The sequence below is a fragment of the Seriola dumerili genome, unplaced genomic scaffold (genome assembly GCF_002260705.1).
Source record: "Seriola dumerili isolate Sdu_G_001 unplaced genomic scaffold, Sdu_1.0 BDQW01000102.1, whole genome shotgun sequence".
Taxonomy (NCBI): Eukaryota; Metazoa; Chordata; class Actinopteri; order Carangiformes; family Carangidae; genus Seriola; species Seriola dumerili.
This window is the reverse complement of record NW_019174357.1, coordinates 748,350-995,151: the sequence shown is the minus strand read 5'-3', so window position 1 is coordinate 995,151 and position 246,802 is coordinate 748,350. Positions and strand designations below refer to the sequence as shown.

The window sequence follows — 246,802 nt, the reverse complement described above, 5'->3', positions numbered from 1 at the left end:
CGCATTGGTATAGTATGGCAAAAAATGTCAAAAGACGTCATAGTATAGTATGGCAAAAAATATCAAAAAATCATCATATTATATTAAGGCATAAAAGGTCATAAAAACGTAATAGTATGCTAAGGAATCAAATTAAATTTCATTGGAACGCACAAAAATGACAAAAAACGTCACTGTATAGTATGTCATAAAATGTCAAAAAAACATCATAGTATATTAAGGCATGAAAGTTCATAAAAACGTCAGAGTATGCTAAGGAATAAAACAACATAGTACAGTAAGGCATGAAAATGACAAAAAACGTCATTGTATAGTATGGCATAAAAATGTCAAAAAACGTCATAGTATAGTATGGCAAAAAATCATCATAGTATATTAAGGCATAAAAGGTCATAAAAACGTCATAGTATGGTAAGGAATCAAATGAAATTGTATTGGAAGGCATAAAAATGCCAAAAAACGTCATCGTATAGCATAGCATAAAAATGTCAAAAAAACATCATAGTATATTAAGGCATAAAAGGTCATAAAAACGTCATATTATGCCAAGGAATAAAACAACATAGTACATTAAGGCATAAAAATGCCAAAAAACGTCATAGAATGGTAAGGAATCAAATGAAATCGTATTGGAAGGCATAAAAATGACAAAAAACATCATTGTATAGTATGGCATAAAATGTCAAAAAACATCATTATATATTAAGGCATAAAAGGTCATAAAAACGTCATAGTATAGTAAGACATAAAAACGTCATAGTATAGTAAGGCATAAAAAGTCATAAAAACGACATAGTATAGTAAGGCATAAAAGTCATGAAAACATCAAAGTATAGTAAATCATGAAGAGTCAAAGTATAGTAAGGCATAAAAAGTCATAGTATAGTAAGGCATAAAAAGTCATAAAAACATCATAGTACATTAAGGCATAAAAAGTCATAGTATAATAAGGCATAATATTCATAAAAACGTTGCAGTATAGTAAGGCATAAAAACGTCATAGTATTGTAAGGCATAAAAAGTCGTAAAAACATCCGAGTATAGTAAGGCATAAAAAGTCGTAAAAACATCCGAGTATAGTAAGGCATAAAAAGTCGTAAAAACATCCGAGTATAGTAAGGCATAAAAAGTCGTAAAAACATCCGAGTATAGTAAGGCATAAAAAGTCGTAAAAACATCCGAGTATAGTAAGGCATAAAAAGTCGTAAAAACATCCGAGTATAGTAAGGCATAAAAAGTCATAAAAACGGCATAGAATAGCAAGGCATAAAACGTCATAAAAAAGTCATAGTATAGTAATGCAAAAAAATTCATAAAAACAACATAGTATAGTAAGGCGTGAAAAGTCACAAGAACTTCATAGTATAGTAAGGCATAAAAAGTCATAAAAACAACTATTTAAAGTAAGTCATAAAAAGTCATCAAAATGTCATAATATAATAAGGCGTAAAACATCGTAGTTTAGTAATTCATAAAAAGTCACAAAAGCATCATAGTATAGTAAGGTGTAAAACATCCTAGCATAATAAGGCATTTAAATTCATAAAAACTTCACTGTATAGTAAGGCAAAAAAAGTCAAGAACATGTCATAATATAGTAGGGCAAGAATGTGATAAAAACGTCATAGTATAGCAAGGCATAAAACGTAATACTATTGTAAGACATAAAAAGTCATAAAAACATCATAGCATAGTAAGGCATAAAAAGTCATAAAGAAGTCATAGTATAGTAAGGGATAAAAAGTCGTAAAAACAACATAGTATAGTAAGGCATAAAAAGTCATAAAAACATCATAGTATAGTAAGTCATAAAAAGTCATAAAAACATCATAGTTTAGTAAGGCATAAAAAGTCATAGTATACAGTAAGGCATAAAAAGTCAGAAAAACGACATAGTATAGTAAGGCATAAAAAGTCAGAAAAAACGTCATAGTATAATAAAGCATAAAAACATAGAATAGTAAGGCATAAAAAGTCAGAAAAACGGCATAGTATAGTAAGGCATAAAACGTCATAAAAAGGTCATAGTATAGTAAGGCATAAAAAGTCATAAAAAAGTCATAGTATAGTAATGCATAAAAAGTCATAGTATAGTAAGGCATAAAAAGTCATAAAAAAGTCATAGTATAGCAATGCAAAAAAAGTCATAAAACAACATAGTATAGTAAGGCACAAAAAGTCATAAAAACGACTATTTAAAGTAAGTCATAAAAAGTCATCAAAATGTCATAATATAATAAGGCGTAAAACATCGTAGTTTAGTAATTCATAAAAAGTCACAAAAGCATCATAGTATAGTAAGGTGTAAAACATCCTAGCATAATAAGGCATTTAAATTCATAAAAACTTCACTGTATAGTAAGGCAAAAAAAGTCAAGAACATGTCATAATATAGTAGGGCAAGAATGTGATAAAAACGTCATAGTATAGCAAGGCATAAAACGTAATACTATTGCAAGTCATAAAAAAGTCATAAAAATGTCATTGTATATAAAGGCCAAAAAAAACAAAAAAAAACATCATAGTATAGCAAGGCATATAACAACATAGTGTAATATGACACAAAAGTCATAAAAAAGTCATAGTATAGTAAGGCATAAAAAGTTATCAAGATGTCATAGTACAATAACTCATAAAAAGTCATAAAAATGTCATATTATTCATGTTGACATTTTCATGGGATTTTTCAATAGAAATTAAAATGTTTTATATAGCCACCATTTTATGTGTACTCCTGCTAGCTGACTTCTAGCCTACAGAATACAGAAGCCAGGGTTAGCTTTCTAGTCAACACTAGCTAACACGGTTAAATAACATCAGTTGACATTTTTCTGGTGATGTTAGGTACCACTGTAATATTCTCACATGACATGAGCCTTCAGATAGCCCCCACCCTTTCAGGCAATCAAATGCTAACATACCTAAATCAGTTGTCTTGGCAACTTAGTCTCTTGGAGGGCACATTCAAATGATCTAACATGATTTCACTCCAAACATAGTGCAAACAAGTTCACTCAAATATTGGTAGGGACAATTCTGTCCTCCCAAAATTTTGGTAGGGATATGTCCCTACCTTCCATATGGAAACCTATGCCCTTGATGTGTGTGTAGTTTATTTGAAGGCTTTGCTGTTTCATTTTAGTGCTCTCTGAATTTTGAACTCAAGCCAAGCGGTTCCCAAACTGTGGTACGGGGACCTCGACTGCTCATTGACACGGGTCCTACAGTCCCAACTAAAAAGTTTAATAACATAATAACTGGAGTCAACCCAATTACCGACTATACAAATACACTCTCGAGATATGGAGCCTCAAAGTTTTCTTCTGCTTTTTTTTTTTTTTTTTTTTTTTTTTTTTAATGTGACTCCTTATGACAGCTAATGCTAATTTACAACTTGTCTGTTTGGAGATTTTTGACATTAAATTACTGGGGAGCTTTCACCTATATGAGCTGCAGATAATATGACGTCAGTGAGCTGTTCTAGGATTGGCTGAAGTTCAGTTGACTTGTTAACCCATCTGCTGGGAAGAGCAGGGTTCAATGTCAACTTTCTGATTTTGTCTGCATGGTTATTGCATGCTGGAAAACACTTCAATCATGCTTATTTGATTCAGTGTTTGTATTATGATATGTGTTTCTTAAAAGTTTTAAAGTTGCAAAAGTGCATTTTTAAGCAAAACATAACACTGGAAACAAATCGAATGCCACTCAGTAAAAGAGCCCACTTTTATAACAGTGAAGAATACATTAAAGATTAACTTTTTGCAAATAGGTCTTGCTTCCTTTTAATCTACATGTATAAGAAAATGCCACAGCTGTATTCTTAATGGAGAGTTGGGTTGACCGAGCTAATGTCTTTCTACAAACATTCTATTTCATGACAAATCCTAAGTTTGTTTTAATTTTCCTAGAAAGATATTGCAGTTAATTTGTGACAACAAATGCAGCAGCTTCAACTGGCTTGTCAAAGGCCAGACTGTGATAAAAGTACATGAATATATCCATGTCTGGCAAAAAATGTGCACTGTGTGCGCGCTGGTGTGTATCTGTACCGAGGCAAAGACACAGAGGACAAAAGTTCAGCACTGCAGCAAAAGTGGCCAATTACTGTACAAGTCTGGACATGTTGTATATCAATTCCAGGAAATCAGTGTCTCCTTTGCAAATGTAATTAGTTGTTACAGGGCCTGTTGTTTCAATCGCTTCATGTCTTTAATGCAGCATGCAAAAAAATGTTTTTATTATTACTTTATAGGTCTGAGTTAAAGTCTTTGTCATAATATTTCATCACGTTAATGAGTTTAACTCTTTTTTATGAAATCACATAGATGACTAATTTCACACTGTGGCAATCATAATAAAAAATATTCTAATTTCTCCTGATAATACTTGTATGTATTCATTTGTATTGTGTTGAAGTTAAATCTGTATACTGGTGACCCGCAGGTTATTGTGATAAGAGCCATCTAGCTGTGAGAGGATGATGCTACAGTCAAGGCTTCTTTATCATATAGCAAGAGACTCAAGCTTTGCGTTTGTCTCCATCTACTGGGATGTTGGTGTCGTAGTTTATTAGTGGCTCTTCACTTCTGCTGAGCTGTTGTTGGTACTGTTTGTTTTCTGTAGTGTGCTGTTTGGCATCTACTGAGCAGTTTTGTTATTAGGTGAGTGTGGACTTTATTTCCTACCACCTATTCTATTCTATTCTATTCTATTCTGCAGTATTACATTTTCATAGTTCTGCACACTCCATATGGTGTCCCTGTGGCAAATGGAGGAGTCTTATTCCGCTTATTATTCCTCACTATTATATCGTAGTGTTTATTTATTGCATTTGATATTTATAATGACCCATATATGTGGATATATATTCTATTCCACAGTGGGCTATTATATCGTAATTTTTATTGTAACATTATTAAAGCATTCCATATTTATAGCAGTTCATGTAAAGTTTACACATATTCTATTCTATTCTATTCTATTGTTTTAAATCCTCATATTTTTGGACTCCTCTTCTATTTTACTCTAGTCCATTGAATTTTGCATCTCAGTTCCCAAACTCCATATCTGGCCCTATTCCATTCTATTCTATTCCATTCTATTTTATTCTATTTGCCCGGCCCATATTTGCTGGTGTGGTGTTTCCCATCGGATCTTCATACAGCAGCTGTCGCTTTAAGAAACCTGTGCGTTAAAACCTGCGGTAAACTGTGGTGTTAAAGATAGTGAGATATCTCACCTTATGGCTGATTTCTTTAGAATTACACCATCTCTGAAGTGCTTGAGTGGGGTACCATGCTACTTATATGGTCATTTAAAGGAATGTATGCCCTCCCCTGCGGTGCAGAGGACAGGACCGAGATGCTGCACTGATGCTGCTGCCAGCTTGCTGGTTTCCTAATGTGAGTATCCCTCTCTCTCCCTCTCTCTCTTCAATGCGGCATTGAGATATGGGGCGATAGGACATTAAGAAATATATTTCAGCTCTAACGATAGTTTAAGATTACAAAATAATGCAATTTGGTATTGACTGAATAGAAATGAGTCTAGGAGGAAATATCGTATGTAGCCACTGGCGGCTGAAACCGTGGTACTCTGGTAAGTTTGACGTATTTTTGCATAAAACAACTGTATGGTGTTCTGAACAGTACGCCCGCTAGTGAGTTTTTTCTGCAAAGGATGGTGATCAGTAGATTGAGTATGCACCTCGGGTAAGTCAACATGATGCCACTGAGAGCAGGTTTATATTTGAAGATGCTGGGAGTCCTTGACTTTGAGGTGATGATGTCACATTTCTAGGTAATCCTTTTTGTATAGTCAAAAACCATTGCACCACACTGCCGTATGTTGTCAAAACATTACAGGGATTTCGCAGGGGGTAGCTATTATCTTGGTTTAAGGTGTAATCAGATAGGCTGGGGTTCGGGACAAAATCAGAGCAGCTTCTACAAGATTAGTTTGCATCAGAGAGTGGAGGTATTTTTTTAATATAGAGGCGGTGTCTAATGTAATAATAAAAGGTTTCAATCTGATATTGATCTGGGCCTTAACAGAATGTGGTTGATCAGCTGCACACGGAGAGGCCTTTATATCAGCTCCTGGTTCTTGTCTACAAAGTTGATGTGCGCATCTCTGACTGCAGTGTGCTGGCGTCTGAGCCCTGTGGTCTCTTGACTACAAATCCCAGAATTCACCGGCGTAAACCACTCAGGTTAGTCTTAATGCAGCTGCAAGAGATCACTAATGTGATTTAGGCACACATGTCGCTACTACCACACTTACTAGGATTTAAGAATTATTTGTAATTGCGTAACAAACTTTAAATTTTATTTTTTTAAATTTTATCTCTATTTACCATGTGTATGACCATCTTACAGTTCATTTTTATTCTGCCTTACATTACAATTTGCATTTTGTAATGACTTTGATTTAAGATAATACTTTACTAAACATTAAATAAATGATAGAGCAGAAACTGGAGCTCTGATTTGGCAATCTGAACAATTATTATTAACAATTATATATTTATTAAGATAATGTTATTAAAGTGCCACATAGTTGGTGGAGAAAAGAAGAGGAATGAACAGTGGACTTATAATCATCAGACAGCTAGATGACTCCAAATGAATGCTGCTCCATGCTAGATACCAGCCTCTGTTAGTAATTAGTGTTTTTCATGTTTTTAATGTTCTGTTCTTCTGCCCTCAAGTAGCCATAGAAATGAATTAATGCAGTTTTAACTTCTATAAGTCAACCTGACATTTACATCACAGATGCTCATTGTCAGAACTGATGGTTTGATGTCTAGTCAAAGATTGGAAGTACTCCAGCTGCCAGTCACTCACTTATCATTGTCAATGGAAAAATATCAATAATTTTACTTCCGGAACACTGAGCCAGTACAATAGGACAGAGTGAGGGCTCTTTGATTCTTCATAGTCTCTAGATCAGTGTGACTTTAAAATTAACCTAGAGATAAACTCACACCATACACGAGTTTGTGGATTTAAATACAACTTTAATATATGGCTAGTAAGACAGAAAGCTAAAGTATGCAGTTAAAACTTACGAGAGAGAGAAGTCATGAATTCTGCGATTGCTAGCACAAGTTGGCTACTACGCCTGCGCAAAACAAAATTGTTTTCACAGTGTATAATATTACAGGTTATCAGTGACACAGAGTTATAAAACACAAATTAATCCTCTCGGAGAAACTATACATTTAACAGTTTTAGTAATGCACCCTCTAGGACTCCCAGCCACAAGAGAAGATGTAGCTGAGGCTGTTAAGTCTGCCAGACCGGATTTAAGACGACGCGGAAGTGACCGGGAGTGAACCCTCTCGATCCGTCTCCACAGTTGTTGCTCCCAGTGTAATTCATTATTATTATTAGAACATCGCCTTTGAAGGAGTCAGTATGTTGTTGGAGGGAAAGAGCCATGTCAGATGCTATTGTTGTTGTTATTGTTCCCAGGAACAATAACTTTCCGTGAAATGTGTCGTCATTGTAAGGGGACAGTTAACGGCACGCACTGGACCGATACAAGTGAGTGGTGTTTGTTGGGATAGCAGGATAACGCTCCTAAAGAGGCTAAACACCCGGTACCGGCGATAAACGGTCAAAACAAAGCCTCTTAGCCACACTCACTACAATATATTGATTTTATGTGTCTCCTTGTATCTTACACGTCACCAAACGAGGGTAGGTATATATTTACCACACAGTTATACAGAGCAGACAGGTGTTTTTAGGAAGGTAACGGTTTTCTTGTCTTGTCACAGCCGTTTTCCGGGTGGAGTATTCCTGCGCCCAGTGCCAGAGGTAGTCCGATGAATGTGCATGTGCAGGGACACATAAGAGCAACGAGATGGCCACCTGTCCAGACCCATGGTAAGCTTAATGTGTGCTTTAAAATATTTCTGTATACATTACAGCATATTGAATGGTAATAACTGGTAGGCCCTCCTGCAACACTCCACTGGCTGTGATGTTCAGGTTCATTTCAACCACACTTACCAACCAACAAAGAGATAACAGTTTTAACAGCATTTCCTAGAATCACTATTGCAATGTGTTAGTCGTGTATTGTTCTGGATAGTTTAATATGGTCTGTGGAGCTTTTCCACCATCCTGTGCTGGCTGCCACACCCACTCCAGCTCCAGTGACTGCACCACTTTGGACTTGGCTGCATGGGGTACAGTGCTCTGATGCTGAATAAGCAAGAATATTTTACTTTATTGCTTTTAAGGTGTTGACAGGCTAACCTATAGGTTTGCCTTACATAAGTAAAACACCCATGTTGTTACCTTAAATAGCAGTGCACTCCATTTCCAGAGTGTGGTAGTAATGTAATCATGGAGGCAGAGTTGACCAGCAACAAAATTACTGAGATAGTTGGCCCACTGATGGGAAATAGCTCATCTCTCTTGAGGCAGGAATCAATATTCTTGTCTGTTACAACAATTTTACTTTTTCAGGATAACATACCACCCTACAGCACTTCGGTGCAGTAAGACTGCTAGCTGTGTGAGACGGTATGCAAGTACAGTGGAAATCTACATCTAGAGCTTAATACACGTCTAACTGGTACCAATGGACCATTAACAGATGGACCTGGTGAGGTGTCCATTCTCATGTTTCTTCCAAACCTAAACCTTGATCAATAATGGCTGTAAGCAAGACTCTTGTGTCCTCTACAGTAGTGATCAAATTTGAGGCCTCCTTGTCTCTGCTGTTACACTACAGTCTTACCAGTGCACTCATAGGAGAGTGCTCTAAATTAATATAAAGTCATGGATTTAAATCTATATATTTTGAAAGAAGTCATAACTTAATGTTTTATATGCACAGATGACACTATCAGAAGCTTAAAGATGTGTTTTCAAAATTTTTTAACAGCTCACAATGAAATGTTCCCCATAATGATTTTGTTTGTTGACAAACACAATTTTGTCTTTACTTTTCAGGTTGCCATGGGTGACAGTCCGTCATGAGTACTTTGGCCTTAGGTCCTACCAGGTTTCTCCCTTCACATCTGTTCAAGATGTTAAACAGTTGCTCTACGAGGAGACAGATCTCCCGGTTGAAGAGCAACGACTGACTCACAATGGGAGAATGGTGAGTGTTTTTTTGAAGCAGCAGAGTAAACATATCACTTAACTATTCAAATATGTGCAGTTTTAACATTTTCTAGTGAAAAAGGGCATGTCTTGAAAAGTGCATAACAGAAGCAAAGCCTGTTCATTGTGTTCATACACTGTGTGACAACCGTTTTCAATTTTCTGGTCCCTTCTTTATTGGTTTCTCATGTACTGGACAAGCTTTGCTCATTTTCAACTAATTTCAGTTACAAAACCTTGAAGTGCATCAGGGCAGATCACACAAAGTAGTGTTATTATTTCAAACAGCATGCTTTATGTTCAAACCAAAGACCAAACCCAGAAATCTAGGTTTAAAAATTTAGGTACTGTTACTGTAAACATTATTAAATACTGCAGGGCTCCTATAAAAGCCAGTTCTGGGTCAATTACTATTGTAATTCTTTGTTGCTTTGTTGCATTGGACAGGTTTATTACTTTTACTGTGTTGGGTTTGTCCATTATAAACTTCAAATTCAGTGTATTCTTCTTAGTTATCTCAATATTGGAAAACTCATTAAGGTCATTTTAGTTTATTTGCCTGTTGTTCTGTGGGTGGGTTCTGTCACAGGAAAACCTGAGGTTTCTTTTTCTGAGGATAGATAATTGCCAGCAGAAAAAAACAGGCCAGTCATAACTGCAGGCTAAAGGATGTGATATTTATATAAATTAATAACAGTGCCTTCATTGTTAGAAGTGCTGTGAGTCTCCTTTGCAGGGTTGTGTTGTTGTTTCTGTAAACAATTAATTGAATATTTTTTGTTCTGTTATTGATCTTATGACTGATTCAATCATGATAATGATCATATCTACATACCTATCTGTTTGTCTATCTATCTTTGTCTGTCTGTCTTATCTTTACTGGTGGCTCGTGTTGGAGTTATGCAGTGTAATTCAATATCAGCTTGGATGACTGCAGTCAAATATTGTATATTCTCATACTGTGGGCAACATGACTAGGCACATCATCATCACAGTGTATGGAACAATGCAATAGCTTAGTTACAGCATTTTTAGCATATGAAACAAAATATAGTCTCCTGAGTTTAGACATGTAACATACCATTAAATGTTACAGTTTTATTGATAGAGTTTAGAATTGTATCTTTTACAGTTTTTACAGTTCTACAGTTCTATGAATTAAGGTCTTACAATTGTTGATTACCTGTAATGCTATAAAAATCTTATTTTGGGTCAAACAGACGTGCCAGTAGTGCCCATTTGAGAAAGTAGTTTCGTTTTTGGCAGATAAATGTACTGTATGATTTGTGTTTGGTATTTTTTAATGGCTGTGTCAGTGTATGGGCTAATATGACTGGAGTTGACGCCATGTCTTGGGGCTGAGCAGATGGAAAGCACCAGGTGGTGGTCAGTGCTTGGAAGCCCCCCCCTGATCTCATATGCAGAAATTAGCTGTGAGCCACACATACAAACGAATACCACATGCACTGCAAGGTCAGGTTCTACAGTTCCGAGTGTTAAATAGAAGGAATATTTGCATTCTGTTCTGTAAATATTGTAATGTGAATTGGTTTCCAGTAAAAAAACAACAATAGATTTTCCATTGTTCTCCTTAAATGTAAGTCCAGGTTTGACATTGCATTCCTGTTCTGCATGATGCAATTACTAAAGTGCAGCAGTTTGACGGATGAGGCATTATGCCAGATGCTGTACTTAGCAGAGGAGTGGTATGCTTTTTAGGAGAAATTGAAAGTCAAGTTTAGCTTGTTGTCTGTGAGTTTCATAAGCATCAAGAAGCCAGAGACCAAATGAGCAAAAACACTTTAAGCTATTATACAACCCAACATACATTTTAGTTAGGAGAGGAAAATGTCCAGCTAAAGCAATCTGTTCTTTAGACAAATGTTGAATGCAGCAGACACAAGATATATTGTTTGTACTTGTTACAACATTTAAGCTTTCAAGCACAATTTTTTCACATGCACAAACTTGAATATCTCATGCAGATCTATTTTACAGGTTTACAAAGGTTGATTTACAACTTTTAACTTTGGAGTTATCACTTTACAAGTTAAAAACCATTTTTATCCTAACTTGAGCCCACATAGATAGGGGGTGTGGTCATGCCTATGACTTACCATTTCTTGCTGGTTGTGGGGGACAATAAGGTGTGGTACTGGCCTGAGGTGGATTCTGACATCCCTATCAAAACATGCTTTGACAGCAATGTTGTTCACATGATTATTGCAGTACAGTGGCCATAATTAGGATGATGACTGAGGGTTTTGCCTGTGCAGAGTCCAGTTTGCCAGATGGCATGTTGATGTACAAAGACTGCTGAGTGTAGTGGGTCACAATGTAACCTTGAAAAGCCTCAAACAGTAGGAGTGGCAGCAGTATCAGGCCTGGTGAGGACTCTCTGCTGCGTTGATTCTGTAAGATGCACCAAGAAAAGACTGTCAATGACAGTAATGTTTGCAGTAACACTGCCTAAAAGAGTTAACTATAGCTGGGGTGAGAGACTGATAATATTTTAGTCTTGATGGGTAGACAACTATAAGTCTGTTATGGCTTCTTAAAAAAAAGACATTCAGTTTTCTTACACACAGAGAAGTTAATTATTATCTCCTAAAGCATGTTCTTTTTGTTTAATTGAGCAACTTTGTACTGGATTTACTTATTTGTTATTTGAGGATATTTATATATATTTATATACATGACATTTTCCATGTAATAACCCAAAACCATGCACACCAAGTTGTTTTCTTTTTAATGCTTTCTTGTCATATGTTAAATTAGACTTTGTCTCCATATCAACCCACTATAGCTGGATAACAGTGTGCAGATTGGGACCTTGGTGCCCACGGGGAGCCTTGAAGTACCTATTGTATTGGAGGGAAGAGGCCTTAAAGGTGGAGGTAGGACTAAAACCACAGTGTCTCTGCAATAAACTAATTCTTACAACAGGGAGGCTTACCTGTCTTGGCTTTTACAGGGAGGTTTGGACAGACTACACCACCACTAGTTGAGTTTTTGAAAGATATCCTGAGGAGGTATCCTGAAGGTGGACAGATTCTGAAGGTAAGTGTCAGGCTAAATTTTTTTCAAAGGTTTTTATTGACTGAAATCCTTTGTTCTGTTTTGTTTTATATGAGCTCACCAAAGAGACCAAGATTAACAGGCAGTAATAGAGACTTTCCCGGGGAAGGCTACGTGCAATAAAACAGATACAGCATCATGGAATTTGGAATGAGAAAATAAGTCAAGCTTGCACAAAAATGAAAGGCAGTTTGCTTTTGGTTTTACTTGCTGACATCATCTCTAATACCATACATGGTAGTAACATTGCACCATCATTTCACTGTAATGCTTTTTGGATAAAAGCATCCACCAAATAAGCTGATATCATTGTGTACGTTCACTGTAAAGGCCATGCCTTCATAAATGCATGTATTTGCTGGGTTTTATTTTGAAGGAGTTGATTCAAAATGCAGAGGATGCTGGAGCCACAGAAGTCAAATTCATGTACGATGAGACGGAGTATGGAGTGGAGTCACTATGGTCACCTGACATGGCTCAGCATCAAGGTTAGTAGTAAATAACTAGTAAAGCACTATAGGATAGCGCAGTGATCAGTGACACTGTTCTTTGATTGGAAGGCATACGCTCAAGCCTTCATGTAGGCAGGTATCTGTCCTACTTAAGTATCGTTTAGCAGCTGTTCTGTAGCTGATGCTCTGCTATGACCTCCATGTAAACAGGGAAAAGGGACAAGCCAGTTTTATTACAGGGAATATTAAAATATTGCATTATTACATTCCGTCATTCATTGTACCTTTACTGAATATATAATTTTAGATTGTCCTAACTATTTTATGTTGATCTGATTCTAACTTAACTTTTATTGCAGCAACAGCATTGTATGTCTACAATGATGCTGTGTTCACCGTGGAGGACTGGAATGGGATTCAGGAGATTGCAAGAAGCAGGAAGAGAGAGGATCCTTTGAAAGTGGGACGATTTGGGATTGGCTTCAACTCTGTGTACCATATTACAGGTGAGGATTGTATTGAAATGCTAATTATAATTTCTGTTATTAAATACTTACTTACAGTACAACCTATTTCCTCATGTGGAATCAGTCTTCAGAAACAGAATATTTCCTGCCAAAATGTTGTTGTTGTTGTTGTTGTTTAACTGCTTATACATTTTTTGCTTTACCGCAAATGTCCTATTTAGATGCATTGTAAATGACAATGAACTTTGTTCTGTATATCAGAATCAAATCAAAGTGGTGGTGTGGTGCCCTTGAGTAAGGCCTTAACCCAAACAGCCCAGTAGGGCTGCTTATTGGCTAGCAGGTCAAATTGTGGTTGTACTACACAGCTTCCAGGTGTGTGTGTAACTGTGTGAATGTGTATATTTATCACCTTATGAAATTATGTTTATATGTTATGTTTTAACATTTTTATTTTTATTTATAGTTTTTATGTTTTTCTTATGTCAATGTTTTAGATGTTCCCAGTATATTCAGTGGAGACCAGATTGCCATGCTGGACCCTCATCAGACTCTGTTTGGAGTGAATGAATCCGGACAGTGTTGGAACTTGAAGACAGACATTAAAGAGATCACAGAACTGGCTGACCAGTTTGCTCCCTACACTGGGATGTTTGGGAGCTCTGAGAAAACCATTAAGGACGGCAGCTTTCCTGGAACGCTGTTCCGCTTCCCGCTCCGCATGAAACCCTCCCAGCTCAGTGGCAACATTTACAACAAAGAAAAAGTTTTGGAGCTCTTTGAATCTTTCAAAGCAGATGCAGACACAGTGCTCCTCTTCCTCAAGAGTGTTCAGAAGATCTCCTTGCATGTGCGTGAGTCAGATGGTACAGAACGCATGTTGTTTCAGGTTACAGCAACAGAAAATACTGATGATAAGTTAGAAAGACCAAACGCACTTAAGACTCTGGGTCAGGCAACAGACAGCTACAGCAATGGCGTTCCCAGTTCTACCATCACATGTGTCACTTACCAGGTCAACATAGAGACTCAGGATGAAAAGGCTAAAGAGACTCAGAGAACAACGTGGATGGTTTGTAATGGAGTTGGAGGGAGAGGAATGTGTCCTGAGTTGGACTCTCTGGCAGACGATTTGAAGTTCATGCCCACCATTGGCATTGCCCTGCCTCTTACTTTGATAAACAGAGAAGATGCAGGTGCCACATCTGGTTTCTCAGGACGGGCTTTCTGCTTCCTCCCTCTTCCCCCCGGGGAGGAAAGTGAGACAGGGCTTCCGGTTCATGTCAGTGGCTTCTTTGGTCTCACAGACAACCGTAGGAGTATCAAGTGGCGGGAGGTGGACCAGTGGAGGGATCCAGCTGCCCTGTGGAATGAGCTGCTTATAATCACTGTTATCCCTAGGGCTTACTTCACACTCATCACTGAGACTATCAAAAGGGTACAGACAAAAAAGGACCAAGACTTTCCATTGTCCCCTACAGGGATCTATGAGGCCTGGCCAAATCCTAAGCAGGTCAAGTCCCGCTGGAAACCTATTCTCCAGCCGCTGTTTCATGACTTGCTGCAGCAGGAAGTCATCTATTCCCTCAGCGAGAGCTGGATCCGGGTGGACCAGGCTGTGTTCTCAGAACTGGACACATATGAGGATATTTCAGCAACTGTGGTCAACTACCTCCAAAGCTCAGGAATGCAGGTGGCAAAGGTACCTGCAGCCGTGGACTCTGTCCTGGCTTCCTACATGGCTGAGTCCACTGAAGTGAGGAAGGTGACTCCATCTTTGTTGCGGCAGGTGATTAGGAAGTACAAACACAAAGGTCCCTCCCAGGAGAAGCTGCTGCTGCTGGAGTTTGTGCTTAGTGATGCCAATTACAGTGACCTAATAGGACTGGAGCTCCTGCCACTGCAAGATGACACATTTACAACATTTTCATCTTCTGTCAATGACAAAGACGCCATTCACATTGCATCTGAAGAATACCCCAGGTAGAGATACAGTGAAATTTCCTTTTACTCTTGAAGTGATTTTAACAGGTGAAAATGATATGAGATAGTATTTTTATCTGAAATAACCTTGACTGTATGTCATGGACACAGCACTTGTTCCCACTTTGGCCAAATTTAAATGGGTGCAGCAGCCTGCAAGATATTGATCTAAGGCACAGCCATGATGTGCATCAAAGAGTATTTCTCCTTTGTTTATATATGTATAAACAGTAAGAGCATATATAAGTACAGTTCAATGTACTTTACTTTAATAAGGTTACTGTAATTTGCTAATACCAGGTGAAAAATTTCCACATCTGAAAAGCACATGCAAATTTGTTCAGAAATATTAAAGGAAGATTGTTGCCTGATTAGCTTGTGGCTTTGCTACTGCCTTTGAAAATCAGACAACAATTACATGCAAATTGAAAGTGCAAATTAGATTGACATGAACTGTGCAAATTTTGCCCTCCTTTCATGCACATAAATTTGGCCATCAGTGTATCTTCTTTTCAATATTCTGAGAAATGTGTTTATCTTTTACATAAAGTCATTCAGATATACTAACTACTACTATCAGTTTTATGGCACTGTTGTATATGTAATTTATTCAACATTATTCAACATTAAAATACATATACATGTAGAATTTAATTTGTACAATTTCTTTCCTTTGTTTTGCTTTGTCCCAAGGTCTCTGTATCCAGGACTTGAGGGTCGCTTTATACTCGAGAGCATTAAACCTTCAGTAATGGACAGTTTGAAGAAAGCAGCCAAATCCAGAGGTAATGAAACATATTTAATTTACATGCAATATCCACATAAATCAGTCAGCTTTAAGCACTATGCAAAGTATGATTTGTGTAACATGTAAGATGTTTGCTGAACTGTATCTCAACTGAAACTGAAAAATCCTCACAGTCCCTGGGATGACTATGTGGATTATGTGGGTTTAGCCATATTGTAGTAACACTGGGTCACCTTACTTCTGCAGTGCCAGCAGGGCATTAAATCTGGTACACTGCTGATAGATAATTTAGGAGTGAGAGACAGAAAGAGAAAGAGACAGTGAGCATGCTGTTTCATGGAAGAGTTGTTTTTGTGCCACACATTCCGCTCGATCCTGACTGCCCTCACTGCATACTCAGCCATGAGTATGACAAGAGGGCCATGTGCCAGACAGAAGAAATATGTTAAGTAACAGATTTGGCCTCTGAACCCAACATTAATGATTAATATAACAATGTTGAACTAACTTTTCCCCATTTTATGTGAATGTGTCTACGGTAGCTTAACTTCCATTAGCATCCTTCATCCATTAGTCTTTATTCTGCTGCCCACTCTGGCCCCACTTCTGATGATAATGTACCACTTCTTAGATCCTATAACATCAACTGACCCAGGCCTATTTTTTTTTGTTTTGTTTTGTTTTTTGTAAATACATTCTAGATGTCTAAAAATATGTCACTTGAATTACAGTGCAACAATATCTTTGGGGGTGCTCAGGTAGGTATTTCAAAGTGTGTGAAATATTGAACCTTTTTACTATTGACCTAAACTAATGCATGGCTGTGAAAGAGCACCATGATTACTGCAGTCAGAGAACTCAATAAACAGCAATTCACATGTTAAGATTCTGTAAAATTCACTCATCATCACTCTGACTTATTTCACACAGATTTCATGGTGCACTTCACTACTTGCAGTGTTTAACTAGTTCAAATGCTCTTTCAAAAATGGTTTTCCCTGCTTTGAAATGCTCAGAGTTGGCCCAAGATTGTCAGGATTTTTGTATAAATTTAACAAACTGTGTGTGTGTGAACAAAACATGGTTTATGCAAGTGTGTCTGCATTGTCAACATCAGCAGTATGTGCTGCAATATTGCTATAAGTCTTAAATGCTGAGTATGAATATACTAATTTTTTCTAATTAGTCATTTGTTTGTGCAGTTTTGGAAATAATTTTGGAGACAAACCTAACTGTTTCAGCTTTGAAAGATAGCATTTAGTAACCTATTAATAAATAAAAATAATAAATAAAATAATAAAAACATAATAACTAATAACTTTCTTGTTATTTAAACAGGAAGACCCTGTACTCAGCTACAAGTGCTGAACCCTGAACGATCAGCTCGACTCATCAAGGAGATCCTTTCAACAGCCTGGCCAACTAGAGACTTCATTGTCCAGTGGGAACCTGGAAACAGAGAGTTGAAGCATCCTACAGTTTCCTGGCTGAAGATTATTTGGAAGCATCTCTATATAAATTTTGCTGATGACCTAAGTACCTTTGAAGACATGCCTTTGATCCCACTTGTGCCACTTGAGGAAAGCATGGACATTGTTAAGCTTCTACGTATCAAAACACCATCCCCCATAATTCTTGCAGATGAAGAAGAGGCACCCCTTTCTGAAAACCTTCTTGACATCGTGGAGAAGCTTGGAGGAGTAGTGATAAAAAAGATGGATTCATGTTTGCAGCACCCTCTGCTAAAGAATTACATCCATTCTTCCTCTCCTAGTATGCTTCTGCAAATTATGGATAGATTGGCAACACAGCGTTTATCCAGCACAGTCTCCTCTTTCTCAGTCACAGAGAAGATTGCCCTCAGGAACTTTCTTGCAGGACTGTCTGACATTACAGAGAAGGAAAAGCATACCCTGCTTGAACTTTCAATCTTTGAGAAAGTGGGGAACTGCCCTGAAGGTACCTCAGCGTTCACATCCCTGAGAGGAGCTAGAGCTTTACATCATAGAGCCAAGTATCCACCAAATGTAAAATTATCTGTAAATCTTGTGGGTTGCTGTGACGAGGAATCAATCCGCCTCATCAAGATGCTAAATGTAGAACAGGTGAAAACAACAGAGTGTTTGAAGATTATTATTCAGGATATTGAAAGGGGGTTTTACACAACAGATGAGATATCCCAAATCATGCTTTGGGCACTTAAACATTTGGCGTTTCTAAAGAATGAAAACGCATCTGTGATTGGATGGCTTTCTGCTCTTAAATTTATTCAGCTACCTTGTGGAAAGTCAGTCAAAGCCTCTGATCTTTTTGATCCTGAGCTGGAGATTCTACAGAATCTGTTCTACAGGGAAGGGAAAACCAGGTTTCCCACAAGTACATTCACATGCACCCCTGATATTCTTCATTCACTTAGACAACTGGGACTAAGAAATGAAGTACAGCTCAGTGAAAAAGATGTACTTCACGTGGCAAAAAAGATAGAGGAGTTACAAAGCAGCGATGAACCGGAGTGGGACTTAATAATCAAAAAAGCTAAAACACTCCTGCAGATACTTAACAGACAAACCAAGCTGGTAAAATCAGCTGATGCTCAGACATCATTGCTAAAACTGAAATGGGTGCCTGTCTGCAAAGAAAGACCCCTAACTTACCCTAAATCTCTTGCCTGGGTTGGAGATACTCTCAATATCTGCTCTTTGTCTGAGATGTGTGATATATCCCATGCAGTGCTCGTGGGATCTTCAGTAGCACTGGTTGAACACACGTCAACAGGTATGAAGAAGGCACTGAAACTAACTGTAGAGCCACAGGTGGATCAAGTATTGCAACACCTGAAAGCAGTGAATGACTGGCACAAATCTCAAGCATTCACCACAGAGGATTGGTATCAATTCCAGCAGATCTTGTTTGAGATTTACGCCTTCATGCAGGCTCATCTTGAGGATGCAAGAGAAGCAATGAAATCACTGCCTTTTGACTGGGTGTGGACAGGGAAGACATTCTCATCACCTGGCCACACAGTCCTAAAACCCCTCCCCGATCTCGACTTACAGCCTTACCTGTACTCCCTGCCAAAGACAATTAGAAAGTTTCACAAGCTTTTCAAGTTTTGTGGTTCAGTTGAAGAGGTTGTCTCAAGCCATGTGTTTGAAGTCATCAGCACCATTCGACAAAGATATGAAGGAGAGATTACCAAGGAGGAAAGCAAACATGATATCCTGCTTTTGATCAACATCCTAAGATGGCTGTACAACAATCAGATAACTGTAGATACTAACATGCATGTGCCGATTTTCTGTTACAAGGACCCAAGCAAGTTAGCCATGAAGCCCATTCATGAATGCACTTACTGTGACATCAAGGTTGACGACTTGAATGACTTACTTGAAGATGCATCAGAGCCCATTATATTAGTCCATGATGACATCCCCATGAAAACTGCAGAGTGGCTGAAAGTGCCATGTTTGAGCACAAGACTGATAAACCCAGAGAACCTTGGCTTTGAACAATCAGGCCAACGAGAACCTCTAACAGTAAGAATAAAGAACATCTTGGAGGAATATCCATCTGTAGCAGACATTTTTAAAGAGCTCCTCCAGAATGCTGATGATGCAAGTGCAACAGAGTGCAGTTTCCTCATTGACATGAGAAAAAACACTGACATTCGAGAGAATCTCCTTGACCCTGGTATGATTGTTTGCCACGGGCCCTCATTGTGGTCCTTCAACAACTCTGTGTTCTCAGATACAGACTTTCTGAACATCACAAGGTTAGGCGGATCAGTGAAGAGATGTGAAGCAGACAAAGTTGGCAAGTTTGGCTTGGGTTTCAACTCAGTTTATCACATCACTGACATCCCCATCATAATGAGCAGAGAGTTCATGATCATGTTTGATCCAAACATTAATCACATCAGCAAGCACATCAGAGACAGGTCTAATCCAGGGATAAAAATCAACTGGAGCAAGCAACAGAAAAGGCTAAGAAAATTCCCCAACCAGTTCAAACCTTTCATTAATGTCTTCAATTGCCAGCTTCCGCTAGCTCAGGACTCCCCATACAAGTTCAGTGGTACACTGTTTAGACTCCCATTCAGAACAGAGCAGGAAGCCTCACTAAGTGAAATCAGTAGTCTGTACTACAACACCACGGACATCTATTCCCTGGTTGATGAGTTCAGCATATGTGGCCATCGATTCATTCTGTTTACACAGCATGTTGGAAGTATGGTCTTGAAATACCTGAAATATGAGGAACCAAATCCAGCAGGAGCACAAGATGTCGTGACTATCAACAAAAGTGTGTGGTCATCCAAAGCCTCATATGGACCTCTGAGTATCCTAAAATCTGCAGCAAGGGTTATGAAGAAAGTAGCAAGCACCAACAAGGTACCTGCTGATGTTCCCAAGTCTGGCTGCATCATACGTGTTGTGGTAGAAGAGTTTCATAATGTGTTCAAACGCATTGTCGATCTCCACTCCCCACTGTTCAGAGGTTCAGAGGAAGATCCTAACCAGTACTTTGAGATGGCTGCTAAAGGTGTTCAGACAAGAAGACTCACAGATGAAATGCCCCAAAAGGCAGTCGAGGTCACCAACTGGCTCATTTGCTCATGCATGGATGTAACTGAAGCACTCAAGTTTTCCCTCAGTGATAGTGGAAAAAGACTTGGACTAGTGCCTTGTGGAGGAGTGGCTGTTCTGCTCTCAGAGGAAGAAAATCGCAAATGGACAGTAAAGACAAACACCACATCAATCGGAGAGGTGTTTTGTTACTTACCTCTCAGAATCAAAACAGGCCTACCAGTCCATGTTAACGGCTGCTTTGCTGTGACTTCCAACCGTAAAGAGATCTGGAAGACTGACACCAAAGGACAGTGGAATTCTGTGTTCATGAGACACGTCATTGTCCAGGCGTATTTGGCAGCACTCACAATGCTACGTTCAATGGCTGAAAGCGGAGAACTGCTTGATTACAACTATTACGCAGCATGGCCAGATCCAGGTCAGGTGCATGATGACTTCACACTGATCAGCCAGGGTGTCTACCAAGAAATAGCCAAGGGAGGTGACAGTGAGCACGCAAAAGTTTTCTCAGATGGCAAAACCTGGGTGTCAATCAAATTCGTCAGATTCCTTGATGATGCCTTACTCTGTAGGCCAGACATTGGTCCTGCTGCTTTCAAGATATTCTTGAAATACCTCAAGAAGAGTGGCTCACAAAACCTCTGTGCTGTTGAGCTGCCTGACTGGGTGAAGGAGGGATTTGATGATGCTGGATGTAAAGGGAAGTTAATGGAAAACACCTTGACAGAGAAGCAGTTCTTTTCAGACGTCTTTTTCCCTCACATCCAAGAAATTGACAGAGAGCTTCGAGATCCCCTGATGCATTATGTCTTGAATGAGAAGCTGGAAGATTTCGCATCAATCCTCAGGGTTACTCCTTGTATCCCATGCTCTGGCCCCAATAAGGAACTGGTTTTGCCCTCCAGACTCATTCACCCAGAGGGAAGAGTTGCTAAACTCTACAGCAATGATGATGGAAGATTTCCTGAGGGGACTTCCAAAGACTACCTAAACCCTGTGTGTTTAGTGAAGCTAGTTCAGTTAGGCATGGTGAAAGATGACCTGTCATGGGAGGACCTGATTGAACGTGCTCAGTCTGTTATTCATCTTAATGAAAGTGATCACGCAGCTGCATGCTTTCGTAGCAGTATCCTACTCAGTCTCATTGATGAGAAACTGAAGATTAGAGATGCGGCAGCAGCTGAGCTCTTAGAAAAGCTACAGGACATCAAGTTCCTTCCATTTCTGACAAGACCTGCAGGGTTCTCACTACCATGGCATGGGAACAACTTTTCCCCAACAACAATGTTCTCTGCTAAAGAACTCTTCACAACTGAACATCAGGACACAGTTTGTCTGATGAAGCCAATCCTGAATGAGAATTCTCCATCTTTCAAAGGTTGTGGTGCAATGTCATTGGCTGTAAAAGACTGTTTTGGTCTAATAAGGAAGCCCTCGGTTGGACTGGTCATCAGTCAGCTCAAGAAACTGTCTCAATCATTTGATGGTGTCACACTGTATCAGGAAAACATAACAAATGCCTGTTACAAGTATCTACATGAAGAAATGCTACAAGCTGAGGATGCAAAAGAACAAATAACTGAGGAACTGAAAGCGTTTAACTCCATCCTGGTGGAGAACACATATGTCAATCCCTCCAAAGTTGCATTCCACCTGAATTTTGATGCAGCTCCGCATCTTTATCAGCTCCCTAACAAATACAGAAACAGTTGTCGTGAGCTCTTTGAAAATGTCAGGGTACAGCCGAGCTTTACAGTTGAGGATTTCTCAGCAGTTCTTGAAACTGTGAAGCAGGAATGTGGGCGAAGGGCACTCACTGAGGATAACTTCCAGTTGTGTCGCAGAATTATTAGTGAAGGAATATGGAGCTGGATACGAGACAAGAACCAAGAATACTGCCAAGCAAATTATGGTGGGATTCTGTTACCTGACTCCAATCTGACATTACAGCCATCAAAATCACTATGCTACAATGACTGCCCTTGGATCAAGGTCAGAGACTCTTCTGTGAAATACTGCCATGGGGATATTCCAAGAGAGGTTGCTGTGAAATTAGGAGCCGTCCCAAAACGTCACAAAGCCTTGGAGAGGTATGCCTCAAATGTCTGTTTCACTCGACTTGGGAGTGAATTTGGACAGAAAGAAAAACTCACAAGCAGAATTAAAAGTATTCTCAATGCTTACCCATCAGAGAAAGAAATGCTAAAAGAGCTACTTCAAAATGCAGATGATGCCAAAGCTACTGAAATTTACTTTGTTTTTGATTCAAGGACACACCCCACAGACAGAATATTTGATGATAAATGGGTCCCAATGCAAGGACCTGCACTCTGTGTATATAACAACCAGCCTTTCACAGAGGATGATATCAGAGGCATACAGAATCTCGGAAGAGGAACAAAAGAGGCAAATCCCGGCAAAACTGGTCAGTATGGTATAGGATTCAACTCTGTCTATCACATCACTGACTGCCCGTCCTTTATCTCAAACAATGACATTCTGTGCATCTTTGATCCTCATGCACAGTATGCACCAGGGGCTACATCTGTGAGTCCTGGAAGAATGTTTAGAGACTTGGACTCTGACTTCAGATCTCAGTTTTCAGACGTTTTAAACCTTTACTTAGGAGTTCATTTTAAGTTAGAACGCAGCACAATGTTCAGATTCCCTATTCGCTCTACAGATATGGCAAAGACCTCAGAGATCAGTTCAGTCCCTGCATCTGACAGAATGGTGCAAAACCTTCTGGATAAGCTAAAAACTGATGGCGCTGAGCTTCTGATGTTCCTCAACCACATGGAAAAAATATCAATCTGTGAAATTGATAATGCGTCTGGAGAACTAAAGGTGCTCTATTCTGTGACTGCCAAAATAACAGATGGTGATCGGCTGAAACGCAAACAGTTTCATGCCTCAGTCATTGATAGTGTGACCAAAAAGAAGCAGCTCACTGCTATCCCAGTTCAGCAGATAACTTACACAATGGACATAGAGGACACGGATGGAACTTTGACTACATGGATGATCTGCAATCGATCTGGCTTCCCTAACATTGAAAATGTCTCAAAAAGTGTGATCTCAGCTCACAAAAACGAAGATATAACTCTGTTTCCACGTGGAGGGGTAGCTGCATGTGTAAGCCACAACTACAAAAAACCCCACAGAGCCTTCTGCTTTCTGCCCCTGTCACTGGAGACTGGCTTACCTTTCCATGTCAATGGACATTTTGCTCTAGACTCAGCTAGAAGAAACCTATGGAGAGATGACAATGGAGTAGGGGTAAGGAGTGACTGGAATAACAATTTGATGACATCACTGATAGCCCCTGCCTGCGTGGAACTGCTGATTCAGCTTAAGCGTCGATACTTCCCAGGTCCTGATCCCACCATGACCGTACTACAAGGAACACCACTTCATGTTGTTAAAGATACATTGCGGAAATATCTGTTCTTCTTCCCAGTCAACAGACTTGATATACAGCCAGACTGGTACTGCCTGGTTAAATCAGTGTACAACAGTATCCATGCTGACCTGAAGCGTCTGCTTCCTGTTATCAGAGCAGCACAAATGGACAACTCTGACATGCACTCTGTCGTTTATATTTCTTGGGTGAATACATCCACAGCAAGCAAAGGCAGAGCTTTCTTTGACAATCTGCTACAAGATGAGCTTCAGCACTTGAAAAACACTGAGTACAACATCACCTCAAGGAAGTCTGTGGCTGAAAATATCTACAGGCTGAAAACGTTGCTTCTGGATATTGGTTTCAACCTGGTTCACAGTTGCGATGAGACTGCAAATCTCTACTACTGTTTGGAGGATGCAGGGATACCAGTCAGTTATGTAACACCAGAGGATGTCCGCAACTTTCTTCACACTTTCTCGTCACCAGACACATCTTGCCACGTTGGAAAACTTCCCTGCCGCCTCCAACAGTCCAACTACAAGCTTGTTCATAACCTGAAGATTCTATTCGACTACTGTTTCAAAGACATAGAAGTGGATGAAATCAAAATTGAGGGTTTGCCTCTGTTGATAACAATGGACAATATGCTTCAGGTATTTGATACCAAGAGACCAAAGTTCCTGACAACGCATCACGAGCTAATCTCTTCGAGGAAAGAAATGTTCATGAATACATTGTACATCCGGTACAGCAACATCCTGTTGAATGCAGGAGCTGCAAAGATTTTTGACATCAGCAGCTTTGGTGACCTACTGGGGTCTGTTCTTCCAAGAGAGTATCGAACAAGGATCCCTGTAAAGTGGAGAGACACCTTTGCAAGTGAATCTTGGCTAAAGAATGTATGGAACTTCATCAGTGAGAATATAGCTGTTAAGGAGGATCAAGCGGACATTAAACCCAGTTTTGACACAGTGCTTGACATTCTGAAAGACTGGGCTTTACTACCGGGAATCAAATTCTTGGCAAGAGAAAAGATAGTTGTCCCTGAGCATGATGTGCTTTTGCCTCTGAGTTTGATGAACATAGCCATATTTCCACATGGCCAAAATGACAAAGTCTTTCACACCCTAATGAAAGCAGGGTGCATTCAGCTTGCAGTGGGCAAAATCTGTGTCAAAGAGAATCCCATCCTGCCTTTTCTGGCACAGTACACAGCAAACATTGAAAATCCATCAAGTGTCCTGAAAGCTGTAGAGTACATGATTCAGACATCTGCATTCAAAGCAGCAAACCTGACTGACAAGGACTTTGAGGCTCTTCTGTTGTATTTCAACTGCAACCTAGCTAACCTCACACAACAGGATGTACAGAGCCTAAAACTCATCCCATGCTTTAAGTCAGTTAGTGGGAGGTACATCAGCATTGCAAACTATGGAGCAAACTATGTCCTTGCAAAAAGCATTCCTACGGCAGATATAGACAAATGGGCTCACACAGCCTCTTTTGCCTTTCTTGCTGACAGTCCACAGCTTAAAGAACTGTACACCTTTCTTGGCTGTATGCCAATTGATGACTTAGAAATCTACCTTCAACATCTCCTGCCAAAGTTTGAGAATCTTTCCTATGATGCCAAAGTGGAACACATTGTCTACTTGAAAGAGAGACTTTTGTCAATGGAAGAATCATGTGAGATGAAAGATCAGCTCTATGAAAAACTGGAGGGACTGTCATTCATCTATGACTACTCAAACAGACTCAGGCCAACCAAGTTCTTCTATGATGAGACAATTAAGGTGTTTGAAGTCATGCTACCTGCAAAATCGTTCATACCAAGTGACTTTTTCAAGAAAGTTGAGCAAGTGTCAAAACCAAAGAACGGAACATTGTCGCTCACCTCATGGATAACCTTTCTGAGAAATATTGGTCTGAAGCATGAACTGTCCCAGCAGCAAGTTCTTCAGTTCGCAAAAGAGGTCAGCATCAAAGCCCAGACAGAGAGCTGGACCAAAGAAAAAGTGCAAATCATTGTCGATGTGCTCTTGAACCATATTTTCAAAGAGAGGACAGATCTCTTCCAGGGTACTTTTCTCAAAGAGCTCTCAATGATACCATTCCTTTGTCCTGAGAGAGCGCCCAAAGAACTCATCAGGCTTCATTCACAGTACCAAGAGATGAGTGGCACACTTCCTCTGATTCGTTTCAGTGGGTCTCAGGTAAATCCAAAATTCAAGCAAACAGATATTATTCACTTGCTTTGGACATCCTGCCCAATTCTACCAGAGAAAGGTACTCCATCAAGCATAAAGGACCAGGAAGGGAGCACTCTCACTGGACAGGAACAACTTGACCAAGTGCTGAACATGTTAGGTGTCAGCTTGGACCCACCGTTGGAGAAAGTCATAAGCAACTGCAAGAACATCTGCAACTTATCCAGTCCAGATGATGAAATGGTGAAAACCAGGAACAAAGTTTTAAGGTCCACCTACGAGTTCCTTAATGCTGATAAAAGAGATTTCCGTTACCAGCTCCGTGGGGTGGCTTTTGTCATGGTTGAGGATGGCTGGAAATTGCTGAAACCTGAAGAGGTTGTCATTAATCTGGACAATGAATCTGACTTCAAACCCTACTTGTACAAATTGCCTCTAGAACTTGGTACCTTTCATCAACTCTTCAAACTCCTTGGCACAGAAGATGTTGTGTCAACCAAACAGTATGTTGAAGTGCTGTGGAGAATTTACAGAAGTTCAGAGGGCAAGCAGCTTGACCCAAATGAAATGAGAACTGTGAAAAGGGTTGTTTCAGGATTGTTCAAGGCTCTACATAATGATCCAGTGGAAATTCGCAAAGACCTAGAGAGTCTCAGAGATTTGTTATTTTATCTGCCAAGCCATGATGGTAGATTAGCAAAATCCAATAGCTTAGTGTTTGATGATGCCCCACACTACAAGAGTAGAATTCAGGGTAATGTTGGAGTTCAGATGCTTGTGGACATGAGCCAGTGCTATTTGGGAAAAGATCACGCCTTTCACACAAAGCTGATCATGCTTCTTCCCCAGAAACTAAGGCCTAGACTGTTGAGTAGCATTCTTGAAGAACAACTTGATGAAGATTCTCCAAAAATGTGCCAGTTTGGAGCTCTTTGTTCACTTCAAGGTCGCCTTCAGCTGTTGCTGTCATCAGAGCAGTTCATCACAGGACTGATCAGAATAATGAAACATGAGAATGACAATGCATACCTTGTGAATGAGGAAAAAGCTATTCGTCTCTGCAAAGCACTTTGCGAAGGACTCAAAGTGTCTTGTTTTGAGAAACTCCAGACAACATTGAGAGTGAAAGGATGTAGTCCCATCCCTCATAGCCGCAGTGAAACACTTGCCTTCCTCAAGAGGTATGGGACAGCTGTGATTCATCTGTACATTCAGCATTCAGACAGTAAAGACATTAATTTCCTCTTGGCACTGGCTATGACATTAAAGTCTGCTACAGACAATTTGATTTCTGACACATCCTATCTAATTGCCATGCTGGGTTGCAATGACATTTACAGAATCACAGAGAAGCTGGACAGCCTTGGTGTTAAATATGACTCAACAGAGCCTTCGAAACTTGAGCTGCCCCTCCCTGGAACCCCCATACCAGCTGAGATACATCACACACTCCTCATGGATCCAATGAATGTATTCTATCCAGGGGAATATGTGGGTTACCTTGTAGACTCTGAGGGAGGAGACATATACGGGTCCTACCAGCCTACCTATACATACGCAATCATTGTTCAAGAAGTAGAAAGAGAAGAGGAGGAAAACACAAGTTTCCTTGGAAAATGCTTCCAGATCGACATTGGGTACAGTGAGTACAAAATAGTAAGTTCCCTCGACTTGTACAAATTCTCAAGACAAGATGAAAGTACCCATGTTCGAGACACCGGTGCCCCATCAACTCCTACAAGCCCAGATTGTCGTTCCACTGGTCTACGAATGGTCCCTCCTCTTTTTGCTGGCAAAGAAAACCTCAGACCTCCCCCTCAAAAACAATCACCAAAAAAGATAAAACTTCAGGCATTGCCCGAGATCCTGAAAGAAGTGACCTTAGTTGTTGAACAAGCTTGGAGGCTTCCTGAAACAGAAAGAAAGAAGATAGTTCGCCGATTGTATCTCAAGTGGCATCCAGACAAAAATGCAGAGAATCTTGACATTGCCACAGAAGTCTTCAAGCACTTGCAGAACGAGATCAACAGGATGGAGAAACAGTCTTTGGCTGATCAACAAAATACAGACCGAGCCTCTAGGAGATCCTTCTCCACATCATCAACACGCTTCCAGTCAGAGAAGTTCTCATTTCAAAGGTTTTATTCATCGTGGAACCAAGAAGCAACAAGTCACAAGTCAGAAAGGCAGCAGTTCAGGGAACATTATACAAGCTATGCAGGTTCATCATCACATTCTCATCGTTTCTTCGTGCCCCCAACTTTCAAGACAGTTGGAAACCCTGTGGAAGCCCGCAGGTGGCTGAGGCAAGCCAGAGCAAACTACTCCGCTGCTCGCAATGATCTTCATAAAAATGCCAATGAGTGGGTTTGTTTCAAATGCTACCTGGCCACGAAGCTTGCATTGATAGCTGCAGACTATGCAGTCAGAGGAAAATCAGACAAAGATGTAAAACCAACTGCTTTGGCGCAAAAAGTGGAGGAGTACAACAAACAGTTGACAGGCCTTGCCAATGATGTTCAGATCCTGGAAGGATATGGTGTGGACAGCCTGAGAACTCGTTATCCGGATCTCCTGCCATTTCCACAAATTCCCAACGACAGATACACATCTGAGGTGGCAATGAGAGTGATGGAATGTACCGCACGGATTATCATAAAGCTTGAATCCTTTGTGCAGCAAAAAATATAATACTGTTGATAAAAGATGGCAATGAAACTACAGTATGCATAGATCCTCTGTGGCATAGAGGACACCTGTGGCTGTGTGCAATACAGATCATGTATATCACTTTGAATAAAATTGAAGTATCCAGCTGGCAGCTTATGGTACATATGCAGTTTCTACCTGTGGTGGTGGTGCTGTGGCCCATGCACAGTAAATAATGAATGGCTCCCATAACCGCTGTCTCAATATACATTTGCTGTAATATGTGAAAAAGAATTCTGCACATGCTGTACATACAAATGCCTCAGCAATACGTTTTGTTTACCAGAGTCCCCATACTGAATCTATTTGCTCTGAGTTAATGAAAAAAAAGATGCTGCTTTTTTTACTTTATCTTTTATAAAAAAAAAATATATATGTATATATTTTCTTGCTACAGAAAATCAGTTGAGTGTACTTAAAGGTTGCGCTTGTAATGAAAAAATAGATAAACTCAAACTGTCAATACAGCAATTACTTTCATGCAACGTCCTATTTGCAAGATCTCAGCAAAGCAAGGAAATACAATCATGTTTGTAAATTTTGTTTTTTTTTTAATGGTTGATTTCATATCATTTCTGTAAATTTGTAAATTTTCTGTAACATAGCCAGTCACTTGTTTATGGAAAAGCACTTTTTTGAAACTCCTAATGTATTCACACTTGCACTTGTATAGCGCTTGTGTCACCCCAGCAACTTGGGAGAATCCAACTGTGAATGGGAAACTCTTTATGTTACTTCAAACAGAATTCTCTTTTTGTTTTGTTTTTTTATTGGGGATATGTTTTGTTTTAGCTCTGTTAAATGTTTGTTGTGCTCCTGTTTTGCATTATTACCTGCTCTTATGAACCATGTGTACCCTACAAAGAGCAAATCTGCTTTGATAACTACATGTTTTGGATGGGGCAATGACAGCTACAGCTCAGCTTTTGCTTAAACAAGTCATCCAAATATTGTTTCTTTTTACGGTGATGGCCTGTTTGGCAATACTCAATAGGAAAGTGTGATAGAATAAAGAGCCATATATACGCTATAATCTGGGCACAACCCTTATGTTAACTTTTGTCAGCATGAAACCATGTTCATACATTTTTGGTCATTTGAACTATTCTGGTTTAAGGAACATAGAATAGCACCAGACTGTGGTGCTTGTGTGTTTTTACAACCCTTTAATTTGAAAGACTATACACACACTGACCACATATTGTGTCATTTTGAAACATACTTTAAAATGTGCTTCTTGGTATCTGTTGTCTTATTACACCTCAAGCTTAAGGTGACTCAGCTGAGGGTGTCTCCTTGGACATACGACCTTGGAGTACCTTGTGTATCATGTATATGTACATGTATACACGTTGATGTGCACTGTGCCATAGGAAGGCCTAATAAATTCCATTAAATAAACGGTGTCCGATTTTGTTCGTAGGTTTATAAAAGAAGGCACATTCAAAAAGAATGTGTAGTCTATGTGATTTAAACAATTATGACGCTTTTAAATTCTCAAATTTTTGTATTGCATCCACTTTTTAATATTTCATGTTGCCTCACGTTTACAGGCAGCGCAACCTATCTATTTGCTCTCCAAATTGGAGAAACATTAACTAAGTTATAAGGTAATCTGACTATTGATATTGACGAGATTGTCACAGCCTGCAGGAGCAGCTCTGATTATTTATTTTAGGGATAAATTTCAGCTTGTGGGTGTGGGTGTAAAGCTCTGTTTTGTGTCTGGGTGGCACCACAAAGCTTATCCAGTAGAGCGCACCAGAGAGCCATTAACATGGTTAGGTAATGCTCAAAACTATCCATTCATGGTACAGGCTTTGTGCAAGGCAGAAAACAAAGAGACAGTTGAACTTTAAAATTGTTACATGATAAATTAAAAGACTGACCGTCCTCTTGTGCCTTTTTGTCCATAAGATCTGATTAAAAAACAGAGAGCAGTCTTCAGAAAAACAAATATATGAGAATGAATGAATATGAATAAGACACATCTTAGAAGAATAGCACAAAGTTTATTCAACATACAAAATTAATAAATACACACTTTATCAAAATATGCCAGAACAGAGGTTAAAACTGCACGTTAACTATTTCTGAACACAACACCATGTGATGTTAATTATGCTAAAAACAGTCTTGCGGAAATGTAACATAAATTGATGCTAAACTCAGTGTAACTATCTTTACAAAATATTGCCCTTTTTGACATCGTGAACCTTAGTTTTACAATAGAGGCAACTATTAAGTGCCTGTCAAGTAAATTGTTTAAAAAGAAACTAAAATCTATGCATATTTGACACAAAAGGCAAAACCAAAACTCAGTTACTCCACGCAGAATAAGCTACCCATAACGACAGTGCCTTTATTATTCCTTTTTTTTTTTTGCTTGTTGTATTATTAGTCATAGACCCTGGCTAAAGATGAGGTTATTGAACAAACACAGACCAGCTTCCTTGCAAGAAAAAGCTCTCTGTCTTGTTGCTAATGCATAATTACATGCTTATGACGGGGTTTAAAATAACACAGGCAAAACATATGTAAAAAAAAAAACAAAAACATAATTACATGTGTGATTCACACTAACAACACTTTATGGTACTATAAGGACTTGGTATTTTAATCTCAACAGCATGAAGCAATTGAAACAAAATAAGAAAAGAAGTCTGTTGCCTAGAGTTGTAATTGAATTTGAATTAGAAATAAATGAGATAAAGGTAATCTCTTAAGTGACTATGACAATGACAAAATATACACCAGCATTTCTTTAATTTTTTCCAATTAAATAAAACATGCTAAACACCAAAACAGAAATACAACATACCGAGGGCTTGGAGCCAGAAGGGCAAATGTAAAACTTTTATTTTCAATAACATTCTTCTGCCATTTGAGACATTTTTTAATTTTTTATTCCAAGCCCTTGATATGTGTCAATTTCATTTATTGCACCACAAGATAATATTGCATAGGATGTAAGCTGTTACCAGCTCCTCATTGCCCAGCCATGATACTGTGTGTGTAAAAGAGATCTCCGCAAAGCTCTGATGTAGATAAATTTGGTTCTGAATGACAATTTGTTTCAGCTGAATAGTTAGAAGAAGGTCATAAATGCAACTAAAAGGATGCACTTCATGTCATCTCCAACATGTACACCAGCAGGCATTTGTATTTTTATAGGCCTTGATATGCCAGTGGGATCATCGTAGATCCACTGTGGTATAAACATAAAAAAAACTCAGGCCGAATATTAACAGTTGTGCTTGTTGCCTCCCAGAAGATGCCTCTACCAAGAGATGGAAAATCATTAACCTTATCAGAGTCTGTCTAGCACTCCTGATTCTCGCTACAAGTGGAGATGACCTCAGCCTTGGATAGGAAAAGCTTGCCACTGGGACAGACACAGACCTCGTAGAGATTCTGAGCACTTCCAGAAACCCCTCCTTTGCTCAGGGGCAGGCTCGGCATGCTCACCGTCTCAGCATCCAGCACCAGCTGCACAGCAGACAGCATAGAGAGCAGGTACGATTAAAGGGGAACACAACAGTTGCATTAAATCAACAAGGAAATGTCACTCTGCTTCATTCTCTTCACTTCAGCCAAGTGAATGCACACAGGGAGCTACAGAGGGAGGTCCAATGAATGCCTAACAAGTGCATTGGTCCATGAGGAAGATATAATAAATAGAATGTGATACAGAATTCACGTTCCTGTGGCACAAAAACCACTGAAAACTGCCTCTATTATTATCCACAAGTTCAGTGCAGATAAACACAGTTTTCTTCCCTTTAGCAAGAAAGGAGAGATGAGGGTGTGGTACACCCTGCAACTACATCATAAAAAGGTCAAATAAGTGCCTGTGACAGCACAGACTGTAGTTCAGTCTGTGTGTTGCATCACAAGCATTACTCTGCTCTGATTCATCCAGAATCAATCACCAAAACTCACTCTAAACAGTAACACTGCAACTGCACACCACTACTCCACAACAGACCTACAGAGCCTTAGCAAATGCTTTATAAGTTAAAAGAGCAATGAACCCATTACTTCTGATTTATAGTTTTATAAAGAACTCCTTATGTTCACAAATAAATATTATAGTACAATGTCATTTCTCACTGTCAGTACCTTACCTTTACAATCACAATCAATAGTTACACGTTGCTTTTTACAACAAGATAAAATAGAATTGTATACGTATGGAAGGACTGGTCTGATGAGCTCTCTAAGGGTGATCTATAAAGTATTTTGGAATCCAAAAAATGTAAACACAGAGCTACAAAATTTGAAGTGTGAAGCAGCATGTTGCTGAGTAGCATATTGTATATTCTGTTGTTAAGCAAAAGAAAAAACGGGCCTGAAGATGATGTGTAGTCGACTTTAGAAAGTGGAAAATTATTTTCTTACCAGTCCCACAGTAGACTGCAGAATAACATCCATGTTAGAAGCAGCTTCAATGTTACCAGCTAGGGCTTTGATATGAACTCCTTTCGGTGCGTCCATACTGAGAGAGCGAGTAGGAGACTCCAACCTAAAGAAAAACATCTCAGCTTAATAAATACAGCTTCCATTCATATTATCTGCCTTTCTTTTTATTAAATGCTATTTCTTTAAATCTCAGCATATTTACTGAATCCAAAAATCAGATCCTTTTTAGTTTTTATATTCATTTCATTGCACTACAGGCTAATGTTGAAGAAGGTGAAATTACTGGCTCAAGGGTGTCATAAAACCTTACGGTTTTGTGTTTCTTCAGTGGATATCATGCAAATCTATTGTTTACTGCAGTGACTTGGCTCAGTCAAAAGAGTGTTCTGAATATCTCCCTTTACATTTACACATGACTTGTAGGGGTTACTGGTGGGCTACAAAGGTATTGCAAGTAGGCCGACAAATCATTTGCCAACTGTGCAATTTTGGTGAAAAAATATTTAAAAAAAATAAAAATAAAAATGGTTAGCAACAAGAAGAATTAAAAGGAGATTTTTAAGTAGGCCATGAGTTGGAAAAGGTTGGGAACCACTGTGTTACCCAATACCATGACCCATGCAAGATGGCTAAAATGCTCACCTCAGGTCTTTCAAAGGTTCAGACCTCAGCTGTGGCACCTCCACTGAATGCTGGAACAGCGCTCCCTCGGGACCTGATGGAGAAAGAGAGGCACACATTCACATACTACACCTGAGGTTGAGTTGATTCTGTTGCAGTCAGAGGACCTGATGCACACACTTCTGATGATCTTGCTACCATGTGATTATGGTACAGGGTTTCTGTGATTTCAAAATCATCTCTTATCATCTATCTAGCAATCAAAGTATGAGGCTGAAATAAGTGCTAAAAATGATGTACAACTATTTAAAACAAGAATCTTCAGCATTTGAGCACAACATTTAATTTTATATATCTCAGCAGATCTTACATACTGTAGCATGCTAGGATGGTTACAGAAAAATCTGAATAGTCAATGCTAGAGAAGAGGGAGGGAGAGACGGAGACACAAGAAAGAACATTAGATCCAAAACCCCCAACATACTGTACAGAATGTGAATCCAACTGTGGTGGATGAAACCACTCCCCTCACAGTGGGTACAGAAGCTTTGTTTCGAGGATTTTAGTAAACATCTCCCCCTCAGCTGCTGCCTGCTGCTCTCTGCAGATCAAAATGACCCCAGGCATAATGAAGCTATCAGCTGACACCGCCTTCAACATTAATCAGCCATCACAGTGTGTAGTCGGTGACCCGCAGCACCATCAACACACACACACTGGACACTGGGAATACAGGACAGGAAAGATGATGGAGGATAGTTCAGCCTGATATTTTAATACTTTACCTTTTCAGATGACGTATCATGTGGTATTGAGGTGTTATTGATTTTGTTGGCTCAAAAAATATCTGATTAGAGTCTTCAATTAATGTGACAGATCTGTCCTACGTGGCATTAATGCATGCTCAGGTTAAGATAACTGTGCTCCTTGACCTTTCATTTATACGTAGGTGTACCTTATAGATATCCACTCAGCTGTATGACAGGAATGATTGTGAAAATGACTGTGTCTGTCTTTGCCCTTGGTTGCTGGATTGCTGCACAGATAGCTGCCATCAAACCAAATAGCTCCTGTTGAGTTCACATCTGTTGTCAATATTATCTTTTTCCAAATCTGAAAAACATTTTCGCCAAGAGGTGTGCAATATTTCCAAGGAAACAGCAGGTGGAAGCTGTTGTTATACCTGTGACTCGTAGTTTGTCTGGTCCAATCACAGCCTGGTTGCCATCTGCAGTGAACAGCATGTTGTCATTGTGGGAGTTAATGAGCAGATTTCGAGTGTGTCCCTGAACCTCTTTTGGACCTGCAACAACAACAACAACAACAACAACAAGAATACCTGAAGGTGTTTGGCAATAATGATTGAAAAAAATCTATCATCAAAATTTGTACTCTCTCTTCCTGTTACACGTGTCAATGCTGCAGTGTTTAGAGAATATAATCAGACACATCCATGCTTTCCTGTCTCCTCGCTCACAGCAGTATGGTGGCAACAAAGGTGAGTAAACAACCACCTACTGAAAAGAAATGAACAGATGAAAAATGGAAAAGCAACACATCTGAGGCTACTTCACTTTATCCTTCACTACATCAATGTTCACATCCCTGTGAGAAGCAAATTTAAAGCAGGTAGATCAGTCAGTGGGACATTTAAACCACTTCAGCACCTACAACTGTGAACTGGCATGTAATCTTTCCTAACAAGCATTTCAGTTTCATTCACAGAGGGCCGAGGGGATGCAGGCTGTGCTTTTTATGGCTTAATGATCAAGGACACATAACGGGCCTGTGGAACACGGCAATTAGTTGGGTCATTTGTTGGCCTTTTAATTATGACAAAATACCCCAACGCAGCCGTTGGTGAGCCGTAAAAGACGCACAAATATGATCCTCCACAGGCCTCGGGCCCTCTGTGTAATACAGAACGATCCAGAAGCAGTGGTAGAGAGAGGAATGTTACATTTAATGGATTTTAAATGGAAATGGAAGAGATTATAAATGGAAAGATGGCCTCTTGTCACTGTTAATGTTGGATGAGAAATTGCTGCAGGACAAGTGCATGAAAGACTTTACTATTGCCCTCATACATCAGTGGGATACTTTGTAATGCATGAGTGCTATATGTGTCTGTGTGTGTCTGTGTGTACATGTGTGCTCTTTCAGACTCTCACCCACTGATATCCTCCCCGTGACATCACCACTTTCATTGCGAGCATTAAGGAAAACATTTTCCTGTGAGTGCACTAGGAGTGAAGAATCCTGCAAAAAAAAAAGAAAAGATAGAAAGCAAGATTGCCATGTTACCATGCTGTGCAGATACCACATAATATGCTGTGCGTCTGCAACGTATGTGAAGGCACACAGTGTCAGTTAGTTGGACTGCTGGTCTGCCTCTTTGATCCAGACTGAAATATCTTATTAAATACTGGATGTGGTGCCATGAAAACAGACATTCATGGATCCCAGATGATGAATTCTAATCACTGATTTCTGACTTTTCCTCTAACACCACCATGAGGTTCACATTTGTAGTTTTGAGTGAATTATCTTGACAATTATTGAATGAATGTCCATGAAATCAGACAGACATTAATGTTACCCCTAAAATGAACTGTTATTACTTTGGTGATCCCTTGGTTTTTAATGAAATCGAAATTATGGGATTAATTATGGTCAATAAATGTATAAGTATAATCTGTTAATAAAGATAAAGTTTGGGAGAAAAATTACATTGGCTGGTGTTGTCCTCCACCAACACAATACTGGCTTTGTCCTTTAGTTCACTAAGACATTTCCTTCAGTGGACCATTTTTCATAGACCAAGATATTAACATTTACTAATCATTCAATTATCATTCAACAACTGCAGACTTTTCACAACCTGGCAAACCAAAAGTTGTTTTTATTCACTGGTCTTTGAAGCATTAGTAAATGACTTATTTTGCAGTAATAAAGCAATTAGTTACATTTTATGCACCCTTTATGAATGGGGCTTTGCTGGAAAGTGGTATTTTTTTTTAAATGCGTGAAGGAGGCAGCCTTAGCAATGAGTCACTTCTGTAACTTCTTAGCTGTTAGAAAGCCCTCTTTATAGAAAATGATGTAAGAAACTAACTTTTCATCTCAAAGGCAAGGCAGTAGCTCACAAACTTCTAAATCTCATTAGAAATCCATAGACTACACTGGAGAAAGTGTCCGTCCATAATGAGGAATACACTGGCTTTTTTAATGAGGCCCATAAAGTAAGAAAGAATGCTAAAAAATTGCTGCTATGAGCAAGAAAAGCCATAACATGTAAACAACTGCAGCAAAGTGTTCCCATCTGCTGCTAGCAGGCAGGCCATAAACTACTTTCCACCACAAATATCCCTGAGGTTAATGGGGAGCTCTCTGCACCACCACGTGCACTGTGTGGGACTGCCAAATCAAGTTTGTTGTGACACATCTCCCAAAAAAGTACAGTCAGAAATATGCAGTTGAGCTGGATAAAAACTACTTCAGTGTCTGCAAGGAATTAGATTGAGGTGATAATAGGACTTACAATCTAGTCTTAAATTTGGTAAACAATGAGATGAAATAATGGGCAGGCTGTGAGGCCACTTAACCGAGCAAACAGCCGTCAATTACTTTGTAAGAAGACAGAAGAGGGAGAGAAACAGGAGGTAGAGGGGAGAGAAAAAAAAGGGAGAGCAGAGTGAGGAAGAATGTGGGAAGAGGAGCAAGATAAGTGTGTTCCTGATTATCGTACTTCTCTGGAGTGGATCTCCTGAGCGTAGACAGGGCGCAGAAATTCTGACTCGCCCTCCTCCAGCTTGACCCCATCTGAGTGCACTTGCAGGAGTCCCATCCCTTCCTGCGACAAAAATGAAGAGACAAAGTGATGTATTGAGTCTAAATACAGACAGCTAGGAGATGAGGAATTTTGATTTCATCATTCAATCACTTCATAGGTTTCCAAGTGTGAAACACATGTAGCAATGTTCCCTGTGGCACGTAGGGCCATCTTAGAATAAACCAGCCAGTTGCTTTGGCTGTGCAAGCACTTCACAACAGTGTGTGTAGAGTGTGTGTGTGTGCCTGTGTGTGTGTATGTGTGTGTGTGTGGGTTTGTTGCAGCTCTTGTTCTGTTTCTGCATAAATCCACGGCTGCCATCTGGACTTGAGTCAGAAAGCTGACAAGACTCCATGAAATAACAAACACATAAGCTATCCTGTTTAGTGAGCCGCCTATCACTTAATGATGGATAATACTATTGCCTCTGCTGCTAATAATAAGCAGGTAACACTGGATCATTGTGATGGATACACTATCAAAACCTAAACAAAAATATCAAGCGGTGATAGTGATCATTGGAAAGAGTGCAATACAGGAGATACAAAGAAAAACACTGAAGGAAGAAAGGAAGCAAACAAAGCAGTGAAAATCCTCCCAGCTGAAAATACAAACTGCCATGGTGAGTCATGCATACCGTGTTGAACCACATCACCCTGAGGATCCAGATGGTGAGAGCGAAGTTGACCACCAAGATGATGATGAGAAGCAGGACAAACAGGTAGAGGCAGCGCTTCCTCCAGCCATAGATGCCGATCTTGTAGACGTGGTCGGGCACCGGCCTGGGCGCGCTGCTGCCCTGGGTGGTGGTGACATACTGCTCCCGCACCATCTGCTGGCTGGGCACAGCACACGGAGCCAGGTGCACGGGTAATATTAACAGATGTTGAAAAAGTAAAAAAAAAAAACACACACACAGACTTTACTCTTCTGTGCTGCTCAGTGAGACTGGATGTGGTATGTTACACAGTCAGTGGGAGTTTGTAAGGGATCAGAGAAAACAGGCCATGGAAAGTAATATTATTTATATGTAATATAGGTCAACCGCCTACACAGAGAGAAGTCTTTTGACAAACACTGTGTGCTACATGTTTTGATGACCTGGGGAATCTAAGTCCAATATTAACCCTCCATTAAGCTCTCTTTTGGTCTCCACCAATTCCTGAGTGAAGTATGTGTCTCTTTATCCACTTAATGTGTCACTATGTTCACCAGCTAGTTGCTAACTTTTGTCCTTCAGCTGTTTAGCGCTGGTAGGGTCCAGTGGGTTTTTGCTGAAAGCAGCTGCAAAAAACGAACACTATCAGAGCAGTGGAGTGAACCAACACACAACAATAAAGTTACAAAACAAATATTAGTGGAAAGTCACATGTTCTGTAGAGCTGAGGAAAATGATTGGATTCAAATTTTCTGTCTTTGTTATTACAAGTGACCTCTATCACATACTAGAAGTCATGTGATCCATTGTTGATGTAAAAAATATTGATCATAGCAGCTTTAAGTGTTTCTTTAAAGCCTGCAGTGATAAGTACTTCTTTGTATTATTGTGGTTTTATTTCCTGCACACACGTGTTGCCAGTACAAGAGGAGAGCATTTTTTTCTTCTCATTTAACCAACTTAGATATGTATGTCTGTTAGTTATCTTTTTCTTTCATTTTTTTCCTTTCTGAGTTCTTATAGATGAATCATTTCATAAATGTGGAGACTTCTACATTATTGCTGAAGGTTTGGAGGAAGAATTCAAACATCAGAGATATATCAATATCTTGTTTTAACACAATTTCATAATGTATAAGGTGGAAAGCAACAGATCTTTCCCATGTGTTCAGTCTGAGGGGTCTCTCTGCTCTCCGAAGTTGGGTGGGTTTCTCTGACAAAGAGCTTTCACACATCCTGCAGAATCCAACTTCACAATGTTTAGTTCCATTTTTCCAGCCTTTAAGCTTAATTGTATACAAACAAACCTAATTGCAACCTCTATGCAGCGCCTTGTTCACACAGTGTACATACAGCATGTTATTCATGAGCCCAGATCTGGAGAACAGAGCCAGTGGATATCTGGCCCGCTGCACCGATGGAAAACTTGACTGAATTTCCAGCAGTCTTTCAAAAAAGGCAAAAGGAAAATGCCACTTATTACAGAGCAAGAGCGGTACTTGCTGGCCACACAACAGCAGGCTATCGATGACAAAAACCAAGGAGGTGAATGTCAGCATATTTCAAACTGCAGACAGTATCATAAATTATGACACAACAGTAGTTTTCTGTATTCAGTTCACGCGAGCGCAGACTGAGCTCGCTCGCATGTTCAGATCCCAAGCCAGTCAGCACATTTGTGCCATCTGACACAGTGACAACAGGGAACCTCAGGGACAGATTTCACAACGACACAAGAAGTGTGTGTTCTTGCACATTGGAGCCAAAGACCGCACAGACTCACAGGGCTGCAGAGAGAGGAGCGGCATCACTTTCTATTGATCTATTAATCTCCATTAATAACCAGACGCAGGCTGCAGGGAAAGCTGTGTCACTGAGGAACAAGGCCTGAAGAAAATGCTGCCAGTTGTAGATAATTTTGAGTCAATAAAACACCTAAAAACAGGCAAAGATTGTTGCTTTCTCTTCACAACAAACTGCTCCAAATCTTTAGTGCTGGCACACCTCAACTTTATAGGAAAAGTTATCTGAACAAAGATGTATCCAAGTTGTCTCAGTTGTGTTTTCTGAACTCGATGGGACCCGGACTCCAGTCGCCAGGCTGATTTACATACAGGACAGATGTTGCATCTTACTGCCACACTAAAGGCGTTTTCCATCATGGTAACGGAGCATCTTCTCAAAGCAAGAAGTAATTCTTCCTTGACATTAACAGATGTTGAGCCAGGCACATCATCCCGCTGTGACTCTCATGGTGATGATGATACAAGCAAAAGAAGAAGACTGACAGACACACAGTGACAAACTGTATGAACAAAATTGCGTTTCTGTGAATAATGAAGGTAAACAATGTTCCACCCTCTAAGCATGGGATGATGGATAAAAGAAAATGCGCTCGCTGCCTGGGTCTCTGAGGTCCTGCTGAAGATGTTTCACAGAGACGACGATAAAGGCCTGTAGTCTCCATGGTTCGTTTCTTGCTGTTTGCAGTAAACACAGGGAGGAGGCGTGTGGACATAAAAGGCTGAGAGTATTTCTATGACCGAATGCGCCTCTCCACAGGACCTGTCACATGGCCTGCAAGCCCAGCTGTGATGAATAGCCCTTATTTCAAAAACCAAACGAATGAATGTTGCTTGAAAGAGGAGAAAAACATAGTGTGCCACAGGGGAGTGGAAAGCGAAAGTTGATAAGGAGTAAGTTATGTGAAATGTTTTTTTTCCCCATATCTCACCTCATTTATATTTATTAATCGGACTTGTGACAATGAGTCATGATGGCAAATTGAATCTCAGCATTGTAGCAATGTAAGAGCAACTTTTAGTGAGGGTACATACTTCAAGATGTCATAACTTTGCTAGTTTCATTAACATGGATTGAGTTTGGTGTTTTTTCAAGGGAGTTCTCCATTGAGAGTGTCTGTTAAATTGACACGGTTCCAGTATCCCCACACAATACCTATTACCAGCTACAGATCATTTACGTGTTAACATGTTGATGAGCCTTAACTATCCACTTTGGGCAAATGAACGGTGAGGATGAAAGAGTTCTGGATTTGTTCATTATGATGTTAATGAATTTGATCTAACCCAGTCTAATTACTTTAAATGAAAGCATTAAGAGGCCTCTTTACTTTAGCAGCAGCTAGACGAGGAAGCAGCTTTGAGGCTGGATCTTTAAAGGCGTCTTCCAGCTCCAGTTTCAGTGTTACCACCAGCCCTTCAGCCACAGACTGATCCTTCCATAGCAACTCAAATAAACACTCCCCGAACAGCCTCACTGCTCAAGCGCCAGGAATGCTCAATTTATGGAACATTATGATCGGAAATAGAGTCTGACCATAGAGCGTTAAGAGAAAATAGTTTTTATCAGGTTCATGCCTTGATTTTCTTTCCAAGATTCCCGGTGGTAGAATCTTTTATAGAAATTTTAAATGAGATTTTAATTCTAAAACTTTACCAAAACTGATCCTACGCCACAAAGGACAACTAAATGCAATTTTCAAAGGCATTGCAAACCTCTAACAAAGTCCTCTGCTCTCTAAGATAAAGAGTACTTGGTTCAGCACTGTTAGCAAGGCTATTCATCTGAGGGCATCATCTCAATTAACCTTAAACAAGTGATGCTCCCAGCCAGGCTCTGTCTCTGACCTCTAGATGAGAGCGAGGGCCCGGCCAGACAAGGCTAACTGCTCGCCCCTAAAATCCACAGGGTCTGGCTGTGATTGAGAATCCAGGCTTCCCTCTGAGCAGAGCCTTGACCTGACCGAACGCCAGAAGTTTGAGTGAGTTAGCAAAAGCTCAAATCGTTTAGCTGGTCGTTCACAGAGGAGCTTGGTGAGTGGAGTAGAGGGGCGATTGAAAGCTGAGCACAGAGCTTCTGAAGTTTCTGTCTGTCTGTCCAGTAAGTGGCCGACAACATGTCTCCACTCTGCTGTGATGCCTTAACTTCTAAAAATAGGACACAGCATTGTGAACTAAATTTAAAAAAGCTCCACAGGACACACACAGACACACACTGCATAGGTATAACTAATGTACAACAAGAAAGACACTGAGGTATTGCTCATAACACACGTAAAACATTAGGGAGGTGCTCTTTTGCAAAGTTATTTTTGTATTTCAATATTGCTGGCCATGTATGGTAAAACTGCCGACAGCTGGCAACTAAAAACATTTTTTCCAAATCCCCAAACTACCTCTGTAAGGACTACAAAGTGTTCACAGCACAACATGAGACACGTGAGTCACAAAGAGGGGAAAGAACTGAAAAAAATGGACAGTAGGTCAAAGGTTGCCATTATAAAACACTTTAACTTTATCTTAAGAGGAGGTTATCAAAGAAAGAAGAAGACACTGATCTGATTTTTGGTGTTGTAAAAGGCAGAGTACTCACTGTTGTGTGTTGTGGCAGAGCAGTCCTCTTTCCTACGCTACGGTAAGCAGAGCTCGAGCTGGTACGAGGGGCTTGAGAAGCAGCAGCGCTTGAGCTCCTCACACGTCTGTCAGCCACTCAACAGCTGTGTGCCATAAATTCAGCTCTGGAAGTGCCCCGGTGAAATCACCACGAGACGGCGCTCCCACTCCCCTGCATACTCTCTCTCTCTCTCTCTCTCTCTCTTTGACTCCATCTGCCTTTTAGCCTTCCTGCAGACATTTGAATATCATCAGAGTGTGTGTGTGTGAGAGAGAGACAGAAACAGAGAGAGGGGAGGAGGAGGAGAATTAACCATCAGTGGAGAGGTTCAATCTCTCTCTCTCTCTCTCTCACACACACACACAAACAAAGATAGAGACCATCCATAATGAACAGAGGCAGTTGTTTGTCATACATACCAGTGAGTCACTTTCACTGCCCAACCCAAGGCTCGATGCAGTCCAGGCTAATTTGAGACTTCAGTCATGGCTCTCAACATGAAGTTAAGCTGGTCTTTCAGATAGCTACGCTGGGTGACAGGCGGCGGGAAGGGTGGAACTTGTCGGGGGCAGTTAGCAAGTTGGAGGAGACAAGCAGCAAACAAAGTGTATTAATAGACAGGAGGAGGGTTAATTATTGCACTTGTTGATGAGGAAATTGTATGAATCGTGGGTTTGAATTAGCAGAACTTTATGTATGTATTTCAACAAATATCAACTGGAAGTCATCCTTCAATATTACAAAAATATACATGATTCATGCAGTTATTAAGTATTAACACGCTCCTGGCAGTCATTTAATACAATAAGATCATTTTCAAAACATGTTTTGGTGTAAAACATTTACATACGCATAGATTCTGTACACATTTGCTTAACTGATGGGCTTCTTGTATTTATATTAATAAGTGGCAATTGTTTAATTCAGCAAGGCAATTTAATTAATCAATTATTAATTAAAGGCTTACAGAAACCAGAGAATGATTAGTGAAATCAAAGCAGAACAAGGAGAGAGGTTATCTGACTAAGAAAATCGATGTATACTTACAGAAACCTTTATTCTTCAGAGCCTTCTTTAGATCCACTGATACAGACAAGCTTTTTCATTCATTTAGATTTTCCCTTATAACTATAGTGCAGGACATATATAAGATGGATGCACCATTAGTCATTTATACATTTTTTTAAAGAGAAAATTCTTGGACAGTTTAAAGCGATGAAGAATGAATCTTTTAAAAAAGGACAACTTCCCCTGATCTTACAGAAAGCACTGATTACAGTGCTTTTAAAACCAGATTAATCACCAATTAAATGTGAGTCATACAGACCCATTTCAATATTACATTCTGATCAAAAAGTCACTGCAAAGGCTCGATGATTACAATTATATTTACCTTGTCTGAATAAGGGTCTTCAAGCTTTCCACACTTTCCACTATGAAGAAAACATCTCTTGTACAGATTGACATTTATGGTTGGTGACAGGTTAGAGAGTCCTGAAGCTACATGTTGCACACTGAAAAAGACACAGCTGAAAGAAAACATTTGCATCTCACCCCAATGTGCTCAAGAACGGAAGCATTAAAGCCTCTTTTTGTGGTTATAAATGTAAATTTAAAGGCCATGCACACCCATGGCAACAGTGTAGTGCAGTGCAATGAGCTTTGTTGCTACCATTTCTTTATGCAGAGTCTGGTGACCTCACTTACCTTCACCATGCTTGGCCAGTTACCGTCAGCATCGGTACACAGTGCCTTTAAAATGTGGTGCATTTATTAACAAATAAATACAGTGGAAATCCCTATTTACTGTTACGCCATTATATATAGAAAAGTCAAACATGATTACAAACACTGATTGCACTACTCAAAATTATGGGAATGCAAGTTCCATGGTAAGATGCATTTACTGGGCCACACAGGAAAAAAACTGGTTAAAATACCTTCAAACACCACTTAGAAGTTCACTCCTCGCTTTAATATGACACAGACACTTTCATGCATATGAAGCAAACCTCTGAAAATGACAGATTTATAAATAATTCGGTTAGAACAATGGAGGTGGTGAAAACTGCAACATTTCCTGCAACAAATATTTCAGTGTGTGACAGTTGGTCTGTTACAGTGGTGCTAGTGACGTACATCAGTGGCAGGTCACCTCCAGTGAAACACACAGGCAGTAACGTCTTTGTCTACTCACAGGCTGATGGTAGAGGAGCTGATGGGTGGCACATCTGTCAGGGAGGAGCATCCTGCAGTTTGTTTTCCACTTGCTGCTTGAGGTATTGCCGTGCAGTGACAAAGGGACGTCTAACAGCATCCATCACAAGACTGCTGTGTCTTTTACGCCCTGAGCAAACATCTGACAGTAGAGATAGCTTCTTCATGTCATACCATTTCTTATCAATATCTCATAACCTTTCAGTGCCTGTGGCTTTTTACAAAATGGATGGTATAAATGATGAATCTCCAGCACAAAGTTTGAAATGTTCCACCTCAACCTGAAAGCAAGATCAGTTGAGTCAGGGTGTCTCTTTGAATTTATTGGATGACAACACTAGGTACACACAATGTAGGTGAAGAGCTGAGGACCTTCATTACCAAAGACGTTGATAGTAATTCAATGTAAAACACTAATGAGGTGTGACTGTATCCTGCAGCACAGGCTCTCAAGTCACTACAACACTCATCCCAAGTGTCCTATTTTGAACAGGATAATGTCTAAACAGCTTTGAATGTCTGTTTGCTGCATGAGTAACATTGCCTTCTTGAACCCACATAACGTCAAAGTAAGTGCATTTTCAAAGTACCGAAAGCAGTCAGACAAAACTTTTTCAGTGGCTATAATAAAAGGGAATGCATTCCCATGGCCACCAGCAAAAACTCAAGGCACCGTTTTGTTAAAAGCACAAGTTTAAAAAGTCTATAAACATGCCTACATAGTTAAATGCACTGCCTTGTAAATTTTAACAAAGTGATGTGCCATCATTTATGGAGGAATTAATTTCATATCATTTGGACAATGTTTGCCAACACTATCAGGAGAACGCACTGTGTTATTGACGTCAGATCCTAAGTAGTCTCGTGTTTTATAGTTTGTTTAGCAACTCTTAATTTTCAATATTAGTTCCTTAAATATTTTTGTAAAAAGTTAAAAAAATATTATATATTTTTTATTGCCCAGGGAAAGGTTTGTTCTTTGTAGTCAACTCCTTACCAGACATCCAGCTACAGGTGTGAGACCGCTGCCTTGGTCTAATGCAAAGGTATCATCTAATCTATACACAACATACAGCTTTTCAGGTGGGAGGAGACAAGAGTAAACAAGAGATCCTTGTGAATATGGAGAGAACATGCATTTCTTCACACAGATCAGCATCTACTGAGAAACAGTAGGAACTACTTAATTACTCTGCCTGGTTAGTTCCTACTTTGTCACACTCATCTACCTATTAGACTTGATTTTTTCATTTTACACTTCACTATTTCTTGACCAGGATCTTTATATTGTGCAGTATATTTATACCAATTACCAAATGAGTTATAGACAAATGAACAGTAAAAAACAAACAGAACTGACTTTTGTCTTTACATTTTTTAATTCACCTTTTGTTACAAACAGGAAACACACAGGAGAACCTGTAAGAGAAACAAATGTAGGTCAGTGAACGCAGCTTGAAAAATAGAAAAGTGAAAGATAACAAAATGCATGCAGATGTTCAGTTTCTGCTGTTGTACCTGATTATGCTTTCTCCGCTGCTGCCTCCTCATCTCCACCCTTGGTGTTACGTGTATAAATCAGCTGTGCTCTGTGTTTGGACACGAGTTTGATCATGCCTGGAAGACAAAAAAGGCCCATGTTCCCCGTCAGCATATTGTCATTTTCAACCATACATTCACATTAATCTTGTCATGTGCTCACTTATTTTATAGTCAGCCTGCACTACACCTCAGACCAGTGGATGAGTGTCACAGAACATTGCCAGTTGAGTACAAATTATTTATCTTATGCAAAGGGAAACTTTGTTTTGGCTGTGCAGTTGGTTTAGCCATTGCATCTAAATCTGTAGGACCACTGACAGCAAAACTAAAATTAATTTAGTCAGTCATTATTACAGAGAATGTTCCATGTCATTACTGAAGACAACCTACCTACAAATGATGCTGCCTCACACGTGGAAGAAGTATTGTCTTTATATTTATTAGAATGAAGCTGCATAGTCTGGCGAAACCTTGATTGTGCTTCACATAGATTAATGCAGCTTAACATGTCTCTTACGTTAACAAAACAAGCTATGGGGGTTGCTAACTGCAAATGAGACAATGTCACCATGTTAATTTTTAATTGAAAGCTAAAAAAAAAAAAAAAAAAAAAAAAAAAAAAAAAAAATGTATCCAACACACAACTAATCATTTTTAACAGGTGACAGGTAAATACCTAAACTGTCTGCTGACATCTGGAGAGATACATGAAAATGTATTAAGATGTTTTAATGTCACTTTTGTACCCTTGCTTTCATCTAGCAATTTGTAATTTGAATACTTTCAAGGAGGGTCTAAATGATTTCAAAACAAATAATGTGGCAGCTATGACTAGTGATGTTTGCAGTTGTTATAATGCACATTATCCACACACAACACTGTCAATTTGGGAGAACTGAAAGAACCCCAAAAAAGGTATGCAGTGTGTAAGCATTTTTAAATGTTCCATATAGCCAACAAGCAGTGCTGAAGACTGTGGGGCACAGTGATGAGATTAATGTGGCAAAACATGTTATTGTTTTGTACAGTTGCAGCTAGAACAATCTCCACTCCTAATGCAAAAAACATGCATTAGGGTGTATGAGATTACTTGGAAGGTCAAAGAAAACAGTCAGTCCAGTTCTCATTTACAATGTCTAATTGACTTTCCCACAGGGCCACTTACTCAGGGTAATAAATAATTTATTGTAAACATATGCAGACACCTCATTTTTCTGCTCCTTTGACTAAAATCCTTCTCTTCACCAAAATAACTTTGCAGGGCATAAACTAACATATAGCCAGTCTGTTGGAACGCCTCAGAGACAAGCTTTGACATCACCCAGAATATTTACTTTTTTAAATTATGTTCAAACTTCTAAATAGGTGTAACCATCTGTAAGTTTTCTTAACTACATAATATTAACTATTCTTAAAATGTGGCAATAAGTTATTCAAATTTTACCTACACGAAAAAAGAGTACATAAAACCAGAAAATGTCAGGGGGTTTAAAGTACTAATCAGCATGCCAAACCTTCACCTCTCTGCCAGCCCCACTGTCATAGACTAGACTATTTCCTAACAATAAACCTCAACGCAAATCATTTGAGGTTAGGATGCAGCCCTTCTTTGTACGATCCAACATGCAAAATTTGGGTTATGAGCTGAAAAGGTGAGCTTCACCTTTGGCAAGCAGTTCCTGGAGGGCATTCCTGGCCAAGGAGCCACGGATCTTCAGCCTCTCTGACACAACAGCGGGGGTGATGAGTTTGTAGTTGGGAACTTCTTTGTACAGCTTGTCGTAGGTAGCCTTATCGAAGAGGACCAAGTTGTTGAGCTTGTCCCTCACTTTTCCCTTGGACCACTTCTGCTCGGAGTAAAATAATGATGGGTTCAGTTTTTTCAGTATGGGGAATCTCAGCAGTGCAGCGACTAGGACAATTATTCAGGATCCACATCAAATATGAAAGACAAACTCCTAGCCTACTTTAACCACTGCATACCTTCTTCTTGGCTTTGCCTCCAGACTTGTTGACTGGGTCCTTGTCCTTCTTGGACTTTCCAGTGTCCTTCTTCTTGTCTTGCTTGGGAGGCTGAAATCAATAGACAACAAGTTATAAACTGCACCCGAAATGGAGCTACACGTGGGTTCTGGCAGCGCGTTTCAATAAGAGCATAAAAGCAACATACTACGATGGTTCAACGGTAATAATGACAACATGTGCCTGGCTAGCGAACACAGCCAGCCGCCTGGTGTTCGGTCGGCTGGCCGGCATATGATGGCCTTGTCTGCGTCCTCTTGGAGCGTTCCAATCCTCACTATTAGCGTTGCTGATTAATGACGTCTGAACATTAATTATAAAGCGACAGCGTAATGTGTACATATAATCATATACTTAACATTTATGCAGAGTTATCACGGACAACTTCATTCGGCTCAATTTCTGTAACCACAGTGCAGCATGAAAGCGTGGTGGAATTAGCAAGCTAGCTAGCTAACTAGCCAGTGGCTAAATCAGTAAAATTTAACAGTAAACTACTTGATTCACATTCTTTTATCACGGCGCAGGAAAACACACTCCTTTCGTGTTTTGTTCCGAATAATCGGGACTCGGGTGGAGTTTCAGAAGAAAGAGCAATTTCAATTTTATTTCGACAAAACGTGTAATAACTGTCCTCACCATGTTTCCTCGTCAAGATGTCGGAGCGAAAGGAAGTTCACCCGTGCAAGAGCCCCTTAGACAACCTGTATATGCGGAAATGGGGTGAGGAATTATGGGAACTTGAGTTTTCTCGTGTTTTATCGTTCTTTTCTTGATTTTGACTATTAATACCGGTTGACCAGACTGTTGTACAGAAGTTATACCAGTACATAAATCATCAAATAGTCAAACGGATAAGTAAGAGCTAATTTAAAGTTCTACAGTCTTTTTACACCGTTGAGGTCACATGACAGTGTTGTCAGCTGGGTAGGACGTTGCAAAGATGGTGATCTTCAGTGTGTATGTGGTGAACAAGGCTGGAGGTTTAATTTACCAATATGACAACTATGTCCCAAGAGCGGAGGCCGAGAAAACATTTAGCTATCCTTTAGATCTGGTGCTCAAACATCACGATGAAAAGGTCGTCGTGTCGTTCGGACAACGAGACGGAATCAGAGGTAACGCCTGAAACCTAACATTCGCAAGTTGTTAGCTCATTCAACCTGCTAGCTACTGTGTACAAAAGACTGTAGAATACCGCAAATGCGGTTAAAAAAAAGGCGAAAAATTAAATGAATTACTGGACCATTTTTCTGTGCTAAGTGTTTATGGCATTTATCTTCATGATCTGTGTATGATAGAAGTTCTGTTGTCGTTCTCCAGTGGGCCATGCAGTGCTGTCCATCAATGGAGTTGATGTGATAGGAAAGAACACAGCGGAGGGAAAGGACATACTGGAATACTTGAAAGATTCCTCAAATTATCCAGTGTCTATTCGATTTGGACGGGCACGCCTGAGCTCCAATGAAAAGCTGATGCTGGCGTCCATGTTCCACTCGTAAGTTATATCTATAGTTTCATATTTCATATTCACACTGGGGCTGTAGGGTAGTGTGGCGGAGCCACATTCAAGTCACAGTTTTGACAAGCATCCATTCTGCTGAATTGCGACAGAGAAAGACACTGAATACAGCAGCGATGACCTCCAGGGATCTACCCTGTTAGAAAGTGAATAAGAAAGAGGCTTGAGTCTACTGTGTCTGAAGATCAGCTCCCTTGTCCTTTGTGTTTTTTCCTTAGGTTGTTTGCTATAGGTTCACAGCTGTCTCCTGAAGTTGGCAGTTCAGGGATCGAGATGCTAGAAACAGACGTCTTCAAACTCCACTGCTTCCAGACTCTCACAGGTGAGTTGTGTAAACAAAGTGTCATTGTGGGTGAATAGAAGAAAGAAGTTTTTTGCTAACTTTGTATTGATATGTTACTGATGTTTTTAATTGACATCTTTCTCACTGTTCTGTCTCGGTTCTATCAGGGATAAAGTTCATTGTGCTCGCAGACCCTCGACAATCTGGCATTGATGCACTGTTGAGGAAGATTTATGAAATCTATTCAGATTTTGCCCTCAAGAACCCATTCTATTCTCTGGAAATGCCAATCAGGTAACAGGCACATTTCAGGAGAGGATGATTTACATCCTTACATTTCAGTTTACATGTCAAGTATCCAAGGTCTAACACCCACACATCCCATTGTTTGTGTCCTCTAATGTCACTGTAAATGTGTGTGGTTTTCAGGTGTGAACTCTTTGATCAGAATCTGAAGAGTGCATTGGAAATAGCAGAGAAAGCTGGAAACTTTGGAGCTGGATCATGAACCAGAGAGGACTAAAGAGACAACATGAATTTGCCTTTTCTGATCACAGGAGATGTAATGAACTTCTATGACTGAGGATGTTGGTGAGAGAAGTGAAGCTGATTTTCTTTGCTTCTTTGGACTGGAATTTGACACATGTAAATATATAATGTTCTGTAAATACTTAAAGATTAAACTCATGTGTGTTAATAATTCATATTGTTTGTTTTTAGTTGCATGTATATTGAATTTCTGTGTGATCTAACTGTAGTGTGCTCAGCATTAACTATGAAAATTACAAAAAAAAACATAACATCATTTAATCAAGCCTTTGACTGTTCCCATAATAAAGACCAAACATTGTCCTTCCCTTAAAATAGATAAGCATTGTATAGGTCTTGTAATTCCATTCATGATTCATTATTACATTATTAAAAATGCAAATATTGTATAATATACCAGTTTCTAAACCAGGTTCCAATTTTTTGGTTCCACTTTTGTCCTCTTGTCACTGTAATGCCTTGGTGGTCTTAGGAGAGAAAATCTTTTCTCTAGTTGTGATTTTGTCACATTCCATTGTATTACATCCATAATGTGTAGTCACTTATATTCCCTTGTTGCATTACGCATGCAGTGTTTACAGACTGTATGTCGAGAAGCACCTTACAAAACAGGTGTTTGAAGCAAAAGATGCTCAACTTCTATGAGCTTCCTTAAAACCTGTGCTGTATGACTGAAAAAATACTGTGGTATAAAAAAAACCCAAAAACAAGTAAGAAAAATATGACAATACAGCAATGCCTCAAAATATTCAGTTTTCCCCTGGATGCAGAGGATGAGGTGTCATGATGTTTTAGTCTGCCTTCTTGGACATGTGACCCATCTTGGTTCGGATGTTACGCAGCAGGAAGAATCCAACAGCGGTGATGCCACAGACGATCTCTGCTACCCAGAAGGCTGTAGCCCAGCCGTGGTGCTTGGCAATTGTGCTGAATGGAAGTCCGGACAGGAAACCACCAACTGAGGACAACACAAGTGGATATGCTCACTCCATGATGGTAGAAAAGGTGTAGTGCATACAATTCCCACAGTTATTCAAGTCTGAATTGACTAACCCAAAGTCAGTATCCTGTGGATAGCTGTGTACTATCTTACAATATATAGACCAAGTAAAAAGTATCACAAGGAAACTATTGGTATGTAATTGTATTATCAATGTACAGGCATTTAACAGTTTGCAAGAGCTTGTACATGCTCCATATGTATAGCCATCCTGAAAACCAATCAACTTACTGTTGGCCATCAGGGCAACAATGGCGTGTGATGTCCCACAGTAGTTGGATGGGGCACTCTCATTGGCTATAACTCCAAACAATGCTATTGGTCCGTAAGAGGAGAAACCAAAAGCAGCACCCAAGCTGAGTATCCACACCTGAATGAGAGATACACGCATGAGGATGAAAAAGTGACATGCAGTGTGCTGTATTAAAAAATATCTCTATGATTCACTTGTTCGCTGGGACGTCAGTATTCGATACCTTTGAGCTGTCGGGGGTAACTGTGACTCTGAACAGGTACATGGACACAAACATTCCTGCCATCATGCAGATCAGGATGAAGTGGCGAGGATTGCCATAGATTCTCATGCCTTGCTGTTCAAAATAAAGAAATATATAAATACATTGGTTTTGCTGGCTATAAGAAAAATCATATGAAAAATCTACTTTAGTTATGGACTAAAAAATTGGATGCCACAGTTTGTTTATTGTTGCATGAAATGAAGATGAAAAAGTATAGAAAGGTTAGAGAGTATTTTTTAGTCTCTAGTGAAATCTGAGACCTGGAAGGTCAAATTCAATATTACCCTCTGTGACTGGGTGACCATGAACATGTCCCCCTTTTCCCAAGATGCACTTTCCCTCTGTGCTAATCATGAACAAATATATGACCTAAGAGGAGCTGTTGCTTGACTTGGATCTTACAAGAAGTCCCTAGAAAACGGAAGCAAAGGCTATCCATTCTTGTTAGTTACTTCCTTTGTATAGATGCTGCCTCCATCAAAGTTATGGTTATTGGTAATCGTCCTACAAAATGTAGCTCCTTCGTTATATTTGTGAATTTGTGGTAATCCATTCTGGCCAAATGGTACAGGCACTTCTGATGCACATAGCTGATTGTGGCAAATTTGCAGAAAGAAGATGTCTGGATATGTGCACCAGACTTTATTTTCCACAAGACAAAAGCAACTGAATGATAAATAAATAAATAAATAAATAAATATGTGTAGGCTGAGGAAGGATGTGTACTATATGCAAACTCACTCTGGCCACAGCCTTGTCAGAGAGGTAACCTGCTGCGAGACTTCCCAACAGGCCTCCAACCTCCAGGGCACTCATGTATGAGCTACCTATGAAGAAGAATATAGTGATTCACAACAAATAATAAGCTATTTCTTCAACAGAAAAGGGAGGTATCTACTCTATTCCTCTGTCATACCCATGAGTGTAGACTGGCCCTTGTCCTGAATGAGAAACAGCTGGCCCCAGTCGGTACAGGCCGTCTTCACCCCGAACACCACCAGGTAGGACACAGACAGCAGCCACAGGTAAGGTGACAGCAGAAACTCGGACAGGGTGCTTTCATTACTGGAGGATCCTGAACAGGAAACGGGCAGAAGACCAACTATTATCACCAATCCGAATGCATTTGAAACATTACCATCAACACTACATAACAGGTGTGACATAATATCGCTGTGGCTCTACTTCCAACCAGATTAATGCATAAAACATCTCTTCACCGCTACTTTCTCTCTTCGCTGGTGCATGAGCTAGACACAGCTCACACAAGTGGCATGCGAGGGGCACACTGGGTACAGAGTCCACCAAGTCACCGACCTTTAGTCACAACACAAGAGGCGCATGCTGTACGAAAACACACACATCTGGACACCGCACAGTTGTGTGTTAACTGAGTATTGACTATATTCAAGCAAGTATACCGTGCCCGATTCAGTCACTGTCTGATAAGAGTAGTGGCTAAAACTCTGGTTGTTTATCAAACTGAAGAATTATTAGAAATCATTCAGTAAAAGTCAGTCTCACCTCCTTTGCTCTTCTTGGTTGCTGCTTCTATATTGGGCAGCCCCACATCCTTCGGCTCATTCTTGATGACCAGCAGACAGACAAAGGAGACCACCACACAAATCACTCCAGAGACCGACAGTATCGTCCTCCAGCTGTAACTCTCAGCCAGCACTGTGGCAATAATGGGGCCCAAGCTGCCAGCCAGATTCATGCTGCAGGACAGAATTGCCCACCATGTCCCGAACTGAGAGGGCTCAAACCACTGACAGCAGACAAGAGGAAATAATGACATGAAATGGTTAAATTAGTGACAGGTAGTGTCATTACCTTCCCTTTGATATACAGGAGGGATAAAATAATCAAACCAGTGCAGTGTTTCCTACAGAATTTGATTCTTTTTGTTGTGGCAGCTGATGGGGGTCAGAATTAGATATCAGTACACTGCAGTATGATTTACTGGCATGTGGCTCAGGTACCTTGCGCAGCACCCTGCCACAGGGAGGCCAGCCAAGGCCCTGGCCAAGGCCGTTGAGAAACCACAAGGCAGAGAAAACAGCAACAGTGGAGGACCAGGAAAAGACCACATTGATGCCTCCCACCATGAACAGGCCAATGGAGAAGAGCCAACGGGCGCTGATCTGGTCTGAAAGCACGCCGCTGATGAACTTACTGATAGCGTAGGCCAAAGACTGACTGCTGGTGATCATGCCTGAACAAAGAGAGGACAGGAGAAGAGGACTGTACACAGAGCAACATTTTGGTCCAAAATATTGCAGACATACAGTTCTCTGTAAAGCACCCATATAATATGTAATGCATGATAGAAACATACCAGTAATCTAGAGTCTACAAAGAAAAAATGAAATATGTATGAGCATGTTTGGAAGTTAGTGAGAGGCTTATAAATGTTGACATTTTAGGGGTAAATAATACATCCACCTTTGGATTTTTCCATTCCTCAAGTTTTTAAAAAATGCAACACTATGACTTTTAGAAGAAGGCATATGGTTTATTTAAAAATGCTACTCATGCAACTGTAACAATCAAACATAAAGTCAATGCAAAACCAAGTGTCTCATACCCAGGTCATCCTTATCCAGCTCAATTTCTTGCATCAGAGAAGGCATCACGAAGGAGAAAGTCTTTCTGTTAAAATAGTACAGCGTGTAGCCTACAAACATGGCCAGAAATATAGTTCCTCTGTAGTATCCGTAATTCGCTGTAGCCATGATTGCAGGTTGCAGATAGTCCTACAAAAAACTGAGAGAAATATAAGTTGATCCGTCTGACAGACTCCTGCAGCTTGTGACAGTGAACTTTGCCTCAGGATCCACTGTGCAGAAGCAGCTGCTTACAAGTGAAGAGGTGTCTGCAATCAGGAGGGGAGGTTAATGGTCAACTTCTCTGCCCCAAAGCTGCATAAATCTGATAAAGTGCTGCAGGCCAACAAGAAAAGGCCTGGGAAAGGACTTCAATCAGTTGGTGACATCAACCCTGTATATGATTAGTTGTTTCCTTTAGGCACTGATTTAAAAAAAACAAAAAACAAAAGAGGGGGGGCCCTTCTTCTTGATCCGTGACCTCAGTGTTCTTTTCCTGTGCTACTGTTTGTCCATCTGAGGATGTTATGGAAGGAGTATTCAGACTGATGGGGTTAATGATTCACTGCGGAGTCCAATAGTTACTGCAGACCAGGGGGAGGCTCCTCTCCAAGTGAGAGGGTGTGTGAACTGTGATGATCCTATGTGAATGAAGTTCAAGTAAAGCTAAAACATTTTATGTATAATAGATCATTCTTTACAGTGGGTAGTACAGTGTATAAAATCCGAAGTGTGCTCTGATAATTCCTCAAAAGCAGTCTTTAGTGGGAGCAAAGCGGGTACCTCTGTATGTCCACCTCCTCCTCTCTGTGCATGATGGTTTATCCGTCTGACTTCTTTTGGCGTGTTGGACTTTTTCGCTAAATAACCATCTTTTCATTGTCGAGCAGCTCGTGATGTGGACCTGCGGAGAAGTGTAGTATGTGAAGTTTCCGCATCACGTGGATTAACTGGCACCGCCCAGCCAAGAAACACGACCGCGTGTTTCACCAGCAGTGATGTTATTAATCATAACCGCTGTTAAAAAAAAAAAAAGGTGGGGGGGCAAATGATGGAAAGTGTTGCATGTGAAATTATATTGGGGAGGTTGAACTGGAAAAATGATACGGTTAAAGAAAAAGCTTTAGTGGGTAAATTTCTAATTTAAAAAAAGCAACAACAGTAGCGCCTCCTCCTCACATATGTTCCCATGGCAACCGACAACAAACAATTGCAATTTTCCAAACACGGATGGTAAATTGTAGCCACGTTTATGAGCAGGAGTAAGGTAGCTACATTCATAACAAAACACTTAGCTTGCATTATAAGTCTTTGAGACAACAAGCTAGGCTGTTTTAGGCTAATTCATCACCGTCGACTCCAATAACCGAGAACCATGGTAAGTTTGAGGTCAAAATAAGAAGTAATGTCATACCCTGTAATATCACTTTTCATATAGCTGCTAAATTCTTGTTTTCCTTGTAGCTAATAGAGAACGACTGTGTATTCAGACTTGTGGTCACGTTTTAACCCTGCAGAGACTAGCATCCAGCTCCATGATCTCAAAGGGAAGCTCTGATAACCGCCGGTACCGCACTCGGGCCCCAACCTCTCAGGTGGACGAAACCCTGTTTGGGAACCCAAAACCGGTGAGTGAGTGTGCCATATATTGTGTTGTATTACATAGTGGCCTACCGTAGATAATGAAATGGAAGTTGTCTGTGTGTTTTTGTTTACATTTCTAATGGTATTACCAGTGCACCTGGGTTTATAGCACCAGTTTCGTGTGTACAATGCATCTTGTTTCAAAAATCTGTCATGGTGTGTTATGTGTGTATGTTGCAAGGTTGGAGAGAGATAATAAGATATGAGTGGGTTTGTGAGATGTTGCTAACTATCTGTTCAGATATCACCAGACAAATCTGGCAACTCAACCTTCAAGGCCAAGGATAAGTTCCAGAAGAACCAAGGAGAGACCGTCCAAATCATCACAAAAGACCTAATTCGCAATCTCAGGTAGGCTAACACTCACTGAAAACTCCAAAGATCGCCCATCAGTGTGACTGTGGTGCTTGCAGTACAGCAGAACTGAGACCCCACATGAACATTTAACAAACAATCCCACCACCTGTCATTTTGTCAGGGTTCCATGGAAGGATCCTTCAGGAGAATCCATCATTCTTCCACCAGCTGAATTTAAGCGGATCACCTCAACTTCCCGGGTTCTCACCAAGGAGGAGAGGGTAGCCTTGCACGAGGCTTATCAGAGGAAGAAAGAAGAAGAAATTGTAGGAAACACGAAAACTCCAGTAAACTTATCATTTAACTTGCAGATAAAGAATAAGACAATAAGCCAGTAACACATTTTTTTAATATACCCCTCATCCAGAAAGCTGCAGAAGAAAGAAAGCGCCAAATCTATGAGGCAGACCTGTCCCGCAAGGAGAACCATGCACTGACTGAGCTTGAGCTAGAGGCCCGGGACCGTGCACAGCGCTTGGTGGAGCGGGCCAACGCCTTGAGGTTGGAGCAAGAGGAAGAGATCAAAAAGCTCAACCAGGTAGACCATGAAAATTTGCCTGAATGTGAAACCCTTAATCACTGGCAGACAGCTGATTTTTTTGTATGAACAAAGTGTATTGAACATCAGTACCTCTGTGTGTGTGTGTGGGGTCCACTCAGCTGATTCTGGGTGCTCAGTGCCAAGCCACTCGTGACGCCCAGATTCAGGAGAAGAAACAGATACAGGTGGAGTTGACAGAAGAGGAGAAGCGTCTGGATACCATGATGGAGGTGGAGCGGCGCAAGGCCTTGGAGACTGTGGAGCAGATTGAGGAGCTGCGCAAAAAGCAGAGGATCAGGTAATGGGGCCTCTGTTGAGAAGAAATGTATTTGACCTAACTAAACCACTTACATCCTTGTCATAAGACCCCTTTTCTAATCATAGGCTACTGGTGAGCAGCAAAGGCAAAGGGTTCCTAGTTTAGTGTTGTTATTGTGTGTGTGTTGTGCTTGTGTTATATTCTAGTGGAATGCAGCAAATTTACGACCAAATCAAGAAACGTCTTGAGGAGAAGCAACTGCAGGACGAGATGAAAGAGCTGGAGAGACAGCAGATACGAGAGAACCAGGAGAAAATGACCCTGGAAGACCTCAAGGTGCGGAGGCAAAGAGAATACACAGCCCACGCTGCTCCGAGGGATATGCAACCATATACACAATACACTCGCACTGAAGTCTGTTTCTTCTCTGAATGGTTGTTTACTTCCAGACCCTGGAGAAGAAGAAGGAGGAGCAGCAGCGTCTGCATGAGGAGGTCTTACGAATCAACGCTGAGACCATGCAAGCCAAGGAGCAGAGGAGAGAGGAGGAGAAGATGGCGGACAAGAGAGACATGGAATTCATTAAAAAAAAAATGGTCAGATGAAAGACGTGTCATCTCCATAGGCATAAAAAACAATTAGACAAACTCATAACACAGGGAAAGTTCAGTGACTTTGTAGTTAAGTTAAACTGTCAGTATTCACATGGCCACATTTTTTATTTATTTCATCATTATAATACTGCTGTACCTTTGCAAGTGGGTCGTTTTATCTTTTTTTTTTTTAATATTGACATTCATGACTTCTGCAGGAGCGTGAGGCAGAATATGAAGCAGAGCAGAGACGAATCAAGAAGGAGAAAGAGTTGGAGATTGCCAGGCTGAGGGCCCGCCAAGAGAAAGCAAAAGACTACAAGGCAGAACAGGTCAGGAATAAAACCATCAGGTGGCTTTGAAAAGCCATAAATGTGGTATCTGCTCATTTTAACCCTATTACAAATTAAAATACTGTGATCACAGTTTCAAAGGCAAATAACCCCATACAGTTTGTTGGGAATTAAAGCATTCTGCTTGTTGTAATCTTGTGTTTCTGTGCGTTTTGAAGGATGACCTCCGAGCCCGGAGGAACCAAGAAATTATGGACAGAGAATGGAGGAGAAAAGAGAAAGAGATGGCTGTAAAGAAATCAAAAGAAGAAGCGATGTTAAGGGCGGCTCGCTTGGAGCAGGTTCACTGCAAAGAGCATTTCCTGTCAATCGAGGCTGGCCGAGAGAAAGCTGAATTTGAGAGGGTGCTGAAGTAAGAAACTTGATTTGACTTTTTTCGGAAAAAAAAAAAATCATGTTTTCAGTTATTTGTATTATTTTACACATTCAGGTATACCATTTTATTAATATTAATTTTTCCTGCCACCACTACCTTTCTCTAAAGAGTGCAACAGGAGGCAATAGCCAAACAGATGGAGGAGGAGGAGAAGCAGCATCAGAAAGCTCAGCGTCACTCACTGGCCATCCGACACCAAGTGAAGGAACGTGAGCTCTCAGCCATTGCCCAGCGCAGAGAGATCTTCAAAGAAGCCGATCGGCTGATCGAAGAAGCCCGACAAAGACGTATGCGCCTCGACGACATCAAGGAGAAGAAGCTGAAGGAGCTCAAGTAAGTAGGGGCGGGTTAATAGACCTTTCTTGGGGCTAATATTTTGACATGATTGTCATATAAGGAAATGCAAGATCACCATATTGTGAATGTATCTTAAATGTATAAAACTGACATGTTTTTGTCAATGTGCAGGGCTACAGGACTCTCTGAAAAATACTGCAGTGAAGTCGAAAGGAAGGCGAGGGACTGCTCGGAGTCTCTCTGAATCATTCACAGGATTTAAATGTTGTGAGGTCCTCATCTGATACTCCACATTTTTCAGGGTCTCCATAAAACACATTTGAAGTACTAATGTAAAATCTACCAATCTAGGTTTCTGTTGAAATTTCACTGTTTTATAGGGTTTCGATTATTGTATGTACGTTTTAGTAGTCTATGGTATGGCTCTTTGTGTCTAATCACTGTGTGCAAAAACAATTCAACAAAATAAAATTAATTTTTCTGATATTTTCACTCCCTCATACAAACTGACTCCACAGAAGACCGGGTACAATTTTTAAGTTTTATTTAGTCTAGTATTTCCCTTTCAGTTATGTCATATTCTTCCACTTATCAATGACTGATCCCCTTTATTATTAATATGCATGACAACAGAAAGGAATTCAACTTATGTTAGGGTTAAGATGACACTTTACACACACAGCTTAAAGCATGTAATGAAGTTAAGTACATCAAGGTAAATACAGGCTCTTATTTCAGACCATTCTTAACAAAGAACTGGATGTACTGAGATCTAATTTTCTTCATCATAACCATCTAAACACACAACCTACAGGAGTGTTCATGGATCTAATCGAGCTGTCATTAGGACAACAATGATTCCACCAGCCTGTCTTCTTCTGCCTCCTTGTTTGTTCTTGCTGCTAAGCATTAACACAGGAGGAATCAGGACAGGGGAGTGGGTGGAGGACAGATGGGTGGGGGGTCTCCATCTAAAAGTTTTCAATTCGTCATGTTCACATCTGTACACGCCAAAAAAACGTAATGGTGACCAAGGGAAACACCACAACACCTGGCATACACGGACCTCAGCACGAGGAGGGTTCAGAGTAAATACACACACACGGTACGGTTAAGGGTTAAGGGCCCTGGGGTCTGGTAGCCGTGGTCCCGTCCTTGCACATACACAGATACAGTCTCACACAAGCACTGTACACGGCACAAGAGGTCACCTAAATACATGGAGCCAATGAAGGAGAGCTAACATCTAAGAGGGTGGATTGGATAGCCCAGTACAGGCTGAGAGGGGGTTAAAATTCTTTAGACCATCAGGTCACACTCTATCTCACACTCACTCTCTCTCTCTCTCTCTCTCTCTCACACACACACACACAAACACACACGCACACACCCTCATTCACACAGTGACATACGTCTGTATGCATTTAAAACTCCATAAAGCTACACGCCTGTGCAGAATATACTATCATTACTTAGTGTTGCTAGCTATAGCCATTTAAATGGCAATATATGTTCAAATATTATATGTAACCGTTTTTTCCTCAATATACAATGATGAAATGCATTATACAGACAAACGAGACAATGTAAGCTGTTCACATGTTCAGTACATCAAAAGTAAGAGCTTCTCTACATTAATTTCTTCACGAGTGCAAAATCCAATGCTCCTCCACCTACTTCAAAGGTTCATTGCTGAGCTTTAGCAAGTCCACTTCTGCACAAACCATAAACCAATAAAAAACATGACATTAACATAAACACAAAAAAATTCTAAATAAGTAGTCATAAATATGGAATGTGAAAAACAAAGAAACATGTGGTCCAATTTCTTTTCAAACAATACAAATAAAAGTCCTTCAATGCAGTTAAATGTTTTCTCTTGTAACAGGACAACATAATAAAAAAATAGTACTCAAAACCAGAGTGGGCTGTTGCTTGCTTGTGGCCCCTGTTGTGAGTAGAAGACCATGGGAAGCTGGTGAGGAACACAAAGAGAGAAGGACAGATGGAAGGAAGGTGTTGGGTCAAGTTGTGAAGGGGGCTGATGGGTGTTCACATGCCGTAACCAAAGCTGGGCTGTGGCGGCTGGGTGTAGCCTGGTGCTGCTGTGTAGCCATAACCGTAGGCCTGCTGGGGAGGCACAGCCACGTTGGGCCCGGCTGTGAGCATAAGCTGGGGGGTGCCTGTAACAGAAATTTCAAAATAACCTGTCAAAAATATTCTCATTATACAAACGCAATGATGGTGGTGTGTGTATGGTCTTTTTACCGTAAACAATGGGTTGAGACTCTGTAGCCTGCTCCTCCTGTTTCCTCAGGGACTCGGAGGCCTCGAGTTTGTCCACCTGTGGAAAAAACAACAACAGTGACTTTGTCAGACATCAGTTACACAGCACGCGATAGGGCTCTTAAAGAGCAAGGGCTGAGACGCCGCGTTTGTAAAAACTGACCTCTGGGTTATTTCACTGGCTGACGGATGGGACCATTCCTGACAGGCGAAGATGAATACAGTCCAGATTTAAATAAAATCAGGCTGCAGGAGGCAGGCCTTGCTAATGTGTTGTAGGCCCTCTATAAGGCAAAATGAGTAACTACAACTAGAGAGCTACTGGCTACTCTATCAAGCTTTGCTACAACAGTCTACATAGACATCCACTTAATTGTAGAAAGTATTAAGGATTAGGAGGGGAGACAAAAACAAACAGCTACTGGGTAATAATGGTCCCACCATCCAGCCACCTAAATTATCTACTCTAACATGTTGGAAATGTAGAGTATGTAGAGAACCAACCTCTCACCAGGACAAATACACTGAACTAAGACCAACATTAATGTTTTTCACCCATTAGTTCGTCCATCCCTTAACAGATAATCAAAACACTCGGTACACTTTGTATTTAAGTTGTTGGACAGAGAAGCAGACGAAGACACAAATTAGCTTGATTAGCTTTGGTTGCAATCAGGATTTGGCATTTCTGTAAGTAATAATTCAATATTTTTTTAATTTTGTGATGATAACAGAGGGGAGGACTTGATTCTGTAAGAGTGATCTCTTAAAGTTGACTTGGTACCAACATGGCAGAGTAACAACATACAGTTATAAAGTAAAACTTGAGGCTTGTCATTGCCTGTGTGCGAACAGCTATGAGAAGCATTTAGCAGCCTTGAGAATCAAATTAAAACTGCCCGTTTTTTCTTTGGTGCTTTAAGTGTTTGTTAAGCAGCTCAGAGGCAGATAGTGATGAGAAAGGACAAAAGATAGAGCTAAAAACAATTCAAAGAATTAAGCAGCCAGCGAAAAGCTTCAGATATTACCCTCAGCTATGACAGTTTGCAGCTTAAATACTGATGAAGTCAGTTAAGGACAATGCTAAATGATGCAACAGAATAGCTTTCCTCTTAAGTTGGTTTTGGGTTCAGTTCTCTACATACTGTCTGGTTTCCTATTACAGTCAGTCAGTCTGGTTAAGCAGGCTGTTTCAAGAAAAGACAGGCTGTTGTTTGGTTTGAGAAGAGAAGGGTTGAGAGACATGCTGAAGCGGCAGTTTAGTCATTTTCTTCTTGAAGAGTGCATGAGAAAGAAAGGAAGAAAGAAAGAAAGAAAGAAAGAAAGAAAAAAAGAAAGAAAGAAAGAAGCAGAGAGCCATAGTGGAGGGAGTGTGAAAGAGGGTGGAGGGGATGGTTTTGTACAGCCAGTTCAAGGTTTCCAGAAGCAGGCACAGCCAACAACGATGTCTCCTAGCCTGGCCTGAGTGCTGCTGGTGCTACCAAGGGAGGGGAAAGGCATGCTTGTCGCTCTACATGTTATGTATTTTTTCCCCAAAAATCACACCTAAACTACAGATTATTTGCTCTCACACATTCAACTTATTTGTTGCGTGAAGAGACCACACTTTACAGTATGAAAGAATACTCAGAGGGACATATGCTGTCGAAAAATACCCCACTATCGAAATGTTTACACCTAATGTTCATGGTTTTTGTTGTCTGTTTTCTGGCATTGACATAAATTCAGTAGTACAGACAGACATGGAGAAAAATAGAAAGGTCTCTGAAAGAATGGTCACTTCATTAAAATGCCTCATTGGTGCCTCTATTACTGAAATTAGGTCTTACACTTAGCTGCAGTCTATGCTATTGCACCACTGCCCCAATACAGATATAAATATGCCCCCACTCCCTCTTGATGTAAAGATATAATTAAGAATTATTAATGTCATATGCCTTGAAATTTCCTTTACAGTGTCTACATGTGCTTCCTAAAGTGATTCAATACCTTTATTCTCATTTTACAAATTAAGTATTACATAATTTTCGTTGTGCCTGTAACTTGAACAGTGACAATAAAAGAATGATCCTTAACCAAGTCAGGATGGTGGCCAGCAGCAGACTGCAGCTGAGCGGTGTTACCAGACAGTTTAACATTAGAATTCTTCTACAAGTCTGTGAGAGAAGGACCTGACCACAGCAGGTGAGATAGTTATCCAGAGTGGCACTCTTCACCCATGCCTAAGGAGAGCTGTTGGGCATGCTGGTTTAAGTGGATGGCTCAGTGTGTTTTGAGGGTAAAAGGCTGTGATAGGGCACATCTGATAGAAATAGGTGAAAGAGGACGCAGTTAGTGAGAAACCCAAAGAGAATTATCACCTGTATCTGCAGTTTCGCTCAGCTCTGTGGAGCTTTACGCCATCTTTAAGATCATTGTTTTTGTGTCCTGCTGGCAACTTAAATGTTTTGCTTCACTCTCACTGCTCTCATAGTGTTGCTGTCGGCTGTTTTAAGCTCTAGTTCTTCATGTCATCTTAAAAAGTGGTAATATGTCAGGGTTGTATTTACTGTGTGTTTCCCGTTGCCCCCAAGTGGCCAAAAAATGTTATTACTGGTTTAGGTGAAACTTAGAAGATGAAAAAATAGCAGTAACCTAATTTTAACTGCTGTTAGCGAAGTCTACTGTTGAAAGTCTGAACTTGTAACCCTGCACATTTAAAGTAGAATGAACACAATCCATAACAATAGTGATCTGGGCTACTTGAGCTAATACTGACGAGACTGAGCAAATCTGGTAACCTGACAGCAACATACCACCACTTAAACAGAGATCACTGCAAACATTTGTTTTTGTTAAACACATGATTTTTCAATAGGCGAATCCTATCAACAATTATATTAATTATGAATTGGACGTAATCTCAAGAAGGAATGGAACTATAGGGTCTTAAATACATTGGAAAAATTGATTTTGCATCACCTAACCCAATAAATAGTTGTTCATTTTTTGTCTCAAGTCAAACCAAAAGCCGTCGGTGACACCAGCAAACCTAGCAGAGCCCCGAGGGATGGGTGTGAAGAGCCCCGCTCTGGAATCTTGTGGGTTGGTAGGTGGTCTAGTGGAGTGGAATTTACAATCAGAAGCAGCAGAGTGACATGGGGGGGAGAAGGGGGGGGTCATGCGGTTTCTGCTAATTTTACTCCTCCAAACTACAGGCTACAGGACAGGGGAAGAGGGGTCAAAAAGAATGATTAGAAAATGGATTCGACTTTCACCTTTTCCTTTATCGCATCAACCTGGAAAGGAAATTCAGAGAGGCAACTTAAGGAGGGAAAAAAAACAAATGGAAGTCTCCCAAAATAGAAATTGACAGAGAGAAAAGAGCAAACAGAGGACTTGTCACTTAAAGAAAACACAAAAATCCTGAGAGAGAGATGCGGGTAATAACGCCACTTTTGATACAAATGCAGACTTGAGATTACTCTATTATGGTGAATTCCAACTTGTTGCTGACGACAGTGTGAAAATTAAAATACAGATACTGTCGAATAGGGCCTACGGTAAGTTTAAACACTTAAACAAGATATACTAAATAATGCAAAAAGTGATGTAATACAAAGACTTAGGAAAATTATTAATTGTATATATTCAAATATATAAATGATTCCTTGTTTTAACCTGTTTCAAGTAACCATCTGATGGGGTTGCTAAAACAAGTAGTCAGCCACAAGACAATTTACTACTGTGTAACAGCTTATGACAAACTGAAGTACTTTTGATGTAGTAAAAGTCCACCAACTTGGCATTCCAAGTTTGGCAAATAAATGCAACAAATTTTTTACCAATGCTTCACTCAGCTCTACTGTCTGTTTTGAAAACAATAGGTGGGTCGTACTTTTTGCCATGTAACAGAGATATAAATGGCATGACGAGCGACACAGCAGTTATGAATCTCCTCTGGAACACATTTGTATGGAAAAGTAGCTTGAATGGATGGAAACCCAAATGAAAAGGAAAACACCAGTGATGACACATGGCTGACAGAGGCATAGGAAGATGAGCATGAATGGAGGAAGGAATAGGCAGTGATGGTGGGCTTCATGTACAATACTGTCTGGGCGAAACTGTGCGACACTGCCTATAGTTGAATAGTATTTGCAAAAACTTAGCTGCAAAAAGTAGCTGCTGATCCTTCTTTTCGGCATCAGATGGGTGGAAATGCCATATCAATCAGGGAAAAAAACTATTTAAAGATTCAAATTATTATTTAGTTTCTTTATGTGGTACACCCATCTGAACAGGTCTCCACAGACAGGAACAGGTTTGCAAATACTATGTCACAAGTCTTAACACCTAACAACAAGAGAAAAAAAACATCACTGAGCATGTAGGTTACCTTGTCTATCTACCTTCTAACTGCCTTCTTTCACTGTAGTTCTAACTATATCATGTCTTAATACGCTTTTCTCTCATAGGAAACCTTCTCACAAAGCCATCTTCTTTGTCCTGATAGACTGGAACACACCGTTTACCTCTGGCCAACCCACCTTAGACAGATACTCCCTCATGACCTGGATGAAGTATGGCATGGAGAAGTCCATGATGTTGTGTCGCCAGGCGGTTTCCAGCACCACGTCGGGCCGCAGCAGATCGTAGCAGGTGAATAGACAGGCGGCAAAACACTCTTTCTTGTCTTCCTTCAGGAACCAAGCCAGGAGCTCTTCTGCCAGCTCCGTGTCTTTGGACTCTGATGCGTACTGCATGGCGTCCTGCCGAGAGGAGAGCGCAATCACAGTTCAATAAACTGACTTGGGGAAATATCTGCCATTTTAAATTTCATTGCATTAAGTGGGTTTCTGGAGTGAAATGTGATGCTGTGATTTCTATCACTTGGAAGAACTGGAGGGCATATTGAAAGTTGTTATTGTTTATAGCGGCTGTGCACCTTGTAGAGCTTGTCCTTCTTGCAGAGCTCGACACTCTGTTTCCAACGGTTGTTGCCCTTGAAAAGGTAGGCTGCGATCCTCCTAAACTCAATTAGCTCATGCTTCTCCAGGCCCTGGGCCAGTGAGATGTTGTCAAAGTTGTCGTAGGCATCGATGGAAGTACGCAATGCCTGGAAAAGAGAGAGAGAGATGATTATAAGATAGAGCTGAAAATGCAACTCAGTAAGAACATTAATCCTGTTGGTGAAAATTCTGATTTATTTTGTGTGCTGCGCTGGATTTAAAAAAGTAGATTACTTTAATATAGGTTATGATACACAATGGGACACATGATCATATCATACCGCATAGTCTTCCTCAATGATGAAGAGGTTGTTGAGTGCCTCATTCACTGACTTGTTGTTGTGATTCTGGACAGACCTTAGGTAAGGTTTCACCAGAGGCAGCTGTTTCACCTAAACAAAGTATAAGAAAAACAATTAATGTCCATTTTCATCTCCTTCAGAAAGTAAATTTTACTAAACAGTCACTAATAACTTTACACAAGTGATCAATAATAGCATTTCTTTATATAACTTAATTGTTTGGAGATGGGTTATAATTAATTCCAAATAACACTTTGGGAAATGTTTATAGAAAGCAACAATGGCGCAGAACCTTGCTGAAGAAGTTGACAGCACGTGTGTGGTCCAGTCTTGGAGACAGGACGATGAGCAGGTCGTTCAGTAACAATGGTTTGAACTCCAGATAAAAGTGGATGGCTTTGTAGTAGAGTTCCACATTGGCCACCTAGAATGATAAACATATTGTAGCTTGAATTTTGGCAGAGTAAAAACTAGCATCACTAATGCTTCAACAGCTTTTTCTTTTCTTTATCTTTTTTTTTTTTTTTTTTTTTACCTTGGTGACAATGTCTTTGAACTGGCCCTCCTTCCAGGCATCAGCTGGGTGGTTCATCATGGTGATAATAGCGTTGTCATACTCCTCGTACTTGTCGTAGAGGAACACCAGCTCTGCCCACAGGTGCGCCTGCTCTGCAGCCCTGAGAACCTGACACACACACACGCACACACACACACACCGACATTAGTTCATAAACTCATATTTAGCTTGATAAACTGATCAGGAACCGTTTTTACAGCCTTTACAGAGAGACTGGTTCAACTGTGACATTCATTACAACTGGTCTTAACCAAGCTGTATTTCTACAAAGGTATTCATGCAGAAGAGTCCAGAAGAGTATTGGGGATTGTTACATGTGTATGTTGTTAAATTGATAATAAATCATGATTTGCTTCAAGATGTCGCTGTTGTGTTCTTCGCCTACCTTTGGAATGTTGACACGGGACCAGAAAAGCTCCAGGTGCTCCCTCATCTTCTGGGGTTTGAATTTGGAGTAGAGGATGGCCAGCTCGGTGAACATACCCATGTGTGCACGCTCAAGGCCAAGAGCAGCCTCCAGCATGGTGATCAGCTCCTCAAAATAACCACGGTCCTGGAGGATGCAGACACATTTAATAAGATTACTCACACACGCACACAGGTCTAAATTTTACCTAGGAATTGTTTTGCATGAAAATTTAAATCAAATATTACTCATTATTTGTCCTTTCAAAGTCGAATTTCATTTTTGGGGAAAACTCAAAATCCTACTGTCCTGTGCACTATATGCCTGATTCCTGATAGTTACATGTTCATTAGTTACTTCACATTGGTTTTAACTGTGACACATTAGTTTAATACTAGCCCATGTTACACCATGTACCTGATAATAGTTGATGAGCTCCTCCAGTTCATCAGCATGGACGACAATATGCAGGCCACACATTTGGGCAAGACGGAACTCCTTCCCATCTACACACGCAAAACAAACCTGGGAGAGCACAGAATCAAATTAAATGTGCTTCATATCCGACTATTTTCTTTAGTTTACTCCAAAGGACTTTTTTATATAAAGAGATAATGTGAAAGAAGTGAAACTCTATCATCATTCCTCACCTCCTTCCAGGTGCGGGTGCTGTTGGCCTTGCGTGCTCCATCCACAGCTGCCTGGTACTCTCCCAGGTGGACCAGGGTGGAGGCCAGACGGCCAAAGTTGGATACGTTGTTGTAAAGCAGCTTGGCTGCCTCATACATCTTGTCATCATAGCAACGGTCACCCACCTGCAGGATGGTAAAAGAAAGCATGATCAGCAGGGTGGCAACTGTAAACAAGTGAAAAAAGTGGTAACAGCTGTCTATATGAGTGTGTTCTGTGTGTCTGCATGCTTCTCAGGACCTACCTGCTGAATGTGAGCATTATTGGGTCCGTTGATGAACTCTTCCAGCTCAGCCAGGCGGTTGGTCTTGGCCAAGGCAAAGATCAACTCTGTTTCAACATAAGACTCGCGGGCCTTCTTACGGGCCATCTGCAGAAACTTCACCAGGTCCTCCCAGTTTCCTGCACAATCAACCCCCATCAGTTTCATGAGCATATCAATCAACACACACACCACAACACCACTGAAAGTAATACAACAATAAACAGCAAAGCACCATGAATTTTATAGTTCTCCAAAGTTCTTCAGATCTAAGCACCAAATGTGCTAATATGATAGATTAAGTTCATCTTACCACTTTGGGCTGCAGCTTGTCCTACTTCCATGTAAGCAGAGGGGTCATCAGCCTTGATGTAAGAGTCAATTGCTTCTTTGACAAGGCCCTTTTGAAGCTGGGCCTTTGCCAGCTGACTCCACACTGGTGGCTCATTGCAGCGCTCAGCAAACTCGTAAGCTCTGTCCAGGTTACCGATGTGCTCAATCAGAACCTGAAAAAAATGAGACAACATTCAGATCATCTCATGTCAAGTTAAAAAGCTTAAAAAGGTTAAAATGATACACAAACAGTTGACTTTTTAAACACCTTAAAGTCGAACAGTAATCCACTGACCTGCACAGCAGAGGTGTTGACATCAAATTTTCTGAAAATAGCAAAGGCCTCCTCAAACAGCTCATTGCTGATAGCGATGTTAGCAATGTCTGGGGCATCATAGTTGTCCAGACGGTTGATGTACTCCATGACACGTGTCCGATCAGCTTTAATGGCCGTCAGGATGAGCAGATTCTGGAGGTTTCTAAAATAATCAAGACAGGAGGTTCTCAGTGAGCGTTTCATTTTCTACGTGGCTAAAAAAGTAAAATCTATTTTCAATTGAGTTTTTGAATATGATCACAATTCAAGAGTCTTCTATGAAAGAGAAAATGGTTTAGTGAAATAATAAATTGGAACAGTTTACTGAGTTATCTCCAAAACTTTCAACAAGAGACTTCTGCTGTTTACATGTAGCATCAAGCCTCTCTCACCTGTGCTCACTGAAGACGGAGTTATCGAGGACAATCTTCTCCAGAAGCTCGATGAGCTCATTGGGAAGGTCAGCAGTCATGAAGGCCTTGACTGTGACAGACACCTCCTCTGGATCCTGGGTCTCTGACAGGGCTGTTTGGACAACCTGCAGAAGAGAGGGACAGAGAGGGCTAGATATACAACATCTGGAAGTAAAGCCAAGTACAGAAAAGCCAAGTCAGTAATGCTCTCAGCTTTTTGCATTAACAGGCCAAGTAAACTAGCTCAGGTAGAATAATGTAGAGAGATTAAATAGAGCAAAGGGTCAAACCTGGTCGATGAGTGGTCTTCTGTAGTTGTTGGTCTCCAGCAGCACGCTTGCCCACAGCTCTGGGTTCTTGCGACGTACAAGGTAGCGGGACAGACTCTTGAACAGCGAGTTCTCATTGCACACCTAAAAGATGATATACAAAAGAATTTATATAAAAAGGCAAAAAAAAAAAAAAAACAAAAAAAACAACAAAAAAAACAAACAGTTTTCATGTCAAAATGGACGCACATTAGAACAACTGACTTACTCAACTTGTCACAATCCATATGTCACATGTCCATAGTATGATTTCTGTTTAAACTCACATTAATCAACTCCTGATCACACTGTCCTCTTTCGTAGGCCACACAGGCCAGGTGGGGGTCTCTCTTCTCACAGTACTTCCCCACCACACGGCTGTCATAGTAGGGGTTCTCCCTCAGGAAGCGCTCAGGGTTGTTGTTGCTGTCGATGTAGATCTTGGCCAGAGCATTGTGGGTAGCAGGCTCCTCGCAGCCTTCATGAATACGAGCCTCCAACCATGGCAGCAGCAGCTTCAGTCTGGAGAAGGACACACAGTTAGGATTTCTCATGACTATGAGCACAAAAATATTTGTCTTAAGTTATATGACCCCTGTGCAGTTCAATTAGTTCCTTTCTTCTTACCGATTTCTTTTCTCCACTTCAGCCACCAGTTCATCTGTGGAGAACTGTCCTCTCACCACCATGATCAGGTTCTTAATCACATCCTCAGCACAGTCTACATCCAGTAACCCACCAATGACTACCGGCAGACGGCTTGGATTCACCTGGAATAAATGATTCTAAAGTTACTATTCCAATGTCGCTATTCAGTTAAAGACCAATGTCAGAGAGGCAGTATAAAAGTTAAAATCGATGGAGGGATGGGGAGAGAAGGAAATTACAGGATGGAGTTTCTTGTCAGTCAGGGCTTGTGATTCCATTGACAGCAAACAAAAAAAAATGTAAAATGTTACACAATTTACTGTTCCGGGTGTAAGAGACCAGTTTTTCCTCAGGCGAGGGAAGTAGTAATGTACCTTCTGCACGTAGATCTCGATGTATTTCTGCAGGCTGTTGCGGTACAGGTACAGGACCAGGTCATGGACAAAATCAAAGCGATCACACACAATGATCAGAGGCAGCTGGTCAGTCAGCTTGGCTTCCTGTAAAATAGAAATGTTGGCATTGACTAATAAATGTTGAATAATAGTCTCATCAGACAAATTAGTGGCAGAGAGGTTAGGTTATTTCATAGTGAAATGTTTATTCTGCACTGGGCCATTTCTGACCTTTAGGAAGTTCTTCACACGTTCAGGGTCATAGCAGTTGCTCTCTCTGCAGATTCTCTCCACCTCTTTGATCTGGCCTGTCTTGCAGGCTGCCTGGATATATTTGAAGTGGACCTCTGGATCCTGGCTGAAGTTCACAATGGAACCCAAGAAGTAGAACAAACCTGCAAGACAAAAGAGTCAAAATCAACAGGTGAACTAACTGTAAATATTTCAAATAATTGTAAAATAGCACCCAGTTTATTCCTAGCTTACCCTCAAAGCTCTTGAATGACTCAAAAAGTTCAGTGAGGGCCTGAGTGGTGAGCTGCTCATGGTACTTGGAGGCCACCTGCACACAGATCTGCAGGTTCTGGCGGATGTTTGCAGACAGCATCGCCCTCAGACACTCCAGAGAGTCCTCCACTGACAAGGAGCCAAAAAAATTCACCAACCACTGCAGAGACAAATAGAAAACAATAAGCAATGCAAAAGCAAATATAGTAACCACAAAACAATAAATATTACATATTTCAAATGAGCATGTTAGTGCTTGTTAGTGTTAGTATTTTCTTGTGCTCCTTCATCTGTACTGTACCTCTGGGTTGAGAAGGTGTGTGTGCACCACAGCGCGCTTAATATCATACAGGTCAGTATAATGCTCGAGTGCCCTCTGCAGGAGACCGGCCTTCTCACACAGCTGTGCCACATGAGCACGATCATAGTGGGTGAACATCTGGTTGCCCAGGATGGCATCTGCAACCTGAAAGACATGACACAGGGACAAAGACATTTCAGCATCGTTTGAAGCTTCGCAACAGGGGCAGCAGGAAATTAAATTTTTGGTAAACGGAAACAAAATAAGATGCTTTTGAAAGAAAGAAAGAAAGAAAGAAAGAAAGACAGAAACCACAAGGGTTAGTTTGAAAAGGTATGATTTGAGGAATTGTATAAAAAAATAAAAATAAAAATAAAAAATAAAAATCTCTCACTCTTAATCTGAATTCATTCACTGAATGGATTCAAAACTAAATAATTAGCATATTTAGATTTGATGTATTCACACGTTGATGTACCTGTGGTGCGTGGACCAAATTCATTTCCAGCAGGCGTGTCTGCAGTGGTCCTTCCATGGGTCTGTTGTTCTTCAGGGCATCTAGTAGGAATGATGTGCACTGCTGGATCAGGTTGTACTCCATGAACACATCAACAATCTGGAGACATAAGAGAAAAAGTCATATGTGTCAAACTCATCTCAAAGACCTGTAGGTTTGGTTGTCTGTTTAATCAAACAACAGCTTCCTTCAATGTATTGTCTGATTGCTGACTATAGAACAGCGACATTATTCTGCTTCTGAAAGTGTTTTTTGTTTACCTGCGTAATGTCAGCAAGTGGCTCTTCATCCTGAACCAGCATCTGGGAGAACTGTAGGCCCTGCTCTGGACTGATCCGCATTACGTTCCTTAGCAGGAAGATCCAGTCTGGAGTGTATCCCACCTACAAGGACAACAGATCTTTAAGCCTAACAGCCCTATATCTGATGTGTGAACTTCTGGAATAACAAAGTCAGGCATTGTCACAAACCTTCTTGGCATAGAGAACAATCTTCTGGAACTGTCCAGTCTCTGCAAAGCACTGAATGACCTTATTGGGGACGTTGGCTCTGAGGTAAACACTGAGGGCAAGAGTAGGATCGACAGACTTCACTAAGTCTCCAAGCTCCTCAGAGCACTCCAGCTGTAAACACACACAAACACACAGTGTCATTGAAAACCAGTCTAGCTTTTAGAGGGATATACAAGTCAGTAACCAAGAGGAGTAAATCAGAGAAACAGCACAGATGCACTTAAACCTTTCCAAGCAAACAAAATTACCAAACTGGCATTTACGTTTCATCCTCAAGCCTCAGCACTGATTGACTGAGTCCAAAATTAGTCATTTTACATTAAAACACCACACTGACTTTCAAATTTTTGATTCCACTCCAGCTATTTTACAAAACATTACTCATCAGTTCTTCAAAAAATACTTATGACTTTCTGCTCAAAAAACAAACTTAACTAAAAGCAGCAGTATTGTGGTATTTGTAGAAGTGGAGGAACCAATTAACTGACTATAGCAATAATGCGCGATGTACTTTACCTTCATGGTACTAAGGTTTAGGCAAGGCATCTGTGTTTATTTCCCCCAAGTGATGGATCTGTTGCTTTGGAATACAATTTTTAATGGTCTGTCTACTTAATGAACTCAGTCGAACACTCAAGCTCTACGGTGACAATTTTGAAAGAGTTTCTGAATGGAATAGTTTTAATGAAATGATTAGTGGAAACATCTCCTCTGAGGATAACACAAAGTTTGTTCAATATAAAACCAACAACTGCACACATACCTTGTCCTCTTTCAGCCATTTCTCTAGTAACTGTTTGCGGCCCTGCTGCAGGACAGGCCTGCACAGCTCCAGAGACTCAAACTTATTAAGCTGGCCTTGGTCCAGCAAGATGCCAAAGTACTGGAGCAGGGGAGACGTCTGGCCTGGTTGAGCTGGAACACTCTGGAAACGGCGGATGGTGTCTGGGGTCCGCAGGATACCCTGAGAAAGAGAGATGGATAGACAAAGTATTTACGTGACCGGTGTTGTAACACTTAAAAAGAACTATTTCAAAGTTCAGTTCATACAGATGAAAATTACCTAGTTCACGTTCATAGTTAATTTTTTAAAATTTTGAACTAAATTCACAGTTCCAAATATGAACTAGTTCACGTTCCTTTGTTCCGTTTTTTTTTTTTTTTTTTTTTTTTTTTTATTATACATAAATAGGCCGCTATTCTTTTTCAATAGAACCGCCCTCTACCCTTCCATCACCAGCCCCAAATCATTGCCACTGCAAAACTAAATTAATTATTGTATACCACTGAAAAATCACAGACATTAGTTACATTTAAAACCATCTGTACCGCTAGCCATGCTGGGCCATGTCTATGGAGACGTCATGCGGCGTGCGGTAAAACGTGAGCGGCATTCACTCGCTCACGTTCATCATTTGTAAACTGATTCGTTCAGTTCAGCATTGACAAAAAAATGAACGTGTTGAACGCGTTCATGTACAACACGGTACGTGACAATGGCAAAGTCGCTTCTGAGCACTGCAAAGAAGAATGGTTGTGAACAGTTATATGACGTGAACATTAGAGACTATAGTGAACTTAATGATTTCTAGTATTTAGAGCATTTCTTTAAGAAACTGCTCAACCAAAAAAACAGTAAAAAAAATTGCATCCCCAGTTAATCTGTCTTGTTGATTTTAAACTATTTTTGTATGCAAATCTAAACTTGTTTTACATATACCTCTGAGTGTTTACTATTATACTAATCTACAAAAGTCTGCTTAGTCTAAACAGTCTGAGCTTGCACTAGTTGAACTGTGAGTAATGTCATGCCATTTGACCCGGCTCTGAGTGCACACTGGCAGTACCTTGGGTGCATTGGCCGCCACCTTGGCAGCTTCTGAGTAATTCCCTGCCGCAAAGAGGGTGTTGAACTTGCGAGCGAACAGCTCCTCAGCACCTGCGAGGTTGTTTCGGACAGCCATGCGAAGAGCAAGGTCTGGGTTCTGGAGCACATTAGTAATGTAGGGAATGATGTTTTCCTCTTCCACGCACACTGACAACACCTGGAGAAGAACATGTGCATGCTTTATTATCTGTACATAACAGAGGATTCCTCACAAATGGGAATTATTCTTGGAGGAAAACAAGGCAGTGTCTATGCTATATTTTTATTTAATTCCTCAGTTCATTCAAAAAAACAAACACCACTACAGCAAACAGACATATATAGTATATAATATAAATATCTAAAAAGAATAATTCTTAACGACCTACACCTACAATAAATAAGTACATGCTACCCCAAGCAAGTGAATGCAATCTGTGTGTATAAACAGTGCACCTTTAATTGAAAGTGAAATGTCGGAACACTTGGATTTGAAACCAAGTTCAAGTTCTCTGTATACACCTCTGTATGCAAAAATAGATTTAAGTGAATTATATCCTAAGACGTGTACTTGTCACATTCCTACATTACACAGAGGGATTACCCCATGTTGTTGTATGCAGTGTTGTGTATGTGTGTGTGCGAGCGAGTGAGTAAGTGCGTGCAATACACTGAGCTGTAAACGGTAGGCCTGCAGGTGAGAGCCAAGAGCAATAACAGGATTAGATTGTGTAGTCTGCCCGGCCAAGCTTAGCCCTCCTGCTGTGACTGTCACATGCTGCCTGACACCGAAGATGCTGCTACAGCTTGATATTTTCACAGGTTTCCTTACTCAAGGTCACACAACAACACGCAAGGTCCCACGCTGATACACAAAAGGGCTGACATACCACAGAAAGTGAATCACTAACAAATGTCAGCAAAAACAGACCAACACAGAGTACGAATATACACATACTGCATCTCATACTAATACAGATTTAGGAAAAATCACTAAGTGTTTATATCTGTTCATTTGTTGTAAGTTATTCTTCATTTCTTAAACAATTTGCATTTTACAAATGTATGTAAAATTTGTATTGTAAGAGGTTCATTAGGGTTACCAGAGTTTGCATTTCTCTTCCATTTCCAACCTCCAGCAATAACATTATTTTGGTGCAACCAACATCCCAAATCAAAGATTCAAAGATGAGAGCTAATCACCGATGAGTAAGTCTTTGTTGCTGTTAAGTTGCAAAAAGCCAAAGGGGCAAAATTAGCATGAGCCTAACTATTCCACTGGTATTTTTCAAGAATCTGATTCAGTGTCCCAATGCAGTGGTCTGAATTATTTGACTCAACACTGATTCAATCCTATAAATGTCTACTAACTCAACAGTCAATGCCATTTCTTCAGTTGGCTCAAATAAGAAGCAATCATTCGTCCCTTTAACTGAGGAAGGCCATATTTCCTAGCGTCTGTCGAACACAATTTACAATTAACATTTAATATTAATATTCAGAATTATGTTTAATCTGAGAGTCCTACTTTGCAAAAGAAATCATTTTGATAATAAATCATTATGGCCAGTCATTAAAAATGCTTATGCTAACTAATATGCAGGTGAAGATAGTGTATGTTCCAGAAAGATCTTTACATGAACATGTAACCATCTAATGTGCGCTGCTGTGACTTTGCACTGTGCGCAGCCATTAATGAGGAAATTATATAAAACTGATACAAATTAAATAAAATAAATAAAACGTATTGTAAAGGGTTACAGAGGAGTTGAATCTCAACACAAATTTCACTCTATTATAGATAGATGGAGGTCCAGAGTGTGTACATTAGAATACCTGTCCTTTCCTGTTGACTCCAATGATGCCAGCAGTAGGTTCATGGGGGGCAGTGACAAAAATGGTCTCCCCACTGATCCTGTTCATGTAGATACAAGTACCAGTCTCCAGGTCGTACAGGTGGATGTAGCCATATTTGGTGATGAGAAAGACTACATCTTGCTTTGAACTGATCTAGATATCCAGGAAGAGAATGGTTAAAACAGATAAGCAAAAAGACAGATCATTGTCAAACTGCCCTTAAGCTAATACTGTAATTGGTTGGCAAAATTGCTTGACCGCTCCCTCTCTTATTTTTTCCAAGTTGTGAAATCACACTGAGGTGCATTTGTTGGATCAAATGATGCAATTTCAGTATTTCAAAAATGTTCTATCTTTGAACTGCTTCAGTAATAACTTTAATCCACTCCAGGCCAAGACAATTCTTATCTTCATAAACAATTTATCTTCAAGGCTGTGATGACATTTGGAGAGTGGTGTTTCCCACTAAAGGGAATCTTACTTGTAACACTATTGTTTAGAGAACAAAGACAAACAAGCAACAGTACCTGCATGGCAACAGGGAAGTCATTCTGGGCTTCTGGAGGAAAGAAAACATCCACAGCTTTCTTTGGAAATGGCTGGTTCCCTGTCGGTGGGGTTCCCACTTCAATGATATGCAGCTGTAAGCAAAAACACAACAGGAGACAAAGTCAGGTTACAGGGGTCTCTGCAAAGTTTAAAAAAAAAAAAAAATCTAGATTCTACATTCTCTCAAACCCTTTTCTAAGCATTACTGATTTCCATTTTTCCAACGAGTCTATCCTGATCTCTTTATTCTTGCAGTTGTCAGCCTGAAACTTTGCAGTATCAGTAAATCTTACTTTTCCTCCTGCCTGTCCTCGCACAGCAAAGCAGAACAGAGTTGACTCTTCAGTGTTGCCCTCCATCTTGAACTGTGCAAAGCCAGCGGCATGCCCCTCGATGGGCTGAGACACCTTCCTGTCCACTGAGTAGAGCTGCATGGCTCCGACGACGCGGTTTTGCTGAAAAGGAGAAAAAGCCCACAAGTTAGGAAAAAGCCAATTCTTTAATACATCTGCTTCCAGTATCGACTTCATGGTAGGTGAAACCATATATAAGTAATTAATCACAAGAAAATTGTTTTTTTTTTTTTTTTTTTTAAATGTTTGCTGTAGGATCAGATAGTATATTATTCAAATGTTGCACTGCTGTTCTCCACTGAAATAACAGGTTTCTAAAACTGAGAGAACTAACAGTACTCTGTTAAAGTGTGAATGATATTTTTAAAATGATCAGGATTAAATTAGGTTGAAGCAACTCTTTAACCATAGTTTAATTACCTGTGCTGAAATGCCAATGAGCAGCAGCCACTTCTGTTTGGCATCGGTTCGATAGTTGATGATCTGGCAGCCTGCCAGGCTGGAGTGACGGTCAAAGACTTTAATTGGCTGTGAGTCACCCTCCATGCTCCAATGGTAGACTGCGTTGTCTGTGACCAGGGCAACAGTGTTGAGGGAGATCCATTTCCAGAAGGTCACGTCATCTGTCATCGTGTGAGCCTTCATCTTGCTCTTCATCTCAATGTTAAAGATCTGCAGGGTCTTGGCCGCTGAAAATATTCAGAGGCATGGTTGGTGTACAGTGATGCAGGTGAAAGCTGTGAACCCCCAAAACATTCTAATAATAGCAGTGAAAAAAAAAAATCACCAAAATCAGTCTAGTGACTAAAGCTACCACACACAACCCACAGCAGACATTGGGAGTAAACATACCAATTGCACACACCAAAATTCCAATTGCTGGAGAAATGTTGGTAGTCAGGGTTTGGTTGGAATAACACCGAAGGACCACACAAAAAGCCAGTACCAGTGTCAAAACAAGAGGCAAGACCAACAAAAGGGCAACCACTGAAGTGGTAGATCTGCATTCAGTTAAATCTGATGCAATCAACTGTTAATGTGGAACACACTCAGTTGAGACTGAATATGCAAACCTTTTCTGACAATTTAAAGTCATTACTCATCTATAAAACAGATTTTTAATTGGAGAAACTCAAACAGACTAGATATTAGCACTGCATTAAAAAAATGCCGCCCCTTCATATATATGCAACCCCCCTGCATGAGGCCATTGTGATGACACAGTGAGGGACAGAGGCAAAAAGTTGAACATGGCTCAACTTTTTCCTCAATGCAATGCAATGACATAAGGCGAGGTGCTGCGTTGGCTAAATATGTGCAGGTGCAGAGTCCAGGTAGATGAATTTGCTATGTGAGCAGGGTATCGCTAATAGTGGCCTTGCAATCATCACATTTGATGCTTTATAAAATTATAAAATCACAGATATAAAATTCTGTGCAGCGCTTTGGCGTCTGATTAGCCTTCAAATTCATCGATGTATCACTCTAACCTGTGTTTACTGGATCCAATTTCATCGTTTCCATGCCATCCATAAAGACACACCTGCATGAATGCAGTCCCTTGCCCTTTTTAATGCAGTGCTATTTTAAGTCTGGATGCTCACTTACAGAGATATTACGACTATGCTTTCTGTGCATTTCAGCTGGATCAACAGTGATTTTCCATGTTGTTTTGGTACAATGGTTAAATTCTCTACAAATCTTTTCAACCAAAACGAAATCAATTAGGAATCGATGTCAGCAGAAAAACATGTTGCCCAGTGCAAGTCAAAATGAGGCTTTATGGCCTGTGTCCAGCCCTCCACCCACACCACCTACTAGAGAAATGAAACTCCAGGCATGTTGTTATTGCTCCCAAGTGATTCACATTGAAATTTAATCCTAAAATGAGGGATGTGGGAATTTAGGTTGGGTCTGAATGCAGATTAGCAAAAGAAGACTACAAAGCACACAAACAGATGTGATGATGGGAAGGATGCTGGACATATGCACTCACACCCATTCTGTTTTTTTCCTCCAGTTCAGTCTCACTGGAGGAAAGCCACTCCAATTCTTTGGGCCCAAGACAGATATCTTAGACTCAATCGGGCCAAACAAGCCTAAACCAAACTAAACCCTATGATTAACTGTGATTCATAATTAGCACAGCATATGAATGACAAATGGCTAAAACCCAAAATTGTGAGGTATAGTGATAAATGCTTTGGTAAGACTGTGTCGATAGTACACTGAAAAATACACTGTCTACATAAAATAAATGATGAGAAGAGATGAAAATTTTAAAAACTAATTAGAGAAAAATATATAGTAAATTGGTAAGAAAAGAATACTGCAATAATGCAGATTTTGTCGTTTAATAAGTTTGTCTGTTTATACAACATTTTAAACTGCAGTTATTCACCACTGAAGTTAAAGCACAAGTTTTATAAGCCACTTAAGGCTAATCCTCTGGCATAATGTGAATGGTCAGTAGACCCACTCACAATACATGATGTAGAATAACAGTCCGTTAGTATGAAAACCCATACATAAAGAAAACCAGTAAGCAATGTCAGTATTTGCTTGATAAGAATAAACCTACTTGTGTCGTCTAAACATAGGAAAGGTAACTGAAAGCACCATATTTGACTTTGATCTCTGCAGTGTCCTGGGGCTGGCCAGCCAAAATTGTCCCTGTATATTCAGTAGCACATTCATTTGATCTACATAACTAGTGTCACAGGTTAATCCATGATCATCATTGTTCTCATAAACTTGACAATGCAACTCTAGTTGCATACACAATGGTGATAAATGTGTATAAGTTTCATGTATATATTATCAGTATCTCTGCTTCTCCCAGTATTTTTATTCTATTCTTTACTACATGACATAGTGTTGTTTTTTAATGTACCACTGGGGCGCCAAATTGGCAAAATCTTAAATGCTACATGGAAAATTTGGCATAGGATATACAGTATATATCCTAAATATATCACATCGCTGGCATTTCTTTTATCTGCCAGCCCAAGGTGAGATTAGGATATACTTAAAAGTAGTAGAGAAACAAAAGTATCTACAACTGACATATTTGATACATATAAATATTGAGAATATATTTGATTATAACATCACAAACCACTAAATTAGGTCTAAACATCATATGAACGTGTCCATAGGACAGGCAATACATAATAGCCTTTTTATTTAAGACATGTCACTGCTTGCTTAATTTTCCCGCTGTTTAAACCATATTTAAACCACTTAACCATATCATCTTTTCTGCATGTTTTAGCCCTCTTACTACATACTTATGTACTATACATTACTACCAACCATTTTCCAAGGGACATAATACTCTGTAACATTTCTGAATATTCACCTGATTTTCCATTTATTCTAGGGTTTGTGTTTTTTTTCTTCAAAGACAATTTTCTGGCAGAGATGATGGCAGATGTTATGTGGGTGCCCTCAGGTTGTGAATGACTGAAGAAAAACTGTCACAGGAACTGCCTTGTTGAATGTTGCCATGTTTTTGGTAATGAAGAAAGAGTCAGATTTACATCTTCATGTCCTTATCACATTACATACGTTTGACTTACGGTTTGCTATTTGAACTCCTAGAATGTTTTCAACACCAAGTCAGTGTTTTCATTCAACCATACTGCAACCATTGACATAAAGTCTATGATTACCACACAATGATAATGTTAGTTGGACAAAAACCCACACGGGCAGGCTGTTTGTAACAATTAATTACCTAAACTAAATTATCTAAAACTACTTTGAAGTCTTTATGTGCTAATTTTCATACTGTACTGAAGTTAAGTACAGCATTCAAAAATATGAATTACAGTATGTTTTAGAAAATGGTTAGCTGTGATATAACATATATGTACAGTGTAGCAAATGGGACAAACATATACACAAAAGAAAAAAAGATAGTCTTTTAAGCTGCCCTCTTTTTGCTATGGCCTGCTTATGTTATCATAGTCAATTCAAGCACTCATTAAAATTACTATCGGTACTGTGCACACATTTCAAGACAGTGCATACAGGATTACACTTTGACAACTCATGATATGTAAAATTCAACTCACCGTCTGCAAACATAAGAAAGCAGTAAGAAATGAAAAAAGAGCAAAAACAAGCAAAATAGACAAAGCATTCATGACAGCATGACATTTTACTAACACTGGGACTACATCTACTTTTCCAAAAATTACAATGTCTTGTACATTTAAATGTGTTTTACTTTATTTTAGTAACTCATTTTTTTGACAAACAGAAATGGGGTGGTCTACATATGAACATTAAAATGAAAAGCAGACTGTGACAGCTACATAACCGACTGACAACACAAACAAAATTTACACAAATTGTCAAATGTACTTGAAAAGCACCATAGCAAAGTATGTGACCGACCAAGACTTAAAACTCTTATTTTTTTGTCTATGTGCTTTAAAAAAAAAAAAAAACCTAACACACTCCCCTCTACGTGGCACATAAATCTATGTGCTAACAGCGCTAAAGATGCATTTTAGCTAGAGCTTACCTTTAAGGGCGATAACTTTGCTGGCAGGATTCATGATGGCGCTGTCTGCAGAGATGGGCCTGCGGATGGGATTGTTGGGGTCTGCCATATCTATGATGACAACCTGGGCCTGCTCACCCACTTTCTCCCTTATACAGATGAACTTGTCGGACTCCATCGTCAGAGTACTGAATCCAATGTTGGCTGGGTTGATTCCCAGGTTCTGGAGCTGAGATATGAATGCATGATCTGTTTTAGTAGCAGCTACTGGCCAAAATTGTTTACTACAAGAATTGCCAAAGATGATACAATAAAGTAAAAAACGTATTTCCACTGTGGTTCCTTTTGTAAAGACAATAATAGCAAATATGCCTTCATAAAAGTTGTTAAATTCAGTTTTTGTTGAAACTCTTTTAGAAAAGTGTTGATCATTTTGGAGGCAACAGTTTGTGATGCTGTGAAACTGTGCTGCATTATACCAACAGTGTCTCTATTATTTTGTCCATCCCATTTATATCAAGGGCTACATAACTGAATATTGCTGTATAATGCAAAACAGTTCAACAGAACCACAAATTGCAACCTCAAAAACGACCATAAAGCTTAATCAACACCTCTCTAAAACACAGATTTTTTTCAGGACCATGGTATTAAATGTATTGTTTTAGGTATATGTATCTATTAAACTTGCAACTGAGTGTCTACTGTCCCTTAGCAAAAGGTCATCCAAGGTGCATGGTCATGGTATAAGAACTGCTTCCTATGGGGTTTCATCCTGAATGTAGTATTAAGCGAGAAGACTAAGCACATCTAATACAGTCAGAAGCTGAGATTTGATGTAACAGCTGAGCTTGAACTCGACTGGACTCTAATCCGGTCCCAGGTGTTTTTAAAAAAAACAAAAACATGATGTACATGTATGAGATGGGAACAATTATGCCATTTTTGAGAGAATGGGTGCACCACCCGGTTCATCTCGGATTGCTGGCTGAGGTGATTACATCTCGGTTAGAAAGCACGACAGAATAACCCTTCAACTGTAGAAATGGCCTATCGTGATAAAACCTTACTCTGTAATATGAAATGGCACAGGGTCCTGTCATACTGCAGCTACTTGATTTAGTACCTCAGTTGACACATCATCATCATCACAGGGTCGGTGTGTTTATAACAGTATGGCTGCTTAATCTTTTATGTGATCCAGGTTTTACAAAGCTACGATTAAACGACGTACCTACAACATCCCTCACGACACACAAACTGCCACGATTAGCTAGCTAAAGTCGTTGCTATTAGCTAACCCTGAATGTGGCCATGCATATGTCAACAACGCAATAACTGAGCACTGAAGGTCAGCAAAAATGTTTAATGTTAAACAGTTTCTCCTCCTGGTTGTCGGTGACAGCTAACGTCGGCTAACAGCATCAGTGAAATGAATGAGCTGCTAGCCTCAAAAGCTAGCTGTTAGCTACTGGCTAAACGGGGGAGGGGAGGTCATTCATTTGCTGCGGGTATTGACGTCTAGCTCAGCTAGCACGCTGTCAAACGACCGTTAAGCAGGGAAATCAACACGAAATGAGAATGCTGGTGGTTCATATAGCTGTTAGGCTTTGCCTACATACCTGCAGGTGCTCCTGGAAGCGGATAGGTAGGATTTGCGCCATGACGGTTTCCTTGAGCTTCTCCGGAGTCCTGAATATCTAGCCGTGCAGCTAGCTAGCTAGGCAGTAGCACCGCGCTAGCTACGACCTCCTCACTGTACGTGTAGGTCGGAGCCAGTCAGTGAAAACGAAAAACACGATTAAAAAAAGGTTGTGTGCAGTGCTGTCAATCGTGTTTCCGAAAGCTGGGATCAATAAAGATGTAAAATGTGTCCCCCCTTCTGAGTGTGCTTTCTGCACTGCATCGATGGATAGCAGTGGCTACGGCTGATCTTCTGTCTAAAATCCGCAATGGCGGCGGAAACGGCTCAGAGCCTTTCCAGTCCGGAAGCATCCAGGGAGCTCTAGAAGGACACTGGCTCAGGCCGTGTGTTTAGGATGAGTATCATCAATTTCAAGTTTTTTTTATTATTTTGAAATATAATCAAAATAATGTAATTTATTTGCGTTTCTGCTCTTTTCAGAGTGTAGTCTATTTGTATAAAACCAACTCATAATTCGCTCATGTACGTCAGTTCCGTAACAAATTAGTAAACTACCTTTAAAAAAAAAAAATTCCCGGACAGCATATTTTCAAAGCTTTAGTCCAACTATTAACCCTTCAGCAAACAAATATTTGGAAAATACCTACAAAAAACGGTAAAATTTCAAAAATCCATACCATTATAAAGTCTAATTTAACATGATGGTGAAGACTGCAGTCAGTTGAAGGTACAATTCAGTCATGAACCACATATGCTTAAATTTTCCACCTAATGTGGAAAACATCTCTAAAAATTAAACAATTGTAATATTTTCTTCTATTTCACTACATTTCTAAACAAAGCTCAAACTCAAATGTCTGTAAGTTTGCATGATACACCCCACAGTTAATCCAATTTAATTCAAAATTCAGAATTCAGAGAAATCTTACAACAGGACACAAAAGATGACTCAAGACAAAGTGATGCATTTCAAGAAGCAGCTGTATTCGACTATAAAGGCATTTCTAATCCAGTGTCTCTAAGCTGTTTTCTTAATATTTCAGTGTAAAAAGCCTAGATTCTAATAGAAAAAAGAAACAGTAAACCCAAAATAACATTTCATAAGAAAACAATCATTGAAAAAAAAAAAAAAAAAAAGGAAAACAAAATCCCCATTCACCAGTCACTTCAATTAAAATAGAAACACCTTTTCATTTTTGCTAACATTTTCCCTCAAAACAAATATATTTTTTTCCTTATATATATATATGTGTATATATATATATATATATCTATGTATCTATATATTTATCCTCAAGGCAGTTGGTCATGGCCAAATTAATTGACCTCATCACGGCCAATTTTCATGTTTCAAAGTTAGAAAACATAGCTAGAATGGAAGAAAATGACTAGCTGAAGCACAGTGTGGGACCACTGCACTGGCCAACAAATAATATCTCATTTTGAGTTAGAGGGAATAGTCTGTCAAGGCAGTGTGGCACGCAGACACACTTCCTCTGGAACAAGTGCAATGCAGAGAATAAATTTCTCACACATCATAAAACTACAACGCACTCCTCTTTCACAGCACTCAGGTTGTCCATCAGATTCCCTCTGCTTGTCTCCTCTTCCTCTAACTTCTCTATCTTGCAGCAGTGAAGGCTTGTGTTGTGCTGTTTTGGTTCTTAGCCATTGCCGGGAGCTCAAAGTCCACTTGATGGAGAGACACTGCAGTAGTCAGGGAGGTGGGGCTTCTGATCCATCCTCGATTATTGTTGTTTACTCCACCCTCTAACTACCATCAGAGGCAATAAACTGCTAGAGGATGTCTGAGCTGAACCATCTGTAGCAGTGTTTGAGGTTGAACAATAATTTGTCAACTGAGAACAAGAGAAACAAGGATCCCAGCATGCCAGCATCTTGCTATTACAGTAAAAAATTTGATAAGTTGTCCCTGAATACTGAAGACTGCTCTATCAGTAAATGGTGTGTCTGATAGCAGAAGGGAGAAGACACAAGTAGCAGGATTTCTGCAGAAAAGAGGGTTATGATGAGTCTACACAATGACGAACTGGAAGAGCAACTGTGGCTGTAGCTATGTGCTCTGAATTTGTTCCGATGAATAGAGCACATAGAGGACACGAGGGGACGGGATGAATGAACAGGGGAGAGATGGGATAGATGGGATCACCGCTGCAATATTAGTGAGTGATCATCAAAAGTGCCAGATGGCGACGTGAGGAGGTTCCCTGGGTTACCATTTACATGAAGTGAATATGCATGTTGTACACATAAGCAAGTATGCTCATGTGTGTTTGTGTAAGAGAAAGAGAGAGATAAAGAGAAAATGTGTAGGTGAAAAAGAGAAATCCCTGGGCTACATGGGAGGGTGCAGTGGAGGAGCAGTCCCAACGGGCCTCAGCCACCTCCATCTATCACATCCCTCCATTACACCTGACACTCAGCAGAACTATGTGCTTCTCTTTTGCAGCTCCTGAATAAAGGCTGTGAAAGAAGAGAGGAGACACAAACAATTATAAGTTGAAGTACTGTATATTGAAGCAAAATTAAATTTTAAAAAATTATTTTAAGGGTACATAATCTCACCTCCAATAATTTCCTCCTTGACTTTTTGTAGTTCTTTCCGCACCTCCTCGAGGATCTCCTGCAGAAACATTGATTGGAAAACGATGTTAGTCATGGTGACATGGTACTTTTAACACTTGGTGTGCTTACATGTACTTTAGCAACCAGGTTACTCATAGAAACCAGGTTACGCTGGTTATTGAAGAATGTGTTTACATACACTGCAGTAACCTGCTTTCTGTAAATCTGTGTATACATCAGCATACAGCAGCAGGTGGGTAATGAGATATCTCCCTTCCCCCGACCTTATTTTGGAAGCATTGCTTTCTTATTTTAACTCTACTGAAAGAGCAAGCACTGCACTGGTCTTAATGTTTTTTTTCCTGGTGTGGGTGTGCATGTAATCGCCCTCATTCAGGTTCAGCTCTTTTGCATTGATGAGAAATTCACCTGTTTCATTTTCTCTAAATCTGAGTCATCCATTCCACCTGCATCATTACTGTTGCTCGCTGGCTTCACCCTGTAAGAAGACAACAAGACAGACAAATATAGACAATTATTTTATGTTTCTGTGGTCCATAAAAAGCCAAGAAGGTCCATGGGATTGCGTTGAACGGGCAACTGTCAATCAAGCTCATCACAATGGTAGCAGAGGGTTGAAGGAACAGTGAAGAGAAAGGTACAGAAATGTACACACACCCAGAGATGCAATGAGGGTTGCCGTATCTAAGCCCATTAACCCACCTTTCAATTCAATTTCAATTCCAATCTATACCACTGGTATAGATTAAAATAAACCTAGCTGGCATATTTGCAGACATATATCCACCAGTTGAGCTTATCCACCTTTTAACCACCACATGTCTCAACTACAATATATAGACAAGACAAACTAAGCCATCTGAATGTTTACCACAAGAGGACAGCACCAACTCCAGCACTCAGAAGTGACATGTAAAAATAAACATTAATCACACTGTCAGGTTTATCTTCTTATTCAGTTTTCAGAGATAACACTCAGCTAGTACACCTGCAAGTCCCTCAGGTGCATGCCATTCTGTGATCCATTAGAGGGTGCCATCAACTGTAACATATGCTACCTCAGTACGTAGATTGCAGTAATGCTGCGCTAAACTGAAGAGAAAAGAAGAGCAAGGGGAACTAAGGTCACGAGTGAACGGGACAGCATGTATACCTGGAACCTTGGGACAATGAGGGAGTGGAGTCCATGTTCTTGGCGATGGAGTTATTCCTGTTAGTGAGACACACACACTCTGCTCTTAGAATGGAAATGGAAGACAGTCACACACAAAAAGCACATTTGTCCACAAGCATACGTGTTCACAAAAGCTCACACACTCACACACACTGATGGAGAACTACTCTTAGGATGAGTTCAAACATGAGACGCCAAACACCAGGGGGTTACAGATTTACTGACGATGGCGGCACAGAAATAAGTGAATGCAGGATTACCTGGTCATAGACGATTTTTCCCAAGGTCTTCTCAGGGTGTCTGAGAGGGAGGATGCATAAAAACACGAGTTATTAACATTCATTTGTAGATTATGTAAAATGAATATCTGGATGAATGTAGGTGGCATGCCACAGATGAAAGTGTTCACTTCTCACCGCTTTGACCTTGAGGCTCTGAATCATCCTGTGAAGAAAGAGCGAGACCATCTGTTAAGTGTGAGTCACCCTCAAAATGTGTCTATACTTTAAACTATCCATCATCTACAGTGTTTTGTACCATATATAAACAGATTATTTGTTTAGGATTTTTATTTATTTATTTTTTAATATTGTGACTAAAAGCAGACTCTTACATTATCTTGTGGCTTCACAGGTGGCTTCTCTCCAGTGTCTGCAGCTTTCCTCCTGGTATAAAAAAGGATCAGCTTAACTTATACTGTCATGTACAGTTGAATAGACCAGTTTGAAGAGTTAGTTATTCACAGAATATTATGAATTTTAAATATGATTATTCGTCAAAGGAGAAATGGGATATATGAGAAAATTAAAACATAAACATAAACATAAACACTATGAAAGATGGAATACAGTAACCCTCATTGTCTATTTTTAGAATGTGTGCAATGGATATTTTATGTGACTGAAAACTTGTGGTGTTACCCACCTTCGTGCCAAGATGGCACTCATCTCACCCATCAGACCGCCTCCACCTCCCCCTCCTCCTCCTCCTCCAATAGAGGAGTTGCTGCTGCGGCTGGGGTCACCTCTGCCTATTGGAGCTGCAGAGCCTGTGTCCTCCTGCTGAGGGCAGCAAATAGCAAAAAAGAGTCAGGCAGACACTGTGGGCATGGTGACTCAATAGACACGGACGCACGACTGCAGGTATAATAGCTCCCTCATGTAGGGACAACTATTGTATCAGTACAGCAGCAGAACACCATTTGCATAATTAGGAAAGCACATAATGGATTCAATGGTTGTACATTATCTTAAACTTGACTCTAAAAGCAGCAACAAGGTCACAGGGCTATCAGAGGTTTTGTTACATACACACCTTAGATGTTTTGCGGAGTTTAGCTCCTGCTAGGGCAGCTGCCAATCCCCCACCACCTCCAATTCCCCCACCACCAAGGCCACCTCCTCCTCCTGCAGCTGGCAGGGGCGGGGCTGGCGGAGGTCCGGAGGGGGGTGGTCCTGGTGGCGGAGGGATGCCAGCGGCTGGAGGCAGCCCAGGGGGTGGAGGAGGGGCCGGTGGTGGAGCAGGGCCTCCAGGGGCCAACGGTGGAGCTGGAGGAATAGGGACTAAAAAAAAAAAAAGAAAAAAAGAAGAAAAAAAAGATAGACACCATCAGTGTCAGTGTGATGCAGGTGCACTGTCATGTAGCTTAGAAAGAATAGGTCCCACACAAAAGTAAAGTCATAGGCAAAAGGTGATGAAATACTTGGTTCACAATCCAAAACAGAGGTCCAATCCAAAACACTTAACGCTCCAGGCTTGTGTTTGGTTGTTGCATATACATTTATTCTATTTACATCATAGCACCATGAATCATCTGACTTGTCTGAAAAGTTTTATCATACAGTCCAACAGATTTTGACAACATTTTATTTCTCACACACCGTGTGCGTACCTTAAGAAAAAAGACAAACAAAAAGGACTCAGTGACATATGAGGAACTGTTAAGCTGGACTGTATTGTAGTTAAGTGCAGTTATGTTGACCAGCCCAGGTGTTTCCTGACCTGCAGCCGCTTGTCTTTCTCTGTCCTGTCTCTCTCTTTCCTGCCGCTCCCGCTCTTGTCTTTCTCTCTCCTGTCGTTCCCGTTCCTGCTGTTCCGACCTCTGCTGCTCCAACCTGTGTACAAAGAAACATATCTGTCAGCGACAAATAGGTTTGAACATGCTCTTGTAGCCATCCCCAATTGAATGTGTAAAAAGTCCCGCAGTTTATTGGATCATTTATGCAGCCATTGTTTTCGAAGAATTCTGTCTAATTAAATGGAGTATTTGGTGTTTGTGTGGAGAGATAAAAATCAGGATTTGTATTCAATATGCCAACTTTGATACAAAAAAAGATGAGAGTTGAAATTCATGGCTTCTGATTAGCCTACTACTGAAAAGTCCACAGCTGGACATGGTGGCCTAATTCGAGCTGCTTCTGTTCACTACTGCTCCCTCGCCTCTCCCCCAACACATCTGCCACTCACAACAGCTGTATACAGAACATCACACATACAATGTACTCATGCACCCACTCAAATTAGCACAGGTCTACACATATGAGCGCAATCATACACACAAAAAGTCAAGAGTCGCTGTGATTTAAAGCTTAGGCGAGTGAGCTCAGGAAATGGGTAGGCCAGATCAGGTCTCATTTTTCTTGATTTTCTTACAACAATGTAATACTAATGAGTACTGTCATCGGAACTAAAAGCATTCATGCAAAAAATTTCTGCTAACACCATTATCTATGCCGGATTTCAAAGGTTTTAATGGCTCCCTCAGCCACAGTATGTCAGCAGCAGCTAGTAACTTGACAGACAGTCCCTCGGACCAATCACAAAGCCTGCCTGACTGTGCAACATATTACCTTTTAGTCTAAATAAGATTAAAAGGTTAATACCTAGTCTATGCAGGCATGCGTGGTGTCACCGCAGCAGTTCTGAATGCTGGAGGAACAGATAGATGGATGGGGAGAAGGTGGGGTTGATCTGGGAAGTGTCTGCCTCGCTGCCTTTTTAACCTTTAACATACAGGGGCTGGCTGAGGGTTTAGCTGTGTCAGGCTAATGCCATCAAATCCTCTACATATGCGTGTGTGCAAAACCGTGCCAACAGGACTACTGCAAAGCCAAGACAGCTTGACTTGCTATTGATTGTTATGCAACTAAACCCAGAGGATAGTTTGCTCCTGCTGGGAATGTAAACTTCACACGGCCTCACAGAACAGCCAAGTTGTCTAAATGGTAAAACCACTTGCTTCCAAAGAAAATCTACTTGTTAAACAATTGCTGACATTGCTTTTCTCTGGTCCACAGGACATCCAAGAGGACTCACAAAAGCATGTGGCTAGGGGGTCATTAGAATTAAAATAAGTAAAAATACAGGTTGGAAGCATTTCATTTAGAGGATGCCTGAAGGTACCTCCGCTGTTGTTCAAGCTCTTCTGGAGACGGACCATTTGACACCGGGCGTGGGAGGGTTGCATAGCCTGCCAAAACACAACAGAGGAAATATCCTTAATACAAAAAAAAAATTAAAGAACAAGGGATTAGAAATTATTGTAAATGGGTTTAACCGCTTTCAAACAACCTCTCAATTTATGTGCTTTTATTGCTAAACATTATCTTCTCTATACATGCATTTCAGTGTATATAATCTGAGGACTGTGTAGACAGCCATGATGTGACAGAGGAACATAAATGTGTGGTGTGCCCAACCAAGGACCAGACCTTTAAGGCATTTTATAGTCTTTTTTTAAGATTTTTTTTTTTTACCTGCATTTGAAATCAGTAGTAGAGATACAGACAGGGGTATGACATGCAACAAGAGTCCCCCGGCCATGGGTCAAATCCCCTGGCAGGGATTTGAACCATGGACATTGCAGTTATGCAGATATGTGCCTTAACCATTAGGCTACTGAGCCCACAGCTACAGCATTTCATGGTCCTTCATTGCACTGGGTTTGCCACATTGTACCAAGGCTATTGGAGTACAGTATTTTCTCCATTTCGTTCATGGTTCAAGAGCAAAGCAGGATCAGATTTAAATAAATTGCCAGCATGGTGTAAACAAACAGAATCAAAGACTCAGAAGGTTGGGATAAAATAGATAAACTATGAAAAATAAATTAAAAGTACCACACAACAATTGGTACAGCTAGTTACAATCACATTTTTGCAAAGAAGGGTTTTAATTATGCAGAAAACACTGCAATAAGATGAGACATGGATCTGGGCAGAATATCAACAAGTCGTATGATCAACAGTCAATATGAGAGGACATCAGTAATAGAGAGGGAGTAGAGGTTTATATTACCTTAGAAAACTATTGTTGTATATGATCTGAGTGAAAAAATTCAACTGCATGGGAAAAAAGGTACCAATCTTGTGTAACAGCGAGACCCAGCAAAGACACAGCACAGTACTTTTTAAAAGACAAAATACAGCACATTTTTCACATAGACACAACAGGATGGGCCTTGCTAATGCATCATGTCCTCTTATTTTCTCAGACCATTTGTTTGTTTTTCTCATGTGAAAGTCTTGGTGAGTAAGATTGGACGCACTTTCCAGGAAATGTGTCATAATTAAATGCTCAAGAAAGAAAGAGAGAGAGAGAGAGAGAGAGAGAGAGAGAGAGAGAGAGAGAGAGAGAGAGAGAGAGAGAGAGAGAGAGAGAGATAGATAGATAGATAGATAGATAGATAGATAGATAGATAGATAGATAGATAGATAGATAGATAGATAGATAGATACCAAAAAGTTCCTAATTTGTGCATAAGATAAATCTGTATGTAGAAAGTTTTTGATGAATGAGGCCCAATCTGTGGTGACCAAACAGCAAAATCCATGACATAGCTACGAATGTTGATGTGACAGGGAATCTAATGAGAACTCATTTACCTGCGTCTGCCATGGAGTTGAGCACCTCCAGAGCGTGAGCCATGCAATTGGCAAATAGAGTAGCATCCTCCTTGCTGCCAAAGTTGAGCCCCCACACCTGCCGGGCATCCCGCCACTGGTGGAAATTGGGTGTGGCCTGATTATACTTGAGACCTCTCACAATTGGACAATTTATAACCACCTGGGGAAGGAAGGGGACAGATGGTCAATACAGGGATCCTTTTGGGATGAGTGCTCCTGTGGCTTTTTGTCTTTATTCACACAAATGATGACAGTTCTAAAGATCAGATTTGAAAATATTAAACCGAACCAAAAACTGCTGGTCAGAAGTTTAGAATAAATACCCTCCAAAAAAAACCCCCAGGAGGTGGATCCCTCACTAGAAAAACTGGAAAAACGATTTAAAACTACCTAAAAAAACCCACATCCCTGCTTGAGCATAAATTATCCTAGTTTGTATTCCACCCAGCAGGTGGCGTGAAGCCTATGAACCGGGAAGAAAAAAAAATGTTCTGGATTTGAGCGTTGCTTGAATGTGCTGACGCACCATTTCACTATTTGTTTAACAGCCTCTGGATTCCACAGAGCAGACAGGAGGAGAGGAGACCCTGTCAGGGTGAATATCGGAGCGATCAACATGCACTGAAAAGAGAGGATAGCAAGTTCAGCTGCCACTGCAGACTGATATTACTAAATTCTCCACAAAAATACTGAGGATGTAACCAGAAGCACATTTAAAAAATCAGGATAAAAGGAGGAGCTTTGGCATCTTTTTGAAGTGAAAGAAAGCAACATGTTCAAAAAGCCTGAACGCCTGCAGAAAGACCTTAATGCCACGGTTCCACTTGTGTTTTCAGTGAAGTTTAATCATCCAGTCACACCAGGATGCGTAAAAGAAATTGAAGAGACAAGCATAATATCATCAAAAAGTTACTCTATATGCAGACAATAAGAACAGGAGGAAAAGGGGAGAACATGGACGTAGAGGGAAATACAGCCACCCTACATTCTCTCTCATCAGCTTCATGCTGCTCTCATTCCCCAACATCCTAAACCAAGTCTTCATCAGACACAAATATAGGGTCCTTATTGGGTATCAGGCTTTTCCCTAAATTGTCACAGGAAATGTCTGAACAGGCTAACTATCTCGCAGGAAACATCATCCACTTTAAGACCAGTCTCTGGGGAACACTTTAGAGTCGTGAATGTTTAAAGAAGGAGAGAGACGCTGATGCAGCAGGGAGAGGAGGAGGGTAGTCAACAATAGACCCACCCAAACTCAGTTTACCCAGCTCTTTAATTTAGAACCTGCCCACCTTTATCTGCTGAGAACTAGTGAGTCATAATCTGAAGATAACACCAAGGAAACCATCTTGGTTTTCCTTTCCATTAATGCCAACATCGTGCCCAAATTTAAAACTACATGTTCCACAAATGTTCAGCTTGTGTGTCTTAATCTGTATCCGCTGCTAGTCCATATGAGGGGTTAAGCAATGTGTGTACATCCTTAAGACCATTGCTAATTCAAGGGGAATATGACTAAAAATATTATCTTGATATTTTAATTATATTATACTATATACATCTTGATATCCATGTATTTTTTCAGAAAACGGCTTTTCAAATGTATTTTTTCTTGATAACAATCTCAATATTCTTGAGACCAGTACCAAAAAATAATGAAAACATAATCTTAAATTCAAATTACTGTAATCTGTTTTTTTTCCCCAGTGATGTAAATGACAACAAGGCAGAACTCTATGAAACCAGGTATTGGCTAAATGGCTGCAAATTACTGTAAAGTTAAAAATGCCCAACACTTGAAATTATCACAGCAAGTTGTACACAATCAGAGTAGTTGTTTGTGTCTTCCAGCTTCTTCTAGAACATCTATAGAGCTATTATTTATATGTTCTTTCATTCCCAAAGCACAAAACAGTGGGAGTAACAACCAGTGCTGACAAAACCATACAAGCGTACTGTCATTTTAAGAAATTTCAGCAAGGGAGGGACACGCCTTAACCTCTCTCACTCTCCCAACTTCCTAAATTATGATCAAATGAATTGAAACAGGCCTGTAAAGGTGATGCCTTCTTGGCCCTGCTGAAACTGAACTCTGTTGTAAATGTACAGCAGGCCACAGCCTGAACTCTGTACTGGCAAGACATTTAGTCTCCTGACACAGTTATAATAAGCAATGCATCAAAGTAAATAATTGACCATGAATGCACATAAAAAGCAATAAAACTATAGAGCGATTGACAATAATATAACTGATAAAATTACAGTGTATGCAGTAAATATTCTCAATATAATCACCAAGCCCTAGTGCATAGTATCAAATAGCTAGTGATAATGTGGATGAATGGGAACATACAAAGATAGACTGTCTCACACCTACGAGCTTACTCATACACCCATAGGAGTCCACAGACGCCCACGGGCCGCCTGACAGAGACAGATGAATGAGGTACAGACAACCACATACACTCACACTTCCAGAGGCAAAGTCACTCAGACACACACACACACTCAAAACACACACAGTCTGTCAGACACACAGCATGCCCAGAGCTGGCAGATTTACCTGCTGGTCTGTCTGCATCTTGCGTCCCACTATCCTGAAGGCATTGTTGGAGGGGTTGTGATAGATCTGGACTCTGCTGAAGGTCTGGGCTCCAGCGCCCGCCGGAAGCCACTTCTTATTGCCATCGTCATAGATCATCACAGTGGCCCGAGCCTGGCAAATACTGGACTCACTGGAAGAGAGACGGAAAGAGACTACATCAATTTCCTTCAGTGTACAAGGATCTCGCTCAGGATGCAGTCAGTTAAAGTAAGATTTGAGTCTGTATTTTACCAAAAACAGCACCAACAAAAATCACATTATATGTATAAAGGCTTTAAAGGGTGCATCATTTCCCGTGCTTGTCCACGCCTGCACAAGACAACATATCTACTTGCAGCATAAAGCTTGCATCTCAGAGCAGAGACTACTGGCAACTGCGAGATGCAAGTATAGCCACAAAAATATAACCACATAGGTTTGTGATAGTGACTGCACACTCAGTCAACAAATGAATGATCAAGCAATCTTGGTGGCCGTTACCACAGAGATTTGGTATATTTTTTCTGGCGACAGCCCTGAGATTGAATAGATATTTGTGGATATATCTGTGAGATGCTGACAAAGACTCATGTTTCTTATCCATTTTGCCTGTGCCATGTGTGACAAGTAATGTCATGTAATGTTCTTTAACTTCAACTTCGGTGAATCCAACAACTTTACACTCATGTGTAAGTATAAAATACAGCTATTTTACTATCACAATACATAATTTAATGACAAATGACACATCATATTACAAGCTAAATAATATAATGTAAAACCTGTTTTTTTTGTTTTTTTATCTTTAATCTGGACATAAGATATATTCATTATCATTATTTTACCAGTTTGAAATACTATCAAATGATGGTATGTGGTGTGGACTGCAGCTGGAAGGGAAGAGGCAAACACAAGGGGAGGTGAGGAGGAACTGGAGACACCGGATGGACAAACGGATCAAAACACACTCCATTATAAACAAACCATTTTAGAGATGAGAGCCAGATCTGAGACTAGTCGGGCTTCATCTCGTCTAACCCACGTTATCAAGATACAGGATGCTAACATACAGTATTATGACACAGCAAATAATAGATGTTTTGTGTTTTGCTGATGGTGAAGTTTCTGACAAGATGTCAGTCAGAGAAGTACATCAAACTTTCTGGAGATATCATGACAGTAATTCAAGTGTTTCCTGCCTTTACAAAGACGAGGATAAGAGTAGCAAAGAGAAAACACCATGTTTTGACACATATACATGAGGTAGGAAGTGAAAGACCAAGAGAAAGAAAGCAGCAAAGTGTTGATGTGAAAAGAGAAAGAGATTAGTTTGATCCCAAACAAGATGGGGAGGCGAGACAACAATGGAGCCTGACAAAGACAGGAAGTTGTGCCAAACTCCGCCAAAGAGGCAAAGCAAGGCTCTGGAATCTTCCACCTGCTCCACATCAACCTCAACTTCAGCTCACTTTGTAAGAAGAAAAAAAACACCCACATGTGCTTTGAGATCAGTGACAAAACATTTATTTATAGTTACACTCAGGCAGAATACGCACAGGTAACAACACATTCAGGAATGTCTAGTTTAGTTAGCAGTGCTAGAGCCTGCAGAGTGCGCGCATGTTTGCATGCGAGACGCTGAGATCTGCAGATCAGTTTCTTTGGAGAAAAGAATGCCATAGCCCATACATATACAAACTGGAATAAGAGTAAAGTAATCTGGATAACATTTAACTAAATCAGTCATATCATTCATTTATCTATCCAGGGCCCACTACATGTTACATATTCTGACTTGAAATAGATAAATTAAGGTTATAAAATATGTTAACATTTGTTTACAATTTATTATTGCACTGATCAGCCTTGAAATCTAAACAGATAATGTTCATGCATGTGTCCCACCAAAAAAAAAAAAAACAAGGTAACTTTGGAAAAACCAAACATATAATAAATACATTTAATAGTGAGTACAGTTGATGGAGGACACAGAGGAACAAAAGGTGGCTGGGGTGGCTTGTCAATTCAAATTTTTTAACCATTCCTACCCCCTCCTCTCCTTATTTACTCCCCCATGCTCTCCCTATAGTCCCCTAATCCATCTCCTCCACCTCTCCCTCCATCTGTCCTACCCATGATACAATCTGCTGCTTCCTGTGACACAGCACCAAAGCCACAACCTACTTCCTGCTGCCAGCACTGCCTAATAAGGACTGCCACAGCCTGAACAATCAATGTGCACACACAAACAAATACACACCCTATATTTTCCTACAAGTTGATAACATTTAAATTGAGTGTATATTAATTGGAAATTATATTTTTGTTTCACTGCTGACAATGAGGCCAAATGAATGAGAGAATAATAAGGAAATATGTAAGTTTTGATGAATGATGAGGTGTTTAGGATTCCTGTTAGAAACAGTGAGTGACTTCTTAAACTGAACTGTAATCTGTCTGTGTAACAAACAGAGGCAGGTTACAATTTCACAACATATCAGATAGCTTTGGGTGTCAGTCACAGAAAAATGTATTACATAAACTTCAAACATCTTCCTGTGATTGTGTTTTTTTGGCACACGTCATATTATAATAGTGCCCATGGTGAATGTTAGTCCAGATTTTCATGGTTACGTTCTCTCCTCTGCTCCATGGCTAGAGAGATTTTTGCAGATGTCTTGCACGTTACCTATATTATATAGGTGCATATATAGCTATGTATCTAACAAGATCAGCTAATTTGTGTGTCTGAATTTTTAAATCGTCAAATTAGAACATTCCTCATTTCAGGAGAAACTTTCAGGCAGAAAACCCATCATTTGAGGGACCTGTAACTAGGTCAGATCTCACCTTAGACAATGAACAGGTTAATAGTGACAAGTGAGACAGGACCACTACTAGAAAAAATTAGTAACAAAGAAATAGTGGTGACATTTGGGATTAAACTGGTTGACAGAGGAACCTCAGCAATAGAAGTTAGTTTTTCATTTTTCAGACTCTGAGGTTCCTGATGGTGTATGTTGTATTTATGCTGTAAAGAGGTGGATCAGTCTACACTAAATGGAGGTAGACTAACAAATTGGTCAGGCAAATATACTGGGGATATTAGCTTACTGCAGATCTATTGCATCTGTGCACACATCAGCTGACAAAAATCACAGACCTGGCAAAGATATGCTTAAGATCATTTAGAGTAGTGCCACCACATAATTTGTCCACCAAATAGCACTAACAAGTTCATTTTCAAGTTCAATGCAAAATCAATGTCCCACTTAGTATACAGAATATCTCAGTCAAAATTCTTTTAAAAACTATTTTCAGAGGGCCTTTCTATAAAATGTCTGTCTGTCTGTACGTAATGCATTTTTTTTAGCGAATGAGCAGGAATGAAAGGGAACTAAGACTACACAGAGGGAACTAACTGAACAACATTTTGAAAACAGCTTATAAAGGAAGGGTTTTTACAAGGGAGATAAGGTACACTGGCAAAGGTCAAAACTTTTACTGTGGCCTCAAAACCTTCAGCAGGCACAAGCCTGCCCATTGGTCACATCAAGCAGGTGAAAACCACCTATGACTGGTACTGCATGCGTTGTAGCATCCGCTGATTTCATCTGCATCAAGCATGCCGTTGATGTGTTTGGCAGAGAGGGCTTATGGGAAGTGGGAGGGGACAGAGACTCCGGCCTGGGAAATGGATGCATATTTAATGGCAGAGAAAGCAAGGGCTCAGGAGTGAGATTGAGAGTGAGCAACTGCATTATTGATAGAACCACGGACACTGAAACTCTAAAAGCGTGCGGCACACGCGTATAAAGAAAGGGACTTGCACACACCCACACACCTGTCAACCTGCAAACATTTGTGTCCATGTGTTGACCCGGCCCACTGGGTCTAACCTGCGGCAGAAGACTCACACCTAGGTTTGACTGCACTGTGTTTTAGTACTGGAATAAATGATGACAGGCACGGCCATAAACAATCTGTTCCTGTCCTTCCTCGGACAAAGACCACCAGTCCTCTGGTGAGGACACTGACCCTGACTGTGGATCTAAGCTAACTAAGTGACCGGTTGACTTAAGAGGTTTTCTATTAAGCACAAATAGGTCACTGGCTGATGCTCTGGGAGGGATTTGAGTCACCATCCTTTAAAACACCTCAGGCAAAGGACTACATCACTTCAGCACATGAAAATGACCAGCAGGATGAAATGCAAATCACTTGTATACCTAGAAACGCACTCAAAAAGGGAACCCAGTCTGTCTTCAGTCATCATTATTACAGCCAGGGTGAGTTCCTCATCGCTCTGTGGTTCTTTGGTCAGTGAGGGGTTAACAGGAAACCGCAATGCACGGGCTGGGGCACATGCTCTCTTGGAAATGTCTGTATAAGGCTGTGCTCTCAGAGCTTTTCCCCAAATGTGCTGGCAAGTACAGTCAAGCCCAGTGGCTCTGTCTTTTCCCTCCTCCTCCTCCTCCTCTTACCTGACCCTCCCACCACACTCATCTGCCACTCTTGACTGCTTGCTCTGCTTCCTTTCAGTCCAAATCAAACAAACAATTTAACCAAGTATAAGAGCTGCAGAGATGTCTCTTGATGGCATCCCTGCATAGATCTGTTTCACATAATAGTGTGTGTATATATATATATAAATAATAACTCAGTACAAATAAATTCCACATTTCATATAATTGTGTATTTTTAGTGTGCATTCATGACATAGTTTCACTAAACACAATGACACACGACATACAGATACAGTCATGAGGCTGAGACAAGACAGACTGAAGTTACACAGCGTTGTCTAGACACTAAGTAGAGTAATACCACTTGTCTCTGGCTCTGTCCCTCCTTATTCACCAGGCTTCTTTCTCCTCTTGGAGTTCATAACACCACTATATGAAAAGGCTTTTTTTTTTTTGTCCTCACAACTCCAGCCAACTATCATTTTTTAATGATGTTCAGGCTTTTTGAGCTATTCTTGCCTTCAGGAATAAGTGTCTTTCTGTGTGGTAATCAGGCAGCAAAGACCACTGAGGCAGTAACTCATGCAAAACATATGACAAGCTACTGCAATACATTACAAACAATAATAGCTATGCAGCTCATCAGTAGTGGAATGTTTTTTTTCACAGCCTTGTGAATTGATTCACACCAACTCAAAGTCAAATATGAAACATAAGATGATTAGTAGACTGTAGGTGGCCGTGTTGCACATTAAATGCGCAAACAGTGACTCATTACTTGTGCCGTTAAAACGTCATCACTAGAACCAGACAGAAAATGACAATAAGTCACTTAATACTGTGTAACAAAACCACTTCCTCATTCTCCTTGACATCAATAGAGACCACATTACATACACAATACATTTTGAAAAATATTGATATTGTGAAAAAAAAAACATCAATTTAAATACCCCTCTATGATGTGCATAAGTTAAAAATTTTATACATGTTTTTCCAGTCTTAGTTTACAGGTGAATTGCTGTGTGTTTTTTAATATTATAGTCAAATGAAAATTATTTACTGAGAAACTGAAATTACTTTTTTTTTTTTTTTTTCCCCCTCTTTCTCTTGATTTCAGGAAATGAAACCTCGAGTTCATAAGATTTAATGAGTGGATCCATTTATTGTGATAACTCATTCATAAAATTAAGAGTTAAACTTCCTGTTTCCACCACAGCACCTGAGTGTTTGACCTGTGACAAAGCTAGAAAAGTTCAGTTCCAGAGAGACACACACGACCATACAGAAGTGAAAAAAGGAAGTTACTGTAGTTGCAAAGAGATAACATGAGAAAACTCAGCATGTGCTAGTATGTGAATGCTCCTCTGTGTACAATGCCCGGAATCCTCGGCTGCATGGTCAATCAAGTGTGATATTGGTACATTTTCTTTTTGCAAGAGACTGAATTATCATTTGAAATAAGGGTTTTACGGATTAACGAAGGTTTGCATAAAAAAAAAAAAGGAAAAAAAAGAAAAAGCCTGTTAGTATACTGCTGCATCATTACAAACACTGAACTGGGGTCATGATGGTGATGAAGTACTTGACCTCTGATGCTGACTCGGACATGGGCAGCCCACACAATAGCCTGCTCACGGTCATCTGACAGCATGCTGTCCTCATACCACCCTCAGGGCCATGTATACGGCTGTCAGTGATGTTCAGCTGGGCCACATGACACTGGAATTAACCTCTAAACCACATTCATCTCATGAAAACAGCATGTTTCCCACGTCATTATTCAATGACTATCACTGACTGCATCCGTAGGTGCTAGATAAGCTTTCAAACTGCAAAGGGCAGGTCCTGTTGTGAGAGACGGCTGCCCCATAAATGTTAATATGTAGCTCAACGAACAGACCAGAGAATAAACTTCTCATTGGTGCAGCCTATTTTCTTCAAATATGAGGTGGATGGAGAACACAAACAAGTAGAGCAATCTAAACATAAATGCTAATTATTTCTGAGGATTCCCATGGAAGTTGTCGAATATGAAGCAAACAGAAAAGTTTTCTCATGCTGAAATATGCAACATTTAACAAAAGTGCCATGACCTAAAACAGGAAATTAAAGCAGAACCAACATGACTTCGCCACAGCCTCTCAGAGGATGAAGTTGAATACATTCTCTATGTAATACAATGAATTTTAAAAAGGAAAAAGACTTTTTGGAAAGCAAGCAGATTCCCTATAATCATCCTGCCATTTTAGTAAAGGTTTAATAAAAACTGAAAAAAAACTTTAGACTAAGGAGAGGGCTGGAAAAGTAGCTAGCCCTCCTTTCTGCTAACTTCACTCCCTCTTTCTTTGTCCTTTTCTTCATGCCTGTTTCTTCTCACACAGGTCCTAGCATGCTGCTAAAAGCACACAAATTGACACACACACACTTGCTGTAGGCTACAGCTTTCTGACTTCACGAGTCAGCCACACAGAAACATGCACCCAGGCTATATCGGTTATTGTCAAAGTTTTCTTCTCAATATTTTTGTCTGAATACAGTCAGTCGTCTCCAGCTAAAACTCCTCTACTGAGAAAAGCCCTCAGCATTCTTTGAGTGCTTACTCATCCTTTGCCTGGCATCATCTATTGAGGATTGTGGAAAAGTTGAATGGACAAACTTTCATTTTGTTGACCACTTCAAGAGTTGAGATGAATTCTTTCCTGCTTCTGAGGCAGTGTAGGGCAGTTTTGTGTGTGTGTGTGTGTGTGTGTGTGTGTGTGTGTGTGTGTGGGGGGGGGGGGGGGGGGGGTGGGGGGGGACACGACTGGCACACTTAATGCCCATATTTGGAACCATCTCACCTCTGTCCTCCTCACTGAGCTCAATTCCTTTTACAGGTTGGAGCACATCCTCTTTGACTCAGGCCAAGGAGGAGGCAGACGTGCTTTTCTCTCTAGAGAAGAAAAATTTACAGAGAAAAACTCTCAGTTGCCCTGACTTGTAACACTCTTTCCCTTTGCACTGAAGAAAGGATGTCTTCACTCAACTCTGAGCCCAAATGTTGGGCAAAGACAAAGTTGAGAAAAGGAGGAAAGAGAAGGCAACACCTTAATCACATTTCCTGTTTCTCATTGATATTGAGGCAGGAGTGCGTAGACTTTGACCTTAGGTTAGCCTGCTTTGCAGATAGTGGCTACTTAGATAATCCTCCCACTGGCCCTGCCAATTTTTCGCCGGCTTACACTCCATCCACTCTGCACTGCGTTTCCTCTTTCTAAAACCCACCTACAGTACGACGCACGACAACAAAGCTAATCGTCCGGCTATGAGCAGGACACCAAGTTTATGATAGAAAACAAAGTGTAATATAGAGTGTGCAATAAAGACCTCCACAATTAATTTTTTCTCATCACATGTGGAAGCTTTGTCCACTGACGCCTGTTACTTGATAACTGTAAAAGCCTAAGCTAATTATTTGCACAACCCAAACAGTAAACAAGGAAAAAGGTGGACATAAAGTACTGTCAAAAGGTCTGAGGCACTTGAGATGTTTAGTAGTGCTCCTGCGGTTAGAAAATTAATGAGATACTACTTTGATAATGAAATAATCGTGTCATTTCACAAGCAAAACTGCCAAACATTGACTGGTCCCAGTTTCTCAAAGGTAAAGATTTGCTGCTTTTCTTTGTTATATATATGACAGTAAACTGAATATTTTGGGTTTTGGACAGCGGGTCAAATAAAATAAGCAATTTGTTTACATCTCCTTCAGGAATTTCATCTATTTTCTGTCATTTTATAGATGGAACAATTAACCAGTTAATTGAGAAAATAATCTGCAGATTGATCAATAATGAAAATAATCTTTAGTTCTAGCCCTGATGTTGAGATTCTTATCCATCCTGCAGTACCATCAGGGAGGTATCTGATTGGTCCCAAATTCATTCAGCACCATGACAACAAGCCCAAACATACATTCACAGTCATAAAGAATTATCTTCGGTGACGAGAAGTAGGAGTCCCGCAACAGATGGTGTGACCCCCACAGAGCCCTGATCTCAACATCATGGAGTCAGTCTGGGATTACATGAAGAGACAGAAGACACTGAGACACCGAGTGTACTGGTGCTGCGTTAAGGCCAAAGGGTGGTCACACCAAATATTGATATTTAGGTTTTTTGTGTTTACTGCACTTTGTATGAAGTTAACTGACGAATATAAACTATTGGCATTATTTTTGAAAGCATCCTCACTTTGCATCTATTGCACAGTTTCCTTGATACGTCCCTCTGCTCCACAGTTTAAAATTTCTTAAATCAAACCATTCAGACATGATTAAAGTGCACATTTCTTACTCTGAGGCTATTTGCATACATTTCAGTTTCACCATGTTGAAATTAGAACACTCTCATTTCAGGGCACCATAATGTTTGGTACATAGCAATGGTGGATTTATTAAAGCAGTCATGTTTAGTGCTTTGTTGCATATCCCTTGCATACAATGAGTGCTTGAAGTCTGCAATTCATAGACATCACCGGGTGCTGAGTATCTTCTCTGGTGATGCTCTGCCAAGCCTGTAATGCAGCCATCTTCAGCCCTTGCTTGTTTCTGGGGGTGGTCCCCTTAACTTTACTCTTCACCATATAGAACGCATGGACGATTGGATTTAAATTGGGTGACTGACTTGGCCATTCCAGAGCTTTCCATTTTTTGTCCATTTCTTGAGCTATCAGGAAGATTAACCAGCTCACCAGTTCGTTCTTTCTTCTTGATATTCCACACAGTTGATTTTGGTAATGCTAAGGTTTATCTGATGTCTCTAATGGTTTTGCTTTTGTTTTTCAGCCTCATAAAAGGCTTCTCTGACTTTCATTAGCACAGCTCTTGTCCTCATGTTGAACAATGACAACTACAGACTGCAGAGAGCTTAGAAGCAAGCCTACGTGCCTGCACTAATGAAGCAATGGAACACACCTGTGTAATCACAAACACCTGTGAAGCCAAATGTCCAAAACATTACAGTGCCCTGAAGTTTAAAAAAAAAGGTGCAAAAAAAGGGGTTGTAATTTCAATATGGTGAAACCAAAATGTATGCAAATACCCTTAAATTAAAGTCTGGAATATGCACTTTAATCAGGTCTGAATGGTTTGATTTGAAAATTTAAACTGTGGAAGAGAGGGACACGACATGGAAATTGTGTTTTTGTCTCAAACATTATGGGGGGCACTGTATAAACTGTCCAATCCATGTTTGGTCTGTTGCTGGCTGAAAACTGTGTACAAACAAAACAGCACAAAGAAACATTCAGGCCAGTATTCACCCATGACTGTCAGGTGAGGAAAACAATCTTGAATGAAAAGATAGTCCTCTTCAGACTACTCAGTTGACCTCCAAACCCAGGGCCTAAACTGAACTTGTACCAGTCAGAAAGAGCAGACTGCTGCTCAGACTCAAAAAGGCCAAAAAGGGAAATGCTGTGAGCTCCATGGAGCATCCAGGACAGGAAAAACTGTTTCTGTAAACAAGATTATGTGCATCGCTATTCATGCAAGCAAAAAAAAAAAAAAAAAAAAAAAATCAACCATGCAAAAAATGGCTGTCTTCAACAGAAGAGTTAAAAACAAGTTCTCCTTTCAAGCCAGTCTTTCTCTATTAAGTAATAAACCTTTATCTCATATCTGATCAAACTCTACTGAGGCAATAATATCCTTCATTATGACCCACAGTATAAGTGGTGCCTAATGATAATGTAAGGAAACTGTCGTACAACAAATCAGTAAAGCAGTTACTGTTTTATCTCATACAGCCTTTGCGTATCAGCAGTCACCATTATCCCAATAAGTGAAGTTAAGATCTGAGGACCTGAGTACTAGGAATCTTTAAGATGGCTGACAACATAAAGCAGTTTTTATACTAACTGGCATCCATTACACTCCATTAAGCAGTGGACCCCTTTATGAACCCAATGTATCTCTGTGCCCATTAGTTGTGCTGACCATACAATATATCACTACAGCATTTCTCCACACAGCAAGCTTTGGTTTCACTACGATGTTAGACCCAGGCTCTCCATCATCTGGGATGATGTCACTCTCGTCTGGCTACTGCTGAAAAGACCACAGATGTGCCTTTAACTTCATTTTGTCTACTCTAGGACTCTGCTCGATTTCACACTGATGATGACTTGATCTTTCCCAGAAGAGAAGTCAAAAAAGCTTGAATACAGAAACTTAATGCACATACATTTTTCAGCTATTCATACATGTCTGGTGTTGTGTCCACTGAGGCTATTTCCACTGGTTAGGGAAACAACTGTCTAATCAGAGGTTTGTAGATGGAATGAAGACTCATTTTTTGCTGACTACTTCGCTACATCAATGAAAAATAGCATCAGAAAAATGGGTAGAAAATTGGCAACAAGCAAGGTGAGATCAAGAAGCTGCACAGATCCACTCACCTCACTAACAGATAGAAAAAATCTTAAATCTAAAATGTTAAGATAACTGCTCCTAGCGACCACTATCAGCTTCCATGACCAGAGACTGACGTCGGCGGGACAGATACATGTTTCTGATTTGTTCAGATTTTTTTTCTTGATTATTTACTTAATAGTTTAGTATACAACATTTTAGAAAGACATGAAAAATGCCAATTATACCTTCTCTCAGTCCAAATTGATGTATTCATATAGTTTGTTTTATTAGAATAAATGCATAACATGTAAAGATATTGAGTTTATTGTCATTATACGACAAAGAAAGCATCAGATCCACACATTTGAGAGGCTGGAAACTGAATTGGTTTGGTGTTTTTGCTTAAAAAGTGACTAAAATGAGTCATCGATTATAAAAAAGCTGCTCAATCCCAGCATGAAATCGGCAAAAATGAGGACACTGTCCGGTTGAATGAATGAAGTGAAACGATTCAGTCCGAGTGTCAGATCAATACATTCTGCTTGTAACTGAACTCTATGAATTGATGAGAACTAACAAAGACAATTTCCTATGCTTCAGGCCATGTATGTTTATCCAGCATAATGTGTTTCCAGCAACAGCCATGAGGACCTACATTACTTATTAGCAGGGATGCGTGAAATGACAAGATATACCCCGAGATGATTTAGATCAAGGTAAGTATCACTTTAATATTTCTGGATGTATTAGGCAAATCAATGAGGACTGCTTATCCTAATCCTTACTTCTCATAACAATATGACTTGTCATGTATGCCATTTACTTAATTAACCATGTGCAGTCTCAGCCCCTTCTGGTAATTTCATCTATGAGAAGGTTCTCATTTGAGTCTCTGGAAAATTTATATCACAGTAGCTAAGAATTAATTCGATTTTCAACCATCTATCAATTATTTATTTAAAAGAATCCATTCATTGTTTAGTTTATAAAGTGATAAGAGTGAAAAATGCCCACCATAATTTTAATTTACAAAGATACAAAACAGAAAAGCAGCTAATCCAATCATGTGAGAAGCTGGAACAAGAGAATTGTTGACATATTTGCCTGATTTTGATTGATTCCATTTTCTCTATATCACAATATATATATTGATGAACTTGCATGACAGAAGAAGAAGCATCCACATTATTCACTGCAAGCGATTTACACAGTTTTTGCCACTTCCTGTGACAAAAAGATTCAACACGAGTTTCAAAACAGCAAGCTCATTGAACACTGCTTAATATGGATGAAACACATCCAACACGGTAGTTAGGGTAAAGGTTATGTTAAAAATAAGTGATCACAGAAGAAACAATACCATACAGAGAGAACATAACAGCCTAGAGGCACAATTAAAGAAGGAAAAACATCGGCCACCACCAAGGAAACTGGATTTGTCACCAAGTAGACAATGGAAGGTTTTGTATGTTGAGCAACTCCTGTAGCACAGCGTCTAATCCAAGAGGCAGGCTGGCATAATGGCCTATTTATGAGTATGAGAAGTGGGAGGACCAAGAGGGGTATAATTGTTTCAGGGGAGGGGGTAGCAGTGATTGGGTGTTGTGAGAGACAAACTCACAAGGCAGAACCATTTTAATAATGGAGCGCATGGAGTGAGGAAGCACATGGGCTTTGTGATCATTTGGACACACCGTCACATCAACTGCGCGGCAATGCACTGAGGAGTATCCTGAAGTGCACATCAACATGCAACTCTTTATGACGCATGAAATAAACCCATTATTCTTAATCCATTACAGATAAGAGTTCCCACAAGCACACCCCAATTACCTCAAATTGTTATTGCTTCTGGGAGGCGGGTGTTAAGTGTGGATATTACGAGGGGTTTGGTTGAAAAATAAATTAGAAAGGCTGCTTATGTTCACCATAAAAAGTGTGACAATTTCAGGCATGCAGAATGTGTCCTATCTATTTGGGTACACCAATTTGCCAGTCTGTTTAAGATCAATGCAGTTTTACAGAGCTCTAACCAAAAAATGTCAACGTTAAAGTCCAAATTGAACGAATACTAAAGTACAGTATGTAGGACAGTAAGTAAAGTATTTTTTTGCTTGATATTTTGAATTTTAAAATAGATTTTAGGGAGTAACAGTCATTGCACACAAGCTGAAAGTCTACTTAGCTTCTGCCACTGACATCAGACTTCAAAGGAGAACAAAAAAAATTGTGCAAGAGATTAGAAGAACAAGTGGAGACATGAAAAACCAGCATCTGATCACACCAGACGAACAGTGTTATGAACATTACACAATAACACAGCATGAACATGCAGCTATCGCAACACCAATGAGTTTCATCTTGTTATCCTTACATGGACAGACGCAATAATATTGCTAAATTCCTTAAATAACAGCTACTGGCCTGTTGGGACATGAGGTCAAGAAGTAGAACATTAGAGGAAGAAGATATGACAGCAAAACTGGTAAAGATCACTGTTAGAGCTGCATTCCTCTCAAGTTACTGCCTAGGCAGAAAACAGCTGGAGCCGAGACACAAAGGAGACTGAGGGGGAGGCCATTTCCTTGCTTTTAAGGCTGATCAATAATAAGCCTCATGCAGGAGTGTGAGGAGAACAGTGAAGTAGCCAAGTTTGGCGTCGCTTCCAGGCATGTAGAGCTTCTAAACTGAGCACAGGGAACTCCTTAGACTGCAAAGAGCGTGTTAAGCAGATGCATTACACCTGTCTGTGTGTGTATGCTCACATCATGTGCTTTAATACTTGACCCCCCGAGGCAGCTATACTGCTGGTGTCAGATATGACAGGTCTTTTAATCACAGAGACCCAGTCAGTGAGTCACATTGGGAGATGGGAGTCACCTCTCTGTAAAACAGCAGTGAATCATAAGGCAGATGGATGCACTTCGGGTACCTTATAACCCAAGGATATGAACCAACAGACGAGCGCTCAAAGTGGTCAGTGGAGATGACGCTTTGGTTTCTACCGACTGCAAATGTAAAGGCAGCTTAAAGTTGGGATTCGTTACTGAGCCATTTTCTCAACTGGGTCAAACTGTTGAACTTTTGACCAACTGACTGCACTTCTGTGTCAACATTTACATTCCACAGGGAGAAATGACAATGAACATGAGTGGAGCTGCATTCCAGTCTTCACCTATTATACAAGGTGACATGAACTGTTTAGGCCACAATGGAGGGCCCAGCAGGAGCAATATCCATTTAGAGTAAGGTAGTCAGATGCTACCTAATGACTGCCGAGAGACAGGGGCAGGATGAAATTTGAATGCAGACATAAACGCTCTCCACTTTAATGTTTACATTACTTGTTTTTGGTGCCATATAATTGCTGCTGTGGTTTATGGATGGAGAAGTGTTTTCTGAATGTAGCTGAGCAATTTGACAATAAAGCAGTTTGCTTATCTTATTCTATGATGTGTAATAATTTTATTATGCACTATAGCAGCAGAACAGCGTGCTGTCATGGTGATAAGTATGTTTGTGTCTGACAATAATTCTTACACCACAGGTATACTAAAGAGGTACAATGAGAAAACAGATGCCATTTCTTCCATAGCAACCTGCCTATGTATTATGTAAAGTATGTTATCATAGTAGTCTTTGCTAATTGTTGCATTAGTTTAATTAATGGCCTCATTAGCAGGGTATGTTTAATGCACGACTGTGGCCGGAATTCAGGCAGCTCAAGTGCCTCTTGTTACTGTTGTAATCAAAGTTACCGTGCAGAAGTATGTGCAAAACAAATACAAAACTCAGACCAACCCATGTGCCTGAGCTGAGATATATTATTACAGAAAGGGCAGCGCAGTAAGATTCAGATAAAGAACTAGTCACACAGGTTATCAGCGTTGCACCACCATACTTCATCTCATGGTCCATAATGAAACACACATTTGTCAAGCTCTAAAATTACAAAGTTGGCCCTTGACACAATTGGAGTGCTACTCTGTTTAAATGTGAAGGAAGGAGGAAAAAGAATTTTAAAAGAAATCAGGCTAGAGAAGCTCCAACCAGCAGCGGTGGCTTCAAAGCATGTAATTGCCAACTGCACAGGCTGTGACAGGATGTGGAATTCGTAGACATGAAATTTCCACAGAACAATTTTGTTCTCGGTGCAAACCTCTGCACTCCCAGAGGGAGAAAAATAGTAGGAGAGGGGGTGAGTTTAAAGTGTTGTCTGTGGAATGCATGACATGATATAAACAGCACATGCATTTGCAGCAGCAGGGTGGCCAAGTGGTTATTGTGCAGCCCATAGGGCAGAATTCACCCTGCTTAAGTGCCTTTGAGTAAAGACACTATTACTCTCACCTCAAACCTTAGTTATAAACACAGTGTTGTTAATATATCGTACTTATTTTTGTATAATTGTGTTTTGGTTTGGGCACATGCAGAATAATATTTAGCCACTGTAGCCAAACAAGCAAAACAAAAGAATCAACATGGAGTGTTTCAAACAGATACAAAAGTATGTTGTTGTCATCTGACCTGCTGAACTATCCCAACTTGTGAAAATTTTCTGTAAGGCAGCCACATTTGTACCAGGTACGACTAGGCTTTCATTACCACCAGCGCACAACAATACTTTTTGATACACACACTATCGAGTTAATCACTTGCAAAGGTCACAAAAACCTGCTTCAAAGTCTCATGTGTGCCCCTGTGGTTCAAACACCACTACAACAGCCACAGGCGGGGAGTTATTTCTGGGTGAGAAATGCGATTTTATGTGTTAGAAACAAGGGAAGGGGGCAAATAAACTAACCGGCAGCCCCCAGAGAGGTGTTTCAGGGTCAGCATTTACCAGTCGCCTTTGTGAAACTAGTAGCCGAAAACACCAAAATGTAGCCGGGAAACACAATGAAGGTGAAGGGATTTGTGCCGCTTTACCCACCTCATTGTTCTGCCAGAGTGGAGATCCTCTCCTCGTAGGCAAGTTTGGCTGACTTCAGAGCTGAAGCCCGGCTTTAAAAGTCAAACCGGTGAAATAAAAAAACGAGAAAAATCGGCGACAAAAAAAGCGCATCTACACCCGCAAACGGGGTAGCCACCAGCGGGATAAAGAAGCACACCTCGACGATTTCCTGGTTGTGTGGAGCGGGAGAGGAGGAGGGGTAGGAGGGGGCAGAGAGGAGATACAGTAGTGGAGCGGGCTTGTCAACTCAAATCACTATCCCACATTTGTTTCTACGAGCGAAAGAGGTGAAGCCGAGGAGAAGGGTGGCTTCAGCAAAAAAAACAGAACTTCTCTTGTCAGACTTTGAGTCGGTTTACCGCTCTGTTTCTAGAGATTAACCCCGTATGTCTGCGTCGGACTTTCCTCCGCTCCCTCCCTCGGTCGGTTGGTCTGTCGGTAGGTCTGTGCAAATTCATTGGAGTCTGGCCCAACCCGCCAGCTTCCAAGTAGGCTACAATCCTGCGACGCGTTCAGGTCCGCCTCGTAAAAAAGAATACTAATTTTTTCACTTTCAGTGACTTTTGTTGTGGGTGATTTATTTTAGAGGGACTTAAATTAGAACATTACAATCAGCGGTGGACTGTAGTTAAAATATTCAGTACTATAGGTCTATAAGTACTTCATCATTTACATTATCTGCTAGGCTACTTACTTCTAGTCTGCTACACTTCAGAGAGAAATAATGTAGTCTACTTTTTCATTCATTTAAATGGTAGCTGTAGTTACTCATTACTTATGAATATAGCTCATAAAATATGTTGCATTGTCATCAACTAAATTATCCAACTGTATATAAAGTAGTTAAAATGAGTTTAACCTCCACCACCAACAACACAAATTGCCTCTTACATTAATGTCAGTAATAATCAAATGATATATAACACTCACATGGTCCATTCTGCTGTCTAATGTGTATTTTTACTTTCAGTATATTTTGTTATTAATACTTCCATACTTCTATTTAGAGCACTACTAGAGTTACTATTACTATTACTAGAGTAATAGTGTTTAACATTTTTATGTATTTTTACTTTAATTCAGTACTTCTTCTGCCACTGTTGACAACAAAATACTTCACTGTAATACCAGCTGTTAAATCGGGTAGAACTTCACTCTAAGATCATCACCAAACTGGAGTTTCAATATACATATACCAGTAGCTTCCTAATTCAAAACCAGTAAGCAAAGCCTACTAAATTATAAATCAATTACTCACTCTCTCATGAAGTAATTCTTCCTCCTCTTCTTGTATTTTAGGCATTTTAGTTGCTTGAATGTGTAGCCTATTACTGTAAAGAAGTTTTTAAGAACTTTATCTACTTACACCCTGCGGAAGCAGATGTCACAAATAAAAATGACATACAAGTGGAAAGATCAAAGCACTCCCAAAACATGGGGGTCTTGAGCTCATTTTGAAGTTGTTGAAGATCAAACTTTAGGAACAACATACTCAAAGGCATGGTCTTCCTTGACTGCAATATATGCTGATACAGATCTGTAGTAACTCAGTAAAGTAGATGGTTGTCTGAATTGATGATCAGGCTACCAGTGAGAGGTGAAAATTAACACATGCTCCTTTCTAGCCCAAATAGACATAGAGGAATAAACTAGTAGTTGACAGCACAATTTTTTTCTGATAATTTGATGATTTCTTGAGATTTTAAGAAGAACTTGTTCTCTCTCTCTCTTAACATGGCATCTATATCCTAGGATTATGTGATGCTGCACGTATTCCAAAGTGGTCATCTGAACCCATACCTTACTTTGCTTGCCATTTTAGGAACAGCTAAACATGTTCTGATACCTCATCCGTATGTTTAATACATCCAGGCACAACAACTTGCTGGCTCCAAGTCCTGTAACCACAGGGCAAAAACACACACACGCTCCGAAATGCACAATCCCCTCCTAAATATCATATTTGGACAGAAATATCCCATATTCTAAATTGGTAGTTGAAGTATTTAATTTCCAATAGCGCATGAAGGCAGCATCTCAGCCCAGCCAGAGGCCTGCCAAGCCCTCCACCTCGCCCTACTAGCTGCCTGAGTTCAAAACGTCAGGTTTCTATTAGCTACTGTTGCTTTCGTGGTTATTCTATAGATAGACTCTCTGTAGCAGTACATGAGCACTGTTTCTGGAATCAAATAGCTTAAAAAAAACAAAACATGCAGAGCTTTAATTCAAACGATAGCCTAGATAATAGAAGAAGAAGCAACAGCACTGGACTTTTAGAAATCCTTTAAATAACCTGTGTGAAATGCTGAGGTAATGGTTTCTAATTCTGTTAACAGAGAATTGAAAAAGAAGTTAGATGCCTCACATGGCCCACTTTTCAACAATGAGACAGTGTACACACTAAAAGCACTCCCTCTTCCTAATGGGGACAGAAGTGGAAGAAAGGATGAGAAAGGAATGCATTACGTCTGCATGGCATGTGTAAACATCCAGAAAGCCAATATGCCTTTAGTCTCACCACACACACTCTCAAGACATACAAGCTGACTGCTCTGAGCAACTGTTAGTCTGGTATTTATTTTTTTTTTAGCCACGTGTCCCGTGTTAACTCTGCTGTCCACTCAAACTGTCAAGTAAACCCAATTTCTTTTTCGTCACTGCAGTTTTTTTAAGAACAGCTCCTGAGGCGTTTGTGTGATTTGTGTTGGCTCATCCTCAAAAAGTCAGTCTTGTTCCCAGAAAGTAGCCCGTAAAAGAATTGGAAAGAGTCATGCAGTAATTTTAGGTTTCTCCTGCGCTCCTCCTACCACAGCTTTATTTCCACAGCTTGACGTCAGTCGGTCGACACCGTCCACAGCTGGCAGCCTGACAGAGGACCTGCTGGACAGCAACAACGAGGCCTCATGAGACTTGGAGGAGTGTGGCTATAACAAGTGTTCAGAGGTGCTGTTAAAGGTTTAAACTAAATAAGAGATGTCTGAAAAATGGAAGGGGGACAAGCGGCTGAAGAAGCACACAACGGCATGTGTTTGACATAGTGGATGTGCTTGGTAAGCCAGGCTGAATTACACTTCTGTGTTTCTCTCTATGCCTGTGAGTCTGTAGAGAGGTTATTATGTAAACAGACTGCACATCTACTACATCTTATATCAGAGAGCCCAGGACTTGTTGAAGAATACAGTCCTGAGGCAGCGTCTGAAAGCCTCAGTCTGCACTGTTGTTTGAATAGCAGATGGAGAAAGAGAATAACACAACTCAGTTTTAACCAAGGAAAAAATGTGTCAGTCTGGATCCTGAGACTGAGATTAACTACTAACTATTCCAGAGTTTGGTAGAATTTTCAAGGACATAAAATTCAATGTGTAAAGTATTTTAACTCTCACTCTATCTCTTTTTTTTTTTTACAGGGAAGGAATGTGACTGGAGGAGGGTAAAATTTGCAAACCGGAGTGAGACACAACTATTCACTAAGAGGTCTGGGCTGGAGGCCAGCTAAGCAAAGGGCAGCAGTAGGATTTTAGAGACAGTCCAAGTGACATGTCCTGAAATGTACGTAGGCCTTGAACTCCTCCTCACAGGGTAAATGGGACAATTAGACACCAAAAAAGTAACCAGGTTTCTGACCTCATAGTGGAGAATACGAAATAAAATTGAGCAATTTTCTGAATTAAGAACTTAAACCTCTGTTTTCATCTCTATACCAGAGCATTGTGCTACTTATCATATGAAAGGTAAATCTGCTGGTGACACATATCCATGATAAAGATCAAAATGAAAAAGGCCAACTAATGACCTAATGATCTTTAGATTAGGTGTTGCTTTCAAGACCCAGTAAATGTGTTTCAGTTTTCAGGACATGCTGTATAATTACATTAAAATGGCTTGTCATATAGGTATATTACTTTTATAATCCACTAGATGGCAATATACCCCTAATATATTACAGACAGGTGTCGCTCACACTTTGCAGTTTACTGGAAACTTTCTCTATGTGATGTTCCATTTTTGTTTCAACATCAAAAACAGCAGAGATGGTTGTAGTTGAATCTGTAACTAACAGGTCAGAATACAGAAGATTATGATGCCACCTTTCCTCAAGAAGATGATATTGTTATCCTAAATGTACATCATATAATTATAGCATTGAGCCTGAGTCTTGTAGCTACAGTTGAAGACATTTAGGGAATTTGGGGTTTTACATGACTTCAGTAGTTGTGTACATTCTTCTGTTGCACACATAATCATACATGTTACAAATTGTGATTTTTTTTTTTTTTTTAGCCTGATTCTGATATTTCTTTTGGTTTAAATATCTGACAATTTATCTGTTTTTAGGCAAATCACTTAAAGAGATGGCATGGATGAAAAGTCTTCAATATGATTAAGAATATTAAACATTTCTAACATTCATACAGTCGAGCCATGACAACAAACTCTTGCTGACGAAAACAGTGTGATATGGTCAAAAGCTCAGAGTGAGCTAGTGGACATTGAGATGAGACTGTTTTTCCAGCTGTTACCAAGGTAAAGAATGAACTGTCAAGCTCAACATAATAATTTGCAGAAAAAGTGATACAATACAATTATTTTAAAAAAAAATAAGCTACAATGATTTTAGTGGGCAGTCATTTGTTTTTTAATTGGGTGGGATTTGCTGGGGACATTTGGACTCATGATGGAAAATATGGCCCTAGGCCTGTAACATCACCGCTGATTACACAGACATGTAGCCTAATAACAGTCATTATCTCCTAGTAGATGTTAGTAGCCGATGTGAAATGTAGGATGAAACGTAATTTTAAAAAATCAGCACACCTGATACTAGTTTAGCCCACTTTCTATCCCATTACAGCAGTGATTGTTTGTAAATAAGCCCGGGTCACACGCAGCAGCTCGATACACCCGATCCCTCTTGTTTTGGCTGCCATTGAACGTCTCATTGCAGCTACTGTCATTCACACTTAAAGGCAGAGAGATGAGTGAAGGCACTGTTTGTGTGTTTACGAAGCTGAGGCTGATACCCTTTCCTCTTGCACCTCCACTCTCTCCACCTGGCCTTGGCCGACTCTGACACCCGGACCGCGGCTCTGCTTGAAAACAAACTGCGGCGGCGGCTCCGGTTACCTGGCCCCGATCGATGCGCTGCAGGGTGTCGCGTTGCCGGGAGGGTTGAGTATCGATGCATGACCGATCGCTATCATAATCACACTTCCCCCCTCTTATCGCTTACCTACTGAATAAAACATCTGCCTTCCTGCTCATGGATCACTCCCCCCCCGCCACCTAAAATCTGGAGGGAGAGGAATTCATGAAGTGTCTTTGAGATGAGTGAAGTAACATGAGAAAAGCGCATGATGATACCCAACAAATGAGGTCCCCAAAGTTGTATTTATCGCAGGCATCTTCAAACAGACCCACCAGCTATTTGACAGCACTTTGTCCTAGGATGCTGCACTGGTCATGTCAAACAGTAAACTGAGGACAGTCTGTGTGCTTAATGTGGCAGTCATAATTCAAAACTGTTCCATTTAACAAGCACAAGGTTGGTCCAAGACTGTTTGAGGACCTACAAAGGATTTATATGGTAATCCAGATGTGGCCACCGGGCCCCAAGTAGTTGCTCACTTGGCTTGATGTGAAATCAGAAACTGAACTGGGGATCCGTTGGTCAACAGGATTATGTTTTATATCTAGTTTGATTTAACTACATATCACCTAGTTATTACACCCAGGGACACGATAGTACCATCAGATTATGTATATACCCAAGATAAAGAATGAGCTTTCATGCTAAAATGCTAAAGATAGTTATTAGTTAGCTCATAATATTGTGTATTTCACCGTTTGCTTTTCTTTAAAGTGCAAAACAGAAAATCTATAATAAAGATTATTTTAGTTCAGTATCAAAACTATGAAAGTAGTGAGGAGATGACTCATTTAGGGGCCTCCTGGTGGCCACGGGGCCCTAAGCAGCCCTGTTTCCTTATGCCTTCACCTGCCTATGCAAAACCTTCCAGCTCCTGCTACATGATCTCTCTCAAAATTTTAGTGGAAGTGAAGATTTGCCTGAAGCGACAGAGCAAACCATTACAGAAAGGTCATAAAAGTTCACTACATTTCAAATTCAGGGCTCAGACTGATTCTCCTCCTTCTCACCCAGCAGGCTGCACCTGAGAGCTGTAAATTAGTGAGGCCTTGTTGCCCACACACAGATACTTCACAGGTGCTGGCCGCAGGCGCGCTAGAGTTAACAGTGGGAGTAGTAACATGTCATGTAACGTTAGGTATGAAATGTGAGACATCAAGATGTTAGGACGACAGAGTACTGTAGCTGGAAGGAAAATTTAGGCTACAGTGAAAAATTAGATTTTATGAGTGAATGCAAGATGCATCCGCTCACTTCAAGGAGTTGTACTCTAAATATAAGGACTACAGAAAAACCAGAGAGGATGTAAACACTTAATCAAAGATCGATGCCATTCAGCTTTCCAAAAATTGTTAAATACACAGACAGGCTTATATTTACTCACTCAATCAAAATCCGGTACACTTGACCACTAAATCTGAGAGCACCAAAGAGCAGAGGTTAGGTGCCAACTGTTAGAGAGAGGTAAGGCGAGACGAGCTGTCGAGCTATTAAGACAATTAACAAAGTGGTCAGGAGGGGCCGAGCGGCAGAGAGGAACAGCCTGAAATGGAGAGAGAGGAGGGTGTGAAGTGACAGTCAGCGCATCTGGTCTCATCAATAATGCAGTGGGCCTTTAAACGGCAGTTTGTCGCATATTGAGCGCTGCTGGCTGAAATCAAGCCCGACACTTTAGATCCTGTCAGGGGAGAGTGAAAGGGTGACAGCGGGAGAGGGCGGGGGGAGGCTGGCAAAAATACCCAAGAAAAGAAACATTTTTGCCAAAGCTTTCTTCAATACATGTGATGTAGTGGGTATTGAATGAGCTAGACAAGACAGAACTATAATATGTAGGGAGAAACTTAGAAGCTAAAAGCAAGTAAATACCTGCACAACTCTTGAATCTATTGATCACTTTTATTATTAAATTGAAAAAGACAGAAGACTTTTGTAGACTAAACAAAATCAGGCACTGTTGTACCTTATCGACTCTCAAAATAGTAGAAACATCCTTTTTGTTGACACTAAATTTCTGTCTCAACTGTGAATTCAGTTATCAGCAACAAAAATGTAAAACAAAGCTCACAATAATGACAGTCCACTGGCTTCAAATCTTTCAAATAAAGAAAAAGAAAGAAAAAGGCCTGAGTGACTGCGTCAGCTCGGCGTCTAACAAGCAGTTCATTTTCCTGTGATCAGAGGATTTCTCAGCACAACGATGACAGAGTCGCCCCTGAGGAACATCTTAGAAATGTAGCGGTCCTTATTCACGGGCTTAGACTTCTTTTTTCCCTTCCCGCTCTTGGGAACTTCCGTCCACATCTCCTTCACGTTCTCCAGGACCATGTTGCAGTGCCTGCAATAGCAATGCGAGCGCAGATTTAAGGTTATATAAAAGAAAAGCAATAGTATATAGCGTCAGTGCTTTATTTTAATCAAAACATCTATATCCAGAAATTATTCAATTTGTAAAGGATAAATTCAATACCTTTAATAGCGTTTGAGATCATTAAAAGGACCAAATTCCCGTTTTGATATTGATAAAAACAATCACATTTTCACTTGAGGAAACAGATGTCATTGTACTAAACTGTTTCTTGATGCATCAAATGTGTCTGAAATTGATATTAAAAATAAATATTATACTATACTATACTAATATTGGAATCAAATAGTTATAACTCTTGAATCTATAAGGCAGTGTAATATTTTGTAATAAATAAGGACAGGTGCTTAAAAAAGCAGTGTTTTTAAACTTCAGAGCAAATACAATCCACTGAAGGACAGTAAACTCACTGGGGACATCAAAAGGACCATAAAAATTCAGGTTGTTGATATCAGTAAAATTGTTATCCCTATTTGAATATATTAGCATATATACCAAGTACAAAAATATCGATATAATATAACAGAATACAAAATAATTAATTTACAAGTCTTCTATATTTACAAAAGTATAACATTTAACGTTAAAAACCGGTAATGTGATACTTTGCAATCAGTCCTGTTGTTTCATAAATCAGTGACTTTGTTCTGTACCTGTCAAAAGCCTTGACTCTTCCAAGCAGCTTCTTGTTGTTGCGGCAGTTAATGAGGACCTGTGTGTTGTTTTTGACTGACTGGGTGAGCACAGACAAGGGACCGGTGTTGAACTCCTCCTCCTCTCGTTTCTGGAGCTCCTCAGGGGTCATCTCAGACTTGGGCTTTGTTAACAAACTCCTGAGGTGTGACACAAAGAACACTAATTAAAATGGTGACAATAAATAAGTGAGCATGATGAGAACGGCATGTTGGCATTCATATAGTAAGAATATTTTCTGTTTTCATTTGATATTACACCCATTAAGTGTTAACAAGGACTTAATAACTTTAACTTACCAATTATATAAATGATTCTTAGATTAATCATTGAGTCTACATCAGAAAACAGTGAGTCTAAGATGATGTCTTCAGGTGTTTTGTTTTGTCCAACACCCCAAAATATTCAATCAAATGATATAAAACGGAGAAAAGTAGGAAATATTAATATGTGTGAGGTTGAAAACACCATTATTTTTCTGTCAACTGACTAATCCACTAATCACACTATTGCTACACCTTCTCAGTATGTAGAAAATGTTCTGTTGTGTTTTGATATTTTTAATGTGGCAATTTGTTGGAAGTCACTGTTTATTTTGTTATTCTTTTCCCTGTTACTTATAGAACAAAAAACAACTTAATTTATCATCAGAGGATCCAAACTTCTTCCCCAAAACACCTACAGAAAATATTACTATACATTAGTCTTGTGTGGAAAAACAAGACAGAAACATCACTTTTTGGCAAAGACTGTAAGATGTAAAACCTCACCATGATATGTATTATTTTACTGATATTAATTAAAACGTAACTAATCACAAACGGGGAAACAGAGTCACTTCGGAGCTTGATGTTAGCATTTGACTAACTAGCATATAGCAATGCTATTGTGTGACTTCTGACTCGTAACTATTGGCGTCACAGCAATTTCACAAACATAAATTAGGCTTTATATTTCTGTTATTTTATATTGTAACAGTAACATAAGTCGCCCAGAAAATACATCGCATGGTAGAAACTGCATACAAAGGATTTATGAACTGCAGCTAAACGGCCTCGCTAGCATTGGTGACTCTCTCAAATGCTAACTGGGTAGCATTGTTGCTACTGGCGGCTGCGACTCAGAGTTCAGGCTCTGAGAGTCAACCTGACCATTCCCTCAAAGACCGACTGATCATCGTTGATACTTACATGACTGATGATTTATAATATCTGTTTTCTCAGACCGTGTCCCGCTCGTCTCCACCGGGTGCCTCCGTATCTTCAACGATTCACGCGTGAATCAAGCTGCTTCCGGGTCAACTAGTACGCGCTTCTATCTGCCGGAATTACAACCGGTTCATCACGGTTCTCCTGAAACTGTATCAAACACAAGAAGTAAACATTTTCTACGCCAGTTTGTGTTCATCAAGATGCATCTGATGTATATTTTGTATTACAGGCTGCTGCTAAAGGCCGACAGTGCTGGATATCACACGTACTCTACTATTTTGAGGGTTTTGCTCTCTGGTAGCCTAAATGTTATTCTACTCTGTAGCCTCCACTACATTTCAAAGGCAAGTACTGTAGTTACAACCATTATTTAACAACTCTTGTAAATTATTTTGCAGATGAAGAATTCAGAAACTTACATTGAGAATATAAAACACAATATATTTAACCATAACCTATATAATAGCTGATCTTAGCTGAATCCTGACCATGATTAACCTCTCTGGGGGCCCCGAGGACAAAACTTGGGCCCCTATTGACCCCCACTGTACATGACAGTTTCATTATTCTACCAGAAACCCAGAAAACAACCAGCACTTTACAACTGAAATGACTATCAATCAATCAATTAATTGCTTGACTCATTTCTTATGCAAATATGACTTACTTTTCAGATGTGTATTTGTTAGTTTCTTACATCTTCTCTTGTATTTTTGACTGCTGGTCATGCAAAAATGCATGGGCTTCATAGAATAATAATGGGCCTTTTCCTACAATTTTCTGTCATTTTACAGACTAATCACTTAGTTATTAAAGAAAGAAAAAGAAAGAACCATCTGTCACACCTATTTACAATGTAAATAATTGTTGGTTGTAGCTTTACTGTACTCCTATGATGGACTCATATGACATTGCCTGAGATTTTCTGTGTTAATTATCTGACACAAAAAAATAGAAGCAGCCTGGTAAAACACAACTTTACAACAAATGAGCTCAATGTAAACGAGAACAGTTAAGGTCTTAAAACAAGATTTAACACAAGGTCCCTCTACAAGACAAGGCTACAAGATGGAAGGCCAATCTACCTTAGTCATGCAAATTTCAAACAAATTTACAATTAATCAAATTATATAGACCTATATTATATGGGGTAAACCTAGTGTCCCTTGCAGGCTGCCCGCTGAAATGGCTAGAACATTAAATTGCTGACCACAAGTTAATATATCAGTTATAATCAATGTTGGGGAGTAACTATAGTTATATGGGATTACATATCAAATTGCAAAATAAATGTAATTGTTATCTGTTTGTCAATGAGAATTTTTTTTTTTAATTAAATTAAGATGTCAAGTTATCACTAATCAAAACATTGGTGATTACAAAGGGATTACATCTAAATATATTCTTTTCGGTAAAAAGCTTACACGTAGAAAATAACATTCATTCTGTTGCTTTGCATCTTCATATCTTCAGATGATGTGTCTCAGATTGGTGATAGGTGTGAGATCTCACTAACACACTCACTAACTTAACCGACATTGTGTTTTCATACAGGGCACCAACAGACTGACTTAATGGTGCTGAAAAGTCATTTAAAAAGTAATCAAATGTAATAAGTTACATTACCTCCATGAAGGAATTGAAACAGTCACATTACTTAATACACAGGATAATTAGTAATCTTTAATCTTTTACATTTCAAAAGTAACCTTCCCAACACTGATTATAATAATTCTAGCCTCGTTTAACTTTTGATACTGTAAGTACAGTTTTCTGATAATACAGTGTGTACTTTCATTCAATTTTGAATGCAGGAATCAATACGTTGTGACAGGGATTCAACAAGATGCTGGAAATATTCCTTTCAGCTGTTTATTAGACAGAGACAGTAGAGAATGACAGAACTGCAGGGTAGAGCGAGGGGATGACAAGCAGCAAAGCCCAGGCGGGATTGGAACCCAGGCCACTGCAGTAAGGATTCAGCCTTGTTTATGGTACACGCTTAACCAGGTGAGCCACCAGGGTGCACCGAGCTTCTAGTCCAATGTCAACATAATACCATCACATAATGTCAGCTGCACACTCATGCTGCCAATCTCTTTATTTAGCCAGGCAAGACATTAAGAACAAATTCTTATTTACAATGGCGGCCTGGCAAAAGGCAAGAGCCTCTTGAGGAAAAGGGGGTAGGGACTGAAAGGGTATAAAGTTAAAAGACAGCAGCACACAGAACAAACATTACATAAAAGACATACAGTCCAAACATAAGCATCTACAAGATTCAGATGTGGTGATTGAGCAGGCCATTCAACCACAGTGAATTCACCGTCGCTGTTCTGGAAACTGGTTTGAGACAACTTTTGCTTGCATTGTGCATTATCATGCTGGAAGTATTCTTAAGAAGATGGTAAACTGTGGCCATAAAGGAATGCACACGGTCAGTAACAACACTCAGATAGACTGTGGCGTTCAAACCATGATTGATTGGTATTAAGAGGCTGCGGGTGTGCCAAGAAAACATTCCCTACACCATTACACACCAGCAGCCTGGATTGTTGACACAGGGCAGGTTGTGTCCATGGATTCATGCTGTTAATGCCAAACTCTGACCCTACCACCTGCATTCCTCAGCAGAAATTCCGACCTACATCTGCATGATTTTATGCATTACAGTGCTGCTAGGTGATAGGCTGATTGGATAATTGCATCAATAAGCAGGTGTACAGGCGTTTCTACTGAAGTGCTCAGTGAGTGTACATTAACCACATTTCTGTTGCAGAAATTTTCACAGGGAAAGAGATGGCAGAGGGAGCAGCCAAAGGGATACCGCAGCCCCAAACAGGTAAGTCTTTGTTTTGCTCTTTAACACAACAAGAGCGAGGGGAAAGTGTGTGAGAGAGAGATGGGGATGTAGGCTACATTATCTACACAGCAGCAACGAGACATTGAGAGATTGGCTTTCTGGCAAGAGACAGACAGACGCCTAGGAGTGTACAACCCACCCACCTTATTTCAAAGGGTGGCAGATCTACCTGTGGAAGCCACTAGCTGCAGATAATGGCAGCCTGTGTGCTGTTGAGAGAGGCGAGTGTAGGGGGATTGATTTCCAGAGCTGTACTATATCTTTATGAAGCACACCTACCTCAGCCAAAAGACTTGCATCTTAAACTGTGGAGCAGCAGGCCTGTAAAATGAGCTCAAAGTGGCTTTAGCTTGTGCATGTGGTGGGGCTGCGGTAATCTGAAAACACCTTTGCAGCTGCCCAATTAAGAGAGCAGAGATTAATATACAACCATTAAAATCGGATGGCCAAGAAGCTTACTATGAAATAATTGATAATGAGGATTACATTATTAATTACATTTTCAAATGAACTTTATTTTTTATGATTATGGCCTAAAGATTTGCTGTATGGGACTGTATGAAAGTGATTTGGGTGGGGAGCAGGGCTGAGATAAGCAAACTCCTCCTCTGCAATATCAAAAATTTCTTTTAACTCTCCCCCTTGACTTAGAAAAATGATAACACCCCCCCCCCAAAAAAAAGAAATCCTTTTAAATAGTTCACAGACATTTAGCTTAATTATAAGAATAAAATAAAATATGAATGTGATTATAAAGATTAAAAGATCCTACCCTGCTTTCCTGAAATATTTTAAATTACTTTTCTTTCTTTTACTATTTCACTGTATATTGATTTTAGTGGCAACACTTATGAGGAAACCCTCTTATTATTTCTACTTTCAGCACATGACACATGGTCTGCAAGACACTAGCATCAGCAGCAACAGATATCAGCAACAACTGTCCCAACCCAACTGTGAAGTGAAACCATATGTTAAACAGGGTGATTTACAGCACTGTGGAAGGCGGTTATTAATTAAAAAAAGAGTATCTTCTTACTCCTGCCTCGGGGGGGGGGGGGGGGGGTTAAAAAATCTGTCCCCCGTGCTCTTTGTGCTGCGTTCACGATTACTCATGCCAGTAATGAAAATATTATTATCATCGCATCTATCTAGACCGTGAGTTTGCCAACAGTGAAGTTACCTGATCCAGCCCATGTCTGCTTTAACCACAGGCGACTGTGAATGTGACTGGGTTTGGAAAGGTGACGGGATGGGGTCTTTTCTGATATAAAGAGTCTTTTGTTTAGCGGAGGCAGCCGTCCAGAGAGCTGCTCTAATCTGTATCCTCATACAGCACATCTATTTTCATTCATTTCTATCACAGGAGGAGCAACGGGGAGAGGTGAGGGAAAGTTTAACAGGCAGTGATGTCAGCGGCGGGTGAAACTTAAGACAGATCAATAAGATCAGCGTGGCTGGAAATATCATGTCTACCTGTTGAGGTTACATCACAGACTGTGCTCTGTTTCAACATGATGTTTCAAGCTTTCAGCTGCACATTTGAACTGTTTTTGATCTTTAAGAAAAAAAAAAAAAAAGATTTTTTTATTTTTCTATAGATCTTGTGTGGGCTTGAATCCAGAGTGAAACATTTACTAACATAATAACATAATAACACAGCCAAATAAGAACAATCAACAACAGCTATAGATTTAATGAGGTGAAAAGAAAGCACAATTAAAAATGCATTATTTATCGTTTAATTACATGTAGGCTAATTAAAATAGGAATGGAATAGGATAGGAAAAATAGGAATTTTTTTAGTTGCAACATAAACGAAATCGAAGACAATAAGTGCAGCAAATGAGCAGTTTAACTTTCGTTTAACACTGTATTTTTACTCACACTGTAAGGTCTATTTTCTACGTTTTAAATGGTCTCATTTTTTTGTCATTAAAAATAATTTCATTAACATTTTTGAAAGTTAAGACACCTGGAACTTTTTCTCGCTTATACTCACTCATATCAGAGCTATCCATAACTTCAACAACATTTTAATAGCTTTTAAAGTTGTGGGGTAACATGCACGCTGAAAAGAATCACTTCAGAAACAGTAATAATTTCTTTTTCTCTTTTTATTCTATCTCATTTTTAAAATGTCTTTTCTGCATTTTGTAAGAGATAATTTCATTGGATGGCATTAGGCCTAAAACAGTGTCATGCGCGCAAACACCACTTCAGTTTACACGTGTGAAAAATAATGAATGTTGACATAAATGGAGAACATTGTTTTTTAAAAGATGTATGTGGTTTCAGCTAACAGATAGGCCTAGGGATCAAGTGGCCATTAGTTACAATATAATTTGACCCTGTCCCTGGTAACACTGATGTGTTTTGAAATAACCAATGCGCAAATACATATTTCTACAGATTGTTTTTTAAATGACTCGTGTTAGAAGCATTGACTTTAATTTTTCGTGAGACCCTTACAATTGCTGTTTATCAGCTCATTTTTGTTCATTTGACACAAATTGCACAGCACGCCGTCTGATGAAATAATACAAGTCTAGTGCAAAACATTGCTCGATCCAATTCAGATATCTTAACAGAGAATTTATTAGGCAAATATTGCAGGGCAATTTTCATTAACCAGGCGTTTCATAAACTTAATAAATTCCACGTTGCAGGCTCTCATTGAAGTGTAATGCTCTGGCCTTTTCTTTGATCATCTAAGTTCTACAGTAATAGGCCTATTTTAAATCTTAGATATTGAGTGTTAGGAGTGTTACTCTATTTTTCTATATTCCAAGAGGGAGGAGGGCTTGAACTGATTTGAGGGCAATAATTTGGAAAGTCATTACAGCATCCCCCGAGGTCTGAGTGGCCGCTCTTGGAAAAAAATTGTCCCGGAGACGAGTTGGTCGTTGCGCGCTCCTCCTGCCCTGGACTAAAAGTTGCGGCACATGGTATTTGATGCGAGTAAAAGTAGCTGGCCTGTCCGGAAATCATGTTAAAAGAGCACGGATCCGACAGCGGCAGTGTGCACGCAGGGATGGATGTGGAGAAAGCGGTGCAGGCAGTGCCAATCTGATGGCGGCGGGATTGCGCGCAGCTGACTCCGATGTAAGACATCTCCTGGTGCGTCTGCACGAACCGGTCGGCGTCTGCAGCACTTGCAGCACTCAGCCGGGACCGCTGCGAAACAACCGATGTGGCGTGGTTGGAGAAGCGGGGATGAGCGCTCAGATAAGTCCCTGCGCCAAGGTGGGTGCGCACTGGTGTTTGCAGGGGCAGAAACGGCGGCACCGGCCAGTAAAACGAACCCGCTGCGGCCAAGGTCACACTGGTTGCAGTGCCGGAGGACATCAGACGACCCCCTCCTCTTTTCAGAGCGAGTTTGGCCCTGGAGCTAGATGCGGCCCTGCGCCGGAGTTTCCCTGATGTGCCACCTATGAAGACATCCTCACTGCAGGGGTCCAGCATCCAGTAGTTGCCTTTGCCCGGGTCATCATAGTGGCGCGGCACTTTAACGAAACACTTATTAAGACTCAGGTTGTGCCTGATTGAATTTTGCCATCCTTGTCTGTTCTGTCGGTAGTATGGGAAGTTGTCCATGATGAACTCATAGATGCCGTTGAGTGTGAGCCGTCGCTCTGGGCTCTGGCGGATCGCCATCATGATGAGCGCGTTGTAACTGAAAGGAGGTTTTTCGGGTTTAACACTTCCTTCTGCTCCCCCGCTTTCCTTGGAATCTCCTTTATTTCCTTCTCGTTTTCCACTCGCAGTCACCGGTTTAGCCTCTACCATAGCGCACTGTTTTGGTTTCTCGAAGTTCTTTTCGTTGTCTAACTTTTCCTCTTCACTGGATTTCTCTGGATGTGCGGAGCGCAGTTTCTGGGACGGAGAAGGAGACTCCTGGTCACTCGACACCCCCTCTCGTCTCCACAACAGGCTGCTGATGCTGAATGAGGACTTGTGTAAAAATCGCTCTGAAGTTTTCAAATCCTCCATCTCAAAGGTTTAGGGCGCCCCTCAAATCCTAAATCCTCAAAGTTGTTCGGTGTTCAGAGCAGAGTGAGTCACTGAACACACAGAGCAAAGATGCGCTGATTCAAAGTGGTGAGGAGCCAAAGACTCACGCTGGCCAGACAGCGCGACAACAAATGCGCATGATCACAGCGGGCCAGGGCTCGTTACTTACAAAAAGTAGTGGATTACTTTGATATGGGATTTAAAAAGGATCTAAAAGTGAAACATGAGGTGGAGTAATTTGTACACGTTCCAGTACTTAGAGCTGATGTAATAACTAATTTACCTCAATACAGATATTTAATCATTTTCTCCATTAAATCAAAAGTTAGCCAAAACGGAACTAAAATGATTTACTTGCATTGGATACTTCTTGACCCTAATTTAAAAAAAACCAAAAAACTCAATAGTCTGCAGGAGACGCTTAAAAATCGTGAGAAACGGGTGTGCTGTCAATCTGTGTGACTGATCTGTGAACTCTTAGGTTCAATTATAACACTTCCGTGACTTATGAAACTCTACTCTCACACACGCGCCTTGCCCTCTGGGCTGGCCTCATCTGTTTCTCTCTGCGCTGCTTTGCTGACACCATGATCTTTCAAAATAGGCATCCGATCAAAAGAAAGAAAGAAGTAGGTGTAGCCTCACCGATGCTGTCGATAATAGGCCTAAACAAACACACAGTAAAACGCAATGGACAGATGCATGATGTGTAAAAACTTCAGCAAATAGGCCAAAAAAATTCCACTTATTTCTAAACCTGCTATTACAAGATTTTAAACAAATGCCAATATGGTAAGAACGTGGCAAAGGAAAGCACAATACTGACCAGACAGAAAACAGGCCTGGGTCCAACATCCCCCCATAGTGGGCCATACTGCACATGAAGCTCTGCTGCTTCTCTTAGTGCCATGTTGCTTTATGGTAATCTGATCAAAATACCATAATTTGAGCACAGACTATTAATAAATCTGTAATAATCAAAAGTAACAGAAGCTGATGTGTGTTTGTCTTAGATACTGATGTAAAATTCTTGACATCTTGAAATAGCAACCAACTACATTTGCTGACTAAAATCAAATGTGTTTTTTACTGTTGTGTAATTGGCTTTTCCTAGACAACCGCAATTCACTCCTTCATGTGAATGAAGCATGTTCAGACAATGAGCTATCATGTTTTATTAGTCATCCTGGAGGCACAGTGACTAAAAATGGAAAAAACTTTGACTGTTAATGGCACTGCAGTACAAACATACACTCAGGTAGTCTGTGGTGTTGCTGAGAGTCAACAGTACAACACTTCCACCTATTGCTGCAGACTGTTTCTCAATAAGGATCCAGCCAGAAGAGAGCGAAACATGTCCTATGGGGGCGTCGAGTCAGAGTCTTGTGTTATGTTTTACATGTGACACTATCGGTTCAAAGGCCACCACACACCCTTATTTTGTATTTGTATTATGCCTTATGAGTTATGTTTGCCCAGTCAAATATGAATAAATCACTGCAAAAAGTCAGGGCATTGATATCTTCTGATGCTCAAGTTGACAAGTGAATAGCTAAAACAATAGCAGTAAAAGCCAGTACAGGCTCTGAAAGGGGCAGGGGCAAAGAGTGGAGATTTTTTTTTTTGGTAAATTTCAAAAAATAGGCAGTGATCAACACAATTAAAAAAAAAAAACCCAATATAGATTGGATGCATTTCTGACCACTCATAGAGCCTGAGCCACCACAGACAAGAGGCCACACCTTACCTGACCACTTATAATTCAACTGTGGGTTACTTTACTAAAGCTGTAACCACTTGTTAATTTTTCAGTCATTGTTACCAATCAAATCAACTGTTACATTGGCAGTTTTATAGGTCATATACCAGTCATCAGGCATGACAACCGGAACTACACAACATGTAACCTGTTAACTACTATAACCTTTTTTGTCAATTTGATAGGAGCCTCCCTCCATAATCCCTAGGCCACACAAGTGAGCGCTTGTTGGGAATGTCTCTGGCACTGCAGAAAGCATGCATTGTTGACTCGATACTTGTAATCCCCCTTGGATATCTTTCTCCGATCTTCTCCAAAGAAAACCCATAGGCCTATACAAAATATATTTTATTGCTGTTTGAATTAGTTCTGTTTGGAGGATCCCTGCTCAAGTGTCCGTGACCCAGACGGTGAAATCCAAGCAGCAGTGCTACTTGGTGGCAGACTCTGACCTTTTTGGTAGAAGGCAAGCAAATTCCTTACATAAATGAAAAATAAATCAAATAGTGATAATATTGCTGATAATTAGTGTTTATTTCCAAAAGACACGTAGCATAACATTAGAACAGGTTAAATCCATGTGAATGTTTATTTTACACCATGGTGCACTAATAACAATATCAAACAGAGTATTTCTAAGGAAAATGTATTGCACACCATATTAATATTGCACCTAGACTCAATTAACTTAAAAAATAAGATGACAAACTAAAAGAAAGTGTGAGCCACTCTGACATGATCTCATTGACAACTAGCGCCTGTAGGTCTCATCCCATGTGAGGGCTCCCTCTGCTGCAAGAGAGATGGGCTGTGAATATGTGTTGAAACTTGTGTTTCAAGACCCATAATAAAAAATTGAAAAGAAAAGAAACAGATTGGAGAGTTAGTGTTTTATCTCTGAAGCTGTGTTACCCTGTTTATACCAAAGGCTGAGGCTTATGTGCCAAAAGGAAAGAATTTTCGATCACAATTTGCAGCAGGCTTTATGTGCTACCCTTCAGTTGTGGTAGCACAGCATAAAGCTTTTCTCCTGGACATTCTGTCTCTCCGAGATCTCTGTGCCCAAACACAGGAAACTCTTTAGATAAAAAGCCCTGGGAAAGTCCAGACTGCAGCAGCTGTTTCACTGACAATATTGCCTCTTTGCTTGGTGTTTCATCTGAAATCAGAAGACGTTTATCATTATCATCAGAACTTTACCATTCTATGCTGTATGCATATTGTGCAAAGAAAATGTCTCCAGAATAGTATGTCACTGCCTTCATAAGAAACTATAGCTCTTTCCCCTCTCCATAGACATATGTGTTTTCATTGCTGCCACAATACAAAAAGTAAATAAATGTACCTACTGTTGAAATTGCCCATGAAGGCAATCCCCACTGAGTCATGATTTTTGCCTTTGGTGTGTGCCCCTACCACACCCCAGCCACGGCCCTCGAACACTGTACCATCTCCTCTGATGAGAAAACTGAAACATATACAAAGTATTGTTGAGCATCCTTTAGCATTGAAAACCCAGTTTGTCCATGTTGCACATGCAAAACTAAATTTGCCAGGATCAAATAATCATTTATTCCTTGTGACATCTAAAGGCAACAAAGCTACTCACTTATATCCAATGTCATCAAAGCCTCTGTCTGTCATATGCCCTCTCTGAATGCTGAGAATGCGGCCCTTACACTCTGTCAGGCCTTTGCAGCTTGGGAGGGCAGTGTGGTGTATGATGACTCTTTGGGCCGCGCTTTTCAGTTTCTCCTTCTGTTTGGGGGCAGCTGCTCCCCACTGCGCTCTTGACACAATGTTCACTGAAAAGCAATTTGAAGACAATCAAAAGCACATTCAAAATAAAAAGCCGGCTTATGTCATTACTGAAGACGTAATCAGCAACAATCATTGCAACAAGATCTCCGAGTGAAACATCTCTAGTGTAATGCAGTTTTTTGTCATACCTTTTTGTGCCATCATTCTGTGCACAGTTGCCTTTGGTTGTGATGAATGAACAGCAGCAGACTGTGCAGCTGCCTTTTCAAAGAACCTGTGTCAGGAGGTGTGGTCATGGGAAGTACACCGTTGTTGTTCTTGTTGCATGTGGATGCATGCCACTTCAATGGGAAAATGAGTTATTTGCTGAGTGGTCACGTTGGCTGAGTAATAGTCCACAGTTACGCAAACGTCTTGTTTGGAATATATATTTGAGAAAAGAGGAAGTAGGACTGTAACATTCATCATTCCACATGGTAACAGCAAAACGGTGGAAGTTTTTTTTCCCCAAATCAGGGATGACTGCTTCAAAATGATGAAATCTGTAGTACCTTTTTTTTTGCAAAATCAACCAACATTCATGCTTTTACAGTAAGAGGAAATAATGCACGGTATAACCCCGATAACTACTGTAGAGGACACTCTCTTTGCTGACTAAAGCATGGGTTTTTCCACTAATGCGAATATCTATAAAAGCATTTGTTACATGTTTATATGAACAAAACTATGTCTTACATGTTTCAGTAAATACTCAGAGACATCTGAAACAACTGATTCTTTTAATCTAACAAAACACATTTTGAAAAGGACGACTGTTAAAAAACTATTGATACATTATATTCACAAGATGGTGTCTGACAACCATGTCATACAAAGAAGATTTCAGGGTCTACAAACATCAACAGTCCTGCAAATTGTACAGTAAGATATTATATCATATTCATTTTTACCAATTTGTGTAGAATTCTGACTTGTATAGTAGAATAAAAATATCTATTTGAGCTGCAGCTAGGAGCATTTTTTTGTGTGAATGGCAGTACTGTAGATGCAAATGTCAGACCTCTTCATCATCACCAGCTTTACTCTGTCCATCTATGTCCACAGTGAGGAGCCGTGCAGACGTAGTACAGTCTCATAGCATCCTGTTAGGAGAAACGGTAGAACAAAAGATGTGTGGACCACAGGACAAAGTATTTCCTCACTGAGTTTTTGATCACTGATTTTGGTAGGAGGGTGGGATAAGTGTGGATGACAATGGACAGTTGGGTACAATTTTGCACACTACTGTTAATATTTCATTCATGGTATGCTGCTGGCCACAGAAAGATGGTAAATGTATTCATATACAAACAATATAAAGGCTAAAGTTCATGCATACTGTATTTAATTACAAGTGATGGTTACCTCAGCCTTCATACTGTGAGACTGGAAGAACACTGCCTCCTTGTGACCACATCTGGGAAGAGAGGGTATATGCACAATGTTAGAAAATACTTTATTTCAAACAACCTACCACTCAATGGCACAATGTCTCATTTCACAATCAGTCCAAAAAGAGCTATGCTCCTATATGTATGAGTGTTTATGATATGTGGCCATTAAATAACGAGACTGGGCTTATGTATGTCGAACCAGAATTAGTGTCATTATGTAACAGCGACGCCTCTGATATTTGACAGTCAGTTTGATTGTTGTGTAAAACCACACTGAGACTTTGTGGTGCAAGATATTGGCCAGATTATTAGAGTTTTTTTACATGTGACCACACCTCTCAGATTACACAAAAATTCCAGGCCCCATCTAAAACTTCTAAAGAGAAAAGAGAAACAAGTGGCATATGTGAAGAAACCTGTGGCAAAATTTTAGATAACTACATAATGATGATGATAATGGGTAGAGACTTCAATATAAAAAAAATGACAATGTTCGTGTTAAGTCAGCAAGGCGTGCGCTGTGTTGGTTCTCGTGGCTCTGGTGACTACCACCATGAGTCATCAATTTGGCTGTAGAGTGATTCAGATGACTACAGCAAAGTGTGATCGACTATGTTTAGTTTGTGTTTCCCTGAAGTATTTGTCACTACACGCTGTCTGTAATTGGACTCAACAACTCTCAAAAGTGATGTTATTCTGCCCTACATACATTTAACATAGTCATTTCTGGAGCAAATTTAAAAGCTATGTCAGACAAGACTTTTGATATATTGAATCAAATCACTCTGTTATGGGAAGAAGCTGTTACAGAAACAGTCCAGCTCATAAAGAATCAACTCTCCATTCTGTAGGTTAATACATCTTTCAGCTGCTTTCTGCCAATCGTTCAGGTTTTCTTCCTCATATAGTCAACCACTCCAACTCACCTTTCCCCATATTAAAATCATGAGTACACAAACCGACCATACTTGCCCAGTTCAAAATAGAACAGAAGTAATCGACATCCAGCAAACTGAAGACACACCATTATTCTTCCAAGACGTCAGGCCCAAAAAGGGCTTAATTCCCAATATATTTTTGGCTTACATTATTCAGGTACGGAGAAGGAAGACTCAAATAAGATTACTATTTTAGCCACAAGTGTAACTGCAAGTATGTTAGAGAAAAGAACCTGATGAGTTGTTAAGGAGTCAACTTTCTGCCCTCTGGTGGTCAAAAATCATGTGATGAAGCTCATAGGCCAAAGTTGTTTTCCAGCACTGACCACCCTTACATATCCAACTATGCTGAATATTGGCACCAAACTAACAGAGCAGTGTGTTAGTACCCTTAACAAAACAATTAGGGCTGCCCAAAGAGAATGAGTGTGGCCAGCTGATTATAGAAAAACTTACTTGGGACAGGGGTGGTCCTCTGTCCTTGGTAGTGTTGGATCCTGAGATACATCAGCGATGATCTGCGTCAGCTCACTGGAGAAAGAGCAAAACAAAAGATGGTCAAGAAATAGTCCTCAAATGACTGAAATTACACGTTAAATATGCAAAGGTGGCAGATATTTTGCTTTGATTCGTATGTGCACAGTTAACACCAAGGGGTAATCTTTTACTAATTTTCCCGTTAAAATTAAGGACAGATGCGCACAATTAACACAGCCAGTCCACACCTGAAACTATAAATGGGTCACTTGTCTACGACCAATTGTTTTGATCTCTTCAAAGCCCATTAGTGGTTGGATAACAAGAAGATCAGATATTAAAGCGGTGGTGAAAGTGCAGTGTCATTTGTCAGTGTCAAAAATCACCATCTTGATAATTTGTATGACACTATGGTTTCTTTTACTCACTCAACCTCGTGGGTGATCTTATTGACATAGATGCAGCTGTTGTCTGCCTCTTGTTGGTAGTCACAATTCCTGCACTGTGGGTTGAGATAATTAAAAAAACAAAACAAAAAAACAAATAAGGCACTCAGAAAAATTATTACAGGCATACAATGGACATTTCAGCACACCGCCTTCTGGTGTCACAACAAGCCATCTCATAAGCTCTTTTGTTTAGTCTAAATGAGTAAGGAGTTATTTCAGTCAACTCTGAGTATGTTCACTGTGAATTAGGTGAGTTCGTGGGGAATGAAAAAAGCCCATCATCAATGGAGCTACGCTCACTACCACGATTCACGATGGTAACGGGTAAATAAAGAGGAGAGTGTCTTTTTTAACCCACTGGAGCTAGAAATAATAATGTGTGACAATGCACATTTATGTTATAAAAAACACAACAGTGGCAGTGAAAGAGTCTGAGCTGGAGTGGAAAAGAGTCAATAAGTTAATACTACTGCATTTCATTCAGCGTAATCCACTCATTTGTTATTTAACTGCCTTGAATTTCCTTAATACATGATAAAGAGGGACCCCTACTTAATTATTCAACTGTAGCTTGATTAAGACAAAGTGCTGGTGCCAGCAGGTGAGTTATAACAATAAGTGTTAAAGTGTTTGTGAAAACCTTTCACCGTATCTGCCTTCTGGAATATAGCCCAGGGTTTTTAACCTTTACATAATCCTATGAGTTGCATACTTATTTATTTACAAGGCCCTTATTGGAAAACTGCCTTCATATATTGTTTCCATGATAATTTACACCATTACACCTGGCTTTTGTCCCATGTTCCCTAAGTTCATACTGATTTTGTAAGAACTGCCTTTGGCTAAAGCACTTAAAAAATGAATTTGTTGGTACCTCTTGATCATTTTAAATTCTTAATCTCTAACCTTTTAATTTCCGTTTGCACCCATTTTAATTGATTTTCGTTGTTACAATATTTATAGTAGTTTTTGAGGTTTAAATAAAAAAATTATAACATTATATCAGTGTAACCATGTGCAAGTTTCGAGTGACCCCTACTTCACTCAGACTCATTGCACTGCACATAAACTTCAAGATGAACATTTAAATGACTCATACTGATGCATGATTTGAGCGCCACTTCATGACTTCATCACTTAGTTTTGTGTACTTTCCAGGTAAACTAAACAGAACATCCCGAGGTTGCTGTGGGTTGTACAGAGGGAGACTGAGTAAGGAAACCGTAAGACTGCGGCAGTAGTTATAGTTTGAAGTGGGCTCACAACTTAATAACACAGCCAAGTGGCAAGACACTTACCGCATAAAGCAGGACACGGTTCTCCTTGTCTTCTTTAGGATACAACATGTTGTTACTGGAAAACAGGGGAGGCGTGTTTAGTGGCTTCCTGAGGTTTTCAATGATTCCATAAAATAAGACGAAGCCTAGCCTTTCGTTAAGACAACGTTAGGTTAACAGGCGTGTAGCTAGCCGGCTAGGTTAACTTATCTAACTTCTGCCCGATCACAGACTCACCATTCCTGACAAAACCGTATCCCAACAAATCCTGGCTCGTATGTCCCGCTATCTAAATCCATTGGAGAAACTAGTGCTGGAAGATAAAACTTGACAAATACAACAAATGTGATGCTCAGTCACTTTACGCTGCCGCTATCGCGTCCTGCCGTTTGAAAACACGCTATCTGCGCATGCGTGAACTTCTGAATATGTGATGATTTTAGAGACAGCGCCTCCTAGGTGTTGGAAGACAGAAAAAACATTATTTTTTCATTAAAGCCTTATACAGTATTATCATATTATCTTATTATTATTGGCTTATTGTAATTGAAAAACACAGTTTATGCCATCAAAATGCCAAATTTATTGATGCAAAGACTAAAGCTTTCGGTTCTGGTTTGGTTTTGTCATAAAACACCCTACACATAACACACTTTTTCACATATTCACCAAGAAAGGGCTAACAAAACACAAACAAAAGATTCAAACCAATGTAACATTAATGTAACAAACTAATCCAATAATCACCTTGACTTAATTGACAGTTTGACACAGAGTTTTTTTTTTATTTTTATTTTTTTAACTCAAACAAACTCCAACAAAGACAGTGTCATTATCTTCAGTTGCAAAGATATCGTTTCTGCCAGGCCCCCAGACATTCACACAGACTGTGTCCTTCTCAGACAGTTTCACCACACTGCTAACACTGGCCACTTGGCTACATTTATCAGGGAGGGAGGTGTGATACAGAGACACTACTTTCTCTGCATTCTTGTATATAGCACACTGTCCACGCCCATACACAGACACATGCACAGTGAAGTGATAGAAGCCATCCACAGGGCAGGTGAAGATGCCTGTGTCAGGACTGTAGCCTCCTCCCTCGTTGAGCAGCACAGTGGCAAACTTCAGGACTCCTGAGTGTTTTGGGTAGCTGTCACAGATGTCCAGCTTGGCTGTGAAGGCCACAGTGCCTGGAGTGGGTGACATGGTAATCAGAGTAAGGACTTTGTTTACAGCCAAACCAAATCAGTTAGAGATATGAAAATTATTGGGATGGGGAGGGGGGCTGAACATTATGTTTCACTCTTTTAAAAATCATATTCAATAGGTGGTCATAGTTAGATTCAAAGTACTTCATAATCGTTATGAGGGACAGTTTTACCAAGAATTTGTAATTCAAAATGTAGTTCTATGAATTGCTGGAAAACACTGGGGTTATAGGGAGATATAATGATGTTAAAAATGCTTCTTGTTTTTTTTACCCGGTGGTGAAATGCTGTCTCCGCGGCCAGGGACATAAGCCATGACTAAAACTTCTAGACTTGTAAGACAAAAATGAATGGTAGTTATACACAAGATTACACAATGACATGTAACAGATGTTTCCAGTATACCACACAATGGACTGAGTAGCCTACTAACATTTCCTCTCTCTATCTGAATTTCACTGCATTTCTCTAATCAATGCAAAACAAGCACATACTAACACTCCAGGGCAAGCCTTATAAGAATTATTTGCAAGTCCTTTTAAAAGTTTTTTTTTTATACTAATTTTGGACAGAATTAAACAAATGTAACTTTGGAGCAAAGCGCTTCTTACCTGTTGCTGTCTTGCAAGAGAATGCTTCAAAGGTAGACAGACAAGCAGAGGCGTGGGCTGAAGTTGTATATCTGGTTTATAGGTTGTGATGAGTTGTTGACTTTTGTTTTTCCGGCTAGGTCTCTCTACTGGTATTTAAGATTTTGTCTGTCAAGGTGTTTCTTTTTTCTTTTTAAATTTCTAAAATTTTTTAAAAGTATTTTGGTCAATCCTCAACAGAGGATGCAAGTTTAATCACATGTGCATACACTGAACTGTAACTTAAACCCAAACAAGAACTGGAAGTGAAAATTGACAGCTATAGTAAAAGTTCAGGAACTTAATATTAATTATTATTTTTGTTCCTCTTTTATGGGTTGCATTAATCATATCTATGTTTTATCCCATTTTAAAATTTTTGATCAGATTTCTTTAAACTGATATTACTCTTCCGTATCAGTGCTACAACATTTTCACAACTTGCCACAAGCGGCAGTATAAGACAGATTTAGAGAGTAAGCCTAAGAGCAGAGCCGAGAAAACAAAACCCTCACAAACTGGTAATCAGTTGTGATGCCTTTGCCTCTGGCTTTTACGTGTTGTCCTGGCTTCATTTTAGCAAAACAAGATTTTCTTGACAAGTAAGCAGGTGTTTTCATCACTTTGGAAATTCCACAACACAGGTATTTTTGGTTCTCTTTCATAAATAACCAAAATTGTGAGATCACTGATTTGCAATGTTTCACACAGTATTGTGGTGGACAATATGAGTGAGTAACGGTTAAACCAACCAACTTGAATCTGGCTGAATGACCACATATTATGAAAGCACATGAATTAAGAGGAAGCACTGTCCTGATCACGCAACAGTGGTAAAAATCTCTCACAATTCCAAAGCTCTGCAGACATAGGACGCCCTTCATGTTGCACTGGCTCCTTCACTACCTTGTGCCATATATAGCTTATGACTTAGCCCACAGAGGGGATTACACACTGCTGGTAACCCACCTGTACTCACTGTGGAGGAGCCATGCTTCACCATTGTGGAGAAGGGGTAAGGGTCTACTGACGTCTGTGTGTATATCTTAGACACAAACATGATGCACACTTGCAAGAAATAAAGGTTTTTCCAAGGCTGAATTCCCCTATGACAGTGCACTACACACCTGCATCCAGTTCGCACTTGATAACATTGGTTAGATAGCAATGTGGGAAACTTCCATGTGAGACTTGACTTTGACTATATATACATAAACTTAGAATATAACACACCACAAAATATAATAAAAGCAAAAGCACTGGTGTAACTTGTAACATTGAGGCTGACTGCGTTCTGTTTGGCTGTTTAGTGTTCTGTTCACTTATTGTGTTTTTCTACTAATGTTCCAGCCTTTAATCTATTCAACATGCCTGTTGAAGTTGTCTCCTGAATCTGATTTTTGTCTTTATCACAGACACCAGTTTGACATGTCACAATAGGAAAATTGTAGCTGTTTTAGTTGCATGGTCCTGGTATTGTGCATGATGGCTCGCTGTCACACTGTCATGCCCATTACTGGCCATCCTTTATGTTAATAGTAACACCCGAGCTTTTCCTACATGTCATGACAATTTCTGTTTGACATACCAATCTCATCTGCATCAAATAATGTCTTAACATGTCATTTAAAACCTGATGTTATCTAACTTAATGCCAGGATTAAGATGTCAGTATATATTTTGTTTGGACACATTGGAAAGTCTGAAATGCAGTAATTGGGTGAACGCAACAACCACATAAATCTGCATGCACTTGAGTTAAGAGGAAGCACTGATCGTCCAGCACAGGCTGAGTGCAAAAATATGTCTTCAGTTTTCAATCTTTCATTCAATGGAATCCACAGTTCTGGAGAAGCAGGACGCCCTTCGTGTTACAACAGCTCCTTTACTACCTTATGCCATATATAGCCTGCTGACTTAGCCCACAGAGGAGATTACACACTGCTGCTAACAGTGCTCTGTCTGTTTAGCAATAGTTGGTGCCTGTTATATATATATATATACAGTATATATATATATATCTTTCCCCTCCCCACCCCTGAGCCCTTGATCCCTAGGCTAATTCCATGAATCGTCCAAATCTAAATCCACTCATGGGGCAACAGCACACACAGTTGGAAAGACATGGAGAGAGACAGAGAGAGAGAGAAAGAGAGAGAAATAGATAGCGGAGCAATAGACTGAATGGGATAGAAAGGAGCTAATATTAAGTTGTTCAGCAATTCTCCATAACTATTTTGTGAGTAGTAATACTCCGCTTTAGTCAATTTAGCCTCCATCAACAGTGAGGCCATGTGCCATCTGTGTGCCCTTTATGTGTTTCCTTACAGATGCACCCGCGACCCAGTGTGCCAACTCATCAGAGGAGACTGTCAAGCCTGGCTGACGTCACCCATCCAGCCTCTGTAATCGAAAGAGACGTTAATCCCGCTCCTCTCCAAAGCCTGGGAGTGGGTGGGGTGGGACAGGGAGGGATAATGAGAGAGACATGAGGAAGGAAGTTGGATTCAGGAGACTAGGGAGCGCATGCAGGCTTTGGGCTAGCAGGCAGACTCAGTACTGATCCGGACAAGTGAGACAGGTGCTGTCCTGATTGACAAAGGAAACCAGGCACACCTCCACCTCTTGATCCTCTGGTAAACTTCTGGGATACCTGAGGGTTTTTAGGAACCCCCCCCCCCATCCAGGCTTCGCCCTGGAGGCCAAAAGCCTCGTTGAGGGCTCTGAGGAGGGGGAATGCTGTGGGAGCTGCTCCCCTCCCCCTGCGTCCCCACTCGTGTCACCTGTACTCACTGTGGAGGAGCCAGGCTTCACCACTGTGGAGCTGTGCCAAGATGGAGAAGACATCTGCCTGACTGCATCTGAAGGGTAAGAGCCTACTGAAGTTTATGTGTGTATTTTAGACACAAATATGATTCACACTTGCAAGAATTAAAGATTTTTCTGAGGCTGAATTTCCCTATGATAGTGCATCACACACCTCTAATCTATAATCTTCTGTGTGTGTGTGTGTGTGTGTGTGTGTGTGTGTGTGTGTGGAAAGTACTGTGCGTTAGCATAATAACAAGAAAACATAACTGCTCTGAGAGGTCCCCACAAAAAAAGGCCAATCTACAAAATGTAAAAGAGCTGCGATAAATCAGGAAAACACAAAATGTCATCAGCACCATTTCATTTAGTTCCTTTGAACAGCATGTTACAAGGAAACTGCTGTATCACAAATTTTATATCTTTCATAGTGATAGTTGACCGGTCATGGGTTCCTGTTCCAGATGACACTAATCTTAGTTTCATCCTGTTTAGATTGAAGTCAGGCATTGGTTTCACCTAGAAGACATCTAAGTTTTGCAATAGACAATTTGCAATTTCACATTTTGGCTTGTGCTCATTACAGAAATATGAAATCTTATTTTTATCTACAGATAATGTTAAAATGTGATTTGTAAGGCTTGTGAGTTTAACTCAACATTTAATTGAGGTCTTTATCTTTCCTTCAGTAGTTTGGGATTTACAAACCAGCCTTAATCATACAATTTATAGTACTTTATCTTATTTTAGAGGGAGAATTTTTTTGGCATGAAAAACACAGTACGTTCCACAAACAAAGACTGATTGTTGACTGAGCTAAAACGTGCAGGTGTTTAGAGGGAGTGTATATGAGGGGGATTACATGGAGGTTAAGCTTCTTCATCATAATAGCTGCTGAAAGTTTCCATCCCAGGTGGCAAACAAACAGCTTAGCGCGACACAGTTGTCAGCAGCATAATATCAGATATTGAATTGTAGGGCTGCACACATTCACAAGTAGGTCAAAAATGATAGCATCCTCCCAAAGCTGATCCTATTTAGACGAGAACAGGGTGCCCTCGTTTTGACGGCTGTGCAAACTGGCTTAGTGTTTCCTCATTTGTCATATTGTACAATGAACATACGCATGTTGATTAGAAACAGCCAGTCTGAAATCTATCAAATTCAAGCGGTCTGAAAGAAAGACACATCGGCTAAAATCAATTTGAGTGAGAGAGAGGAAGAAGGAAAGAGAGAGAGAGAGAGAGAGAGAGAGAGGGGTGGGGGGTGAGAGAGAAATCCACTGATGAAATCTGATGCAATTTTTGACATTCTCAATTGTTGAACTAGAATTTTTTTCCCTCTGATTAATCCATTTAAATGAAACTGAAGCCCTTGTTGCTGTCAGACACAATCCAGTATTTATTTTAAAACAAATGTGAGACACTTTTAGCCCATGTTTGCAGCTGGTGATCTGAACAGTCACAGTTAAACTGATCTTTAACATACTATTGACTTACTACTTGAGCTGAAGCTTATTGAATATTTCTCAAACTTGCTTCTGTTGTTGCTTAACTTCTGTTGTGGCTTAATTTCTATTGGCACATAATTTGCATTTTGCATTTGTTGTTGCTTTAGCATTCATGTTGTGGCTTTCGCATTGTGTTGACCTGTCTTGGTCCTCATAGTTAAATGCTAACATCAGAATGCAAAAATGACACTGACAATGTGAACGTGCAGATGTTTAGGAAATGAAAAGTTCACAACATCTACCATCTTAGTTCAGTGTGTTAGCATGCTAACATTTACTAATTAGCACTGAACACAAAGTAGCTATACAGCAGAGGCTGATGGAATATCATTAGATTTGACCTGAGCAGCTGTGAGATTTGCTCAGGTGATTATATCTTTTCAAAGTAAAAGCCTCTCCTTTACTTCATTAATATATACCCATGCTTTAATTTGTATGCTCAGTGTCTATATCCATCATGTGCGGTATATCCAAGGCAGCATACACATCTGCTTTATATTTACATCCTTTCCTGCTCGACATCCTCTTGTTCACTGCCAAAAACTCAACACCGCATTTCCAGGAAAGATTCACAAGCACTTTCAAAATAGTTTGATTTTTCACTTATTGATATGTTATTAATGTTATTGATGCTTCTGCTGGCAAATACCAAAAAATACCCGATAGAGAGTCTAAAACAGAAAGACTAGAGATTAAATCTGTCTTTAAACGGAAAATAAATTAAAGAGTGAGTGAGATTTAACAGATTGTGTCATTACACCAGGCCCCTGGATGAAAACAAACCCTGATTGGTACTTACGGAGAGAGAGCAGACACTGAGACATAGTGGGAAAACGAGAGAGGGAGCAGGAGAGAGGGATAAAAAGAGGATTCAGACAGATCCTCAGTTCTTCTTAATCCTCCCATCGGCTCTTCTGCATAAACAGATTGAGGTTGGATATGGACACAGGCTCATGCATATATCTGAAACAAGTGAGAACTTTATGTATACTGCAGGCTGTGATTCCAACTTACAGGATCAGGGCTTAACTAAAAGAAAATGGGTGACTTTGGTTTTTGAAGGTAATGTCTTGGTCTGCAAATAGTGGCTGAGAAATGACACATCAAAGGCCTTTGCTGTTAAGGCTCACGGCCATTTGTAAGAGCTGACTGAGCCAAAGCAGTGCATTTATTCTGCCAGGCTCACAGTAAAAAAATTAAATATGAGGGTCAAATGACATAATCCATTCTGGTATCAAACCTTATTTGAGTTCTGCTCTAATCTGGAGTATGAGTGTGTTTCAGTGTGTATGTGTGTATTAGGAGACTTACACACTTGCACATAGTCACCTAATTCAAATAGTCAGACCAACTTTGGCCAATGAGATGTAGGACAGAAAATCTCCGACCAACCAAAAGGCAAAAGGAGACTTTGGATGCTTTGATACAACTGTAAATCAGCTATGTCACATGGGGCATGAGGAGGGCATGACAGATTTGTTTTTGATAGAAAACTGGATGAAGTGATGTCATCTAGTGCAACTGAATGTCAGACTGTGGCCCTCAGTGCTGTGGACAACTCATAGAGACATGTAAAAGTGAGGGTTACAAGGCCATGTAAGCAGCCAAGAGGCCAAATTTTCTTTTTTTAATGTAGGGCCACATCGCATATTGTCAGATGGAAGATTGTTTGCATTTGTTGTAATGTTTTAGGTGGGAAACATAATTCATCTAACAAATGCTGGAGATGCGCAAAGTATGTTTTTGACAAGCAAATAATCATTTAGAGAAGCACAGGACCCGAGAGTGATAAAATCAATGTCATGACATCTTTTATTCAAAACTTTGGAGAAAATTTGTTTCTAAAGGAACTGAATATGAATTAGTATGAAGTTCCCTCCAAAACCGATACTAGATTTATAAATGAATTCTAATTCTATTGTTGCAATAAAATGTATTTTAACAACTTTCTGAATGGGATTTCTAAGAGTTTCTGCAGAGTTTCCTAAGGTTACCTAATTGGTTTTAATGGGATTTTAAGGAGGTTCCTAAAGTCTTATCAAGTCTGCATTTGTAAAGTAAAATGATTTAGAAAACTTGGCTTATGTGGTTCTAAGACAAATTCCAATACTATGTAGTTCTGCAAAACTTGCTCACAACATACAAAGAGAGTCATGAGACAGGCATTAGATGTGTGAAAAGGAAGTGGATGCTAATACGGGTTACATGCTGAGAATGGCACTAGTTCTTTTATAGTGCTTGTATATTTCTAGTTTCTGTTCTATTCTGATTATGGCAATGTCTCTGCAGAGGGATGGAGGAGATGAGTGGTCAAGATCCAATCTGTGAAGACATGCAAAGGAAAGACCAAAGATTGCCATTCCAGGTATGTTCCATCACCATTCTGCGACCACACTTGTTCAAATAATTATTGAATTCATCACATCTAGACAATATAAAAACAGGTTTGTCTCAAAATGCTTGACAGAAGGGACACAAACGCTGATAAAAACAGGGATTAAAAACTGTGAGACACAATAAGTGTGTGTGTATGTGTGTGTGTGTGTGTTTGACTTTGTCCACTCACTTCTCAGTCAGCTCTTCCACCTTTTTCCCCCAGATCTTCCCTGACCCTGTCGAGGTTGTCCTGGGCCCAGAGACCTCCTTGAACAGCCTGGACCAGGACCATGGGAAGGAGCGTCTGCCCTCCATCGTGGTGGAACCCACAGAAGTGAGCGAGGTGGAGAGTGGAGAGCTGCGCTGGCCTCCAGAGAACATGGACATGGAGGAAGACGAGGAGGACCTGTTCTTAGAGCAGTGCATCCCCCCAGCTAACATCGCAGACTGGGGAGACGAGGAGGAAGAGGATGAGGAGACATCAGTTATACTGAACCAGCAGCAAGGCTTGACACTAATTGGTGAGATGAACATATTGTCATACTCACCCACTTTACACTCACCAATGAGATTAACAAGTCTTTTTAAACATCTTAATGCTCTGTTTGGATGTATTGAGTTTGGTAGGTCATGTCAACCTTTAAATGCATATGCCTTTAGAAGAGATCTTTAACTTAGAAAACTCCCTAAAACAGCCCTGAAACAACACTTATTTTCAGATTCCCATCCCATTAAAAAATATATTTTTAACAGAAAAAACAACCAGAAATAGCTAAGTCAGCATTTTTGTGCCACCTCGGATCTCTAATTTTGGTGGGAATATGTGTGTGTATATGTGTGTGAACTACTACCCAGACAGCATGCTTTTAGCAACCACAATACACAAGCTACTGCTTTCAGACCTGGAAAGCCTATAGAAAACTGTTAGCAATGTGCTAGTAACGTTTGCCAAGTACACATGCACATCCTGATTTTGTTTTAAAAAAAATAGGGTTTTGATATATTATACTCTTTGGTTGCTTGGGAATGTTATGTTCATATGAACAGGGAAAACATATAAAGTAGCCAAACCAAGTCAACACCTTGGAGAATTTCTAAACCTGACTCTATAAGCTCAGTTACTTTGAAAAATAAACATTTACAAAAAAGAGACAAAACACCATATTGATTCTATTGCTTAACTTTGCATTTTTAAATGACAGCTACCCAGAATTAATGATTTTAGTTTTCAAATTTTCCATGCTGTCAGCTCAAAAACCTGATTGGACTGACTGTGGACCTCTAAGGGAGTTAATATTGAAAATGCAGGCTGTACACGTTCTAAGCTGTATTGTGCAATGTACAGTAAAAGCCAAAAGTTTGATGTTAAATGTTTAAAAAACAAAAAGACAGTGTAATTTTTTTTTTCTGCAGACCTTCAGTCAGATGCCTTTCGAGATGACACTCCCACACTTCCACCGAGCAGTGCTCCGGCCCTCAACTGACTTAACCCCTAAGACCTCTGCACCTCTGATGACACAGTGAGGAAACATCCCGCTATCAAGTATGTCAACATCTATGACAAAACATAGCAACCGGGACTTTGACATTCAAAGTGTGAACTGAAAACCAATGTCATTGATACACAGCTACATGGCAACTGTGAAATTTATGCTCTCATTTATATGAGTGCGTCCAAGAAAAGCCATATACATGCCTGCACATGAGAACACGAACAGGGACGTAAATACACAAACGCACATTCTCTGACACTCAAAAGTCAGCTCGCTGACGCTGGTGATAGAGAGTTGAGCAACATGGTGTCTTTACAGGTTTTTAAATGTTAGGGAAAATTTTGCTGACGCTGTGACTTTGTGTTTCATTTCCCCCTTTATTTCCTAATTTTAAGGGCTCAGTGATGTCATAAGGCAAAGAATACATGTTGGCATGGCAAGAAATTTTCTTTAGTTTGTGTTTTGTTCATTATCGATACTTCACTTTCGTCTCTGACACAGATAACAGCCTGTACGTGAATTAACATCATTGATCATCGTTCTCATCATCACTGGTGACATCTGAGGACATTTACTTGGTTATATCCTCATTATGTACAGTATTTGTTAAAGTGCTGTAAAGTGTGTTGGCTGTTCTCTGGATTGACTTACTGTTTTTGCTCTTTGTTGAATTTGTTGAGCACTGTAAGCTGTGGTTTTTTAAAACTGGTCACAGTGGTTTCCCTGGTCACGTTCTGTTGAGGCATCATTTAATTTGAATTTTCTCACAAAGGCAGCCATTTCATCAGGATCAGATTTCTCATTTGACACATAATGTGAATAACAAATACAGACAAATGTTGTAATCCTTAAAATCAGCATTTTCCAAAAGGTTCCGTAAATCACTGCTCATTCTTATAACCTTGGATTGGACATTTGTTTTGTTTGTCATGTGTATTTAACAAAAAAAGGAAGGCAGCTCTAGGCAGCTTTTCATCACAACAGCTGTAGATGCTACTGAGAATTGTATTTGTGTAATAATGCTCTAATTTGTGTGTAGGATAATTTGTGAATAACTTGTATATATGAAAAAGTTGTTGTGTTACTGTAAAATGATTATTATGGACTTGACAATAAAGCATAATTGTCCCATTAATACAGGAGAGGATTTGTGGATGCTGAAGGTTTATATCACTTTTTTTTTGCCAAATAGAAAATACTGCCTAATAAATTAATCTCTGAAACAATACATGATCTTGGACATGAACATTACTCAATGCAAACTGTGGAAAGTAGGCCTATATTGAAAACCATCTACAAACTCTCACAGACTGCCTCATTTTTGCTTTTGTTTCAAACAGTTAGCAGCAAGGCTTGACACTAATTGGTGAGATGAACATGTTGTCATACTCACCCACTTTACACTCACCAGTGAGATTAACAAGTCTTTAAACATCCTAATGCTCTGTTTGGATGTGTTGAGTTTGGTAGATCATGTCAACCTGTAAATGCATATGCCTTTAGAAGAGATCATTAACTTAGAAAACACCCTAAAACAGCCCTGAAACAACACTTATTTTTAGATTCCCATCCCATTAAAAAATATATTTTTAACAGAAAAAACGACCAGCAATAGCTAAATCAGCATTTTCGGTTCTCTAATTTTGGTGCGAATATATATGTGTATATGTGCGTGTGAACTACTACCCAACAACGATACATAAACTACTGCTTTCAGACCTGGAAAGCCTATAGAAAACTGTTAGCAATGTGCTAGTAACATTTGCCAAGTACACATGCACATCCTGATTTCAAACAGTTTTGTTCATCCTCATGTTTTATTTAGAGGTGACAGAAACAAGATAAGATTAACTTGATCGATCCCTTGCAGGCAAACTGAAGTGTCAGTTAGATTAAAGAGTAAAATTTTCTATCTATCTATCTATCTATCTATCTATCTATCTATCTATCTATCTATCTATCTATCTATATAGACCTACTAAGAGAAGGGTCTCTAATCATTAAAATAAATAAAATAAAAACATGAAATGCACCTTTTAATTTTAGCTTGTCATGTTATATTTAAAGAAACAGCATCATGTTTATGAATTTATTGTCTGATGCCACATGAATTGTGGAATTGTGTTCATAATTTTTTACTTTATCTGGTAAATAATTTTATTACATTTTATTCTTAAATAAATTTTCCTCCCAAGAAAAACTGCATGTCTAAACTCACGGACAACTTGTAGTCTAGAAAAGAATCTTGTGAAAGTGTCTTGGGTGTGTGCATGAGGGATGGGAGTGTATAAAACACATGAAAAGCAGAACAGCTCCATAACTTCCTATTAGCAGTGTGAGCGCAACATCAACAGGCCACTGAAACTGTAAGTTGAAATATTACCAAAATTACGTTTTAATTTTTGTAACTAGACTAACATATTTTAAATAGGATAATTCAACTCAGGTTTTTTTTGAGATGTGATCAAATTTTAAATTACAGTATAAATCACGCAGCTATTACCTGTATTTGTTTTACAAGATATCTCACATCAGATTAATCTATATTGTTGGCTATCTACTTATAATGTCAATTCAAGCTTGATACTAAATGTGATATATTATATTAATATATTTTTTCTATTTTTCATCTACAGCTTGAACCAACCATGAAATTCGATGACTATGAGAATATGAACGACAGTTTTTTAACTGACTTTAATTACACACTGCCTGTGTTTCCTACTGATAATTTCACCCCTGAGATCCAACCGGTCCAGATAGTGGCTCTGGTCTTCTATGGGCTTGTGTTCTTGCTGGGTGTTCCTGGAAATGCTCTGGTGGTGTGGGTGACAGGCTTCTGCATGCAACGCTCTGTCACTTCCCTATGGTTCCTCAACCTCGCCCTGGCCGATCTTCTGTGCTGCCTCTCTATCCCTCTGCTCATGGTCCCTTTAACCCACGATGATCACTGGCACTTTGGCCCGCTGGCCTGCACACTGGTAAAGGGTATGTTTTACCTGGTGATGTACTGCAGTGTCCTGCAGCTGGTTATGATCAGCGTGGATCGCTGGTTGATGGTCAGCAGACCCGTTTGGTGCCAGAACAACAGACGACCAAAGCAGGCTGCCTGTGGGTGTGTTGCTGTGTGGTGCCTGGCTCTGATAGGCAGCATCCCCCAGTTTGTCTACACCAAGGAGATCGAAGCAGGTGAAGACAAGCGAGAGTGCCTGACGGTGAACACTGAATTCAGTGCTTGGGTGGTCACCTCCTTCCGCTTCTTCCTGGGATTCTTACTCCCTTTCCTGGTTATTGTAACCTGTCACTGGGTGGTGTACAGGAGAGCAGAGCATGGACTGTCACGTGGTCGGACCCGTTCTAAGAGAACATTGAGGGTCATCGCCGCCGTGGTACTGAGCTTCTTCTTGTGCTGGCTACCTCTCCACATTATAGACTTCCTCCTTTTGATTTTCCGTCGACATTCCGATCACAGCCCAAATATTTACCTGGCACACATTTTAGCACTCTGCCTGGCGTATTTCAACAGCTGCCTCAACCCACTGCTGTATGTGTGTCTGGGCCGAGGCTTTAAAGACAGTATGAACCGCTCTCTGCGCAACATGCTCCACTTCATCAGCGAGGACCCTACGACCAGGATGAGCATCGCCACCACTGATACAAAGAGCTCCAGCAATGGAAAGGAAATGACAAAAATCTGATCATGTATTGGCTTTGTCTTCACTATTCTCACATTACTCCTGTCATTCAAGCTGATGTTAGGAAGTGCTGCTTAACAGGAGTGAACTCTCCTTACTCTCTTCTCTGAGCTTGGATAACCACTGGGTTTCACCATAAACCATCAGTGTTTTTACAATTAATCCTGTGTAAATCATTTTAAGATGGTCCACCATAAGGAATGTAAATAAAAATGTAAGTAAGTCTTCAACATCTGATTAAACGGAATTTATGTTTTATAATTAGTTAAAATTATCTTGTGAGTTTTGAAGATGTAAAATCAGCTTAGCTCACTCAACTAAACTAAAGTTCAATAAACCTAAGACATTAAGCTGAATCAATAACTGTTCAGTCACACTCACAATTATTAATGTCAGGTTTGTACAGTTAGTACAAAGATAACGTGTGAGGCTGCTCCCAGTGATTCTGTTCAAATCTAAGTGTACTGGACTAGGGACTAAATTTCAAACCAACCTTCATCATTATTTTTATTATCATCAAAAGAAACAACCAGGACTTATCCTAACATGTATTACAGACACAGCAAGTTTCTATCATGTATGCTTTCTTCATAATACAAAAAAGAGGGGTATCAGGAGTGATTTAACACTCAAACAATGCATGCTAGGAGGTCTGCTAATATGATATAAAAGAAGTTCATCCATTCAATTCATCATTTCAAGTTAAACAACTTAAAGTTTGAAGAACTAATGTGCACATGTTCTGAGGTGGTCTGAAATAAAAACTAGTAATTTTAAGTTGAAATAACAAATAATAAATATAATTAATAAACTTGTATATTTTACTCAAAGTTCATGAAAAAAACTTTTTGCTGCCATGCCATGCAAAGATGTTGATATGACTGCTGGCAGATTGCAAGTCAGGAAATATTGGCTAATCTGCAATGTGACTTGACACTTCTGTTTTTGCTCACCATGTACAGATTATCTCATGTCAGATCTCTGCTGTGTGTGTGTTCGTTCGTGTGTGTGTGTGTGTGTGTGTGTGTGTGTGTTGGCGCGCGAATTTGTGGTCAGAAATTATAGACTGACATTTAATGAACATTATATCAAATAAACAATTCATAATTTGTTCTTATAACACACATGCACACAGATTTGATTACATGCTTGTTTAACAGTAAATTTACCAGTGAGTTATGCCAACAATGAACCACAAGAGGGAGCTAACACTCTAATCTCTAACTGGCCCATGTGCAAAATATGGTCAATAAAAGACAGCAGATATGGACTAAAGGAGAGATTGAACAGGTAAAATGAGCTTTAGTCATTTTGTCAAATAAATGCACTTCAGACAAATGCAGAAGTCTATGAAATGTAAAATAATTTTTACTCTGTATTTTTTCTCAAATTGCCTATAGCTATTTATGATCTTTTAGAATGATCTTATTGTTCAAGCACCACAAATTTAAGAACAAATAAAATAATAAAAATGTGTTAATGTACCAAAATTAAGAGTGAAATTGGCTTTATTTAAAAACTACATTCATTCCAAACAAGGCCACATGATGGTATATACAAAAACATACATATTTACAAGAATGAGTTAGTCTGTGTCCCTGTGTCAATGAATTTGTGCACTTAAACATACTGTATATCCATGCATGTACACTGGTCCCTAACTATGGCCTCTAAAGCCCATTCCTGACTCACAGGTCTGTTTATTTGTGCTCAGTGGCCCCAAAAGCAGCTGGCTGGAGAAGAGAGGCAGTGGACAGTTCACTTGAGCATGAATCCACATTTTATAAGGAGGCAGAACTGAGCACGATGAACAATAACGATAAAGGGATATACACCTATTCCCTGCTCAAAGATTAGGCATAATTAGGCTATGAAGTTTGAGACTGTGGGAAAACTTGTAGACCATTACACATTTGTCCACTCCTGCACTGATGAGAGATATTTCTCTAGGATGCTGGCTGAGAGCAGGACAACTCCCTGCCGTAAAGCTTCAAGTCTTACCACACATTAGTAATGCTTTATTTGATGGCTCTGTAATTTCCAAATCCTAATAACTTCTAGATCATTTCCGAGATGTTTTCCCGGAAAGAGCGATGTAATTTGGTACTGATCTGAGGGAAAATGGAGACAGTGTTCAAATAATATGATGAGACTTTTAGTTTCCAATAACATTCAATTGACTATTCAGTAAATATTTTATTGGGTTTAAGTTGAGCTTTTCTTTTGAGGAAATTCCCTGTGATTAGTACCAAATTACATTGTACTCACAAGAAACCAATTACAGCAAATTTACCCAAATTTCTTAGAAAAGCCGGTGCCATAAAATCTAATTTCTAGAGTTTTGGTATTTAGCAAGACTTGAAGCTTTTGACAATGTATTGGTCAGACTGTCATAATATCAGCTGTGTAGACCTGTGTATGGCCAACTAGGAATTAATCAACCATAAATTGATGATTAATTAACTCTAAGGCCAAGAGACATCGAGAAAAAAATGGCAGTGTATTCAGTCATGTAGCTTCAGTGCGGTCCATGTCAACACAGTGTAACTTGGCATCACATCAATTATCATCAATTAGAGCAGGATAATGCTCATTAGTCTAGCGTCTGATGGTCGTCAGGTACAAGATAAAATCAACCAGATACTACAGACAGGAGATCTCTAGCAGATCTTTAATCATGCCAATTAATGTAAGCATCTCTCGCTAAGTACATACTGTAATTAGAGGTAGGTAGAGTATAAAGACTGGATTGGTTAGTTAACATATGACTGTGACCAAAAGTAGCAGCCACAATGTTGCTCTGAGAATGGCTTTACAACACAGTAGGAAAGATTTAAAACAGGTTTGATCATGTCCTCATACAGTGGTCATGACTTTGAGGGACCCTGAGCGGAATCTGAGGATCTTCTTCTTGAGAGCATGAGAGGCTTTGATCTTGACAAAGGCTTTTGGTTGAGAGGGAGCACTGGCAGTGGCCTGTGGTGAAGGTGACGATGAGGAGGATGTAGAGGCAAGGCGTGGTGGCAGCTGCTGAGGCCATACCAGCCCCCCACTCTCATCTGAGTCACTGGACAGTGAGCTGGAGGCTGGGGAATACACCTCACTCATGCTGGACTCGGACTCGGCGGGGGCAGCACCAGTGTAGCCCTCCTCTCCCTGACAGAGAGGTGCTCTCTCCTGAAAGTCTGGGTGCCAGCGTTCGGTGTGCTGCTGCTGGTGGTAGTTCTGGGGTTGCGAATGGGGACATGAGTGACCATGGCGAGTTTTTCGGGGTGGTCGTCTAGGTGCCTGCACTGCACGGATTTCCCCCTCATCCTGGCTGAGCTCCAGGTTGGAGCACCAGCGTTGGCTGTGGCCGTTGTTGCCCACCTGCGGTCCAGTGACCTGGCATTGGCTCTGAGCAAGATCTCCTCTGCTCTGGTGCCTTTCAGTGGTGCTGTACCTGCGCTCAGGCAGCCCTCGTTGGCTCAGGAGGCTGTTTTCTGAGTGGGATCGATTGGTTTTTCCGCTTGATTTCTTGGCTCTCTGTCGCTCGTTGTTGTTCTTCTTAGAGGTTCTAGACTTGGAACTGGGGTGCTCAGGAGAGGCGACAGCTCGGTTGGGCTTAGGTTGCTCAGGGTTGTAGTGTCTGGGGGAGCGCACAGGGGCATGGCAAGCTTGTCCAGGGATATACTGAGCACTTACTAAATTGTGCTTGTGATGAATAGGGGGCTGTGGATGTAGATAATGCTGGGGGGATGTGGGTTCACAACAAAGGTCAAGAGCCCCAACACCACAGTTGGGGTCCAGGGAGGGCAGAGGTGATGGTAGCCTCTCAGCCAGAGAGTGTGGCCTGGACTGGGGGTAGGGCAGAGCCAGATAACAGTCCTCCTCCAAAGATGGGGTCTCTCCTCCACAGGCCTCCCCCTCTAGCTGGTCACAACCCCAATTCTGGCTCGTAGGGTTTGCCAAAAGGTCAATGTGGGGCTGAAGATGGGGGTCAGGAAGGCGTTGCTCTGTCGTAAGAGAAGGAGTTCTCCTGTGTAGGGAGCTGTGTCCAGAGGCACTGCAATATGGGGGGTCGGGGCTCAGGGTGGTGCGAGGCTGACACGGTCGTGGTGAGAGGGTGTTACGATGGATGAGACTTAGGATGTAATTCTCTACCCTCAAAGCCTGCTGGTAGTCCTCCTCAGTGACCTGGTCTTCTTCAAGCTGCTGCTGCCAGGCTTGGTTGGCTCCATTAGGGTCCCACTGCCAGGTGTCCACTACTGTGCCCTCCTCAGCGATGCCCTCCAGAGGTGGGTAAGGGGCAGAGAAAGAGCGGGGAAGGGTGGTGCGCAGGACTGGCATATCCACTTCCACATTCACCATGATGGGGTCTCCTAATTACAGAAAACATGACTGTTGTAGGCCAAGCTGCAGACGCACATTTACAGTCCTGTACCCAAATAACATATATATAAATTAAACAAGCATTCCATCATAAGTTTAGTTTGGTTGATGAGATCAGTTTCATTTTTGGACAAGTTTTGCCTGGGACTCAATAGTGTATACAGCATAAACCCCCAACTACACTCTAGAATACATGCATAACACAATAGGTCAATATGGGTGTGTAGTTAGGGTCTTAATGCTTAATGTCACTTCTAATCTATACCTTGGTGCACATATGCTTTCCTTCAATGGAATATTAAAGCTTATAAAACAGTATGTTTACATAGCTGTGGTGTTTGCAGCTTTTTCTTTCCACTCGATCTTCACCCCATTTCCTGATTCTCTGGCTTCGAACTACGGATATAATGGCAAGTCAGTAGATGCCAGAGAAGAATAACAAATCTACCATCTTTTTTTCACTTTACAAAAAGGAAAAGAATAGATGAATAAATGCTGTGATTAAGTAAGTTGGCTTTTAATGCCAAATTGCTAAAATTATGTGCTAAAATTTTGACTGCTGCACTTACATACGGAACAAGAATATTCTATGCGTCTGTTGCTACTTCTGAGAATGCATGTGTGCGCAAGTTTAACTGTACCTCAGGCTTTCCAGATCTGCTAATTTTTTTCTTACCCACAGACTTTGGCCTGTCGTTGGTGTAAGCCCAGGACGAGACAGTCTCTGCAGGCTCGGTGGAACAAGACCTTCCTTTTGGCGACTGACCCTCACTCGACTCATAGAAACCTAAGGAAAAGCGCAGTTAGAGGGAGAAGAGATGACTATCTCATTCATTATAGCTCACTGACCATTCCAGTTGTCTAAAAATATGTTGCTTGACCCAGGCAGTGTCTTACCGCATTTCACAAATAGACCACAAAACCAAATTTCAAGCAAGTGGAGCATGAACAAACAATAAGAGCAGAAATAAATTACAAAGTCTTGGCAGGCATACAGGATTTCACAAAGCAAAGAAAAAAGTTGTTGAAAGTGAGCAAATCACATAATGTGCACATTTAGAAAAGCATTAGGAAAATAAGTTTTAAAACACTGGGAAGTACCAGAACTCGGCCGACTGTCGCCTGTGTCTCCTTGAGCGCCATCATAAGAGCCATCGTCTGTGTCGATCCTCAGTTCTCCCACCTGCTGTTCCAGCGCCTGCATCAGGCCCCATGGGGAACTCTGGAGAGCACTCTGAAACACAAATACACACTCATGCATTCAGACTGTTTTGTTGCTGTCGGTGTTTGATTGCGCTGCTTTGAGAAGTAATTCTTAAGTAGACGGTAAGAGGCAAAAATCAGCGATTTCAACAACAAGGCAAAAATTTTCAAACAGACTTTGCAGTCAAATTACTAGTTTGCAGAATTCCTAATGGCAGACACACAGCTGTGATTCCTTCACTGCTTGTTTCTCCAGCTGTATGCCAGCTCTCATTTAGTTTGACACCGATTATCATCTGTCACCTGTTGAGATAAGCTCTGAAATTGGTATTCTAGTGTTCAGAATTTGTGAATAGATGAGTTGAATTTATCTCCAGAATACAACAGTGAAGCACAAAAGAATTAATGTTGTATTAGCTGCATTATGTTATCAACTAATGACTTAATTTGAGAGAGTAACTGTCATTTCAGTTTGTGCAAGGATTTTTTTCTACCTTTGTCTCAGCCAACGGTGATAAAAAATGGTCCAAATGATTTAACACAAAATGTCAAAACAGATTAAGCCACAACTTAAAATGTACACTCTCTTTCACTAGTTACTAAAATAAGAATGTGGCCATCACGGGTCACCACTGTGCACAGCATCCCTATCTGTCAGTGGGCTCTCTTATGTAAGCAAACTTAAGCAGTCAGTTGGAACATGAATAATTCAAGGGTCTGTGAAGGGTTGGGGGATGTTTTTTCATGGGGGGACACGCACGCACGCACGCACGCACGCGCGCGCGCACACACACACACACACACACACAGACAAATGTGCTTGTTTATACAGCTCAGATAAACACAGCAAAAGAACAGATAACGTGAACTCAACATAAGAACTTGTTTTCAATCCTCTGCTGATTATATTAATTCCCACATCTGCTAAACTTCAACGGAAAATGACTTGATTTCATTACATTATAGTCAAAATTGGTTCTCATAAAGACAAAAGGACTATGCACATGCACACGCACTGGTAAGACATTGGACATACTAGTTCTGCCAGCGAGACAATTTGCGCCAGTCTCGTGTCAACATCTTCTGACACTTGTACTAACATCTGCAGACACTAGCACGCAAGCTTGTTTGCATGGTTTAACACATACACAGCCTGCACACACACATACAAACCTGCACGCATGCACAAAAGCGTTTCATTTTGTCATTTGTAGAAGTGATAGGCGTACTGTTGACACTCAAGGCTCATTAAGAGACTTCATTACAACAAGATTGAGCATGTCCTCATACCAAGGTGACACTTTTTACATTACAAACCTTCTATGATGGAGCACCCTGTCAGACATCTGCTACAGTCCCATCCACTTCTTTTGTACATCTGTGTGTCTGTGCCAATAAAACACTGCCTATGGAAATGTAGGGAGATCCTTTTGGGGGTGGGGGTGGGGGGTGGGCTATGTGCAGAATAGCTGATGCAAATCATTGGAAAGCACTGTTACTGTCATACTGGTAGAGTCTTCTCAGCCATGTCAGCACCAAGGCTGTAGGGATAACAAAGTCAGCCTGACTGTCGGTCAGTCCACCACTGAAATAACGCTATTACTATTTGATGGATTGCCATGAAATTTTTATTTTTATTTTTTTACAGACATTCATGGTGCCCAGAAAACATAACCTACCGACTTTGATGACCCCCGACTTTTCCTGTAGCGCCACCATGAGGTTGATGGATAACCTTTGGTACATTCAAGTTCCCCTCAAGATGAACTGTAATGACTTTAGTGAACCTCTCAACTTTTCCTCTGTCAATTTTCCTGGACAAAATTCCATTACTCCGCCTCCATAGCTCAGGCTTAAGAAAGATTGCATGTGTTTGACTCTTAAAACTGTTATGTTCAAGAGAAAAATTCCTATAGAAACAGGAAACTTGGCTGTACGATCCCTGAGCATGAACTTCTTGGTCATTTGCTCCAATCAGTGCTTGAACTATGACTCCTTTGTCCTGCAGACTAAATGTGGTCATAATGCAAGTGCTGCTGAGGGGCAATTGACCCAAGCTAACCTATGCTTCCCACACAACCTCTTCACCCCAAACCCTGTCATTTCTTTTGTCTCGACAAGGGTGCTTATTGTCCCACTATAAACAAAGCATTAGCATCACTACATCAATATGGTTTTGTGTGGCAGTAATGAAGAGTAGGGAGCTTTGTTTCAGATACTGGCGTGGGGTAAAGACATAGCTGGAAGGAGGAGAGGCTATTGGAAATCAATTCAATCAATGATGCTGTTTCACTCAATTGATTGCTTGCTGCCTCTTTTTGGCCATGCCCGCAAATGAACACACATACAGACACTGTGGAACCCAAGGTGCTGCTTATTAAATTATAATGCTGCAGACAGCAAGCAGACCTTTGTGGACGAACGGACCAACCTAACACAATAGTAGTGTGGCTTTGGTGACGGTATGGCTCTATTATTAATAGTCTCACACTGGTTCTCTGACACTCTGCACACTGTATCATTACTGTTTTACTGCATCCTCTGCCCGAGGCTGATGGGGGATGGGGAAGAAGAGGACACTGTGCAGCCACCCTCACCTAGCCATTAAGCTGTGACACACTGGCTGTGCAACACATCCGCTCTTTGAGAGAAACAGACTGACCAGCAGGAGATTCCAGGATAGTATAACTGATTTCTTATTGATATCACCTGTTAGAGCCACTGAGGAGTGGAGATGAATAGTGGAAGACAGAAAAAAATAAGAGGGATGGTACAGAGACATTACAATTTTGCCATCCAAGAGTTTTTCAACCAGGGAGAGTGAAAAAAGATATAGAGAAAAGAGATCTGTAGACTAGAACCCCAACCAGTCACTGACAGACGCCACTAGGATACAGAAATCTATGGGACAAGGCGCACAAGGCATGAAGCTGCACTGCTGGACCCTCTATAATTAAAGCTATGTTGTGACTGGCTCCACACAGACAGGGCTGTGGGAGGCCGGAAACACACACACACACGCACACACACACACACACACACACACACACACACACACACAAGAAACCCTGCCCCCAGTTCCACCACTCGACTGAACTACTGATCCCTTTTTTCTTCACTCACATACACAAACACACACACAGGTGCACACACGGCGTTAAAAAAAAATCCCAATAGTAAATGGCATTCATCAGCCTGCTCTGACTCCATGGTTAGTGCAGTGTGGCTTATGGGCAGGGCAGCAGTGTGGGTTGGCTGTGAATGGAGTCTCTAAAGAGAGACGTGCACAAGGCTGTGCTCATGTGACTGACAGCTGTGGGACCATCTCATGTTTTTTTCTGCTTGCATATGTGTATTGGACAACCTGGTTTCTCATTGTGGATGTGTATTTGCCTATATATTTTCTGAAGCTCATTTGCCCATTTGCCTGTTTGCACAAAGAAGCCAAAGAACGCTAAGACGTTTGAGTTTTTATGTCTGTGTGGGAGAACAAAGCAGAGGAAACCATGCAGTGATCCATTTGAGTGATCAGTCACTGCTAAGTAGACCAACAGTGCTGTACTCTCACTAATGACAGGCTGCTGTCTTAACACAAGGACACACACAACCTGATCGATGATGAGTCAGTGCTTCAGCAAAGGCACAAAACAAAAGAAAGCCTATGGCACACACATGCACACATATGCTTTCACACACACTTTTTGCATGTGCCTGTAAACACACATGCACAATCACATTATTTAAATCCAATATGTCAATTCATAACATTCAGAGTAATTTTCAAATTCCTCTTAATATTAAACAAGTCTAACTTCAGACCACCGAAGGTTTCCCAGAGCAAACACTCCTCCACACAGATGGATGCAAGTATGTCACACATTCATACACAATTCATCTATTCTCCTCTACTTTCTCCAAACACACACAGCAGGGTAGCTGAGAGGGAGGTCAGAGCTTCATGCTTTCCCAGCTGCTGCCTGGCGTCCCACAGCTGTCAACACCTTCCACACCACACACTGTATCCATGAGAAAAGGCCTCTGAGCCAGTCTGGGGCCACATGTTCAAGGCAACTACATGCACACACAGGCACACACACGCACACACTGGCAGTCTCAAGGGTCAGCTGTTTCTGTGTCACACTGTGAACTATGCATTTTGGAGACTTTAACCTACATGGAAGATGAGATTGGGGGATTTGGCTCGGACACAGATGGTGACCTGATATTATGAAGACTCAATTTGAGACTTCAATTAGAGTCCTGTCAGAGAAAAATATCCTCCGAGGAATTTCCTGTGTAATTACACACACGCTTGGATAAGCGGAACAGTTAATAAACATCGATCCGAAGACGCCTTACTGCAGAAAAGGAAAAAAAGGGAGAAATATGCGGCGCTGTGGGGAAACCCGTGCCACTTCTTCGCTGGCCTTGAAAAATGACCACAAAAAGTGTGGGGGATGAGAAGCCAGGCTGAAAGCTGACAGCTTCGCCAACACCAGGGAAAATGAATTTTAAGACGTGTGTGTGGCACAGTGGAAACACTTGACCTATGGGTTAATATACAAACTGGTTTTGTAAATAGCATAATCTTTGTTTTCTTTCAGGACTCATTAAGGCAAAGATAGAGCTTAGTGCCCATACCATGGCATAGGCTACCCGAAATGACGCCAGCGTACAAGGCCACCTATTCGCCTTATCCTCTAGCAGGGGCCTCGATCGGCATCATTAGTATTCTGCTCCATATGCGCCTATTGTTAGGCCCCCGGCGGAGGAGAAGGAGGGAGGGTGGCAGGGGGAGAAGGAGGTGTGAAGAGGAGGCGGCTGATTTAATTTCTTTTTCACTCTCTTTAATAATGGCTTCCTATTGTAGCAATGTTGAGACAACTTGCGGGCTGCGCAAGAGCAGCAAGAAAAGTCCCACACCCCAGAATTAAACTTATACAGCATTACGAAAAATACAGTCAAATACACAGTAAATGCCATACTGTTCAGAGGTGGCTCAGCGGTGCGTAAAACTTTATACTGGAGATGCTGATGTCGGCTAACGCTGTCACACCCAAACTTTTATTTGCCTCGCTTAACCCAGTTTTTTTTTAATTCTCATGTTAATGCTGGCACCGTTGCGTCACAGCGGAACGTATTTGTCGCAACTTCGGCAGAGCTCTGCACAAGAAAAGCCACGACAATTATAACATAAAAATGTTAGCTGCAACAGCAACACACAAGATGAAAGAATAAGTCATCCTTTTATGATCTGTTGAGAGCACAAATAAGAGCTTGTTAAGTGGTAAAACCTACTAAAGTCCATGATGAGGGAACAATGGGCCATTAAATAGTGGGTCTGTGCCACAGACGACGGGTGCTCCACCCCCTGATTTCGTTACCACAGGCATAAATCTCAGCCTAAAGCACAGAAACGCATTACAGCCTTTCAAATAGAGACCCTATTAATCAAGTTGAGTAACTTTTTTTGCAGATAGAGGTCACGTATAAACAAAAGACGCAGCCCAAACCAAGAGTCCATGCAACGGTCAAGCGGATTACAATGAGGATACGCTGTAAAGGCTATTATATTCAAAACTATGTACATGGAAGGGGTAAAGTGGGGTTCAGCACAGGGTGGGGTAATATGGTTCGAGCCAACATGGAAGGGCTGCCGGAATCCAAACATGTAGTAGCCTAAAAGACACTCAATATAAACTTCTTACCAGCTGACGCCTAAGTGTCAAGTTTTCCTGCCCCCAGCTGCTGAAACAAGCCAGCTCTCCCGTGGAACTGTCCTGGGGCAGGGGGTCTCCCAGAGCCAGCGCCCCCAGCACGAGACACTCCTGCCTCTGCTTGCGGAGCTCCAGCTCACACAGCCCGGCCAGACTCGCCTCCAGGCGCTCTTTGGTCCGACTGCGCTCCACAGTCACCGGGAACGAGAACGCACGGTGCATGACCCCGAAAAAATCCCAGGATTATCTGCACAATAAAAGCTAATTATTTCCCTTATTTCGTATTTCGTGTTCCCGATTGCCCCAGATTTACGAGGGCATTCGCAGGCTATAAAGGTCCATGCTGCATCCCATTCCTTGTGATAGTATGGTTGCCTTGGAGCAGCATGGTTTCCCAGACCTTCTATGCGCTATACATTTTCTATTTCGCAGCTGTCAAACGCAGCAGCAGAGCTCCTCCCTCTGCGACCAGCCACGGCGAGAAAGTAGGGAGTCATCCGCCCCTTTGCAAATTCAATCTCAGCCTTCATTGGATGTGAGGGGCTGGAAGGGCGCTGCGCGTAACGTTGTCCCATCCCCCTTGATTCATTACAGTGACGCGTCGACCTCACCCATCCTCTCATCTTGGTCTGCGACTAATGGACTACTTCAGGGGACGGGTTTCTGGGGGTATAGCAAAAGACGAGAGATTTTATTATCCTGAAACGATTTAAAGCCACCATGTAGGGGCAGAGCAAGGAGGGCAACAATAACCAGACTGAAACACTGGTGAAGAAAGCTGTAAAATGGATCTAGCAGTTAGACAGGATGCGATAACCTGAGGACGCCGTGCATAATGCAACAATATATTCAGGACATTATGAAGTATAATATAATTTAATTAAACTATGTGGCCACATCATTTAAATAAATATATCTTATTTAGCTTATAAAGCTTATAAATATGATATTTGTGCCTTGTTTAAAGCGAATAATTAATGGTACATGATTATTTTAAGGTTCTGTAAACGATCGTCACTGCCACGAGATGTCGCACTCAACCACCAGCATCTCAGACCAAAAAAATGTTTCGTCGGCCTCACCTCCGGCCTCCATGAGGCCACAACCCTCCCTCCCCTCCTTTCATGTTCTCCGGAAGCAAGGCGTTAGAAGCCCAGTGGAAGCAACCACTAGACACACAACAAGAAGCGCGACTGAATAAAGTTAGAGCAAACAAAGAAAAAATCCAGCCACAACCATTAGCCCGCGCTAGCATTGCCGTGAAATGCTCTAAGGCCATGCTAACAGTAAGACAGCTAGCCATAGCAGCATTTGCAGAACACGTTTATAATATTGGAAACAGCAGGTCAGCTAACGTTATCGTGCCTAATGTAGCCGGTCACGAAAACAGACATGTAACTTTATGTAGCCATAAGTTACTTACACATTGACGGAAAGAAGAGCCAGCTCTGAGTCAAGCTGGAGCCCTTTAGCAGCTCGTAGGTCTCTCCAGCTTGGAAAAGCCAGACCAGTGTCGGCTCCATGGTCGGACTTAGAAATTCAGCCTTAGATTTATCCACTGCAACCGTGGCCGTAGGAATGACCCTGACCGAGTCGGTGTTTCAGTTTAACTGGTGGTCATGTTATCTGGTGATATTGCACATATTCCATTTCCTGTGCGCCAAATGTTGTAGTTCACTATTGGTCATTTTCACCATAGCAGGCCTCCCTGTAGCCTGTGAAGTGTGGCCAGATATTGAAGACCTCACCGAAATAAAACTAAACATCACCAATTTATGTGAAATGCATGTGTCAATATGAATCTACAGATAATAATACTAAACTAGCTGGCCAAAAATAAATATGTAAATTAAGCCCACAACGGGATTCAAACATGGATTCTTGAGTGGAGGAAATTCTCGTTGGTGGCTCTCACCGGACCTCTGTGTACTGCATTGTGTCATCCCACTTGTGGACTGTCCCTGCATGTTTAGGAGAGACTGTCATGCACTAACACGCACACGTATGTGCACTGACATGCACGCACGACGAGACTAGCAACCAAAAGAACAGAGAAAGTCAGATTAAAACCCTTAAAGGCTGTGTCTTAGTTGTCTGCTCAGGATGCCATGACTATTTCTTTTACACAGAAAATAGTTGTTTGCTGCTATATTATTAGTAGCCTATTATTAAAATCTTGTTCACAGAATCTTTAACCATCTCTAACTCCCTGCAGCCTTCTGCACACAGGGCAAAAGGTTTGCAGTGATTTCTCAGTTCAACAACCATCATATTTGAGATTTCACCATCACGTCCTGGTGTGTGACTTAGACAACTTCCCCTCAGATGTTGAGGCCAGATGCTCCCAGGGTTGAAGAAGAAAGCAGTAAAGAATCAGCAGTGAATCAGCAGTGAATCAACAGCGGCCATCTGGGCATCTTCTCCTCACTTGTAAAAATGTATACACATTTTCCATATGTACCGTTTGTATTTAGGTTAATTAAAAATGAACATAACTAATATTATAGAACAGGGATTAAAAGAGCAGAACTCAATTTAGAAACAAAGCATAAGCTAAATTAGGTGTATTACAATGAAATGAAAATGAAACAATTACATTTTTTGGGTAATTTCATGAAAAAAACAAAATTGCAGTGACTAGACTTGCAATGGATGGACATTATAGCTTTCCCCTGGATTCATCTGGTTGGTTTAAATAATATAGAAACAGTGGTAATTAATGTACACAGTTAAGAGTGTGGCATAGGAATCCAGACTGCTCTGAACAAACAGTAGTAGGTTATGAGAGGCTTGTACTATAAATACAGCACCTAAAATAACAATGCTTTCAATATGCAACATTAATATTTTAACATCTTTTGATTTGATTTGATTTTTTAAAGTGCAGTAACAGATGAATATTTCATCTCAGTTACTCATGCAAGTTTCCTCTGAACTACTCCACTGTAAAGTCTCTCGGGTTATGCGTGTTGGGTCTTTAAGGACAGCAACTCTACTTCCTGTGAGGAAAATACAAGAAGCCCCTTTTGTGATTCAACTATTAAAAAAATCTCAAGTCGCAAAAGCTGCATGTGGATTAAACATTAAAGTAGCAATCCACTCCAAGAACAGCAACAGCTTTTTGTTCAATACTTTTTTATTCATACTTCCAGTCTCTACTTCACATGAACCAGAAAGCCACTTTTATCTTCATTCTCTATGAGGCAAAGTCATCGGCAAGTCAAAACCTACGCGCAGCGCAGGTTGGATTCTTTTGTCAGTGTGTGTGTGTGCACACTGCAGATATACACAACATATACTTACAGTATATTTATCTCATGTATAAAGTTCACTAAAAGTCTCTCTAGAGATCAAAACATTTTCTAAAAAAAAGAAAAAAAAAAACATACAGTAGAATTCTTTTTGAACAGAACTACACCAGTACATATTTTTATCAAGACACACTCGAAGAAGAGCATTTGCTATGAGTTTGATCAGTGGTCGTTTTCAGGAGGTCGTACGTGATTCCTACTGTGTGTTAACCAAGGCTGTTAGTCAGTACTGTGTTGTATGAGTGGCACTATTGTCTCGCCGGCTCTGTGATAGCAAGGTAAATGCCAATTAATACAGTCAACGAAGCGCACAATTCATTAGTTGTCAGTGACAAAATGGTGGCATCCAGAACTCTCGGGTCGCCTTGGTTCCACAGCTGTGCAGCAATAGCAATCATACAATCATTCTTGCAACGCAGATAACTGTGAGTGCACACGAGAAGAGAAAGAATGAAAACTTGATTTGTTTAAGTCATTTGTTGGTAACAATGAGAAACATGGGAGTTTTGAAGGGAATGATGAAGGCTAAAAAAAAGAAAAAACAAACAAACAAAAAACTTAAATTGCATAATAGTGGAGATTGGTAAAATTAAATTCAGGTGTGCTGTGAGAGTTTATCGGAGGTCTGAGTGCATTTGTAATTTGGACTGAGAGGATGTGCGTTTTACAGCAGTTCAGTGTTAAAATGTATGTCACTGTGAACCGTTTCACCTAACCTTGACAGTGAAATAAAATACAGTTGCCCAAAGATTAAAATCAGGTATCAAAGGTATCAAACCAAAGCCAGGAAGTTAAACTAATTTACAATGTCTCCCTCAAAATGCTTAAGAATGTTTGAATTTTTTAAATGAAAAAAGTGGTTCAAGCATCAGGAAAAAAATCAATTTCATCATACACTTTAAAAAACAAACTCTTTAAAGCATTTCAATCACATTTTCATATATATTTCATATATGTGACATTTCTGTACCATCAAATACACGAAGCATAACTTCACTATAATCTTTCAGTGTCATCAGGATTGTGAAAGTGATTTCTATAAAACAGAAAACATTTCCAACCACTCACATTCAGGTCTTAAGGTTTCCATGTGTTATCATTACTCTGCCTTCTTCAAATGTAATACACAAACAGCAGGGGTCCAAATCCTGAAGCTTTTCTGCTGTTTTCAGTGAGTCAGTCAGTAACACGCCACACAGGCACACCTTTTCCCTTTTACATATCACTCATTCTTGCCTTGCCCTGAAATAGACAAGAAAGTGTGGCAGACTTCAGTTTGGAGTTGCTTTGTTTGGGATGTGTTTTGGAAGATTCACATGTGATCACCTCAATAATATTCTATTTAGGCAAAAGCAAAAATGTTTGAGCAGTAACAAACCAGCAGGACTGAATTCCAGCCATTTCTAATGAGTTGTAAATCACCAGTGTGATTAACTGTAACTCGCCAGTGAAGCTATTTCCTCAGTCCTGCATTCACATCCAAACTAAACCACTGCCATTTCTCTCAATCATTTCTTTTACCTGAAAAGGCCTTAAAGTGCTTCACTTTCTCTTTTTTTACACAAGGAAGTTTTTGTTAGTTTGGAAGTGCTTTCATCGTTGAAGTCTGTCAGCTCTAAGGGGTGTCTGTTGACAAACTGTCGACAAAAGAGATGCTCTTTACCGCACCTAATCCATTATATATATAATACATGACATACATGATAAATACTTCATTTAAAACAACGTGATAATTTGTGAAGGTACATTTCTACTTCTTTCTTTTGGTTCAATTTAGTTAATTCTCATGCTTTCATTGCATCCAAGACAGACACTTGAAATGGGGAGGGGAGAGTATAATTTGGGTTGAATAAGGTATTTTAAAAACAATACTTTGACATTTTGAGAGATACGCTTACTCACTTCGTTTCTGAGAGTTTTGACGTCACTCTCATATCTGCATTCAAAATATGAAGAGCAAGCCAGGAGCCAGTTAGCTTAGTTTAGCACAAAGAAACATGGGGAAACAGCTAACCTGGTTTGCATACATACTAGAAACACAGGAGAACCAACTTGCTATGGCACCCCCCCCACCCCCATTTTCTAGTCTTTATGCTAAGATTAGCTAATTAGCTGATAGCCAGCAGAGCCTGGAAATAGCTCCCTAAGCTAGCTAACAGGCTGCTGGCTGTAGTTTCATAATTAGTTTATAGGCATGAGAGTGGTGTCGATCTTCACTTTGAACTCTACGGCAGAAATGAGCTTGTCTCTCAAAATGTCAAACTATTCCTTTTAGGAAAGAGTGGTCAAACCACTAATGTGGTGACATGGACAAAGAACTGCTCACAGAGGGCAGATGAAGGGTCCATCTCCAAAATGTTATATATCCATTTACAAGAGAAACATCATCAAGTTCAAGTTAATTCAATCTTAAAAATTTTGATGAACAAGTCTGTCTTCTTCCTTTTGTTAACCACGGATTTAAGCTACTTAGTATGCATCAAAAAGTGACATTAATTGATAGTTTAAGCAATCAATCACTTTGTACATGAAGGTGTAAATTCTTTTTTCAAATCCTGGATACTTCATTTTGGAACAAAACTCTTCTGTTGTAAACTGTACCCTGGTGGGGCTAATGCAAGGCAGCATCCAAACGCATTAGCATTAAAAAAAGGCAGTCTGGCTGCAGGAGCCAGAAAAGAAAACAAATTAAGAAACATACAAGTGTGGTATGGTAAAAATGTCACACTTTACAGCACACACTTGTGCGCACACACACGCATGCACGCAGTCTCACGCTCACACACACACACATACACAGTCACACACATGCGCGAATATAATCGCGCGAATGCAGAATCATACTTGCACACTGGACATGTCACAGACATATCTGGCATGCATTTTTTAGAAGAAAACACTTTTTGTTAGAAATTCTTTAACTGGTCTAGAGCTCTGATAATTTCTTTATGTACATAAATTAACAATAAATATAGGTAATGTTTATATATTTTGAAATATATATATATTAAATAATGAAATATTCTTATATATTTCAAATATATTCATAGATTTTTTTCTACTTTGAAACATTTTTAAAGAGATATAGTCACAGTTTAGTAATAAAACAAGTAAGAACACAGATCTCCCTACAGGTTTGGCTGCAGCATCCCTTTTTCAAAGAAGAATAAGTTGAGATCAAAGCCTGGCCTTTTTGTCCAGGCTAATACATTCGACTTCTTTACAAGGATGAGGAATAATGCAGTGTAAGGTAGCTAACACTCTGGCTGGGGCAACTGATCATGTGAATTGTGTATAAGGTTAAAAATACTGGTTTCTGTCTTAATCCTTAGATTCTACTTTTAAATATTTCAACACAACGGTCTGACAGGGAACCAGCCCTGACAGAGGCCAGGGTCAAACAAGGCAAGGAGCTTCCAGCTACAACACTTCTTTTCCTTTTAGGTTGCGGGATGATACTTCACACTCTGATTACCTGGAGGTTTGCAAAAGGGACGCTGCAGCGAGGACCTCTAGGGGATGATTGGTTTGGAACAGTCGAGAGAGTGTAGAAAGCCATTAAGACTCGAAAGGACCCCCCTTTCCTTTGACAAAATCTCTCATCTTCTTCTGTTCTTCTTTTTTTTGACACACATAGACTGGAACTGGACCACATTAACACTGACTGAGGGGAGCTAGGTTGTCTAAATGCATGCAGTAGTTTTCCTTCTTTCTCTCTGCCACTCTCCTGGTCGACATGGCTTACAGAAGGATGCACTTGGAAATAAAGAGAGTAGAAGGAAACAGTTATCCCACAAGTGTAGAGAAGGTGTAAGTCTCGCACCGTCCCTCAGTGCCTCAGTGATGTTGGGGACACCTCAGTTCCTGTGTGTGATAGGGGCACTTTCTGTCCATGACTTCCTCCTCTGGGGGTGTTTTTTTTTAACCCTCTGTGCGCTGGTTACCCTCTGTTCCTCTTTGTCTGTTGGACCAGCTCACTGTTGGTCCCGCTTCCCCCTCTATCCTCCCTCTCTCTCTCTTGCTGCTGCCTGCATACTGGTTCACAAACAAAAACAGGTCCTATATTGCACAGCACGCCCTCATGGCCTTGTGGTGGTGTGTCAGTGATAGCGACTTCTCTTCTCCTCCGCCTCAGAGCTGTATTCACTTAAACCAATGCCTCGCTGGAGGTTCAATAAAGAGTCTTTCATCTAAAGAAGAGAAACAGGAGGAAAATCAGCGCATTAGCTTGTTTATTAAAGACAGAAAAATTACAAAGACCTACTTTGACAGTTATTCAGTGGCTTTCCTAACATTCACTTACTCATGTAATATTCAATCAGTAGCTATCTTTGAAAATGGAGCATAGAGGGATTCCTCAAATTTGGCTCAGTAGTGGGATCAAAGTTCTCTCCAGCCCAACTCTGTGTGACCGGGCCTGGATTATGCTGCATGAATACTTGGTAAAACACAAAAATTACCCTCTCATTTATGGCACTATTTTGGCTGGCAGGAATTTTGATGTGTAACTTTACTGGCTCACAGGCCTCTCTCTTTCAGTAGTGGATGCAATACATTTTACAGTGCTAAAATGGTCATATATTGTGATATAGTGCACTTGGCAAACTATCTCGTTAGCTGTGGTGCTACAGTAATTTGTTGAACTCTTAAATCACATCACAGGTCTGACGTGATTTTGAAAATGTCTGAGTACCTGGTCTAACAGCACCACTGACGACTTGATAATCTCCCTCCACTTCTGCAGCTCCGTGTCATGGTAACGCTGCTGCGCCTCCAGGAGCTGGGCCCACTCCATCTGTGTCTGAGGCAGTTTACTGGGAAACACACACACACACACACACACACACACACACACACACACACACACACACACACACACACACATTGCATATTAGCAACATTAGCAGAGTGCAGTCACTGAAGCTTGACTTCCATTTTGAGGGACTGCCAACAAACAGTTTGGTAAATTGTTTCAGTAAGTTCAGAGCTATTCAAGAGTAATTTTAGAGACTGTTTTCCTGTCACACACATCAACTTCCATATGGACATAGTTTAATGTATGTAATAGCAACAGTGTGTGTGTGTGTGTGTGTGTGTGTGTGTGCCTATGTGATTGTTTGTAACTGTATGTGTATGCTTGTGTGTGACTGCCTTTGGGGATAACAGCCAACTAACGACAGCAGATCTACAGTGGAAGTTTCTGTAACCTCAAAGGTCCATTAACTATCCTGAATCTCTGTAATAGGTGACAAAAAATGTGCAGAATGTGCATATGTGTGTGTGTGTGTGTGTGTGTGTGTGTGTGTGTGTGTGTGTGTGTGCGCGTGTGTACCTTTCATGAAGCCGTAGACCTTGCCAGGTCGTTAAGGACTGTGCAGAGTACTCCAGCATCCACAGTTTATAGAAGAGCATCATGTTGAGGAACACCAGCAGGACCAGGCTGAAGAAAGTCAGTAAATCAGTCATTCCCGTTTGGCATTTTGGCAATTCATAGTGCAGTTAATTGGCTGATATGTAAATGGACATTACATACAAATAGTAATGGGAATACTGTAAATGCAACTGTTAATGCATCTAGCTACACTGGCTAATCAGATATTATATGTACCTTAAACAGATCCTATGGATGGCAATGAAGGGAGAGGAGAGAGAACAACAATGAAATATTTATAAGGACTTTAATTTTCATTTGTAAATCAGAAAAAAACTCTACAGAGCCTACTGGAAAAATGGATGAAATCATGCAACAGAAATTTCAATATGTGATGTGTCAAATTTGTATTTTCATCCTCATGGTCAGATATGCGGGTTTGTGTTTGTGTGTGTGTGTGTGTGTGTGTTTGTGTGTGTGTGATTGTGATCCGTTGCTTACACAAAGCTGATGATGAGCAGCAGTTTGGAGACACTGTAAAGAGCGAGGCTTCCAGGCATGTGATGGTGTTCTGGACTCTGGTGTCGGGTCTGTGTGGATCCTGCCACTTGTTTGATCCTCTGAATCACTTCTTCGTCCGTCGGCGTGGTAACGGGGCTGAGTGCCTCGTCCAGATGCTGGCTGCGCATGTGGGGGAGCGGCCTCTTCTTCCGCCTCACCGTGGAGTTCTTCACCGCCTTGGCCTTCGGAGACAGCTGGTGGGTCTCGGTCAGTATCTCCTCCAGCTTGGACAGCTCCAACTCTGAGAGGGAACAGGACAGTTGTTACATGCCACCGTCTTTATGGGGTATGTTTTTTTATTCTCTTCATTCTTCCTTCCTCTCGCTTTAATAGTAGCCAAAAAACTTCTGTGATTCAGATGCACAATTTCTGCAAAGTGCAGAAATTTTTACAAATTTATTTTACAAATGAAATTATGAAATATTAGAACTGCCAGAACAGACAAACTAACAACAATCAAGTTTACCAAGATGCCGGAAATTTTCCTCCAGCCCACTCCAGAAGTTTTTCTCTATGAAGCCTTTCACCAACCCCCATGGCTGCTTTCTGTAGCGTAGCTCTGTCGATACCCTGAGGAAGAGAGATAGACAGTCTTTCACAATAAGTTATAAAAACAGGTACAGTAAAATGTTAAATGGAGTTGTTAAAACTTCCCCCAAAACAATACAATATAAAAAATACATCTAATTTCCCAGGTCAGATACGACCACGCCTCACTCACCGTAACCGACACTTGTTCTTGGCCACCCTGGTGAGCATGTAGCGGTTGAGAGTGTAGAAGTAATCGTGGTAGGGCACATCATGTGTAATGACCTCAGCGTCAATGATGTAACACTCACTCTCCTGACTGGCTTTGTACAGAGTCTGACAAAAGACAGGGGATATGGTGTGTCTTTAAGTCACATCAAATATGAAAAAATATAAATAATAGGAGATGTTTTTCATGTGGTAGAGTTGTACCTGTGTCTCAGTGACTGTGGCTGTTTTAGGGGCCAGTGGGTTTGACAGGGAGATGGTGTACAAGATCTCTCTGGTCTGATTCCCAGCCTCCTCTTTCTTCCATGGGTGGTAGACCACATCTAAACCACAAAATGACAAGACAGAGACATGAATGAACTGAAAAAACACTGCGGGGCAGCACATTTTTCTTTGGCTTGCGCTATCCCCAGAGATTTCAGCTGCAGAAGCATCACAAATACAAACCTGAAAATCGCCTCTGCTCCATGAAGTCACTCATGAACTGCGACTCAGTGAAGAGGATGTCGTAGAGCTTGTCCACACTGAACTTGTAGACCTCGTTGATGTACTGCCTGCCGTTCAGATCCTCATGGAAAGCCTGTACTTCACCTACACATCAGAGAGAGAAAAATCAGAGATGTCAGATGTCTTCTCTTGTTAACGTTCAGCTCTTGTCACTAGCATCATCTACATCACCCTATTTCTAGTGGGGAAGAGCAGACTTTCTACTGGATTATATATTTTATTAAATCATTTTTTATAATTGTTCTATGCAGTTACCCTCGTCGTGTGTTTCCGATGAGTCACTGAGCTCAGTGGGGATGTCCTCATTGTCGTTGAAGTCAAGTGAGGGTGAGGGCACAGGACCACCAGGCCCACTGGTATCATTGTTCTTCTCTTCTGCCACCAGTGGCACAGCCAGCAGCTCGCCGTCTGGTAGACAGTCTGCGTATTCCTCTGCTGGGAGGTCAAACTGGGGAAAAAGAAGGAAATAGGCATCAAACACGGCAGTAATGTTTCCGTGTTCATTTGACCATTGCTTTTTGCAGTGTAAATGTGTGTGTGCCTTAATTAACAATATGCAACAGATGTAACTTACTGTAATGGGTGTGTCATGGTTGCCTGGGCTGGGGATGGTGCTGTTAGGGACAACCTTCTTATGTAGCGGAGGAGGGCTCCCTTCAGGCTTGGCCTCAGTGCTGCTCTTAGACAAGTTGTCATTGTTGATCTCATTCTCTTCATTGGGAATCTCTTCACTGAACCTGAAGGTGCCAGAGAACATCGACAGGCAAGAGCTTCACTTATCTCTACTTATCTCTCTTCCTGCACGAGGACCCTTGCAAAACTTTGCTCAAGTAGTGTTTACAAAGGTCTTTTATGGCGTGTTTCATCCTACTTTGGTTCCAGATGGGTCAGATTTGAATGTAGTAAAACACTATTGACAGGATGTTTAGACAATCACAACGAAGCATTAAAGGATCAGCTTAGTGTATCTTAGAAACATTAGAAGTGAATTCAAGAGCAAGCAGTGTTTTGCAGTTTAGAAACAGTTGCAACAGACAGTACTTGTTATGCACGTTATTTTGAAAAAGATGAATGACTCTAGGTTTATTTAGCTTGTGTGCATTTGAAGTGTTTTGAAGCATCTGACCTCTGGACAGCCTTTGAAGTAAATCATTCTTCTCTCTCACTTTGTCAGTTTAACCTCACCCAGTGAAATGTACAGACTGTTGGATATACACTCCCCTCCAAAAGTATTGGAACAGTGAGGCCAATTCCTTTATTTTCGCTGTAGACTGAAAACATTTGGGTTTGACATCAAAAGATGAATATGAGACAAGAGATCAACATTTCAGCTTTTATTTCCAGGTGTTTACATCTGGATCGGATACACAACTTAGAAGATAGCACCTTTTGTTTGAACACACCCATTTTTCATGTGAGCAAAAGTAGTGGAACATGTGACTGACAGGTGTGTTTTGTTGCCCAGGTGTGTCCTATTACATTGATTATTCAAACAATAAATGGCGCTGAATGTCTACGCTCAGTTTCAGATTTGGGTTTTGCCTGTGCAGACTGCATTTATAGTTAGAGGTGTAACCAACATGAAAACCAGAGAGCTGTCTACGGGTGAGGCTGAGAGAAGAACTGGTGTACTAAGTAACAGACGTCGAACGGGTAGACCAGGGAAAACAGCAGCAGTTGACGACAGAAACACTGTGAGAGATGTAAAGAAAGACCCTAAAACAACGGTTAGCGACATCAGCGACAACCTCCAGAGGGCAGGAGTGACGGTATCAGAATCTACTGTTCACAGAAGACTTCATGAACAAAAGAACAGAGGCTACGCCAGAAGATGCAAACCACTCATTAGCAAGAAGAATAGGAAGGCCAGGCTGGAATTTGCCAAAAAGTACAGAGATGAGCCTTAAAAATTCTGGGACAAAGTTTTATGGACTGATGAGACAAAGATTAACCTTTACCAAAGTGATGGAAAGGCTAAAGGTTGGAGAAAGAAAGGATCTGCTCATGATCCCCAACATACAAGCTCATCTGTGAAACACGGTGGAGGTAATGTCATGGCCTGGGCTTGCATGGCTTCTTCTGGGACGGGCTCATTAATCTTCATTGATGATGTAACACATGATGGCAGCAGCAAAATGAACTCGAAAGTCTACAGAAACATTTTGTCTGCCAATTTAAAGAAAGATGCAACCAAACTGATTGGGAGATCCTTCATCATGCAGCAAGATAATGACCCAAAACACATGGCAAAAAACAACAAAGGAGTTCATCAGGGGCAAGAAGTGGAAGGTTTTAGACCGGCCAAGTCAATCTCCAGACTTAAACCCTATAGAGCACGCACTTTACCTGCTAAAGAGGAGACTGAAGGGAGTAACCCCCCAAAACAAACACCAACAACTGAAAGAGGCTGCGGTGAAAGCCTGGAAAAGCATCACAAAAGAAGAATGCAAAAGTTTGGTGCTGTCAATGGGTCACAGGCCTGATGCAGTTATTGCAAGCAAAGGATTTGCAACTAAATATTAAGTCTTATTCACTTAAATCTATTTTAAGTCTATCTGTTCCAATACTTTTGCTCACCTAAAAATTTGGTGTTCCGTTACAAATAATGCTATCTTCTATGTTGAGTATCCGATCCAGATGTAAATACCTGGAAATAAAAGCTGAAATGTTGATCTCTTGTCTCATATTCAACAGCAAAAATAAAGGAATTGGCCTCACTGTTCAAATACTTTTGGAGGGGAGTGTAGGCCACAAATTATATAAAACATTGAAATCATACAGCCCAGCTACTGACCTCATGTGGCAGTCAACAGAAAACTCTTTTTTCTCATTATGAGGACAAACAGATTCTAACCATGACTCTTTATTGATTTTATCTGGTAAATCCACTTCAGACATGAGGGGAAAAGTTTCTCCTAGTTGCTTAGCAGCATCCACACTAGCTGGTAAACCATTAAGTCTGAAACAAATGCTTCAAACTGCAGTCTAAATTGGCAGAGAGATGAGATAGATGCTAAGTGTGTAATTGTGTTTATAAATGGATTATGTTTATACTTGTTTGTGACTGAGCATGTGAGTATTGCTTATTACAGCTCAAACCAGGCTCGCTAATTATTTTGTAATTTGTATAATCAGGTGATCGACTGAAAAATGTTTATAGCAGTAGCCATAGAAACTGATGCCACAATATAACTAGACTCACCCCATGGTGTTGAAGTCATCATCAGGGGGAACATAGTCCTCATCATCACTGGTTAGGCCGAGCTCGTTGCCATAGCACTGGTGAACAAAGTGCCACAATTCTTTGGGGCACAGAGGCTGCAAGAGGCATAAACCAATCAAAATGAGGAATGAGAAGACTCTTTAGTACTGTGCAGTAAAATATGAAAAAAAAAAAAAGAGTGGCTCGGAACATTTCTTTTCTGTACGATTAAACTGTAAGATGCAAATTTACAAAAATTCTTGAATGTGAGCTGAAGAATGAGATTTGCTTACCTTGTCCAGCAGTGCATTCTGCCACAGTCTGAACATCATCATGTACGTCCTGTCCCTGGCTCCAAACGAGGTGAAAAAGTGCTGTGAAGAAAAAAAAGCCAATCATGTCACTTACCACAGAACTATTAAAGAGGAGCACGCTTTAAAACCCCTCTTGTCTGAGTTTATTTGACACACTTGGACAGTGATGGTGGGTGTTATTAGCTTGCCAACCATTCTCAAGTCACCCATCTGTGACAGGAACATGTCCCCCATGATGGCGATAAAGATTAAATCACCAATACACCCGTTACCAGCCAGACTTTCTACCCTTTGTACATCAGACCATCCCTGGCGTCTCTTTAGGCGAAGATGATTAGATTTAACACAGTGACTGCTCAGTCTTACCTATGCCTACATTAGCTACTGCTCCAAGTTTCCACAAATGTAAATGTCTGTATTCAGTCATTCTATATCCTTTACCTTCTCAGTGTCTGTGCAGACCTGGATGGCATTGGGAATGAGGCGGGCAGTCTTCTCTTTCGTCATTGAGCAGATGTCCTTTAGCCGCACTGTCAGCTACACACAAACACAAAACAAATGCACACATTATTTATACTCAGACAAATGGTAGTTTCAAATATATGACCCAATACAGCCGAGAGAACGCACCAAGGTGCAGAGTGTTAATACGCATACCAGTGTTTCCCAGCGGAAGATGTTGCTATAGAAACAAATCCAGTTCTCAGAGAGGTAGAGTCGTCCCTGCAGGAGGATGTCCCGTTGAAGAGCACAGGAGTAGTCTGAAATATAGAGAAGTCACAAAAACTGAGAAAGAAATACCACCACACACAGTAAGTATGATGCAGATTTACAAAGGGCATTACAGAGAACCTATATCATTAACATACACAACTGGTCAATAATTTATTACAAGTATGCCCATTTCAGTGTAAACAAACAGTTCAGTTGAGGGCGCTCACTTCACTGTCACACAGAAACCTCACCTCCTGCAGTGCCTTTCAGGACTCCTGCTGCGAGTGTGTTTTGAGCATAAGCTTTACCAAACCATAACAAAGTCACAACCTGAGCTCAGTTTTATCCTAGAGTTTTATTTTCTAAGGAACTTCAGACAAAGACAGCATTCATCAGAGAACTGGGAAAATCACGCAACAATAAATCAGCCAAATTTGGGACATGATGTGTTCGTGGCAGAGTGCAGCATGTAGGTAAGGCTGCGTGAAAAGTTGAATAAAAAAATAAAATCAGGTGATAGGTTCCTCTACAAGGAGAGGAGGGTGTTTTTACATTGTCAGCAAACAAAATCTAGATACAATCAGTGTCACTATGTTCAACCTACCCCCCCCCCTCCCGTGTTGTGTGAGGATTAATCATTTTCTAATTACTAACAAGTAAGCTACACCCTGCCACTCCTCAGATGGCCCCAGTGCGTCTGTGGTGTCCACTCACCCACAATGAGTCTCTCTGTGTCAGGGAGCTGCTTGAAGAGTTTCCTAAAGTCCTCATTACGCTGCTTGTATGTGGGGCTCAGCACCTGCAGTGACAGGCAGAGTCAGAAACATCACCATACACACACACACACACACACACCCACCACACACACACACACACACACACACACACACACACACACACACACACACACACACACACACGTATGCTTCCAAAGTTCACACTCTTCATGCTCTCTTCCTCGCTCACTCACAAGTGTTGTCTCCGTCACGCAGCGCGGGTAATTTGTGAGCATGTGAGATAACCTTGTTAAAACCACCCACAGGTTTGATGGCTTTCATTCTGTGGGGAATTTTGACAAGCACTGGACATGGACATATAGTGAATGGCAAGCAGAGGTATGTGGCTTGAGTTATCTGCAGTCATTAATGAGACTTAATAGCAGAGCGATTCAAAGCACAATTCCAAACGTCAGCCCGCTGCAGATCATTCAATACACATGCTGCCGTGACAGCGAGCAGTTATAATAAGAGTCACATTCTCAGATTTGCATTACAGAGCAGCATGTATCTGACAATGAGGCTTTTGTTTAGTGACAGGGGGAAGGACAACTGATGAAATCTCAAGTATAAACAAAACCGAACACAGTTGTTTGAGTAACCTGGTCAAACAAATTCTTTCCAGAACTGGGAAGGATATCCTATTTAACATGATCAGAATTTCTCTTTTGCTTGGCTTCAGCAGACTTGATTATTTGCAGAGTGCAATGTGTAAACTGTCAAAGTGAGCGCTGAAGTGAGGGCTCTCACTGTCTGCGCCAGATGCTTTCCTTCCACGGGAAAACTTCAGGAAACAATAGCTGCCAATAGAGTAACATGAGGTATACTGAGACAAAAGAAAAAAATATACATATTCCTTTGGATCGGAGCGGGTGGGAAAAGAACATCTTGTTCACATTAAAAATCACTACAAGTGCTTCATCTTCATCTGTATATGTTGCTGCTTCTCCTCGCCTTTGCGAAAAGTGTGGACAACTGCTCTGAAATCATGCGAGTGCCATCTCTGAGAGCCCTTACAAAATGCCTGGGATTGAAATTAACTGCACTGACTGCACAACACCATCATGATGATTCTTTTTAGAGCCACAATCCATTTCCAGAAACAACCAAACACACCTACACTGTTTACACATCAAGTCACTCACACAGTAATATGATGATCGTTCCAGACAACAGGCCTCTATGAGCTCTGGGAGAATTCAAATAGCTATGACTCATAACCAAACCAGTTGTTTTCTTTAGTGGTGGAGAACTGCCATAGAGCTATGCTTGCAGCAGCATACAGTAAAGACAAAGCTTGCTACAAAGCTTTTTCGCTGTTGAAAACCACAACATTTTCCAGCTTCCCAACATTGTTTTGTTCACTCTCCTCCTTCTTTTTTTCTCGTTGTTTTGAACTTACAAGTGGAGGACAACTTACAGCAGGGATGTCCTCAGTGTCCCACTCAGGGTCTTGGAGGTCTGAGGCAGCCCAGCCCCACTCCCAACCCCACTCCCCTCTAGCTGGACCCTGCAGAAGCCACCCTGCCAACGCCTCATCCAGCTCCAACACGGCCTCCCAGTCTGACATTGTACAATCCTCATCCAATTCCATATCCATCGCGCCAGATCCCTTTTGGCGCCTGGGTGGAAGCAAATTTTCCACAACGGGCCCCAGTGGACTCCTCTTGAAGTTGGTGGACTTGTCAGTTACAGTAGGTTTTGGAAAATAAGAGTAGACAGAGCTGGTGAGTCCAGTGGTTTGGAAGCTGCAGTACCCGCCCCCTGTTTTGGGTGCTGCTCCCTTTCAGCGTTGAGCGGTGGACACGGCACACTCCAGCCACATGATCCTTGTCTCACTCTGTCGTTCTCGGGCTCTCTCTCTCTCTCTTCCTTTCACACACACACAGGCAGACGAGTTACGGCCATTGCCCTCTAGTAACCCCGGCCAACAAGTCCTTTATTATCATGCCAGTAGCTTTTTCCTTTTTTTCTGCTTACTCCTCCTAGTAAGTATGTGTGTGTGTGTGTGTGTGTGTGTGTGTGTGTGTGTGTGTGTGTGTGTGTGGTGCTGTCCAGGTCTGAGTGCCTTGTAGTTACCCTCTTTACAACCAGCAAAGAATGAAGCAAGTTTGTGGAGAGAAGGACTAATACAAACAAAGATGTAGCGAAGAAGGAAGAAAACAAGGCTGGAAAAAAGAGAGAAACCAGTGTTCTGAGTCTGTTTAAGTATGCGTTGAGTCCGTCTTGCTGTCTGACCTAGTGATTGAGTTACAGAGAACAGATGTGAGCATAACCTCTAGTTACCTTCGCCTGCAAAACAACACCATCAATCTTGACAGGGTCTACACTGGGTTGCAGGCCAATGCTTACATCGCAGGGTGAAGCGGCTGGACAAAGAAACCGTATGTATGTCTTAACTTATCTTTTTCATTCAATCATTCGTTTTATGTATGAAAAGCTTCTGTGATATAACTAATGGTGCCAAAAGCAGTGATCGCTGATGATTTGAAGGTGTTGAGCGTATGCAGGCGTCTCGCTCACTCCCTTCTCGCTGGTATTGAGGTCATTCATGTACTCCTGATACTTGATCACCCTCTGTTACTCTTCTTAGCAGGCGAGAAAGATGCAGAGCTTGCAGCTCCTATTTTAGCAGCTCTTAACAAACAATTGGTGTGCATGTCCTCCCACTACTCTTAACTAAATATATTTCAAGAGTCAAGAATGTGGACATAGTGGTGGAGGTCCCAACAGCAATGATAAAAAAACAAAAAAAAACAAAACACCAATGTTACAACAGCCTGGGTTTCATTGACTCCTGCTGGATGAAGCAAATGTGTAGCCCACATTAGCGCACTGGAAATCGGCCATTACTTCCACCTTTCCCCTTGCACTGTTTCCCAATCCTTCCTTTTTAACCAGACACCGCGGAGACAATCTGAAGTGGAGAAAAAACAGATGAGCCTTGGAAAATAATCTTCAGTAGCAGTCGTCTTGGAAAACAGTGCTGATCATTCACGCTCAGCTCTAAAAAAAAAAAAAAAGCTTTCATCCACACTGAGAATGGCTTGACATCATGTGGATGAAATTCCCGTGGAATGAGGGTTCATCTGCTGACCAGAACAAAACATTCCTCAAAATTCCTTGTAGCGTCTGCGATCAAAGTCATCCTTTATTTCCGGCTCATTCAATTCATTCTCTCTTATATATCAAGCAAAGAAAGGGGCCATTGTGACTGATGCAGCACCCAGTGTTCAGGTGACAATATGAGACTTGTGATGAGGTGGACACACCAAGTTTATGGATTTGGTTAACTATTAACTTGCTGGACAAACAGTAGGGGATGGAAGAGAGTGGTACTGTAAAGCAGGGTGGGGTTTCAAGTGTGTTGAAGGGGGTGAGGGCTGGAGGTGTGTGTCCATTCCGTTAACGACAATGTCCTGCTTTTAACTTGAGCGTGTATCGATCCGAGTGAAGCTACGTGAAAGGCCCGGCGTACACTATCTGCTCCATTTACCTGTGTAGATCTAAACAAATGTAACTGATTCATTGCGTTAAATCCTAATCTCACATATTCATGCACTGTTTGTTTGTTAGTGTTGTTTCCTCCGGTGTTGCTAACTTCCCAGAGCCTTTGTGTCAGTTGCCATGGAAGCATTGCGACAAACTTGCGTAGATGCAAAGCGAATAAACAGACACTTTCAGAGGAAAGATGGCCACTGTGCATATCTCTAATAGGCTCAGAACTCACATCGGGACGGATGCATTTTCAATCACTGTGGTTTCAGTGCCATGGGAGGTCATCATTGCCATGTAGAGGTGCACACATACAGACAACCATGCATACAATCTCCTACATGCAGGCGCATCATAGGTGTGACCTACATGTAGTCAAAGCCAACAAGTCAAAGTATCGATTGAAACTATTTCACTGACTGATTGTTCTGCTGTGTTTGTTCTATGATTAAGGATGAGTGTACAAGATATCAGGAACACAGCCCCAATACTGAGATGAACATTTTTCCTTTAAGACTAAAATACATTCAGAAAGCACAGTACATTCACCATTACAAATCCATTGTGACCCAACAGTCCCTTATTCAAAGTGCTACACGGAAAAAAACCCCATCTATCTCAATAACCAATTTTGGTCTCATTTGAAGTACTTGAATAGTATTTTCTTAAAACCAAAAATAAAATCTGTCAGTGTGGTTTGATAATTACAGTTCACAGCACTTGAAATCACTTGATTTGATTTGATTTGAGAAAGCCGCATTGGAAGCAAGTGAAAAACTGTAAACCAGCTGGTAGGTTTATTTTTCTCTTGTTTTAATGGATGAAGCTGATGGTACTCTATACAAAAATACCATGAAAAAGACAGAAATCAATAATACGTTAGGCCATTTCCCGAATATTTTATGATTTACTCTGTCTGTCTGTGCCATTTAGCCCCAGGCCCATTAATTCATACTGAAGAGAGGGTTGAACCTTTTAAAACAGGTCACATACTGTATACCGTGTATACTGTCGTTTCATTCTAAGTGAGAACCTGTAAACTTTGAAAAGAAAAACAAATCCCATTCTATTCCAACTAAAATGTTCAATTCACAAGAAGTAACACACTCACTTAGTTCAGTACATTCAAAAGTTTTGCTCCTACAGCCTCACTTGGTCCTGTAGCCTATGACCTGTAGCTTATGTTGGTTAATATTTCATGTTAAATAGACACTGTTGTGCTGACATTACATTAGAGTCTCTACTGCTAGTCCTGTTGAACTATATTTTAGTATTTACCATCATCCCACACTTGTCATTTGTGGCCGCAGTGCGAAGGTTATATAGTCTCACTTAAACGAAAAGGCTAAGTGCCTTTGTTTAACAGCTGGGCACTGTTATATTTAGCAAATGTTACTCAAACTGAGGTAAGTGCACTTGTTGGGAACTACATTCAGCTGTGGATTGACACACAATATGCTACAGTAGTGACTATTCCTGTTAGCAGGACGCTATATGTGGGATTGAGTCAAAATAAAGAAGTGTGTGTGTTCATGGAAATTAAGGAACATGTCACTGATTTTATTTTTTATAGTTTTTGGACAACAGTGGAACTCTATGGCACAGAGGAATAAAAACACAGGAAATGCTTGTTAGTTTGAATCAATTCATGGTCTTATGATGAGATTTGTTGACAATAAAAAATTTGAATATCACCTGCTTTATCCCTAAATAAAACGAAACTTTGGGACTCAATGGTGGGCAACATAAGTCTACAGTATATTTGATGATAAGAGCAGGTGGTCCTGACTGCTTGTACACTTCATGTATACTGTGCTGTATGTCATCTGTAAACATGACATTTTCATCTGTTAGACATTAGCAGTGTCAGAGTGTTATGTATGGTGCTCCTTTCAAACAGTGGGTCAGTAAAGAAAATGTGAGTGGTTTATTATAGCTGAGAGGATTAGAGAAGGATTTAAGAAGTTGTATGGACTTGTTGGACCAAGCCTCATTTGAACTTAACAGCATTTCTCCATTTTCATTATCTGAATGGAGCTCCGTGTATTTTCCTCATGTTGTCTTACCTGAACCCTAAAACCTAAAAAGTGTTCCAGTGTCCATGTTTGTTGGGAAATGGGAAACGCAGTTGGACTGGAGGGAAGCATGCTGAGACCTAAAGCACCATGCTCCATTCCTCTGTTGTTCAAAGGCATTCAAGGCTCGTCCAGAGGCCCTTGTGATGGTTTGTTGATTTGTTTAGTACAGTGAGAAACTCAGTGTGCTTGTTACCACCTGTTGCGTACCAGATTTAGAAGTTTGTGTGGTGACAGGCATTTGACCACATCTGAGCAACTTGTAAAATACAGTCTAACACAAGTTCGGATGCAGCAAATAAGCAATAGCTGGGAATTGTTCTGTAATTGAAATTGTTAGGGCTTTAGGTAGACATAAATGTAAGGTATGTCAACTTTAACATGTGTGAATCACTTCACTCCAAAGTGTGGCTTTGCTATCTGGTGGTAACAACACTGAGCGAAGTCAATGGAATGAGGAACAGGCAGGCAGGAGGGATATTATCATCCCACCGCTCTGAGAACCAAGAGACAGAGCAAGAGAGACTGAAAGATATTCAGGGTTGTACAAGAATACAAGTCATGCTTACTCTCAGGATGTGTTGTCTTTCATGCTAGGGAGAAAAGGGAAGAGTGTACACACAGGGAATAAAAAAAAAAGAAATAAAGCAACATAAAATAGGAAAAAAGTCCAATAAAGACACTTATGGAGAAACTAGGGTTTGACACTGAGTGGTGTCAAGGTCAACACCCTCTATCTTACCCACTCTGTGGGTTTAGCTAACACAACAAGCTCCTTTAATGTGTAAATGTTGGTTGAAAGTCATTAAGGGGTTGTTCAGTGAGTGACTACGTCTGAGGATTATACTAAGGTCAGAAACAGTGTTAGCACTCCATCTAGTGGTGCAATATAAAACTGCAACACTCTGGTGCACTGTGTGTACCATTAGGGATTAACTTTGGTAGATTACTTTAAGTATCACAACTAGTATTGAAAGTTCTACGATAGTCTTTCCATTCTCTCGATTGCCTGCATCAGAAAGGTCCACCTGTTGCTCTTTTAAGCCCATGCTAATCCCCGCCTGGAGGACCAGTGACCCACACTTGTGATTTGGTTCTCCAGTAAACAGGGTTGAGGACAATGACCTTTCATCTCGTAAGCAGCACTCATCACTAAAACAACTTGAGGACCCTTCCAGGAGTCACCTCACCCACGTGACGTGAACACACACAAGCAGACGTATACACCCATAAGAGACGCACAAAAATCACACGTCAATGTAAATAAAAACAAGGTATGACTTACGTTGTACCAGCTTTGGCTTTTCTGTGGAGAGAGAAAGAGAGAGAGAGAGAGAGGGGAGAGAGGAAGAGAGAGAGAGAGAGAGAGAGAGAGAGAGAGAGAGAGAGAGAGAGAGAAAGAACAAGTATTAAACTCTGTGAAGCTAGTAAGTGCTGCAGAAGGCTTGTGGGCTCATACAGCCATACTGCGGGTGTGAAACATGATCAACCTGATCATAACAAGTACCAGCAGGCGTGAAGGTCAAACTGTACCTCACAACCCTTCCTGTCAGAAATCACAGGACGTTATCGACACTATTTTAAATACCAGTGACGTGTGTCTGAGGTAAACGGAGGGGTGAAATTCTCTTTCAGTTCACTCACTATTAAACTATAGGAATCTTTCTAAATAACAGGGTTTCTGAGGAAAATCTGCTTCCTGTATTGACGGAACTGAAAGTAATTTCACTTCTTCACTTCAAACCTGCCAAATACTGCATTAGCACATTAGATATACAGTTAAAATTAAATTATGTCCAAATCTCCATCCTAAGAAATGATTCAGTGCTGTGAAATTATTCAAAGAATTTTCTCTCTTCTCTCTCCTCTTAGCTTTGGTTTCGAATGAAGGTGTGAAGATAATATTTAATGCACCATACCATATTAAATGAATTATAATGGTTGTTTGTTGATATTCATATCCAAATGTTTTAGCCCTGACTTCCTGTAATGAATCATTCTGTGTGCTCTTCATGAACAGTCAATTGAGTCTGTTGCAGGTTTATAACAGCAGAGGGCAGCAGAGATATATCTTAATCATGACTATGATATTACAACATTTTCCAGCCACATATACACACCTTCGGCTCTAACAGTCTATGAGCAAAATTCCCACAGGGGAAACATGCAGGTGATCATTCAGAGGGTGAAAGAAGGAGGGGGGTAGAGGGGGGAGAGAGGGACAAAAAGTGATATCCAGTGTCTGATTACAGTTGTACAATAAATAAAAGCACCACATCTTAAGTTAAAGCAAAAAAAAAAAAAAGAATATTAACAAAAGATTTTTTTTTTCTATTTTAGATCTTTTTGTGATGAGTTATAGTTGTCCTTTCCCGACAAGACCACTGTTCAACATTGCTGCTTTTTTGCTAACCTGATAATAGTGACTATAGAACTGAAGACTGACTGACAATATGTTTCAAACAGGTTTTTACTTGGACCTGCTGGATTATCAGCCTCACCAGTGTCCTCATAATGTGCATCACAGCTCATTATTCATTACAAATTTCTCCTTTCAAAAACCTGCAATAATTTCAGTTTTTCTTTTGTGCCTGGGATCATCTGAGTTTTCTGTGTGTCTGACAGGGTTTTGTGGTTCACAAGCCAGATGTTAGCAGGTGTTAGCATGTTTTTTAGTCCAGTGTAAAAGGGGCTCTAGAGTGTGTGGTGTTAGCGAGCAGTGAGCTGCAGTAGCAGGCCTGAGGCCTGGCTGTAACGATAGCTGGCCTAATGTGGGCTAATCTGATTTGAAGGTGACAGAGACATGAGAGAGGAATTACTCTGAGGCCACTGTCTGGATAAGGTGTGCGTGTGTGTGTGTGTGTGTGTGTGTGTATGCGTGTGGTGTGCCATTGTGTTTGACTTTGTGTGACTGCATGCTAGTGAGTTTGTGAGATTTATTATGGCATTCTTTACACGGAGAAAGACTGTTTATTGTGATTGTTTATGTGAGAGGGAGGGAAAGAGAGAGACAGAGAGAGAGAGAGGGAGAGACTACCCGAAAGTTAACCAGAGTTTTGTCTATGACTCCTCTGTGACTGATACAGTGGTTTGGGTCTGTCTGTATAACTTTAAACGACATTCTTTCGTTTACCACAAACGGGGATGTGAATTACAAAACTGAATTTTGCTGGAATCATGGCTTCAAAAGAATTATTAAAGACCAAATTTCAACTAACATCTTTGCTTTGGACATCTGTCATTAAATCAAAAAGTGAATTTAGGGTTAAAACATCAACTGTGTCTCTGTTCTGATGGCAAACAGACCCTTTAAAATACTTCTGGTGCTGTCTTGTTATTACAAAATGAATCAACAGAAAAGCTGGAAAGCACTAATATAGAAAGTAAATTGTGCACGTGATGGTTTTAAACCCCACTGACCTGCCCTATCACTGCAAATACTAGGGTGGCGTCCGTTTTCAGATTAAAAAAAAAAAGAAGAAAAAAGAGCTACGAATGTCAAATTCAAACCGGCTTTAAATAATATAGAATCTTCAACATAAAGACAATTAAAAAATTAACAGCTTTACACAGTTGACAAACCACTGTCCTTTCACATTAATTTAGGGGATGGAAAGCATTGGAAAGGACACGAGGGACTGAGACTATCAAAGGGGATCCTACAGTCGCACAGCTACAGAGGAAGTGCAGGGCCGGGGGATTTAATGGGGGCCAGCGGGGACTGTCAATGGGTCAAATGAAAACAAGAAGAAATGCTTACTTTAATCAGGTTTAGTCTGTCATACTGAAAGAAAATTAAAGAGAAAACAAAATGTTAACCAAAGCAGTGAGCAACAAGACCACAAAGAAATAGTGAATGAGAGAGAAGAAGCTGAGGGACCAAGTAGCAGTATTTTCTGAGGGCTGACATTGGACATGTTACTCTGCTGCTCAATCTGATTCAAAACGTAGCTCATATGTTACATGAGAATCCTGGTAGATTATTGCTGTATCATTGTCTCTGTCATCATCACTGGGCCCTTTCTGCAGAGAGGTAGTACGGTGGCACTGTTTTCGCTGAATGCACTCTTTTATTTGGATTGCATTAGGGCTTGGATGATCAAGCTCACGTTGCTGGGACGACCTCACGCCATCTGGGGTCATGTGACCACTGCTGACCACAGAGGCTCACTGGGGGTGGGGGGTTGGCGGTGGTGGTGTTTGCAGGAGGATTGAGGGGGGTGGGGACGTTAACTGTGGCACAGAAGTGAGGAGTGATGTAATCGATTGGGATATGTGTGCGTATGTGCGTGAAACAGTTTGTGCAACTGCATAGCAGCAAATAGAGCATCATGAGGCTGCTCCTCACACCCAACTCCCATTTAAAAACCTCTATGCATTTCACTGTCTGTCCTATTTCTGTCTCTGTCTATAATAACACAAATGAGACCCTGTATGTAGACTCCTTATATGCTCAGCAATACATTTGAAGTGTGACAAAAAAAAATAAAAAAATAAAAAAATAAGTGGGATGAAGTCTGACAAGTAGCAAATTAGATGAATGAAGCGAGAGTATGGGCGATGCACTAAAACGTGACACTAGTCTGCAGTGCATTTACAAGTAGGGGAGGGGGGATTTTGGGCTCATGATGGTGCGAGAAAAAGAGCAGGGGGGATTCTCTCATGTGGCAACAGAGAGTCAGCTCAAATAATGATGTAGTCCTGGAGCTTTGGACCGGGATCCTGGCAGGATTTTTAAGCGTTTATCCCTCTGCAGCCAGGCAGTCACACAGCACGGCAGATATAAAGCTCTCATTGCCAAAATGTAACAACGGGATAAGTTTGTAAAGAGAGGGATAGGATACAGGCCAAAGTAGGAAAAAAGAAGCAGAGAAGAGAGACGAAATTTGACAATTATTTTCACTGTTGTTTATTTTGGAATTTGCAAAATAAATGTTCATTTTCATTCTTGTAATCTTTGACACAATCTGGAAAATAAGGCTCCATTTCTCCATTATATATGTGTGAATTTCCTTTATATTTTTTTCTTTTATTTCGCTACATTTGAACAGCAAAAAAACAGCCTATCCTGATGTGACATTTATTTGCACTATGTATACAATGGTTAATATTTGAAAGTGTAATCAGGAACTGCCACATTGCATATCACCAGAAAGGAAAGGAAAGGACAGGAGAGGAGAAGGAAAGGAAGTGAGTGAGGTTCGGAGTGGGCTCGTCGGTTTCAAGGAATGCCCATCTGCTGTGATCGTGAGTGCAGATGGGGCTTGTAATGGTTGCAGTGTGCACAGAAACAGGCTGGGTTCGGGGTGAAGCATCGCAAACAAGGTTCGGACATTTTCACAGAGCAGCTCACAAGACAAGAGGTGGGGCATGGGGAGGGAGGGGGGGAGGGACGGGGGAGCTGGGCACAGGAATATTTGAAGAACAGAAAAAAGAGTAATGCTTACTTTGGAAAGTCGCTTGTGAGACTAGCATGCAATCAGGAGAAGAACAAAGAAAAATCAGATAGAAAAATGAAACTAGAAAGAAATCAACTGCAAGAAGAAACAGCTGAGAGTACCAACAGAAGAACTGAACAGTCATTATCAGATGGCACACATTATCACATGGCATGTAGCAGCAGCAGCAGAGAGAGAGAGAGAGAGAGAGAGAGAGAGGGCGTGCACACTGTGTTGTGGAGACAAAAAAAATGATTCAAACAAAGAGTCAAAAACAATGTGTGATTTAAAAACAGCAGAGACAGATGAAGACAGAATGAGGAGGTAAAAGATGGAGGAAGTGTCATGGCTTATTTCTAACATTTTGGGAGCTCAAATAAGTGCTGAGCGTTACAAAACATTAGAGCCACATGCTCCTTCTTTGAGATAACCTGAATGTGTGAAAGATTCAATTTCAGCTTCAGTAGTGAAGGGGGATGATGCCGATGGAATTACCTAAATAACACCTAAAAACTGGTTTTTAAACCTTCGTGCCATTTTGATGACCACAGATGCAAGTCTGTTCCTTCTGTTGTCCTCCTACACTTCCACACTAGAGCTTTTTCTGCCTAACACTTTCATAATATACAGTATATATATAACTATATATAAATAATATATATATATATATAACACAAGCAACAATCAATACTGTTTTTATTTAGTAACCAGAAAACACTCTCAACACAGTAAACCTCTGCCAATGACAATACGTTCTCAAACTTGCTGTTAAAGGATAGGTTCATATTTGTTCAAGTCCGTCTTAAAACGATACTCATATGCATATATGTAAATTGAAAGAGGTTTTGCTTGCTTTCCTTCTACTGCACTGTCAATGTAAGGAATGGGGGAGGGGAGAAAATCTACAAATCTCGTTCTTTGCAAAAAAAAAAAAAAAAAAAGCATTGTGAAGTTTATCTGTGGCTAATACTGCGCGTCAGCATTCTGAGTGAGACAAATCTTCCAATGTTAGGGTCTTTTTAACACCAAATTCCTTCTTTTAGGTTCCCTGGACAGTGTTTCCTTGCTGAGCTGTGACAGACAGACAGTATCACAAAGGACATTTAGTAGTAAGTAAAAAGACAAGATACAAGATACAAAGATACTCACTTAATCTGTTTACCCCAGACTACTTCATATTAGCTTCAGCTAAACAGGGAATTTTGTCCCCATCACAGTACGAAAGGATCAACTGATGGCCAGTAACAACAGGAGGAAAGATTACAGCAAGTAAAGCCTGTTTCAGTGTTCATATGAGCACCTGAGTACTGCCCGACGTAAAAACACATGAACTTATGCTTTTAACACGAACCCCCACACCATTCTCATCACATCTTTAGGCCAAATTCATGTCTTGAATGTCCAAAAACAATCCTAGAATCAGGAGGAAAAAAAGATGCCAATGATATAATGTTAGATCCTAAAATGATCCATCCTACCTGGACGAACAGTCATAATCTGTCTATGCATAGTGTCTTCTGAAAATTCTGTTCATAAGTGTGTAGGCAGACCCATCTAACAGGTGAACAAACTAAAATAGTCTAAAACAAAACTATCTTTATTGAGGTAACACATATCACTAGTTTAGGAGGGATTTGGTGTGGAGCACATGGTTTTAGTTGGTATGGTAGGTTTTTACAAGCAGCAGAAACTAAACTTTCCACAGCTAGCATGTCTTCATCGGAGCAGCTCTGATGTTGTAGTACTTTGATGAAGACATACTGCTGCTGTTAGCTGCTGCACCTCATTTAAAGCCTTAACTATGACAGTGGGGACCAAACTGTATCCCTGCCTGGTCCTGTCTGCTGAAGCATTAATATGAGTTCAGAGCTTCTTCTTCTTCTAGTTTAGACATCTAATTCTAGCAAATCTCAATAGTGAGTAAACAAGTGCCCATGGTTTTGACGATGTGACTCTTTATCTATGCTTGAATTCATCGTGTGGGACAACTCAGACAAACTCCGCTCTGTGAAGGGGTAAAACAGGCTTTTACTAATTAATTACAGGTCTGAAGATAAGACTGAACAGCAGCATTTCAATACTCCTCTGTCCTTTCTATTATTCAATTGAAGTTTTAGCGAGAGAAATAAAGAGTTTACATACTGGGGAGTAAATGAGATGTAAAAATGAAAGGCTGGAATGGAGAGGAGGGTGCAATCTCTCCTGAGGCGGGAGAGTGATAGTTACAGCTCACTAGTTACATATCAGTATGTACAAGTCAATAACCAATAATAACACATACGTCACCACACTGGGGAAAAAAAAAAAAAAATCATAAAGCCAAGACAACTGTGACGTATTTATGCAGTCACAGTTAATGACTGGCTGCATACAGTCAACAAGAGTTTACACATCATCTCGGCTATAACAGTCAGAAAGACTTCACTCAATACAATATATAATCCAATGCAAGAAAGATAACATGTCATATTCTTACTTGGAAAAAAAAAAAAAACATTTCCACTGGTTGCACCCTCACTTTGATGCTTTTTTACTAATTGCATCTAAGTGCATGTAACAAGTGTAATCAGTTGTAATGCTGGTTTTATGGTCAGAGTTAACTCATAGTGTCAAAGAAGTGATGAGTCTACTCTTAATCCATGTCTGTGAAATCAGCACCTAGTGTCCCACGGTGGGATCTCTCATGACAGCCGTTCTGTGAAAATGTTAGGGTTCTCCACCAGGAAGCTCTCTACACAGCGCAGACTCTTTTCAGTGGAAAGGACACACTGTTGAGCGTTCTTGACAGAGCTGTGAACCTTATGTGGAATGTTCGAATTCAAAATACTGAGAGATACTAAGATACTAAACATATTTGAAACTGCACCACACTTCAAACTGTGAGGCTAACTTTCGTTTGTATCAAAAAAGGCACTCAAAAGAAGTTAATGGGGCATCTCCTGGTCACTCACCTTTGAGTTCTTTCCCCCGCTTCGTGCTGACTGCAGGGAGTATGTTCTCTGGACAACCTGCTCAGGCGTGGAGGGGGACTTGTCAGAGGAGTGGTCTGAACCCTTCTCCACCATGTTCTCACCCTCCTGGGTCTGCGGTGTGGGAGAGCGCGAGCGTTTACGTAGGACTGGTGAGCAGGCAGGTGTGCTCTTGTTTGAGTTACTGGCAGTGCTAAAAGGAAAGAAAAAGAAAGAGTGATAAGGAAAATATCTACTTCATCATTTTAATTGTTACTGCACTTTCAATCTAACATGAAATATAGAGTCTAGCCTGTAAAAAGACAAAAGTGCATCACAGAAATCATACAAACACTGCTTGGATAAATCAGTGTAAGCACCATGCATTGTAGTGCCATAAGTTTAAAGGTGAGTATGGACAGCAGCACAGCACACACAGGGTCCTCAGACTTACATCACATGTGGCTTAACAGGCTTGAAGCACCATGTGCTAACCTGACTAATAACAGCTGAGCTAATAAGGGAAACCAACAACAACAACAACAACAACAACAACAACAGCAGCAGCAGCAGCAGCAGCAGCAGCAGTGAGGGAAACATAGGTAGAAAGACACCTTTACACACATGACCTGAGGATTCTCTCACTAATGCCGCACTTTGAAAGCAGCAGTGAAATTGATACGTTTGTTTTTGAGCCCACTCTCAATTCTATTAAGAAATTTACTGAGTCTGGAAAAACAACCAACCTAAATTGCCTCGGCCCTGACATTTATTGAGCGGTTTCTTTCAAATCCTGTAAAATATGAGGCCATGTGATAATCAAAGATCTTTTTCCCTGAAAGACTAAAACTGTTTCCATGCTTGCAGCAAAGCCTGGGAGATTAAATGATCAAAGATACAGCACCAGGTGGAAAGCATCATTCTAGCTGTTAAAGCAGGCCTATAGTATGTGATTCTGTTATCTAAAATTATGGTACGTGTTGACTTTTACATGGGGATTTGCTTTAATACCTCCACTAACAGCTCTCCAGCCAAGTGGAAGGACAGGTAGTCCCTGTTCTTTCATTTTACACTAAGTTACTATCAGGTAGCCTTTCTGATCCACCACTAGACACTCTCTCTTCTATTACACACACACACACACACACACACACACACACACACACACACACACACACACACACACACACACACACACACACACACACACCAGTGGCTTAGCAAGAAGCCTTCTCCTCAAAATGACAGAAGCTAACAAAAGCGTCTGTAAGTGATCTGTGTGGCAGTGCGCCCGCCAGGCTCCGTTACTTGACATGGCATTATGCAAGCCATTGCGTCACTGCCAGCCAATGGCCGCTGTTAGTGGCCATGAATTACTGATCTACTGTTACATTCTAGACTTCATTGCAGCTTAGAGCACTGAATCATAAAGAGCAGCGTTGACAGCTTCTGTCCCACTGTCAGGGTCTGACATACCAGTAGCTGTTTGATTTTAAAAGGCAACACAGAGCCCTCACAGCTGGTTAATGCAGTGGGACAGATAATGCACGTCTGGTATATTATGGTGCCTCTGACATCAATTTATATGATTACCAAATGGTTTGCTATTCAGGGGATGATCATTTTGACTGTGCTGTACAATGTGTACTCTGTACTGACAACTGATTAGTCCCTACTGACCTGATTAAGAGTAAATTTGCAGGACGACTCTTTAGTGCAGAGCACTGCGCTTCTATTTAGCCGTAATTACTGTATCTTAGGCACAGTTTTCATGTATTTTGTATTAATTTCTTGATTTTCAAGTGGTGTATGTCATCCATCAGGGCAAACACATGCGCACTAAGATGGTAGGAAGCAGAGTGCATTGATATTCAGCATGCATGATAATCTCTGTCTGAACCAGGAGACTGTCTGGGTTTCACACAAACATACACTGCCAATGCAAGTTGTCAGACAAACGAAGCAGGCAAGAAAATACGTTAAGGAGAGGTGATGAGCCGCCCAGATCCTGCCGCGTCTCATCTTGTGATAGATTTTGTTAGTGGATGAGGTCCTAAAGAACATCCACATTAATCATTAAATATATGGCATTTGTTGTGTGAAATAGTACCTGTGCTTTCTCCTTGGATGTTCATTTTTTAATTCATAAGTATATTCATTTTTTATGACGTAAGCAGAGGAGGTCTTTATTTCAGGCGCGGCTGCCTGCCTCCACTTTAAAACACTGCGGAAAAACCCTGCAGGCTATTGGCTGTTTCCATAGCAACACATTAGATGCAGCCCTGAAAGTAAGTTTGAGAACTGTTAAAATCAGGATATGTTGCAAAGAGATACACCTCTTTGGAGACATCCACAATAGTCAGCTTATCTTTTGACATATGATGAGTGACTGCCATTCAGTAGTGGTCACTACGCAGCAGGACACAAGAGAGCGAACTGTGGCCACATCTCATCATTCTACACGTCAGGTACTGGCTGGTGGAAACCCTCCGGTTCAGTTTGTCCATTGTCGCTGAATCATTTCCTACTCTGGGTCACAGTTCTCCTCGGTCAGAGAAACACATTAATAAAATGTGTTATCTCCTTCCAGGATAATTTCATCATCATATGCTGTTCGTGGCTTATTAAACATGCTGTACATTTGCTTGTGGCCATTCTGAATGTCCTGTCCAAGGTCATCAGTTTACTCTTGGGAGCAGCTTTTGGGGCTGTTCTCATCCGTCTAAAATGAAAAAATCCTAGAAACAAGGCCACGTGAGGAGAACATTTTGTGCACTCAATAGTATATTTTTCATAAATTTACCATAAGAGGCACCCTGATGAAAGCAGACGCACGTTTTAATCCAGCATATAGGCACGTGTATTTAAAAAATCATGAATTAAAGTTAGGTACTTAAGTGATTGTGGTAGCATGCCAGTTAAAATACCAAGGTGGTGCAGGTGCAGGTCCTTTTTCTGACTGTGACCTTATGGCCATAGGGACTTCTATTGGTCCATCTGCCTGAACTGTGAGTTAGCATCAATACGTACTGCAGTGAAGGCAGGACTCTAACATTTTAAATTATGAAAACAAAAGTAACAACAATTATAAATAAATAATAATTAGACTCCTGTTTTAGCACTGTCGTTTCTATAGATTGTGTATGTGCACCATGTGCAACTTGACTGGGAGAGGTGACAATACATGGTATGGTAATTAGGCTCAAAGCTTATAATCAGTAGGCTATCTTTCCACATGCTGTTGACAACTATCAACCATGACGGGTGCAATCATGGGAGGTGCAACCTGACAAAGAGGGTCAACATTTCTCAGTAGCAGAGTTTAGAGTGTATGAAAATGTGCAAGTTTGTTGTGCTTTATGCTGATCCAACAGTTGGATATATTAAGAATGTGTTTGTTATTAACAACATGGATGCCAGTTTTTAAGAAATGAGCAGCAAATCTATTTATAGAATAGTAACAGATATTACTGAGTTTGCATTTGAACTTGGGACTGCTGCACCTTGTGGCAAAAGCTTAAGGTCTTCAACAACCTCCCGTCTGAACATGCTACCCAGAAATGCATAGCCAATCACTATTTTCTAACAACCTTGCCATCATTCCACCATATGTAGCACTGTGTTCCCAACTCTTCAGTTACTGCATCCACCACCACTGCATGTTCTCATGTACACAATGTACTGCACAAGACACAGGCCATCTTCAAATGGTGTGACAGTGATGTCCTTTTCCAATCAGCTTTCATCATATGCTGAAAAGCACACACACACACACACACACACACACACACACACACACACACACACACACACACACACACACACACACACACACACAGTAGGTCAGGGTCAAAAGGTGCGAGACTGGGTGGGGTTGAGGGATAGTGTCGGGTTAAGTCCAGGCCCTGTGAGGTCATTCATTAATTACATGAATAAAAAGTTAAATCTTTCGATCAGTGTCTTCAGGCAAAGGGGCTGGGAGTTAACCCAAATATTAGATACATAAAAAATAACAGTAAGTTTTTTTAAAGGTTGCCTGAGGTGCAATACCTTTAATAATTAAGAGCTGCAGTTGAGCAACAAATGCTACAACTGAAGAAAAGTAAGAGAGAGAGAGAGAGAGAAAAAACTGATACATAAACCAAAACATTATCTAGATCATCTCTCCTACTTTCCCTCCATGCAAAAACTGACAGGATATCTCTGGTACAGGAACCTCCACTTGTTGTTTTTAGCGGAAGAGGAATTCACCGACCGCCTCCCCTTTCCAGATACACGGCAGTAAACAATGGGAACACGGATCCATCATCAGCATATGAATGACTAAGCCCGATCACTCATTCACACAACAGTTTGCTCTTTGAACCAGCATGGTGGTGTGGATGGAGCAAACATGCAGCTGACGCTGGCCTGCAGAGAGGTAGACAAAAGCATCTATCACAGATGCTTTGTGGGTAACTGCTTCATGAAACAAAAACACTGAGAGTTTGCCATAAAGCAACAGTACCTGCTGGTACATTATCTCTGGACTGTAATGCTCGGGGAGTTAAACGAAACAGCACAATGAGCTCTGCAGCTGTCGAATAATACACACAGCTGTCGCTACATGAACTGTACATGATTTACACGTACAGTTTGTTTGAGTTATTTTGATGCCATGAAGAAGAACATACCCTGGGTTGTAATGATAACAAAAACACAATGCACTATTTATTCTCTCTAAATTTTCAGCACCACTCACTTGAGCTATCGAGTCATAGAGCTGCATTGATTAAGTGATCTGCATCTACTTCCACTGATTTACTGTAGAGAGACAGCTGACAAACAATTTCACAATTAAAAAGTCATATCACTTAGTGTGCCGCCCACACAACTACATACCTCAAACAAAGCTCAGCTTAGACTGAATATCGCTATAGCAACAGTGAAAAGAGAGTGGTTTAAATATTCAGAGTGTGACTAAATATACTTCAGCAGCTCTGCTGTTAAGAGATGCCGTCTGTGTGGGGAATACAGCAGGGAGGCAATGTGACAGACGAATCATCGTGTCCCACAGGGACTTAGATTTTGATCGTTTGGTGACTGATTTCTGAACTTCTTGAGATAAATATCTATAATTATAATTTATGCTATTTTATAATAGCTGTGTGTATTCATTCTGTAGTTAGCAATATTTCTTTTCTCATGTGTACTTGCAAGTGGCTTAAGGCCTAATCAAGTCAAAATTCTCTAACAAGTTCTATAGCTATGCTATAATAAATACATGAATACACAGATAAAGGACCATTGATATTGCAAAGAAAGTTGTTAACCCGTCCTGTAACGAAGCCCAGTAAAAAAACCCAAAACATTATGGTCCACAATGGGGGTACAGACAGTAAATCACATCTTTATTTTGATCCAAAGTTACTACATACACCACTGTTAACATCTCCCTTGATTATTAAAACATAAAATCTCACATTTTGCAGCACAGTGTGTTCATTTGCATACTGTGCGAGAGCGATTGGTCCCAGAGGCTTGAGCGTGCAACTCATCTGCATTACAGAGCTGGGCACAGACAGACAGACAGACAGACAGACAGACTGACTTCAAGGTGTTGATCAAACAGGATCCCCGCATGTCAGAGTCATTCAAAATAGGTCAAGTTCTTACATATAGAGTGCAAAAAAGAGAGAGAGAGAGAGAAGCACGCTGCTTGCGCCACTTTGTTACAGTCTTTTCTTTAAATAAGCTCTAAAGCCCTAAATCCAACCGGCTCAAGCTGTCCAAACGCTCAGCTTCACAATAGAACAGAGTTCCGGGCCTTTCTGAGGGCCCCACTTGTTTTCACAGTTTTGCTGACCCTGGAAAATACCCATCTGGCAGTGGCCCTTCAGCTCCGCTTGGTTTGAAAAAGCCATGAGGAGCACCACGCTCAAAAGCAGCCACTGCGCATGCACACACAGGAATGCGCATACAGTACACAGAAGCAGACATAAACATGGGCATGCGCGTGGACACAGAGTACATACGCCAACGGATTGCAGAAATACGAGACAGTTCCCTCCATTTTTACTGAAATGATGAAATTCATATCACAACACACACATAATCTACAAAATATTAAAAACACCTTCACATTTAAATACACACATGGACTGTATAATATAACCAGACCCATCCTACCCCACCCATCCACTCTCTCTGAACACAAACACTGGCTTTAACACATGCACATTCATATACACACACACACACACCCTTGTACCGCCATACCCCTGCTGAAAGACACAGTCCCTCAACACCTCGCCGTAGCAGCCCTCAAGACAGCGACAGCCCTCATTGGCCACCGTCACACACTCAAACACCACCATGTCCTCATAGGCAGCCCCCAGTAATGAGCTGTTCATCCAGCGGATCATCCCACGGACTGTGCACTGCACCTTCCTTTCTCTCTCAGTATAAAAGAAGAAAGGTAGTTGGGCAGATAAAAGGAGAGACAGAGAGAGAGAGAGAGAGAGAGAGAGAGAGAGAGAGAGAGAGAGAGAGAGAGAGAGAGAGAGAGAGAGAGAGAGAGAAGAGAGAGAGAGAGAGAGAGAGAGAGAGAAGATGGAAGAGGCAGGCAGGGAGATTTTCTTTAGCAGGCTTAGGGCCACTGATCTTCCCTGGCCAGCTCTGATCTCCTAATAACCAGCTTACATCGCCCTTAACACCACCTGCCAAAGAAGAGGCACTGGTGGTCTGAGGTGCAGCTGCCCCCCACCCCTTTCTTCCTTGGACTCTCCTTCTAAATAGTACATGCTGATCTTGCCAAGCAGGGAAACTAATCATTATGCAGGCTTCATGTAATTTTGCCTGAGTGCAGGCAGGTAGGCAGGCAGTTGTTCCCAGCACTAACCTGGTCGTAGCCATGTAGAGAGCCGCTCCGCAGCGATCAGCCCTTTGCAAACGGCTTCATTCACACAGCGGGAGCCGTGGATGAGGCATAGGAGGAAGGAGAGGAGGAGGTGGTGGAGGAGGAGGAGGAGGGGGGAAGAAGAGAGAGGAGAGAGGGATGAGGGATAAAGGGGAGGAGGGTGAACGAGTTCCGGAGCATGCCAGGAGGACGAGAGGAAAAGGAGGAGGAAGCAGACGCAGCAGAGGGAGATAAAAAGAATGTAATTTCCCGACAGGCGGAATTTTTTTTTTCCCTTCTCTTTCTATCATTCACTCTCTCCCCCTTTGTCTAATTGAGGCTGATAAGCTCCTGTTCTCTCTTAACAACCTGCACTTTTCCATTCCCCCCTTTTCTTCCACCGCTCTGCCAGCCGTTGGATCATCGGCCCGATCACTGCATCAGCTAGTATCCAAGCAAGGCTCTTCTCTCGCGATTTCTGCTCCTCGTTCACAGAATTTCACGGGCGCAGACTGACAATAGATGGAAGGAGATTGAGGGAGAACGTGCAAGCGGAGAGAGAGAGAGAGAGAGAGAGAGAGAGAGAGAGAGAGAGCGAGCGAGAGCGAGGGTGAGAGACAGAGACACGGCAAAAGTGAGAGAGGAAAGAGATGGCTTTCACTTTGCATTCCACCTCTACTTGGTGCTGGTGCACTGAGCCTGCTGCTTCCTCAATTATTCATGTGTTTCATGAATGGAGGGGCTGACATCACCGGCATTCAGGTCACTTTACATTCGAAGCTCCTTCTAAATCACACAATAAGTGAGCCCAGGCTTTGTGGTTTCACACAGACACACACACAAACTATACATACACAAACTATAGATATATGACATCATGATATTCACAATAATGATATTACCACCATATCTATAGAAAATTGGAATAATATCAATAATAATGACTAATAATTTTAGGCAAATGATTTAGACTCAAATACAAGCGTAAGGAGGTGGAAAGAAAGTCTGTAACCACAACTGTACAAAAGCATACAAAAAGAACAAGACCCACAAGGCCTAACATCTGCCATATACTGTATATAAATAATAGTATTATGAACGCAATATCAATATTTAATTTTCTAAATACCACTGTAATTGTCAATACTGATATATCACGTCAAACTTGTGACGTGATACTTGTTGCTTTAGACACTTCTTGCATCCTGCCAATATCCAACAAATAATTCTAATGAACGCCCAATTAATATATTAACTTACATTTTGTTCGACTTCACTGTCCCTTGAGGCCATTGCTTTCTGACTGTGGTTCAATAAATAAAGGCAAACAAAAGAAAATATGGAATATTAACCACTGTGCATCTATACCATCTATTCTGAACGTTGTGTGGCATCAAACTGCATTGTAACGCATCACCAAGTGCAGCTTTGGTCATTAGTCATTCCTGCCGCAGTGTAAAGTGCTTACTTCAGTTGATTTCACCAATATTTATTTAGTATTTCATTTGCAGGAACCACTGCATCATTAACTAAATATGCTCCTAGATACATATGGAAATGGTGATTTAAACTTCAGATGAACCTAATTTCTTGCCTTCAGCAGTTTAAAGACTTAATTTTCTAATCTCTGTATGAAGTTTAACGCAGTTACTTTACACCGGTCATGGTGTTTCATCTGAGCTTGTTTAAACTCCAGTTATGGAATTGAAAAGAGCAGAATTATGCGCACACAGTATTCTATTTTATGGCAGCTCTGGTTATAACAACAGTAGATTGTGAATTATGATCCGTTTGCATGGAGGACATGTTGAAATGCCAAAGCAGGAAAAACTCCATTTAAATAAAGCACAGATTTTAACCAAATTTCCAGAACATTAGTCACATGCCTGAGCCACATTATAAGTGTGTTTCCATTGCACTGTGTCACATTTAGTTTGCAATACATGAACTTTTCCACCTTCATCAGTCAATCAGCTCTTGCAGAAAATGAAAGGCTTTATCCACGGGGCTGGAACTGGGTGTCCATTACTGGATTACCACTGTTATGGTGGATTACACACCTATTGTAGCATTTACAGTCTCTATGCGTGAAACCTAGAAAGACATTTCTTTAAAAGAAAGAGAGCACTATTTACTTATTAAAATCAAACTCATCTCACAGACTGTTTCGGACTAAAATAAGACGTAGATCATTTCCACTGCTCTCTCTCTTTTTTGAGTGACATCCTATTAACACTAAACCAACACACGGCTGGTCTTATGAACATGCCAGGAGAGGTAACTTTAAGGTAATCCGTTCCCACATACATGAAGATTACCACAGTCAGTAATCACCTCTGTGTCTTTATTATGAAGCAAACGGAGCCCTGAGCTGTGCTGCTGGAAAGACTTGACCCCAGGGCTGCAGCAGTGCTGGCTGCCTCTGTGGGAGCGCTGAGCGGAGCCGTGCTGTGGAACAAAGAGAGCTGGACCACTGAGCCGGACCACTGTGTGCCCAGATAAGCCTGCCCAGCCTCACACCAACAACTGACCTACTTAGGGGACCTCTGTTCTCATTGTTGTTGCACCCAGGGGACACGCAGATGGTCAGATTGACCACACACTCACAGAGATGGTATGTAGTGAATAGCCATGGGTATATAACTGTTGATTCATTCATCTTAACTACTGATGATTGACAGATCTGACAGCCTTGAATAGTTTCAATTTCATTTTCTATCCTATTAACACTGTAGATTCAAGTCGAACACACCCAAAATACTATCCATCTTTTTGAAATGAAGGCGTGCTGTTTACCGAGTCGTCATAGCAACACCAATGTGGCGACGCCTGGCTGGGTCGGAAATGTCTGTCATCCCGACTGAGTCTCGGCCGTGCAGTTACCATGGCAGCCCGTCAAACCATTCATGTGCACCTCCACTTGAAGTGTTCACAACTAGAGGGAGAAAGGGAGAGCCGGAGGAGGGTGCGTGTTTGTGTTTGTGTGTCCGGGGCTGTAGGGTTGCTGCTGCTGCATGAAGCATTAACACACACAATTAGTTATCTACAAAGCCCTGGACTTTAAGTGCACTTTGCTGTGAACATGTTTGGAGTGACAGGAGCGTGTGACAGTGGGGCCCTGACGGCTGATATCTCCATTTTACCCACAGCAAGAAGATATCTGAAAGATGAGAACACAACATTTTCTATGTTGATGGTTGTGTATGAGGAGAGTTTGAAAACCACTGTGCCGTGTGTCGTTACCCTTCCTAAAAACTATTTAAATCCAGCCCTGAGAGCATAACTTTAGTATTTAGTCCCAGGCTTAATTAAAATGCTTAATTACCCTCACTCTGTGGCAACCTAACATAGACAGGCCTGAGACAATTTTTGGGTTCTCATTGAAGCTATGACCTACTGTACCTCTGGGTACGGGAACCTGTTTTAAAAGCAGCTATAATTAAACACTGATTTAAATTCAAGAGCACAACTCAGCGCGGTGAGGTAATTTAAGGACTCGGTGGAGATGTCAGAGAGTGGCGGGAGGGGACAGGAAACTGGCAACCGGATTAAGCCCCTGTGGGACACTTTGTCCCAGTGGAATGGGACACAGCCACTGCCATCTGCAGGGGATATGCAGGCGGAAGGAAGCAGAGCGGTGAGCAGAGAGAGGATAGACAGAAAGAGATTGTGCATATGAGGGAAGAGAAACCAGGTGAAGTGAGGAAGTGTAAGGGTGAAATATTGTAACACTTGTCACATTGAATAAAGGTGCTACAGTGCTTGGAGGAAGGCCCCAAATGAAAGATGAAAGTTGAATTCTTGCACTGTCAGCACTGTGTTTATTAGAGATACAGAACGTTTTGGTTTTTAAAAAATGGACCTTACTGTAACTGAATTTCAAGCTTCCTGTTTTCACCACTGTCTGAAAATTTTATTATTCATATACGATTTTATATCAAAAATGTCACTAATCACTTTAGGCATGACATCACTATTCACTTCACAAATACATCCCACACAGGAGGCTTTGATGCTCACAAGCTCTATCTATCTACCTCAGCGGGACGAATATGCATCACCTCCACATCAATTCATTGTGGACTTTACTTCTAAGGTGTTATTACTATTTCAAGGAGCGTCCCAGTAGCTGAATGATTACGGCACATGCCAAATGACTGCGACATCCATGGTCTGATCCCAGCCTGGGACTCGTGTTGCATGTCATATCCACTGTCATGCTGACTAAATAAATAAACGTTTTCTCTCACACGATTTCATTGTTGTATGTAATGGTCAAATAATTAGTTTTTTTTTACTTTAAATATGAACTTGTAACTCGGAAGCACATTAAAAGGTGACGCTTATCCCGCAACTGTACTGTTATGATGTCAGCTTGTGCCATTTAGTTGTTTATGCATGCTAGCAGGAATAATAAAAACAGGGAGCCGTGCTAGACTGTTTGCTTCAGCTTGTAGATAAGACAGATAAAATATATGGATTCCTAAAGTGTCTGTAGCAGAGAGCGATTAAAAAGCTAATAAGTTCTATAGTTTACTGTACTAAAGGAGAAGCTATTTACCAGCTATTTTGCTGGTATACAGTAGCCTTAGTGATTCATGATAGGGAGGAGGGGAGCAGGTTCTGGCTGTGCTTTTAAAAAGCTTAATGGAAAATGGCCTTATTGTTTGGACAGGCTTAATTTGAGAAACGAGCATATGGAACGCTAATGTGAAGTCTTTTCATCAGACATCCATCACAGAGAGGTACACATGACTGTCTGTCCCTGAATGCAACTTCCAGTCCATTAATAATGAGGCTCAAGGGAAGCCTGCCTGTCCACTAATATTATTTTATAATTACAACACATTGTCTTCTTCTTTATAAAAATATTTTTCATTAATGTGGGGTTAATGCAAACTATAACATTGTATTAACATGAACAGTTAATACCAGTTTAGACACAACTCCTTTATCATTAAGTGCTGTGCTGTGCTTTCTTCAGTTACTTCATCAAACATTACAAAATCAATGCATCATCAATTATATCCCATCACATCCCAAAGACAGGAAAAACAGGTTGGTTATATTGGGTACAGGCAGAGGAGTGTGGCAGGGAACAATATAGAGTATAATCAGCGATGACAAATGGGTTGTGGGAAGGATTCAGTAATAAAAAAAGGAAAAGGGGACAGGAGAAGAGAGAGAGAGAAGAGAGAGAGAGAGGGAGAGAGAGGGAGAGAGAGATAGAAAGAGAGAGAGTTAATAAGCTGTGGGCAGGAGGGAAACAATTCTGCAGTTTCTCCTCACTGCAGAGCCCCTGCTGTGAACTTGGAGGTCCACTGTGGCCCAGTCTGATGGTGCAGTGCTTTATCTGTGAGGCTGCAGTTGGTTCCAAGTCTCCCAGTCCATCCCTCATAAACCCCTGACTCTGGACATTTCATGATTTTGTTTTCTGAGCAGCTAGAAATAGTTCTGCGGACAGGAAGGGGCTTAATCATCGCGTCTGATGACCATATTAGATATCAAGGAGCAGCTGAATGACCGGCAGTTCACCTACAGTTAATGCTGAATGCATTTCCCCTCTCCTTCTCTAATGCTTTGCATACTGAAATGAATCTTCTTGGTGCAGAGGCCTGGGAGCTACAATTTTCAAGTCAGTCTTAAATAGCCCAGAGATACATTAGCAGCACAGCACTGGGTAATATATGCCTGGGAGTGTGGTTTGCATATATGTACGTGAAAATCTGAAGCATGCCTGTATATGTTGGTAGATGCTGAATGTTTCCAAATGTCTTTGATCTTTTGATGTTTTTTTTGTGTGCTCACTTGTGGTTGTGACCGAGCTAAAATCTGCAGTCTCAGGGGTGGTGTAAAGAAGAAATCACAGATGCAAGACCTCTCTCCAGTCTCTCTGACCATGACCTGAAGCAGGGGTAAACACTGCAGTCACCAGCTCTGATTGGTGACGATCAATAATAAGAAGGGACTGAACAACTGACCAGACAGTTGGGGTAAAGCTACCCACAGGCATTTATGTATGCGAGTCTGTCCAACTGTCCTGCAGCAACAACCGCCTTGTTCACAGTGCCACGTGCAGAGAATAAGCTCCAGCTCTAGCCTCCTGTCACTGCCTTGCTGTTGCTACAGCTGCTGCTGTTGGCTGTGTGTGCACATCTGTGTCTATGTGCGAGTGTGTGTGTGTATCTGTGTGCAGATTTAAGTCACACCAAATGTCATATCAAGAGCAAACATCCCCACACTGGGACCACTGCCAAATCCTGAGCAATCTCTCTCACACTCTCACACGCATGCATGTACGCACAGATGCTCTCTCTGTCTCTTCCCCTTATCTCTTCCTTGTCTTCTGACAAGTAAGTAATGCTGCAAAAAATATCCTTCACCGTGGCTCTCAATCACAGCATGCACTATGACAAACATACACCCAACAGGGCAGCCTGGTTTCCAACTGAACTGACTCTTTGACACTTGCTTCCCCTCAGATCAACCTAAAGTACTTTTGATGCAATTTCAGTAAATATATGGGTGACTATGGAATCATATACCTCACACAATAAATATAGCTAAGAAGAAGGGAAACCCTAGTAAACAAAAATCTGATGCAAATCCAACCATCCCATTTCAGTCATACTGTCACAGCATTAGACAGGCTTCCTACTGTATGCAACGTTGATGTTATGGACTATTTAATTTGTGTTTACTTTCATTTTTGTGGTAGTTAACAATTGCACATGCTTTAATAATAATTTGTGATTTCTGCTGTGTGCATGAAAGTCTGAAAATCATTATATTCAAATTATGTGAATCTGTTTTGGACTTTTTGTATTATCATTGAAAAACATACATGTTGCATTCTGGATCTTGATCTTTTTGATGATAATTTGTGGTGCCCATGAAGGCAAAAACATAAAAAAAACAAAAAAAAACATAATTATCATTATCATCATCTTGAGCAATCTCATCTGTCATCACACAACAATGTTGTGAGAGCAAAAGCCACTGAAAGACTGTGAGAATCACTGGCCAGTTTAGTCCGGATAAATCAGTGTATCTAGTGTAGATAGACAAACCAGTGTCAGGTGGTGGTTTATAAGGCTGAGGACAACAAATGCAGTGATTGAGGTACTGATTGATTGAGTGACCTCTAGGTCACTGCATTTTGCCTACGTAGCAGATTGTCCCTGTGGAGAACAGAGGGCAGCGTAATAAACACTAATAACAGGAGTGAGATTTCTGCTGGATCCTCTCATTGATGAATCTGCAGGGGGAACTGATGCTTCACCACTGTCATTTGTTCCTTGATTGATTTTTTTTGTCCTTCAACATGGAACGCAGCTGAACAGGAAGCTTTTGGACCCTGGTCCATGTTCAGAACTTTTTACAAACACATTCTTGATTTAAAGGGGGGAAAAAAACATATTACAACATTTATTCATTTTGGAGAGGATGGAGATGCATCCTACTGGATACAGTACAACTAGAAACATCCATGCTGTTACATAACATTACAGCATGGCATGCAAACTATACCCAGCTAGCCAGCCAGACAGGTCACCTCCATGTATAGGAGAGTACGGGATGCTAACAGATGGCTGTTCAGTGTAACATGTCAGTGTCTGTCAGGGTGCTGCAAACAGATTAAATGAGGACAGACTCTGGGTTAAAAGTGTTTCTTCTTTCTGTGCTGCACAATGATAAAGATGCACTGGATGAGATAGACACACAAACACACACACATATGCACTCACTCTGATTAAATTTAAAAAGGCCCGAGAGGAAATTTTCAAAGCTACACTCCACAGCCTAAAGAAAAAAATGATTGGGGATTAAGTGATAGATTGGAGAGGCATAAAAAAGAGAGAGAGTAGAGGGATGTAAATGAGAGAAGGACACAGACAAATATAGAGAGACTGAAAGAGAGACAGACATTAGGGAAAAGAAGAGGTCCTATGGGGAAAAGAGGTCCTCATGAAAGTGAGAAGGAAGGAAGCGGGACGCACGTTGCCGAAACTGCTCCCCCTTTAGTTTTTTTTTTCGTCCTGCAGTGCTCTGTAATTCGTCTCTAAAAATATCAGGCAAGAGGAGGAGGAGGAGCATAAACAAACACAAGGGGAGGAGAGGATAGAAGGAGGGATGGTGGAAAAGTGCACAGAGAGCACACACACAGACACACACACACACACACACACTGTAGCAAAACAGGTTAAGAGAAAAAGTGTAGAATGGGGCCACCTGGATGTGGATGTGTTTGTCCATGTGAGATAACCAAGGAAGAGGAAAATAAGCGAGGAAGACAGCGAGAACGAAAGTCGGGGAGAGACACAGGCAGCATGTGCCTGCTCTTTTCCAGGCGGCCACGTGAGCGCCTCCCCTCAGCTGCTCCGCTCACACTGAGCCCGCCAGAGGGGAGCTGAGCAGGGTCGTCACAGTCATGGTGGGAAAAAAAAAAAAAAATCATGCTAGTCCACACTGGCTGCACTGGATGTACACACTCTGGTCACAGCTTAGTGGTGTATTGATCTCGCCCTCATTACATGCTGGTATATTTTCTGGAGATTTGCGTAACCATATAGAAATGCACAGGTGAAGATGGACAGATAAACACAAAAATATTTGTTTGCACAAACATTTGACAGTCCATTCAGCCTTGCCAAGAGAATATGTAGTCTTGGAACGACATGTAAGTGCAGCCCTAATCCAGAGAAATACCAGAGAATGGTCACAGACATCTCGCCCCTGACTGGGTTGTGCTTTTCATACATGATGGCCTTAAAGCTACAGAAAAAAAAACCCATTTAGGTTACATGATATGTGTTTAGCCTTACCAGGCGAGCTTGAAGCCTTTCATTAGTACAGTGATGAGTGTCTGACGTCCATAGCGTGATGTGGGCACTGGGCTGCCCGTTCACACCGCCGCATGCTGACTGACAGCCGGCCAAACCCTCACCTCCCATGCACAGAGCGGGAGAGATGCACGGAGGGAAGAAGGGAGGAGTGGATGATGCAGAGACAGATGGATGGTTGGGGACCAAAGTCCGGAAAGGATGATCCTCGGCTTTGCCCACCTGTCTGCTACATTCCGTCGCTTGTATCGAGGTGCCGCAGTGCTGAGCACTTGTGCCAGAAAATCACACCTCCCTGGGGTTCTTCAGTTTTCCCAAAAGAGAAGGAGGTGACCTGCACCGCAATATTCGCAGCTCAAACTACAGCATGCAGCAGAAGGTGACGGACTAGGAATTGCAAATATATGACAACATGGCTGGTAACTGGTCCTTTCTAACTCGGTGTCTTGCCTATCAAGCTCTGTCAAACACCGTCCATGAAAGCCTCTGTTTGCTCGCTCAAACTCTCTCTGTCTCTCCCTCAGCCGTCTCCGCTGCGGATGAAAGCTGCACTTGCTGTGCTCACAGTGAGCAGGCGCAGGATTTCTGCCCTCCTCCTCCCTCCCTCTCTCTCTCACAACCCTCCCCCCCCCCCAACCCCCCCCCCCCCCCAACCCTCCCTCCTGTTCTCTCTGTCCTCTTCCCTAGATGGCTCTCTTTCTCTATTTCTCTCCATGATAAGCCTAGCTGGCCCCGATTGGAAGACTAGAGCAGGATGCTCGCCTCTGGCCATAACATCCTCTGTGCAACGACCCCCACCCCCACCTCCAACCCTCGTGCTATGTATGAAAAGGGTATTAAGTGTGTGTGTGTGTGTGTGGGGGGGGGGACCTGCTGCAGTTCTTCCCTCTCGTATTGGACTCCAGCCTTGATCAGTGTCAGCAGCTCACCCTGTTAATCTCTTAATGAATTGAGTGTACTGGGGTACTCCCTGTGTTTATAGCTGTGTGCTGTGGGTGTGTTTTGCATACATGGTGAATTAGTGTGCTCAATTCTTTTGAATTTCATTTTGAGTTTGAATGCATCCTTTTGTAAATCAGCACAGCAGACTTTGGATTTCTCTACATGCTGGATCTCTAATAACAGTGATACTCTGTATCTCAAGAGTTAGGAGGGTGGTGTCCTTTTTCTGCCTTTCCAAACCCCAAACCCCAAGAACAGAGGTGTAGGGAATGGATTCAAATGTGTTTATCTGCTCTCTCATTAGTTGCAATATCCAGGGTCAATTACATTCCTTTCCTTTACTTCTGTGTGTAATTGAAAATCTATTGCTTCAAAAATTGCCATTCATTTCAAGTGGTAAATTTGCCACTGTCATCACTGTAAACTGCATGTGCTGCGTAAGAATGGAAAGCGTGACAGGTGTAGCAACAGTAAGCAAGAGGAGTCAGGCCTCTTTTATCTGTGATTTCACAAGATCAACCATTTCAAATAACTTTTTTAATAATAACAATAATAATAATAATAATAATAATAATAATAATAATAATAATAACAAGAATCTGAATCAACTGCCAACTGTAAAGGCGGTTGCTTAATCTCTTTCCTTGACCACGTCAGGTCACAGAGGTCAGAGGGTAACCGACCACTTGACTTAAAAGGAGGCTGTCATCAAAAACAATGGCCGACAGGCACTGGGTCAGGGTTCCAGCACATTCTTCCCATTTAATCTTCTTAAAGCACTGCACGCAAATTACACTTCATTAGTGGTGGCTAATACTACGGCTAATACAAACCACCCCACCAACGTCAGAGGACCTGAGATTGTGGTTGGCCAGGCCAGGCCAGGCCAGGCCAGGCCAGGCCAGGCTCACACATTCACTCATCATCTAGATGATTTCATCTCATGTATTTAACTGACTGATTTATTTCATTTAGTTTAACTGTTTGCTGCTCATTGATTCCGTTAATTGATGCTCTTTTGCTGTTTGACTTTACGTGTTTTATGATGGCAATATAAAGGAAAGCACTAAGTAATCAGTTTTGGTGTAGCACAATGTAAAGTTGTTGTTATTATTGTTATGGAGCTTTGCCTGCTGAGTCACTGAGCTTCATTCACTCACTTTGCCTTTTCAGATGCAGATGGTGCCAGGAGAGAGAGAGAGAGAGAGAGAGAGAGAGAGAGAGAGAGAGAGAGAGCATGACTGACTGGTAGAGAGACGGCAAGCAACTAAAAATGATAATGGAAAGCAGATAAGGCAGTTGGAGTTTAACTCTTGGTTTGGAAGGATATATGTCCCTATCAGAGACAGTGGGACCTACATCAAATTCAGTTTTAGTCAGTAAACGGTTCTCAGATGACAGCTAACTTTGGTGAGGTGTACAGTGGCATGCTCTTATGACATTATCTGCATTACATCATACTTTCCAGAGATTTCTGATTACAGTCTAAAGTATACCAGAAGTACTATCACCTGTACTAGTTCCAACCGTACAGTTTTCCCCAAAAGTATAATTTTATTATTGGAATTGGTCCATTATTCCAACAACCTATGTTTGTGATGCAATATGTGTGTGTGTGTGTGTGTGTGTGTGTTATATATTTATCATATTTGTGCATGAGTACTTTGGGTTGAAGAGGACACCATAAAACAATCTAAGTAGCGGTCGATAGCTAGCAGCTGCAGACTCTTAAAAAACACCTCAGACCATACTTTGATTAGTTTTATGATGAAATATTCGCACAGGGACGAGGGTCTTTCATCTCTGCGCCATGGGGCTGGAAACAACTGACAGGAGGACACACTCTTTCTCTATTGTTAGCCAGCATTGTCTCTCCCCCCATGGGCTATACTGCGAATGCGGTAGGACTGCAGGGAGACAAAAGTGAGGAGAGGAAAAGAGGCAAAGATATGAAAGTGCTGTAATCCGCTCCCAGGGTGAAGCAGTGAGTGCTGTAACCTGAGCTTCAGTCAAGCAAGAGGACAGTAAGTCATCTCACACAGAGTCCATCTGGTGGTGCCCACCTAGTTATGGCTTACTAAAATTGTCACAGAAAAAAAAGCAGCCATCTTAATAATTTTAGTATAAATGACGTTAGACGTGACTAGGAACGTGCAGAAAGACCATAGAGTTCAGGCAGTAAGATGTCACCCTGACAGCTGACAATTTCACTTTGTAATGGACAAGCAGAACATCTTGACCCAGCTTCACCAACTAATGTGACTGATACATCAAGGAGCATGCATGGTTAATTTTCGTCAATATTACTTTGTAAAAAGAAGGATCAATGCATCCAGGGTGTGTGTCATTGGGACATTGCATTTTTTTCTGCATCCCAAAAAATACCGGAAACCGTACATGTACCTTTTGTGCTATGGCAGTAAACAGTAAAAAAATAGATATGTTATACCTAAATGCAACATGCCAACAAACCTGGCCTGATATATATATATATATTGACAGATATCAGTCATTGTTATAAGTCAGTAAATTTTGTGTGATGGTAGCTTGTCTCTTATCAATGCTCTGTCCAGCCTCAGCAGCTAACAGAGTAGTGCTGAATGGACAGCTCCTCTAGAGGAGAGTCAGTAAGCTGTTCCCTCTCACTCAACGCCACCTGCTGACCAGACCAAAGCTGAGTGCTGCTATGGTAAAATTATTGTTTATGATCAAATAATACAAAAGGTGTTCCCACTGGCATCAGGCAAAAAAAAAAAAAAATGCTTTACTCTCACTTGAAAGTAAAATGTTTTACACTCTGTTTTCCTGAATACATGCTAAGAGAAACATGATTCTCTGGGTTGCTTTGTTTTAAAGTTTGCTAGAAAAAAATTCACAAAGAACAGATGTTCGAGCTCACTACTATGCCTTGACAAATATCAGTCATTGTTATAAGTCAGTAAAACAGCAGTCATGTGATTTCTGCATCATTTTCTTTTTTTAGCACTCCTTGAACCTTAATCTGGCCCAGAGATTTTTCATTTATTTCTGAGAATAGCATTGGCAGATAATCTGGATTAATCCCTCTACACTGCTTTGTGGGATTGGATGCCTTGGCGAGCTCTACTCTCCCATTCTGCCTGGTGGGCGTTCCTTATACTCTGTAACACAGAGTGGATTATGCTCATACTGTTTTTCTTCAACATGGACAAACCTCCATAGACTGATCTCCACTCTATCTGGTCATAGAGGGAAATGGGTGATCATGTGACTGGCTACACTGTTTGTTTATTGACGAGCTGACCGTGTCAGATAATCCGTGCTCTCATTGCCACAGTGGGGAGACAGAGAGCAGCAATGCATTAACAGGCTGCACACACAGGCATATATACAGTGTGCACAAATGTGTGCACAGCATAAAAAAGGTGCAAAACAGAAAGAAAAAAGAAATAAGAAAGAGATCAATTTAACTAAATTTAATTTTCATTTAATCAAATAGGTAAAGTAAGAATTGCAATTAGCTTACGGGGTGCACATGTTATTTGATGTTTTGGAATCAGAAGACAGGCAGTAGTAGTACAAACTTACATGCCTGATTAACAGAGTGACAGGCAACAGATAAACCAGGAAACATCTAAAATGGAATAAACCTAAAATGATGCAAACATGGGACAGCAATGCACAACAGAGACCAGCTCAGTAGGAGGCCTGAGTAAATTTAATATTATGCAGAAAACACACCGGCTGCAGACATCCCACTGCGCACAGGCAGAACAGACACTAAACAGACAGCCAACATTGACTAAAACATAAAAGCAGCGCAGGGAAGGAGGGAGAAACAGAGAGCCAGGCAGTGATGATGAATGACATCATATGTTTGATGGCAGAAAGGAGCAACAGATATCATGTTCAATAACAGGTCCACCCAAAAAGTGATACAGTGGAATACAGATGGCCTGTGCTCCTGTCACGTGTGCCATGAATAAAAGAACAAAGTACAGCACGTGCTGACATTAAAGCGCTCATTTAAAAAAGTCTTCCATTTCCTGTTTCTGCTGCAGCGAGCAGGATGAAAATAGACCGAGGTTTCTTTTTCAACAACCCTCTAACACAAACACACACACATTCCCATAATTACTAAACAAAGCAGAGTGAGCGGGAAGACAAGAGAGGAAGAGAGAGATGGTGGAGAGTGGAGTTAACCTAAACAATTGGTTTAGGCATGGAAGTAAAGCCAGTGTTCAGTAACAACCAGTTTCTTTCCGAATAAGTAGTAGTTTTCTAATTATGATCCACCCGTCGATTTACCCAGGAATGCTTAGAAAATTTGAGCGCAAAATAAAAACTGTCTCATACTGTAACATTTCAATAGTTCAAAGCTTATTGAACTTGATCATTTATCTAGTTAGAATAGTGTTTACACACTGTGATTTGCAATTTCAATATAGATGAATCAGAATATACAGTAAATATCCTGTTATTGTTAACATTAGTTATGATAAAACCCATTAAAAGACTGCTTGACAGTTCTCCACTGTCATATTTACAGATATGTAAAGGGTTGGACTATTATGACATGTTGACATCTGCACCAGTACTGACCCTATTAGGCAGGTTGGGTCAACCAGGTGTGACGAATCCACCAATCCCTCAATCCCTACTAAAAACTGTTTCTTAGTCATTGCCATTATGAAAATTCATTGATTCAACCTTCCTCACTTGTGCATAATACCTTTATTTATCAATAAAAAACCACCATTCCCACTGAAAATCGTGACTTATATCGCAATAGCAATATCTGTCATAATAATCACATTAGGATTGATGACACGATGATTTTCTTTTTGCATATCGTTCAGCCCTATTTATACCGTACTTTACCTTTAACGTTCAAAGAGTTCCACTGCTACACTAAAGATTCATTGACTAGCAGTAGCTGTGTGGCAGCTAGAGGGCAACTATTAAGAGACTGTCATTGTCTTTTAAAGAGATAATTAAAGGGTAAGAAAAGTTTACTTGCCACCAGGAACAGTTTTAGTGTCATTCATTAGTGAAAATACAAAGTTCTACACTACTACTCTATTTGAATTGGTGTTATCAGTACATGAAAAATTCTGATTTATCAGAAGAAATTATTTCTTGATCCATATTAATAAACCAATAACCAGCACATCTCTATTGTCTACCTGCAAAAAGGCAGAGGACGTCTTTGCGTATTTCAAGCCTAAACTGGAGCTGAGGCTCTTACGCTGTACGTCTATGACTCATCACATCCATGACACCGAGCTCCTCAAACACACAGCCGCTCTGTTCAGAGGAAAAAAAAAAATGATGTCATGACATGGAAAGATCAGGTTATGCTGATCACTCCAGACCTAGTCCACATGCAGTAGTGTGCGGTATACATTTAAGCTGCTTCTGTATCACTGCACTGCTGACGCTGCGGTCTGGGGTCAGAAATGTCAAAGAGCTGTTGCAAGGGAGAGTTGATATTTACATTTTTAAAGATTCCTTTAGTCATATTTCTTTTACAATTACAGTTCACAAAACAATTAGAAATGTTGTAGAACACAAGTGGAACCATTTCACTGTATGTTTATGTGGTACAAATGTTGTGTTAGGACAGTTTATTTAGTGTTTTATAGCTATGTGCACATTATTATGCTGCATAAATGGAGGACAATGATAATATGACGCACATTATATTAATAATAATAATTTTTATAAGACAATAATATTTTAGTCATTAGCTATTGTTGCAAAAACATTTCCAAAGACACAAACACCTATTCCTTATTGTTCCTAATTACATAACTACATGATGCCAGCTCAGTCGTCACACAATTATGAAATAGCTCCACATGACCTCATCATCAGTGAGCGTGAGATACTGTGGCGTGGAAGCCAACATGGTCAGATGTGCTGTCGCTCAGGGGGTTGTTCACTGTTAGTAACACTCATGCAAATGTCTGCGGGTGAAAGAATAACCCCATCTGTGTCCTCATGCTCTATCCTCAGAGGAACCTTTGTTTAACCTTTATTTAAGCAGGCAAGCTTATTAAAAATACAGCTGCTGCATGGACAACGCTGACTAAAAGGTGTCCATGTTCAGTCTGTATTAGCATTAGAGCTTTTCTCCTCAGCGGTGTCTTTTAGTGGCACTGACTTGCACACACTTGCGTGCTCTGAAGCAAAGGCTTGAAGGTGGAGTGAGGAAAGCTATTTTTATATTAAAGGACTCTGGCTGTAGAGCAGTGATGGGAGAAGGGATTGGGTGTAGGGATATTGACTGACCCCTCCCAGACAACCCTTCCATCTAGTCAGTCAGGGCTGTTGCCACAGAGACGACCCTGCCATCATCGAAGCCGGGAGCGGTCCAGCCTGCTGCTTCAGGGCCACATGTGGACCTTGCCTGCTGTTTTCAGCCAAACATACAGATGCAGCCAGGGAAACACAATGCTACACCACACACACTCACACACACACACACACACACACACTCTCTCTCACACACACACACACACACACACACACACACACACACACACACACACACACTGACTTCACATTTGCTTACCAGTGGTTGCTATGCCATTACCACGCACAAGGCCTTCAAGGACGGCTCTTGAGTTATTTTGAGCCTCACAAATGATCCACGTCACTCATGGTGACAAAGCAACAATCACTCAGCGAGGCCTCAGACTTTCAAACACCTAAACTTTGCATTGATGAAATCTGCAAAGCTAATGTCATGAATCACTGCCTTTTCTACACTGTGGATGAAAACCTGAAACATTGGATTACATCAACAAGGTTGAATATTACAGAGGAGATTGTCCTCTAGTGTCCTCAGACAACAAACCTCACCTCTGTCTTAGGCCAGTAACTAAACTTCTGTGGGATTAATTGCTTGATTGATTGATTCCCTTTAGTAGGATTTAGAAGGATGCATTGAACCTCTGAGCAGGACACTGCTCAGCACTCACCAATGCTGCCAAAGTGCCTAAGAGCCAGAGTGCCTTTATATTATAGATTCCTCTGAGGAAGTGAAGGCATCTATCCATCCTCAAACCACTCATGTCATATCATGTCTGTCAGCACCCCAGACGAGAACACTACAGTCAAGCAGATATGAAAACGTGATATGTCTAAATGACTGTTCTTAACATGTGTTTTTATTATTCACCATATTTCCATGATGCACCCCATACTTGTCAACCCCACTCTCAAAACTCAAGTTTATATGAATTACTAAATCACTAAAAGATAAACTAAATGTGAATGAACTAAGTTGAAAAATACAGATACACTGTCCTTACTGCTACCAGACTGACTACTCACCATGTGCAATAATTAACACACACCATCTGTACAATATCTGCTGCTATTTTTATTATATTTAATAAAATAAATATAAAATACAATTTAAAATACATTTAAGTATCCATATTATATCATTATATATTATCTATCTTTTTTAAAGTATTTGATATTGACATTTTGCAGTTTTTCTTTTCTTTTTACTGTCCACTTTGCTGCAGTAATAACGCTGCAAATTTCCCCACTGTGGGACTAATAAAGGACTCTTATCTTATCTTAGTCCACCCTGCCTGTTACTGTGCAGTCACAGCATAAACCAGACTTAGTTCACACTTCCAAGTACTGTATGATGTATCTACCAAATTACGCTATCTAAATTATTGATATCCATTAAATTATATTTGTGTACTAGGGCCGGCACATTGCCAATACACAAATACACACATAAAGGTGTCTAGAAATGCATGTGCTGTAAATGAGATATCACTAATCTGTATTTTACAGTGTTGATGGGAATAAAATGGAATATATGAGGGAAGATCCTGACAACTACAGTTTACAGGTGTAGTGATTGGCATGTACAGAATCAGTAATAGCTTTTAGAAACTGGACAACAAAATTATATATTCTTCATTTGAACAGCTCCTCCAGCAATTTACTGTTGCAGTCCCATAAACTCACAGAAGACAAATTTAAATAATAAAGGTAAAAATCAATGCAGCAGAGGCCAAGATGTCCTGAGTTTTTGTCCCTGTATGTGTCAAGCTCTAGGAACACTGCCACAGTTTTTTGTAATAAATGTATAGTCTCCAGGCAGATCGCAACATCATCAGGGGTTGTTTTCTGTTACTTTCTATTTTCTTGTCAAAGCTCCTCCAGAGCCACAGAAAAGCTCACACAACTGTTTTCAAAAGGATGAGTAGATGAGTAAAGTCACACTTTTTCACCTCACATCACAACAGAGAGTTTGACCAGTTTCTCTACAGTCTTCTCTTCGCAGCAAAGCCGTAAGCGCTTAGATTCTAGGCAACATTTTGGTCATATTGGAGCCAAAATGACTGTAGTGTCACATAACCTGTGGTGCTCCTGCAGAGGACAACGCTGACAGTGTTTCAGTAAATGATGCTGCAGCACTTTTGTTCCTAGATCTCATACATAGTGAAATCTGAGGACCAGAAAGAAGTGGAGAGGAGTTCGGTGCAGTGGTGGGGATCTGAATGCAGTCAGCCCTACTGGAACAGCTCCCTCTCTTGGCGTGTCTGAGTACGGCATTCTCAGATGTGATGAATCACCTGCAGGCTTTTTTTTTTTTTTTTACAAGAATTGACATGTGGTCTATGGGGAGTATAAGCAGAGTATGAAGAATGGTATAATGCGTCACAACCTATTATTTATCTATGCTTTAATGACATGAACCACATCTAAGCTTTCAAATAATATCACTGCTCATGTGTGGAGTGTCTTTTGATGGATGAGTTATATCCTACCTTTGAGGTTTCCATATCAGTTTCTTCCACTTCTTTTGCTTGGCCTATCAGTGAAGGTAGAGAAGAGTAAATGAGAGGTTTTGGTAAAAACTCTTCTTTATTTGTCATGAAGTGACTGTCCTCATGACAGTTGATGCTTACTAAAATGCCTTAGTATTGACGCCTCATGTCTGCTACAGTTTCAGGACACTCCTAAATTAAAAAAAAAAGAGAAACAAAGTCACAATGGACTGACCTATTTGTTATAATAAATTATCCCTGGTCTTCACAAAAAGTCAAAGTCCTTTATTTTGTGTTGTCTTGGTTTTTTAATACTGAATAGAGAGAGCACAGTTTTCTTTCAGACTTTCAGTCATCTCTGTAAGGTTATCTATTGAGCACTCCAGTTCAAATGACAAGCCCTAACATGGTTGTAAATGTGTTCTGACATTTGCTGTTTGTTTTATTCCAATCCAGACAATTTAAAATAATTTTGTGGCCAACATTTCACACAAAATTACAATTGCACATGCATTTGTGTGTGTTTGTGTATACATGTATAAAGTAAAGCATTGGGTAATTGGGATTGCAGAGCGCAGTCCTTTCACTATAGTCGCTGCTGCCGCCAGTGACTCAATACAGAGCGCCCACATGTACCATGAATCACTGTGATCACAGGCCCTCAACCACTCCTCCATCTATTCAATCAATTCATTTTTGCTGTGGCACCTGATAATACATTTGCCTCTCCAGTCAGAGCAATTTCTTCCCACTCTTTTACCCCTGACTGAGCTTCGCAGCACTTATTGAGATGTTTCTTTTTGGCTGTGCAGCAACTCCTATAGATCTCATGCCTGTCAGATGGGTAATCAAGTTTAATATTTTCTCACTAAGAGAGAGAAACTGATTAGCTGATGTATTTCCTGTTGAGACTAAAGGACATTTAGCTAATGCTACTGCGTGCTGCTGCTTGACAGAGGGAAAATAAATGCACTGTGTCTTCATCATTCACGGTGAGAAGATAAAAGTGGATGTGCAACACTGACCCTGGACGCTTCGCTCCATCGCAAATGTAGGATGCAGAGGAACAGAGAGAGAGCCCTAAGTAAGAATAATCCACGGCCCCTTTGCGAGCAGCTACAGGGGAAATCAATCATGTCTGTGACGAAGGCAGGCAATTCAGAAGAGAGATTAAAGATTACACCACTTGATTTATGAAACCTGAAAACACACCCCCCCCATTAAAGATGGATGTGTTTGAGTAAGGCAAGCTAGGACAGAGAATCGAAGAAGAGTATTGAATCCGACTGTTGTTTGGAGTTTAGTAGTCTCAATAGCTCTGCAGAGCTAAACCCCTAGATGGACCTGTAGTTGTGTTAGTAATTTTTACAGATGGACAGATGGATCTCCACCTACAACATATTTTAAGGTTTATCCTTGTGGATATGCATCTGGATAAGAGTGCTTATTTGCAGAGATAAAAAAACGCATTAAATGTTGGCCGGGTGGGGAGTAGATAGAGACATTTAGCGTGATCAGCGGGATTGATTTGCTGATGAAAATATGTGAATTACCCTGTGAGTCACCAGAGGCCCTGTGATTAGTCAGCAGTGAAGGACCGCTGAATGCAGACACATGGATGGATACAGTATGGGCTGTAGGGGGATGTAAAAAACCCAGATATACATTTTGGCTGGTTCAGGCTTCCCTAGCTCTACAGTGCCTGCCTCCTCATCCTTACCCAAATTTACTGTATTGAGTGGTACAATGGATTGAATGAAACACAGCTTCATTATCTCACATCATCTCAAATTCCCCCGTGAAACCAATACTCCACAAATAAGACTGTATATTAACTGGGCTTTGGACAAATGACAAATGGATTGGTTTCAATTTCAGCTCCAAATGTGGACAGATTCGGGCAGAGCCGTCTCTAAAAAATGATCATTGAAAGACAACGGCAGGCCTATATTTAGTTTTCATGGCATATGTGCATGGCATTCTTCTTTGTGCAACTGCACAGTGAGGCAGATGTCTACCCAGCATGAAAACAAGACCTTTCACAAAAACAGCAAGTGGGTGTGTCAGTGACAGACAGATTGTCTACAGAGAAGGGTACTTAATGAATCACCTTCAGTGTGGGATGTCAACAGCTGGCCCCCCCAAAAAAACAGGCTGTGATATAACAAGTACTAGACTAGTTCATCGAGGCATTAGCTCAAATCTTAGCAATAGCTTTATATTTGTTTTTTTGTTTTTTTTTGATTGAAATTGGATCAGGTACAAGCTTAAAAGGAAACATTGGGAGACAATTTCAGTCAATCCCTGATCTAATGACCACAATCTGGAGAAGGGATGAGCAGTATAGAAAAACAATCATTATTTATCCCAATATGTTGCATTTTGTATTGATTTTGTATCAGATATTGGTATTTGATAACATTTTTCAGCTCTGACAAATTCCAGTAAATCATGTTTGATTTTATTTCAGTTTAATCTTTTCACAATAAAAGTGTTAAATAATTAATATTACATCTATAGTGTACCTATAATATTATTTTAACATCACAGAGTCAAATGTTTATGCCAAAAGTTAATGGCATTATGTTTTGCATTTTCATAAAACTCTATACAGACATATTTTATTTGTTCTAGCAGCAAATCTGGTAAAATTTTTGTCCAAATCTAAAGGAGTTATTTATAAATTTTTTGTTGTAGCAGAGACATTGCAATATTCTTGATCAACAGTGACAACATGAAGACCTTTCTAAAATGACAGCGTACTCAATAACAGCAGCTGGCAATCTGGGAGCATGTCAATATCAATAATATCAATATTATCATATAAAGTGTCGTAATGGCCGCCTCTCTTTTGCAGCTTTGTCAATGGTGTGTGCTCTGATGTTTAATATCACTGTCAACAATCCTATATTGCAGACAGAATATTTAATAGTCATTAAGGAGAACTATTTAGTGAATTTAATGAACTGCATTGGTAACAAAAAAAAACATTATACAAACATATGAATGGCACAAGATGTTTGTATCATCATATAAAAGGTGTGGAGCAGCAGGCCCATTTTAAAGAACACAGACTCTTTAGCCACTTGCTTTTTTCCACTTCCACAGCAAATTAACTATTTTCTCCTTGTCTCATAATCAAAATAATGAATCAAAGTGTACTTGAGCTACTAGCCCTTCTTGTGATCTTTAATGCCTTTCCTTCGTAATTCATTTAAGGACTAAAGAGATAGTTATGTGAGGGTAACACACTATTACCTGCTGGAAGTATTTATCACAGAGAGCGCACCTAAAGCAGCTGCAGGACTGCCCTGTATCCCCATCGACAGGCACAGTAAATCTAACAAAATTGCTCTTAATGGAACTGGGGAGCAGAGATCACAGTGGAGATTTAGCAGGCCCACAAGCCAGCTGGAAAAGCCCTTCTACACGAATGTATGTGTGTATTGCAGAAATACTGACATACAGTCTTTTATTCTGCCCCCTCCCCCCCCCCCCCCCCCGCCCCCGCCCCCCGCATTCATCAGGTTTAGGTAAATGCATGTGCATATTAATCATTTTGACTCATTCTTCTATTTGAATGAATTGCTGACAAAAAGTTATTTTAACTAGCCTGAAACAAATATGGAGCCCCGCCCCATCTAGAAGAACAAAAATATGGAACACCTAATGCAGTCACAGAGGTGTATCGCAGCTTTATTTTACTGAATGGCAGCACACTATGACTGTAGAAATGTATAAAACAGCTAAACATGTCATACACGTTTTAAATTACTTTTAAATCGTAAATGGTCTGTCTCAATCGTTAAATGCTAAATTCCTTAAAGCAAGTTAATTGAAAAAAACTAATGTAATTGACATTTAAAAACCTGCTGTGGACAGAGAGAGAGAAGAGAAAAAAAAAAGAAAGAGAGAGAGAGAGAGAGAGAGAGAGAGAGAGAGAGAGAGAGAGAGAGAGAGAGCAAGAGAGCAGATGCTATTTCTCAGCAAAGGTCAAACAGAAAAGGGTACAGCTGCAGAACAATACCCGGGTCGTCTACGTCATCTGATGTGGAGAGTAGAAACTACATTAGCACTTAATTCAGTAGATAATCATATGATGATTATCTGGCATCCGGTAGTCTAGTATGTAATGGATTATAGTGGCACACATTATAGTGGTAAATGTAAAAATATCCAGGATGGAGTTTGTTAGAACAGGTCATATTAAATAGAGAATATTTGAGTTGAATTTTTGACTACAAGCCTGTATTTAAATCTTTGGAACCTAGCCGGTTTCAAAAATAACTATACGCTACGGATGACATCAGTTATGTTTCATATTTATTTCATGCACGTCATCCTATCTGCATGTCGGCTAATTTGCCGTCCGGTCAAACTCAAGACTACAAGATAAGGATGTACCGCAGGTAAGGAAAAGTAACAGAAATCAGACCTGACCTTATGTTTGTGCATGGTGAACAGGCAGACACCATCCTGGCCTCTCTCCTGGCTCTCATGGCCTCTCTTCAATCACTGTCCCGCTGTTTCGTTGTCAGATTGTCACTTGTCCAGCATGGTTTGTCATCATCGCCAAGCCTTATAAAATCCCTCTTGTCCTCCTCTCTCACAGAGCACATCCAAAATCAGTCAGAGGAAAAACAATGTCACCAGCTCAGACACGGAAAGTTGCAAAGAGAGGTGATACAGACAACAGTTGCTAATCTATGATGCCTGCTCAGAAGCCACAGGATGTCCAGGCTGACCAGATGCCACAATCCTGATACGAATACATCTAAGCCCACAATTCCTCACAGCTGTTGTCAACCCACCATCTTTCCTCCCTGCATTTTAAAAACCCAGCGAGTGTCAGTTTTCTGTCCAGGAGGTTCGCAGCCTCGTTTCCTATCGTATCACCTCAAATCTGCTTCGCTGAGCCATGCATGAGCAGTTGTACGAGGGAGGATGGGTCAAAGATGTGAGCCCTCTGATTGGCTGGTTAGCCATGGTGTGTGTGTGGGAAGGTCCGTTTGGTAGGCTCACTGAGAACGGCTATGCTCGATAAGGGTGGTCCTTCACCTCCTTTCCTGCTCTCTCTGCTTTATCAGCCTCCCTTCCCTTCCCTTGCGCTGCTCTCCGTCACTTTCTCCATCTCTCCTCCTCCTCCTCCTCCTCCTCCTCCTCCTCCTCCTCCTCTCTCTGACTCGCTGTCTGCGCTACAAGCTGCAGGCATGCATGCGCGGTGCTCGACCAAAGCATCACGACGTCTTTGTGAGGAGCCGCATTAGTGACACGGTGGCTGCACGCACACAAATGCACACATGAATATGGGGAAGGGCTGGCAGCTACGTCATGAAGTCATCCTATCTTGCAGACATAACACCCCGGCAAAGTCCATGACCCAAATTCACCAAGCAACACACATGCATCACTGTCATCATCATCATCACAACCATTTGGATGTACTGATATTATTGTGTGAACCACAGGAGTCATTAGAGAAGATTACCCTGAGATACCACTAACAAATGTAGAATAAGATCAGACAGAAAACTACAATGCTGCAGATGAAACCATGCAAGGCTAATAAAGAGAAACTGTAACCTATTCTGCCACAGAACAAAGCACAAAAGCCACTTCAACCAATATAACAAAAAAAAAGATAAAATAAAAAAATAAAAAACAAATACAGACGGAAAAATACATTATTTTAAGCAATGTATGAAGTGTCTGTATTTGGGAATGGCAAACTGTTCATCAATAATGTGGCTGATTACTGAGCTTTTATAAATACTAATAAAATTTTTTGTCAGCACAAAGTGAATAATGCATGAAATATACTAAATTAGAACAATTATGAGGTAAAGTTATCTATTTGAATTGATTATGGTGTATGTTCAAAAATGTTCTCAATGAAATATCAGTCTCTCACAACAAGTTATCTGTTGTCTAATGTATAATTGACTGCAGTGACTTCTCCCTTCCTGGTTTGAAAGTCATCCGGAACAAGAAACTGGGATCTCGTCTATTTTCTGAGTATCGTTTACCCAATATGTCGGATCCATGCTTTTTCTGGGGCTAAGGAAAGAGTGAGATCAGATTATGCTGACCTCCATCACTGGAAGCTAATGTCTCACACCACAGACGATGATCGATAATCCAGCAACTGAGACGGCGCAAGAGCAATGCGGACATTAGAGCGAGGACAGAAAAGGCAGAAAGTACAATGTTGGACTGTTGAGGAGAACCTCAGCAGAAGAATGGACTGTATTCTAATAGTCATTATAAAGGCCGAGATCAGTCACTGTCACGTTATTCAACTCAACAGCCTCTTATTCTGTCAGCGGGAGAATACACCAGAGCTTCTCTCCGCCTTCCAGACACACTGACAGCAACTGACTCGATCTCCTCTTTACAACATGCAAAGTACAGAGTTTCCAAATGCACTTGCATCCTGCCCACTTTATCCAGCCAGAGGGCTTTTTGCATGCATTATTTACAGCTGGCTTTATAAAAAAAAAACTATGTATTGATCTTGTGAAGTTCGTGTGATTCAAGATCACTTAGGAAATACCTGCAGTGGGGTTACAAAGGATACAGAAACAAAACGGGAGATGTGCTTTGGTAAAGGCAAGACAGGGGATGATGTAATATTCATTCAATATTTCATGCAATATCAATACTGTAATATGAGACTAGATGTCATGTATGATTATAGTTACTGTATAATACAGATCTAAATGTCCTTAAACATCTTTAAATAAGTACCTCCAGCAGCTTGGCCATTGTATAAACAACTCTTATTTGCTAAAATACTAAAACTAATGCGTTTTTTGTGTTGGTCTTTTTTGTGTGTGGTCGACTGTATGAGGCTGACTTTGGTCTTCCAAGTCATGCATATATCTTCTCATTTCAATGAAAAAAAGCCTTGCTAAATGATATAATATAAACTGCCCTGATCCCAAAAAAAGAAGCAGTTCCTCATTCTGACTGATTTATTATCAGACTGGTTAAAAAAACATTAGCAAGTGCACTATTCTTTATGTGTGACTAATGAAGCCAATCCTTTAAAACTTAAAAAACTCAAGAAGTTACAGTTTATACCGACAAACTAAAGTAAAGTCAGCGAAGTGCAAGAGCAGCTGAATCTTAATTTAATAATAATCCCTGCATTAGCACTCGTGATTTATGCTTGGCATGCAAACGGTAACGACACAAAGGAACATCACTTGGTCTAATGGCTGACCTTCTGTCACATATCACACTCAGCATTAGAAAACAAACTCATTCTGCAACAGAAACAACACTGTCTTGCACCAGACCAAAATTTACACCCACTGTGACAAAATTATTACAGAGCAAAAACCTTTTATCCAAGTAATATGGCGATAGAAAGAGACCCAACAATTAGTTTTTACAGCTTATTGCCGATCATTTCTAAATGATGGGTGACCTCACCTGGATAATTGTTCACTGAAAACACACACTGGGCTCAATAAACCATGTCTTGGTTGTGTGTTGGAGTATAGAGACTCCTAGTGGTTCAAACATGGTTCATCCCGCTCCTCACCCAACTTGCATGACTAACCACTCAAAGCACAACAAACCAGAGACACACACACATACCAGAATGCACACACCAAAAACACACCAGAATAACAGTGTCTCACTCAGCTCAGAAAATGTGCCAGACAAACAGCACATCTCCCACCTGACCACTGAGCAGAGAACACAGCATGCACACACAGCACGCACACACAGCACGCACGCACGCACGCACGCACACACAGACACACACAGACACAAACGCCAAAACACAAGGAGCTTTCATGGTTATGGCTTCATAGCAGGCCGTGAATATCAATTTTCACAGCTGCAATTCAATAAGGCACACTACAGTAGAGGGGAAATGCAACCATCCCACTTGCGTACACATAAAGTAGAAAAATGCAAACCCACATGTGCTAAATGAAGATATCAGTATGTAAATTAACCCCTAAACAAAACAAATACGGAAATCCCTTATTTAGTCCTATTATAAATTCTATAGCATACTGTGCTGGTCATTAAGGCGGAGGAGTCAATAAATACAACCAGAAGAGTTACAGTTAGAGTTCAAACTCAGAGACAATTCAGATATGAATTATGCAACATGGACGTAAACCTAGCATCAGGAAGATGTCCTGAGGGTTTTGGAAATAAAAAATCTGAAATGTAATATTAAACCAATGCAGTACAATATACGTTCTCCTCCGCCAAGTTAAGCATGGAGGACCTGCTATTCATTAAATTCCCTGGTCCACTTCTCACGTGGTGCACCGCAGACTACAAACATCATTACCTATCACTCACCTTTTCAGCCTGTGCCTCGAACCACTTTGCTTCAGGACTGGCACAGTGTCTCTTGTGACAGCAAAGCCTTCACACCCTGAAGAACACAGTGTCTGGGCCCACAGTGTGTGTCCACGCTGCTGACCTGCCACCGGCCGGCTAGCTAAAAGACTAAAAGCTCCACAATGGTTTCCAACTCACAAAGCCCTGTTTGTGTCTGATGTTGATGTTGTCCAATAAAAGCAAACAATGGCATTCCATGGCTTGCAACTGTATTCACTGCTGGCCTCTCCAAATGTAAAGCGCATTCAGACACCTTGGTTGGCGGACAAAGCCGCGAATCTGTGTCACATGCAGGGTGGGTGGGCCGGGGCAAGTGGGGTGACAGCGAGGCCTGTCCCGCTGTATCTGTGCTCCGTGAGCCCACCAACATACGATGCATGCTCACACTTCTGTAGGTAAAGGAAGAGTTTGCATAATACTCAGAGTGCAGACTTACCTGATTTTGTCGGCTGCACTGTCAGACCTGCACAGAAGAAGAGAGGAGCGAGAATTCAGTCATGGGGCGCTGCATCCACTGCCAGTCATTTCTGTTTTGTTTAAATTTGGTGTGGTCGTTTTCACTGCACCACCACTTCAAATACTACTAAAAGCTGTAATGGGTAACACGTTAAACCTACAATTTGCCATTTATACGAAGCATATAAATTAATAATAACTGGTCTATAACACATTATAACACTTTTATGTAGTTCTAGGCAGATAAAAAATGAATAAATTTGTATTTATCACTGTTTTGTAAACAACTGTTACTCTTCATTCATAAATCTTCCCATAAGGCATCCATTACAGGTGTATATATAGTTAATAACTTAGCTTTAATTATATATTGAGTACAAACAGTTTAAATCCACCAGTGAATGAATGTACATATCATTACATGTGAATAAACGTATGTTAAATTGTTAATTAATGAATTCATTAGATGTTATAATCTAGTTACAGATTCTTAATAGGAGGAATTATGTAATTATTCATTAGTAATTATGCATTACATATGTTAATAAACACTTTAAAATGTCCTTATATGTCCTTACAGCTGTACTGTAGTGTTTTATACGGTTATGTGTTTATACCTGCTGACATACCTGGTAAATGTGGAGGTTGCAGTAAAGTGTGACATGCCTTTAATAGGCAGCCTGGTACGAAATTGTGCAGTTTCATTATGGTTACATAAATATATACTCTATGCTATAAATTGACCCAGTGATGGCTTGTCTCTCAGAGTGTAATCCCGATTCACAACTCACAATCATGTGCTGCGTCATCTTCACTGATGAGTCATGTTACACTGACTTGGCAAAGTCACGTTGTGATATTACATAACACTCTGCAGTTATAGCGGAGGATGCAAATGAAAGAAAATGGCAGCAAATGAGAAAACTTGCCCTCATTTCTCCCCCTGAACCACCACGGATGCCCAGATAATCTGGCAGAGGCAGATAAAAAAAAAAAAAAAAAAAAAATCACAGCTACAGGCACATATTAGCCGACAGCCTGCTGTCACTTCCCCCCGAAAATGCAGCTGCACACAGCACACTGACCAAACTGCAGCTCACAAGGCAAACAGACAGATGCGGTGAGAGCAAGACAAGACTGACGGACATGGAGACGGCGAGACACGCAGAGTTTTGGGAGATGCAGCAGTGCATCCTCCAGGCAGAAATGCAGCTGGTTTTTTTACCTGCAGAGGAGACATGACATTCCGTGCCCTCTAAAGCCGGCTACAGAACGCTGCTCTCCCTGCAGCTGCTGCAGAAGCGCCTCACTAGCTATCACCAGCACAGCAAAGAGAAGAGCAGCGAGAAATCCCATAGGTTTGACAGGTACTGTTCCTAATTCGAGCGAGTGGAGGCACTGAGGGAGAAGAGTGCGCGGGAGGCAGAGCCAGAGCCAGAGAGAGGAACATGCAGGACAGACAGAAAGAGTATAGGTGTAGAGAAAGATACACAGAGCTGAAGGCAAAGACAGCTCAGTGGGTGGTTATTATGAAGCTAGACAAAGAAGATTCTTGCACATTTTCTGTTTCCAAATTTCTATCATCAGAACCGTCAAGCATCACATTTGGTTTTACTATCAATTTCTGTTTAATGACAAAATCAGCAACAGCTTCTTCTCTGTGCAGCCAGCAACTATTGAAATGTAGGAATAATCCCTGGACTGCAGATGCTGAAAAAAAAGCTGTTTGCATCATCAAATGCCTGAAATTAGCCAAAAAACCCTTTGTCTAATCTTGTATTTTGCCTCATGCTCTTTTTAAAAGGTCTTTAGTTACCTGATATGACTTTAAATGCCCCTGGTAGTTCTGCAGACCTATAAATTGCCAATTTGACTTTCTTTGCCAACAGCTGAAACATGTTTAATATTTCTGAGACTTTGTCGAACAATCTGTTTAAATGTTTGGTGATCAAAAGACTTTGCTTCTTGGTATTTTTTTCCAAAATCACTGGACTTGCATTTATGTGTTGGTGGTAAAATCTGACATCTGACATTACTGACTACCATCTTGTTGGAAATCAAAAACAAACTGACAATAAACATAGACAACACTGGAGACTGTATCACTTCTTTCTTCCTACTTTTTACAGCAGTCTGAAAATGAGGCTGCAGTACAAGCCAGAAGACACACACCTGCGTCAGTGCGGTACTTGTCAGTGATTTGCTATTCACGCTGTGTTTAATAATAGTATTTCAGCCCGAAAAGACAGTAAGACATGAAACGTTCAGTAATGCAGGTAGTTCTACTTTCCTGTTACATCCTGTTCCTAATCTCCTTGGAAAGCAACAGATTGCTCACTTGAATTTGTGACTGGCTGCACTGATTTACTTCAGGTATAAAGTATGAAGTATGAAACCGCACGATCCAGGCCGGCAGGCACACCAACACACACGTTTAAACAGACACGTACGCACACCTACACACCAGCTTCAGTAACTGATTTAATGTCCAGGTCTGTCACTGGTGCTCCTGTGACAGCTGCAGCATATTCCAGGGTGATAAAGAGCTAATGATACTGCCCGTCTCTCAACTCACGCACAATAATCATTGCAGGGGTAATTACATATGGCCACTTTTAGATGAAGAAAAGAAAAGAAATGAGACCTATGCTCATTAATGTCACATCAGAAACAATATGTGGCTTTTATACATTTGTTGATGCTTCAAGTGTCCCATGTAAATCAATTTTGTCAATTTGTCTGCAGGCTTGAATTTCTATTTTGACAAAAAAAAAAAAAAAAAAAAAAAGCCACAATGAAGATACAAAAAACAGATCATGCAGTACAACAATGCCTCTGTCTATGGCACCAGTATGGGGAGGAAGTGCCCTCTAGTGGGGGATGCGTGCAAGGAATGAACAGATGTGACTAAAAACTATGGAATACATTGACATTTTGGGTTGATTATTCTTCCCAGCAGCATGAATCTACATGTGACCTGGTTCAATAGGTACTGCAGCCATATAAAACACACTGTCTCCTATATCCTTCCTGGATTAAACTCTCTCACTTTGATTTAAGTAACATGTTTCATTAAGCCACACTTTGATTTGGGATGGGTTGCAAGCAGAAAAGGAATGGAGGCACATACAAAGATTGCTCACCTCTCCTCTCGGATTAATGGAGTCAAGAAGCGAGTGTTGTCGTCTTCATGGCTGCTCTGCTGGCTGCTCTGCTGGCTGCTCTGCTGACTGCTGCATGGGACACAGGAGAGAGGTCAGGGTTGTCAATCATTACAGTGTCCTTCTACTAAAATGCAATGTGAATGTGATGATATACTGCATAAACACTTTTTTATGTGTTATGTAAGGAATGAGCCTGTTGTGAATTATTGAACCGGGGTTATTCACTCATTTCAACTCATTTGAACAAGAGAAATTAAGTGAAAACATGAAGAAAATAAAGTAGAACATCAATAGACCTTATTATACAAACTCTACGGTGCATGTTTTAATTTATTTTCAACTCCTGCAGGGTAAAATGTAAAAATGTTTGTTTCTAATAATGTTTCTGTCATAAATTTGCTGCTGCTGGGCCTAACATCAGCTCTCCAAGCTCCTGTAAATTAAGTGTCAAATACATACAGTAACAAATACGGTCAAATATATATGGCAACTTCATCCATTCGGTTAGTGGTAGAAGTTCCTGTCCTGTGCATGCGCAAATGCGGTATTAACACTAGAGGGGGCTATATGACATAGGCTATGCAACAGACAAGGCTCCTGATAATAATTAAAGGGGGTTGCAGATGTGTAAATGAGTATATACAGAGGGAACCATTAATGCATAAAATTACATGAATAGTTGAACACCTAGAAATCTTTTGAAGAGTTTTCTGACTGTTGCTACTATTCAAAGAATAAATCAGAGAATTGATATTTCTTATCTACTTTACTTAGTTTCCTATTTAATTGTCAAAAGAGTAAACTGTATGTTACACATACTGTATGAATGATATCACAGGGTCACAGCTATCTTTTTCTCCTCTCTCTCTCTCTCTCTCTTTGTTTTCACAATGGATGACTTCCCTATTTTTCAACCCTGCTTTCCATCCATACTTTGACATTTAAGAATAAAGCCTTTCTGTTGGGAAAGGTCTTCATTAATTCACTCTCAGCAGGGTGTCCTGATCTGTTTCCTACAGCAGCTATGGGCTGTACGAGGCCTGAGGGGGATGCTGGCACAGATGAAAAATGCAGATTTTGGGAGGATGAGATTATTTTGGTACACTCTAGATGCACTCTGAAAATAGTTTCAATAAAAAAGTTTAATACTTATCTCTGAAATCTGTCTATTCAGTTATAGAATAGAATACACAATACTATTATAAGCATTTCCCAGTCACTTGTGTGGAGTACAAAATCAACTAAATAATGCTTCACCGCCTTGAGGGAATTTTTTTTCATTTCAGACAATGTAAGTTTAAAATTGAGTCTAAGACGAAGCAGAGTCCGTCTTGAAGTAAACACAAGGAAATATAGCTGAGTTAAAATCAAAAACCTGTATGTTTTCATGAAAAACAACAGCATGCAGTCCTATTTGTACATTTCACCAGATGTAATGGATAGATATGAAACTGATATGCTGACAGTTTAAAGCTAAGGTAACCTTGCATTATAATGCTGCTACAACAGAATCAACATTTTTTGTGGAATATCAGTTCCACTGCCTCATGTCTTTGCTCATTCTCTGTCTGCTGCAGGTGCAGTGTGTCTGCAAGCTGTTCTCTCAGAGGGAAGACATGTGCCGCAAAAGCAGTTGGGTTTGTTCGTGTTATGCAAGTGTTTATACTTGTATCCCTGGCCTTTAGAGCATGTTCATATGAAGTCACAAGAACTGAAAGTTGACATGGCGTGGGCCCTCACTGAATTATTCAGTACTCATACACAATTGATGGAATATGTGCTTTGAACATGATAGCAAGGAGGGGTAGCAAAATAAATATCAATTTTAAAACAGTGTTAAAATAAGTTCACAGCAATTGTCAGCATCGCACAGATGCCTCTTTCATTTATTTCATGACTAACATAAAAGTGAAATTGCTGGAAAAATTTGAACACAACACCTTATTTAAGAACTGTTTATCCACTTATTAAAATTTCTTCAAATACATGACAGTAACACATCCGATTTCTTGTTTTTCCTATGTTGCTTTGGGAGAAATTGTGTGTCTGAAATATTTAAATGCTTGAACGAGGTGGAAGCAGTGAAGCCTGGTGAAAGATACTGCACCACTTCCTCGAAATAGCCCTGCTCTTATCAGGCTGCAAAACAGCAGATTCCACTGTGTCTGCGAGCCTCCCCTGTTCCCAGACAATCTTACACACACACACACACACACACACACACACAAACTAACACTGGAAAAAGACAAGATTAAGATGCTACAGTCACAAATGTAACAAATTAACAAAGAACAGTGATAAGTATGAACACTTGTGCTGGACTAAGAATGTGTTACTCAGGCTTACTTCAGGTCAGAGCAGATTAAACTACAAAAACACTGAAAGGTTTTCATCTCATCACAAAAGCTTCATAGATTTAAAAAGGGTCTGAGTGGTGATGTTCCACGTCGGTGACAGAAAGCTGAAGTGATGTTAGAAAATTACACTGAACCAGCCAGACTTAAAGCAACTAACAGTGCATCCCATCAATCAATCATCATCAATCAAAGAACACACAGCAGTACTGATGCACTGCACTGAGCTTCAAACCTCCGTTATATCTTGATAAAATGTTTTTGAATACTTACAGTATTCTTTTTCTTCCTCCATGATGAGAAATCCAAGGCCACATTGTTTACACTGCACCAGACCAAATGAACAAACCACGTGTATGTGGTTAACTATAAACACTGACATGTTGGTATATTAACTGAGCAGTCGCACAGGTCTCAAACCACAAACACTGAGTAAGTATCTGTTAAAACACCAACTAGAAACTTCTTGTACTGTACATTTTGCGTACATATACAACACAACTGTCAAAAAGCAACGACAGGCGGGCTAATGATCCTTTAAAGTGGCACAATGGTGTGATTTCAATGGTTTTCTCATTTCTCGCCTCATTAATTGAGAACATGTCAAAGTGCTGGGCAGCCATGAGTGTCACTCCTGGTGGAGGTAAAAGTCCAGTGTCTTGCTTGAGGAGTTGGATGGACAAAACTGCTGCAGCTAGAAACAATGCATAACCACATTTCTTTGAGACGGGACGCTGTAAGATTTAAGACTCAGTCACATCGTTAAAACTTTGAGATGGTCTTCCATTTGCCTCTCTTTTTAGACTCTAACCGTCAAATCTAGATCAGACCTTAACTGATACAAGTACAGTAACAAGTGTGTCCTGCTCAGGTTTTAAAATATGGTTTAATGGTGCAGTTATTTCCCCAGGGAAAGAGAGGGACGAACTATATGCACTTTTTTTTCAAAGCACTGCTTGAGTATTTCTGTTTGAGACTTCCTTTCCTCCTCTGCATTTCAGTCGAAAGGAATATATTTGTTTCCTCCAATACATTAATTTCACGTCTATAGTCACTTTGCCGATTGAGATTTTACATTCAGATAAAATATGGCTGTTGCCAGGTAACAACATTGAGAGTCTACAGCCATGCTGGTTGCTCTCTGAGCCTCCATTTACTATAACCACAGTGATGGTTTGACCTAAATGTTAACGTCAGCATACTAACACGCTCACAATGACAATGTTAACATGGTGATGTTTAGCAGGTATAATGCTTCTGCTCACTAATCATCTTAGTTTAGTGGGTTAGCATGCTAACATTTGCTAACTACCATTAAACACAAAGGACAGCTGAGGCCGACTGCAATGTCATTAGTTTCACGAGTATTTAGTGATAAAACAAAGTACTTGAACACCTTTTTACCTGATGATGGCACTAGATGAAAAGGTCGCATAGTCAGACCTATTTCCGCAGCTCTCCTGACAGCACTGGAAAAAGGTCTGGACCCATTATCAGTCTGGCTTGTTTGTATGCTTCAAACCAATCACAGTCATCTTGGGCGGCACCGAGCACAGAGTACAGCAACATTGCCCCTGCAAAAATATTCTCAGTTGCACGTGGGTAGTCAATCTATCATTAAAATGGCTAATTCCCTGCAAAGAAAACTCCACAAAAACAGTAAAAGACTTTGTCAAAACTGGGGAGTTCGCCCTGAGTGGGACGTGAATGTCTGTCCTGAATTTAATTGCAATCCATCAAATAGCTGTCAAGATATTTCACTCATAACCACAAATGTCAACCTCATGGTGGAGTTATACGAAAAGTCAGGAGATGACCAAAGTCATTAGGCTGTATCCTCTGGGCACCATAAATATTCACATCAAATTTCAAGGTAATTGTTCAAACAGTTGTTAAAATATTTGAGTCTGCACCAAAGTCCTGACACGTGAGACTGACAGACCAGCACTACCATCCCTAGAGCCGCATCCCGCCAGTATTACTAAATATCATTATTGTTGAATGTTTTTCCACTGAAATTCCTCTTTTACAAAGCAAAGCATTACTGTACGAAACCTCTTGTGGTTTGATTATGGCTGTTTCACTTTGTTTAGTAGTTTGAGGAACAAATCTGCAGGTTATGCAAAGTACATTTTCTAGTAATTCTTAAATGTTCCCCAGCAAACTCATATATGTACTTAGATAGTGGAGAGTGTGTGACTGCTGCAGGCACAGCTCACAGCTGCATCATATTTACATCATCATCAGTGGGGATGCTCCTGTATACTGATTATCTGTGTACACGCTCACAGAAAATCATGCTCAACACACAGCTGTAACACCGTAATCATCTTAGAGTGCCACAAATGAAGACGCCCTAACCTGCCATCTTTACAATACTGCTATTGTGGAACAACCTGCCATTAAATGTTATCAAAAACTGAAAACAATGATGTCAAAATCTCCAAAAATAAAAAAACAATAAGTTAAAACAACAGAACTGCCCACAAGGCAGCAATAATTAAGGGATGTGGTCAGCAATGCTGACTTGTGGGAAAATGCTCTGTGAGGACAGGGTGTACAGCAGCGCGCTGTGTCCTCGCAACTTAACACGACAAAAACAGCTTGTTCTGCTACATCAATAATTAAGTGAAGATAAACATTAAGATTTGGATTATTTATGTCACTCCCATACAGTTTTAAGCCTGTAGAATTTCTTACATACTACACGCAGCTAGTAACAAGGAGGAGACTGAGGAGGAGCCATGTCGTCTTAACGCCACAGTATGGTATGAAACTGAGGAACGCATGTTACAACAGTCCACGCTGCACCCTGAGGATGCGTTGAGCTTTACTCATGGTGTGCTGCGTAACGACAGTATTTCACACTCAAGGATGCCGCCAGGTTTATATGTACACATGCCTCTGGAGAGTTGGTGTCTTCAACTAAGAGAGAGATAACACACTGATGGACTGAGTAATGAACCTGTTTCTGTCTGCCATCTGTTACCAGTCACAACTTTCCTGTTAGGACATAGAGGAACAGAAGACAAAAAAATAATTACCAGATATTTTTTTTTTCTTCTGATAGAGCTGCACTTGTAATAGATTGTGAAAAGATTAAATTATTTCTCAATCAAATCTCTTAAGACTAATTAAAGAAACTGCAGGTCGACCAACAAACACACTTACAATTCATTCCCAGACACAAACATACACTTGCTCAAAAGAAATTTTACTCTGTTCTCTCTACTTTGGCTGAGTTCTTTTCTAATAAGAGTCATACCCGTCAGCTCATTCATAGCACCATGAATGAACTTAACAGAGTAAATTTTGTGAGGTTTCTGAACATTTGTAGGCCTTGATTAAAATTTAAATAAACTTTACTTAAACTGTTTAAATACTTTAACTTTGAAAGGGCTGATTTACTTTATTGACCCTATGACCTTTTCCCCCTTGTGTCACCATCACCTACTGTATCTCAGATGTTAGTGGATCGCGCAACCATGCGACCAAAAAGAAGAAAGCTATTGATTTTGTAAACCCCATGACCTTTCCTTCAGTACTGCTGTCAGGCCAACCTTTCAAGTGACCCTACGGTATCTCCTGAGCACTTTGTTTTAAGCGCACAGTATCTACTGTGTAGCTTTGTGCTTTTTTGAGAAAGAAATCTATGAACTTTGGTGACCCTGGGCAGAGGTCTGCACTGTACTGAGCCTGTGATTGTTAACAAATGTAACAATCTGTCAAAAATGACCTGAAAACACACTAGAACAGGAAAGTAAATCACAGCCACACGGCTAACCCTACGACCATCAGAGCTGAATTGTTACAGGCAGATGGGCACAAGATAGCTTAGAAAAGCACCTGAAAAATGTAACTACCTCTTGTATTGTGTGTAGTCATTAAGCTGCTTGCTGCTTTGCAAGTATCCAATTCGGAAAGGTGAAAAAAAACCTCAAGCTTAGCAGAAGTCTAAATGTTCAATCCTCTAAAATGAGCTGACAAGACAAAGCTTAACTCTCTTTCAGTTAGTGATACACCACACATTAGTGCAGGTAGCAGGAGCCTTGAAGCAGCATGGAGTAAGTAGAGAAGATGTGGTGGAGAAGAAGGGAATGGGGAGAGGTGAGTAGGGAGGGCCCATACCAACCTGCTCTCACTGCCTTGCTCCTTCTTCTCTCGGACCTTCAGCCACTTCCTCAACAGGAAACGCTTGCGGCGAGGGGAGGCGCTGGGCGTGGAGCATCTGGACCAGGAGGAAGGGGCATCTTCATCGCTGGAGGGCGTGATCTCAATGGAGGGCAGCTGGAGGTACTCCTTGGAGCCGGAACGGGATCGGGCTGCGAGGTGGCCGTCGTTCAGTCGCCCTCTTTCGGTCTCCCTCTCGCTGGGCACATTCCTCATACGGCGCATCTTGAAGCGCTTGCGGCGGAGGGTTGGGGTCGAGGAGCTGGATTGCACGGAACCATCTGACACGGCGTTGCTTCCTCCGTCTGAGTATGCCGGAGCGTCGTTTGGGACGCTCACCTGGAGTGAAGGAGGTCTAAGAGTGTCACTCATGGTCCTGACTAGCTGACTAAAATGCAAATGCAACCCCTAAAGAACTTCCCTGGTTAAAAGAATTGCAGATTTTGCAATCCTGCAGCTTGAAGGGCTACTAGCTACCGAAAAGTTGAGGTTTAGTGCTGAACAGATGAGGCACAATTTAGATCCTTGACAATCTTGACTCAGGTGGACCTCACACAGCCCCCTCAGTTCCTCTTGTTTATTTTAAAGCCCTGTCCACATGCCAGCCAATGGATTGAAAGACAGGCTGAGAAGTCCTGATAGCAGATATCTGGGGCCTGACCAAGTCCTTCTGCTGCTCCTCAGCTGTTGGTTGATATGTATCAGTTCAGTGGCTGGCTGACAGACTGTGAAGAGCAGTCTTGTGGCAGTAAACTCAGTCTCTCAGGCTGGGGAGGAGAGGGCTGGATTAGATAACAAAGGGGGCTTCTGTTCTGAGAGCAGCAGATGAAACATGTATAAGGCCTGTCAGGGAGTGTAACACAACTCCTTTGCTGGTCCTCCCCAGGGACTGGCAGGCCAAGTTACACACACACTTACACATTGGCTGTGCTACAGTCCGAGCTGCCAAAGCTGTTACCTTAGCTGCTGTTGCTAATGCTAAAGAGGAAGGCACCAACTGTCAGCCCTTGAATATTAATGCTGATGCCGTGTAAAAGGCTGGGAGGTTGTTTGTTGTCACTTTGTGCTCATTTTGGCGTTGCTGCAGCAGAGGAAGACACTGTCAGCCTTGGTTGTGCCCATGTCGAAGGGTGAGGTCCTTTCTTATGCCCCAGAGTGTCGCTGTCTCCACGTGGTTAATGCCTACAGGTTAGAGGGAGGTGATAGGACTGCAAGGTACAGGCAAGGCTGAGGGTGATGATGACCAAGTTAAGCAGACACGCACGCACACACACACACACACACACACACACACACACACACACACACACACGCACGCACGCACGCACGCACGCACGCACACACATCGGCAGATAATCAAAACAGCAGGCACGGTGCACAGGAAGTCACACAGACACAGGCAGCCACCATGATAAGCAATCACATGAAACAGGCAGCACATGAGATGCACAAACACACTCATACATGGTCACATTCTGATCTGCTAAACGTACACTGCCTATCCACCACCATGCACCAGCCCAAGTTTATCAATCCACAACCTTTCTTCCCTTGAAAATGGCGTTGAGTGTATCACACACACCTTTAAAAATTCTGTCAATGTCCAGAAACTAATCAGCAGATAACAAACAACCTCCACTGCCACTGTAGACAATGGATATCTGAGCGACGGCTAACTACTTAACCGGCTAAAGGGCACCCAAGTGTACACCAGAGTGACGGCACTTTAACAGATCAGGAAACAAAAGAACCCACCCACTAAATGTTTGACATTGCCAGAGGTTGCCAATGTGATGAACCCCTTGATTTTTTGCTGAATACCAGCTAAAACCACACCTGTCAGTTTTGCAGGTGCAACTGTCAAGCAAACAGAACACAAAACACAAAATGAGATATGGCAGAAACTATCACAAAGCATGTAGTCGAGAGAGTGGAAGTATTACAGCAGGTACAAAGCCAATAGTAAACACAACCATCTGCGTTCTTCTCATAGCCTACGCCATTATCATCACTAGAATGATTGTTCTGCACATATGGCTTTCTCAGTTGGGCATCTGTGAGGTGAGAAACAAATAGCAGGGGTAACTGTTATGTGCCTACTGAGACAGAAGAGAGAGCGTGTCCTGACTGCACAGAAATATTATACAAGCTAATAGTACCACTTATAGCTGCTACTAAATAAATCATTTAAAGCCAGTCAATACAAATTTATAGAGCATTTATTTTGGGAACAGTATATTGTATAACAGCATATTTATTATATATAGTATAACAGTGTATCTGGGTTAAAGGTTGAGACAGAGGCAATATTTTTTCTGTAGAAGCTGGTATTGATTTAGCAAACCATGTGGAAGGGGTCAGTCTAATTGGCTTAGAATGTGGTCTCTACTGTAAATCCTAGTTGTGTTGCTGCTCTGACAGAGAGGTGCACAACCATTCAATAATCTCTCCTAGAGGAAATGAGAGCATGAAAAAGCCTTTTCCTGAGTGGGACCAGTGAAAAGAGGCCTGATCTTTGAGATGATCCCGAGACTTAATAGAAGTGGGATTTGACAACTGCACTGTAGAAGATACTGTAAAGCCAAGAAAAAAATGAGCCGAGCAACTGAAGTGATTATAAAACTCATATGTCACATCCTGAGACTTGGACTTTAAAAAAAGATGTTAAGGACTACTGGAAATATAATAAGACAAAACTAAAACTAACTCAATTTCTGTGTTCAGAAGAAATAAGTTGTGAGCCATTCACTCTTGTGTGTAATATGATATAATACAACATTTTAATTATCATTGTGGTGACATGATACTGTCAACAGAATATTAATAAAACGCAATGTTATATCGACAAGTAATGCATCCTTTGGAGAGAAAATAATCGGTCAGGACTAATCGAGAATTGACCTACTCCATAAGTAATTTCAACAGCATGCAAGTATAAGTTTCAAATATACAATACTCTAAATGTTTTTTTTTTTTTAAAGCTAGGAAGTAAACGTCAAACCCTGTAGCCATCAAAATATAATTATGTATGTATAACTATGGAGCATATCAGAATCAATGCTATCATATTGAAAGAAGCATGACCGAGACTGCCATGGCTACTTCTAGAACTTGCATGGATGTTATTTTTATGTAACTACATAAATAAAAGGTAATTTGGAGACCCAGGCCCAGATATCAAACATATCAATAAGTGGCAGATTATTCCTTTTAATTCCTTTTTCTACCACTAATTTTGAGGCTTTTGTGGCTAAAGCGTTCAATTCAAACACTGCTATCAGTGTCACAGAGATAGCCAGCCAAATATCACAGGTTGCCTTTGGATTTTGACAGTCGGGAATCATTCACAAATATTTGACTTGAAGCAATTGGTCTGTTTAAAGGTCGATGCTAAAAGGCTGGAATACTTTTCAGTGTATGGTGAAATCAAACATTATTTATGATTATTACATACTATTTAACATGTCTGCATATTCGTTATTATGCTATATTAAGCCATGATTACTATTCAGCTAAATGAACCAATCTTACTATTATGTTTTTAAAACAATGCATTTTTATAATGATAAGCTCTAACAGTGTCACCATTAGTAATGATGTCCTGGACACACACACACACACACACACACACACACAACAACAACAACAACAACAACACACACTCTGACCTGCAGGCTGAGTGTGAAGTGGGGAAACTTCATGCATAAATTATGGTAAGAAAACGTTTCTTGTTACAGTTTCACACATTCTAGGAGCCTCAGGTCGTACTCTGGCGTCGCTGGGCTTAATTCAGATGAACAGGTGATATCACAGTTGAGCATATGGGCATGGCTGACAATCTTGTTAAAGTGTTGTTTCTAGCCACCGCCATGAATTCTTATGTATGGATAATTTCAGATTTCATTAACAGATCAGTATATATTTTTTTTTCCATCGAGTCAAGTCTCAGGAAAAGGAAACGCTGTTAAACACTGCTCTCTAGCTGGGGAGCGTGTTGATGCACCTGTGCAGTGTAATAATATTAAAAAAACTGAGTGCACAGCAGGAAGGACCCTAATGATCTATCCATCTTGTGTCTCAGTGAGTTGTGCACTTTGCCATGCGTACATTAGTGGAGTCAACAGATGGACCCACCACGGAGTAGCTTTGCTGTTACAGCTGAGACACAGATCACAGTTTTCCATCACCGTGATGGCTACACAGTGCAGAACAACCATGTGCTTGCTTGCCTTTCACGCGTCATTACTGACCATCAAAGTTCAGCTCTATTGTTCACTGCCTCTCTATTCTTAGCACCATGTCCCTGTCAACACAATGTCAAAGACTGTGGGCAGATTACAGAGGCATGCTAATGCTGATTAAACGAACACTCACGAAAAAACATGCGGCATACAGTGCTGCGATTAGTCAAATGAATTCTTTACAGGAGCTCAAAACATACAGCATCTCAGGAGTGGGAAATCTGTTTGTCATGGTGAAGAATTTAAAGAACTATGACAGTGAGGAGGCTGCGGTAACAATCCTCAGAGTACAGAACTCTAAATTTTTTAAAGGTCCCATATTTTATAGTAGTAAGTCTAGGTGCTATATTGATGATGTGAAAGTATCAAAGCGCTCAGTCCACAGAGAAATGCACACAGCCCGTATTCAGAAACTGAGCCTCAAAACGAATCGTCAGGTCATCTGTAACTTTGTGATGTCACAATAAAGCAGTCACTGCCCTCAGCCATGCCCCAAGCCCGAGCCACCCGGACCCACTGTCCAACCTTGCAGGATTTGGTTTGGTTTGAGTAATCTGTAATCTGCTATATTTTCATTTGGCCAATCAGAAGAAAGCCTCAAAGCCTCCTCTCTTCTGATTGGCTGGCTGACTTGCTGTTGTTGAAGCTCCAGAGAGAAGCCTGAGAAAAAATATAAAACTATATTGGGATGGTTTTTGGTACTTAAAACCGAATACATATCTTCTTATAACTATCAAAATGTCAAATACAACAGGAAAAGTGTAAAATATGGGACCTTTAAATCATATCTAATGTCTATATGGGCAATTCTGCACCTCAAATTAAGCAGCATATTAATGCATTTATTACTACCTGTGAAGATAAAGGGTAACAACTCTCTGGATGCTATTTCCCTTTAAGTCAAGTAAACCTTCAGGAAATTTAACAATGAAAGTGTATATCATTCACCAATGCCCCTGATATTTATATTTTACTAAAGTGTAATGATTACAATGTGGTTGGTGGCATCACAGTTGGTATAATTTGAGCTGCTGTGACCATAGCTGTTGAGTAAAAGCAACAGATTTGGAAAACTATTTATTAAAATAAGCAGTTTTCCTAATTTATTCCATCTTCTCCTTAGCATGTAAATGTAAGTAGAAACTATTTTCAGAGAAATGGAGAAAGTTCTGGATAGAGAGCTGCTGACAGGCTGAAGCAGAGGCTTAGTGCTGGTATCACTGAATCAATTACAGGGTCTATGACCAACCAGCAAAGAGACAAGAAGTGCCAAAGGCAAACTCAGGATTCAAGCTTTATACACCAACTGAAGCAATTTTGAAAGGTTTGGATTTACACACAGCAAATCACCCTTAAAGTGAATTATGTCAATTACAAGTGATTATGTTACTTTAACACATAAAAAACACATGAAAGAAAAAATTTCAGAAACTGAATTAAAATTCAATGTGTGTAATGCGAGACAACTTAATCTCACAACAGTGCTGTTGAAAGGGAATGAACAACAAAGCTGAGACAAACAAGATGAAATAATATTGCAGCATAAATTATTTGTCTGCCTAATGTTTATCTCACAGGCATGACGCTATTGATGTGTTACGATGTGGAATACATGCTAAACAACCCAATCCCCACATAAAGCCTTGTCACTGAGCAATTACTAATTCATGTAGGAGTGCATCCTGCAACATAACAGGGTCACAGTGCTGATGGGCAAATATTACAGCGTGCACAGTGAAGCTATGATGAGATTATAAAGTCTGCTCATGTAACAGGCTTCACCCCATTTTACCTTTTCCTTTTCCTGCGCTAATCTACTGTATAAATCTTACTAGAGCTCCAGTCAGACTGGCATCTGAGTGCACACCGACTCGCTGTAAAGAAGAATGAAGGAACACATTGTGCTGTAAATGACTGCATCCAAAACAGAACACTCTTTCTTCCAGCTCTGCCACGGTGCTGTTCACCAGCCAGGGGAGTTATTTATGGTAAAATGGCTTCATTGTAAACATAAATACAGAAGCAAGGTTATTTTCATACGTGAGTCACATTAGTCATGTATTACTTGAAGAAAAGTTACAGCTACAAAGCTACAAGGCATGCTAATAGATGATCCCACAAGGCTTCCTCACAAGTGTCATTTTCTCTGCCGCAGAACCCGGTTTCTTTCCGGGAGCAGGTGGTGGTGCTGGTGGTGGTGATAATAGTCGCTTGCCAAGAGCTTCAGAAAATTTACAAAACCCCACCAAAAACCTACATATGGCACCTTTAACAAGAAGCTACTAAAACAGCTGTATGTATTCGGATGTGCATCCTTTTCAGTCAGAGCTGGCAGGCATGTCCCAACATCCTCATCATGAGAACTGCTCCCTCCCCCTTTCTCGTTGGTCCATGTCTATAGAGACTTGCTGTACTGATCAAAAACCAAGCTTTCATCTCTTATTTAGATCCCCCTGCCTTCTAAAAATATCCTTGTTACACTATGGAAACGGGCACAGCTCTTTGGTGAAGTATAACACAGACTGTAGTATCATGTGAGAGTGTAGTGAAGACACATCTTAGTCGATGATGAAAGGAAGTTGAGACAAACTGAATCCAAAAAAAAAAAAATCAGACAGAATGAGCATGGGCGGTTTCAAGATGATTGTGTTTTAATTGAGGGTACTGTATGCACTGGGAATGCTGTGAATGCTGATCAGAATCATCCAAGGTCTGTGATGAATAAATTTAAGATGAAAAATAGGCCATACAGTAGCAGATGAATGTTTCATGTTGTATCTGTAACACCTCCTCTTCACAAAGTTCACGATTTTCACATCCTCATTGAAACACCCAGACGCTAACATGGACATCAGACATAAGGGAGAGCTGTGGCTTTTGCAGAGTCTGATCAGCGTCAGCCTGAAAAAGCCTTAATAAATGCGATGATACTGGAAACTAAAAACTCATTCACTTTCACACATACTGAGATAAAGAGGAGTTAAATCCCAAGCTCTTGATTTTGCATCCAAGCCACCAAACAAAAAGCCTGTTTATGGTTCTTAACAGTGTTTTTAAACTGCATATCTGAATGAAGTCTGATTGGGTTAATTAGATTATAGTTTCATGACAGTAATTATGTGCTGTTAAGTGACAATAGTTAATGGTGCGCTGCCAAGACATTCTATTTGGGTCTGTCATGCTATACTGCCTCTCATATTTGGCATTGCTAATATGAGTGATGTGTTTATGTTGCTGTACATTTCCATCTGGCTGACTAATGCTGCACTAATCCTGTTCAAGCGGCTCCAAAAAACTATGCTGCTAAAATTGTGATTAAATCTGGATGGTCTGAACTAATTTTTCAAATTCATTGGCAGGTTGATTTTTGGTTTAGGAGGTGCTGCATTTACTGAAATTCCACCATCCCAATCAATGTAATGTACCAGTTTCTTACTTTTAAAACGAAAGAAAAATCAGCAGGTGGCGCTGCTTTTACAGCTCCAGTGGATATAATCATCTGCTCTCTCAGAGGATGTGAAAGTGAGCCAGCTTTTAGATCTGTGATCACAACTCATCTTCACAGCTTAAACTTTTCAGAACTTGATAATTAATGTCCAGTCCCCTGAACAGAATTTTTTTTGAAGACAAATTGTTCATTATGATCATCATTTTACTTCATTTATGAATGAATATATTTACTTCTCCAAGTGTTCCTAGGTGTTCCAACTAGTGGTTGAATGCCCTCTAACAAGCCCATCAGCAACCATTGCCACAAGCTTTTCAAAGATCTTTTTCAGTAACAACACTAGAGCATTCAACCTGATTTGAAACATTGTTTGGAAAGTATCAATATGTTGTAAAACCATATTTAGACCACACAGAATACAAAACAGGAAAAAGCCCACACCACAAAACATAGACTTTCTAAAGAACTGATGTACTGTCACTAAATTTGGCACATAGCTATTGCATATTGTAGGCTGAAAGCCTAGATAATAAGTTGAGAATGTACTCTGTGTATCGATCTCTAACTGTCTATCACCAGAACAAAGCCAGAAAAGATGGGAGAACAATGACTTACATAATCAGCTACCGCCAACAAAGGAATTTTGCCGTGTATGTCCAAAAAACCCTTCTGAAATCACGCTGACAAATATCATCTTTGAACTCAAGCAATAAAACTGCTATATTTGCAGTAAGACTAAGGTAAAGACAACTGCAAGCAACAGCTTGATTTGTTCACCAACTGTCATTTCCTGTGGGGTTAAGAGGCATTTTCCCAGGCCTGACAGTCACAAACAGCTGAGAGAAGAGGGGCTGTCGGAAGCTGGGAGACATCAGACTGTGAGATGCATTCAAAGTGGTCTCATTCAGAGAGAGAGCTGGCCACAGCAATAGCCACAGCGACAGCCACAAACTCAACTAACTGCTCTCATTGGGAGCATGTTATGTTGATTCGCAGGCATTTTCATAGAATGGCAGTAGAATCAAGAGTTTCCTGGATGTAGAGCATGTCAGAGATGTGCAAAGGTGGCAACTCTACTGTGAAGACAGGTTTCTTTCTGAGATGCTGCAGTCACCGTGTGGGTTAAGAAATAGCTCTAACACCTACTGTAACTGTTTTCCAAACACAATGTTTTATCAGCTTTAATTCTGAATGTAATTTACATGTATAAGTAGATTGGTGAAAGGTTTCAATTTTTTGTGCTGAGCTAGGAGAAACAAAGCCCAGGGCTAGCTGGAGACTGAAAGGAAATTGAGGCTTCTCTTCATTTGTGTTTGGTTAAGATGGTAATCAAGTGTGTTTTCCAAAATGTCAAAATGCTCCTTAAAATGGGCTCATTGTTACAGTTTCTCTTACGGCTTCAATTGCCACATTTTTAATGTATGAAAGGAAGATGCCGGAGAACCCCTGAAGAGTTTATCTCAACTCATGCTGTGCTGTCACATTATAAAACCAAGCGTCATCAGTCATCATCACATAATCTTCATATAGACATCTTGTTGTTTTTTGTGTATTAGTTTCTTATAGCCTGTATTGCATTTACCTACTGCAGGCCCAAATATTTCCCTTCCTTGGACCAGCCCTAACTATTGCACTCTGTGTTGCAGCATGCATGTATTACAGTACTGATGTCGTCTGCTCCAGGTTGTTATCTTAAAAAACATTCAGCAGCTCCAGAATGTGATCCAAAACAACCAGGTGTATCCGTAGGTCCTCAGCAATACAGTGATGATATAAATGTCACTTATAGGCCACCATCCTTTACTCAAAGTAAAATATACAAAACTGTATGGGAAGTACTCTCCTGATCAGAGGAGTGTTACAGCATTAACAAAAACAAGCACAAAAACTACAACAGGGTAAAAACATTTTAGCTACAGTGACTGAAATAAAACCGACCAAACCCTCACAATAGCAACCTTGTACAAGTAGCTACAGTCAAGGTGGCGATGTGCACAGGAAATATGTTCAAAGTCAAGAAAACATGGGACAGATAAGGAGGACTGCATTGTTACAAAAACAAAATGCTTGATGGAACTTTGGAATAAGTTTCAACTTATGCTTGAAACTTTTTGTTGCAACTTTTATTTTTTTTACCATACACAGGTCAGCCAAGTGAATGATGCAGCCAGTGCCAAGGTTAAAACACAGAACAAGTAGGACCATTGTTTGACTGGTGGGCGACATGTATCAGGTTATGGCCTATTTGCACACATGCACTGTTTTGTTCTTTTCAATATGATCAATACTGTGTACAAGAAAACACATACAGAAGTCATTAGACTGCAAATAAACTACACATCAAACTACATAAAAAAAGCAACTCAAAATTGTCATTTTCATGTAGCTATACTGGCCACTAATTTAAACTCAACTAGAATGCATAATCTTTAATTCAAAACAAAACAAAGAAAAAAAAAATCCCCAGTGAAACATTTTACTTTTTACTTTTACTTTACTTTTTTTTTAGTAATTCTCTATATATACACAAGAAGATACTACAACTATCAGATATCAGAGAGATGGTCTCACTGGGTGAATGGACTGACTCTCAGACAGGAGGAGCCGAGGATCGAACCCCCAACCCTGCGACTGATGCACGACCTCGCACACAACGCTGGATAGTTTCTTTCATTATAAAAACATTCTGAAGTTAAAAGTTAGAAGTTTTTTCACAGAAGACGTACAAACACGTCATCCTGACGTTTACAGTCATTTTAGATAAGACGTGAATATTGTAACTCTTGGTAAAGTTTGGTGATGCACACACAGCCGCATCTGTCTCAGACAAGCAACAGGAACAGGACAGCAAGTGCACAAGAGCGCTCTGCTCACAACGATGCAGGAAATTATAGCCTACACTCCGGACTTTAGTACAGATTATATGCAACTATTAGTTGTCGGATAATCAATATATTGTTTACTTTAATCAATACATTTAAAATTGCGAATCTGTCGCACGCCGAGTTTTCATCTGTTTATGAAACTGCTTGTTTGAACTGTTAAAACTGCTGACGTTGTTTCGGTTCGAGCATTTCACACTGACAACTCAAAACAAAACCGAACCAAACTCCAACAAAGCAGCAAACCTCAGAAACCCCGGAAAAAAAAGTGTGTCACGTTTCTTTAGTGTTTGAGGTTTTACCTTTGATTCCTCTTCGCCAACTTCTACAAACTTGTTCGTCCACTTGACTCACACGCCGCCAAAAACCCGGAGGACAACTTCACAGACGGCGCTCATCCATGCTGATAGGTAAAAATAAATCCGGTGTGGTGCGGTGCTTTGTTTGCCCGGCGGAATAACAAACGCAAATCAGTGCATCTTGGAGGCGGAGACCCGCAGCCCGTTACTTCACGGATGAGAGCCGCGGCAGAGAGCAGACCACCGAGCAGTGACCTATCAGTGTCTGACCAAACACCACGAATGACCTCCCTTCTTTTAACCTCTTAGTGGCCTGAGTGCTGCTCCTGATTGACTTCGTTTTTCATTTCCACTATTAACGATGATATCCATTTTTTTCAGAAGCCTGGAAGTGCATCAGGTGTTTGTTTTGTGCTGTGTGCAGCAGTTGGGGACTAAACATTCAACAGGAGGTTCCTGCTCAGTCAGCAGAAAAAAAGCACTGAGAATTAATGCATAAAACCTTAAAGGTCCCATATTGTAGAAAGTGAGATGCCCTTGTCCTTTTTTTTTTATTATAAAGCAGGTCTAGCTGCTATACAACTACTGTGAAAGTATCAAAGTGTGCAATCCAACCCATATTCAAAAACTTTAACTTAATACGAGCCATGCAGGACTTCCATAAATTTATGAAGTCACTACAAAACAGTCATCACCCTCAGCTATGCCCCCAGCACGGCTGACCTGGACCCAGTGTTCAACCTTGCAGGATTTGGTTTCTCTGAGTGTTTACCTGAAATCTGCTATATTTTTATTTGTCACTCCAGACCTGTTGTTGCCAGAGCTCCTGTGAGAAACCAGAAAGAGGAGATATGTCCTACATATATCATAAAACATATCAAAACTTCAACACCAGTAAAGTGTAAAATGTGGGAGCTTTATATGGAATATTTCTAGTATTCAGTCAGCACATATTATCTCAGGTTGGACTAAAGGAAGAGGGGGGATCTACAGCACAATATAACCATGTTAAGGTCTCTGAAAATTTGGAATTTGTTGAATTAAGCTGTGGAAACTATCGCAGTCCTATTGCTTTATAAAGTTGAATCAAGGAAGATTTAATGTGGCTTTTTGACACTTTTAGATCAAAAATTACACTTTAATATCAAGTGTGTAATGTAAAGTGAAAGCAGATCTGTATGTGATCTAAATTAATTATGAATATAGAATACAAAAAGTATGTTTGCATAAGTATTCACTCCCTTTAGTGGGTCACACCTAAATCATCCGGTAGAAGCCAAACAATCAGTTTAATGGAGGGACACACCCAGTGTGTGCTGTAGTCAGGGGGGTTCAATTAATTATAAATGCTATATTTGGAAAGTCCAGCTTTTGGTGAGTCAGTAAAGTGACAAAAGCTCCACCATGAAGACAAAGGAACACTCCAATCAACTACACAAACAGGTGATGCTGTAAAGCTCTTCCTAAGCACTGTATTTGTGTTGCTCCAAGAAACACAGTAATGATCTCTAAACACATTCACACACTAACATACTACAGCAAACTGTGCTTTACAGTATGTTTCGTGTTAATGCGTGTACCGGAAGAAACACTAATTAGCCAAATTCCTATGCATTATAATGATTAGTTGACATGAATTACAAATATATGTACTGTTGGTTTGAAATGCTGACTGCGATGGTAAATTCACAGAGCTTTGAAGTCGCTGTAATTTCTTTTTTCCAGCAAAAGACTTCAAAAAGACATTTAACAGGTCATCACCACAAGAGTTTTGAAAGAGTGACTAAGATTACATAACAGTGATGTATTCTGTATGGCTGCACAGAGAAAGCAGAGCAACACACCAGCAGAGCGGACACGCACTCAGATTTTCACCTGAAATCATAAACCTTTTCTGTGTTTTTATCATGATATAGAGTAATGCTGACTTTCTCATTTGCCAGTTCTTCCTGTCGCCACACTGTAATGAACCAACAACCGTGTAATGCAGGTGGACATAAATTTCATTTGCTCCTTTTCAGCACCTTCAAGTTGACCTTCATCAGGGACCGACCAGTTTTAAAAGATGGCA

At 40.6% G+C, this 246,802-nt stretch overlaps 17 protein-coding genes and 1 long non-coding RNA gene across 33 annotated transcripts; 5 read left to right on the top strand and 13 right to left on the bottom strand.

The window, feature by feature from the left end:
* Nucleotides 1-7,872: 7,872 nt before the first annotated feature.
* sacs (sacsin molecular chaperone) lies at nt 7,873-30,138 on the top strand. Its single transcript, XM_022746336.1, has 10 exons — nt 7,873-7,895; nt 8,973-9,123; nt 11,932-12,022; nt 12,100-12,185; nt 12,580-12,691; nt 13,015-13,161; nt 13,620-15,105; nt 15,799-15,890; nt 16,585-16,611; nt 17,192-30,138. The coding sequence occupies exons 1-10, from the start codon at nt 7,873-7,875 to the stop codon at nt 28,744-28,746; spliced, it is 13,770 nt and encodes a 4,589-aa protein (XP_022602057.1). The 3' UTR covers nt 28,747-30,138.
* On the bottom strand, nt 10,982-43,224 carry sgcg (sarcoglycan gamma). Of its 2 annotated transcripts, XM_022746305.1 has the most exons (11): nt 43,133-43,224; nt 42,693-42,943; nt 38,277-38,478; nt 37,556-37,660; nt 35,979-36,066; nt 34,991-35,110; nt 33,829-33,901; nt 33,166-33,289; nt 32,071-32,253; nt 30,654-30,683; nt 10,982-11,537 (listed from the first exon to the last, which is right to left on the bottom strand). In XM_022746305.1, exons 3-9 carry the CDS (start codon nt 38,469-38,471, stop codon nt 32,086-32,088), a joined length of 873 nt encoding a protein of 290 aa, XP_022602026.1. In that variant the 5' UTR covers nt 38,472-38,478; nt 42,693-42,943; nt 43,133-43,224; the 3' UTR covers nt 10,982-11,537; nt 30,654-30,683; nt 32,071-32,085. The 2 variants fall into 2 exon arrangements, with proteins under 2 accessions (XP_022602026.1, XP_022602025.1); XM_022746304.1 differs by lacking the exons at nt 10,982-11,537; nt 30,654-30,683 and having other exon boundaries at nt 30,757-32,253; nt 43,133-43,214.
* Nucleotides 43,225-46,322: 3,098 nt separating this feature from the next.
* rps25 (ribosomal protein S25) lies at nt 46,323-49,209 on the bottom strand. The gene is made up of 5 exons (XM_022746308.1): nt 49,134-49,209; nt 48,456-48,545; nt 48,136-48,319; nt 46,449-46,547; nt 46,323-46,349 (listed from the first exon to the last, which is right to left on the bottom strand). Exons 1-4 carry the CDS (start codon nt 49,134-49,136, stop codon nt 46,453-46,455), a joined length of 372 nt encoding a protein of 123 aa, XP_022602029.1. The 5' UTR covers nt 49,137-49,209; the 3' UTR covers nt 46,323-46,349; nt 46,449-46,452.
* A 73-nt stretch (nt 49,210-49,282) lies between these two features.
* Nucleotides 49,283-50,989, top strand: trappc4 (trafficking protein particle complex 4). Its single transcript, XM_022746307.1, has 5 exons — nt 49,283-49,612; nt 49,818-49,992; nt 50,235-50,338; nt 50,467-50,593; nt 50,729-50,989. Exons 1-5 carry the CDS (start codon nt 49,438-49,440, stop codon nt 50,805-50,807), a joined length of 660 nt encoding a protein of 219 aa, XP_022602028.1. The 5' UTR covers nt 49,283-49,437; the 3' UTR covers nt 50,808-50,989.
* A 168-nt stretch (nt 50,990-51,157) lies between these two features.
* Nucleotides 51,158-55,889, bottom strand: slc37a4 (solute carrier family 37 member 4). The gene is made up of 8 exons (XM_022746306.1): nt 54,954-55,889; nt 54,349-54,581; nt 53,891-54,134; nt 53,283-53,441; nt 53,108-53,193; nt 52,325-52,438; nt 52,080-52,218; nt 51,158-51,806 (listed from the first exon to the last, which is right to left on the bottom strand). The coding sequence occupies exons 1-8, from the start codon at nt 55,099-55,101 to the stop codon at nt 51,640-51,642; spliced, it is 1,290 nt and encodes a 429-aa protein (XP_022602027.1). The 5' UTR covers nt 55,102-55,889; the 3' UTR covers nt 51,158-51,639.
* Nucleotides 55,890-56,212: 323 nt separating this feature from the next.
* Nucleotides 56,213-59,876, top strand: cfap45 (cilia and flagella associated protein 45). Its single transcript, XM_022746346.1, has 12 exons — nt 56,213-56,350; nt 56,490-56,600; nt 56,858-56,967; nt 57,095-57,239; nt 57,341-57,511; nt 57,634-57,812; nt 57,980-58,109; nt 58,223-58,369; nt 58,585-58,698; nt 58,878-59,071; nt 59,204-59,428; nt 59,564-59,876. The coding sequence occupies exons 1-12, from the start codon at nt 56,348-56,350 to the stop codon at nt 59,634-59,636; spliced, it is 1,602 nt and encodes a 533-aa protein (XP_022602067.1). The 5' UTR covers nt 56,213-56,347; the 3' UTR covers nt 59,637-59,876.
* A 43-nt stretch (nt 59,877-59,919) lies between these two features.
* On the bottom strand, nt 59,920-84,255 carry LOC111222565 (clathrin heavy chain 1-like). Of its 5 annotated transcripts, XM_022746339.1 has the most exons (34): nt 83,918-84,255; nt 82,317-82,524; nt 81,862-81,864; nt 78,203-78,471; nt 77,723-77,884; nt 77,408-77,521; nt 76,860-77,033; nt 75,004-75,201; nt 73,920-74,120; nt 73,115-73,267; nt 72,905-73,027; nt 72,606-72,743; nt 72,128-72,292; nt 71,806-71,986; nt 71,551-71,714; nt 71,299-71,424; nt 70,904-71,046; nt 70,564-70,798; nt 70,259-70,381; nt 69,948-70,093; nt 69,535-69,718; nt 69,220-69,412; nt 68,889-69,046; nt 68,605-68,769; nt 68,372-68,479; nt 67,934-68,101; nt 67,507-67,656; nt 67,264-67,395; nt 66,951-67,061; nt 66,606-66,776; nt 66,208-66,429; nt 64,936-64,956; nt 61,661-61,736; nt 59,920-61,575 (listed from the first exon to the last, which is right to left on the bottom strand). In XM_022746339.1, the coding sequence occupies exons 1-34, from the start codon at nt 83,957-83,959 to the stop codon at nt 61,445-61,447; spliced, it is 5,058 nt and encodes a 1,685-aa protein (XP_022602060.1). In that variant the 5' UTR covers nt 83,960-84,255; the 3' UTR covers nt 59,920-61,444. The 5 variants fall into 5 exon arrangements, with proteins under 5 accessions (XP_022602060.1, XP_022602062.1, XP_022602061.1 ...); XM_022746341.1 differs by lacking the exon at nt 64,936-64,956; XM_022746340.1 differs by lacking the exon at nt 81,862-81,864.
* A 545-nt stretch (nt 84,256-84,800) lies between these two features.
* Nucleotides 84,801-111,461, bottom strand: LOC111222556 (vasodilator-stimulated phosphoprotein-like). 3 transcript variants are annotated; one of them, XM_022746328.1, is made up of 14 exons: nt 111,009-111,461; nt 95,192-95,363; nt 92,605-92,785; nt 91,124-91,190; nt 89,723-89,835; nt 89,036-89,283; nt 88,646-88,782; nt 88,335-88,386; nt 88,138-88,165; nt 87,982-88,021; nt 87,701-87,757; nt 86,956-87,025; nt 86,527-86,584; nt 84,801-86,424 (listed from the first exon to the last, which is right to left on the bottom strand). In XM_022746328.1, the coding sequence occupies exons 1-14, from the start codon at nt 111,011-111,013 to the stop codon at nt 86,390-86,392; spliced, it is 1,263 nt and encodes a 420-aa protein (XP_022602049.1). In that variant the 5' UTR covers nt 111,014-111,461; the 3' UTR covers nt 84,801-86,389. The 3 variants fall into 3 exon arrangements, with proteins under 3 accessions (XP_022602049.1, XP_022602050.1, XP_022602051.1); XM_022746329.1 differs by having other exon boundaries at nt 88,646-88,779; XM_022746330.1 differs by lacking the exon at nt 87,701-87,757.
* A 6,591-nt stretch (nt 111,462-118,052) lies between these two features.
* On the bottom strand, nt 118,053-120,524 carry snrpd2 (small nuclear ribonucleoprotein D2 polypeptide). Its single transcript, XM_022746323.1, has 3 exons — nt 120,424-120,524; nt 119,194-119,373; nt 118,053-118,510 (listed from the first exon to the last, which is right to left on the bottom strand). Coding segments are annotated over exons 1-3 (357 nt in total). The 5' UTR covers nt 120,426-120,524; the 3' UTR covers nt 118,053-118,335.
* Nucleotides 120,525-126,079: 5,555 nt separating this feature from the next.
* On the bottom strand, nt 126,080-127,384 carry LOC111222563 (forkhead box protein G1-like). The gene has a single exon (XM_022746338.1). The coding sequence runs from the start codon at nt 127,298-127,300 to the stop codon at nt 126,080-126,082; it is 1,221 nt and encodes a 406-aa protein (XP_022602059.1). The 5' UTR covers nt 127,301-127,384.
* Nucleotides 127,385-129,625: 2,241 nt separating this feature from the next.
* On the bottom strand, nt 129,626-131,548 carry LOC111222550 (peptidoglycan-recognition protein SC2-like). Its single transcript, XM_022746321.1, has 4 exons — nt 131,030-131,548; nt 130,690-130,885; nt 130,430-130,548; nt 129,626-130,239 (listed from the first exon to the last, which is right to left on the bottom strand). The coding sequence occupies exons 1-4, from the start codon at nt 131,043-131,045 to the stop codon at nt 130,064-130,066; spliced, it is 507 nt and encodes a 168-aa protein (XP_022602042.1). The 5' UTR covers nt 131,046-131,548; the 3' UTR covers nt 129,626-130,063.
* Nucleotides 131,549-131,603: 55 nt separating this feature from the next.
* polr2i (RNA polymerase II subunit I) lies at nt 131,604-135,809 on the bottom strand. The gene is made up of 6 exons (XM_022746320.1): nt 135,653-135,809; nt 135,437-135,491; nt 134,118-134,191; nt 133,669-133,743; nt 132,246-132,297; nt 131,604-131,983 (listed from the first exon to the last, which is right to left on the bottom strand). Exons 1-6 carry the CDS (start codon nt 135,712-135,714, stop codon nt 131,921-131,923), a joined length of 381 nt encoding a protein of 126 aa, XP_022602041.1. The 5' UTR covers nt 135,715-135,809; the 3' UTR covers nt 131,604-131,920.
* A 181-nt stretch (nt 135,810-135,990) lies between these two features.
* Nucleotides 135,991-137,449, bottom strand: LOC111222559 (complement C1q and tumor necrosis factor-related protein 9-like). Of its 2 annotated transcripts, none has more exons than XM_022746333.1 (3): nt 137,238-137,449; nt 136,900-136,958; nt 135,991-136,608 (listed from the first exon to the last, which is right to left on the bottom strand). In XM_022746333.1, the coding sequence occupies exons 2-3, from the start codon at nt 136,940-136,942 to the stop codon at nt 136,214-136,216; spliced, it is 438 nt and encodes a 145-aa protein (XP_022602054.1). In that variant the 5' UTR covers nt 136,943-136,958; nt 137,238-137,449; the 3' UTR covers nt 135,991-136,213. The 2 variants fall into 2 exon arrangements, with proteins under 2 accessions (XP_022602054.1, XP_022602055.1); XM_022746334.1 differs by having other exon boundaries at nt 136,900-136,953.
* A 2,312-nt stretch (nt 137,450-139,761) lies between these two features.
* LOC111222554 (protein LBH-like) lies at nt 139,762-146,579 on the top strand. Of its 2 annotated transcripts, XR_002665140.1 has the most exons (5): nt 139,762-140,123; nt 143,863-143,938; nt 144,173-144,470; nt 145,363-145,492; nt 145,944-146,579. XR_002665140.1 is itself a non-coding variant. In XM_022746326.1 (4 exons), exons 2-4 carry the CDS (start codon nt 143,867-143,869, stop codon nt 145,431-145,433), a joined length of 441 nt encoding a protein of 146 aa, XP_022602047.1. In that variant the 5' UTR covers nt 139,762-140,123; nt 143,863-143,866; the 3' UTR covers nt 145,434-146,579. The 2 variants fall into 2 exon arrangements, 1 of the variants encoding a protein (XP_022602047.1); XM_022746326.1 differs by having other exon boundaries at nt 145,363-146,579.
* Nucleotides 146,580-147,770: 1,191 nt separating this feature from the next.
* LOC111222557 (C5a anaphylatoxin chemotactic receptor 1-like) lies at nt 147,771-149,961 on the top strand. Its single transcript, XM_022746331.1, has 2 exons — nt 147,771-147,808; nt 148,079-149,961. Exon 2 carries the CDS (start codon nt 148,091-148,093, stop codon nt 149,138-149,140), a length of 1,050 nt encoding a protein of 349 aa, XP_022602052.1. The 5' UTR covers nt 147,771-147,808; nt 148,079-148,090; the 3' UTR covers nt 149,141-149,961.
* A 1,982-nt stretch (nt 149,962-151,943) lies between these two features.
* Nucleotides 151,944-160,650, bottom strand: dact3 (dishevelled binding antagonist of beta catenin 3). Its single transcript, XM_022746335.1, has 4 exons — nt 160,420-160,650; nt 154,610-154,742; nt 154,185-154,295; nt 151,944-153,498 (listed from the first exon to the last, which is right to left on the bottom strand). The coding sequence occupies exons 1-4, from the start codon at nt 160,648-160,650 to the stop codon at nt 151,994-151,996; spliced, it is 1,980 nt and encodes a 659-aa protein (XP_022602056.1). The 3' UTR covers nt 151,944-151,993.
* LOC111222558 lies at nt 154,207-160,447 on the bottom strand. The gene is made up of 3 exons (XR_002665141.1): nt 160,420-160,447; nt 154,610-154,742; nt 154,207-154,295 (listed from the first exon to the last, which is right to left on the bottom strand). It is a non-coding gene; the product is annotated as an uncharacterized LOC111222558 (long non-coding RNA).
* A 6,150-nt stretch (nt 160,651-166,800) lies between the features above and the next one.
* Nucleotides 166,801-231,118, bottom strand: gramd1b (GRAM domain containing 1B). 7 transcript variants are annotated; one of them, XM_022746316.1, is made up of 22 exons: nt 231,096-231,118; nt 227,317-227,406; nt 224,154-224,180; nt 189,900-190,110; nt 185,271-185,294; nt 182,796-182,816; nt 175,879-175,963; nt 175,108-175,211; nt 174,892-174,987; nt 174,430-174,510; nt 174,137-174,252; nt 171,509-171,671; nt 171,190-171,382; nt 170,875-171,018; nt 170,632-170,750; nt 170,393-170,535; nt 170,138-170,241; nt 169,612-169,912; nt 169,348-169,359; nt 169,072-169,179; nt 168,433-168,553; nt 166,801-167,929 (listed from the first exon to the last, which is right to left on the bottom strand). In XM_022746316.1, exons 4-22 carry the CDS (start codon nt 190,011-190,013, stop codon nt 167,840-167,842), a joined length of 2,139 nt encoding a protein of 712 aa, XP_022602037.1. In that variant the 5' UTR covers nt 190,014-190,110; nt 224,154-224,180; nt 227,317-227,406; nt 231,096-231,118; the 3' UTR covers nt 166,801-167,839. The 7 variants fall into 7 exon arrangements, with proteins under 7 accessions (XP_022602037.1, XP_022602031.1, XP_022602030.1 ...); XM_022746310.1 differs by lacking the exons at nt 185,271-185,294; nt 224,154-224,180; nt 227,317-227,406; nt 231,096-231,118 and adding exons at nt 186,958-186,978; nt 219,785-219,819; XM_022746309.1 differs by lacking the exons at nt 224,154-224,180; nt 227,317-227,406; nt 231,096-231,118 and adding an exon at nt 219,785-219,819.
* Between the last annotated feature and the right edge of the window lie 15,684 nt (nt 231,119-246,802).

Coding starts and splice junctions, on each gene's coding strand:
- sacs (XM_022746336.1), top strand. CDS start 7,873: ATGGCCACCTGTCCAGACCCATG. Junction 13,162..13,619: donor CTCTGTGTACCATATTACAG/GTGAGGATTGTA, acceptor TCAATGTTTTAG/ATGTTCCCAGTATATTCAGT. Junction 16,612..17,191: donor ATATCTTTGGGGGTGCTCAG/GTAGGTATTTCA, acceptor TTATTTAAACAG/GAAGACCCTGTACTCAGCTA.
- sgcg (XM_022746305.1), bottom strand. CDS start 38,471: ATGGTGCGGGAGCAGTATGTCACCACCACCCAGGGCAGCAGCGCGCCC. Junction 33,902..34,990: donor AGACAAACTACGAGTCACAG/GTATAACAACAG, acceptor TTTCTCCATCAG/GTCCCGAGGGAGCGCTGTTC. Junction 32,254..33,165: donor TGCAGTCTACTGTGGGACTG/GTAAGAAAATAA, acceptor TCTGCTGTGCAG/CTGGTGCTGGATGCTGAGAC.
- rps25 (XM_022746308.1), bottom strand. Junction 48,320..48,455: donor GAGGCAAAGCCAAGAAGAAG/GTATGCAGTGGT, acceptor TACTCCGAGCAG/AAGTGGTCCAAGGGAAAAGT. Junction 46,548..48,135: donor CCAGGAACTGCTTGCCAAAG/GTGAAGCTCACC, acceptor TTTGTCTTCCAG/GCATGATCAAACTCGTGTCC.
- trappc4 (XM_022746307.1), top strand. CDS start 49,438: ATGGTGATCTTCAGTGTGTATGTGGTGAACAAGGCTGGAGGTTTAATT. Junction 49,993..50,234: donor CTGGCGTCCATGTTCCACTC/GTAAGTTATATC, acceptor TTTTTTCCTTAG/GTTGTTTGCTATAGGTTCAC. Junction 50,594..50,728: donor TCTCTGGAAATGCCAATCAG/GTAACAGGCACA, acceptor TGTGGTTTTCAG/GTGTGAACTCTTTGATCAGA.
- slc37a4 (XM_022746306.1), bottom strand. CDS start 55,101: ATGGCTACAGCGAATTACGGATACTACAGAGGAACTATATTTCTGGCC. Junction 54,582..54,953: donor GCTGGATAAGGATGACCTGG/GTATGAGACACT, acceptor CTCTTTGTTCAG/GCATGATCACCAGCAGTCAG. Junction 53,442..53,890: donor AACCAAGAAGAGCAAAGGAG/GTGAGACTGACT, acceptor TTTCCTGTTCAG/GATCCTCCAGTAATGAAAGC.
- cfap45 (XM_022746346.1), top strand. Junction 59,072..59,203: donor GAATTTGAGAGGGTGCTGAA/GTAAGAAACTTG, acceptor CTTTCTCTAAAG/AGTGCAACAGGAGGCAATAG. Junction 59,429..59,563: donor AAGAAGCTGAAGGAGCTCAA/GTAAGTAGGGGC, acceptor GTCAATGTGCAG/GGCTACAGGACTCTCTGAAA.
- LOC111222565 (XM_022746339.1), bottom strand. CDS start 83,959: ATGGCGCAAATCCTACCTATCCGCTTCCAGGAGCACCTGCAG. Junction 71,715..71,805: donor GTCATTCAAGAGCTTTGAGG/GTAAGCTAGGAA, acceptor TTTGTCTTGCAG/GTTTGTTCTACTTCTTGGGT. Junction 61,737..64,935: donor TTGATGCGATAAAGGAAAAG/GTGAAAGTCGAA, acceptor TTTTTTCCACAG/GTGGACAAACTCGAGGCCTC.
- LOC111222556 (XM_022746328.1), bottom strand. Junction 88,166..88,334: donor CTGTGAAGCCACAAGATAAT/GTAAGAGTCTGC, acceptor CTTTCTTCACAG/GATGATTCAGAGCCTCAAGG. Junction 87,758..87,981: donor GAAAAATCGTCTATGACCAG/GTAATCCTGCAT, acceptor TCTCACTAACAG/GAATAACTCCATCGCCAAGA.
- snrpd2 (XM_022746323.1), bottom strand. Junction 118,511..119,193: donor AGAGTCAAGGCTTTTGACAG/GTACAGAACAAA, acceptor TTGCTATTGCAG/GCACTGCAACATGGTCCTGG.
- LOC111222563 (XM_022746338.1), bottom strand. CDS start 127,300: ATGGAGGATTTGAAAACTTCAGAGCGATTTTTACACAAGTCCTCATTC.
- LOC111222550 (XM_022746321.1), bottom strand. Junction 130,549..130,689: donor TTTGATGACATTGGATATAA/GTGAGTAGCTTT, acceptor TATATGTTTCAG/TTTTCTCATCAGAGGAGATG. Junction 130,240..130,429: donor CTTCATGGGCAATTTCAACA/GTAGGTACATTT, acceptor TTCTGATTTCAG/ATGAAACACCAAGCAAAGAG.
- polr2i (XM_022746320.1), bottom strand. CDS start 135,714: ATGGATTTAGATAGCGGGACATACGAGCCAGGATTTGTTGGGATACGG. Junction 133,744..134,117: donor AAGATCACCCACGAGGTTGA/GTGAGTAAAAGA, acceptor CTCTTTCTCCAG/TGAGCTGACGCAGATCATCG. Junction 131,984..132,245: donor CTCACAGTATGAAGGCTGAG/GTAACCATCACT, acceptor TTCTCCTAACAG/GATGCTATGAGACTGTACTA.
- LOC111222559 (XM_022746333.1), bottom strand. CDS start 136,942: ATGGCTTATGTCCCTGGCCGCGGAGACAGCATTTCACCACCGG. Junction 136,609..136,899: donor AGACAGCATTTCACCACCGG/GTAAAAAAAACA, acceptor CACCCACTCCAG/GCACTGTGGCCTTCACAGCC.
- LOC111222554 (XM_022746326.1), top strand. CDS start 143,867: ATGGAGGAGATGAGTGGTCAAGATCCAATCTGTGAAGACATGCAAAGG. Junction 143,939..144,172: donor ACCAAAGATTGCCATTCCAG/GTATGTTCCATC, acceptor TTTTTCCCCCAG/ATCTTCCCTGACCCTGTCGA. Junction 144,471..145,362: donor GCAAGGCTTGACACTAATTG/GTGAGATGAACA, acceptor TTTTTTCTGCAG/ACCTTCAGTCAGATGCCTTT.
- LOC111222557 (XM_022746331.1), top strand. CDS start 148,091: ATGAAATTCGATGACTATGAGAATATGAACGACAGTTTTTTAACTGAC.
- dact3 (XM_022746335.1), bottom strand. CDS start 160,650: ATGCACCGTGCGTTCTCGTTCCCGGTGACTGTGGAGCGCAGTCGGACC. Junction 154,743..160,419: donor TGACACTTAGGCGTCAGCTG/GTAAGAAGTTTA, acceptor TTTGTGTTTCAG/AGTGCTCTCCAGAGTTCCCC. Junction 154,296..154,609: donor CGACAGTCGGCCGAGTTCTG/GTACTTCCCAGT, acceptor GCTTTTCCTTAG/GTTTCTATGAGTCGAGTGAG.
- gramd1b (XM_022746309.1), bottom strand. CDS start 219,819: ATGGTGTCTGCCTGTTCACCATGCACAAACATAAG. Junction 171,672..174,136: donor GATGACTTCAACACCATGGG/GTGAGTCTAGTT, acceptor TGGCACCTTCAG/GTTCAGTGAAGAGATTCCCA. Junction 170,751..170,874: donor GGAGCAGAGGCGATTTTCAG/GTTTGTATTTGT, acceptor TTTGTGGTTTAG/ATGTGGTCTACCACCCATGG.